Here is a 276,864-nt window from a genome sequence, read left to right as displayed (position 1 = left end):
TCGCTGCCCTGCTGTATTTTTGTCACTTGTGGGGTAGGGGCTCTGGCACCAGCTTCCTGCCTCGCCTTCAGGATGTGCATCTTGCCAGGTGGCACACGTGATTTCAATTTGTTCCATTACCAATGGGGTCCACTTGGTCACTTGCTGAAGGTTGTGGCCGGAGGACTTCTTCATTACAAAGTTGCCCTGTTACTTATAATTAGTAAGTATTGCAAAAAAGTTCTTTGAAACAATGTAAATCACCAGTTCCGCATCAAATTTCAATTTAGTCCTTTATATGCTTATACCAATATACGCTAAAATGGCTTTTATTTTGCTCCGAGGGTTTACACTCCGTTACCACCATTATGTGTTTTGATGTTCAAATAGTCCCAGATTTGGCCAGTGGGAGCCCCTTCGAGCAGCTTCCTGTCCTTTTGATGTGTCTCTCTGGCCCTTGACCTCTTCCTCTTTTGCGACACAAGATGTCCAAGGTTCAACTTGTCAGTTCTGTGTCCCAGCCCTGGAATCAGCCACTTCTCAAAGAACTCTACTTCCTTTTAGTGGAGAATGATTTTCGAGAAGCCAAAGGCCCAGGAGCTGGGTGCTCTCTAGTTATTAGGATGTCCCTTTTCCTAGGTCCTCTGCAGATACACCTACATATACAGGTAACTGATGGAAACATACTCCCTATTGTGTTCACATCTATGGGCTTTCAGGGACAGACTGAAACTATCAGTTCCCTGCAATGCTCCCACTTCCCAGTCAGAAGCACAGGGCTCATTCTAGTTTTCTGGTTTTCTCTATTTGTGACTCTCCTCTCGCACTGTGAGAAACTTGACTTCTGGAAGTTTTCCTATATTTACTTATGGGTCAATAATGCCACTTGTAACCAATCTCACCTGGAAGAGACAGGCTTTGCCTCAACACCCATGCGCAGCCCTACACCACCCTACCTCCAGCCCCACCCTACGAGGGCTTTGATATCCTACACACAAATTCCTTCCATGTGGATGCCCTTCTCACACTCTTGGGTTCTGTCACCCCAGAATGAGCTGACCCTCAGTGGGGAGGGCTTCCTCACCCTGCTGAGGCCCTGACACTCATGCCAAGCTGCCCCTCACTTGGACACCCTCTGCACTTTGCTTGAACTCTAAGCCTCCACATTACCATCTTATATCCTTTATAAGTTTCTCTATTTTTGTGACAGAGTGATCAGGGGAGGGGAAGAGAGAGAGGGAGAGAGAGAATCCCAAGTAGGGTCTGAGCTGATAGTGGGACTTGAGCTCACGAACCATGAGATCATGACATGAGCCAAAATCGAGTCAGACGCTTAATGAGCTGAGCCAGCCAGTCACCCCTACCATTTTATTTTTAATGACACACTTAAACTATCTATGGATTTTATGCCTTAAAAGATGAAGACATTTGCATCTCACCCCTTGCCACCCTCCTCTACCCAGTGCTGATACTGTCAGCATAGTATTCTTGGAATCTATGATATTTACCACTCTGTCCTGTAATAGTCCCCACCATTGCTTACGGTTTTTTGTATATTTTAAAATATATTCATTGCTAACCATAGCTTCTCTTTTTTCACTATTTAACTTATCTCTTTGTTGGCGATTCTTCATCATGATGTAGATTTTCTGCTTTTAAAGGACTCAGGGTGCTATATTTCATGCATGAGATTGTTGCCAGAATATTCCCAGACTATTCTGCCATTTGCTCAGAACATATAGATTCTCCTCCCTGTCTTCTGGGATGCAGTGTTGTTATGAGGCTAGCCTATTTCTGTCACAGACAACATGATCCTTCTGGCATGACCTTCTGATTTGATCATCGTTTCTGATACCAGCCCATATGATTCTGTTTTATCCACATGGTTTGGTAATTTCATACTGTTCTAGGTGTGGATCATCTGTATCAGTTCCTTTCCTGGGTCACCAGGTGGGCTTTCAGTAACAGTCTGAAAGATCCTTTTGTTCCTGGATAGTTTTTAATTCGATTCAATTATGTTTCCTTTGCCTTCTCTTTTCTCCCCCAAAGGAATAGCCGACGTACATTTGTGGCATCACCTCTCTGTCTTCTATACCAATGTCTGCCTCTCCACACGTTTTGTACTGGTTCACTTAAACTTCACTCCATGAAATTTCCACAGGGCACCACGTCTGTGCGTTTTTAGGCACACTTATCATTGGGTTTTGTGGTTCTTTCCCTATTCTTTCTTCTGGGCAACGTTGGCTCTTTCTCTTCTGCTCCTTCTCTTTTCTGAGGTCAGCCTGCTTGTTTTCCATCACCCTATCTTGTGCCTCATTCTCTTTACACTTCTAGAATCCTCCTGTTGTCTATCATTTCCTGGAGAATGAGTAGGACTATTTATATGAGCTGCCTTGCTTATGTTTCCTTGGGCATTGCCTTTTGTGAAGTATGCTCTTTTTTTTTTCCTTTGATTTGTTGAGTTCTTTTCTTTTCACCCATAAGCTTTTGAAGGTGCTACTCCCTCTACAAATAAAAGTTGATATTTGCCAAAGTCTAGTGTAAGGAGGGACGCTGTTGGGAAGGTCTGCAAGCTGGAGCAGGTGGCAGCCTGGAACCTCTCTCTCTCGATGGGGGCAGGTGTCCTGTTGGTTCTCAGCTCACCCACCATCACCAACCTGGTAGCTCTCTGCCTGGCAGCCTTTTGCCACTCCTTCTCCCCTCTCATCCACTCCCATCCGCTACAGCATTCTCCACTGCCTGGGGGCCCAGGTCATGTGCCATGTGCATCAATATGCCAAGTCTGCCACTCAGAGTATAAAGATAAAGAATTGACCACATCCAAGGTGGGGTGGGTATTTATTAACACATTCAGCAAGGATAGAAATGTTATAACCTTTTTTGGTAATATGCACCAAATTGAAAACTGCACAGACCAGTAACAGAGCTATTTTTTTTTTACAGGAATGTGCCTACATGTATATCCATAAATGTGTATCAAGCCCCATATGCAAGGAGAATTGTTACACAATTGCAGGTAGTTGCAAAAAAATCAAAACAACTGAAATGTCCATCATGAACAAAAAAACTAAACAAATCATGATATACAGATACCATGAAATACTATGAAACCATGAAAAACAAAAGTCTGTAGATATTGCTATGGAATGATTTTTAAAATACATTAACTGAAAATAGGCAGGCTGTAGAATAATATAGCTATTTTTCTTTGAGGGAGGAAAAGAATATACACACACATATGCTTCAACACATAGAATTTCTCCTAAGCAAACATACACACATGCACACACATGCAGTCACACACATGCGCGCACACACACACACACACACACACACATACACACACTGGTTATAGTCCTACCTTTGGGTAGGGGAGTAGGGTAGAAGACAGAACATACTTTTCTACTTTACACTTTGTGTATTTTTAAAATTTCTCTTTCTAAAAATCCACAAATAATTATAAAAGTTGGCCTATCTGCCCACTTTTCCACTAGCTCCCTCTTGTTGAGGAGATGCCAGTGGTCCATGAGGGAAGAGTACTTCCCTGGGTCAATGGTCACTTGGACCCACGGTCATCTCCAACTCTCCTAATCCCACACCAGGCTGTGTCTGCATTGACTTGCCTGAGTTCCTCCGTGTGTATTTAGAAGCCAGAGCTGGTTCATTGAATTAAGAAGATGCAGATCACGACCTGCTGCATGAGGAGGCACAACCACCCACGTGGGTGGGCAGGTAGGTAGCTCCCTCCATAGCCACACTCCCACTTTAGGGACATGAACCACCCAGGGACAGGAACATTTTAATGAAAGGCGCAGTTTCAATACACCCACATGATGGAAGCAGAGTCACAACATTTATTGTTTACAGATCCAGGGGAGAGCCTGAGGAAGGGCAGTCCCCCATCCTGGACCACGAACAAGCAAGAGACTGAGAGCCCCTGTGACTTACAAGGGGGTCGGGGAAGAGGTCACTGATTTTTCACAGAATCAAATCCAAGAGGTTAATTTAAAAGGTGCCCCAGAAAAAGCAAAGAAGGAACTTATGGAAGAATTCTAAGCTTGGGTCCTTCTCTGAATTTCCAGATTTCGCGTGTGAACAGGGATGCCATTCTGTAAAACGCCTGGGAGCAACTTAGAAACACAACAGGTCATTTTTCTCAAAAATTGTTTTACTCTCCCCATATGGTCATGGAGAATGTGTGCATTTTCTGATTGATGGACACACGGTTCTTCTTCAGCTCTGATCCAGCGGTTTGAACAACGATGGTGCAGCTACTCAGATCAGCATCTGGACACCAGGACCTCACGTAGGTCTCCCACTCTGGGCTGTAGTGACACTGCATGGTCACTTGCAGAGGAAAGGAGAAGGAAGAAAAGATATGAAGAAAAAAAATTAATGAAGTAGAAAGAAAATATAAAATAGAGAAGACAAAAAAGGCAACAGTTATTTAAAAAAAAAAACCACCCTAGCAAGATATTAGTGATGATAGGAGAGGTCTGAATAACTGATACCAGAAATGAAAAAAGGCATATCACATAATATTCTGTGCATATTATAATAAGGTAAGATACTAAGGGAACAGGATAATAAAGGGACATCTAACCAAGTTTATGCCAATAAATTTGAAACCTCTGGTGGAATGGAACTGGACGGTATTATGCTAAGTGAAATTAGTCAGTCAGAGAAAGACAAAAATAATATGACTTCACTCATATGAGGACTTTAAGAGACAAAACAGATGAACATAAGGGAAGGGAAACAAAAATAATATAAAAACAGGGAGGGGGACAAAACAGAAGAGACTCATAAATAGGGAGAACAAACAGGGTTATGGGAGGGGTTGTGGGATGGGGATGGGCTAAATGGATAAGGGGCACTAAGGAATCTACTCCTGAAATCGTTGTTGCACTATATACTAACTAATTTGGATGTAAATTTAAAAAAAATAAAAAATAAAACAAGTTAATTAAAAAATACTCTACAGAAAATGTATTATACTAAAACAGGCACAAAGAGAAATAGAAAACCTGAATCATCTTACAATTATTTGAATGAGTCATATCCATCATTAAAAACCTCCCCATGGGTTCCTGGCTGGCTCAGTGTGTAGAATGTGCTACCCTTGATCTCAGCATCGGGAATTCAAGTCCCACATTTGGTGTAGAGCTTACTTAAAAAAAGTAATAAAACACCTCTCCAAAAGGAAACTCCAGACACTTAGAGCTTCAATGGACGTATCTGCTAAACATTTAAAGAAATAATGTCTATCTTACACAGAAAATTCCAGAACATAGGAAAGAGGATGCAATCCCATATCCATTTAATTAGATTAACATAATCTTGATGCCAGAACCTGACAAATGCAGTGCAATAAGAAATATTATAGGCAAAACCAGTCATGAAAAAATGCAAAAGTCTGCAAGCAAAAATCAGAAAACCTAATTCAGGGATATAAAAGCAAAATAAGCATCACCAAGTGGGGTTTATCCCAAGAATGCAAAATTGTGTGAACATGAGAATATTAATAAGTATAATATGCCACATTAACAGACTAAAGGAGACAAATCATATGATCATCTCATAGATATGGACAAAACGTATTTGATAGATTTAAACAGCGCTTTGACTATGGAGGCCATTCTGGACCTCAGAAATCAACTACACCACCACAACTATGCTGGGAGCCCTTTCCCTCTGACATTGGCTACAGAACAGAGCGGGGGAATAGCCGCTATGAAGTCCCAGCCCCAAATTCTAGAAAGAGCAGGAACACAGGGCACCAGAAGCCCAGGAAAGCATTGGCAGGAATTGGGGTCTCTGGGTCCCATGGAAGGAGGTCCCTTTGGCCTATGGGCTGAAACTGGGACCATCACCTTGATCTCTGTGGGCAATAGACTCAGACACTGCATTGTGCAGAGAAACACATGCCCAAAAAGGCTTGATCCAGTCCTGGAGGAGGGTGTTGGGATCCGTGAGAGCATCTAAGGGGTCATTCGGGTTCTAGGAGAACTCAGGACTCAACCACGTTGTGTGACAGTTCACTCTGAGTGACACTGAAGTCACTGGAGAGGAGCCTCAGGGCCCAGGACAGAGCAGGCTCTAAAGACACACAGCCACACTTACACATACTCTTACCTGGGTCAATGGTCACTTTGACTTTGACCCCAAGGTCAGTTCCATATCTCTCAATCCCACACCAATAGGTGTCTGCATCGTTCCACCTGAGCTCCTCCATGGTCACGGTGAACGTGTGCATTTTCTGATTGTCCTGGATGGACACTTGGTTACCCTTTGCTTTCTCCCCTGATCCATTGGTTTTCACAAGGATACGGCAGTTCTCCCAATTAGCTCCTCGACACCACCACTTCTTGTAGGTCTCCCACCCAGGTTCATAGCGACACTGCACGGTCAGCGAGCCCCGCACGGGGCCACTCACTGCATTTGACACTGCCATGAGGGGATATGAGCCTGAAAAACACAAGTCCACGTGCCTGTCACCACCACACCCCATTGCCTGAGGAAGAGCCACAGCCTCCTGTATCACAAATGATTCCAATAAACCCAAGTACCTGATGAGTTGAATAACAGTCAAAGAAGGAATAGACCTTCCACAAGACAGACCTTTGTCCTTCAAAACTCCAGTGGGTCAAATCCACCCCAGAAATCACCTAAGAGCACAACTACAGATCTCAAAGAAGCAAAAACACCAATACTGAGCAATGGCAACATCCTATAACCCACTCCTCCCCCTCCCCGTGGCCAATGTCATCTGGAGAGCAAATGACCCAAGGAAAGGCAAGACCCCAGTACACTTTGGCCCACTGCTCTCATGCAAGATGTTGGCTCTGTGGTTTCAGATCTTTTCATTTTTCGAGAGTAACCAGGAATCTGGATTTTGTGGGGACATCCCTATGTTAAAACACTGGCCATCAGCACATAAATAGAACAAAGGAATTTCTGTGTCTTTAAGTGTTAAGAAATTATCTACAAAACTACGTGACAAATTCATTATTGGGACAAATTCTTCGAACTTGGAAATTGTTTTCCCATGAATGTTGAAGATTCAAATTCTTCCATGGTTCTTGAATCTGTTCTATTGTTTTGGTTAGTTTTTTTCCAGGAAGTTACCTATTTCACAGAATATGTATTAGCATAAAGTCCTGCAATTAGAATGTACCTTTTTTTTTAATTTTTTTTAAATGTTTATTTATTTTTGAGACAGAGAGAGACAGAGCATGAACAGAGGAGGGGCAGAGAGAGAGGGAGACACAGAATCTGAAACAGGCTCCAGGCTCTGAGTGGTCAGCACAGAGCCCGACGCAGGGCTCAAACTCACAGACCGTGAGATCATGACCTGAGCCAAAGTCGGACGCTTAACCGACCAAGCCACCCAGGCGCCCCTAGAATGCACCTTTAATAATTAAAGCGTTCATATCAGTTATAATTACATGTTCTGACTACACACGTTCTTTGATTTTGTTGATTACACATGCCACAAGATGTCCTTCCTGTTTTTCTTCCCCTCCTTATTTTTTGCATCACTAAAGCAGTTTTGAGATTAGTTTGTAGATGTTACTGTTTTTATCTCCTATTATTAAGTTTTCATATGTATAATTTTATTCCTCTTATTTCCTCAAAATTGCCACTGTGCTCTTTTTCCAATTAGCTAAGTTAAGACAGTGATCATTTTCTTCCTTTCTAAAATGAAGAAATACTGTTTAAGACTAAGGATTTATTTTTGTCCAATTTAAAAATTGAGGTATAATTCACATGTCATAAATTTTAAAGTCTGTACTTCAGTGGTTTTTAGGGTATTCACAAAGCTGTGCAACCATCACCTCTAATTCCAGAATATTTTCGTCACCTTAGAAAGAAACCCTACATCCAATCTCTCCTCATTTCCCTTTTGCCTGAAGCCTTTGGTAACCGCTAATGACTTCTCCCTTCTGGATATTTCATATGAACTGAATCATACAATCAATGGCCATTTTTTCTGGCTTCAGTCACTTAACATAATAATTGTTCAGGTTCATCCACGTGGTAGTGTATATGGGCACTCAGTCTTTGTTAGGGATAAGTCACATACAGTTTCTCATTCATCAGTTGATGACATACAGGATTTTTCTACATTTTGGCCAAGTGAATAATGTTGCTGTGAGCAGTTATGTCCTAGTCTTTCCACTGATTCAAGTGAAAGGAAGCTAACCCTGTGTTCACAGCCAAAAGCTCCAGAATGAGTTTGCTCAAGAGTCCACAAGAAGCTGCTGAGATCCTAAAAATTCTCTGAGAAACTCCCACCAATCATCTCAGTCTTCACCAACAGAGTAAGGGTTCCCAAGAACCTGACAAGAAGTCACTCCAAATCTCTAACCCACCCATGGGCCCTTCAGCTGCCTCCAGAGTGTAAGGCTGCTCTCCCACCTTCCAAATCTCTGACAAGTACTTCCATTGACAAACTCCAACCCATAGAAGGAAGGTGATTAAGGGAAATGTGATTCCCAGATTTTGCTCTGTGAAGCAGAAGACGAGTTAGAGGGATGGTGGTAGGGCACCTCCGTGGCTCAATTGGTTACGTGTCTGACTTCGGCTCAGGTCACGATCTCAGGGTTTGTGAGTTCGAGCCCCACATCAGGCTCTGAGCTGATAGCTCAGAGTCTGGAGACTGCTTCAGAGTCTGTGCCTCCCTCTTTCTCTGTCTCTCCCCCACTCACACTCTGTCTCTCTCTCTCACACACAAATGAATAAACATCAAATTTTTTTAAATTTTAAAATGGGTGGTGGTGATGTCAAAATGACAACAGATGAGCTATCCCTGTTTGCCGCTTGATCAATTCTGTCTCTATGTTGTGGAGGACTGAATGTTTGCATTGCCCCAGAATTCATATGTTGGAGTCTTAACCTTCCATGTGATGGTGTTTGAAGATGGGGCCTTTGGCAAGACATTAGGGTTAGAGGAGATCGTGATGGAGACCTCAGGATGGGATTAGTGCTCTTACAAGTAAAGACATCAGAGAGTTTCTCTCTCTTCCTTATTCTCTGTCTCTGTCTCTGTCTCTCCCTCTCTCCCTCCCCCCTTGCTTGTGAACAAAGAGGAGATGACCATGAGAAGGTGACTGCTGAAAACCAGAAAGAGAGCTTTCATCACAAACTGAATCAGCCTGCACCTTGATCTTTGACCCCCCAGCCTTCAGAATGGGAGAAAATAAATTTCTATAGCTTAAGTCACTCAGTCTGTGGTATGTTGCAATTATGACTAATACACATTTGTAACCCTTTTATCCCCGCATGAACTTCCACATTAAGAACATAATAATATGCAAGTTTTCCCAAAATTGTCTGCCTGGAAATCTCCCTATCAGAGTTTTTCTCTTCCACACATGTGATGACGAAGTCAATGGATGAATAAATTAAGTCATTTTATTTCCTCTGATAACCTCCTTCCTGGAAGAAACACTATCTGCATCCAGTCCCAAACCCTGTGGTTCTGTTCAATGACAGGGAGCAGAGCTGGGTCAGCCAAATGGTCCTGTAGTAGCTCCTATCCTCTGGGAGCATCAAGCACTAGCTGTCTTCAAGATATGAAATCCATCCCCAAAATACACACCTTATAATCTCTGGCCTTCCCTCTCTGATGTCTCAGTTGTTACCCTAACCACTCTGGACAACTGTCTGGTCTTTGGTTCATGCAGAGCAGAGACTCAGGCTATTCTGTGGGGGTGAACAACTCTCCAGAGAGCCTGTCACACCCAGGTTTCACTGCCTGTCTTTCTACCTGTACTCTGAGCAATTCGGAAGAGACGTTCCCTGCTCGAGGGACAAGTCAACACAAGTTGTGCAGGTTTTTAAGTGATTCAGATGTCTGAACCCCACCTTGACTGAGTGGGTCTCAGCTGGAGGTTGAGCTCCTTAAAAATTCTTCAGGAATTCATGCATTTAACTATCATCTATCTAGCCATCCATCCATCCATCCATCTGTCATCTGTCTATCAACCTATCTGCCAGGGAGGACAAATAGTGCCCTAGAAAACAGACACCATTTATGTTATTTATTTTTATTTTCTTTCTGCAACACCTAACTTAGTACCTGTCAGGTAACAAAAAAATATTTTTAAGTTTTTTTCTTGTAATTTTTAAAAGTTTATTGATTTATTTTGAGAGAGAGAGTGTGACAGCTAGTGTGCAAGCAGGGGTGGGGCAGAGAGAGCAGGAGAAGGAGAATCCCAAGCAGGCTGAGCACGTTAAGTGCAGAGTCTGATGCAGGGCTCAAACTCACAAACCAAGAGATCATGACATGAGCTGAAATCAAGAGTCTGGTGCTTAACCAGCTGAGCCACCCATGTGCCCTAAAAAAGCTCTTTTTGTTTGTTTGTTTTTTCCGAAAAGGTTTTTAGAGAGTTAAGTGTCTGGATGAATTAAAGGTCCTATAATTTCCCTGTGGGACAGATCCTGTCTGTGTTCTGCCCCAATCCTGCAGGTGCTCAGTCCTGAAGGGCCCATGCCACTCACCTTGGACGATGGGAAGGAACAGAACCAGGAGCAGCCACATGTCCTCCTGCCTTGGATGTCTCCCTGGTGCTCAGCTAATGCTAGCTGCCCGCCGGGGACTGAACTGAGCTCAGAAGCAAAGTGCCTGCTCTTTCTCTAAATCTTTTTTTTTTTTTTTTTTAGTTTCTCTCATCTACTTCCCTTATTTTTTTCTTCAGTTACTTCCTAATTCCATTAATTAGAAGAAAATCAGTGCCTTCTTTGGGAGCATATGGCTGACGTCATCATGTCTTCCGTGATTTGCAGAAGCAAAGCATCCCACTGTCCAGGGTGCTATTGCAATTGTGTGTGAGGACCTGGGGAGCCAGCTGCCAGCAAACCAGGTGACCCAGTGCAGCAGGGAAGGGACACCAGAACCTCAGGGTCGGGTCCAAGGGAGGGATGGGCACACGTTGGGTTTGCACGTGGGGAAGAATCAATCCTCAGGGCTCACACCCAGCCTCGCTGGACATACAGCTCCATCCTGAACCTCCTTCTGGGCAGCCCACCTCGGTGCATCCCAGACCACCTCTCCTGCCCTGGGTCCTGTCCAGCCCAGACCCTGACCTGCTGCCCCTTCCTCTTGGGGTACCCCTGAAGTCCTGAGTTCCTCTGAGGCAGAAGTGCCATGGGGAGATTATAAGGTAGGAGAAATCACCTGTTCCCACCACCCTTATCGTGCCCTAGATGCTTCTTCTGTCACCCTTGGCAGATTTCCCCTGACTGTGGGCTGTTGGCCTCTTCCCAGCCCCAAAACTGCTTATGCTAATGATTCCTAAGTGACTTTCACAAAGGCATCCCCTCTTCCTTCAGGTGTCCCCTTCTCTGACTGTTCCCTGCTCCCTTTCCCTCTCCTCTCTGAATCAATTCTTTTGTCTCCTTTTTTCTTTTATGTTTCCCACATTTTTGTCCTACTTCTTGGAAAGGTTTTGTTTTCTTTAGTGCTTTATCTTCTCTTCCAACCATTGGATGAAATATTTACTTTGGGAATTATATTTTTATGTCAAAAGCTACTTTTTTGTTTCTGCTTGCTAAGGTTTTCGAAACTCTCCTCACTGTGGTCATGTTTGGTTTGGTCTGGTCTGCTTTGATCCTTCTCTTTCATGTAACATGCCTGCCTCAAATGTCTGATCGTTGTTGGTTATCTGATTGTAATTGAGATTGACCCAAAACATAGCTGACTGGGGCTCTGAGTATGAGTGTGCAAAACACCATGTGAATTAGGTGTGTTGTATTGTGCCTAATTCATTACCCTTCCATCCCTTCCTTGACCTACAGGCTATGCTTTCCCACATGCAGGCAGAAGCATCTTCCAAATTCCAGAGTAAAGATGTTTGAAGGTGGCCTCCAGCATTGTCTCTAGCTGCCTTAGTTTCCCCAAATGTTTTGTGAAGTGGAAGAGCCCTTTGGAGAATGGAAATCTTTATTTCTTGATTTAGGTGCTGGTTGCACGAGTGTGTTTTATTTGTGCAAATACATTGAGCTGTGCACTTCGGATGTGTGCACCCTCTGTGTGTATATTATACTGTAATAAAAAGGTTTTAAATTTTACCGTGAACCTTTTTGAAATCGTTATACATGTGTTTACTTAATCCTTTCAATAGCTGCCTTAATGTTCCATTGTGTGCCTGTAGCATAATTAACTCTTCCTGTATTGTTAGCTGTTGATTGCTTTCCAAGTTCTTGCCCTTGCAAATCTATGCTGCAGGGTCCATTTTGGGTAAGATGAAGTCAACACACTCCACAGACTTCTCCTCATGACTACAACTAGGAACCCAAACAGAATACGTGGAGTGACTATCTGAGCTTCCTGTAAAATGAACTTTAGCAAATAATTGGAGAAGGAAACCAGACCAAGTTTGGACCAATCCAGCTGTAAGTTTCCTGATTATGTTTCCTTCTACATCCTTCTATATTCTCCTGTCTGAGGATGAACCCTATATCCCACATCCTGAAAGTTCAGGCTCAGCAGGGATCTTAAGAGCTCCGGAGGAGGAGTAAAACGAAGCATTAATGGAAGATGGGGCTTATATTCCCAGAGTTTCCTCAGTGTTTGTGTTTTTCCCTCCACCAGGTCCCCAGCAAGCCTCAGGACAGAAGCTGCAATTCCACCTGCAGCCAGTGGGGGGTCGACTGCTAGAACTCTGAAGGAGGAAGTTCCTTGCTGCCCAAAAGACCTTGGACTCCAAGAGCGGGGAGAGGGGGATACCAGTGCATCTTCTCTCTGTTGGTTCTTCTGCTGCTTGGCCTGGATGCAAACCCAATCATAGGAAGTACACAGCAGACTGGGGAGAGAGAAGCCTCAGCTCTCCAAACTTCCTAGCCAAAGGACCAGGAAAGAAGAAGGTGGAGGTTCTGAAAGCTGGGAGGGAATGGTGGGGGCCGGGGGTGGGGGGATGGAGAAGAGAAAGCAGATGAAGAAAGAGACCCTTGGTCTCTCAGGATCGCGCCCCAGTGTGCGCTCCTGTTCAGACCCTGGAGAGAATACCCCAACTCTGAGAACTTGGTGACAACCTTCACCAGTCATGGACTGGCCATTGGATGGCGCCCATGGGGGCACATCAGAGGAGCACCTGCAAGGCTCCAGAAAGCTGGACCAGTGCATGTGGGAACCACAGTCCACAAAAACCACATCAGCACTTGAAGTTCTAACCTCACCAGCTGGACTGCCTGCAAAGAAAGAAACAGGAGTCAGAGTGAAAGACCTTTCCCGCGAGGTGATAGCGTTGCTTTGCATGTTTGTGGTGGTGGTTCCGTGAAATTATCCGTGTGTTAAACACATAGAACTGAACACCACCACAAAGTTGTACCATATGTAAGATTTAAGAAGTAGTAAAACCAACAAGAAAAATGTGTGAAACTGTGCACTTTAAGCGTATTGGTTTATTTTATCCCAATTACACCTCAATCAAACCTGAGAAAGAAAGGGAGGGGGGAAAAGTTTGAGAGGCCAATATTCCTTCTATCATCCCTTCATAGTTTCTGGGCTGTGGGCAGAAGCCCAAGGGTTCATTGGAGCCCCAATCCAGGAGAAGTCTCAGCTTTCACACGCCAACACAGAGGTATAGGGGCTGTGGGCAGGACGCTCCAAGATGGGCCATTTGACAGGAAGATTATTCTGAAATAAAGGCAGTTGAGACCCTGTGGGCTCCAGAGAAACTTTTACCCCTTCCTTATTACGTACAAGAATCTCAACTGGAGGGTCTTTGCAGATAAGGGTTATTACGAGGGATAAATGTTATCTGAGTAACCCAATTGCATGGCAGGGCAAGCATTTGTTTACACACATTTACTGGTTTTCATCTTCCTGTGAGTTGCTTTTTTTCCCCTTTGAGTTCCCAGACCACTACCCCCTTTTCCTTAATTCAAATTGACATTTATACCCTTTATGCCTGACTGCCATTTCAGTGTGAGTTCTCCACATACATACTATTAAATTTTAATTTCTCCTGTTAATCTATCTCATATGAAGTTGATTCTTAGCCCAGCTAGAAGGACCTTGAAGGACCCAGGAACTCTTTCTCCCTGAGAAGGGGATGGGACATTCTTGCTCCCCAACAGTTGGTGTAGTCAGCAGGACTAGCTGGATACCGCTCACTGAGACTCTGCCACAGCTGAGATGCCCCCAGGACATATGACATATAGCCAGCAGAAGGTAAGATTTCTTACCATGCCAGGCTCTTGGAATGGCTATTTGCTGAGGCCAAGGAAATAGCATGATGAGAGTCCCTATCTCTCTCAATTTTGATGAGCAGGAGACAATATTCGTGGACCTAGTTCCTTGGGCTTAGTGGCTTTGTGGTTCAACCAGTTCAATTTGGCTGAGTGTCCTTTCATTACTGATCCATTTCATCCCAGAAATGCTCTTTGTTTTCCTCTGTCTATATGATTTCTGATGTTTGTCATCTGTTGCTAAGGGACATCTTGGAAGCCAGAGCTGCAAAATTGGTGGACACAAGTCGAGCACTTAAAAGCTGTTTGAGCTCTTGTCACCTGAAGAGGATTCCCATGATAGGATGAGCTGGTCATGGAATGGTGTAGACTGACACTAGGTCACCCACCAGCCTCAAGAAACCTCCATGCGAGCAGGTATACTGTAAACAACACACAGTCCCCAACCCCATGACACATCCCTCCTAGGTGTTATTGTGGCTCCCACAGAACCAAGGCTTCAATAAAGCTGTTCGATTTTTCCTTTTATGTTGTTTTATGTCTAAAGTGTTTGGCTGTATGACCAGTGAGAATTTCCTCTGTGGTCTCCACCTTCCAGAGCGTGCACTTACTGGGGTCAAATGGTAGCCATCAAATAAACTGGGAATCCAAATTTCTTTCTCTCTGATTGTGCCAGCTCTCAGAGGTGTTTGTTTTGAGAGGTTCCAGACCTCTCAAAGACGGACACCTCTGTATCTCAACCCTCATTGTTTGTCAGTGCTGGAAAGTCCCATTCCAGAAGAACCCTATGTGATGTTACTCATTAGTGGGGCTGACCCTGGACATGTATCATATTTTCGTGGGAGATTGGAGACATCAGTTACACTAAACCATCTTTATCGCCTGTGCACTGAAGGCCTTTGCTTTCTTAGTCCAATGTTAGGAGTAAATTTTGGGGTCATGGGAGGCTGCATCACCTCTGCCCTCTCTGGTCACCTCTTCTGACTTGAGTCAAGCCACAAAAAGGCTGTTGCTTTGAGTTGCTATTAGGAGGTGATAACCACCAATGGCCAGAGGATGTATCCTTTAAACTGGGTACATTTTTAAATATATATTTCATATAGAGCTCTCAATTATCTTATTAGTATCATGGTTAGCCTTCACGACTCCCTTGGCAAGAATGAAGAAGTTCAACTTTAGACAAAAATAAGTGTCCATGTCCAGTGTAAATTCCCCTTTGTTTGAATTTCATTGATTTTTTTTCACTGCCATTATAGTTGGGGTTTTTTTTAGTTCTATACATTACTGACTGCTCATCACAATAAGTGGACTCTAAATAGTCTTTTTCACTATTTCACCAAACCCACTCCCTCCCCTCTGGGAAACATCCATTTGTTCTCTGTAGTTAAGAGTCTGTTTTCTGGTTTGTTTCTTTTTTTCTTTGTTCCTTGGTTTTGTTTTGTCTTCTTAAATTCTGATTTCATGGGCCTGTCTTTTTTTTTTAAGCTTATTTATTTATTTTGAGAGAGAAAGAGCATGTGAGCAAGGGACGGGCAGAGAGAGAGGAAGAGAAAGAATCCCAAACAGGATCTGCATTGTCAGCGCAGAGCCCGATGTGGAGCTCGAACCCACGAACCGTGAGATTAGGACCTGAACCAAAATCAAGAGTCAGACTCCTAACGGACTAAGTTACCCAGGTGCCCCCATGTGCCTATCTTAACTTCTCTTTTGCTACAGGATTGACAGAGATCATTCTGGCCTGATTTCTAGGCTCAAAGTATCCAGGTTGCTCCTACAAATGCTAAAACCCATAAAGTGAATTTAACAAAAGCACTTGACACTGGCAATAAGGCTCAATTTGCTCCCGACTTCCAGGGCTCTGTAACCAGGCTCTGCCAGACTGAGGGATTCTTATAGAATGTGTTTGCAGGTGTATCCTAGACCCCTCACCACCACAAAAAAGTCATGTCCCCTGGACAGCAGCAGAGCTTTTAAATTAAAAAGGCTCTTACCTCTACTTTCAGAAGCTCCTACCAAATTTAGAGAGGATTTACAAAGATTATTTGACTACACATGCAACCTTCTCTTTACAGAGGAAACAAAAGACCAAAATTTCTCCTAAGCTCTCCTACAAATGGTCAGTTGAAGGCCAATGTTTAGGGGCTTATAGAAAGCCCAACTTATATTTTGTATTTAGAAAAAAGGTTTTTGTTAAGATGCTTTAGACAAACATTACAAAGGCATATAACTATTGGTTTCCATTTTAGTTAAAATTCTCCTTGTTATAAAGAAACAAAATTAGTTGAAAAGAAGGGGCAGTCACTTGATATTCAGGCCATAATCCAGGTCTTGAGGAATTAGGAATAACGGTCCTTATTTTACAGAACTCTACAAAACCAGGGGCGTCTGGGTGGTTCAGTCGGTTAAGCCTCCAACTTCGGCTCAGGTCATGATCTTGCAGTTCATGGGTCCGAGCCTTGCATCGGGCTCTGTGATGACAGCTCGGAGCCTGGAGCCTGCTTCAGATTTTGTGTCTCCCTCTCTGTCTACCCCTCCCCTGCTCATGCTCTCTGTCTCTCTCTCTCTCTCTCTCTCTGTCTCTCTGTGTCTTTCCTAAAAAATAAATAAATAATAAATAAACATTAAAAAAAACCCCAAATCTCTACAAAACCAGAACTACAACTCCAAAAATGAGTGAAAGTCCACCTAATTCTACGGATCTCCAAACCTTGCTTATTCCTCTCATAATGTTGGTGAATATTAGGAAAGATTACAATATTGGAAGAAAAATGTTCTGTTCTTTAAAAAGAAAAAAGAGGTAAAATTTAAATAGCAATTACCCCGAAATCCTAGGAAAAAACTATTTTTATATTCTTTCTATCCCTTGAAATTATAAATCTTACCATGTCTTTGAAATGTAAACACAACCCACAATCTCCTGAGAATGAAGAACAAGAAAAAATAAAGAGAGAAAGTGGCCCTTTTAAAATACAAACTGCTGGCAGGACTCATGTGCCCAGACTCCAGCCCCTCTGATGACAGGCAGAGAGGCTCCAAGGATCCTCCCTGGAGAAAAGTGAGACCCTTCCTCTGTGCTTTTGTGATATAAATTCTCTACCCCCATCTTCACTAAGACCTAAGGGCCTTTTTACAACATGTAAAGTCTAGGGGAAAGCTTTCTGTTAAAACAAATAAATAAACAAAACAATAGAGGGAAGTATTTAAAAATTGGGCCTGTCATGTCCTCTCCACAAATGGTAGTACAAACAAAATTAAGATTTTGTTTGTGTCTTGTCTGTGTAGTGTGTGTGTGTGTGTGTGTGTGTGTGTGTGTGTCCATGTTGTACATGTGAGATATTTTCCCTATCTCTGGGCAGTACTGCTAAAACTAATTTGCAAAAGAGCTCTATTGAGTTAGTTTGAAGGCAAGTACTCGTAAGGACTGGGCATTCTAAAACTCGGAAAGGTAAAAACTCACCCAAACGTGTTTCAGGTTCACACGATCTGGGAACATATTCGGTAGTAAAGCGAATTTCAGGTTGCTGGTTTACTTATAAGGGGTATGGCTGAAGAGTTACCAGCTTTAAATAGAAAACTTTTATCCTGCTTGCATTTACTAAAAACCAAATAAGGTCACGGTATCACTGTTGCACTTGACCAGGAGAAAAAGAAACCTTAGAATAATTATTAATTTTTACCTAATGCCTCATGAAGTTTTAAGGTCAGTCTGAGTATAATTGTTTAAAACAAGTAAATTAAACTGACCTAACTACGATAAACTAATGAGCAGAGATTTATCTGCTTTTGTCTAAAGATCTATTTCGGTCTTTAATAAACAGATTTCATGCTTTACAGAAAGATTGTATTATGAAAAAGCACATGTTTTTAAAAGTTCCAAAATATATTCATTAATGTGCAAATCTAAAGAGTTTTGGTGTAACAGAGTTCAGAACTGCTTACTAGTTAGTTTTTACTGGAAATTAAGGTTTCTAAGCATTACATATTCTAATAAATGCAATTAAGACTATTAATAAGGGAAACAACTCTGTATATGAAGACAATAAAACATATGTTTTTGTGAAGAGAAGGTATGAAGAATAAAAAGACATATTTGTTGAGGGAACAGAAATTTTCTTGTCCTAAAGTGAAACCATTTATTTCAAGACGAAACATTTAAAACAAAATCTGAGTATTAAAAAGAAAGTTCTGGGAAGTTTATAAAGAAAGAATCTTTGGGGGAAAAATTCTGTGTGGCCAATACTGGCTAAGATTATGATAAATTTAAAGAAGTAAATGAGTTTTAACATCAAAAGTGCACTTTTGTAAAGGTTTTGTTTTCTCTATAAAAAGTACAGAGTTGGCTTGAACTAATGGTCTGCTCTCCATAAAAAATTGTAAGCAAAACTTGATCTTATCTGTCTAAAAACCCATGATTCTGGATGCCAAAATAATTTCCTGTGTTTGTCAATCTTGGATACCTACGAAAACTCAGTGGGTCTGAATATCCAAGGAGTTACATTTTGGTCTCATAGCTATGTAGCCTTCTATATTTGCCTTGAATATCTTTTATTGTCATGTTGATGAAAAGGATATTTAAACATTGTTTCTTAATGATTTACGATCCTATTCAAATATTCAAACCTTTTCAAATTTTTGACACTTGAACATCTCAGAGATTTTGTGAGCAATTGAACTAATGAGGCTACTTGGTACATTTACTTACATGGGAAGCATTCATTGCCAAATAAGTGATATGAAAACCTCTTAGATTATGTTTAGGTGGATATGTTATTAAAATTGTGTCATAAAATTATATGAAACTCCTACAAATCTTATATCTTCATATGATATTATCTGGAAGTGCTGTGTGTCACAGAAAGATCCAGATTTCCATGCCGGCTGCATTGGCAGGAACTCCGCAGATCTCTAAGCATGGCCATTTTTACGTCTTTTTTAGACAGTGATACTTGCACTCAGATGCCTCATTACATGAGGCATGTGCTTCACTTTCAAGGAGATTCAGGGAAAAACTGCGAGTACAGGTTTCTAATAACTTCTAGACCTGAAATCTGAATGAAGTAAAGGTTTCCAGAACTAGTGGAAAAACCAGATTCAAACAGAACCAAAATTAATAACGACTTGCAAAAGATCATTATACTCTTTATGGCTTTTTGTATGAAACATTAGTGCTTTTTTTTAAATGTTGTGTTTTTGAAGATTTAAGGAAACTTTGTCTCTTAAGCTAACTGACTTACAGCGATTTGATAAAATACACCTTTGTGAACAAATTCAAGTATTTATCTTTTCTCCTTACCTGAACCCTCCAGAGTTCAGAAACTCTCAATCAGTATTCATATATTTTCTAGCAATCTATTTGAATCTATTGAATTTATTTTTCAATAAGAATCTGTTCTCTTTATGACAGGACACAATGGGAAACACTGCGTATATTACCACGCTGGGACTGGAAGGTCATATTTGGGAATGAAGTGCTCAGATGTGACCCGACAGCCTTAAAGAACTCAGGGTGATTTCATGGACACAATAAAGCCCCTTGGAAATACCAGACTGATAGCTTGCTTCCAGAGTTCCCAGCAGCCTTACCAGGTGAGTAAAGAAGTTCACTTCCTCACAGGTGCAGGAACCTTGGGATGTTTGGGGGGCCTGGAGAAGAGAGGAATTCACCCAAATCTATACGTATTACAGGCAAAGTCTGATGGCAAGTAATTGGCTTGGCTCCTGGCCTCAAGAGGCTGTTAAACTTCATCTGGAGACTTTTTATGAAAACTTCTAGCAAAGCAGGTTGAAAGAGCCAAATGCAATTCTTGTTGTACTTAAGGAAATAGGCCAAGTTTTATGGGAAATGACTTATTTTGCAAACAAATTAGTGTTAATTTCATTATCTTTGGTCAAAGAAGTGATTATAGTGAGAAAATATGTTTCAATAACACATCTTCGTACATTTTAGATTTTATTACTATTCATTATACAATGGATTAAGTCCTGATTTCTTCTAGTGTCTTCCACCACCAGCTACAACGTTCCAAATCAACATTCTGAGGTTTCTCCCACCTTTCTGACTTGGAATCCTTTGAGAACTAAAATTGCCCTTCTCCTGAGGTTCTGCTAAATGTAAACCACTTACCTAACCCTAGAGAAATCCACAAGAACTCATAACCTACACAATCTTTGTGCCTATCGCTCAGCAGGCCAAGCAGAGATCACCAGAGACATTTGAACTACAAACCCAGGGGACCTGTCTGACTGCACAGTCTGCCCTCACTCTATCTGAGATGCTTCGAGTCCAACATCTAGAAGTCTGCTCCACTGGCTGCCCTCACAACTCAGAAACTAGCTTAACATTTGATCCAGTCATGAACCATTGGGTTCCTCTTGTTTCCATAGAAAAGCCTCTTGTTTCTTACCTGATTACTTGGACCACAGGCCTAACGTTGTGAATCCACCCGCATCACTGCCTTCTGGAATGAGTTTGCCTAAACTGACCTATCATCTGGATGAATAGACCAGTTCAGTTGGAAGAAACACGTAGCAGCTGAACTGTTAATGTGTGCAACTGCAGAGAAGCTTACATTTAAATTTGATCTGAGTAACCCATCTCTCTGGCAGGACTGACATTTGTGCACCAAACATTTACTGGTTCCTTCCCTCTGAAATCTCAGACCCCTACCCCCTTCTGCTTAATTCGGGATGACATTTGTATCTCTTTTGCCTGACTAACACGTCTGTGTGGACTCCCTGCACATATGCTATTAGATTTGATTTTCTCTTGTTAATGTGTCTCATGTCAGTTTGAGTCTTAGTCCAGCCAGAAGGACCTTGAGGGGGACAGGGATTCTTGCTCCCCTTCCCTCCTGGGGCTGGCCCGCCACGCCCTCTCCTACTCCTCTGGCAAAGCCCTGGACTGCTCCACCTCCAAGCCCCCCACCCCTGCCAGGCCTTCTGAGGGTGGCAGGTGGCAGGTGGCAGGGAGAAGACCCCATGGCCTTTGTCTACAGAAGACTAGAGTGGTGGAGGCAGGTGGAGAGGGAGCCTTGGGCCCAGGGACCAGGTGTTGGGACAGATTGACTTTAGGGATGAAGATGACAAGAAATGGCATTTGGAGCACATCTGAGCTGCTAACAAGGTGGACAGCTGTACAAGGCTCCAACAGCCATTAAAGTGGAGAACTGGGCTGGAGGATGGGGGGGGCAGGAAGTAGGTACGCACAGACTGGAGGTGGTGCTAGAGTGGGGGGCGGGGGGGGACAGGCAGGGACCCTTCCCAGAGAGCAGATCATCAGAGTCAGACTCTAGGGGATGCTGAGTTGAGGGGCCAGAGCAAGGAGTGGGGCCACCTCATCACGTCAGCCATAAGCTCCGAACAGTCGCCGCTGCTTTGCACCGAATTAATGAAATAAGGAAGTAACTGAAGAAAAAATTGAGGGGAAGTAGATGAGAGAAAACAAAAAAGAATAACTTAGAAGAAGAGAAGGTAGGTTGCATCTGTGCTCAGTTCAAGTCTCTGGAAGGCAGCTGGCATTTGCTGAGCACCAGGGAGACAAGCCAGGCAAGCAGGACATGTGGCTGCTCCCGGTTGTGTTCCTTCTCGTCGTCCAAGGTGAGTAAGGCAGGGGCTTACTAAGTACCTGCAGGATCAGGATGGGACACAGATAGGGTCTGTCCTGAGAGAGATGGCAGGGCCTTTCATATCCAGACACTTACGTATTTATAAAACTTTTTAAGTTTTGTTACTTGAAAGGTACAAAGTTAAATGTTAGGGAAAGGAAATAAAATAAATAACGTGTACAGTGTTTGTTTTCTAGGCACAGTTTCCCAACCCTGGCAGAGAGAAGGATAGACAGATGACAGATGGATGGATGGATGGATGGATGGATAGACACATGATAGACACACACACACACACACACACACACGCACACATACCTAAATGCATGAGTTCCTGAGGAACTTTGAAGAAGCACAGATCCTCAAGCCCCAGTTGAGACCCACTCAGTCAAGGTGAAGTTCAGGCAACTGGATCATTTAAAAACTTACACATCTGGTCTTGACTTGAAGCTTGAGCCGGAATCCTCTCTTCTGAAGACCTCAGACAACAGGGAGGAAGGCAGGCAGCAAAACCAGGGTGACAGGCTCTCTGGAGAGTTGCTTATCCCCACACACCAGCCTGCCTGGGTCTCTTCTCTGGATGATCTAAAGACAGATCATCATCTAGTGTCATTAGCACAATACCTGTGACAGGGACAAAGGGCTCTGGTTGTACCAGGAGCGACCAGATTGTCTGCAGAACCAGACAAACCATAGAAAAGACACTCTTGGAGATGAGCCTTAAGGGATGAATATAAGGGTTTGCTTCCTTCAAACAGAGAAGAAAGCACATTCTAGGCAGAGGGACAGCTTGCATTACATTATAGAGACACAGAAGAACAAGGTGTATAGGTAAAAAAAAAACAACAACAAGCAATCACCTGTGCGAGTGAATGTGTTTGGTATGTGCGTGTGTGTGCGTGTGTGTTTACTTCTGTGCCATGTGTCGATTCAGAGGCTGAGGGTTTGTAGGTGTGCAGAGTTTACAGTATCGGGGCATAGATGGGGAGGGGGCCACACTGTCTCACCAGCTCTGGGATTCAGAAATACACCTGTGGCTGCAGTGTGCGCTCTGTGCTGCTGGGAGAGGTGCTGCTTAAGGTCGGGCAGGGGACGGTGGTCAGTAGGATGGTGAGCGTGCAGAGAGTCCTGAATTGGTTAGGAGAGTTAGGAGCCTCAAGGGGGATTCACAAGAGGGGTGACAGAAAAGAAATCCTGCAGGGGATGAAGGGACAGGAGGGATGTGGCAATTAGACAGAGGGCAGAGGCTCCTGGCTGGTGTTCAGGGCAGGGCCAGAAGCCCCAGTGGCGCCCGGGTCAGCTCTGGGCTCAAGGAAGGATAAGATGCATGTTGGGTTTCTGTTTTCTAGGCCACTTCTCCACCTGCGTGCATAGAACGGTGAGAGGCACGGCAATGGGCACACTGACCGTGCACTGTACATATGGGCAGGGGTGGGAATCCTACAAGAAATGGTGGTGTCGTGGGTACGAGTGGGATTCCTGCAAAATCCTTGTTAAAAGCACCGGGTCAGAGCAACTGGTGAAGAAGGGCCGAGCATCCATCCAGGACAATCACAGCTGGCGCATATTCACCGTGACATTGGAGGATCTCTGGTATGACGATGCAGACACCTACTGGTGTGGGATTGAGAAAGCTGGCAATGACCTGGGGTACAAAGTATACGTGGATGTTGACCCAGGTAGGTACTACCCTTCCTGTGCTCTGGGACCCTGAGTCCCAACCCAAAGGAGTCAGGACTATTTCTCTGTCTTCCCCAATGGATGAAGGGGAGTCTCGAAACTCGCCTAGGACTATGCCTGCCGCTGAAAATCCCTCACGCGGTGGCAAACTGGTGTTCCTCTGGAAATAGGTATTCATATTTGGGATAAGAAACCAAAAAGATGCAAGAGAAAGCAAACTTGGCTGAGCAGTGGCACTAACACAGAAAGGTTCTGCATCCCTGGGGGTGGGGTGTGGAGACCATGGGAGCCACCTGTGACACTCACAACCATGCTTTGCTCTGTGTGTTTAGCCCCTGATCCAACAGACTCTCCCAAGCCTGTAGCAAGAATACCAGCCGGTAGAGCTTCCTCTCCTCCTTTTACCCAGGGCATCAACAGCAGCCAGCCTATTGTTCTGATCAACCCCCACAGCAGGTGAGCACAGCTGAACCCACAGACTTTCCCACTGCTGCCCTGGGACAGCTCTCCCTTGGGGCACTCTGACAGGGGCCCCCATTGGCCCTTCTGATGTCTCCTCTGCTGGGGAGAAACAGCAAGGTCTGCACTGGGCCCCCTCTTTGTACCTCTGAGTCCTTAAAGTGCTCCCCCTCCCCACAAGAAACCTAAGCTAAGTTGTTCAGCTGGGCTGTAGGAGAGAAGCTTCTGGTCTCCTTCTGACCTGCCTCCCAACCCCCAAGCAGCCAAAACAGGCTCAGGCGCTTTCAGCCTCAAGTTGCCAGAAGGGAAGGGCTCTGGATTAGCTCCCTGTGGCTGCTGGAGCAAATCACCACCACCCTGGTGGCTGAAGGCAAAACGATATTATGATCTTAAAGTTCTGGAGACAAGGTCTGGGATGAGGCTCACTGGGCTAAAACTCAAGGTGCTGGCAGGGCTGGCTCCTCCTGGAGGCTCTGAGGGAGAAGGGCTTCCTTGTCTTTTCCAGCTTCTGGAGGCCGCTGCACCCCTGGCTCGTGGTCTCTTCCATCAACCAGCAGGGGTGGTTGAGTCTTTCTCACCCTCATTACTCTGACACTGGCTCTCCTGTGTGCTTTCATTTATAAAGACACTGGCGATTCCATAGGGTCCACCCAGATATCCCAGGATCACCTCCCCATCTCAGGGTCAGCTGGTTGGCAATCTTAAATCCATCTGCATCATTAATTCTCTTGCGCCAAGGAATCTAGCACATTCAGAGGTCTGGGGATTAAGACATCTTTGAGGGGGAGTCATTCTGCCCACTGTCAAGGGCTGGTACTTGTTCCATGGATCCAGCCCTCCCCTCCCAAGTGCTTGGGAAATGCTGAGAAAGAATGGGAAGCTGGCATTCCTGCTTTCTCACATTCCCAACACGGTAGAGAGGTTGGGCCATCAACCTGAAGCCTACCCCCTCAAAAGCATCCAAAGAACAATGAATTAACTCTTTCCTCAAAGGGCACACCCCTGACCCAGTTTCACCCCATCGGAGTTCAGGGTGAAGGTGCATTTTCTCCCAGATGCCCCTTCCATGGCCTACCTTCCAGTCCACTCCTTCTTCCTTCCCTTCTCAAGGACCAATTCCTTGTAGCTTTGTCCTGCTGGACAATGTGTACGAATGAGGCCAGGCACTTGACTCATGCTTCACAACTGGCTTTTGTCCTGCTCATGACTATTTGGAGACCAGTTGTTCTGTGGAGTCAGGAGGGGAGGATGAGGGACTTTTAGGAGACTGAAGGGCACGGGTGGAAGCCTGTAGGTGGAGAGATGGGACCGCAGCCCCACAGGGATTGGAACTTGGGAACAGAACACAGTGAGTTCAAGGATAATTTCAGGAAGTGCAAGGGAGCATGTCTTCTCTCTCAAGAAAACCCCCTGTGAAATGCACATGACAAAACTTGCTCAAGGCAGGCAGAAGGAGAGAACAAAGCCAGCCTGCATGGGGTCCCTGACACTGCTTGTGGGGGAGGGGATGAGGCAGAGGGTGAGGGCATCAGACTCTTGGATACTGATGTGGACTCCCAGGGAGACGTATGTGAGCAAGGGCCCAATGGTCCACTAGACCATGTGTCCACTGTTCAGGGTGTATGAGATAGTGCATCTCCTATGTGCTACCAGATGGGGTTGAGAGTTGGGAGAGACCCCTCCCAAGAGAAGCCAGAAGGTATTCAGCCAGGCTGAATGGTAATATGAAATGTTATATGAGATGAGCTTGAGAGAGGGCAGAATTTACACAAGGTGGGACAGAAGTAGAATCAAATAGGCAAAGGGAAACCTTTGGTCCTGGCTGGCCTGCTGCTGAGGTGGAGGGGATTTGGGGGAGGCAGCCAACAAGCAGGATGAAATCAGGGTGCAGAGGTGCTGGAGCCCAGGCTAAGGCTGCTGGGAAGCCCCTGAATGCTTCGCCTTGGGCAGCATGGCCGTGCCCTCAGAGGGGCTTTTGGGCAGGGACCGGGGCTGGCCTGTCCTCCAGGTCTGGGGGTGGGAGTGAGGGTGGACAGGAAGGGCCTGGAGCGGCCCCTGAAGAGGGACCCCACTCCTGTCAGCACGATCCCTGCTCAGGGCCCTGCTACACAACCTTCACTTTGTGCTTTTGACCTTTGTGAAGTTGCCCCTGCTTGGGTCCTGCTGTGACTGTGATGTGGGGAGTCCGGGGGACTCCAGGGGAAGATACGTCAGTCTGAGCAGGAGAAACACAGCCCCCCCCCCCACCATGGACACCCCCGCACCCTCTGAGCTCTGGTCAGGGAAAGGGCAATGATTACATTTCCGAGACAGATGGGGGTCCCTGTTAGGTAAGGACTCCCCGCGTCCTGCTGTCAGGAATTAAAGTCTGACTCCTTCCCTGCTCTGCACAGGTCGGGGATCTTGGCCTTCAATGTAGCAGCAGAGAATCCTCCTGTGTGGATCCTCCTGGTACCTTCTTTCCTTGCCACACTCAAGTGGCTCTGCCAAGGATAAATAACTATTACATCGTTCAGGACTCTGGCCAGTGATGGGTTTTCCAATTCCAGACCAACCAGTAAGCATAAAACCTGGATTAAATCAACAAGTTCCAGAGTGTGTCCACAAGGACAAAGACCCCCAATGGGCCAGCTGCACAGAGGTCCGCCGATTCTACCTTCTGCTGCATCAGTGCCTCCAAGAAAGAATTTCTTGAATGTAAAAGATGGAAAACAGGGTTGGACCATCGCCCAACCCGCATCTGATCTGTTTGCCCTGTATATTCCCTATTAAAATCTTTGGCTTTCTTGTGCTCCCTGGAAATTATTTTGTTTGGACACTCTTTCAATATTTTATATGTGAGAGGACAACCCTTCCCTTCTAGAGGGCGGGAAGCAACTCTAAATCCAATGCTAGAATCCGAATGTGTCTTAGAACTGGGTCGTTGTGAGTATAAATTTGTTGAAACTCATTGAAGTCACTCTTTTTCCCTCTGTAAGTAATCAATGTTTTGCGGGGAGGGGCTTTGAAACAATGCAAATATTCCTGTCCCCTTATCTACATCGGTGGCCTCCAAGCACAGGGGATTCACCCAGTCGTCACCAGAACAGTTCATTTCTGTTCTCCCATTTGTCCCTTGGCCTCACTGGTCCTTATGTGCAGGGGCTCCACGGACTGTTTGGACTTTTCCATTGAGATGGACAGATCTGTTCCCTTCTTGTCTGTGACCCTGCCCATCCCCCAGGCAGCTCACACCCACCATCACCCACTCCTGGGTTTGGCCTGATCTTTGGCCTTTCCATGCTCCCACACCCCTAACCTCCACCCCCCATCTCACCCCAGCTGAACAATGCAAACCCAGGATGCTGGGCTCTTTGTGTTTAACTTCCTCCCACTTACTCATCAAAAACTAACAACACAAAAACAGCCCTTTTCTTTTTAAATTTCAAAGTTATACATTTTCCTCTCAACCGTTTTGTTTTTCAGGGGTGTTTTTTTTTTTCTCTTTTACTTACATTTTTCCTGGGTTCTGTTCTTTTTTGTCTCTATATTTTATTTTGAACCATTTTCGGGACTTATATCTCTTTTCTGAGCTCCTTCCTTAGAGAGGTCATGTTGTCTGTAATTTCTCTTAGACTGAGCCAAACTGGCCATCTGGACTCCTCCTCTGTGTCCTGGGGCCCTGGCGCTCATGAAGCAAGTTCTCCAGCTGCATTTTTTTTTAAAATAATGTATTGTCAAGTTAGCTAACATACAGTGTACACAGTGTAGTCTTGGCTTCAGGAGTAGATTCCCATGATTCATCACTTACATACAACACTCAGTGTTCATCCCAACAAGTGCCCTCCTCAATGCCCATCTCCCATTTGCCCCAACCTCTAACCCTCACCCCCGTCAATCCTCAGTTTGTTCTCTGTATTTAAGAGTCTCCTAGGGTTTGCCTCCCTCTCTGTTTGTAATTGATTTTTCCTTCAATCCCCTATGGTCTTCTGTTAAGTTTCTCAAATTCCACATATGAGTGAAAACATGATATCTGTCTTTTTCTGACTGACTTATTTCACTCAGCATAATACCCTCCAGTTCCATCCACATTGTTGCAAATGGAAATATTTCATTCTTTTTCATTGCCGAGTCATATTCCATTGTATATACATACTACATCTTCTTTATCTATCCATCAGTTAAAGGATATTTTGGCTCTTTCCATAATTTGACTATTGTTGATAGTGCTGCTATAATAATTGTGGTACATATGCCCCTATGAATCAGTACTCCTGTATCCTTTGGATAAATTCCTAGTAGTGCTATTGCTGGGTCATAAAGTAATTCTATTTGTAATTTTTTGAGGAACGTCCACACTGCTTTCCAGAGTGGCTGCACCAGTTTGCATTCCCACCAACAGTGCAAAAAGTTTCCATTTCTCCACATCCTCGCCAACATCTGCTGTTTCCTGAATTGTTAATTTTAGCCACTCTGACCAGTGCGAGGTTGTATCTCATTGTGGTTTTGATTTGTATCAGAACATCATCACTGACGATGAGTGATGTTGAGCATCTTTTCATGTGTCTGTTGGCCAGCTGGATATCTTCTTTTTTTTTTTCCAATATATGAAATTTATTGTCAAATTGGTTTCCATATAACACCCAGTGCTTATCCCAAAAGGTGCCCTCCTCAATACCCATCACCCCCCCTCCCCTCCCTCCCACCCCCCATCAACCCTCAGTTTGTTCTCAGTTTTTAACAGTCTCTTATGCTTTGGCTCTCTCCCACTCTAACCTCCTTTTTTTTTTTTTCCTTCCCCTCCCCCATGGGTTTCTGTTCAGTTTCTCAGGATCCACATAAGAGTGAAAACATATGGTATCTGTCTTTCTCAGTATGGCTTATTTCACTTAGCATAACACTCTCCAGTTCCATCCACTTTGTGGATATCTTCTTTAGAAAAGTGTTTGTTCATGTCTTCTGCCCATTTCCTCACTGGATTATTTGTTTTTCATGTGTTGAGTTTGATAAGTTCCTTATAGATTTTTGATACTGACCCTTTATCTGATATGTTATTTGCAAATATCTTCTCCCATTCCACTGTTTGACTTTTAGTTTTGTTGATTGTTTCCTTTGCTGTGCAGAAGTTTTTATCCTGATGAGGTTCCAAAAGTTCATTTTTGCTTTTATTTCCCTTGCTGCTGGAGACATGTCTTGACATGTTTCCAGCTGCATTTTGCTGGTGCTGTGTTCCTCTCCTTGAGTCTGTCAGTGAGGAAAGGTGCTGGTCCATTTTCAACTAGAAGCTTCCTTAGAATGTGGTCAGGGCACTGCAGAGAGGGTTGGGTAGGCAGGGGGGTGTTCTACAGCAGCAGGTGACTTCTTGTGGGGAACACCTCCCACCAGTGCTGACAGCTCCAGCCCACATGATTCTGATTCACACCTCTGAAAAGGGCAATACCTCCAGGCCCAGGAGCCCATGCATGTTACCACGTGGGGAGTCGGCCCCAGGTTCCCACCACAGGGCTGTGTCTCCTAGGGCTATGTCTCCCAGGGGCCTCCCCCCAGCCCACTGTGCATCCGGCAGAGGCAGCATGTTCCTCTGAACTGTCCTGCCTGGGACTGGAACGTCCAGTTCTCTCTGCTTAGATCTTCTGTAGGGCACAAAACAGCAATCTGCCTGTCATGTCACAGATTCTGTGGTCAGGAATTCGGACAGAGTGCAGCAGGGATGGCCTGTCTCTGCTCCAAAAACTCTGGGGCTTCAGCTGGAAAGACATAATGGCAGTGGAGGGGGGGGAACCTAAATGGCTGGGTGCTACTGTCATCTGGAAGCTTCTTTTCTGCGTGTCTAGAGCATGTGCCAGGTTGATCTCAATCTTGATAGTTGACCTGAGATCCTACAGGGGGCCTCTCCATGTGGACCTGGGTTCTGAGAAGGAGAGTGTCCAAAACAAACATTTCAAGAAATGGAGGATGGGGCTACAGGGTTCCTTTGGGCCTGGCCTCAGAAGTCACACAGGGTCACTGTCACCATACTCTATCCATGCATTCTGATGTCCGATGGCGATGAACACTGTTTTTTGGGGGGTGAAAAAAATGTTGTTTTTATACCGAAAATTATTTTTATGTACAAAACATAGATGATCAGTTGATAGATGGATCGACTGATCGAGATATAGAACATAGGCGTATAGTATATCTTTGGTATTAAAATTTCATACCTATGGCGGGGGGGCGGGTTCTAATAAAAGAAAATTACTAAACAACATCATTAGGAGGATATCCTTAGGAGGATAATTACGGGGAAAAGTTGGGAATCTGCTCTAAGCTACTGACCTCACAGCCCTGGCCCACCCAGACTCAAGGGGAGGGGACACACCCCCAACTCTCAATAACAGGAGTGTCAAGAAATTTACAGTCCCGGTTTAGAGCTGCCACCTGGAAGAATCTTAATATAGTGCCTTCACATCAGATTAAAGAATGAGGGGCCCAGAAGGGCTGAGGCCCCGGCCCCCCAGTCATAAGGCCAGGGAGCAGACTTGGACCTGCCCCAAGGAGGTCCACACCACGATACTGCGAGTCCATCTGTGCACTGGACAGGTCAGGTCCCAAGTCTGCTGGGGGCACCATGTGGCCCCAGTGTAAGTACTAGGCAGACACAACGATGCTCTGAACTTTCTCTGCTTTACTCACTGGTCACAGACTGCATCCGAGAATTGCATGAACTTATGAATAGGTTTTGCTTGGATCACAATATTTATTTAAGTGGCGGTTGTTGCCTATATGTACACATGAGCCACTTCACTCCTGGCTTCTCTTTTAAAAGCAGAAATGCCCGGAAAACAGTGGGTCCACGATGCTACATGCTCCACAGGGTCATCAGAGTGTTTAAGACTTTCCAGGGGCTCCTAGGGTTCCGGGACACCACTAAAGCACACAGATTAGGAAGGAAAAAATAAAACTGTGCCTTTGTGCAGGCAACATAATTGTGTAGAAAATCCCAAAGAATCTATCAAAAAATTTTTACCAAACTGCTAGAACTGGTAAATTAATTTAACAAGTCACATGAATAAAGATCGATACACACACACACATACATACATATATACACATACATACATACACACACATACACACACATGCATGCACACACACACTCACACATACACACATATATACCAACACATATACATACATACATAAACACATATGCATACACACATATACACACCTACACACACAATCTTACTTGTAAACTAGCAATGAGCATGTAGAAAATGAAAGGAAAAGTACAGTGTTGTTCACGAGTGCTCAAAAAGAAGACAAAATACCCAGGTATAAATCTAACAGAACACATGCAGCATCCAGATACTTAAATTTACAAAACACTGGTGATAGAAGCCAAGGAATATTTAACTAAATTGCAAGAGATACCATGTTTATGGACTGGAAGACTCAACATAGTAAAGATGTCAATGTTCCCAGTATCGATCTATAAGTTTAATACGATTCCGATCATACACAAGTTTACTTGAAAATTTATCTGGAAAGTGAAGAAACAAGAATGCTTGAAATAATTTTGGAACAGAATAAAGTACATCATAAGCTTCTTTCTTGCCCATCATTGTGCTTCCTACACCGCCCTGTGTTTTATTAATAAGGTCTGGATGTGCCTCCCTGGCTGAATTTCTCCTTCAGCGGAGTCCTGGGCCAGTCCCAGCTCTCCTCCAATGGCCCTGCCCTTGTGGGAGCCACGCCAGGGTTCAGGTTCTGAGTGTGGCGGCCCTGCCTGCAAACTCAGTGCTCTGGAGCTTGAAGTGTTTTCTGGAAACTGGCATCACTAGCCCAGGGAAGGCTTGGGCTTGCTGGAGACGAGAGGGCTGCTCCACACACAACGAGTTGAGTGAAGATGGTAACACGTGCTTATAATAGACTGTGCGCCTCGCTGCAAACTTCAGGGAGGGAGCCGTTGACAAGCATTCAAACCCAACAGAGCCCTTTCCAGGGCTGGTGTGCCCCGTGGTGGCTGTGGCATCATGTCAACCTGATGTGGGGAGGTACTCCTCACCTCTGTGTCCTTGTCTTTAGAAAACTGTCTACTTCTCTTATGGAAAGCACCAACTGTTGACAGGTGGCTTCAGCCACACTTCTGCTACAGTGGACTGTCCACCAGCCCTGTGTGCAGGAGGCCCACAAGGGTGGAGAATTCTGGGAGTGATATTGGGGGCACCCACTGCAGCTCCAACCAGCTCCAGGGCTTTAACCGAAAGCTCTTCAGTCATGGCCAGCCCAGGCAGAGATGTTTGAGCACAGCGTACATTCCCTGATCACAGGGACACAAGTGAGGTTGAAGCCCTGTTGAGCCCAAAGACTGAGACTATGTGGGGTAAGTCCTCAGGGAGCCTCCTGGCTACAGGGAGGAGATGGTTATTACCCTGGGAGACACTGAGCTGAGGAGCTTTTGTGGCAATGAAAAGAGTAAAGGGCTGGACTTTCCAGTAACCTCTAGAGAATTCTTGCCCTTGAGAGGTAGGCATAAGAGCAAGGGGCCAAGGAATCTGGGATAGAGAGAGGAGGACCCCAAACACTGGCCCAGGAGACTCATCCTTCCTGCACCTGAGCACTTGCAGCAAGTGTCATCCAAGACCCAGGATTCTCCCTTGAGACACAGGAACAATATCTCCAGAAGACTTAGGTGCCTCCAGAATCCAGGCACTGCTGCCCCCCTGCCCTGGAGTCCAGAGTCTGAAGGTCTCTTCTATCTGGTCTGAAGTGCTGTATTCCTGGACAGGGCTTTCCTGGGGACGGTGCACTACGTGATGGCTTCTCTTTGTCAGGCTGACTTCCTCCAGGGCCCTTCAGAGGCCTGTTCACCCAGAGGACAGCACCCACCAATGTCAAGAACAGGGGCAGCTTCAGGAAGACCAGGAGCAGCAAGTGGACACTGCTGGACGAGGACCTGTCCGGGGAAATAGGGACAGAAAGTGAGCTGCCTCCTCAAGGGAGTGGGGCCAGGACCCTTCTCTCCCCACCTGTCCCTGAAACCTGAGCCCAAATCACTTAGGATCAAACCTGGAAAGGACATGTGTCAGGGCAGCACTTCTCTGGGCGCCCTCCCCTTCCTTGATCATGAAAGCCATCCCCACCCTCACTTTAAAGTCCTGATCCTTGTCCTCTGTCCTGCAGGACCTGACAGAAACATCATGGCCTTTTCTGGGTATCTTTGGGAGGAGAAAAACAGCCTGGAGCCAGTCCATCTCCCTGCCCTGGACCCCACAAGTGGCTCCTGGTATAGGATCTATGATACAGCCAAGACCTCTGGAGGCAAGCCCGGGTTGGGAGGACAGAACCAGAACCTGGAGTCCAGAACCAGGTGGAGAAGTAGAGGGGGTGGGGTGGGGTGGGAGAGGCTGCACATCCACCTGAACCAGCCTCCTTGTTCCCTGTAGCTGCCCCATGTGGGGGAGGGTTCACAGAACAAGTGGTATTTTCCGTGAGGAATCCCCATGCAGCCATGGAGAATGTAAAAATCAGGACCAGAACTGGAAGAAAACCCAGCAGACAGTGAGGTAAAAAGAGCATGGTGTGTTGTCAGCCCCCACCCAAAGGTCCCATAAGGCTTCTGAACCCCTTCTTCTGTGATCTGTAGGTTGTGATCCCTTACCCCGAGCAGTGGATCAACACTTCCTCAGCACTGAAGTTCTGCTTGGTACTCAGCCCCGGAAAGATGTCAGATGCAGCTTGACATGTGGTCTCCCCTGCGGTTTTACTTGGTGCTAGAGACAAGTCACACATCAGGTGCTGCCCTCTCCCTAGCCATGCATGAAGTGCCCATTTGGACCCAATGTTGCACACCATCACCCACTCACAAAAGGGACTCTGAAGCTAGACCCAGACCACCTCCTGGATGGAGTGAGCCCCTAAGGGACCAAGTGAGACTTTTTCAGAACTGGTCGTAAAAGCCACCTCTAGTAAGTGCCAGGTCTTTCTTTCCATCCCAAGTCTGACTCTGCCTGGGGTGACAGCAGGGGTCTCTCAGGGGCTTCCGCAGCTGACGAGGAGCCCCATAGGGAGGAGGGACAGGGATGAGTCTAAATAGATGGAGTCAGGTCAATAGAAAGTGAGTACAGGGGCAGACTCCATCAGGTGCAGCAGGAGCACAAAGGAGGACATGGACCTCAGCTACTTTCCAGGCAGACAAAGGAAAGACATGAGGGATGGTGACGCCTAGCGGAGGCCGCAGGGATTACAAGATAGTTTTAGGACTCGAGCCTGTTTCCAGGTTGAGGTAAAGAGTGTGGATAATCGATGGAAGAAGGATACAGATGCGCAAAGAGAGAATTTGGCTCAAGGGAATGGAGAGGCAAGGAGCTACAGGGTGAGAAGCCAGCTTCAGGATGACCGTTATTGAACAGAAGGAAACTTCCTTCCACCTAGAAGGGAAAGAGGGAAGAATGAGTTAAGCAGCACAGAAGTGTGTAAGCGCAGAAGAAAAGAAATTGAGAGAGTTCACGTCTGGTATCCCGTACTCCCCTAGTAAGGTAGAAGAACAGGAGGGTCATATTAGAAACCATGAATTTGTATTGACACCCATAGGTGCCTTCTGTGACTATTCTTCAGCAGTACTGGAGCAAATAGATTTTAGGTAGGGGATCAATTTGCCCTAGCTTGCCTGGGACTTTTCCAGTTGTAGCACTGAAAGTTCTGCCTCCCAAGGAACTTGCCAGTCCTGGGCAACCCCCAATGGTTGCTCACCCTAATTTTAAGATGGATCCAGGGATGAAGTTTTCGAGAAGTAGGTAGGGAAGTGGTGTACAAGAGTGGAGGGTACTGGTGAGAGAAGAAAATGTAGTCTTCCATGAGGGTTGAGGAAGGAAGTGAGATCAGGGCAGGAGCAGGATGGGTAATAAATGGGGAGAGAATGGAGAGAGGCATCAAAGGATTGGAGGCATATGTGAGGTTGAGAATAGATAGGGCCAGTGGGGGTGAGGGTGTGGGAAAGCTGATACACAGAAAGCTGTCCAAAAGTACAATGTCTGAGTGTAGGGTCCTGAACATGGACCAGTTTGGGGTGACAGCAAGCTGTGCAACGTTGCCATGGAGTGGAATTCTGGAAAGTGGAAATGTGGGCCACTGCAGTCAAGAAGGTCACGGAACCCAAGAAAAGGATGTTGGACTAGTTATTCATTAAAAACTCCCAAGACAATGGCAGGGATTAGGGAGTAAGCTAGAAGCTAATGGAAGGCCATGCAAAGGAGAGGTAGAGGGGTGTGGCCATGTGACAAAAATGTTAAAGGAGGCAGATAGGACAGTAATAGGTTGGAAGCTGTAATGAAGGGGTGGGAGAATTTGGACACAGCTTCACAGCCCTATAGCACATCAAGGTAGGAGAAGGAGCAGCTTCCACTCAAGAAGCTTATTTTTTGAAATGAGAGGAGTGAGGTTAATTTCAGGACAGTATAGTAGAGGGAATGTTCTGTGAGCAAGCTGAAGATGTATATGCAACGAGTTTATTTCCTTTAGTGCAGGTTTCCAAACAGCATGGTGGAAATAGCCTTGGTCCAGCAGGGAGGGGCCTCCCAGGCAATGGAGTGAGAGAGTGAGGGCACCTTGGGCTACGCACCCCCACCCATGCCAAGGCTAAAGGGTCAGTCACCTCTCTCTCTGCCCTCATCACAGGCTCTTCCCAACACCACTGGGACTAAGGACTAGACAAGGCCTAAAGACACTCTTCAGTATGGCACCCATCCTCATCCCCATGTTCAGTCATGTCCCATAAGCTCCGCTGATGGAGTGAGAAGATCTCTTACCTGGGGAAACAGACACCTTAACCTGGACTGAAGTGCCAGATGACCAGAAGCCCAGGTACCACGTTTTCCGAACTCTACACCAGTAGGATCCAGCATCATCTGCAGTGAGGTTCTCCATGGTCACGATGAAGGTAAGGCGATCAGCATGGTCTCTGATAGACACGCGACCATTCTTTTCTTTCGCTTCTCCCTGGGTCTCCACAATATTGTCACATGTGCCCTCATTCTGCCCTCGGCACCAGTATTTTTTATAACTCTGGTACTCTTCCTCATACTGACACTGCACACTCAGAGAGCCACCCAAGGTGCCTGTCACAGAGCTGGGGCCCGTCAGGGACAAAGAGCCTGGAAAACACAAGCCATGTCCCAGGACTCTATCTCAATGGGTCCCCTCAGTAGCTGTATGCCTGAAGCCCAAGGGGAAACTTGCCAAGGAGGAATAGGTGGTTCCAGGCTCAGGTATGGGGACCTGGAGGGACATCTGAACTTAGGACCTAAGCCAGAGGGTTTGGAGACTACAGCCAGAAAGATAAGTAGAGACCTGTGCTCTATAAGCCCAGAAACACTGAGTAACCACATAGGGATGCCAGCCCTTGGGGACAGGGAGAATTGGAACAAAGCTCGTTCTCAGCAGAGTGAGCTGACTGTCTTGCCCTATCCTTAGACTGGCAGCCTTTGCCAGACGTGAAATTCAGTCACACACAAAAATATCTCCCTTTGGAGAGAGGCTCTGCATTCTAGGTTTTCTGCAATTCAAACTTGTTCTGCAAGAGTACAACTTCTTGTTTACTCTGCTCTCCACATGTTCTCAAGAGAGGAAAAGTAAACCCCTGGCTCTCATCCAGACTACACTTGAGGGAGGAGTGACGCATTGCTGAGAAGGGCTCAGTCCCAAGGAGACCCTATTAGGCTTCTCGACAGAGGTTTGGGGCATGAGCTGACTCCTTCCCATTGACCCCCCATCACAGTACCCGGAGCCTCACCATCTTTCTTTACAACTTTCTCCCCTTCCTCTCTCAGGCTAGCCATACAACTCTTTGGGGTGCCCTCTATAAAAATGTAAAGTGGTCACACATTTCCAAACGGTGTTTATAACCCCAGTGTGTGGTGGGTGGGAGAAAGTAGGGACAAGCAGGAAGGAGCTGAGCCAGGAGCTGGGATGGAAAAAAAAGAACCAAAATTCATAAGTGACTCCAAAGTTTCAACCTGGACCCAGGAGGAATCCTAGGGTCAACCCACGTGCATCTGGAGAGGTCAGCCAGTCCACATGAAGGAGTGGGAAGAGGTTTCCAGTCCAGTTTAATTGCACCCAGGCTAGGGCACTTAGACAATTATATCAGATTTAAGCAAGCAGACCGTGATAGGCCGGTAAACTGACTCTGGGTAAGGAGCAAGGCGGGGTGAGGGGAGTCGAGGAGTAGCCATGGTTTATACTGTTTGCCAATTTCTGTGGTGTAAATGCTCTCACCACGACTGATTTCAGGCCAACAACATGCTGTCACTGGACACGGGGTTGGGAAGATAAGCCCATAATCAGTTCTTATGAGCCGATGCAAGCTGGCTTCAGCCACTACTGCTTTGGATGCCCATTTCATTAATTACGGTAACTCAGAAAACATCTATTATCATCGTCACCCTCATTCAAGGCATTTTGAGCACCTCCCACGTGTAATGAGATGCATCTCTTTTAAAAGTCTTTCTGAGTCTAAGATCTCGGTTATGAGGGCTCTGGGGGGCCTTGAAGATCATCCTGTCTACTCTACCGTGTTACTGAAAAGAAAATTATGTTTTGGCCAGTTGCACCCAGCTGGTATTCTTCCTTTAAACCTCTGCCTTTTCCACTCACTATTCTGGAACAGTCCATGATTATGTTGGGCAGGTTCCATGTCATAAAATTTATTCTACAAACATGAAGAATACCGTCCGATTTTTACCCTAAACTTACTTCCTGTAGAGAATGGGCTCTCGTCCATGTTGAATGCCTATTTTTAACAGTTTCTATTCTGAAACTCCAACCTTCAATGGACAATTTTATTTACCTGCCTGAACTACATCTTGTTCCAGAAAGGGTCTGAGATGGGTGCGGAGGATGCCATTTTAGATCCTTCATTAATTCCTACTAAAAACCTTTCCAACCCCTTTAAACTAAGCTCTGACAAAATACAACTGTTGCTAATTTTTGAAACCTCCATGATCTTTAATATCTCTACACTTTTTCATAAGCTATTCCCACTTTCCACTCAGCCAATTTATTCATCTTTCAAGACCAATGTCCAGTGGAGCATCAGTGAAGAATTGCACCTGGTCAAGAGCAGTGTTTGGGGCCCTTGTTGTGCACCTCCACACCATATAAATAAATCTCTTTCTACAACAAGTTCAACACTGTATCATAGTGGTTTGTCTCCCTCATTCAACTATGAGTTCCTGACTGCAGAAGTTGCTCTTAAACACAGCAACCAGAATGCTCCTGGCACACATCTGGTGCTCAATAAGTGTATGTAGGATCTGTAGGTGAATGTCTGAGTAGATAGAAGGATACACAGATGGATGAATGGATGTGTCCTTCTTGTGTCTGCTGAGACTTCACCTCTGGCTTGAACCCAGGATAGACCTTCTGCCCACTGTTCCACCCCCTGAAATACCAGGTACCCAAAGCCCCAGCCTCACTCACCTGAGAGGCAGAGAAGGAGCAGAGCTGGGGACAGCCACATGGTCCCGTCTCTCTGGCTAGTGTCCCCAGCAAATCCAAGTCCCAGCTGGAATCCAGGTGTTTGTGACAGAGCCTAGGGCATCCACCTTCTACTTGTTCAAGTTTCCTTTGTGTTTCTCTCTCATTTACTTCCTTGTTCTTCTCCTAGACACTTCCTAATTTGAAGCCCTACTTAGAAACAGAAGAATGACAAGAGATACTTCAGAGAATGGACTAAGAACAACATGGGAAATCTGCTGATTTGTGCTTCATCTAATGGCAATATAATGTTTGGATCATACCCCAAGCCTCCATGAAAGCCAATCCCAATATATGAAACCTCCAACAGAGGTGAGCCTTTGAACCTGCCTCCCATTCTTCTTCCCGTCTGGGTTTGCTTGCTTGACATAACCAGCTGCTCCTGCTCTCTGGCTGCCTACTCTGGGGTCATAAAACATGCCCACTTAAAGATCAGGGGTGAGGACTCCCCATAACTCTCTCAACCATAACCTCCAGGCAGTTGACCTCATACCCTTTCCTCTAACCTAGTCTCTGTCTTGGCTCCAGACCCAACTTTCTGATTTCCTGTGGGGATGCTCAACCTTCTTGTACATTATCAACCTAATTTAGTATAAGGGTTTTGGTTAAGGGTCTAGATTCTGGAGTTATGCAGATTCAAATCCCACCTCCATTATGTACTACCCATGTGCCCTTGGGCATGTTGCTAAATCACTCTCTTCCCTAGTTTCTTCATGTATAAGGTACAGTAGTTGGTAACCATTCTTGCATCATAGGAAATAAATGAGTGAACAAACATAAAGCATTTGGCACAGTGCCTGGAACATAGTAGTAACCACTCAGTAAAAATGTTAAATATCTTTAGAATAGTCCTGGAACAGGACTAGCTTCTCATCTGGTCTATCAACCAGCTGTACATTCCCTCCAATTCAACTTACACACCAGAGGCATATTCTTCTCTAAGACACAGGTATCTAAACATGTAATTCCAGTGATAAATAACCCCCATCATTTTCTCTTTCCCAGTGGTTGATACCCATAGCCTATAACTTTCACTATCTTTTGAAACTCTCTATCAGATTATCTGTCACTTCAAACTTGCTGTAAGGGCACAATTTCTTATTTTCCTTCTTTCACCATATCTAATGAAATATGGTATATATGTTGAGCCCCAGAGGGAAAAAGCCACATGGCTCCTGCTTGCATGTATGTGACTAGTCACTCAACTGGGGGACCCAGAATGAGTGGAACTAATGGTAGGCACAACTCTGTGTACCCTGTTCTTCAGCACAGACAACAGTTGGAGGTTTCCATTCTCCCATCAAGAGCATCAAACAGATCTTCAGTCACCTAGGTCCTGCTTTTACATTGTTTTCTTCTGCTTTCTTTTTCCCCCCAATCTGATCCTTGAAATTTTTTTTTATAAAATAAAGGAAATTGGAATGAGCAAAGGCAAGCAATAATGGTTTAAAATTTATAAAATATGTCTAATGTGGTCACATTTCATTATCCAATAAGAAAGGACAAATTCCAGGCAATATGGTAGACTGAGCCAATACACAGACTGTCTTCTAGTTCCAAACATGGAAATCCTATCTAAAACGCAACCCAAGGGGCACCTGGATAGCTCAGTCAGTTGAGCATCCAACTCTTCATTTTGGCTGAGGTCATGATCCCAGGGTAGTAGGATGGAGCTCTACATCAGTCTCTGTGCTAGGCATGGAGCCTACTTTATTTTTTTTTAATTTTTTTTAACATTTATTTATTTTTGAGACAGAGAGAGACAGAGCATGAACGGGGGAGGGTCAGAGAGAGGGAGACACAGAATCTGAAACAGGCTCCAGGCTCCGAGCTGTCAGCACAGAGCCCGATGCGGGGCTCGCACTCACAGACGGCGAGATCATGACCTGAGCCGAAGTCGGCCGCCCAACCGACTGAGCCACCCAGGCGCCCCTAACCTACTTTAGATTTTCTTCTCTCTCTCTCTCTCTCTCTCTCTCCCTCCCTCCCTCTCTTTCTCTTTCCCTCCCTCCGTCTCCCCTCTCTAAAATTTTTTAAAAAGAAAAATTAATAAAAGTAAAATAAATAAAATGCAACTCCAAAGGTTCTGATACTTAAGTGAATTCAAAATCAAGCAAAGGAGGAGATCCTGGGTGGCTCAGTCAGTTAAGCGTCAGACTTCAGCTTAGGTCGTGATCTCATGGTTCGTGAGTTCAAACCCCGCATCAGGCTCTGTGCTGACAGCTCGGAGCCCGGAGCCTGCTTGGGATTCTGTGTCTCCCTCTCCCTCTGCCCCTCCCCCACTCGTGCGTGCGCGCACGTGCTCTCTCTCTCTCTCTCTCTCAAATAAATAAATAAACAAACAAATAAACCAAAGCAAAGGAAATCCCCAAGTGCCAGAAATGTAAAGGGAACTGAAAGCCAAGACTATGAACAGGATCTGATACCAGATGGCTGATGGGAACTATCAGAATGGATACGGGCTTTAGGAGGAAAGGGGCTGGCATTTCAACAACCACAAGGGGACAGGAGCTTATGCCTTAGGTCCATACCAGATGGGTAACTGGAGCAGAGCTCCCTGCCCAAAACTGGGATCCATGAAGGGTCACCACAGCCCCAGAATGGAGTGAGGGCATACTTCATTGATAGCCTCAGGAGAGCACCAAGGTATCTTGGCCCCCTGGAGCCACAGGAGTTACAGAGTCTTCCATAAGAATTGGCACCCAAACAGTACTACACTGAGGTGTGACAGCCAAAGTCACTGTTTCCCATAGCATGGGAGGCTTGGGTAAAGTCATTAATATAAAATCAGGTTGACAAATGATGAGGCTTGCAGGGCTTTGGGAGACATGGATGCAAAACCACAACCATGCCTCCTGGCCACCCTCTGGTTTTCTATAGTCCATGAGCTAAGGACACTTTTACATTTAAAAAAAATTTTTTTAGTGTTTATTTATTATTGGGAGAGAGAGAGAGAGCATGAGCATGGGAGGGGCAGAGAGAGGGGAAGACACAGAATCTGAAGCAGGTTCCAGGCTCCAAGCTGTCAGCACAGAGCCCGACGTGGGGCTCGAACCCATGAACCGCGAGATCATGACCTGAGCAGAAGTCAGATGCTTCACCAACTGAGCTACCCAAGCACTCCTCAAACGCTTTTACATTTTTAAACAGTTGGAAAAATCAGAAGAAAAATATTTCATGACACATGAAAATTGCACAACACTACCATTTCAGAGTGTATAAACAAGTCTTATGGGAACACAACCACACTTGCTCCTTTCTATATTGTCTGAGGCAGCTTTTCTGCTACAAGGGCAGAATTGAGTAGCTGGCCCACAAAACCCATGATGCCCCCTATCTGGCCCTGATGAGAAGAGTTTGCCACCCTCTTGTCTGGAGGACAGGCCCCTCACCAGAGATCATTCCTGCTAGTAATTGGAAGCAGAATCCTGAGGCAATGGCAGCTACTTTAGATGTATGATAATTTTTTCAGGGTCCAAACAACATACAGAGTGACTATAGGCCAGTCTTGGTTCAGGCTGAGTCCAACCTGGCCCAGTTAGAGACCCGGATGCTTCTGCTTGGTCCTCATCGGCCTCATTTGGTGTGGCCTGAGAAGCTGGCTCTCTCTTCTAGGCCCTCCCTGCTTCTCCGCTTTGTACAGCCCCATGTCACCTCAAGGGGAAGCAGCAGCTCCCACTCGCTCCTCCACCAGCACCTCAGATTCCTTGCCCAGTGTCTCCAGCCCCAATTCCCCATGACCCTGCTGTGCCCTTGGGACTGGCTGCTCTGGCACCTCACACTCAACATGACCAAAGTCTACCCCTCCTCTCTCGCTGGTCCTCTATCCCACCACTGCTTTATACAACCCCCTCCCACCTACCTATCAGCCTACAGACTCACTGGTTCCCTTCCTTTTCTTTGAATACATCAAATGCTTTCTCATTTCAGGGCCTTTGCATGTGCTGTTCCCTTTACCTGAAATGCTTTTCCTTTCACTAAGGGTTTCTCAATGCCTGTTAGACGTCCAAGTGGAGATGCTTAGTGAGGAGTTGAGTGTACAACCTGTGGTCCAGGTGAGAGACACACATTTAGAAGTTCACAGGGTTACCTGAGAGCACCAGGACCTAGGTTCCCAAGTTCAGCAACATGTGTGGACTGAGGAAGAAAGGTGGCAAAAAAAGTAAGGAGGAGGAAAGTAAAGCAAGAGGAAAACCAGGAGAGTCTGAAAGCAGGGAAAGGAACACATTTCCAGAAGGAAGGAGCCATTGGCTGAACCAAACACTACAGAGAAGTAAAATAAGATGCAGAAAGACAAGATGCCTCTGGACAGGATTAGAAGGAGGGATGTGGTCCTTGTCAAGACAGATTGGGAGAGACTGGGGGGAAAAGGAGGGAAGAGGAAACGGAGCCAGCCAGTGTAGACAGTGTTTCACAAGAAGCTCTGGGAAGAAAAGCAGAGAGAAAAGAGGCAGTGGCTGGAAAGGGCTAGGAGCAAAGGGGAGGAGCTGGCCAATGTGGCATCCAGGAGTGTGAACGGGCAGACTGCAGGGTCATGTCCTGTGATAGGCAGTCTCCAGGGTGTCATCATGCTGCTCACAGAACTTGAAATACAAGCACAAAGCTAGATTTAATTACATAAAATTTAAAGCATTTCTGTGGTTAAATAATAAAATAGGGGGAAAAATGCCAAAAACATTAAGAGCTTGTACAAATCAAAATGAGAAATACTAAAGCCTAAAAAGAAAAATTGGCAAAGACCATGGACCCGCAAGTCTCAAAAGAAGAAAGAAAGGCAAAGGACTAATATTCAGAAAAAATAAGTGTTTATCCTCACTGGCAAGCAAATTCATGGATATATGAAAACAACTAAATTATAAATTTTCCCAAATTAGTCAAGATGGCTTTTTTTCATGTTTATTTATTTATTTTTGTGAGAGGGAGCAAGCACATGCACAGAAGCAGCAGAGAGAAAGGGAGGGAGAGAGAGAATTCCCAAGCATGCTCTGCACTGTCAGCGCAGAGCCCAACTTGGGGCTTGATCCCACAAACTGTGAGATCATGACCTGAGCCAAAATCAAGAGTCAAATGCTTACCTGCCTGAGCCACCCAGGGACCTGTTAGTCAAGATGTTTTTAAGGTAGTAGTAAAGGCAGACAAAGGTGTGGTGTTATAGGAACTCATATATTCCTTGTGGGTGACACACTGCTCTGGTTCTACAATGTAATTTAGCAATAGGTGTAAAGAATTATAAAAGTGGCCTTTCTCTGTGCCCCATATTTCTGCTTTGCATAATCTAGGCTAAGAAAAAAATTGGAAATGAGAACACATATTAGTGAAAAATTGAAAAGACCCTACTTACCTAACAATAAGAGACTATATACTATTGTGAATAGGTATGTAGATAGATAATAGCTAGATAGATTGAGAGATAGATAGATAGATAAGATAGAGCTAGAGAGATAGATGATGGATGGATAGAGATAGATAGATAGATAGATAGATAGATAGATAGATAGATAGAAGATAGATGATAGATAGATAGATATAGATGATACATAGAAAATAGATAGATATATAATAGATAGATAGATAGATAGATAGATAGATAGGTGATACATAGATAGATAGATGACAATGATTGGATCTAAGAGCGAACAGACAAGTGACTAATACACTGTCCTTATTTTCTTATGTATGAATTGAATGTAGAATGTAGTCCTGATCATAACTGCAAAATCTGACAACAACCAAATGTTCATCGACAATAGAATGGATAAATACATGTGGTATAATCACACAGTGGAATCTTATTCAGCAACGAAAATGGGCACACTACAGCTGCAACATGATGAATCTCAAGCATAATATTAAGTGAAAGAAGCAAGTCATGAACATATTTACAATATTATCCCATCTATATGAAGTCCCAAAGTAGGTAAGACTAAACTATATAAAATTCATATAGAGGTGATAGAAATCAGATCAATAGTTGCCTGTAGCAGGGGTAGGGATGGTCTATAAAGGGGCACAAGGGAACTTTCTGCGGTAATTGATAATGTCCTATATCTTGATTGTGGTGTTGGTCACAGGGAAGGAGATGGTCAAAACTCATTGAACTGTACATATAAAATGGGTGCATTTTCTTATATGTAAAATGTACTACAATATGGTTGATGTTTAAAATCAAGGAAATGAATGTCACAACTATCAGAGTAATGCAGATATCTAGTGGAGGAGGGAGAGGGTATGAACAGAAAGCAGATATCTGGGGTACTGGCAATGTTCTATTTCTTGACCTCATTGGTAGCTATATAAAAATTGCTTTATGATTATTATGTAAATGGTACATATATGTTTTATGTAGTCTTTTCCATGTGTATCTTACAATTAAATGCATGTGTGTGTGTGTGTGTGTGTACAATTAAATATATATGCAGTGGAGTAATGTCTATGGAATTTCAAGACAGAAAATCAATGTCCAAGAATGCTCTACCTTGTAGACAAAAACAGAAAGATATTTCAAAAATGCAAGGACTCCAAATGTGCATTATCCATTTATACTATGTTAAAAAAAAAAAAAAAGTCTCAAAGTACTCCACCCAACCGAGAAGTCAATCCAAAGAATTGAAATTTGAAAAAGATGTGGGTATAAAGGAAATAACAGTAGAAAATCAGTTAAACTTTAGAATCTATGTCTAAATCATCATTATTAATATGGTTATTACATTTATTGAAAATGCTAGAGTTTAATATTTGGAAGAAGACACACGTAATTTTTTTTAAATTAATAAACGTAAGCTTCTGGGTCTCAAAGCCCAAAGCATCACAGATATTTCTCACTTCCTGTGGAGAAAGGGAAGGGAATGGTGGCCAGATCTGTGAGTTCTGTTCAACCATCAAAAGGTTTGGGCCTTTCTTCCTGGCAGGATTCTGCCTGTAAGTGGAAAATCAAATATTCCAGTCAGGAGCTGAGTGAGAAATTGGCAGTGCAGGGATAAGATCTGAAGTTTCTGAGAAAAGTGTGGGCTGGGCAGACCTAGAGCATCTCAGGGAGACAGGAAACTGCAGAACTGCAACACCCAGGAGGGGCTAGGCAGGGGTCCCGATTATAACAATAACTGCTTCTCTTCCCCAAGCACAGTGCTAGCGGGTTCCCCAAAATTATTTCTGAAGTTCACAGCAAAGCTGTAAGGCAGTTACCATTATTCCTACTTTGTAGATAAGAAGACAGAGGCAGAGGGAGGTCCTGATACCAGACTTCATCAAATCAAGTTCACAAACTCCAATCTGGTTTGTTATCCTTTGGGATTTGGGGAGAAAGCCAGTAGAGGAAGCAGCAAACTGACCAAGAGCTTAGTGACCAAGAAGTAGGGAGATCACTTTCCCAAAAGGAAGCACAGCCTCTTCCCCACCTCCATCACCCCAATGTCTTACCAATGCTTTGCAGTTGGGGGCCACAGGCTGCACAATCCACAGCATGGCTTCTATGACATGGGAGCTACCATCCAGTGTCTACCCACTGCCCAGAGCCACTCTGCCAGGGGACGGCAGGAGGCCCTTAGGGCTGGGGCCTGCCCATCTCCACCAAAAACTGAAACACATGCATTTGGGGAATGTCCCCGGCTGCCATAGGGGAAGAGGCTTAGTTTCCAGAAGACAAGACTCCCCTTATTACTATCTGCTCCACCACTAAGGAGGAGGTAGAAAGCTGGGGCAGTCCAAAGAGGAGCACAGACAACATCATTAGGGAAATGCTAGCCATCAAGGAATGCAAATCAAAACCACGGTGAGACACTGCTTTATACCCACTAGAGTGGCTAGCATCAAAAAGTCTGAGAGTGAGTCTTGACAAGGATGTCGAGAAGTCAGAACACCCATATACCTGTTCATGGGAATGGAAAGTGGTGGAAAACAGTCTACAAATTCCTCAAAGGATTCGAAGGAAGTGAAAGGACCGGGGCAGGGAGCTGGAGCCACACAAGAGAGCTGCCTCCCAAAGACAGGTGTCTGGACCTCTCCTCCACTTTCAGCAATTGTACAGTAATAAGTTATTACCATAGAAATAGTGTCTCCAAAGTGGAGAGGCATGGTGTCCTCAAACCAGTCTCGAATCCAGACACCAGAGTGTAGACAATGCAGACGTTGCTGGTGGTTTTGAAAGAAAATGAGGAAACTTTTGAAGTCTGATTCATTGGCTTCCTTGCTGTCAAATTTTCACCAAATTTTCCAGGTTCTGGGGTAAACATACACTTAACCTGACAGGTTGCTGTGCAAAATGACTGCACTGGGCTATTGAGTCTCATCCTTGCAGCCAGGGTCTACCACCAGAAACTGTTTCACTAAGCAGAGCAAAGTTTTCACAAACTGGGTGATGGGACTTCCCCCTTTGATTCTGGCCAGCAAATCCCAGACTTTAGCCTCTACTACAAAGCTGTAATCATCAAGACAGCATGGTATTGGCGCAAAAACAGACACATAGACCAATGGAATAGAATAGAGACTCCAGAATTGGCCCCACAAATGTATGGCCAACTAGTCTTTGACCAAGCAGGAAAGAATATCCCATGGAAAAAAGACAGTCTTTTTAACAAATGGTGCAGGGAGAACTAGACAGCAACATGCAGAAGATTCTGGCCAGCAGTTTGGCATGGATTTGTTCAGTCCGGTAAAAAAAAAAAAAAAAAAAATAGTAATTCCTCAAATCTTACTGAAATCCCTCTGTCTAGACTCTCCAGTGCAGCTCAAGACCAATTCAGGATCCTTTGTTTGGATCCTCAAGGGCAACACCTGGGGCTGCCTACGGGACCTTCTGGTGCGTGATCAACAGTCACTTGCTGCCTGCACACGTCCCAGTGGATCCTGGATGCCTGGTGGCTGCACACCCAAGTCGTTGCTAATTCTGCCTTACAGTGGCTCATTCACCTGACCACTCACATTACTGCTGCCCCAGTCACCCTCCCCGGCCCCAAGACAGGTTGTGCCACTCCATTGGGCCTCTTGAGAATTGGGGTCTACTCCTGTGAGGCCCTGCACACCCAAACACCAGGCCTCTGGCTTGTCCTTACTTTGTTTATCATGGGAAGCTTGGCTGTTGTCCCCCTTAACCACTGGCCTCCCACTGCTGAGGAGAGTACACCTCTCCCTCCCTGGCACCTCTGTAGCCCCCAGTTTCTTCATAAGGATGGTGGTATCCACCTCCTAAGGACTGTTGTTAGGAATAAATGAGATCAATGATGTCAAGTGCTAGGCACAGACCCTGGTGTCATGTTAGCAACTGCTATCACAAGTGCACACACACACACCTGTGGGCTGACAAAATGCCCCACCCCAGCCTGTGCCGTGCAGTGGTAGCCATGGTCTCGATATCCTCCCGCCCATCTGCTTAGGTGGTGTGATCTCATGGGACCTGTGTGTGCCTGAACTTCCTTCATCGTTTTCTCCACCTCCTCCTCCCAGGGAAGATTCAGTAAGTGACAAGTCCCAGCCCCAGTCACCTGAAGGCAGAGAGGGGGCCGAGCTACAAATAGACCGGTGGTCCTGTCTCCCTAGCCCCAGAACATCCAGATCCTTCTCGTCTGACTTCTGGCCTAAGAGTTCCAGCCCTGGATACTGTCACTTCCTGTCCATATTTTGTTATCTGCTTCCTTCCTCTGCTACTTCTTCATTTTAAGCTGTAAAGTTATCAGGAAAGGGGAAGGACTTGCTGAAATAGAGAGTGACCCAAAACCACAGCCACAAGGGGAGTTTGATGGCACCATGTTCCCTCACCTGCTGAGGCCCCACCCAGACACGGCAGAGCGCACCCATCCCTGGGAGGCCAGTTACCCCTCCATCTCAGGCTGTCCTCTGCTTTCAACCCTATAGCTTTTCCACAACTCTAGCCCTGCCCTGTGGGAAATGCCTGTCCACTGTGGTCACACACAGGTCCTCTTGGGGGATGGTTTCTGGTCCAGCTATAACCAAGGTTTACATTCCTCCACAGTTCAAATCTTAACCTAGATGCCCTTTTTGGTGTCACAAAGAGGAGGGGGGATGTATACCAGTCTTAAAGTTCTAGAGGTTGGAAGTCTGAAATTAGTTTTGCAGGATCAAAGTCACAATGTCAGCAGAGCTTCATTCCTTCTGGAAGCTCCAGGGCAGAATCCACTTCCTTGACTTCTTCCACCTGCATGTGGCTCATGGCCCCACATCACTCCACCCTTGGCTCCCATTATCATATCTCTTTCTGTGACTCTGACCCTCCAGCTTCTGTTTCATAGGAACCCTTACAATAATATTGGGCCCACTGGATAATCCAGGATAATCTCTCCATCTCAGGATCTTTAACTTAATCACATCTGTAAAGTATTTTTTTGCCATAAAAAGTAAAATACTCACAAGTTCTTTTGGGGGTTACAATGGGGACATCTTTGGGGGTGCCACTGTTCTGCCAAATAATGGAGTTAAGGGAGGGATGAAGAGAGCCCGTTCCCTTCCTTTCATAATAACAAGCTCCTCTTTTACCCCCTAAACACCTTTTCATTCTGCACAAGGGGTCCCATGATCTCCCACTAGTTTGGTGATTCACTGGAAGGACTCAAACAACTTAACAAGTTATGGTCATGGCAAAGGCTTCTTAAAGCAAAAGATACAGTAAAGGAGTATCAGGAATCTTATCCATGAGCAAACACTAGAGGTGGGGTTGGAGGCTTCTCTGCAAGGGCCATGGGAATGGGCACTTCTCTCTGGCTGCCAACTAAAGGTATGTGGGAGATGTATCCACCCAGGGAAGCCCACTTCAGTTTGGAGGCAAGAGTTCTTAAAGAGAGTTGATAAAGTACCTACAATCCAGGCACCAGCATCTTCATGATGACATGGAACAATGTTGACCACCTGCTCCATCCTGACCCACTGTCTCGGGTTTACAGAATAATTTCACTCATTGGTGACAATGTGAGCATTCCAGGAGTTAAGTCATTAAACCTAAACTTAACCCTAACCCTAACTCTAACCTGGCCAAGTGTCACTGACATGGCCCTGGGCATTCCTAGAGATAAGTAAGAGCTGAATGAAAGAGACACACTGCATTAAACCTTTCTTTGCACACTCCTCAAATGGAGCATGTGCATTGACCTGTCTCTGCCTCCTGCCCTGATGGGGTAATCCTGGATTCACCAGTGACTTCCCATCACTGCAACCAACATTTCTGTGCATGTTCTGTGTGTCAACACTGTGCTAGAGCCTGAGAAGGCAGAAAGATAAACCTTCATTCCTGGTCCTACTCTTAGGCAACTCATGGGATCAAAGTTACATACTGCTGCATAACAAATTACCCCAAAACTTAGCTTAAAACAATAATATATACTATTACACAGAAATTGTGCATGACTTTGTTTACAGGGTTTGCAGAAGGCTGCAGTGTTGAATGGGACCGCATTCTCATCTGAAGGCTCAACTGAGGATGGGTCAGTTGCTAAGTTCATTCATGTAGTTGCTGGCAGGATTCAGTTGCTCACAGACCATGGAACTCAAGGCTTTTATGGATATTGGTGAGAAGCCCCCTCAGTTCCTTGCCATATGGTCCTCCCAACATGCTCGCAACATGGCATCTGGCTTCCATCATAGCAAGTAAGTGAAAGCCAGTGAGACAGAAACCAGAGACTTTTTTTTTAAGAGAGAGAGAGTGTGTGCGTGAGAGTGAGTAGGGGAGGTGCAGAGGGAGAGGGAGAGAGAGAATCACAAGCAGGCTCCACACCCAGCACAGAGCCTGATGCAGGGTTCAACCTCACAATAGCGAGATCATGACCTGAGCAGAAATCACGAGTCAGATGCCTAGCTGACTGAGCCATCCAGGCACCCCCGTGTCTTTTGGTAACCAAATAGCAGAGTGCCATCCTGTTAATTTGCCATATCCTATTCATTAGAAGCAAGTGGGTTCATCCCACACTCATTTCCCCTTAGCTCTCACTAGGCCTCTTTGTAAGACCCTCGGTACAGAGAAAGCCGCTTACTTAGGGTGCTAGGAGTTAAAGGGCCTATTGTCTTGCTAATTAACTCATGAAAAAGTGTGAGGATATATTTATTCAACTAGAAGTGAGGCAGTAACCAACTGATAGCCTGTTGTCACACCTGTCTAGAAGGACAGTGTCAGGGTGCCTGCCACATTCCTCATCCTGCAGGAAAGAAGTCAAGACACCTGCAGTCAGATGACCAAAGGTTTCACCTGGGAGGTCACCTGTTCAGTACTTTTTTTTTTATTTTTTTTAACGTTTATTTTATTTTTGAAACAGAGAGAGACAGAGCATGAATGGGGGAGGGTCAGAGAGAGAGGGAGACACAGAATCTGAAACAGGCTCCAGGCTCTGAGCTGTCAGCACAGAGCCCGACACGGGGCTTGAACTCACGGACCGCGAGATCATGACCTGAGCCGAAGTCGGACGCTCAACCGACTGAGCCAACCAGGCGCCCCACCTGTTCAGTATTTTTAGCAACACCTTGGATGAAGGCATAGAAGGCATGTGGGATTCTTCTGTAGATCACACAAATCCAGGGGAGAGGAGTATCAAAAAGAATAGCAGATAAGATGTGATTTCTGTACCCTGGGCATAAGGGCTGAACCTTAAGGAAAGAGAAAGGAACTCCTCCTCAGGACAGAGGCCACTGAGGATGGAGGACAGAGGGACAAAGAGAGAGAAGGAGTGGGGAAGGGTTCAGGCTAGAGCCAGGTCAGGCCCCCTCGTGCCTGGACACTCACTGCCCCAAAGCAGCTCTGTTTGCAGCTTGTCACAAGAAAATCCTCTTCCTAGAACCTGCTGCACATAGGGATGGTGCTTTCAGCTGCCATTTAAAGCAAGACCCACATTCTTCATCCCCTTCTCCCCTTTGCTGAATGCATATTTGGCACAGACAGATGTGGGTGAGACCTCTGGGGGCTAACCACCTGCCCACATTGTGCCCAGAGTCAAGCAGAAGTCGCAGGAGGCCTGGCTTGCTCCTCCCAGGTCCCTTAACTGCTTACCCTCCTCCCTGTGCCCTGGACCCAAACCAGCAATTGCCATGGCAGCTCCATGTGGAAGCTCCTACATGGCCAATGTCCTCCATGTATTATCTCAATTATATACAAATCCAAGAAACAGAGGATGAGAGCCATCGAAAACCTCTACTGGGTCATGTTGTAAGCACTGAAGTTTGAACACACATCCATCTCAGTCCACAGCCCATGTCCTCACATGGAGTCCTGGTGTCTGCTGTCAGACCAGCCCAGGAAAGGATCCGGCAAAGATGACTCAATGCCCAGGCACAAAAGTCTCTGCTGGGGCTGATTCATTTCTGGCTTCACATCCCAGGGATGGGTCCAGGCTGAGTTTGGAGCAGAGAGGCCAGGAACTGTGTCACCAGACAGGGAGTCACTGGGGAGTGAGCTGCAGTTACACTGGGCTGGGCAGACCATCGTCCTCAGAGGTGACGCTGAAGCCAGGCCAACCAAATGGCAGCATAACTGAAGCTCAGGAAGAGGCTGACTTTCAGCAAGACCAGGAATAGGAAGCTGGCAAAGAACAGGAAGGGCCTGGTGGAGGAAATAGGGTCAGAAGAAAGTGACTACAGTGCATTAGTGAGAGGCCACTTTGCACCCCACCTTTGGACTCTGAACCCAGCACACAAGTCATGGACCATCATCAGTGTCCCCCCTGCCACGCTGGTTCTGATAAGATGTTCCCCAGGACAGAGAGAAAAGGGAGAGAAAAGAAGAGAGAAAAGAGAGAAAAGAAGAGAGAAAAGGGAGAATGGCTTACTATGTGGGGAGCCCTGGCTCCATGCTTCACCCTATTCCCTTAATGTATTCTTCACAGGGACCCTGTAAGGCTGTTCTGTTATCATGTCTGTGGCAGGTTGTATTTTCCAAAAATGGTCACAGCAATATTTCTAGTCCCACATGCTCTTCCAGAAGCCTGACTCTTCTCTATCAAGAGGTGGAATCTATTTCTCATCCCTTTGAAGCTGGATGGACTGGTGATTGCTTTGACTACAGAACATAGAAGCAATGTATGATTTCTGAGAATAGGTCAGGAGAAGGAGACAGGGCCCACCTGGCTGTCTTGGAACACTTGCTCATGGACCCAGCCACCATATTGTAAGGAAGCCCAGACCACATGCAGAGGCCACATATGGGATTCCAGCTGAGGTTCCAGACATCCTGGGGCAGAGACAAATTTCCGTGTTGTATCCTGTCCAAATGTTTGACTCACAGAATCCATGAACATCATAAATGATTATATTTTTTTACTAGTTTTTGGCATAAAACAACCACAAATAACAAGAACAACCATAGTCACTAGAATTGCCCTCATTTTGTTTTTTTTCATGTTTATTTTGTTATTTTAAGAGAGAGAGAGAGAGAGAGCAGGGAAGGGGCGGAGAGAGAAGGAGAGAGAGAATCCCAAGCAAGTTCCACACTGTCTGCGCAGAGCCTGACAAGGGGCTCGATCTCATGAATTGTGAGATCATGACCTGAGCCGAAGTCAAAAGTCAGACACTTAACCGACTAAGCCACCCAGGTGCCCCAAATCATCCTCATTTTACAGATGGGGCAACTGAGACATGCAGAGGTTAAGTGACTTGCCCAGTGTCATCACCCTGTTAATAAAAAGTAGAGCTTCAATGGGAACACAAACACTGGCTACTAACACCCTCACACTTAGAGACGGGGAAGGAGACAGAGCAGAGAACCAAAGCAGAGGCCAGGTACAGGGGCCCTGGCCCTCCTTGGGACCTGCAGCAAGTACTAAGGTGTCACACCAAAGCCAGGGGAACCCCAAGCTTGCATCCCCACCAGGAAACTATAAAGCCAGGATAGTGGGACCCTCCTGCAGGGACATGGCTTTTCTTACCAGGCAGGAAGGCCAGGGCTGGCCATGTGACTGGTCAGAGCTGGGGTTCCCATGCTGGCCAATGTCTCAGTGGTCATCATTGATACTGTCGCTGAGCCTACAGAGCAAGTCACAAGTCACTCTCTGCCCCAACCTCCCAATGGCTCAAAGTCTTCAGTCATCATAACACTGCACGTCTCCCCATCTTCAAGGGACGCTGTGGTTACACAGAGAGGAGAAGTGTCCTGGGGGAGGTGCCAAGACCAGGCAGGAGAACCCCATATTACTTCTCGGCGGGGGGGGGGGGGGGGGTACCCAGCCCCATCTGACACCAAGACATCCCAGGCACAGGCAGGGGATGCTGGAAGGAGGGGTCTTTCAGGGGCCTCAGCCAGCCCTCCAAGAAACCCCACAAGAGGCCTTCCGGTGAAGCTCCAGCACATTCTCATCACTGTGGGGACTCTGAAAACTCCAGAGGGCAGGACCCAGACCCTCCCTCTTTCCCTCACCCCCACACACAGAGCAGGTATATGGCATAAAATAAAAGCATGGAAAAAATGCTGGTGTAGATTTTCATGTGCCCCCTTCTGAGTGGGGACCCGAGTGAGGGAGCTGTAACTACATAGTTGTGTTCATGCTGGGCTAAGAAGAAGCAGGACACCAGGGCTGGGGTCCCCAGCAGAGCCATAGGGCAGGGGGGCCATGACCCAGCTCACGTGCTACCTCCTTGGGAGGGAGCCCTCCTGGGGGCCTTGTACCCAAGGTAGCCCCTCCCCACTCAAACACCATTTAATCCCTATCTCACTAGCCCCCCACACACACTTACATTGTACCTGTCACCATCTGTATAGTGAGTGGCTGCATGTCCGTAAAGGATGGGCTTCCCCTGCCCCACCACTGTTCCCAAGCTCCCCTGTTCTCTGTTCCTGTCCTTCCTCATCTCCACTCCAAGGTCAACATCTACAACTCCCTGCAAGCCCACTGGGCTGTGAAGACTGAATCTGTCTGCTTTCCCCGTCTTCCGCCGACATCACCAGACTAGGTCCATAATAGGAAGACAATAATGTTTCAATAACTGAGGGAGAGAAACAAGGGGACCCCCTAAAGCCCATAAATAAAGCCACTTTTCCCTGCCAGAACCTGGAGATGTGAGTGTTGCAACTTTGGTTTGGCCTGGATGATAGTACCAATGGCTACCATCTTGTAAGTCCTAACTAACTACCAGCCACTGTGATCAGCGCTTCACCCCTACCAACTCATTCAATGCTCTCAATCACTGTACAGCAACACTATTGTTCTCCAGTTTTACTAATGGGGAAACTGAGGCACAAACCAGTTAAGTAACTTGCCCATGTCACACAGCCCACAAGTGGCACAGCTGAGACTTGAACACAGCTTTCTGACTCCAGGGCTCAAGATGCAACCCGACTTATTTCACCAGTCACACTTACATGTAGGCACGGACACAGGCTTTTACAGATGCCTGTGCCTACACGCAGGTGCATTCCTGTCCCCCTGGGTAGCCAGTCATGGGCCTTGGCTGGAGCCTCCTTTCGCTCCTCAGCAAGAGAGACTGGGCACCCATGACCTCAACCTATGCAGGCAAAGGGTGTGGGAAGGGATTACCTGGAAAAATAGTCACGGCCACCGGGGCCTGGGGGACACTTGTGGCCCTGTCCACCCTGCACCAGTAAGTGTCTGCATCTCCTTCCTCCAGGTCCTCCGTGATCACATGGAAAAGGTGCTCTCTGGGGTTGTCTCGAAGGGTTACTCGGCCACGCCTCACCTCTTGCCCTGCCATCTGTTCTGTTTCAATGACTCGGACACAGTCTGTCCAGTTGGGCCCTCGGCACCAGAACTTCCTGTGACCCTCCTCTCCCACATTGTACCGGCACTCCATCACCAATGTTCCTCCCATTGTGCCTTTTAAGATCCTGGGAATGCTCAGAGTGAAATAGCCTGAAAAACACAAACCCCCACACCTTATCCAGTGCATCCTGTAGCTCCTGGCCCCTGTTCACCAACTTGCAGTGACCTTCAATGAACAGAGACACCATTCCCCATCCCTGGGTGCCCCCCACATCCTCCCATGCTCACCCCTCTACAGGAAACATGCCTAGTTGCACAAACACATGCCTACATGGGCAGCTGTGTTCCCCTCAGATCTGTGAGCAAGATGAATTTTCTCCTGCTTTTCTAGCAGACCAGAAAAAATCTTTCCTCTATGGCAAATCAACTTCCCTCCACATAACACACATACTCATCTCTCAAATCCTCCTTCCACACTCACCTCTCCCCTCCCCCAGCCCCCACCAAGCCATTTTGACCTTCTTGAGTCTCTGGAGGTGATATTAGTCTGAATCATTTCTCTTGGGTGATTTTTCACTCTGTTATAGGCCCAACCTGGCTCTCCTCCGTTAAGAGGGGGAGTGAGAGAAAATTGAGCAAGGATCCAGCACTGTCCTCATTATAATAGCAAGTATTGATTCAGAGTTTAGGAAGGAGCAGGCACTGTTCCATGCTCTTTACATGTGTTAATGGGTTAATGGGTTTAATCCTTGAAGCCACCTCTGGCAGGACTCATCTCTGACTATCCCATGTCATGTCCAGGCTTCAATAATCCTCATGTTAACACAGCATTACAAAGAGTGGGATTTGGAATCTGAACACAGAGGACAGAAGGGAGAGAGAGGGAGTTTCTCTCAAGTTACAGGACTAAAGCTGGAACACTCTGCTTCTGAGTGAGGACCCCACAGTGGGTAATCTGGTGTTCCCCAGGTTGTGGGGGGACGAGGGGTACAGGATGCTTCCCCTCCACCCCAGGAGTTAAGTGGGAGCAGAGACACAGAGGAAAGTCAATAAGAGCTGGGAGAGTCTGAAGCCATGTGCTGACTAGCCTTAAGTCAACCCCTTTCTCTCCCTGACAAGGGCAACACATGATTCTACACAAAGAAGAACCACTGGCAAATAGGGGTCATGCCCCAAGTCAGGAAAAGTCAAGTGGGTGATTACCCAGAGGATAATATTTCCCTTCTCCATTCTCAAGGGAGGATAGGTGGGAGAATCAAATAAGTAGAACAAAACTTTGAATCTTCCAGGAAGATTTTCCCAGCCTTCCACACCTCCTATATGGATCTGTCTCTGTAGATTCTCTTCCTCCCCGTCATCTCCAGCTCCACGGGACATGCCCCTGCCTCAAGGCGCACTCACCCGGAAGGCAGAGGAGCAGGAAGGCACTGGAAAGACACATCTTCTGGCCTCAGTGGATCGCTACTCCACCGTATCTACAGGAGGAAAGGTGCACTGGACCCCACAGTCCTCCAGAAACTCAGTGCCAAGTACTTGCTTCTCTTTGTTTGTTCTGCCTTCCACTCCTACCCTTGCGATCACATCTCTTTTTAATTTCTCAAAATGAAAAATAAGGAAGATCCCTGGAAAAATCTGTGTGTGTGTGTGTGTGTGTGTGTGTGCACAGATGAGGAGAAAAGTTGTTTAAAAATATTATGTACTTGGGGTATTTGATAACTAACCTAGAAATACAAAAATGTGGTTGCTGGAAAGGAACTTCATCTACCTCTCTGGTGCTCTTAAAAGTTTTCGCCTGAGGGCACCTGGGTGGCTCAGTCAGTTGAGCATCAGACTCAATACTGGCTCAGATTGTGATCTCATGATTCATGAGATTGAGTCTCGTCTGTACTGCAGTCCCCTCTGCACTGACAGTGTTGAGCCTGCTTTGGATTCTTTCTCTCCCTCTCTCTGGCCCTCCCCCATTTGCACGTGCGCACTCTCTCTTTCTCTCAAAATAAATAAATATTTTAAAAAAGTTTTCACCTAAAACCCACAATAAGAAATAAGTGTTACATTTCAGCCCAGAATTACCACCCATATTTATGTCTGAAACAAAAGTCTCAAAAAATAATACTGTGCACTAAGATGTTTTCTATTCTATTCCAATTTTTAAAGGTTTATTTATTTTGAGAAAGAGAGTGTGGAGGAGGTGTTCAATTCTATGCACTGTGAAATCATGACCTGAGCCGAAATCAAGAGTTGGATGCTTAACCTGCTGGGCCACCCAGGCGCCCCTGATGTTTTAACCTAGTAATTCACCATAGCCTACTGACTGATGTAGGCCAATCCTTTCAAGTTAGGGTTGAAGAAACCAAAGCCCAAAAGTTAAGGGATTTGAACAAGGCCAGCCTGTGTGATCAGATGTAAAGCCAACCCAGAACCCAGAACCCTACAACTCTGATCAGGTGCTCTTTCTCTCACCTTGTGTTACCTCAGTGATGCAAAGCACATACTGAGTTTGTTGAAGGAACGACCACTTCATTCAGCTGGACTCTTGACTTACCCCTTACCCCTGGCTGAACTGAATCTCTCATTCCTACAAGCTCCTCCCTCCCCTGCCAGTCAACTCAAGGTAGATCTTAGTGTTGTCCAAAGTAAGTGCTGCTACCTCACCGACTCCCTGGAGTTCAGGAAAACTCTCAGCTCAGTTAGAGCAAGTGAGAGTGAGAACCTCCCTTAGAATGCAAAATTATCATTACTCACAAAGACGGAAGAGGCAGCAAGCAGGCTGCCTTACCTCCTTTCTTCCTCACTTCTTCTCCCTTCCCTCCCTCCACTCTGCTCTTCCTCTCTCTCAGGCTTCAGCAGGTGGTTCTGTCTTCATCCTTCTCAAGTCTACATTCTGTCTTCTAAACAAGGCCCCAGGGCTGTTGGCCCCATTGCTGTACCTCACCCTTGAGTCACCAACTTCCACTGTCAGCTCTGTCCACTCCAGGGACACCCTGAGCATCAACGGAGGGTGGGGTGCTGTGGCAGTGGCATTTTCATCATAGCCCCCACCCACACCTACACTCAGCTAGGATTACCCAACTAGCACACTTAGGAAGGGCCCCGTGTTCCAGCAAAGCTGCAGCAAAAAAAAAAAAAAAAGAGAGAGAGAGAGAGACACACACACACACACACAAAAACCAAAATATTTGCAAATCATATGTCTCAAAGGGATTAATATCTAGAATATAGAGAAAACGCCTACAACTCAACAACAAAAAGCAAACAACCTAATTCAAAACAAAAACAAAAGCAGAAAAACAGAGGACTTGAATAGACATTTCTCCAAAGATATTTAATTGACCAGTAGCACATAAAAAGGTGCTCAACATCACAATCATTAGGGAAATGCAAATCGAAGCCACAAGACACCACCTCACACCCATTAGGATGGCTACTATCTAAAAAAACAGAAAACAAGCATTGATGAGGATGTGGAAAAAGTGGAACCCTGGTGCACTGTTGGTGGAGATGTCAAATGATACAATCACTGTGGAAAACAGTTTGGTGATTCCTCAAAAAATCAAAAATTGAATTACCATATGATTCAGTGATTCCAGTTCTGGGCATATACCCAAAAGAACTGAAAGCAGAGTTTCAAAGAGTAGCATGTCCACAGTAGCATTAGTCACAACAGACAAAATGTGGAAGGAACCCAAGTGTCCATTGACAGATGAATGGATAAACAAAACGTGGCATATATATACAATGGAATTATCCAGCCTTGGAAAGGAAAGAAATGCTATACTATGTTACACATGGATGAACCCCAAAGACATTACACTGCATGAAATAAGCCAGTCACGAAAAGGCAAATACTGTATGATTCCACTTACATGTGGTACTTAGAATAGTCACAATCATAGAGACAGAAAGCAGAATGGTGGGTGCCAGGGGCTGGGACAGGGGGAGGAGAACGGGGAGATAAGTTTAATAGAGACAGAGTTCCAGTTTCACAAGATGAAAGAATTCTGGAGGTGGACTGTGGTGAGGGCTGCACAACCATGTGAATATTTTTTTTTAATGTTTATTTTTGAGAGAGAGAGAGCAGGGGAGGGGCAGAGAGAGAGGGAGACACAGAATCTGAAGCAGGCTCCAGGCTCTGAGCTGTCAGCACAGCACCCGACGTGGGGCTCAAAGCCACGAACCGTGAGATCATGACTTGAGCTGAAGTCGGACACTCAACCGACTGAGCCACCCAGGCACCCCATGTGAATATATTTAATGCCACTGAACAGTACACTTAAAATGGTAAAGACGATAGATATTATGTGTATATTTTATCACAACAAACACACACACAAAAGAACTGTACATCAAAAAAAGCAAGAGCTGCGTCTGGAAAGGAGGGCATGGAGGAAGGAGTAGAAAACCATAAGAGTGGAAGGAGGAAAACTGTTGGGATTCCTTGCAACTTCCTAAGCAGATCATGACTATCCCTGGTGTAGCATAGAGAGCACAGCTGGAAGAGATGTGGCAGAATACCCAGTATTTGATGGCTGGGCACTTCACAAATGCAATTGATAATATTTTTCTGTCTTTGGCAGAGGCTGGTACAATTCATTAGGCTACAGACACAGATGGAGAAGCAAGTGTTGGAGAAAAGAGCTGAGGGGAAATCTGAACCCCAAGATGAATCCAGGGAGAACACCACATGAAAACAAAGCAGAGATCAGGAATGCCAAAGATTGCCAACAAACCACCAGAAACCCTCAGAAAGAGCCAACTCTGATGACACCTGGATCTTGGACTTTTGTCCTCCAGTACTGTGAGCCAATAGATTTCTACTGTTTAAGCCACTCAGTTGAAGATACTTCATTACAACAGCCCTAGGAAACTTACATACTTCGAGAGATAGAAGGTAATGTCTCTCTGGACTAGAGGAAAGAAGGGGAAATTGGGTTATAGAAAATAAAGGAAGCAATCCCTATCAAAATAATACCAGCATTCTTCACAGAACTAGAATAAACAATCCTAAAATTTATATAGAACCAGAAAAGACCCCAAATAGCCAAAGCAATCTTGAAAAAGAAAACCAAAGCTGGAGGCATCACAATCCTGGACTTCAAGATGTATTACAAAGCTGTAATCATCAAGACAGTATGGTACTGGCACAAAAGCAGACAGACCAATGGAACAGAATAGAGAACCCAGAAATGGACCCACAAATGTATGGCCAACTGATCTTTGACAAAGCAGGAAAGAATATCCAATGGAATAAAGACAGTCTCTTCAGCAAATGGTGCTGGGAAAACTGGACGGCAACATGCAGAAAAATGAACCTGGACCACTTTCTTACACCATCCACAAAAATAAACTCAAAATGGATGAAAGACATAACATAAGACAGGAAGCCATCAAAATCCTAGAGGGGAAATCAGGAAAAAACCTCTTTGACCCCAGCCACAGCAACTTCTTACTCAACATGTCTCCAGAGGCAAGGGAAACAAAAGCAAAAATGAACCATTGGGACCTCATCAAAATAAAAATTTTCTGCACAGCGAAGGAAACAATCAGCAAAACTAAAAGGCAACCAACAGAATGGGAGAAAATATTTGCAAATGACATATCTGATAAATGGTTAGTTTCCAAAATCTATATAGAACTTATCAAACTCAACGCCAAAAAAAAAAAAAATCAAATAAAAAACCCAAATAATCCAGTGAAGAAACAGGCAAAAGACCTGAATAGATACTTCTCCAAAGAAGACATCCAGATGGCGAACCGACACATGAAAAAATGCTCAATGTCATTCATCATCAGGGAAATACAAACCAAAACCACAATGAGATACCACCTTACACCTGCCAGAATGGCTAACAATAACCACTCAGGCAACGATAGCGTTGGCAAGGATGCAGGGAAAGAGGATCTCTTTTGCACTGCTGGTGGGAATGTAAACTGGGTGTAGCCACTCTGGGAAACAGTATGGAAGTTTCTCAAAAAATTAAAAATAGAACTATCCTATGACCCAGCAATTGCACTATTAGGTATTTATCCAAGGGATACAGGTGTGCTACTTCAAAGAGGCACATGCACCCCAATGTTTATAGCAGCACTATCAACAATAGCCAAAGTATGGAAAGAGCCCAAATGTCCATCGACAGATGAATGGATAAAGAAGATATGGTATATATACTATGGAGTATTACTAGGCAATCAAAAAGAATGAAATCTTACCATTTGCAATTATGTGGATTGAACCAGAGAGTATTATGCTAAGCGAAATAAGTCAGTCAGAGAAAGACAAATATCATATGACTTCACTCATATGAGGACTTTAAGATACAAAACAGATGAACATAAGGGAAGGGAAGCAAAAATAATATAAAAACAGGGAGGGGGACAAAACATAAGAGACTCTTAAATATAGAGAACAAACAGAGGGTTACTGGAAGGGTTACAGAAGGGGGGATGGGCTAAATGGAGAAGGGGCACTAAGGAATCTACTCCTAAAATCATTGTTGCACTATATGCTAACTAACTTGGATGTAAATTTATAAATAAACAAATTTTTAAAAAAGAAAGAAAAGAGAGGAAGCATTAGAGAAGCTTATTAAATGAGAGGACAGAAGGCTGAGGAAGCTTATACCTCTCTGAAGGTTTTTTTCCACTCTAAGGAGAAGCAAGGAGCTGAAATGGGAAGTAGAGAATGAGAGGAAAGTGTTGGGATAGTGGCTAGAGAAAACGGAGAGGGAGCCGACCAGGAGCATATCTAAGGATTGCTAAGGGCTGCTGAGAGCCCAGTTAATTGAGACTGAGAGGGTGGTGCTAACTGGCACCATCACTGAATTGCCACCGGTAGCACTCAGTCACCCCAGAATAAGACAGGGAAATGTACAGGTGCAGTGATAGAGAGTGAACAGTTTGGGATTTGTGAGGCAGAAAGACAAGGTGGGGAAGTAACATGATAAACATTGCATAGATGAACCTTGAGGTCCAGTCTCATTAGGGGAGAAAGTGAAGAAAAGAGAAGGGACATGGTGCACTGGTCTACATAAATATTAGCTGCTGTAACAGTCCTAAAATCTCAGTAGCTCAATGCATTACAGGCTTATTTCTTGCCTACTTTGCACAGTAAAGAAAGTCAGGGAACTCTCCAAGTGGAAGGATCTAGACTCTTTCCAGCATACAATGCCAACACCTTCAATACTGGTCCTGTTTTTATCATGCATTGTGGGGGTGGGTATTGTGTAGATGTCTTATGGGCAGGCCTGGAAGTGGTGAAACTCACTTTCACCCACATCCAGAAGGACCATGAGACAGAGGCTCTGCAGGGGAATGTCATCAGAAACAAAGTAAGCCATGTCTATGCCTAGTCCTTAGAAACATGCATTTCTGCTTCCAGGAAGATAGTCCATTTTTTCCCTATCCCTCCCCCAAAGGACATCTAACCCCTGGATCTGACACATAAAACAAAAATAGGAAGGTTCTGAAAGGTGAAGAAAAAGTAGACTGGCAAGGGACCTTGAGAGTCAAGGAACAACAAATGAATTGGTAAGTTCTCTGGGTTTTCTTTTGGCTTCATATACCCCAAACTTGGAAATACCCCAGACTGGAGAAGACAGCAATCAGGATATATTAACAGGCACAGGGAAAAAAGGGTGAAAGAGCCTCAACAAAAACCATCTCTCTTGCCAAAGAACCAGGAAATGGACAATCTAGCAAAACAGAAGCTTAGAGGGCAACTTTCCTACGTCTAGCCAAACCACAGAGAAAATGGCAGCCCCGCCCACCCAGCGCAGCACAGGGCAGGGTGTCCAGGAGCAGCGAGGCACAGAGCCCCTCCCAGACAGGGATCTAAGCAGTGCAGGCCCAGTGGAGAGCCAGAACTTGCAGCTTTACCCAACAGGGCTCAGATAGCCTCCTGGGAGTGCCTTTCAAAGCTGGGTCAGATCAACGTCTATGTATTGCCACAGTGCCCCCGCACACATTCGGCCATGAACTTGTGAGTGCAGGTGGCATCATCTGCAGCCTGCACTGCATGCAGCACTCTGCGGGATTCTGCCTCGTTCACTCCCGTGTCTCTGGTACCTGGCCCCACATCTGCCGCTTAGTGGTGTTTAATGAGCACGAACTGATCAGGAGGAAAGAGAGCAGCCTGGAAAAGGTTTGGGGGACACAAAAGAATGTTCTGCCAATGGGATAAGATTATTTTGCATTAACCAAGTGTTAAAAAAACAAAAGTTCAACTGACTAAATTTGAAGATTTAATAGGCTTTATTATTTATTATTATTATTGGTGGGAGAAAAAGGACCAAAGACTGGACAGGGCTGTGGATTGTCGCCTCCAGGCAGATTCCCTGAGGCATACAGACTCTAACGCTTCTGAAGCTCCCTCAAGGACTTCCTTTAATGTTTTACCACTACAGCTTTGCTCTCGTTGGTGTTACTTCCCTCTGAGAGCCGAAAACACCCCCCCAAGACATATGTTAGCAATCATCTGTCAAACATACGGCCCACTGATGTACATACATCTGAAGGGTCTCGTGACTGATGTTTTACTAGACGGTAGTAAATAATCTTGTCTTAGCAGCTAGCCCTTCAAGGTCCTGGAGACCTTGCTTCTCACATGCACAAATTCCTTAGAGACCTCTGCTATCCCTAACCCCCACTAACTGAAATGCAGTTCTTTCTGCCCACAGGTCCTGAGCCCACGCTATAATAAAAGGGGCACCCGGGTGGCTCAGTCATAGATCATCCAACTTCCACTCAGGTCATGATCTCATGGTTCATGAATTTGAGCCCTGCGTTGGGCTCTGTGCTGACAGCTCAGAGCCTGGAGCCTACTTTGGATTCTGTGTCTCCCTCTCTCTCTGCCCCTCCCCTGCTCACACGCTGTCTCTCTCTCTCTCTCTCTCTCTCTCTCTCTCAAAAAATAAATTAAAAGATTTTTTAAATAAATAAAATAAATAAAGGCACCTTTTGGCACCAAAAAAAAAATCTCAGGAATTCTTTCTTGGCCATTAGCTCCAGGCCCCACATCATTACTATCATAAATCATGTGGAGCACCCTGATCAGGTCAGGGCTGGCGGTACAGGTGGGGAAAGAATCCCCCCAAGGCAGAACAAAAGAGAAGTTTATTGAATACATTTGCAAGGGGGCAGCGGGTAGGATAGTAAAAGAGAGACCATCTGCCAGGAAGCAGTGGTAAGGGCCAGAGTTATGGGGTGGAGTGCTCAGTCATGGAATGTAAGGACTTTTCTGCTTTTTAGTAATCTTATAAACTGTGTGTGGTTGTAACTGGTCTGTAAGGGACTATGGCTATTTCCAGGTGGGTCGCTTAATGAGCCTGTTTGCCTCAGGCTCCCTCACTGTGGGCCTTTTGCCTTGGCTCAGGTTTCCAGTGCCAAAGCCTTGTTGCCTCAAGGTGGCCTCTAGAAATCAGGTAGCAAGCACCCCATCTAGCAAGTAAAGAGATGCTCCTGGAAGCTGTACAAAATAGAAGGTTTTTATAAGAAGGATGGTGGGGCAAGGAAGTTATCAGCAAAAGAAAATAAGGATTATTTCAGGCAAGGTCACCTTTCCTTAGTTGGGAGAGGGGGAGGAAGCAGGAGGTCTTATCATGCAAATTCCTTCACTAATGCTCATTAGGAAATTCCAGATTGATTGGCTTAAAATTCCACTCCTGGGAGAGGCTGAAACTGCAGTTAGGTTAGGTATTAAGTTGGGAGTGGTGGGGAGAGCTTCCCACAAGCAACTCTTTTTGGGGACTGTTTGTTTACAACACAAGCAATACTTTGAAATTAGAGATTGAAAATGGGGATCAATGCCCAATTTCAACAATGAATTCATGGTGTTGGGAAAATAAATAAAGTTATGCACCATAAGATGGCCTACAAGACTAACACAAACTCTAGTTTCTAGCTTAGAGACCCCTCTTCCGGATTCTTCTTCCTGCCCTGCTTGCCTTGTGCCAAATTACTACTAATGCTGAATGCGGAAGTAATAGACTATTTTTTGTCTCCCATGCTTGTGCTCAGGGCTCAGATCTTTGGAGAAACGGTCTCCTCTGAGCCCACCGGTGTTACATAAATCTCCGATCTACCAAGATCTCTGAGTGCCAGTTGGCTCTTCCGCCAGCGTTCCAGCCTGGTTCCATAACAATGGAAAAAGTCCTCTCTGCCCTCTTTTGCCTTGCAAGCTTAGCTCTCACAAGGAAAAATGTCATCTGGGCTGACTTCAGGTGTGTGAACTTACTCAGCACCCACTTTCCCAGGCTTTCTTGGGAAGGTCTTCATTCTTAGAGGATCAAAAAAAATAGCTTTTATACATAAATTTTTCTAATAATTTGACATCTAAACTGATGCCCCATTTTTTTACATAAAACTTCATCTTTATTCAAAGAAATCCATTCAATAAATATCAAAGATATTTCTTTCTTGCTATAACACAATGTGAATCAGTTAGAGGTGAAAGGTATCTACATGATCATCTAAGCTGACTTACGGGTTTATAGAAAGGCCACACTAGAGAAGCAAGTACTTTTGTTGCCCCAGGTCCCATGGCTGCATGACTGTGGAGTCAGGAGAGGGGCCAGGTCTCTGAATTTGTTTGTTGTCCAAAAGTCATGTCACTGAAGATGAAAGGGGAAACTAGTTGCTATCACAGCACATCAGACATAAAAAGGGGATGTCTGATCACCCTCACCACACCCGAGGGTCTCTCTAGACAAGATAGGAAATGGGGAAGGAATTCTAGAAAGGGAAGCTGTTACTAGGAACAAACACAACGGGCACACACATGGATGCGTTGTTACTGGCTGGGTTGTGTCCCCACCCAGATTCATATGTGGAAGTCCTAACCCCACATATGTGTTTGGAGATAGTCTTTAAAGAGTGATTGGGGTAAAATGAGGTCATTTACCATTAGGGTAGGCCCTAATCCAATGTGATTGGTGTCTGTGTAAGAAGAGATTAGGACACCCATACACAGAAGGAAGACTGTGTGAAGACATAGGGTAGGGGTGCCTCAGTGGCTCATTTGGTTAAGCATCGGACTCTTGATCTCAGCTCAGGTCTTGATCTCAGGGCTGTGAGTTCAAGCCCTGTGTTGGGCTCCATGCTGGGTATGGAACTTTCTTTAAAAAAATAGTAAGACACAGGGTAAAGGTGTGTCTACAAGCCAAGAACTGAAACCTCAGAAGAAACCAACCCTGTGGACATCTTGATCTCAGACTTCCAGCTTCCAGAATGTGAGAAAGAAAAATTCTATTATTTAAGCGGCCCCGTCGGTGGTGCTTAGTTATGGCAGCCTACAGTAAGACTGATACCAGTGTCGCCCTCCTCAAATTTATATGTTGAAACCCTATCCCGGTGTGATGCAAAGGCCTTTGGGAGGTGATTAGGGTGGAAGGTAGAGCTCTCATGGATGGGATAGTGCCCTCAGAAGAGGCCGGAGAGCTCACTAGCTCCTTTCCTGCCATCTAAGGATACAAAGAGAGGTTGGTCAACCAGACCAGACAGAGGGCCCTCACCAGAACCCAGCCATGCTGGCTCCCTGATCTTGGACTTCCAGCTTTCAGAACCGTGAGGAAGACCTGTTCGTTCCTAAGCCATCCAGTCTGTGGTTCTGTTATGCTGCCTGAACTCACTGAGACACACGGTCACACACAAGACAGAGGGAGCAGAAGGTACTCTAGATCAAACCGTCAGCCCACGTGGCCTGGCACACGAGACCCCTGCTGCCTGGTCCTCAGGAAACAAGCACAGGGAAACAAAATCATCACATGCCACCGAAGGAGAAGTGAGCTATGCCACAGCAAATGTGGCACTTCTGTCAAGTCAGGAGGTTGAGTGACGGGACACTTGGAAAATCAGCTGTCAGCAGTGCCAAGTGGAGTTGTTTCCTTCTGATGAGTTGAAGAGACTCGAAATGTAGCCACTGCTCACAAGCAGGGAAGGCCGAGGTCACCTGTTTCCGGTAAGAGAAACACAAGTCTTCTCAAGGGAGAAGGAGCCAGCCTTGGAGACCCTTTGTCACCAGCTAGACCCCAAGACCTGACCTTTACTTCCCACCTGCTTGTACTCACTAACCTTTGTCTTATCTTTTTCCTTAAGCTCTTCTTTCTGGCTTTCCTCTTAACTCAGGCAAAGGAAACCCAAAACCACCCCTCAGGTGATGGCGACAATGACTGCCCTCACAAGACCTGCCTCCCACAGGCCCAGAACACCCAGATCTTTTGAGCTAATACCACCCCCCCACTCATGATGGACCGTGCTCAGAGTGACCTCCTGAATGACCTCCCATTACCTTTATCTCATTATAATACTAAAATCTCCACCCAGGGAGGAACCTCAGCCTCATTTACATAAATATACGTATGTAAAGGCGTGTTTCCTTAAGGTGCATGCTCTCTACTAGATGACAAATCTTTCCTATCTAGTAATCCTAACCCTGAACATAAGGAACCTATTCACCCTCTCTTATTCGCAGTGATCTCCTTATTTGCTGCAAATAAACATTTTCTTTGGGCAACAACTCAACCTGGTGCAGCTTCTGACTCCCCACGGAGCGACTCATGTTGGCTGGGTTACACCTTGGGCGTGGGAAGTTCTTGCCTGCTCTCTCTCGGATATGCCTTTCTCCACAACTCAATAAGAGAGAAGCCCTGTAGCACAAGACCGAAGTCAAAACTGGACCTCATCATGGGTGGGAGTTGTACTTGAGTTTCATGTATCTCTGCACCAGAAAAAAATAATTAAAAAAGAAGAAAGAAAGAAAGAAAGAAAGAAAGAAAGAAAGAAAGAAAGAAAAAGGGGGGAAGTCAGAACCCTCTCTCCCTTGCTGGAATCAGGATACAGTACTTCCTCCAGAGGCTCCACAACCACATGAAGGCAAAAGCCCTCTGTCACTTCTGCCTTCCCCTCAACCACTGGGCATGAGCAAGGCCAGCCCCAGGGCCCTGGACACTTACCAGCATTGAATGTTTGCACCCTGGGGCACCCACTTTACAGGTGAGAAAATGGAGAGTACCTCCAAGAGATTAGGAATTCTTTTTCCCCAGGGGTCTCTGGGTGGCTCAATGGGTTAAGCATCTAATTTGGCTCAGGTTGTGATCTCATGGTCATGAGATCAAGCCCTGCATCAGGCTCTGCACTATCAGTGCATCTTGGGATTCTCTCTGTCTCCATCTCTCTCTGCCCCTCCCCTGCTCATGCTTTCTCTCTCCCTCAAAATAAATAAACTTAATAAAAAAGAATTTTTCCCCCCAAAGGGCAAAGCTATTTATTCAAGAATGTTTCCAGTGGGTTAGCTGACTACTGAACACTAATGCCTATTACAACAGCAGCTAACATTTTGGAATGCTTACTGTGTTTCTGACACTGCTATAACTCTTCCACAGCCCTGTAGAGTATGGAAGACTATCATCCCTGCAGATTATGGGAGGTTAAGTGTTTTACCCTGGATCATGGGGTCCAAAAGTGTCAGAGTCAGGCTTCAGCCCCAAGCTAGTAGACTCTAAAAGGCACCCACTTTCAGAGGCTTCACAGCATGAGGTGTAACTACACACAGAGAATAACAAGAGAGCAGTTCTCACCAAAATCAAGAGGAAGAAGCTGGTCTTTATTCAAGGTGGTTTGATTGACCAATAGACTGCAGCAAAAGTGATGTTCTGGAAATCTCAAGGAGGAATCGTAAGAATCCTTGCAGTGTCCACCTGGTCTCCTGGAATGCTCTCACTGGGGAGGTCATCTACCATGAGAGAAATCCAAGTTGCCCAAGACCACCATGCTGAAAAGACCAAATGTGGGTATTCTGGTCAACAGTCTCAGCTTAAGCCAAACTTCTAGCTACTTCCACCAAGCACAGACATATGAATTAAGTCATCTTGCTCCTTCCATTTCAGTTCATCCACTTGCTGAGTACCATCAAGTGGCCTCCATTAATGCCAGGTGCAAAAGAAGAATCACCTAGCCAAGTCCTGCCCAAAGTCCTGACCCATGAAACTGTGAGGTTTAATAAAATGGTTATTGATTTAAGCCATTAAGCATTAAGATTGCTTGTTATATAGGAATAGATAACCACAACTTTTTCTGTAGCAGAGAACTTTCTTTCCCCCTCTCTGGAAGCCCAGGGTTGGGAAGCATCGGGACCCTGCCCCCTTCAAAGACTCCATCAGGCAGCTCTGCTGGTGAGCTCCTGTGGTCCTTACTGCCACCAGCATTCTGCCATCTACTCTGGCTGCCTCTGTCCTTCTCATGTTAACCTGCAGACACTGCCTTCCTTTGCTTCTGGGCTTATGCATGTTCAGAACAACTGGGATCCATTTGTGCAGTCAACTGCCACATGTGAAGTCTCCACTGTGCACCAGCCCTACTTTGTGTTTGGAGCACCCTACTGAATGAGATTCCATCTTGCCTCCAAGACTACTCACACACACCCTGGGTTGTCTCTGTGCCCTCTGGAGGACAAAGCCTGATTGGTGGCTTTGCTTGGGTCTCCAGATTGCCATCAGCAGGACCACCAACTATCTGGAGTTGGACTCTGAATACTGGGCATCCCTCTGATTTCATTGTTCTTTCCCTAGTGAGTCCCCACTCCCTCCAACTCCCCTTCTCCCGCCCACCAGGCCTGATCCTCATACTGGAACCATCATCCCACCTGGGACCTGGGACACCGAGGAGCAGAGCTGTGAGTGGGAGCATTGCAGAGTCTCGCTGTTCTCCCTGCCTCAGCAGCCAAAATTTAGGGGGCATCTACAGCAGCTGGACTGAAATAGCCTTCATTTTTCTTACGGCTTCCTTATGTCTCTTTTTTTTCCCCCTACACTTCAGTTTGTTTTCCCGTCACATCAAAATTTGGGAAAATACAATTGTTCAGAAGGAGAAGAAGCTGGAGGAAGACAAGCTGCTAATAGTGACAGAAATGCTGTGGTTTTGATTCTTTTAACAATTAGCATCACAGGGCACCCACTTCTACAAAAACTCCCACAACTTCCCAAAACAGACAAGTCACATTTTTTTAATTTATCATTGTGTCTTCAAATATGCTAACCAAGCAGATTTTTCTGGAGTCAGGACTGGAAGCTGGATGTTCACAGAGCAAGTCTTATAAAAACTACTGACATGGCCCTTATCACATCATATTATTATCAATTTGACAATCATTTAATGAGCATCTGCTAGGTACCAGCCCCTACAGATACAAAGATGAATTAGAAATCCGCATCGGCCAGGATCCTGGTACACCTACAAGATGGTATAATTGAAGATAATTTGATTTGGTAGGGAATGAGTTAAAGGAAATCAACAAAAGTTAGAGAAAATAAAACCCAGGGCTAGCAGCAGCAGGGAGCCCTTACCACCCCTAAGTCTAAAGGAGGGAGTAGATGGGCACCTGGGTGGCTCAGTTGGTTAAGCCTCTGACTTCAGCTCAGGTCATGATTTCCTGGTTCGTGGGTTCGAGCCCCACATCGGGCTCTGTGCTGACAGCTCAGAGCCTGGAGCCTGCTTCAGCTTCTGTGTCTCCCTCTCTCTCTGCCCCTTCCCTGCTCACACTCTGTCTCACTCTCTCTCAAAAATAAATAAACATTAAAAAAAATTTTTTTAATAAATAAATAAACAAACAAATGACGGAGGAGAGGGGATAAAAACCATAACCCAACAGAGCCACTGGAGAGACCTCCCAGAAAGTTGAGGGAGAAAAGCACTTGGCAGGGGCTGAGGGCCTTTGGTGGAAGGACACAGACATTCCCAACCCAGCAGGGAAACACCTTTCTTTCTGCCCTTCTACCTCCCACTGGCAATTAGCTGAACTCCACCAGAAACTGGAGAGTGAGGTTATGTCCCCTCTCCAATAAGACCAAGAACCCCTCCAGAATAGGCACCATGTGTGATTTATCTTACTAGTCTCTGCATTTAGTATAGTGGCTGGCTCACAACAGGCATTCAGTAAATGGGTGCCGCTTGAATAGATGAGTGAATGAGTTAATATACATCTACCTGGCAACCAGAGTCAGGGCTAAGCATCCAGCTGATAATTGCCTTCCAAAAAAAAAGTGAAGTGGTATAATGACCCCCAAGCATGCCCATGGAATTAGTTTGAGACACTAGTTGACCTACGGAAACAGGTTATCCTGACATTAGTCACCAGACCACTTCACACAAATGTAACAGGTGCCCAGCCATGTCTGATGAACCAAGAAGCAGGCAGACTCCAGGGGTCCATCTACATTGGAGAAAGAAGCCTGAGAGCAGAAGAGGCAGGGGAAGGGGTCGACAGACAAGGGTCTCTCAAAGCCCTTCTCCCTGCACCTGAGCTTAGGTCTAGCCTGTGAGGAGAGTGGCCATAGGCAGCAGATGTTAGAGCTGTCCTCACCAGTCCTCTGTGACATATGGAAAGACAAGCATCATTGCCTCAGAGCCTAGACAGTGTGAGCCAAAAATGGGAAGAAGGATACAGCATGGCTACTCTGGGGCCCCAAGGGCCAGCAGATCTGGGTTCACCTGGAGACACTGATATTGGTGTCCAGGAACATGCCAGCTGCCATGGCAGCAGTGTTTCACTCAAGCAGTTTCAGTGATCAGGAGCAGAGCAAGGCCCAGATTCTGTGTTAACCGTCCCTGAGACAACCCCAGAGCACTGCTAGAAAGGCTGAAACTTTGATAGGCATGGGAGTCTAATGCCAGGAATGAAATGTAAGTGGGGTCTCACTGCCATCACCCGATAGGCTGGCAAAGGGCAGGGGAGAGGTGTTTTTCATAGATCTTGGTAAAGTCTTTAGTCTTCATTGCGAAAGCATGGCAGCTAATTTTTCTGTTAAGATTGATCCTGTGGATCACAACCAGTACTCATGTTATATACATCCTCAACTCCTATAGGAAGTGTGAGATTCAGTGCCAATCATGGATGTCTGATCACCTCCCTCCTATATCTACAGGCTTCAGGAAAGAGCAACAGCATGATTCATTTATCCTGTCATTGAACAAGTATTCATTCTTATAGCACCTGCCATGCTCCAGGTACTAGGTAGTTCTAGGGACTCAGAAGTAAGATAGTGTTCTTGTGAGTTTATTCTACCAACATTTATAAACACCCAAGAGGTGAAGGCAGATACAAAGAAGAAAGACCAATGGATAAATACATAAACAATAGTAAAGGCAGATGGGGTGAGCAGGACTGCTACCCTAGACAGCTTCCTGGATTAAGAAATGGTCCCAGATCTTGAACCCTGGGGAGATAAATGGAAGTTTCCAGTTTAGGGTCCATGTTGGTTTCATTAAGCAGAGTCTTAAAGTCTTACACCAGAGTCATCCATATCTCCATTTGGGAAGTGGCCATGGCACCACTAAGTCAAGCACAATCTGGTGTTGGTTTGATCTTGATGATTCACCATGGGCCACAGGTATAAATGAGCCATCAGCTCTGATATCCTCTTGAGCCCATCAGAAAGGGTTGAGTGCTGAGGGTAAAAATATGGCTCTTCCAAATAACTAGCATTAGAGGCGGTTGTAGACAGAAAATGGAGGTCTTTGCTTCAACTCCCCGTGGTGCCTATTTTTTTTTATTTTTAAATTTATTTTTTTTGAGAGAGAGAGAGAGTGTGTGTGTGTGTGTGTAAGAGAGAGAGAGAAGGAGGGAGTGGGGGAGAGGCAGAGGAAGAGGGAGAGAGAGAATCTTAAGCAGGCTCCACGCTCAGCACAGAGCCCTACTCAGGGCTCAATCCCATGACCCCGGATCATAAACTGAGCTGAAATCAAGAGTCGGATGCTCAACTGACTGAGCCACCCAGGCTCCCCATATCCTCAGTGCTTTTCTGAGGCCATTTCACACAGATTACAACACAGAGCAGGTTCAGGATTAGAGGCACCTTCAGTGGGGGCAGAAGCAGGGAGGAAAATATGATGAGCAGGGACCTGTGGCAGGAACAAGGGGACAGGTGAGGAGTGGCTCATCTGTTCTTCCCTGTCTTTCTCAGGATCCACTGTGGTCCCTAAGCCACACCCACTTTAATAACTGGCCCATGTAGGGCCACAGAGGAGGTTACCAGGTGTGAAAGATGTTAAAAGTACAACAGGGAAATATCCATTTCAAAGACACTTTTCTACCCTCTGTCTCTGCCAATTGAAGTCCACAAAGTAGCTAAGGCTATACCAGGATCCAGAAGAAACAGCTTACAAGCCACTCTTTGGGTAATGACTTCCATTAGAATGGCACCTTTGACTTTTCAATGCACTTCTGCATCTGTTACATGATTTTCTCCTCCCAATAATCCCATGAATCATTTGGTTAGCATAGACAGGCTCTAAGATAGAAGCTTCTCAAAAACCATCACTTTTAAGCTTTTGGTCTTCCCTTGAAATTTGTTTTGAAGCTGGTTTTCCCTCTAAAATCTGGTTTTGTGTCATTTACAGTAAATTTCCCAATGAAGATCTCCTTTCAATTTATCATTTGGTCGAGAATGTTTTTTCTTTCTTTCTTTCTTTCTTTCTTTCTTTCTTTCTTTCCTTCTTCTTTCTTTCTTTCTTTCTTTTGGTGCAAAAAGGTGATTTTATTAAAGCATGGGGACAGGACCTGTGGGCAGGAACAGCTGCACTGGCTTTGTGAAGAATGGCTCGCTATATACCATGAAGTTGGGGGAGGTAATGGGATATGTGTGATGTTCCTCAAGCACTCCTGGCTGCCCAAGGACAAAGCAAAGGAAAGAAAACAAATGGCTAACTGATAGAGATCACAGTCATACAGGACATGGTTCTCCATCAGTTTACAAATATGTTAGTAAATTACAAGAAAAAAGGCAATCTTATCAATAGTCTAATCTCCAGAAACCTGTAGACTCAGTTTCCTGGAGAATGTTTTCTTTAGGTGCCATAATTCATTGAACAACTCACTTTCAGGTCAAAGGAGTGAAGTTTGTCAAAGCAGACCAATATTAATGTGTGTTGTTATATCCCACTTGCTTGTCAACAGATTACCAAGAGGCTGGGCTTTGATTTGTGTAGTGAAGATGTAACAAAGAAATGCCTGTAGAAGTACTTATTTTTATAGTGGACCTCACTCAGTAACAAACGACCAACTTTCACAAAGTATCTACCCTGGGGCAGGCCCAGTACCAAGGGTGGGGGGATACAAAGATGAAAAGGGCAGTCCCCAGCCCCAGTAGGACTTAGAGTCCAGGAGGCAATCAGCCATAACACAATGTGCTAAAAGTGATAAAAACTCAGACATGGGCATAGCTGGGCATGACCAGCCATAGCTGGACAGGTTAGGGGAGACTTCCCAGAAGAGGTGATGCTGAACTAGGTCTTAGAAGAAGAAAAGAGCCAGAGCAGCCACTTAGAAGAAACCAAAAGGTGGGTCGGTCCATTGTGGCTGCAGCATGAGGCGTCATGGGAGTGGGGAGTGATAAAGCTGTAGAGGTTAGCAGAGAAATGGGTCTTGGGAGGCCTCAAACTGCACCCTGAAGGTGATAAGTAACCCCTGTAAGTTTTTGAGCAAAGGAGTGATTGACCAGAGTGAGGTTTAGAAAGAGACCTCTCCTGCAGAGATATGTGGGGTGGACTGGAAAGAGGAGAGGCTGGTAATAAGAATCCCAATCATGAGAGTTACTATGAGAATTAGCAAAGAGAAAAAATTGAATTATTAAATAAAGATCTAATTGACAAGACTTTTGACCAGGTATAGGATAAGGAGCCAAAAAAGAATCTAGAGTGTCTAGCCTTGGTAAAGATTGGGCTGAGGACACCATGAACTGAGTCAGGAAGCTAGAGGGAGGAGGCTGTGAGGGAAGTAAGAAGTGTGATCTGGGGCATGGGTAGTTGGAGGGGCTTCAGGAACAGTGGTAGGAGATATCCTGGTGGATGTTCAAGACAGAGGTGGTAGGTAGATATACTGACTGGAGCGTGTGACAGAGGGGCTTAGTAAGACCAACTGAATGGATGTTCTTCCATTTTCCAGGGTTGGAAAAGCGTGTGTAGGAACCACCAGGATGTCCATGAGAATCCTGTTGCAGACCAAGAAGAAGACAGGGATGTTGGAGGACCTTGGTTATTTAAAGAGTTGACCAAGGAAGAAGAGTCCACGAAGAAAACCAAGAAATTATGTCCAGAGAAATGGGAGGCCCAGGGGACTTGATAAGGCAAAGTTTCCCAAAGGGAGCAGTCAATAATATCAAATGGGACAGATGGGAAAGATGGCCTTCACATCTAGCAGAAGGATGTCACTGGAGATCTTTACTGCCAAAGGTCAAGGTAGGAGAGGAAAAATGGAGATGAATATCAGAATGAGATTTCTCTGATATTTTCTTCCTCCTCACCATGAGCTTCAGCTCCTTAGGTCCCATAGCCAGCCTTGTCTTACACTTAGGACTTCCTCCCAGGTCAGGGACACAGAAGCTGGTCAGTGACCCTGCACCCTCAAGGCTGCAGTAGGATGCTCTAAGCCAGCTAACTCCTTGACCTGCATGCCAGTGTCAACATTGCCAACAATCCTGCATTTTCTCCATGGTAATAGGGAAGGTGTGTTGACTGCGATCATCTGTAATGGAGACCTGCTCTCTCTTCTCTTTGTCTTTAGTTCCTTTGGTATTAATGAGGTAGGAACAGGAATCCCAGGTGGCTCCCCAGCCCCAGTGTTTCCCACATGGCTCCCAGCCAGAAGCTGGCATTACATTTATCCTCTCTTCTGGCCACTTTCTGGCCATGGCCCCTCACTGAGGAGTCATCTGAAAAACAAATGCTCACATATCTTCTCAGCCCTCACTGTGGCCCAGAAATGCCACTCTCTGACACCAACACACACACATATTAAAATGGAAGGGAAGATGCCTAAGGAAAAAGAACCAACATTTGTCCAGAGTTTGCTGTATGAGACACCTCTCAGAAGCCCTACATGGGAGATGGTGTAACCCCATTGTACTGACAGAGAAAGTGAGACTCAGGGAAGTTGTATGGCATGTCCAAGTTCACAGTGACCCACAGTGAAAGAGGAGGCATTTGAGTCAGCTTCTCCCTAACTTTGTGTTTTGATCACTAGAGTGTATCACAGGGCATAGGGATAGGAGGCATCTGTGTGCTTTATGATCAACGTGCTTAGTAAATGTTTATTAATAGCTATAATAATAACCCATAAATATTGAAAGATTGTATCTGTTATCTTATTTCATACCGACAATTACCCTCTGAAAAAAGAACGATGATGATCCCCCATTTTGCAGATGAGGAAACTGAATCTTAGCAAGATTAAGTGATTTATCTAAGATGAAAAAGCCAAGAAGTAGCAGAGTCAAAGTTCAAACTCACATCCCTCTGTCCCCAAACCCCATGCTTTTAGCCAGTTTATTTGCAACCTCTATTGGTCAAATGAGGCCCATGAAGATAAAAGAACAGCCGTTCCCCTCCTGACCTTTCTCTGAGTAACTGCTCTGAATTCAGGATGTTGTCAACAAGGCCTCGGTGCATTCGCTTCAGTTTTAGAAACCCCAGAAACATCGTGGATGGGACACTGAGGGTCACAAAGATTCTGGATATCTCCAGGCACGTATGCATGCTCTACCCACAGATCCCAGTTTCTTAGTTGATGAACCCCATAGAGGAAGGAACACATGCAAATACTTACAGTCAAATACAAAGAACTTCTGCACATGCCCACCTACATTCACATGCACGGTCCACACTAGTCAGCAAGAGAAAGACAAAAAACAAGCTTCTTATCCACAAATCATGAAGAACCACACAAGCAGTAACTTAGGAACTGCCCAACATTGCACAATTGCTTCTAAATCTGGCCTGCAGTTTCGATTCCTAGATTCTATAGTAGTTTTTGAGTGAGCTCATATCGGGGGAGCGAGAGGGCATAGAGGGAGTGCCCCGGGGGAAATTGGGGGATATAAACAATGATGAGATGCAGCCACGAAAGCAGCTCAGGGCTTTCTCTGTTTATTGGTTAGGAGGTTGCAGATTTAATTGTCTGTTGTCATCCTAAATTTCTGGGCAAGGTCATACTAATAGATGCATGGAACTGTATAGAGACTCCGAAAACAAACTTCACATGTACACGGTCAATTGATTTTCTTTTTACTTAAAAAAAATTTTTTTTAACATTTATTTACTTTTAAGAGAGAGAGAGAGAGAGCACAAGCAGGGGAGGGATAGAGAGAGAGGGAGACACAGAATCTGAAGCAGGCTCCAGGCTCAGAACTATCAGCACAAAGCCCGACACAGGGCTCCAACTCATGAACCGTGAGATCATGACCTGAGCCGAAGTCAGACGCTTAACTGACTGAGCCACCCAGGCGCCCCCAGTCAATTGATTTTCCATCAAGACACCAGGGCAATTCCATGCAAAAGGAAAAAGTGCTGGAACAAGTAAATATCCACGTGGGAAAAAAAAGAACCTTGACCTCTACTCACTCCATACACATGATTAATTGGAATTCATTAATTAATTTTAAAAGGACCACAGACCCAAACATAGAAGCCAGATCCATAAGGCTTTCAGAAAAAAGCATAAAAGAGAATATCTTTGCAGCCTTGAAGTAGGCAATTACTTTCTTAGGACACAAAAAGCACCCCCATAAATTACAGATTGGATTTCATCCAAATGGAAGTTTCCTGTTCATTAAGTGACATCACTTAAAAAATGAAGAGGCAGGGGGAAAATATATGCAAAACATGTGTCTTGCCATGGACTATAGACATTGAACATCTAGAATATATAAAGAACTCGTATAAATCACTGATAACAAAGGTGAGCAACTCAGTTTTTTAAAATAGGCCACAGATTGGAACTGACACTTCACCAAGGAAGATCTATGAGTAGCTAATGAGCATATGCAAAGCATGTGCAGCTTCATTAGTCATCAGAGAAATTCGATTTAAAGCCACAACAGGAATGTTGTTGATTGCTATACAAAAATGTGAATATACTTAATGCCACGGAAATGGACACTTTGGTGCTTAAGAGATTACCTCTGTTTGAAACATTATAATCTTCAGAAAAATGATTTGGTCATACATACGTACAGACCCACTCCTCCTGTCTCTCCACCCAGCTACTAGAGACTTAGTGCTATCACTAACTTCAATGATTTTATGAATTTATTTCACAGACAAGGTAGGAACATAAATAGGGTATTGGCAGATCAGATATTAATATTAAGTTAAGTGGGGCGCTTCGATGGCTCAGTCAGTTGGGCATCCGACTTCTGCTCAGGTCATGATCTCACAGTCCGTGAATTTGAGCCCCACGTCAGGCTCTATGCTGACAGTTCAGAACCTGGAGCCTGTTTCAGATTCTGTGTCTCCCTCTCTCTTTGCCCCTCCCCCGCTCATGCTCTGTCTCTCTCAAAAATAAATAAACACTAAAAAAATATATATTAAGTTAAATAAAAATTTTAAATGTCCCCCCCAAAAAAACCCCCACAAGGCATGCTACTTCACAGCCACTAGAATGACAAAATAAAAAATTCAGGCTCTGTGTCCTCATCTATAAAGTCTTATATCACTGCTGTAAAGTTCTGTCCTATGAACTCCTACTTTGTAAAACTAACAGCCATAGAAATCTATACCAAAGCAGTGAGGCCCACAGCTCATTGCCCCAACACCATGATCTGTGAAGTTCAGTTACCACCTGATATGCCACCAGGAAGTAGTTAAGTGAAAGCGAGCATAATTATCAGAAAGATAAAGAAGCAAGAGCCGGAATGGGCATTTATTTGCAGCATTTATTTGCAGGAGGCCTGTCCTGAGGTTTCCACACTATCTCACATCTGCTTTATGTCCTTACCTCTGCCCTATGGCACTGCCCCACTTCCAGTTACTTTCTGCACTGGATCTCGGCACATAGAACTGAAATCAATCACAAATATCAGTTTGTGGCTCTGGCTTTGGCTTTTATTTTATTTTTACTTTGCTTTTTGTCTTCTCCTGTGACCCTACATCCCCTCCCTTTCACTCATACAAACACGCTTTCTTGAATATTTATTTTACATGAATTTTGAATTTGTCAGCCTCATATTCAGTGGCTTTTTCAGCTAAACATCAAAATTCTGAGCTTCCTCCCTCAAGTTGAAGATCATTCCTCTTGACGGTTGCGGACTTTTCCCTCATTCCAGATCCCATATTTTATCTGTTGTCTATCTATTAACATGCATTTCTGACTAGTTACCATCATAGTCCAGGCTGGGGTGATCTTCATTCTCATCTCGGCATGTGGCTGTGGCCAAGAGCCGCAGGGAATTTCTCCAGAAATAATCTCAGCCTCAGTTACAGAAGAAGCAGGTTAAGTGTCTGCATGAGTCACAGTGAGTGACGGGGTTGGGATTCAAATGTTGGTCACCAGATTCCAGAATCCACATCCGTGTCAGCCCCAGGCACTGTCTCTAGGTCACAAGATTGGATGTTACAGGACAATCATATCTAATAACCATAAACGAATCCAGAAAAAAATGGTTGGGAGTAACAACATGTTAGTGACAAGCCTATTACTGAGACAAACATAGCACACCATTAAAGAAACAAAAGCAAACGGAATCAGCTTGACACAGGTGACTTTTGACTACCATTCCTGGTTACTAATTCTATCTTCAAGCAATGTTCAGAATGATCATTTGGTCTCCTGAACAGACCTTCCACTTGGTAAGTAAAGATCACCAGTTATCATGTCACAAATATTTCCCATCGCAAATAAATAAATTGGAAACCTGGCTTATAAATCAGTCTCTTGGAGGTTGTGGATGAGGTGAAATACTCTCATTACTGCCATTAATCAACTCTTCTCCTTGTGACAGTAAGTCTTATCCCCTTTTCTCTAGTACATGACCGAGGACTTAGGTGAGCAAATGTTTGCTGAAATGAAAAAACAAAATTGAGGGGCACATTGGGCTGTCTCAGTCCGTAGAGCACGTGACTCTTGATCTCATGGTCATGAGTCCAATCCCCATGCTAGGCTGTGGAACCTACTTTAAAAAATCAGATAAGGGGTGCCTGGGTGGCCCAGATCTCAGCTCAGGTGTTGATCTCAGGGTTTTGAGTTCAAGCCGTGCGCTGGGCTCTATGCTGGTTGTGAAACCTACTTAAAAAATTAAATAAATAAATAAACAAACAAAATCTTTTTTAAAATGAAATAAAGTTATTAAAAAGAAAGAAAGAAAAACAAAACAAAATCGAATTCTCTTCCATCAAAGCTAAGTTCTGCCATGAAGCATGGTGATATCCACTGAACTGAGACAACCCACCAAGCTCAGCCTAAAAACAAGAGACTCTTGCCTATCCCTGTCTACCACCTGCCACCACCACCTGAGCACCTTTCTCTGTGCATGCCCCCCTAATGCTGTCCTCACCACCCCATTCGCATCCACTGGTCTTTCCACTTTCCTCAATTGTCCCTGAACTCAAGCAGTTGGGAAGAGCAATGGATTGGGAGTCAAAACCCTTGTGTTCTACTCTCAGCCCTGCCATTCACTTGCTAAATGACCTTGGGCAGGTAAATAAACTCTGAGCCTCAGCTTTCTCATGTATTGTTGTCATGAGAAATAAATGAGTTGATGAGTAGACAGTTCTTTGCAAACTATGAAGTGCTGTGTTATCTAAAATTTCAAAATAAAACTTTATAAAATGTTATATGCAAGTGAGGGTGGTTGGAATTAACAATCTCTGGAATAACACAGGTGATTTTATCAGTTCTACTAAGCACATATAAATGGCTGCAGAAGTAACCTGAAAGTCTTTGTCATTTCAATTGTTATCCCTGATACCATTTTTACTCAATTCTCCATCAACACTTCTGCCCCAGGCACTGGGAAGAGAGAAAAGGAAAGTGACCACAACACAAACAGGTTCATGTTTCTGGCCACAAGACTCACTTCTTCCCTCTACACAGGCCAGTCATGTTAGACTCCATCTGGGCCTACCCTGCAGAGACAAAGGACTACATTCTCTTATTTCATGTATATCTCTCATCATTGTGGCTTCCACTCACAACCCCAATCATTTTTTATTCAGCTGACTTTTTTTTTTTTTCTGGAAGAAACTGAGAAGCAAGTGTTTGGCAAGCAAGTGCTAAAAAACAATAGTATGGCAATTTTCTGTTCTTGTAGCCTGAAAAACCACCAAGAGCACTGTGGTCATGGAGAAGAAATCAGTGTGTCACAAACCACAAGTGCTAGTTGTAGGGTCTCCTTGAAGGGTTAAAAGAGCACTTTGGTTTGTTTTTTTTTTTTAATTTTTTTTTATTTTGATGTTTTATTTTATTTTTGACAGAGACAGAGGGTGTGCAGGGGAGGGGCAGAGAGAGAGAGAGAGAGAGGAAGACACAGAATCGGAAGCAGGATCCAGGCTCCGAGCTGTCAGCACAGAGCCCAACGCGGGGCTCAAACTCATGGACCGTGAGATCATGACCTGAGCCGAAGTTGGATGTTTAACCAACTGAGCCATCCAGGCGCCCCTAAAAGAGCACTTTGAACACAAATGTCTATAGCAGTTTTACTCATAATTGCCATAAATTGGAAGCAATCCAAATGTCCTTCAATAAGTGAATCGATAAACAACCTGTGGTGCATCATACAAAGGAATATCATTCAGTGATAAAAAGAAATTAGACAGAGAAGGGCGCCTGGGTGGCTCAGTCTATTGGGTATCCGACTCTTGATTTTGGCTCAGGTCATAATCTCACGGTTGGTTCATGAATTTGAGCCCTGCATCAGGCTCTGCAATGACAATGCAGAACCTCCTTGGGATTCCCTCTCTCCCTCTCTCTCTCTCTCTGCCCCTTCCCTGTGTACATGCTCTCTCCCACTCTCAAAAATGAATAAATAAACTTAAAAAAAATGAGAGCATCATGGTGGCATATGGCATTCCTCCTTTTTATCTCTCTCCCTTTTAACAACTAAAAATTGGCATCTGTCCACAAACAATAGTGTCTCTGTGGAAGTTATGGAATCTAGTACCATACACCAAGAGACCCAGGAAGAGTGTTGCCCATTTGTGCAATGAGTAGTAGGCAGACAGACCTCGGTAAGGACTGCAGAACCAGCAGTAGCCAATGAGCTAGCCCCACCCTCCCCACTTGCATTTGGGGAACATCTGAGGGGTGTTAGTGGGCAGATACCCATGAATGAGAGAGACTTTGTAGAACTCCAGACTTCCCAAGGAGAGATTCCAGCACTCCAGGGGAGAAAAAAAAAATACAAATTTGGACACATGAAAGAAGATAAGAGGAACTTTGCCAGCACAACCCCTCCCCCAAGGCAGCAGAGTGTGGGGCTGAACTAGCCTGCAGCGACCTCTCCGGAGGGGAAAGGAGTGGGGGTGAGTGAGTGCCTGGCTTCTCCAGCTGTGTGGGTCACTGCTTGGAAAACCCATTTCCCTCCTGCAACAACCAGACTATTTAAGCATGTTCTCCATGACAGGGGCCAGGAAAGAAACCAAGAAAGAGGCAGATAAGAATATCAAAGGGCATTAAAGGGATGTGGTTCTTGCTGACTGCAAACAGGAAACTCCCCTATGAGCTGATGAGAAAACCTGACTCAAGGACCCCCCAGCCTGGACTGTGGGAACCCTAAAGACCCCAGGTGTTAAACCTATACCTCCCCACCCACCCTGCAGCCAGTTCTTTGGGCAAACTCCCAAGTGGGTGGCAAGAGCAGCCTCTGGTAGACCAGGAAGGAATGCACTCAGAAAACAGGCCTGGCCCTATGGGAAATGGAACTACAAACTTGAGCTATAATGCCACCTTCTGGAAAAGAAGAGAGGTTTCCAACAGCCAGTGCATTGTAAGATAGACATACAAACCTAAGAATTCTGCCACAAAAGGGAGCAAGAAGCAGGAAGTGGGCGTATCCATACAAGGTTGGAGAAAGTCCCAGACATAAGAGAACCAATGAAAATATCTCCTAGCTGAGGCCAACTAGTAAAGATTGGAAGAGGCGATTGCTACTAAAATGAGAAAACAGCTACACAAATCTCCAAGGAACATGAAGAATAAAGGACACACGACCTCATCAAAAGAAAACAGTAATCTTTTAGTAACCAAACTCAAAGACACAAAATTCTGCAATCTACTTGATAAAGAGTTTGAAATAGCTGCTTTAAGGTCTCAAATAAGAAAGCACAGAAAAACAATTGAACAAAATTGGGAAAACAGTACATGGACAAAATAAGAAATTTAAAGAGGGGATAGAAATCAGGGGTGCCTGGGTGGTTCAGTCAGTTAAGGGTTCAACTCTTGATTTTGGCTCAGGCCATGATCTCACAGTCATAGGATCAAGCCTCACATCAGCTCCGCACTGAGCATGGAGCCTGCTTGGGATTCACTCTCTCTCTTTCTCTCTGTCCTTCCCCTGCTTGCGTGCACATGTGCACTCTCTGTCTCTCTCTCAAAATAAATAAATAAAACGTAAAAAAAATAAAATAAAGAAGGGACAGAAATCATTTTTTAAAAAAAGAGCCAAATAGAAATTCTGGAGCTGAAGAATTCAGTGAATAAAATTTTTAAATGCAATAGGAGAGCATCACAGCAGAATAGACCAAACAGAAGATAGAATCACTGATGTACAAGATAGAGATTTTGAAATAATCTGAGAAAAGAGCAAAGAGATAAGAATGAAAAAGAGCAAAGAAATACCACATGATCTATGAGACCTCATCAGAAGTACAAACATCAGAATAATTGGAGTTGCATAAGGAGAAAAGAGATAGAAGGAGGCCAAAAGCTTATTTAAAGAAACAATCACTGAGAACTCCCCAAACCTGAGGAGAGACTTAGACACCCAACTTTATGAAGCTAATAGATCATTAGCTCAATGCAAAATAACCTTCCCCAAGATACATTATAATAAAACTGTCAAAAGTCAAGGACAGAGAGAATTCCTAAAGGCAGTGCGAGAAAAAAAGATTGCAACCTACAATGGCACCCGCATTAAGCTATTGGTAAATTTATCAGCCCAAACTCTACAGATCAGGAGAGAGTGGAATGATATATTCAAAATGTTGGAAGAAATACTTTATCTGGCAAAGCTGTCTTTCAGAAATAAGGGAGAAACAAAGACATTTCCAGACAAAGAAAAGCTGAGGCAGTTCATTACCACTATATCTGACTTACAAGAAAAGATGAAAGGAGTTCTTCAAGTTGAAATGAAAAGACACTAGTAACATGAAAACATATGAAAATATACAACATACTGGTGAAGATAAACATACAGTTAGATTTAAAAAACTGTAATTTTATAAAATGATGGTGTGCTAACTACTCTGGTATAAATGTTAAAGAGAAAAGGTATTAAAAATTATAACTACAATAATTTGTTAACAAATACATTCAAAAACACAGGCAAAGATGACATCAAACACATAGAAGGTGGGAGTAAAAGGGTAAAGCTTTTGTATGTAGTCAAAGTTAAGTTGCTATCAGCTTCAAATAGACTTTTCAATCTATAATATGCTTTATGAATGTGTCATGGTAACAACAAAACCAACCAACCAAACAAACAAACAAACAAACAAAAAACTCTGGTAAGTTCACAAAATATAAATAGAAGGGAATTAGAGCATACCACCATGGAAAATCACCAATTCATAAAGATAGGCCAAAAAAGAGGAAAAAGAGTACAATGATTCTACAAAACAGCCACAAAGCAATAAACAAGATGGCATTATTAAGTCCTTACATATCAATAATTATTCTAAATTAAATGGATTGAATTCTCCAATCAAAAGGCACAGACTGGCTGGATAGCTAAAAATAAGACCCAACCAAATTCTGCCTACAAGAGATTCACTTCAGTTTTTAAGGACACACCTAGGCTCAAAAATGAAGGAATGGAAAAAGATACTCCATTCAAGTGGAAACCAAAAGAAAGCAGGGGTGGCTATACTTACATCAGAAAAAAAAAAGACTTTATGCTAAAAATGGTAATAAGAGACAAAGAAGGTCATTCTATAATGATAAAGTGTTCATTCATCAAGGAGATACAACAATCATAAATATATATGCACCCAACATCAGAGAACCTAAATATATTAAGCAAATACTAAGAGATATAAAGGGAGAACTAGACAACAATGCAATAATAGGAGAGGGTTTCAGTACTCCACATCCAACAGTGGATAGATCATCCTGACAGAAAATCAACAAGGAAACATTGGACTTGAACCAAATGGACCTAACTGGCATACAGAACATTCCATACAACAGCAGCAGAATACACATTCTTCTCTAGTACATATGGAACATTTTCTAGGATAGATCACATGTTAGGCTAACCTCCAGGGAACGCCTTGCTTTAATTAAGAGAGCATTTTCAGATTCTGTGTCTCCCTCTCTCTGTGACCCTCCCCCGTTCATGCTCTGTCTCTCTCTGTCTCAAAAATAAATAAACGTTAAAAAAAAATAATTAAGAGAGCATCCAGATTATATTTTATTTAAACAAAAGGTTCTGCAATTGAAAAAAATTGGACTGTTAAATATTTTATACAAAGTGTATGTATAACCTGTAAGTAAATGATAAAGAATAATAAAATGCACATCTGTGTGCCCCCTACCCAGCTTAAGAAAGAGAATTTCTTTAGTTATTTTTTTAAGTCTTGTTTCCTGATTTAAATGTAACATATATTCACTATAGAAAATTTTCAAGATCCAGAAGGCAGAAAACAAAAATCACCACAATCCAATTACCTTACTGTTAATATTCTGGTAATAGTACTTCCCTACTTATTCTAGATGTATATTATTTTTCTGAAATTGAGATCCTATTATACAAATTGTCTCTTTTTTTCCATCATGACCATTTTCCTTAGAACACCTAATTTCTTAATATCCTTTCATCCCCAAGATTCCAAGAAAATAATCCTTAAATATGCTTATTTTTGAGTTGAGAGTTGTTTTTCCAAATGGAAATCAGAAGTAGAAGCAGGAATTGATAGATGGGGGAAATCTTTCTCATCTTGCTTCTACCTGAAACATAAACTAAATGAAGAGGTTGATTAAGTGCATCCTGTGTGTCTGGCAAAGGACAGTATCTGGAGAGTAAATGTTGATTGATGATTTAGTCTCATGAGGCTGACAGCGTCTCTGGAGATAAGAGGGAAAACAAAAGCCAACACTTCCATGATAAACAAAAATACCCAAGAAGCCTTCTTTACAGCCCAAACCAAGTTCTGTGTCCAGGATGGATTCTCAACACATACCAAAAGTACTTGTTGCCTGTGCCTTGTCATTGCATCTTATTTAATCATTATTTATCCAAAGGATAAATAAGGCACATCTGAGTGCTTTGATGGAGGCAATGAAGAAGCCAGCATGGGTATTGCTCTCAAGGAGTCAACAATCTACTGAGGCAGGTAGGGCTTGTAGACAAATGACTCCATACCATATAGCTCCTTGAGCACAGCAGGTGCTCAAGAACACAGTGATAAGAGAAACACAGAGCTTTACTACTGGAAGAATCTCAGTGTGGAAAGAGATATCAGAGTAAGGCCCCTTTCTTAGGGCCTTTCCCTAAGGAAAAAATGGTCTCTTCTCCTATGTCTACTACCATCTACCTTCATTCCTACCAAGACTCTCTCGCATCTCTCTGAAGGAAACAAAGCCTTCTTTAAATTATGTTTTTGGGCACAACCATTAACTGTGGACCAAACAGCAATTCCAGAGAACTGCAATATCCAGTGGGCTGCCCTCTAACCCCATGACCCATCCCTGAAGCCTGGATCTCCCCTTCTCCATGCCTTGAGCTATAGGAAAACTTCAAGGCAGGCAATGAGGTCATGTGATGACTGGATATATATCAAACATAGGCAGTGTTAGAATCTGGGGATTTTTCCAGGCTGACCTTATTTAATGTGTCTCACAGCCATTGATCACCTGGCACACTGTGGTGCAATAGAGGACAGGACAAAACACAAAAGCACTGACACATGCATTTGCCTCCTGTAAATGGGAAGAATGTGTGACCTAAGTTCCCTCCTCAGATATCTCATAAAAATAGGTTCGCCTCTCACTCAGCCACAACCAATGCCCTGTAACCTCACTTCAAATTTGGCTGTGAGGTGTCAGCTTGCTGACATTCACCTGACTGTCACACATCCCCGTCCTTTGTCACATCCTCCTTGTTTAGTTTTTTCAACAGTGTTTTCCTCCCTGTCCATCCCTAATTTTTAGAGCTGGTAGATGAAATAAGACCTTCTATCTGTTCCCACTTTTAAAATATCAAGTGTAAAGGTATACTCTCTCTGAATTAAAAACTTCCATGTTGAACCAGTTGAAGATTGGTTCAACTTCAACCAAGTTGAAGAGCACCCTTACTCCTTCCTTTTGCCCTTTCCTCTCTACCTTCTTTCTCCTGTAATTCCTCTCCACCCAGCTCACCCCACTCTCTCCTCTCTTTCCATGTTACGATCATCCCTCTTCTCAGTTCTGATCCCTCTATTCCCTATCTCTTTTCCTTCCATGGTTAAGACTATAAGAGAGGCACCCAGGGCACAAAATTTAAGAAATCTTGAATGACCCTGAGAGTGACTGTCCCTAGCCACCTCTCTTGCCTCACCCTAGACCTGTTCCCATTTTTTCATCCCCATATTTCTATCTTTACATCACTCAAATAAGTATTTTTCCTCCTCTCCTTACCTACTCCTTTGCTCTTTTGACCACCTGGTAGAATGTTTACTTTTTATATACATAACAACTACATTATGTAGAATACCAATTCAGGTATTGTATTAAAAGCCAATGTAACAATAACATACACAAGACAGAAATGTGCATTCATCTTTCTTATAATACCCAAAGGTAAACAGTCCAAAACTGACATGGCAGCTCCATGGATCTTAGGGCCCTTCTCACCCATGACTCCATGATCTTCAGGACCTGGCTTCCATCTCAAGGTCTAAGGTGGATGCTTCACCTTCCTCCACCACCTCCACTTCCCAGGAAAAGGAAGAGAAGGAGGGAAGGAGAGGGCTTGCTCCTTTCTTCTTAAGGGCATGACTCAGAAGTTAGAAATGTGGCTTCCACTCATCCTCTTGGCCAGGACTTAGTTATGTCACCTCACCGACTTGCAAGGAGGCTAGGAAATGTTTTGTGTTTTTTTTACTCCTTAACCATGTGCCTAGCTAAAACTTCCATTACTGTAAAACCAGGAAAGAACAAATATTTGGAGATTAACTAGCAATCCTTTTCACATTTATATTTTACTCAGGAATACTATCTTTCCTTGCTCAAAATAGTAGGGAAAGGAAAATAATAGCAATCCTTCTTTTATTATTTTCTAAACAGGACTGGTTGCATTTAAATGTTTTCTTAATGTTTATTTTATTTTTGAGAGAAGAGAGAGAGAGAGAGAGAGCGTGAGCAGGGGAGGGGCAAAGAGAGAGAGGGAGACACAGAAGCCAAAACAGGCTCCAGGCTCCTAGCTGTCAGCACAGAGCCTGACCTAGGGCTTGAACCCACAAACCACGAGATCATGACCTGAGCCAAAGTCAGCACTCAACTGACTGAGCCATCCCGACACCCCAGAATTGGTTGCATTTTTAGATGCATTTTAGATTCATTTTAGATTCATAGAATCCTATAAGTGAAATGTATGGCAGAATAGTGATGATGATGATGATGATGATGATGATGATGATGGAAGTAACACCAACCTTTCACTTTCTAAGTGCAATACACTACAGAAGCTTTTTTATTAAGTCTTATATATTAACCCACTTTATCCTTACAACAGCCCTGTGTGGTATATATATTATCATCCATATCTTACAGATGGGGTAACTGAGTCACAGAGAAGTTGTAGTGACATGCCCAAAGTCACACAACAGTAAGGGATGGATCAAGATTCAAAGCCAGTTAGTCTAGCTCTAGAGAAAAAGAATATAAGTACACATTCTTCCTAAGTAGAAACATAGGACTATGTTGCACTGTTTCAGGAGGACTCATCTTATAGAGCACTATGCTGAGCTCCGAGGGACTGGGGGTCATTCTCACTGTATTCTATACAAAAGGTGCTCCCTAGAGTGACCTCATGTGGCCCTCTGGGTCATGCCTTCCCTCCTTTCCTAAGAAATCTAGATGCTCTTCTTAATTCCATTCAGTATCCTCCTACTGCTCCACAGTTCTCCTAACCTCTCTTGGGGAAGTGAAGCCCTTTCTGAACAGTTACTCAAAGCACAAAAGTTAAAAGGGATGTTAGAAGCCACTAATCCAGTAGTTCCTAAACTTGTCTTCATGTCAGAGTCACCCACAGAACATTATAGTCATGCAAATTCCCAAGTGTCACCCCAAGAGATTCTCATTCAGAAAGTCAGGGGAAATCTATATTTTTGATAAGGACACCCAACCTCCCCATTTTTGAAGGAACCCATCTGAAGTCTCTATTGGGAAATATTCCTAGACCACTTCCCTCCGAATCTAGTATTTGAGTCTCCTCTACAGTATCCCTGCCGAATGGACACTCAGCCTGTGCAAGGAGCTCACATTACACCTCAGGTTAATAGCAGCTCCCATGGATTGAGCACCAACTATATGCCAAACATCCTTTTGCCCATTTATTCCTCACAACCCTGTCAGGAGGTATAATTCCTTCCCATTTTAAAAATGACAAAACTGAGGAGTTCCTGGTGGCTCAGTCGGTTAAGCGTCCAACTTCAGCTCAGCTCAGGTCATGATCTCGTGGTTTGTGAGTTCAGGCCCCACACTGGGCTCTCTGCTATCAGCACAGAGCCCGCTTTGGACCCTCTATCCCCCTTTCTCTCTGCCCCTCCTCATTTGCTCTCTCTGTCTCTCTCTCTCAAAAATAAATAAAAACATTAAAAAATAGTTTTAAAAAATGACAAAACTGAGGGACGCCTGGGTGGCTCAGCCAGTTGTGTGCCTATCTCTTGCTTTTGGTTCACAGTTCATGAGATCAAGCCCCACATCAGACCCCATGCTGACAGCAAGGAACTTGCTTGAGATTCTCTCTCCCTCTCTCTCTGCCCCATCCTCATTTGTGCATGCATGTGCATGCACACTCTTTCTCTCTCAAAACAAAGAAACGTTTTTTAAAAATGACAACACTGAGACTCAAAGATGTCAAGAAATTGCCCAATTCATAGACCTGGTAAGTGGCCCAGGTGGACCTTAAATCAGGTCGATTTGAACCAAAATCCCTGGTTTGTTTCAACATGTCACGTCTCTTTCCATCAGAATGCCTTGCAGCCTTATCCCCTAACATGTTTTTTTTTAAGAACCAATTTGTTGTTTTAACTAGTTTATAATTTTAAGTAATCTGTATTCCCAATGTGGAGCTCAAACCCACCACCCCAAGGTGAAGATTCATATGCCCTACCGACTGAGCCAGCCAGGCACCCCATTCCCCAGTATGGTTTGACATGAGGTATGCCACACTCTCCACCAAGACCAGGACAGCACATGCAGGGAGTCTGAATAAATGCTTTGAAGACAGAGAAATAAAGACAAACATTCATGCATGCACCAAAGACATGTAAGAGAAAGCTCACAACAGTGCTGTTCACAGCAGATAAAAACCAGGTGCCCCCTGCAGTGAGAGAACAAATGAAAAATTTGTGATCCATTTACTCAACCAAACATACACAGCACTCAAAACAACAACCTACAGCAACATGCAAAAACAATTATAGCAATATAATTTTAAGTCAAAAAAACCCTAAAATACAAGATGTATTTTTAGAAATGCAATGTATTTTTAGATCCAACAAAACTACATAAAAAGATAGGAGTGATGGACATAGGAATCAGGATGATCACAACCTCAGAAGGAGGGATGGGTGGGGTGAGGGGTGGAAATATGGTTAAATGTAGGTTATTGTGATGGCCCTAGCTTTTGCTTTAGGTTCTTATTACATTAGAAGGAAGGGAAGGAGGGAGGGAGGGAAGGGAAGGAAGGACCATTTAAGGATGAGTGTGATGAGTGTGTCAGAGTTCAATTATTTTGATTATTCCAGTTCTGTGCACCCTAAGGTCCAATTTAAAGAAAACATTGGCAGGGTACCTGGGTAGTTCAGTCAGTTGAGCATCCATGACCCAGGTCATGATCCCAGGGTTGTGGGATAGAGCCCTGTGTCAGCTCTGTGCTGAGCATGGAGCCTACTTAAGAATCTCTCTCTCTCTCCCTCTCCCTCTCAAATAAGAAAGAAAGAAAGAAAGAAAGAAAGAAAGAAAGAAAGAAAGAAAGAAAGAAAAAGAAAATAAAGAAAAAATTGGCTAACAGATGCATAAATGGCTTAGTATCCTTGCATTATCAGATCTTGGAAGGAAGGATTCAATTCTCTTTTCCAAGTTTTGATGCTCAGGTCTGTGCCCAGAGTACCTTCTGCCTCTTCTGGAAAATACCTGAAACTGAATACACTGATCCCTGCAAGCAGGTGGCAGGCTGTGTAAGAGGGCCTGCCAGAATAGGATCATGGCCAAGTGGGGTGTGATTCCAGCAGACAGATCCTCAAAAATATGATACCTCCTACACAGAGATGCACATGCACACCCACGCACACACACAGGTGCACACACACAGGTGCACACACACACACACACACACACACACACACACACCTGCTGCTGCTGACTATGGAAAAAATCATTTCTTTCTTATGTGGAAAAGGGTTTAAGCTCCACAGAGAGGAGATAAAGCATAAGGGGTGGCTAAGAAGAATACAAGTAGTTTGCTGACTTTCTCATTTTGCCTGAGCTTCCCTGCATATTGGGCAAAAGAAGCTCACCTCCCTGGACTATGAGCTTAGTAGTTCTCCAACACACAGTTACCAACTTCTGAGACTCTGCCAGGGATAAATGTCCACAAGATGGAGAACATGAGCTGCAAAGAGCTTTGAACTCAGTAGAGGGGCTGTGCCTGCCTGGATGTTCAGTTTGTCCCATGGTTGATAGTTGCTGGCCTGTGGGTGAAACAAGAGAGAGCTCAATACTAATGACCATTTACAAGGACCCCGGTGCATGGAGCCCTAGCCCATGGGAGTTCCCCAGGTTCCTGGTAAGAGAGGCACCAGAACACTGCTCTCGCTTTGTGGCATTCCCATTATGTACCAGTAATGGAGGTGTTGGCACAGATGTGGTACTTGGGTATCTCTGGAACGGAAAACACCCTCTGCTTCTCTCCTCTCCCCAACCCTGACCAAGTGGCAGAAAAGGTTGAAATTTAGAGTTAAAAAAAGTCCTCTATGCCAGGGCATTTTTCCATCTATGGAGCTAAAAGCCCTGAATGAATCTCCACAGTCCCCTTCTGAACCACAACTCCTGGTTGAGGATCCATGTGAAAAAGACAGCTGCAGGATGTGGAAAACCTATCAACTTGGGGCTACACTTATGGGGACTGAATCTCAGCTCCATCTGCCACCTGCTCAATCTTGATTAGCTTATTGTCCCTGATCTTCACCCCCACCACTCATAGAATATGAAGAAAAGTAGCCTTCTCCAGAGGATTATTAAGCAAGGTTAAATTAGATAACATGCAAAAGAGCCTGGCACATGGTGGTCATAATAAAAGTTCATTCATTCATTATCTATCTGTGTCTCTCCCAGAAAATATCTAATAAAGAAGCTAGAGAAGACAAGGCAGCAAGAATCTAGTATCATGGAGAGTTGCCCACCTGACCTTATAGAGATTCTCCCTTATTGGAAGCTCCCTTATTGGAACTTCACCAATTTGACCCCGTGGGGTGCTAGGACAATGGAAGACACCATTTGGGGGTTTTCTCAGGAAACAAGAGGGGCATTCTCTCTCAAATGTTCCCCTCTCTGTAAAGAGAACTTTCCTACTATTCTTCCTTTCTAATCTTATACTCTAATAAACTTTTGCCTGCTGCTCAAAAAAAAAAAAAAAAAAAAAAAAAAAAGAGGGAAAGAAGAGTTGGTGTTTGGAGGCACCTTCTTGAGTAAAGCCTTCCCTGCCCCCCATCTTCCTCCTCACCTCTGGGCAGACAGAGTTGGTCACCCTCTTCTCCAGACCTACAGCACATTCAGTCCATATTATCCACTACAATGACCCCCCATATTGAGCACTCAATATATACCAGGCACTGCACTGGGATGAGCACTTCCCATGCCTTATTTCATTTACTCCTCACAATAACCCAATGAAGGAGGAAAGTGAAGGTTAGCAAAGTGATTTAATATATCAAGTTGCAAAAACAAAAAATGGCAGAGCTAGAATTCAGACCTGTGTCTGTATTTTTTTTAACCACTGCGCCATACTGTCTCCCTTACATCCCATCACGGCTCTTATCACATTATATATATATATATATATATATATATATATATATATATATATATATATATATATGTCTTAGCCATGCCTAGTAGGCTGTCAGCTCTTCAGAGGCAGGAACTGTGGCTCTTTTATCTGTTTATCCCCAGCACCTACCACAGCGCCTGGCTAAGAACGAATGCATGAAGGAAGGAACCATCTTCTCCAAAATCCCAAGGGAAGAGGACAGCACCATTGTTCCTCCTAGGCCACTATGACTCATAATCTCTATCCCCATCCAAGCTTTGCAGCATGAGGAGAGGGCAGGTGGCTGCATATACAGGCTGCACCTTCCCTGTAGTGCTTTTCTCACATTAAGAGCCCAGAGCTTAGCCATGGGAGCAGTGCCAAGCCTTTCAGTGGAAGAGAGATGTTGCTGGATCTTTAATGTTAGGAAACCCATCCCATCTTTGCATTTCACAACTTCCTGCAGCATTAAATCCTTATAGGATTTATTCTGGGTATTTTCTTCAAATCCATTGAACTCAGCTGTTCTCTTGTTTCACATTCGTTACTACAGTTTATAGATTATTTCCTTGTGACCCAAAATGAAACTGCCACTTAATCCCCACATGAGGTTCAGCTCAAACTTTCAGACTCAAAGTAGTATATTGGTTTAGAGTATGGAATCTGAAGTCACATATTCCTAGGTTCAAATTCCAACCTCCTATGTGAGCTTTTTTTTAAAGTTTTTATTTATTTTTGAGACAGAGAGAGACAGAGCATGAGCAGGGAAGGGGCAGAGAGAGAGGGAGACACAGAATCTGAAGCAAGCTCCAGGCTCTGAGCTGTCAGCACAGAGCCCGACACGGGGCTTGAACTCAGACTGTAAGATCATGACCTGAGCCGAAGTCGGACGCTCAACCCACTGAGACACCCAGGCGCCCCCCTATGTGAGCTTTTTAAATTTTTTAACGTTTATTTATTATTGAGAGACAGAGAGAGACAGGGCATGAGCATGGGAGGGGCAGAGAGAGAGAGAGAGACAAAATCTGAAGCAGGCTCCAGGCTTTGAGCCGTCAGCACAGAGCCTGACACGGGACTCTCGAACTCAGGAACCCCAATTTCATGACCTGAGCCAAAGCTGGACGTTTAAGAGACTGAGCCACCCAGACGCCCCCTATGTGAGCTTTTTAAAACTCTGATCCTGTTTCCACTTCTGTAAAATGAATACAACAAAAACTATCTTATAGAATTACTAGTTAGATTAAATGAGAATGTATGGGGCACCTGGGTGGCTCAGTTGGTTAAGCCTCAGACTTTGGCTCAAGTCATGATTTCCCAGTTGGTGAGTTGAAGCCCCACGTTGGGCTCTGTGCTGACAGCTCAGAGCCTGGAACTTGCTTCAGATTCTGTGTCTCCCTCTCTCTCTGCATAAACTCCCTGACCACTCCTCTAAAACTTTAACCTGCTACAAATCCCGCCCACATACAGAGATATCAGAGCCATTCCCATGCCTCATTAAGCATGAAGGTAACCAAAAATCCTTAGATTTTTTTAAAAATCTGAAACATAAAAGAAAATAAATAAATAGCAAAACTGACCCTAACAAAGCAGAGATCATTCAGGAACAGGAAAGAAATTTTAAAACAGAGAGATTTGAGAAGATACCACTTCCATAATACAAAGGTATAAAAAGGCATTGACCATGGTGGTTCTTCAAAAGATTAAAAATAGAATTACCATATGATTCAGCAATTTCACTTCTGGATATTTACCCTAAAGAATTCAAAGCATTGTGTCGAAGATATATTTGTCCACCCATGTTCACAGCAGCATTCTTCACAAAAGCCAAAAGGTGGAAGCAACCCAGTGTCCATCAATGGTTTCTGGAAATGTGGTATGCACCCTATGTTTATTGCAACATTATTTACAATAGCCAAAGTATGGAAACAGCAGTGTCCATTGATAAATGAATGAATAAAGAAGTTGTGGTATACCACAACTTCTTTATACACACACACACACACACACACACACACACACACTGGAATATTAGTTAGCCATTAAAAAAGAATGAAATCTTGCCATTTGCAACAACATGGATGGGGCTACAGAGTAGAATGCTAAGTGAAATAAGCCAGTCAGAGAAAGACAAGACATGATTTCTCTCATATGTGGAATTTAAGAAACAAAACAAACAAGCAAAGGATAAAGAGAGAGAGAGAGAAACCAGGAAACAGATGCTTAACTATAGAAAACAACTGGTGGTTATCAGAGGGGAGATGGTTCGGGGATGGGTGAAATTGGTGATGGGGAATAAAAGCACACTGAGTAATGTATATAATTGTTGAATGGCTATATTGTACATCTTAAACTAATATAACACTGTATGCTAACTATACTGGAATTAAAATTGAAAACTTAATTTTTAAAAAAAGATTAACAAAAAAAATCGGAAAAAAAGAAAAGAAAATGTGGCACATACATACAATGGAATATTATTTGGCCTTTAAAAGAAAGGAGAGTCTGGGATGCCTGGGTGGCTCAGTCGGTTGAGTGTCCGACTTCAGCTTAGGTCATGATCTCATGGTTTGTGAGTTCGAGCCCCGCATCAGGCTCTGTGCTGAAAGCTCAGAGCCTGGAGCCTACTTTGGATTCTGTGTCTCCCTTTCTCTCTGCCCCTCCCCCACTCATGGTCTGTCTCTTTTTCTTTCTCAAAAATAAAGAAAAACATTTAAAAAATAAAAGGGAGAGTCTGAACCTGCTACAACATGGATGAGCCTTGAAGATATTATGGTAAGTGAAATAAGCCAGTAACAAAAAAATACTCTATGATTCCACTCCAATGAGCTACCTAGAATAGTCAGATTCAGAGACTGAAAGTAGAGTAGTGGTAGCCAGAGGCTGGGGTGGCAGGAAATAAGGGGTTACTATTTGATGGGTACAGTTTCTCTTTTGAAGATAAAAAGAGTTCTGGAGATTGGTTTCGTAACAATGTGAGTGCAGTTAACATTACCAAACTACACACTTAAGAATCGTTAAGGTGGGGGGCGCCTGGGTGGCTCAGTTGGTTGAGAGTCCAACTCTTGATTTTGGCTCATGTCGTGATCTCATGGTTCATGAGTTTGAGTCCTGTGTCTGGCTCCGTGCTGACAGTGCAGAGCCTGCTTGGGATTCTCTCTCTCTCCCTCTCTCTCTGCCCCTCCCCAACTTGTGTGCACACTCTCTAACTCTAAATAAATAAACTTAAAAAAAAAATTAAGGGGCGCCTGGGTGGCTCAGTCGGTTAAGCCTCAAACTTTTGATTTCAACTCAGGTCATGATCTCATGGTTTTGTGAGTTTGAGCACCACATGGGCTCTGCACTGACAGCAGAGCCTGCTTGAGATTCTCCTTCTTTCTCTGCCCTTCCCCCTCTCACACTCTCTCTGTCTCTCTCAAAATAAATAAATAAGCTTTAAACAAAGTCATTAAGGTTTGGGGAGCCTGGCTGGCTCAGTCAGTAGAACATCCAGCTCTTTATCCCAGGGTAATAATGAATTCAAGGTGTAGAGATCAATGAAATAAATAAAACTTAAAAAGCTGTTAAGGTGGTGACTTTCATATTGTGTATATTTTATCACAATTTAAACATTTTGATTAAGAACAAAAAATAATTCTTAGAAATTGAAAGGAATTTTGCTAAAACTTTTTTAAAATGTTTTTATTTATTTTTGAGAAAGAGCATGAGCAGAGACAGAGGGAGACAGAGAATCCAAAGCAGGCTCTGCGCTGACAGCAGTGAACCTGATGTGGGGCTCGAACTCACAAAGTGTGAGATCATGACCTGAGCTGAGATTCAACACTCAACCAACTAAGCCACCCAGGCACCCTTTGCTAAAACTTTTAAACGTAATGTGAGGGCTTAAAGATGAGGTTGAGGAACTGTCCTAGTTCACAGAACAAGTAGACAATGAGATGTAAAATGTGAGTTTTTTTTTAAAGAGCAAAAAGGGGGCACCAGGGTGGCTCAGTTGGTTGATCCTCCAACTCTTGATTTCAGCTCAGGTCATGATCTCACATGTGTAGGATAGAGCCCCATGTTGAGCTCTACACTGAGCGTGGAGCCTGCTTAGGATTCTCTCTCTCCCTCTCTCTCTGCTCCTGCCCTGCTCGCATGATCTCTCTCTCTCTTAAAAATAAATAAATAAACATTAAAAAATAAAAACAACAAAAGTAACACGGATGCCTGACTAGCCCTGATGGTAGAGCATGTGACTCTTGATCTCAGGGTCATGCGTTCAAGCCTCATGTTGGGCTTGGAGCCTATTTAATAAATAGATAAACTCACCTTTATTTAATAATTTAAAAAAAGGAACAATCCAGAAAGCGCAACATCTCATTCCTTGGGAACTTCAGAAAATAATAGTGATAATTAAGGGGAGAAAAAAAAGTAAAATGAAGAGAATTTCCCAGAGAGGAAAAGTGACACACATCTTCAAACTAAAAGGGTCTGCTGAGTACCCAGCACAATAGATGTAAAAAAGTGTACAATTATATAAAGTAACATAAAACTTCAGAAAACTATGGATCAAGAAAAGATCCTAAAAGTTGCCAAAGAAAAATAAATAATGAAACAGCCCATTTCCAAAGCTGAGGAATTAGTCTGGCAACAGACCTTCGGTTAGCAACACCTCGAATTAGCAATACTACCTCCTGTTAGTGTACCAGAAGACAATTCAGTAATGTCTTTAAGCTTATAGGAAATCATCTTCATTGTGAATCCCAAACCAAGCTGAAATCAAGTAAGAACAGAATAAGGACATTTTCAGATATGCAAAGGCTCAGAAAGTCCACCTCCCATGCCCCCTTTTTAAGAAGTTTGTTGTGGGGTGACTGGCTGGCTCAATCAGTAGGGCATGTGACTCTTGGTCTAGGGGTTATGGGTTTAAGACCCACATTGGGTGTAGAGATTACTTAAAAATAAAAAATAATTTTTAAGAGGTTATTTGAGTGCATTTTCAAGTGACTTCCTCAAATACTTTCCATGAAGAGTAAACCAAGAAAAGTATGCCAAATTCATGAGGGAGTAAACTGAGAAAGAGGAAGGTATAAACCACAGGGAATACTGAACCCACATAGGAATAAGGCTAAAGGGAAATGTCAGGGTTATGGCCATGCAGCAGGCCCGGAAAGCAACATGGTCAGATTAAAGCAGGAAAATAAAGCCCTATAGCAGAGAGGTTTGTGAGATCATAGAGAAGAAAACTTGGAAAGTAAGTCTTGAGCAAATGATGAAGCCCTGGAATTAAATCTTTAATTTAATCTTTAAGCAATTAGAGTAGTGCCTGGGTGGCTCATTTGGTTAAACATCCAACTCTTGGTTTCACCTTAGGTCTTGACCTCACAGTTCATGGGTTCGAGCCCCATGTACAGCTCTGCACAACCTACTTGGATTCTCTCCCTCTCTCTCTGCCTCTCCCCACCCCCACCCCCGCTTCTCTCAAAAATAAATAAATAAATAAATAAATAAATAAATAAATAAATAAACATTTAAGACAAAAACACATTCGCATCAGACGAGGAAATGATTGAAAGGAATTAGAAAGGAATTAGAGAGCCTGGGTGGCTCAGTCTGTTAAGCGAATGACTTCAGCTCAGGTCATGATCTCACAGTTTGTGAGTTCAAGCCCTGCATTGGGCTCTGTGCTGACAGCTCAGAGCCTGGAGTCTACTTCAGATTCTGTGTCTCATTCTCTCTCTGCCCCTCCCCCACTTGTGCTCTGTCTCTCTCTGTCTCTCAAAAATAAATAAAAATGTAAAAAAAAAATTTAAAGAAAGGAATTAAATGGTTTCCAAGAGAAAAGAAAAGTGAAGATATTGACAATATAAAAGATACAAAGAAGAAGGTATGTATCTCTTCTTCCAATAAACAAATTGAAAGGCAATCAGAAACTTCAGAGAAAACAACAAATGCATACAATGGCAAAGTACAGATTAAAACAATGCCTGATTTTAGCAATGGAGTTTTTATTTTTAAAAAGAATAAAATTTTTTAACTTGGTGATACAAGTCTTTGAAAATGAAATGTAAAGAACCATAACTTACTATTTAGCCCTGCACATAAACTGTGTTTGCTTAATGATAGCAGTTTAAATCCTGGAGGCTTGGGAAGGTGTTCACATTTTAGAATAAACCTGTAAAAATTACAGAAGATGATAATTACACATTATATAACTATGATAACATTTAAAATGTGATTTCTATTCATTGGAAAACTTTGAAAATAAAAGTATACCTGACAATACCCCAGTAGCAACAAACATGTCAAGTACCCCAATCTTGGTTCCTGATACCACTTGCCAATAAAAGGAACCAGGGCTTCTTGAAGAAATTACTAATTCCAAGAGGACAGAATCAACAAGATAACCCCAGAGCTAGAATCCTAAAATCCTAGTTCCAGAAAGAAAGAAGTGTTCAAAACAAAACAAAGGATGTCAAAGAGGGATAAATGTTCAGTGGATAAACCCAACAAACACTACCTTAGTGAGGTGATCCAGGTTAACTAACATCATCAGTGATAAGTCTTACTTATAACACAACCTGTTGATATGATGTGTTGATAATGAAACTTTACCTCCATGGTCTTACTTTCAAAAAACACAGAACCTTGGTCTAACCAAGGGAAAAACATCAGCCAAATCCAAATCGAAGGACATTTTACAAAATACCTGACCAGTACTCCTTAAGCCTATCAAGGTAATCAAAAACAAAGAAAGTCTGAAAATTGTTCATAGTCTTAAGAAGCCTAAGGAAGCATAACACTTAAATGTAATGTGATATTTTGGATTGGGTCCTGGGAAAATACAAATAAAGTATGGATTTTAGTTGATAATAATATACCAACATTGGTTTATAGTTGTGACAAATGTAAAAATGTTAATAGTAGGGTAACCTGGGTGTGGATGTACAATAATTCTCTACACTATTTATGCAACTCCTCTGTAAATATAAAATAATTCTAAAACAAAGTGTTTATTTTTAAAAAGTATATCTGATAGAGGTTGGGAGATAAAGAGGGAAAAGAAGTGAAAGGAAGGGTGGGGTGCTAATAAATGATGGTAAGATAAAAGCTTATCTTTCTTATTCTTAATCTTTCTGAAGGATAACTTGAAAGTAACAATAGCAACAATGTATTTAATGATTATGGCATATGGATAAGTGAAATGAATGACAGCAATGTCACAAAGGGTGAGAGGGAGAAATTGGGAATACTGTTTTTAAGGTACCTACACTGCACGTGAACCAGGAATGTCATCATTTGAAGGTGGATTTAGTTTAGTTAAAAATATATACTGTTAACTCTAAGACAACCACTTAAAAGATTTTAAAGAAGAATTTTTTTATTGTTGTGCCAAGAAAGGAGATAAATGGAATTACACAAATTGCTCATTTAAAACCAGAGAATGCCGAAGGAAGAGGCACTTGGCAATGAATAAAATACAATTGCAAACATGACTGACACTAATCCAAATATATCAATAATCACTCTAAATATGAATGGCTTAATAAGCCAATTAAAAGAGATTGTCAGAGTGGATTTTTTAAAAAAAAAAAGACAACTACATGTTGTCTACAAAAACCCATTTTATTTTTTTTTATTTTTTTTTCAATATATGAAATTTATTGTCAAATTGGTTTCCATACAACACCCAGTGCTCATCCCAAAAGGTGCCCTCCTCAATACCCATCACCCACCCTCCCCTCCCTCCCACCCCCCATCAACCCTCAGTTTGTTCTCAGTTTTTAAGAGTCTCTTATGCTTTGGCTCTCTCCCACTCTAACCTCTTTTTTTTTTTTTTCTTCTTCCTTCCCCTCCCCCATGGGTTTCTATTAAGTACAAAAACCCATTTTAAATATAAAGACACCAACAGCTTAAAAGTAAAGGAATGGAGGAAGTTATTCCATGCTAACACTGATCAAAAGAAAGCTGGAGTAGCTATTTTAATTTCAGACAAAGAGGACTTCAGAAAAGAAAATTATCACTAATAAAGGGGGCACTACACAATGAAAAGGAGTCAATTCTCAAAAAAAATGTGTTTGCATCTAAAAAACAGTGTCAAAATACACAAAGCAAAACCAGAACAAAACAGAGAAAAAGATGAATCCACAATTATGGTTGGAGACTTCAAAACCCTCTGTCACTAACTGATACATCTAGCATGCCAAAAATCAATAAAGATATAGTTGACTTGAAGAGCACTATCAATCCACTTGATCTGATTGTTATACTCCATCCAACAACAAAATACACATTCTTCTCAAGTTCACCTGAAACATTCCCCAAGATAGATCACAAAACACACCTTAGCAAATTTAAAAGAATAGAAATCACACAAGGTATGTCATTTTAAATGAGTAGTAGTAGTAGTTATTTCAGGGGCGCCTGGGTGGCTCAGTCAGTTAAGCCTCCGACTTTGGCTCAGGTCATGATCTCATGGTTTGTGAGTTCGAGCCCCACGTCGGGCTCTGTGCTGACAGCTCAGAGCCTGGAGCCTGCTTCGGATTCTGTGTCTCCCTCTCTCTCTGCTCCTCCCCCACTCTTGCTGTCTCTGTCTCTCAGAAATAAATAAACGTTAAAAAAAATTTAAACAGTATTAGTTATTTGAACATAAATAGCCCTAGAATGAAGAAAATTGATCTTTTTCCTATTACATTTTAATGGACACATTCCTTAAAGAATATCTATTTTTCTTCACTTTTTTTTAGTTTTTTATTTTATTCTAGTACAGTTAACATACAGTGTTATATTAGTTTCAAGTGTAAAATATAGTGATTATTTTCCTTTACTGTTATTATTTGCTCAACAATATGCTTTCTGTTATCCTCTGCCTGGCTAATGCCTAAGCATTGTTCACTCAAAACTTAGAAATTAAAAACTTTAATATAGTATGACAAAAGCATAAAGTTAATAATTGAAAAAATCTGTAGAAAATAATAAAATATTTAGGACAGAAGAGATTAATGTCCTTAATATATAAAGAGATTTTATAAATCAATAAGAAAAAATGAGCAAATTTATTCTTGGCTCTTAGCCCACACAGCAACCAGAATAGTATCTTTAAATTCCAAGTCTGACCATGTCACTCCCCTACTTAAAGTTCTTCAATGGCTTCATATTGCTCTTAAAATAGAGTCCAAAACCCTTAACATAGCCCACATGATCTTGTCCTTACCTACCTCTCTAGACATTTCTCCCATCATCCTTCTCCTCAACCTCTGTAGCTCCAGTCAGGCTAGTCTTTTTTCAGCTCCTTTTGGTTTTGTACATGCTGATCTCTCTTCCTAGAGTCACACTATCACTCCCTTCATTTGACTGATGCTCACTCTTTCTTCAGATATCAGCTTAAATATCATTTCTCAGGGAAGTCTTCTGTCATCAACTCCAGATCATTTTGGATCCTCTATAATATGTGCTATTAATAACCTTTGAGAAAACAGATGAAATCGTGTTTCTGAATCCTCAGAGCTCAGAAGCAGGCCCTGAGAAGGGTAAAATTTCCCAGGAATGTGAGGCTCAAGGGAAAGCTACCATTGGCTTCTGGAACCTTCTTATCTATGACAGTCATGGATGGTGAGGAAGCCCAAGAGAAAGTTGTGATGAGATCTTCTCCAAGCTATTAGTCCTTAAGTTTTTTGAATAGACAACTTAGGGAACATAATGAAATCTATGGGACTTCTCCCCAGGAAAAAATGCATATAAGTAAAACTTCTGACAATGTTTTCAAACGTTCACAATTCCCTAAAGTCTATCTATTCACCTCAGTCTAAGAACCCCAATAGTAGGCCTAATGAGAATCTCATACACACAAACACACCAGTTCCCTGCCTTTATTCATTTAATCATTACTCACTGAGTATCTACAGACTTCAGTAATAATAACACTTTATAAATGAAATTTGATTTATGGTTTAAAAAAAAGAAAAATTTTCGTGTACATTTTCATGTACATTTTGGCCATTAGCCAAAAAGAAGCTGAAATCCAGGAGTAAAACACACCCTTTTAACGTTAGACCTGGCCCTTTCCCTCCATATTGACCAATGGCCAATGGTAATAGGACTTGTGCCTAGTGATAGCCACCTGATGAACACCAGGGTCATCATAGGAGGACAACACCCAGAGCCAAAATCTCAGCCCCCAATTCCCAGGGTGCCCAGTCCTATGCTCTCCTCTTCCAGATAGTGATGTAACTGCAAATGGAAGGTCCCAACAGAAGGCCTCCCCTGGTGTTTACATGAGGTAACCAGAGCTTCTCATCTCCCTGCTCACAGAGCATAATAGTTAACATTCTTTATGTTTTTAATATATGTCAGGCACCATTTAAGGCTATTTACATGAATTAACTTACTAAATCCTCAGAATACCACCAGAGAGTAGGTACTATTATTATCTCTATTTTGTGAACACTTGGGGAAGGTTAAGTAACTTGCTCAAGGTTATACAACTAACAATTTTCAGAGCCCAGATTTGAACTCTGGAGCCTGTACTCTTAATTAAGCCACCAGTCTGCCTTTCCTGAGCCAACTGTTCCTACCTTTTGTGGGTCAAGTGCACGCTAGAGAGTGTAATTAAAGCTCTGGACCCTCTCCCTGGGAAAATGCGGGTAAGCAGAATTTTGCAAAATAATTCAGGACTTCAAGGACACTCATGGCCCATCGTCTATGAACCTCAATACATACTGGAGGGAGCTGTCCGGGACCAAAACAGAAGCTGCGCCAGCACCGCAGGACTTCGCCCCTGCAAACACGGGAGGAGAGCTGAGCTGCGTGGTATGACGGGGATGCTCGCTCACTGAGAATCAGGAAGAGTGAGCTCCTGGGACCGCAATGCCCTGGGAACGCAGCAGACGCTGAGCCTCCGAAGTCCGGTAGCTGAACCAGATACACACGGACCACCAGCTAGACTGAAATCTTGTATCTCTGCCAGCACCCTGGAGTCACAAGACGGGGGATTCTGGGCGGACGGGATCTCAGAACTCCGGTCCCGGGCGCGGGGAGACGGTATCGCTGTTCCTGGTGCTGAAACGCCGCGGTTGTGAAGGGGAACCGCCGCCTGCCTGCCCACCCCCCACCGCGTCCCCGGTACAGCGCCGCAACCTCTGTGAGAGCTGTCCAGTGCTGAACCCGGATGCGGCTGGGCCCGCGGGGCTAGACCCGAGCCTGCCGCACCCAGCGGAGCCCGGACCGAGCTTTTGGGAGCGCTGACGCAGAGCGCTGGAAGGCGAGAAGCAGTGGGCTCCACGCCGGGCATGGACCAGCAGAGACTGGACTCCTACCAGTGGGGAGCTAGCTTCAATGAGCACGTCCTTCATAAGGTAAGATCTCCGGCAGTCCCCTGCCCCCATCCCAACGCTGGGAGAGGGCGCCATCAGCAAGAGTTCTCTCCACTCCCCTGACTTGGCTTTGGGACTTAAAGAGAAACCAGTCCATATCTGTGAGCCTGGGAGCCCCTTCTGTTGGATCCTGTTTGCTGCTCAAAACAGGCTTGCGTAAACACTGGGGGAGGGGCCGACGCCTCAGATTGTCAGGATCTCTGTTCATTTATTTAAGTCACCTGTGTCCCTTTCTCACTCACTTCCTCCTGCCTCAGATCCATTTGAACTCCTGTGTACCCTGAGCACCCTTGCCCGTCCGTGACCCTTCTGGTTGGCTGTTTGTCCTCTCACCCTTCCTTCACAAGCTCCGGCCCTGTTATGTCTGGGAGTTGTGGTCACAGACCTGAATTCCCGGCCAACTTGGGTGCAATCACACATAGAAATGATCTACAGCAGGAATTAGACTCCCTCCTGGCTCCAGAAAGCTGCCCTCCGGCCACAACTTGCTCTTAGCCCACCGGAAAGCATTTGCTTGTTTCAAAGCTGTAACTCATCCCTTGCTTCCCTCATTCAAATTTCTTATGCAACTCAATCCCCAATAATGTAGGTTTCCTCTCAGAGTGATCGCTGGGGAAACATAGCAGCCTCTCTCTAGGCAAGTCTTTTAATCCAAAATCCATCACCTTGAAAGAATCAGAGCCTATATTTGCCACAAGAAGTCATTATTGCCTCATCCTTTTCTCTGCCTTCCTCATTGAGCTTCCTACTTTGCTAATACCAATTTATCTCTTAGTCCCCTGACTAAGGTCCTATACTCGGAGGTTATAGGTCCTACACTCGGAGATTATTTAAATCAAAATATCACTTTAAAAATTTCATGAATGTGGGGCACTGGCTGGCTCAGTCAGGAGAGCATGTGACTCTTGATCTCAAGGTCATGAGTTTGAGCCCTACATTGTGTGTAGAGATTATTTAAGTAAATAAATAAATGTTAAATAAACAAATAATAAAAATTCCATGAATGCAAGCTCTGAAATAATCCAATCCACTCTATTCCCCTGTTACACAGTTTATATTTGAGGAAACTAAAGTCCGGAGAGATAAAGTGACTTGTGCAAGAAAATAAGGTGGTAAATGGCAGAGCTTGTACTAAAAGCCAGGAACCATGACTCCAAGTCTAATACCTTTTTCTCTGTACAAGTGTGGTCCACAGGCCAGCAGCACTGGCCTTACTTGGGAGCTTGTTAAAAATGGGAAATCTCAGGCCCCACCCAAGACCTACTATTTGAATTTGTATTTTAAAACAATCCTTAGGAAATAAATATGCACACTAAAGTTTCAGACGAATGGGCCTGCATCACACTGGCTATTTACTTTTTTTCATGTTTATTTATTCTTGAGAGAAAGAGAGTGTGAGCAAGGGAGGGGCAGAAAGAGAGAGAGAGAGAGAGAGACAGAATCTGAAGCAGGCTCCAGGCTCTGAGCTATCAGCGCAGAGCTTGATACAGTGCTCGAACTCACAAACCACAAAATCATGACCTGAGCGAAAGTCAGACGCTTAACCAACTGAGCCACCCAGGTGCCCCCACACTGGCTATTTCTGACACAAGTGAAGGAAAATCAACTAACAGAAGTGCATCTGTAAATTTAAATAGTCCACGTGACTTCTCCCTCCAGATCCCTGAACCCCTAAACGTATAGAGAAAGAGAGAAATGTATAACAACTACCCCAGCCAGGAAGTTTTAAAACAGTTACAGTCTGAAGTAAACTAGAGTAAAATGTAATTCTTTGAGGTTGTGAATCTAGCCTCAGTAGAATGTGCATTCAAGCAAAGGCACATAATTACAAATCAATTACAATAGCATCCTGGTAATTAGATATATGAGTCTCTCCAAGTTTAAAACATCTTATAAAGATGTAAATACTCATGTTGGTACTTTAAGATTTGGAAGTCAAAGTTGTCAAATTATTGATTAGTGTGACTTTTTCCACCTCAATTACCCACATATGAAATATAGGATGTAACCCACAAGAACTTCACTTCCTTTGGGTTTATTTACCACCGAATTGGGAGAGAGCCTGTTCTGACAACTTCCAATATATTTGAAGACAAATGTCTACTTAGTACTTGTGAATGCTTGGTTTCTTCAGCTTGATTGTGAGCATCTTGACAGCAGAAGCTGCACTCAAACCTTCCGGTAACCGACAGAGTAATGTATGTATAGAAAGTTTCCTTTTCATATAATGCTGATCACCTCCTCCTAATGTGATTTTATTATTGTGAATGATTTTTTAATGTGATCCACCTAAGAACCTTTACGTAGAAGGGCAGGGAATAAACATACTTGTATTATGCTTAAGTTTGCTATATGATAGAGTCCAAGAAATTCTTGTTGATTCATTAGAACATATTGGCCATGGGAAGCAGAGTTCCCCTCCAACATTAGTTGCCAGAAAGAATGATTTTTAAGATCAAGTTTTTATTGAAGTATAACAAACACAAGAAAACCTCAAATCATATGTGTACATCCTGATGCATTATCACAAAGTGAGCACCTCTGTGCAACCACTACCAAGATTAAAAGACAGAACCTTGCCAGCTTCCCAGGAATCCCCCCCACACACCTTTCCACATACTGTCCCTTCGCCTCCCCAGAAGTTACCTTTACAGAAGGGAAAGTATCATTTAATGTTTTGACAGGACTTCCAGATTTTATGTAGGATAGTTTTTAAAACTTGCTAGAGAAGACACATTGCTGTATGGTGGATAGAAACCCCAGGCTTGAAATCAAACAGACCTTGATATGACTTTGAATGACATCTGTGAGCCTCACTTTTCTTATCTATAAAATGGGAATAATAATACCTGGCTTATTGTCTTTTGAAGGAAGATGTTAGATAATATAATGTAAATATGTAGATGAAAATATGTATTTCTCTGGCATGGTGGTTGTTTTTATGGCACATATCTCGGGCTCCAGAGCAACTTCATAGTAAAATAATGAATCTTTGTAAGAAGAACGGCAGTTCTATAAACAGAAACACGCGCACACACACACACACACACACACACACACACACACACATTCTTCATGGGCACAGTCCCATGGGATTAAGCTCACACACCCACCTCACTCACTCATCAAGGCTTCCATGTGAACATCCCAACCCTGATTTTCTAGGTTGAATATTTCCTTTCTCTGGGAGGTGAAGCATGGGGCACAATAAAACCTCTCATTAAAATTCACTTATATGGAAAACATATGCCAAATATCATCAGCCTTGGATGGTACCTACACTTTAGCTAGTCCCAAGAGTTAGAGGGTGACCCAGATGAGCCTGAGTAACTCTTAGAATATTCCTGGAGTGTGGGCTGGAAGCTGGGAACTGCTTGGAAACATTGAGTTCATCCATCACATGCTTGGAGTTTTTAAATAGAGTTGCTATTATTCTCACAAATCTGAATATTTGATGCAACTAAATAATTTAAAACATGTGAACAACCTTGCCTCTCTTTCACTGAGAGACCTCCTAGCCCTCTCGTGCTACCAGTATAGTCTTGAGAGCGGTCAAGAGCAATGGTGAGGCTTGGAAACTCAGGAACAGCCCACGGATTGGATTCTTGCTGTGCCAGGGCCTTAACATGAACTCTAGGAAAATGAAGCACGGAGCTTTGCCCCAGATGCTAGTGAATCAGGACAAAGAGACTCACTTCCTAATTCACCACCACCAGCACTCTGATGCACACCCACATGCTAACCTTGTTCCAGGAGGGGCAACTAATTGCTAAGCCAAAGTCACTCTCCTCTGTAGCATCTCAGAAAGACCATTGACCAAGGGGGAAGAAAGATGTGGAATGTCCATCCATTCATCCAGGGCTTAGTCCTTGTTGGAAAAAAATGGAACTATCAGGGAAATAAGGACAAAACGTCTGTGTCTTACAAGGGATTTCCATTCCCTCTGACTCTGCTCTAACACTTCTAGCTGAGTGAGAAAGCCAAGAGGTCATCTCCAGTACCCCCCTCCTCACTTGTACTTTTCCTTTACATTTCTTGTCTACTGTTCATCCTGTGATTTCCACACCCTTTATCCTTATCCTTCTCTTTTTTTTTCACTTAAACAATGTTTATGGTAAAAGAATCTGATTCCACAGGAAAACCTGTACCCATAGGTGAGGAGATTTTACTTTCAAAATGAGTCCATTGTACCTCAATGAGGTAGTGTCGATGGTGGGAGGGGGAGGGGTTCTTTAAAAAAAAAAAAAAAGTAAAACCAAAGCCAGAGCACTAGCTCCAGCCCTGCCCGATTTCCATCCTCAGCTCAGGAACAAACAAACAAGCCAGTAAAAGTTAACTGTTCCCTGTTAGAATGTTTCCATTTGCCTGTTTTCCTCTCTTGCTGGCTCTGGCCGCTTTCAGATAAATAAATGAAGTGTGTGTTACATCACTGAGGATCTCTGGCGGGTCTGAGACTCCCTTGACCAATTTGTCTGTCCTGCCCAGATCCCAGAGCAGGCAGCTGGCTTGGGGAGTGGTGCTGGCTGGTTCTCTTGGACAACCTCAGCAGGAAATGATGGTGACTCAGTCCAATATCTCAAAGCCATTTTCCAAACTCTTCAGGCCTCCCTCCCCAACTACTCCTCCCTCTAATTTGGGCTTCCTGGTGTCTTTTGTGAGAAAATATCTAGGACTCACCAGTGTTGGTCCACTAACATTTTTTCCTAGAAGCTGTTCTGGGGAGTGGCTTTGACTTCCTTCATTTTGTGGGCAGGAAACCCAGATTTGCTGGAAGTAAACAGCCAGAGGTGAGCACCAGGCTGGGGAACTGTTAAACAGGAAATCTGAAGTGGCTCTAAACGAATCCCAGTGTGCTCCTTGCTTCTGGCCTCCTGTTCTCAGGCAAGAGAAGCAGTCCCTAGAGACGGCAAGTGAGAATGGAGCCCACAGCTCCTTTGCCAACTTGCACAGCATTCAAGTAATGTGCTTCTCCAGTCCGCAGTGGCCCTGGACCTGCCTCCCACCGGCCAACCAGAGGAGGTTTTCTGGGGCCAAGTGAGAGCTCCAAGCCAACAGCCAACAACAGATCTGGAAATCTTAACCCTTAACTAACTGTACCAGTCAAAACCTCCCCAGACCTCACCCTGCTCCTCGAGGTAACAAGGTCCTATGAAAATAATCGTTTAAACAGGCAGAACTCAAGAATCCCCTAACGGATGATTCCTATCTCACTGACCCTGATGCCAAAGTCTGCTCCCTCCCTCCTTATTTGTATTTCTGCTTAGTGGCAGACAGTTTTGATCCATCCACATGAGGGTGCTATTGAATGCTTTGTGTTTCTGAAAATGGGATACTTTTTTAATGTTTATTTATTTTTGAGAGAGAGGAAGGTGGGCAGAGAGAGAGGGAGACAAAATCCAAAGAAGGCTCCAGGCTCTGAGCTGTCACCACAGAGCCTGACTCAGGGCTCGAACCCACAAGCTGCGAGATCATGACCTGAGCGGAAGTCGGACGCTCAACCGACAGCCACCCAGGAGCCCCTGCAAATGGCATACTTTTAAGGGTCTTGAACAACTAGTCCTCCGCCCCTAGCTGCCACCAACACACACACACACACACACACACACACACACACACACACCTCCTTTCACAAGGTATAGGCAGGGCCAGTGATAATGTGTTCTTGGTCTCTATCCCTCCTCTTTTGTTAAGGACCTTTTAAAGGCAAAGCAAACCTTTCCCCTCCCCTTCCTCCTCCTGTCCCCCTCCTCCTCCCTTGCTATTTGAATTTTGCATCCACACCACTCCCAGAAAGTCTGCTTACTATAAAGCAGATCTGCCATGTATCAGAGCAAACCTCCAGGGGACTGTCAGGAACGTAGCACCCTGCTTCTTCCAGCCCCTCCCAGCTTCACACTGAGAAGTCCTCAACCCTCGGAAAAAATGGCATTGCTGGTAAAGACTCAGCCCAGATGAGGCAGAGCCCCCCTCCAGCCCATCAGGAGCCTCGTCCTCTGTAGGGGAGAGTCTTCCCTGAGATTCTTCTCCCTTCTCCTCCCCTTGTCAGGTGTCATTAGGTTGGGAACAGAGAAGTATAAAATCATCTTCTGCACTATCATCTGGAGGGACCCAGTGAGACTAATAATTGTTAATCATAGATGATAAAAATTAACGCATGATTCATCTGTGGAGCATTTTATAGTTTACAAAATACTTTAACATATGCTGTGAGACTTAATACTTACCACATGCTTTTTCCAGGAAGGGTTATTATTAATTCCATATTATAAGTAGGGAAATGGAGGTGAAACGGAAAAAAATAAAGTCACTGCTCAAGGTCACAGTTGGTAGGAATTGTAGAAATTTAAATAACAGCAGACCCTTTATAAAGCAATGTGCCAGGCACTGTTCTAAGGACCTTACATCATTCAATCCTACAGCAACCCCATTTTAATCTCATCTTAAATTTATTTTTAAATTTATTTATTTTTGAGAGATAGAGTGAGACAGAGCACAGGCAACGGAGGGGCAGAGAAAGAAGGAGACACAGAATCCAAAGCAGACTCCAGGCTCTGAGCTGTCAGCACAGAGACCGATGCAGGGCTCAAACCCAGGAACCTGATTGTGACCTGAGCCGAAGTTGGATGCTCAACCGACTGAGCCACCCAGGCACCCCTCATTTTAATCCCATTTTATAGATGAAGAAACAATGGGGAGCCTGGGTGGCTCAGTCGCTTAAGTGTCCGACGTCGGCTCAGGTCACGATCTCACGGTTTGTGGGTTCGAGCCCCGCGTCGGGCTCTGTGCTGAGAGCTCAGAGCCTGGAGCCTGCTTTGGAATCAGTGCCTCCCTCTCTCTCTGCCCCTCCCCCACTTACACGTGTGCATACGCACTCTCTCAAAAAATAAACATTAAATAAATAAATAAATAAATAAATAAGAGTAAACAAGGCAGAAAGACAACAAGAAACTTACCTGAGGTCACCCAGCTAATAAGTGGCAGAGCCCAGATTCAAACCTTAGACAGCTGGACATGCAGTGGGATAGGGTCAGGAGAGGGCAAAGAGCTGTGCTGAGGGGGTCACAGAGTGTCCTCATGTAGGGTGTTGGCAGCGGTCCAGTGTGTAGCCCCCAGCTCTGTAGGGTCAGAGCCCACTTTTGCTCACTCACTCAAGAGTGGATCCATCTCTCCAGGCAGGCTCGTCAAGACTCATGTATTGTTCTAGATGCCAAGCCACATTATCTCAGGGGATTGTTTGCTAAGCATGAAATCCAGAAAAAAAGGAGACTTGGAGGGTTCAGATGTTTAACGAAATCAGGCTGATATGGTTTGATGGCTGGTGACGCTATGAACACAGCTTGAACGTGCAACTCCTGTGGCCCCTTCTTCCTCAGGTCCTCTCTACTCTGACACCTGCCTCCCTGGCTGTATTTATTCCTGGTATGGGGGGAAGGGGCATGCTGTTCTCTCCAGACCTCGTTCCCTGCACTCCTTTAGGAACTACTTGCCTTTGAGTTTGAGAATGCCCAGGACTCGACCTGACTGGGGGCAAAGGGGTAGGGATGCTCCCTCTTCCAGAGGCCCCATCAGACACACCAACAGTTGTCATCTTATATCTTTGCCTCCATCTTTCTCAGTGCCCTTGTCAGGACCTTAGGGATTTGGGCTTCAAGGGAGAGGACATGAAAGAAGAAAAAGGTGATTGGGGCCATTTCTCCATAGCCTACCACTGCCCCATCCCACATGCCCCCCATTGAAACCGGACGTCACTGTTGAGAATCTTGAGAATGAATTCAACAAACTTCTGCTGGGTATCATGTGTTCCTGAGCACCCAGGAACAAGGCCCATTCCCAACCCCCAAGGAACTGAGTGTGGCAGATGGGGCGGGTCAATGGGCTGGCACAGAGATGATTCAGGCCCCATCTGACCTTTGCCCAATATGACACATGGACTTCAGTGTCTATGAAGACTTTTTAAAGGTCATGGACTCTTTGTTCTCGCGTGGTGGGAAGTCGGCCCGTGGGTCAAATGCTTGCAGCTCTCTCAGACTACCAAGTACTGAGTCCCGGCTCAGGGGCTGATCTGAAGGGCTATAAATTTCAAAGCTCCAGGAGGGGGCCCCAAAGATAGGAATCCCTTCCAGTCCATGTCCAAGACAGGGAGGGGTTCCCCAGTGTACCTCTGAGAAGTGCCTGGAGTAAAGATCTATGGCCCAAGCTTGGCAGAGTCAGAGGAGTAGCAGCAGAGTTGGCACCCCCTCCCTAAACATTGCCAAACATCTGAGCCAATAAACATCCAGTCAAACTCAAAAATGCCAGAGCTCTGACCGACCCCTGGGGATGACAGGTTGGTCCATGAAGGGAGTCTTGGGACAGACAGAGGCAAGGGGTCAGGTAAGCTCTGCAGTCATGCCCTCAGAGACCCTCACTCCCGCATACCTGAGGAGCAGGGTCTCTTCCAGACATCACAGTGCAGCACCACAAACACAAAGAAGGCCACACAGAGTAACCCCTGACCACCACCTGCTTGTCTGGCCCACTCGCTGCCCTGTCCACCCCCTGCCCTGTTCACCACCTGCCTGCTCACGGATTTGCTTAGAGCAGGAGGCAGCTCATTAGCTAAAGAAGAGAATGGGGCTTGGGGTATCAAAAAAAAAAACTAGGTTTTGTCCTGGCTATGCCACTCACCAATTGTACTTCCTTGGTCATTCCATTCAAATAGCCTTTTACAGTTTGCAAAACACCTGCAGATAAGTTATCTCATCTGATTTCCACAGCCCTGAGCATAAGCCACCCAGGTTTCATTGTTGTCTGTAAACAGAGAACTCTTGTGGTCAGGATCATTTTGATGGACAGTGACAAAACCCAAGTCAAACCACCTTAAACAAGAAAAGAAAATTCATTGGTTTGTGTAAGTGCGAAGCCTGGCGATGCTGTTTAGTTGGATCCAGGGACTCAGACAACAGCATCTGTCTCTATCAACATTCTACCCTCTAACTTAGCTTTATTCACAGGTAGGTTTCTTGTGGGGTCACATGACTGTCAGCAGGTGCAGGTCACATCCTCACAGCTACTAGTTTCCAATGAAGTCCTATATCTAATGCTCATTGGACTGAAATGGGTCACATGGAGGAGTCGGTCCCATCCAAGGCCTATTGACCACGAGTGGAAGAGAGTGGTTTCCAAGGAAAATGGGGGTGTGTTAGCTATAGACTAGTCATGAAAAAGCAACTTAGGACTCCATGGTAATCCTGGGGAAGGCTGGGTCCCAATATTTTCAAATCTTTAATGAAAAGTGACTGAAAAAGAACTGAGCTGAACTTGTCACTCTCCCCATGAAACTGGACTGTGTCCCATACATGGTGTCATTTAAGACTGGATACCCAGACTTAGGTTATTAACAATCAAACTTAGGTAATGAACTGATGTCACCCTATAAACCAATTGGCTTACTGGGTCTGTGGAGCCAGACCTCACCCTATGAGTGGGCGTAGGCTGCCCTGTAGAGGAAACAGATGACCCAACTTTCAACCACCCCAGGAGGAGGTCGATACAGGGACAGCAGATGAGGAGACAGGAGGCAAGCCTCAGGTTAGAATGAGGGGAAGTTCTTCCTCCTGGTTTTGGGACCAGGGTCAGTTGGTGTGAAGACGCCTGAATTTTTCCAGTGGGAGTAAGGCAAGAGTAGTCTATGGTCACGTGGAAGCAGTTGAGAAGTGATATGGAAGCCTCCCAAACAAGGCCAGCTTTGTGGGTGTGCCACCTGGACAGTCACTTGGGGCTCCACATTTGGAAGGGCCCTGTGATTAGTTTAATACCCTGCTGTCACTATCTTGAGATCATCTCAATATGTTTGTACAAGGAGTCCCGTATTTTCATTTTGTGCTGGACCCCAGATTATGTAAATTACCGCTGTCAAGTAAGAACCCCTGGAGGGTCTGAACCCTGGTCTGTGCAGTAGTTCTGAGCTATTGACTTGGGTGCATCCTCTTCTCTTGGTCTCACTGCATGACTGGTTTCTGATGAGCCATGAAGAGCCAGAGAAGGGTTATCTCATGCTCTGGGCAGAATAGCAAAGGGGTGATCAGTACTCCCCCAAAGGCTGTCACTGTGTCACCAGTGACATTCACTGGCGAGGAATGGTGGTACCCAGGTCCAGAGCAATCTGCAAGAGTAACGGGCAGCAGGAAGCATGGTGTGGAAGGCAGATCAGAACACCCAAAAGTGGACAGGCAAGGTTCCAGCCTTGGGAACACTGGGGTAGGTGGCTTCCCCACATAGGTCTGGGGAAGAAGTAAATGAGACTTGTGTTTGTGACTTGAGCACTGGGTTGGATAGTCAACTTCTATTGGTGGCTATTGGTTAACTGCATGAGCCATTATTATTAACACATGTCTAATTACAAAATTTGAGAAATGCAAAACAAAGAAAAAATTATCTGTGATGCCACTGTTTCAAAACATGTACCTTATATTAAAATGGAATTGCTCTCTAAAGTATATATATACGATTGACCTTTGAACAATGCAGGTTTGAACTGCACAGGTGCATTAACATGCAGATTTTTTTTCAATAAATACCATATAGTCCACTATGGCATTTCTCTTCCTTATGATTTTCCTTTTTTAAAAAAATGTTTTAACATTTATTAATTTTTAAGAGACAGAGAGAGCAGAGCATGAGTGGGGGAGGGGCAGAAAGAGAGGGAGACACAGAGTCTGAAGTGGGCTTCGGCTCTGAGCTGTCAGCACAGAGCCCAACACAAGACTCGAACTCACGAACCGTGAGATCATGACCAGAGCCAAAGTCGGACACTTAACCAACTGAGCCACCAAGACACCCCTCTTCCTTATGATTTTCTTAATAACATTTTCTTTTCTCTGACTTATTTATTGAAAGAATACAGTATGTAATACATATAACATAAAAAATAAGTGTTAATCAGCTGTGCTATCAGTAAGGCTTCCAGTCAACAGTAGACTAAGTAGTTAAGCTTTGGGGGAGTCAAAGTTATATGCAGATTTTCAATTGCACAGGAGTCAGCACTCCTAACACCCCCCCTCCCACTGTTGTTCAGGGCGTTGTTCATTTCACCCTCATTAGTTTTAATGCTTACATAGTATTCCATTGTATGAACACATGAAAATCTTTTGTTAATTCTGAAATGTTGAAGCTTATCAAAAGGTACAGAGAATATCATAACAAAAAGGAAATGCCCATGTATCACCATTCATATTTACTAGATGCTAATATTTGGGGGGCGTCTGGGTGGCTCAATTGGTTAAGCATCTGGCTCTTGATTTCTGCTCAGGTCATGATCTTGTGTTTCATGAGATTGAGCCCCATGCTGGGCTCTGCACTGGTAGCATGGAGCCTGCTTGGGATTCTCTCTCTCTCTCTCTCTCTCTCTCTCTCTCTCTCCCCTCCTTCCCCACTCGTGCTCTCTCTCTATCTCAAAATAAATACATAAACATTTAAATAAATAAATGCTAACATTTTGCTGTAATAAAGCATTGAAGGAGACTTCTGTGGGTCATGTGGGTGCTAGCCCCGTGAGACTTCTCAGAGATAGCTGGGATCTGCTGGAGGGATATTGGTGGGGACCCAAGGTCCCACAGTGGGAACCAGAAGGTTACTTTGGTTACTTTGGTTACTTTGAAATCACAGGACATAGGCTGTGGCACTTTGGTTAAACTCCGTTAGGCAGAGGAGTCATTGGACCCTGAGAGACATTTCATGATTGTCCAAGGCCACTCAGCAAGTAAAAGACAGAACCCCATCCCCAGGGTGTCTAACCCCAGACCTTGAATTCTTCCCCATTAGCATGCTGGCATGGCCCTCCCTGGACCCCTGGGATTCTCAGGGAAAGGAAGGCTTGAACTGGTAGCTTCCCCTTCTGATGCTGACTTCCTGCCATCCTAGTGCAGCCCTGGTAACAATTTCAGCCTGGCCCAGGACAAACACTAAAGCAGAGTCAATGCCAGTGGGGGACATTCATTCGCAATGCAGATTCAAGACTCTGCCTCCAGACCTGCCCAGATGCTATTGGAAAGTAGGCCTACTGCAGTGAATAACCATTAACTGGGTCTCAAGGGCAAAGGAGCCAAGCAACTTTACCCCCTAGGGATTTGCCTCCACCAAATCCAACTGCAGGATAGCAACCCCAGGAAAGCAAGCCTAGACTTACACCAACACCACTCCGGGGAAGCCTCTCCTTCACTTTACCTCCTGTTTCTCCTTCTTCTGTTCTCAGGTCTCACTGTGTTTTAAGATAAAACACTTTACCTCTCCACCCATTCTACTTTGACTTGCCAGGAGTTGGTGGGAGATCACGAGGTCTTTGGGGTTTAGTCCTTCTGCTTTTCTGGCTCATTATTAATCTTGCAAAGGCTGTGTGAAATTTTGAAATGAAGTCATCATCTGAACTTTTGCAACTCTTTCCAATGACCAGTGGGCTGGCACTGGGCACCATGGCTGAGACCAGCGGTTGAGACATTTGCCTCTTTGTCACAGAAACCCTCACTACCCTTGACAGAGGGCAGCATCCTACGTGGGAATGCCAGAAGGAAATTCTATGTGGCTGCTGTCAGAATGGCAAACCAATTGCCAGATTCTTAAATAACATAAAGGCACAAGTGGGCATTGGTTTTATTGGGGGAGAAAAATAATGTTAAAATAAGAAGAGTGGCATCAATTTGTCAGTTTAGTACAGAATACTACATAATGCAGACCAACTCACCTGACCACCTTGCTAATTAACATAAAGCAATGAGAGCGGGTCAAGGGCTGTGTGGGACCCCTAAGCTACCTAATGCTTAGGACTAAGGTAAGGTATGTTTGCTTCCCTCCTTGGAAGGAAAAAAAGAAGCCAAATAATGAGCGACCATTTCTTCAGTAGGGGGGGAGGGCGGGTACATGGGTGTTTGTTTCATTATCCTTTATAACACATACACACATTATATAGACTCATCAAATACTTTATAACTTAAAATGAAGCAATAAGCTAGTAAAAAACAGAATTGAGGACATCTGGCTTTGTATCACAGAAGACAGGAAGGTGATGGAGAGGGATGTGGGAGAAACCCCCCAGGATGGAATTTTTATTCTGGAACCTGTAGTAAACACCTCCTCTCTACTGAAGTAGATATTCTATGACACAAAGGTTTAGAATGTCTCTTCTCTATTCGTGACCCTTAGGAGCAAAGTCTTAACCTCCTCCTTAATTCTGAACTTGTCCCTTAGTGATTCCTTCAGCAGGTGAGCATCAATCACCCTTTCTTGTTGCAAGAACCACACGCCCTCAAGACAGGGCCATGTGAGTTTGTGGTCACAGTGGGCTGCTTTGGGAAAGGGGTTGTGCTGAGCAGGCAGAATTGGACTGAGTCAAGGGGCCCTCTTCCCAACGGATGGAGGGCCATGGGGCCCTCATAAACAACAACCTTAGCATCCAGATGAGTAGGATTACTAGGGGGTTGGGGGGAACCCTAGGCCACAACCCCTGGAATGCAGCAGAGAGAGTTCATGTCCAGAGAACATGTCCAGTGTGAATAAGATCAGTGTCTGCCAGCCCTTAGCCCACATGTGAGCACCATCCTGGACAAAGTATCAGTCAATTTGTAGGCAATTACACACATCATATTGGCAGAAAGCTATCAATTGTCCTTTCTTGGGAAACCTTCCTACTATTCTGGCTTGGGGGTGCTCAAATGTCCATTCTTTTATGAAATTAGGATCATAACCATTTAGTAGAAACTTTCTTCACCAAACCCTCTCTTAACCAAAGATTAGGTTAACCGTAGATTAGATTAGCCAAAACCCTTCAATCTCATGGTCAATCATACACATTGGTTATAATTATGTCAGCTAATTAATCCATGTATAAACTAATCAACTAAAAGTGTAAACAGAAAAGATATTGACCAGTGAAATGAGTGTGAGCAAAAAAACAAAACAAAAAACCCCAGCTATTTCTAAAAAAATAACAGATTGAATGCTTTGGAAAGACTCAATAGAAGCATGTCATTAAAAAAAAATGCCACCAAATTCAGAATGAGTGAGAAAATTATAAAATATTGGGAGGAAAACCATAAAAACAAAGAAAGGTTTCGCAATCCGATTGCTTCATAAGTGTCTACAATGTCTTGCTCCATGTCCGAGAAACTGGAACAAGGGCTCCAGGACAGTACAACGTGGGCAGAAACACATTGTGCAGAAACAGCAATGAACCCTTCTTTCAAGAGACCCGCAAGTAAACAAAGAAAAAGCTTAGGTCTACATCAGAACACTAGTAAATTACTACACATTTCGATATCTTGAGTAGAAAAGAAGTCCCTTAAAGGAAGCATATATTTCTTTACAATTCCCTCACTTAACCAACAGTTTCAACAATCCGATCAATTACCAATTCCATTTACATTGGAAAAGACTGTACCTACTTGGTAAAATAAAAGGCTGACCACAATAATAGTCCCTCCTAATCTAAAAAAAAAAATTATTGGTGCATGATATCAACTTATTCCAGCAGTCTGGCCTTTCCAAGGCTAAGTGGCTATGAACTCTACTTTCAAGGTGTCATGCAAAGGTAAGCTTCAGCGTCACTTCAATCCAACACTTACCCTAATCATGTATTTTGGGGTTTGGGGTTTTTTTTAAATGTTTATTTATTTTTGAGAGAGAGAGACAGAGCACAAGCAGGGGAGGGGCAGAGAGAGAGGGAGACACAGAATCCAAAGCAGGCTCCAGGCTCTGAGCTGTCAGCACAAAGCCTGATGCGGTACTCGGACCCACGAACCGTGAGATTATGACCCGAGCCGAAGTCGAACGCTTAATCAACAGGGAACGCTTAATCAACAGAGCCCCCCAGGCACCCTCCCCCAATCATGTATTTTGAAAGTTACCAGCCCCGTATATTTTTCTCTCTCAATCGACTCTCAAAAAGGCTGCGTCTCCTGAAAGCCAGTAATATGCATACAGTTCTCAAAAGGAGGTTGTCCAAACCCTATAATTTGTGGCATCTTTAAACATTAATAATTCAAAAACCAAAAGAGGGAAACCCCAGCAACTTTAGAACATGCTATAAATAATTAGGCACTCAGTCAAAGCCGAGTGGTTAAATATCTTGGAATCTGTCTTAACAGAATGTGCTTTTCTGGAAACCATACAGCAAAAATGGCAAATGTCACTCTCACTCAAACCAGAGGAACTATATCTGAACTTCTTCGCTCTTGCAGTAAAGGCGCTAGTCCGACACCCAAAATCTGCCTTAACAAATTCTTTAAGGAGCAGCCGGATATGGCTGAGACAATACCAGGATACCAATCTATAAACATTATGAAACGGTTTCCTTTCAAACCTCTTACATGTGTTTGCTTCCCCTCTCCCCCCACCACCCCAAGTACTTCCCCCAAGCACTCTCTAAACGTCAGCTCAAGCTTGAACAAATTGGGCTGCAGGCAGGGCAGATCCCTGCAGTCATGACCCAAACCCCAAGACCCCGAATGTTTCCCATGAGGACCACCAGTCAGCTGCAGAATGTAGATTGGACAGGACAGCTTTCCCAGATGTCATGAGCTAGCCAACCCCATCTCTCAGGACACGAGAAGGTCCCTTTTCAGACAGCCACCAACCCAGATGGCTGGAATTTCAGATTAAAACATTATCTCCAGCAATATATCTGACAGACACCTTTTCAGAAGCTTGAATAAGGCAATTAAAAGTGATCAGAGTGGATCTGTCTTTCTAAGTGGATTTACCTTTCCTCAGTTCAGCTAGGCTGCCAGAACTTTCCATCTCCAGCCCATATCTACCGTCAAGATGAAGGCAGAAGCAACCAGATTCCTCCAACCAAATCAAACTGAGCTGAATTCTAAACTTCCCTGGGTTTCTAGATTTGTGTCAGAAGTGCCAGCACACTAATTGGTGTCTGTGATAGATTACCAGAAAAGATGAGTGCCTCACTATCCAGAATAACCATGTACTTATAAGTTCTGTGAGGTGCTGACCGCCTAAAAACTCAGCAATAAAGCCACGTTATGCACAATCGCTAAAATGCACTGGCCCAAGGCTCTCTGTTATTCTTATACTTCGACTCACTCTGGTTTTGCTCTGCTTTGAGCTCTTCCACTTAAAAATCCCTCTGTAGGCACTTCCTGCTCTGTAAATCTCAATATTGGCTGGGTCAGAGGCACCTGGGTGGCTTAGTGGGTTAAGTGTCCAACTTTGCCTCAGGTCATGATCTCGCAGTTCATGAGTTCGAGACCCACGTCGGGCTCTGTGCTGACAACTCAGAGCCTAGAGCCTGCTTCGGATTCTGTGTCTCCCTCTCTCTCTCTGCCCCTCCCCTACTTGCACTGTCTCTGAATTAATTAATTAATTAAAGTAGGCTGGGTCAAAAACAGTCTCACTAACCCAACAAGCTTCAATGACCAGTCCAGTAATATTTAAGTTTGCCCAAGCTCTGCAAATCTCCAGGATGGAACAGTTCTTGAGGTTCTAAGGAATCAATCATCTTTCAGGAAGTGGGAACAGGAGCAGAAAGCCACACATGCTGGGATGGGCATCCACCAAGTCTACCTCCCCCCACACCGCCTGGGGTGTCTGTGGTTGTGGGAAGTCAGGCAACCCCAGGTCATTAATAGCAGCCCCTAAACACTTCTATGGCCCCTGTACCTGTGGGGGCAACTGCCTGTAACCCCAGGCATAGCTCATCATTTCTTCCCAAGCTGTGACTCCTCTCCCTGATGCTTCATCCCAGCCTCCACCAAAAGAGACCTAAGTGAAGTAATAGACCTTTGTCCTGGAGTCAGGAGGAATCATAGGGAATCCTCTTTCCCCTGGCTTCAGGAGGATGAAAGAAATCTCTCCACTTCATGATTCTGGGAGTTTGATCCTGAAATTCCTTGGGCTGCCCAGGTGGCCCTTCCTAGAATGACAGATACTTGCGTCCCTGCTCCTGAAAGCTTGCCCTGTGTTCCCACATCTGGACCATCACATTATTTATTCGTTCAAGGCAACATAAAAACATTCAAGAACCCGCCATGTAGGAGACCTGCTATGCACAGGGGATACAGCAGTAAATGAGACAAAACCCTCACCTCAGGCAGCCTAGAGCCTAGCTGAGAGGGAGAAACAATAAACCCACGTGCCAATAATGAATTTCATAAAGCAGTACCCACTATGAAGGAGGTAAAACAGGGCAATGGGGAGATATTAAGGGTGGTGGCAGGGACTACTGCCATTAGGGTGGTCAGAGAAGGCTGCTCTGGGAGGGGACAATGTGAGCTAAGATGTGATGGTACAAAGAAGCTAACTAGTCTGGGGTGCCTTGGTGGCTCACTCGGTTAAGCGTCCAACTCTTGATTTTGGTTCAGGTCATGATCTCGTGGCTCGTGGGATCAAGACCCAGCACAGAGCCTGGTTGGGATTCTCTCTCTCTCCATCTCTCTCTCTTTACCCCTCTCCCCCCCCCCAGCCCCACACGAGTGTGCTCTTTCTCTCTCTCTGTCTCAACATAAATAAACATTTAAAAAAAGAAGAAGCTAACTAGTCACACATCTGTGGGAAGAACATTCCAGAAAGAAGATACACAGCAATTGTCAATGCCCTGAGAAAACAGCAAGCTTCATCTTGTCAGAAGGACAGTGGCTGGAGCTGGGGTCATAGAGGCAGACAGGGACCCATGTATCCCCTGGACCTCCTGGGCTGCAGAAGAAGCCACCAGAAGGTAATAAGCAGTGAGTGACCACATCTGTGCTTTAAAAAGATCCCTCTGGGGCACCTGGGTGGCTCAGTCAGTTAAGCATTCAACTTTGGTTCAGGTCATGATCTCATGGTTCATGAGTTTGAGCCCCGCATCAGGCTCTGTCCTGACAGTGCAGAGTCTGATTCAGATCCTCTGTTTCCCTCTCTCTCTCCCCCTCCCCAGCTCACACTCTCTCTCAAAAATAAATAAGCATTGGAGTGCCTGGGTGGCTCAGTCAGTGAGACATCGACTTTGGCTCAGGTCATAATCTCTTGACTCATGGGTTCAAGCCCGCATTGGGTTCTGTGCTGACTGCCCAGAGCCTGGAGCCTGCTTTGGATTTCGTGTCTTCCTCCCTCTCTGCCCCTCCCCTGCTTGTGCTCTTTCTCTGTCTCTCAAAAATAAATAAACATCAAAAAAAGTTTAATAAATAAGCATTAAAATTTTTTTAAAAAATAAATGAGCTCAACCACTATTTTAAAATAAATAAATAAAATTAAAAGATCACTCTGACTGCTGGGAGGAGAATGGACTCTGGGGCTGAGAAGGAAAGAAGGACGACAGGCAGGGGACTGGATGGTTGCTTGGACTCGGCTGGTAACCACGGAGACAACGAGCCATGCTGGGACTCAGGACATAGTCTGGAGGGAGGGGTGCCAGGACTCTAATTAGAGACTGGAAGTCCGACACCTGTAAATACTCGCTAACTGTCCCTGTGTGAGTGGCTCACGCACACACCCTCCTCCTTAGACACAGGGCAGGATAGTGGCCCCGACTCCAGACTCTGGAGCTGAAGTGCCCAAGTTCAAATTTCGACTTATCCACTTGCTAACGATAAAACTTGGTAAGTCACTGAACCTCCCTGAACCTTGATTCCTCATCAGTAAAATGGGGGCAATAACAAAGGAGCCCTCATAGGGTTGTTGTGGGGACTCAAAACTAGTTACTGCAGGTAAAGCATTTAGGGAAGGTGCCACATAGCATGTGGATTTCCTGTTGCTGCCGTGACAAATTACCACACATTTACTGGCTCCGGTAACACAATGCCAATTTATCCTCCTACAATTCTGAAGGCCAGGATTACAAAGTCTGTTTCACTGGACTATGAAGTCAGGGTGTTGGCAGGCTGGTTCCTTCTAGAGGCTCCAAGGGAGAATCCACTGCTTGCCCTTTCTGGCTCCTGGAGGCTGCTGGCCACATCTCTCCAACCTCTGCTTCTGTCATCTGCCACCTTCTCTTCTTGTGACCTTCTTGCCTCCCTCTTACAAGGAGCCTTGTGATTATATTTAGGGCCTACCTGGATAATCCAGAATACTCTCCCTATCTCAAAATCCTCAACTTCACACAGCCACGTAGCTCCTTTGCCATGTTCCCAGGTTCTGGGGATGGGGACATAGATAACTTTGGGGGCCATTATTCAGCCCACCATATGTGGTAGGCAATAAATAAAGGTTAATTATTACTATTATCATTATCTTTATTACTCCCTTGGCAGCTCCAGAGCCTATCCCTAGGCCCCTCCCAAGTCGTGTGAGAGGAAAAAGGATGTAGAGAGACTCCCGTCTACCTCTCTAGAGTCCCTTGAGACCAGGCCCCGAACCCAGATGGAACTGGAAGTGACGCTAGCTGGACCAGACCAAGGCTTCAGTCACCATTTGGTTCCCATGAAGTGACTGGGGACAGAAAGCAGACAAAACAGGAACATGTTCACAGGCCTTGTGTGGGGTTGGAGAGGGGGGCCTGGAGCTTAGGCTAAGGCTTCCTTATGGTGCTATATTCCATGGACTCCTCAGGGTTCCTTCTGGGAACGTGGGTGACGAGGACGTCTGTGCTGCTGTAGGTTGGCTCCTGATCCAAAAGCTCCCAAGACAGAGCCGCATAGGAAATGTTCTCCTTCGGAAAGGAGGCCTGCAATAAAGATGCCCAAGGGGTCAGAGAAGCAGGCAGGAGGTTATGCCCATGCATGGAGGAGGCCTTGGATGAGGTGGGGAAACAGAGCCTTCAGGGCTTCTGAAGGCTCCTCCCAGACACTCCAGCTCCTGTCGCCTTCCCTCTGCCAGCTCCCTGAGCTCCAATCACAGCAGAAGACCTTCCCTCGACTCTGAACAAGGGCAGCACCCTTCACAGGGAATTCTAGGTCACAACCTGTCTGGGTTGTGACCCAACCAGCATGAGGGCCATGTCTGATGGGACTCTGCATCCTCCAGTGCCAAGGACTGCTGTAGAGACATGTCCAAAGGCCAAAAGTCTGGGGAGGAGGGAGGTGTGGAGGGGAGCTCCAGAGGCAAGTCTTTCAATGGCTGTGGCTTTGCCCAGCACCCACCCCTCTTCCTCTGTGCCCACATGGGCAGGAGAAAGCCTATCTGGCTCCAAGGCCCACAGCAGCCCCAGGTACACACCATGGTGATATAATCCACTTCCTGCTGGTTTTCCAGGGCAGAGGAGGAGGGCTTTGTGCAGGCCTTCTGGGAGGAGCCGTGGGAGGTTCCGGTTGGCTGTAGGGTCAGGTTTGCATAGCAGAGGTCCCCCTCCAGCGGCTGCATCACCTGGGAGAGGAAGTTGGTCGTCTTCCACAGAGGGTTACGGGGCCAAGCTTCCCTGGGCCCGCCTCTCCCAGCTTCCTCTGCAGCCCCCATGCCTACCCCCTTCCCGCCCTCCCCCCTTCTGTCTGTTTCCAGCATCCCATCCTCCCAGGCTCTGCAGCTGGGCCGTGAGCACAAGGACACGGTTTGTCTGATAGGTTTGGACAACAGCGCTCCGGGGACAATGAGGAAAGAGAGGAAGGCGCGATCTGGTGTCTCTGATCTGACCTCAGAAGCTCTCTTACCTGCCCTGGGGATGGCTCAGCAGCTAAAAGACAAAAACAATCAAAATCAGAAAGCCCGTCTCCAGACTCACAGGGCCCCCGGGTCTGGGGAAGAGAAATCTGGAAGATAAGAGGTGGATTCAGCTCCAGACTCAGAGACGTGAGACCTGGTTCCAATTCTGACTCCTCAGATGACACACTCTGTGACATTGGTCACTACCTCTCCAAGCTGCCCCTTCTCCACCTGAGAAATAAGGAGACCTCGCCAATCTTCCCCACATCGAGGAACTGTCATCAGCTGATCTGGTGGCCCTGCCAGCCCTTGGTGCCCGTGTGGTTAAGTTTCCTGCTGGGCAGTTGCAGGCACATATAACTTCTGCCGGAAGTCCTGCCCGAGATGCCCCCGGGTCTCCACCATCATCCATCATTCGGAAGTCAACTCAAAGTCATGCCTGCCTTCCCAGCTACCCCGGGTGCCGAACCCCTCCCTCCCCAGCTCCATGGCCCTTGATTTAGGTCTGTCTCGTCTCCTGTGATCCACCCAATTCCGGTTAGTCTTTGAGTGGGCCAGGGGCTGCTGGGCAGCTGAGCCCATCCCTTCCTTGCATTTCCAGTTGCTTGGCTGTGCCTGGTACACGGGTGCCCCATGCAGGCTGCCCTCTGAGTGGGGTGCAGGAGCTAGGTCAGAACCTTATGGACCAGCTTTCAGTGCTGGTGGTTCCTATTTCTCTCTGCCCCTTGGCCTCTACCCCTGATTCTCCCCCCACCCCCACCCCACCCCCATTAGAGGCAACAAAGAAACAGGTTCTTTTCTCCTGGTTCTTAGTTTCAAAAGCCTAGATACTCAGGAGCACAGAAACTTAAAACTTAGGCCCCAGACATACATCTAGGAGAAAAGCAGTGCTCCCCGCCCCTCGCCTTGACTACAAGAGTCCCCAGGCTATGGCAGGAGTGGGGGGACTGGAGAGCACCCCAGGAGACCTCGGGTCCTTGTGGGTTCTGAGAGGGGAGGGGTGCATTTACCCTGAGAATGTGGAGGCAGAACCAGCCATCGGCTCCCCCCACCCCGCCCCCCGCCCAGCCCCAGCTCAGCACCAGCGGCTGAGTCTCATCACCTTTCTTCTGCTGCTTCATCATTCTCAAAGCCAAGAGTGAGGCCGCCACCAGGAGAAGCAGCAACACAGCAAAGATGAGGGGAAGCAGGATGCTGAGGTTAATGGAGTCAGCACTGGAAACAACAGAAAGACACCATGCGCCCCGGCCTGCCTCCTGCTTCTGGGCCTTGCCCCAGCTGCCTGGAAGCCAGGAAGGCCAACACCTTTTGACCTGGAGGACTGTGATTTCCAGCCTGGGAATCCCACTCCTGAGTGCCCTCAGAGATGGTAAAAAAATTTTTAAAAAAATTTAAGGAGAGGAGGGTTCCACAGGGTTTCAGTGGGTCCAGACACCTAATGGAAACTATATGGCAATGAGCTCTGGAAAGGTCTCCCTGCTTCTACGCTTGTCCTGCTATACTGGATCAAATAGTGTCCCCCACCCCCACAATTCATGTTCATTCCCAACCTGTGAAGGTGACCTATTTGGAAATAAGATTTTTGCAGATGTAATCAAGTCTAAATGAGGTCATACTGGATTAGGATGGGCCTTCATCCAATGGCTGGTGTCCTTACAAAAGGGAAATCTAGCCACACACAGGTATGCACAGGAAGACCCTGTGACAACAGAGGCAGAAATTGGGTTAATGCTCCCACAAGCCAAGGAGCCCCCCAGATGGCTGGCAAACACCAGAAGCTGGGAGATTGGCATGGGACTGTTTCTCCCTTTGAGCCCCAAGAAGAGGCCAACCCTGAGATCAACCTTGATCTCATCCTTCTGGCCTCCAGAACAGTGGGAAAATAAATGTCTGTTGTTTCAGTGGCCCAGGATATGGTGCTTTGTCATGGCATCCTGAGCAAACTCATACAAAGACTATCTCTTATTTGTCACTAGTCACAGAATTTGTAGAATGAATTCATTCTACATGAGCGGGGCGGGGAGAGAGAGAGGGAGGGAGGGAGAGAGAATCCCAAGCCGACACCATGCTGTCAGCTCAGAGCCCGATGCAGGGCTTGATCTCACGAACTACGGGATCATGACCTAAACAGAAACCAAGAATCAGACGCTTAACCACTCAGGCGCCCTGTTAGCTATTACTTATTAAAAGAAGGTTAGTAGAAAGAAACTTTTGAAACAGAAGGCAAATGGGAGAGAGAAAAAGAAGGGATTCCAGGCGAGAGTAGACAGATTGGAGACCTCCCATTCGGATTCTACAGGAAGGCCGGGCAAAAGGAGATCAGCCTATCTAGAAACAAGGTCAAGAGGGCATAGGAGGAATTGGAAAGAGGCCTCTCAACTTCTAGAAAGCCACTTTGGCTGCACTGGCCAGGCAGGCTACTAAGAAGCATGAGAGAGACTGTTTCTTCCTCTATAAAATGGGAACATGTGTACCTGCCTACTCCTCCTCGTGAGTAGGGTCAAAGAATTAAGAGACAATGGACAAGAAAGCCCTCTGTGAGCTGTCAGGTGCTCCTGAGATGGGACAAATCATCAATACCACTGTTCTTGCCATAACGGTAATTAGGGGAACCCTAGGACTGCAAAGTGTACCCCCCCCCCCCCATTGGAAGAGTTCAAACCAAGCAGACCACAGGAAACAGCACACCGGAACTGGCTTACCTGCCATCGTAGTGGTGGCTGGTCATAGTCGAGGGGCCTTTGGTCTCTGCTGGCGTTGTGGACATGTGGGCATTTGAGCTGGTGGTTGACACTGTAGTTGGTGCTAGGCATAGACCAGATTATACACTATTCAGCCTGCTAACCTGCCCACAGCCCTGCACATGGCTCTGAGCCCAGGGGGAGCCTGGAGCTGGGCCGTGGGAAGGGAAGGGCCTATAGCCTAGACCGCTCTTTTCTCCCTGACCCCTAGGATACTCAGCCTCAGAGGCAGGCAGGACTGGGTACAGGTCCAGGGAGGATGTTGAGCAGGCCCTGGAAGGATTAGAGGGGGCCTAGTGTTACCTCAGGACAAAGGCAGCTGGAATTCAGCTGGACTTTAAACATTCACACTGCCTATGACAAGGCCTTTGCCAATGCCTTCCCCAATCTTATTTATTCAAAAAGGACAGGAGCAGAATTAAACAGCTTTTTCACTGTGGAGGCCATTCTGAACCTCAGGAATCAACTACACCACCACGACTATGCTGGGGCCCTTCCCCCTGAGAGTGGCACGGAACAGAGCAAGGGAATAGCCGCTATGAAGTCCCGGCCCTAAACTCCAGAAAGAGCAGGGACTCAGGGTACCAGAAGTCCAGGGAAGCATTGGCAGGAATTGGGGTCTCTGGGTCCCCTGGAAGGAGGTCCCTTTGTCCTATGGGCTGAAACTGGGACCATCAGCTTGATCTCTGTTAGCAATAGACTCAGGCACGGAGCCGTGCAGAGAAAACACATGCCCAGACAAGCTCAATCCCATCCTGGAGGAGAAGCTGGGAGCCAAGAGAGCATCTAAGAGAAGCCCTGTCCCTCTCAACCCCAAGGGGTCAGTCGGGTTCTCAGAGAGCTCAGGACTCAACCACCCTGTGTGACAGTTCACTCTGAGTGATACTGAAGTCACTGGAGAGGAACCTTAGAGCCCAGGACAGACTGGGCCCTGAAGGCACACAGCCACACTTACACATACTCTTACCTGGGTGGACGGTCACTTTGACTTTGACCCCAAGGTCAATTCCATATCTCTCAATCCCACACCAGTAAATATTTGCATCAGTTTGCTTGAGCTTCTCCATGGTCACAGTGAAAATGAGGTTTTTCTGATTGTCCTTGATGGACACATTTTTTCTCTGTACCTCCTGCTCTGACCCATTGGTTTTAACAAGGATATGGCAGTTTCCCCAGTTGGCTCCTCGACACCACCACTTCTTGCTGTTTTTCCACTTTTGTACATAGTGACACTGCACCGTCAGTGAGCCCCCCACCAGGCCTCTGACTGCTTCTGGACCCGAGATGTCAGATGAGCCTGGAAAACACAAATCCATGTGCCTGTCACCGCCCCATCTCACCTCCTGAGGAAGAGCCACAGCCTCCTGCATCACAAATGATTCCAATAAACCCAAGGACCTCATGAGTTGAATAACAGTCAAAGAAGGAATAGACCTTCCACAACACAGATCTTTGTCCTTCAAAACTCCACTGGGTCAAATCCATCATAGAAATCACCTAAGAGCACAACTACAGATCTCAAAGAATCAAAAATGTCAACACTGAGCAATGACAGCTTCCTATAGTCCACCCCACCCCCTTCCCGTGGCCAAAGTCATCTGGAGAGCAAATGACTGAACGAAAGCAAGACCCCAGTATATTTTGGCCCACTCTCCTCATGCAAGATGTGGGCTCTGTGGTTTCAGACCTTTTAATTTTTCTAGAGTAACCAGGAATCTGGATTTTATATGGAACCTCTCCATTTTAAAACACTGGCTTGGGGCGCCTGAGTGGCTCAGTCAGTTAAGCATCCGACTCTTAATTTTGGCTCAGGTCACGATTTCACAGTTCACGAGTCCAAGCCCTATGTCAGGCTCTGTGCTGACAGTTCAGAGCCTGGAGCCTGCTTCAGATTCTGTGTCTCCCTCTCTTTCTGCCCCTCTCCACTCGCACTCTGTCTCTGTCTCTCTCTCAAAAATAAATACACATTACAATTTTTTTAAAAATAAAAATTGAGATATAATTCACATATCATGAATTTTACTCTTAATTTTTTTTGAGTGAAGGGGGAGAGAGAGAGAGGGAGAGAGAGAAGCAGGGCTTACCCAAAGCTGGGCTCGTGCTCACCCGACGTGGGGCTCAATCTCACAAACTGTGAAATCGTGACCTGAGCCAAAGTCAGAGACTTAACCAACTGAGCCACCCAGGCACCCTTTACTCTTAATTTTAAATCATCTACTCTGGTGTTTTGGGGATATTCACAGAGCTTTGCAACCATCACCTCTAATTCCAGAACATTTTCATCACCTCAGAAGAAACACTGTACCTGGTATTTGCTCCTTCGGTAGAACTAGTCTACGTTCTGTCTATAGACTTCTCTACTCTGAAGTCCACATTTCGTATAAATGTAGTCATACAATGTATGGCCTTTTGTGTCTGGCTTCTTTCACTTAGTGTAATGTTTTTAAGGCTCGTCCATGGTATAGCCTATGCAGGCACTTCATTCCATGGTAGGGATAGGCACACAGTGTTTATCTGTTCATCAATTGATGACACTTGGGTTGTTTTCCCTTTTGGGCTATTATGAATAATGCTGCTGTGAACATTGATGTACTATTGGTATTTGCCTAGAGATAGGTTTTCAACTCTCTGGAGTATAATATACCATAGGAGATTTAAAAAAAAAAAAAGTGGGGAAGGGGACAGTTTTGCACAAGTGTTGCTGGACCCTTTCACCTCTCCACATGCTCCAAGTAGGTAAAGATAGGGAGACTAAGAAGGTCAACACAAAATAGCAAATCACTTCTTAAACTAGAGGAAATTAGAAGTCTTTATAAAATCTCTGAATGAAAAGGGGAGCCTGGGTGGCTCAGTCAGTGAAACATCCAACTTCAGTTCAGGCCTTGATCTCCCGGTTCGGGGGTTTGAACCAAGCGTCAGGCTCTGTGCTGATGGCTCAGAGCCTGGATCCTGCTTCAGATCCTGTGTCTCCTCTCTCTGCCCCTACCCCGCTGGTGCTCTGACTCTCAAAAATAAATAAATGTTTAAAAAAATGTAAAAATGTCTGAATGAAAGGGGGCACTTTCTAAATTAAAAAATTAAATTTTCATCACAGAGGAGTCAGTAAATCTGACCACATATTAAAAAATGTAACACTTGGACATACCAGAAAACAGACTGAATGGAGGCAAAGAACACACTGCAAGAAATATTTGAAACAAATAATGTAGAAAAGGATTAAGTCATTTTTTTAAAAGAATATATAGGGGTGCTTGGGTGGCTCAGTCAGTTGAGCATCCAACTCTTGATTTTGACTCAGGTCATGATCCCAGGATTGTGAGTTCGAGCCCCACATCGGGCTATCTGCTGTAAGCACAGAGCCCACTCTGGATCCTCTGTCCCCCTCTGTCTCAAAAAAAAGTAAACATTATAAAAAAAATTGATAAGGGGCAAGAAAAGGCAAGTCACAAAGAGGAAATTCAAATGGATAGTAAAATTGGAAATGTTCAATTAAAATATCTAGCAAATGAAAACTTTTTTTTTTGCAAATGAAAACATCTTAAAGTGATGTCATTTTCATATAAAATCAACCAAGTTTTTGTGACTACTATGTTGCTGACATGGGTGATGTGGAATGGATATTCAGACACTCAGAGAAGCTGCTGGGAGGTATGTCACCAGTTCAACCATTACAGAAAGTAATATGGCAATTATGTAGCAAAATAATCATGCCCTTTGCTCCACTGATTATATGTCTAGGATTTGACAGAGAAGCTAACAAAAATACATGCGCCAAGGGATGCCTGGGTGGCTCAGTCAGCGGAGCATCCAACTCTTGATTTCTCCAACTCTTGATTTCAGCTCAGGTCACGATCCCAGGGTCATGGGCTTGAGCCTCACATTGGGCTTGGAGTGTACTTAAGATTCTCTCTCTCTCTCCCTCTTCCCATCTTTTCTGCTCGCTTGCTCTCTCTGTAAAATTAAATTTAAAAATTTGGGGGGCACATGGGTGGTTCAGTCGGTTAGGTGTCCGACTCTTGGTTTCAGCCTAGATCGTGAACTCGAGGTTTGTGAGTTGGAGCCCCATGTCAGACTCTGTGCTGACAGTGCAGAAGCTGCTTGGAATGTTCTCTCTCCCTGTCTCTCTGCCCCTCCCCCACTCGCTCTCTCTGTCTCTCTCTCAAAATAAATAAACTTAAAAATATTTTATTAAAAAAATTTTTTAAATTTATGCACCAAGATTCATTACGTAATTATTTAAATAGCAAAAATAAAGGAAACAAGGTTAACATCCACCAACTGGGAAAATAAATATTCAATAAAATGTAATGCAGACACTGATAATTTGCTTAGAAATACTGTTAACTGTGTGGAAAATCCTCCTACAAAATTAAAATGGATTTTTAAATCTCATATACACTATAGATGCTGGAGAGGATGTGGAGAAACGGGAACCCTCTTGCACTGTTGGTGGGAATGCAAATTGGTGCAGCCGCTCTGGAAAGCAGTGTGGAGGTTCCTCAGAAAATTAAAAATAGACCTACCCTATGACCCAGCAATAGCACTGCTAGGAATTTATCCAAGGGATACAGGAGTACTGATGCATAGGGGCACTTGTACCCCAATGTTTATAGCAGCACTCTCAACAATAGCCAAATTATGGAAAGAGCCTAAATGTCCATCAACTGATGAATGGATAAAGAAATTGTGGTTTATATACACAATGGAATACTACGTGGCAAGGAGAAAGAATGAAATATGGCCTTTTGTAGCAACGTGGATGGAACTGGAGAGTGTGATGCTAAGTGAAATAAGCCATACAGAGAAAGACAGATACCATATGGTTTCACTCTTATGTGGATCCTGAGAAACTTAACAGAAATCCATGGGGGAGGGGAAGGAAAAAAAAAAAAAAAAAAGAGGTTAGAGTGGGAGAGAGCCAAAGCATAAGAGACTGTTAAAAACTGAGAACAAACTGAGGGTTGATGGGGGGGGAGGGAGGAGAGGGTGGGTGATGGGTATTGAGGAGGGCACCTTTTGGGATGAGCACTGGGTGTTGTATGGAAACCAATTTGACAATAAATTTCATATATTAAAATAAATAAATAAATAAATAAATAAATCTCATATACAGTATAATCTCAACTAACTTTTTAAATATGCACAGAAAAAAAAAGATTGAAGGGAAATAAGTTAAAATGTTAAATTAACATTGGATTGGAGAGCCTGGGTGGCTCAGTAGGTTAAGCATCCGGCTTCAACACAGATCTCGTGGTTCATGGGTTCAAGCCCCACATCGAGCTCTGTGCTGACAGCTTAGAGCCTGGAACCTGCTTTGCATTCTGTGTCTCCCTCTCTCTCTCTGCCCCTCCCCTGCTTGCCCTCTGTCTCTCTCTCAAAAAATAAATAAATATTTTTTAAAAATTAGCATTGGGTTGCCTTGGGCATTAAGATCAGGGACATAGGGTTTTTTATTTTTCCTAATTCTTCTTTTTTTTCTGTACTTCCCTAAGTATCCACAATGAGCATTTATTACTTTCAAAATGATTGGGAAAAAAATAATGCCTGGACAGGGCTGTTTCATGGCATGGTAAGCAGAATAATGGCTCCCAAAGGATGTCTACATCCTAATCTCCAGAGCCTGTAAAATATGTTCAATCTCACGTGGCAAAAGGGGACTTTGTAGATGTGGTTAAATAAAGGATCTTGTGATGGAGAGATTATACTGGAGTATCTGGGTGGGCCCAAATCATCACAAAGATCTGTATCAGAGGGGGCACCTGGGTGGCTCAGTCAGTTAAGCGTCCAACTCCAGCTCAGGTCATGATCTCGCAGTTTGTGGGCTCGAGCCTGCGTCAGGCTCTATGCTGACAGCTCGGAGCCTGGAGCCCGCTGCGGATTCCCTGTCTGTCTCTGTCTCTCTCTCTCTCTCTTCCCCTGCCCCACTCATGCACGCTCTCTCTCTCTCTCGCTCTCTCTCTGTCAAAAGTAACTAAACATTAAAAATTTTTTTTTTAAAAAAAAGCTCCCTATCAGAGGGAAGCAGGAGGGCCAGGGCCAGAGGAGAAGGGACATTGAAGACTGATGTGGGGCCACACACCAAAGACACAGCAGCCTCTGGAAAAGTCAAGGAATCTGATTCCCTCCCAAAGCCACCCGAAAGAATGCAGCCCCGTTGACCTTTTTAGACTCTGACTTCCAGACTCTAACACTATAAATCTGTGTTGTTTTAAGTCACTAAGTTTGTGGTAATTTATCTGGCAGCCTTAGGAAACTGATAAGGTGGCATTAGCCTATCTCACCTGAGCACTGGTGTTGGACCTGACTCTTGAACTGTCTGTTCCACTCGCTTCTTAGAACCGTCTGTCCCGGCGCCCCCTCCCCACCAACCTCGGCAGAGCTCCCGCCTGCTGTCTGAAGCCTCCCGGCGCAGAAGGCACCCCTGAGGCCCACGGAGCAGCATCCTCAGCAGACATGGTTACTCGCAGACTAGCTGACGGGGAGTAGTCCCAGAGGAGGAAGAAGCTGGGCCCCAGAGGGAAGTGACAGCTTCACCACTAGTGAGTGGCGGAACTGGACCCCTGCGCCCACACAGCACAGGACATCAGCCAGTCTCCACTCTGGGCCCCGCGCACCTGAGTCTTGTCCACTGTCTGCCACCACTCATGGCGAGGCTGAAGTTGGACAAAAGGGCTAACTTTTCTCTGAAGATATAGGGTAATTAAAAATCCCTTCCTTTCTCATACAAAGTAGTCTGCAAAGTCCAATGGGATACCCTGCTTCGTAGTTGTTTCTTGTATGCCTTTAAAACAATAAACTCTTTATTTTTTTTAATGATTTTTTTTTTGAGAAAGAGAGAGAGAGAGAAAGAGAGAGAGAGCAGGGGAGGGGCAGAGAGAAGGAAACAGAGAATCTCAGGGCAGAGCCAGACGCAGGTTCATGAACCGCAAGATCATGACCCGAGGGGAAGTCGGATGCCTAACCCACTGAGCCACCCCGGGCGCCCCAACAATAAACTCTTCAGAAATGGGAAGTGGTGAGGGGTAAAACGGTAGCTTGTTATGGCGAGTTCCGTGGGAGAGGCTGGTGAAGGGGGACAAAGCTTCACAGCGCCCACCAGGTGGCTGCTTGGCACCCAGCTGTGCCTGCAGGTTTCCAACCGCTGTTCCCACTCTGCCTTGGTCACGCGCTCCCAAGCGCGTGCACGTGCGTGCACACGCGCACCAGCCCTACTCTCACATCTGCTCACCAACCTCCCCTGTTTCCAGAGGTCGGGGAGAGGAAGAAGCAGTCTTTTCTGCGCATTCGCTGCCCTGCTGATTTGCCTCCTAAGGGCGCATCCAACGTGGGCCTTCTCCATTCCTACGACCCACCCCCAGCTCTGCCTTTACCAGCCTTGTGGTCCTGGACGCGTCACGTTCCTCCCCCACGACTCTTCTGCCAGACAGAATGATAGCCTCCCAATCTGCCCCACGGCGCTGTTGTGAAGCACATGACCAAGCCACATGACCCGTCTGTTCCTCAGACCTGCCCAGGCCAGACTCAAGTCCCTGTCACAGACTTCAAGCTTGCTGTTCCCTGTGCCTGAAAAGCTGCCCCCGGATCCTTCTCGTCCCCCAGGCGTCTGCTCAGCCCTCTTTTCGCAGAGGCTCCTTGCAGCCCATCTACAGCACCACCTCCCCCCTCTCCGAGTCTCTCTGCGTCGGGTCACCTAGCTCGGCTCTCCGCTGAGCACACACCGCTTCTTGGAGGCATCATTTTCATTTCTCCAACTGATGGAACGGATGATCAAATTCGGCCATGAAAAAGAATCACAAATCACAAAGGGGCCTCCAATTGCCGTGAACACCCGTTAGAGCCTCAGATGCACACAATGCCTCAGGCTACCTGGAGATTTTCCTCGGGAGATCTACTGCTCCCGATTCTTCCCTCTGCTCCTCGACAGGTGGTTCACCTCCCATACAATTCACTCTTTTCAAGGGTACCACTCAGCGGTTCTTGGGGCATTCACAGAGCTGTGCTACCATTGCCACATCTAATTCCAGGGCATTTTTATCACCCCAAAAAGAAACCCCTTACTCTTACCACACACACGCCCTTCCTCCTCCCCCCGCCCAGCCCCTGGCAGCCACTAATCTCCTTTCTGTCTCTATGAATTTAGGTATTTTGGAAATTCCATAGGAATGGAATCATATAATATATGGCCCTTTGCATCTGGATTCTTTCACTTGGCCTGATGTTTTCAAGGTTCATCTGTGTTATAGCGTGTATCAGTATTCATTTGTTTTTATGGCCGAATAATGTTCCATTGTACGGGTATGACACGTTTTATTTATTCATCCATCAGTTGGTATACATTTAGGTCGTTTCCAGCTTTTAACGATTATGAATAATGTTGTCATGAACGTTCGCATTTGTATACACCCGGGACGGAATTGCTGGGTCATGTGGCAACCACATGTTTAACATTTTGAGGACTGTCACATTGTTTTCCAAAGTAGCTGCACCATTTTACATTCTCATGAGCAATGTATGTGCTCTCCAATTAATGTGAAGCGTCTCGAATGTTCAGTTCTATGAAAAAGAAATATGGAGGGTGGGGTACAGCAATCATATTTGCCGCCTCCATGGGATACATTCAGTCACTCAACTAATAGTTACTATTTTTCTGATCTGTAGATGGTATGGTTTCAGGCCCAAAAATCTCTGCCTTCCTGAAGTTTGTTTTCTCAAGGTGGGGGAAGGAAGAGTCAAACAGTGGAGAAAGATAATGCAAGGGAATTGCAATTTTAATGAGGTTTGTTATTAACGAAGGCTTCAGTGAGAATCAGAGACATGCAGGGTGCGAGGGACTGGAGCCTGAGGCTATCTGAGGAAGAGCATTCTGGGCAGGGAGAACCGCAAGTGCAAAGGCCCTGAGGCAGCAGTGTACCTAGCACATTCAAAGAACATCTAAGAGGCCGGTGCAGCTGCAGTGGGTTGAGCCGAGGCAGCAGAGTAGAAGCAGAGATTGGAGAGGTGGGGAGGTGAGAGAACCAGGGGCTGCACCGTGTAGCTTCTAGAAGGACTCTGTATTTTTACTCTGAGTAGGATGGAAGGTCATTGGAGGGTCTCGACCAGAGGAAAGACAGGATCTGGCTTGCATTTGCCAAGGATCATTATAGGATAGGACAGAAGAGATGTGTGACCCCGGGTTTCGCCCCAGCACCTAGAAAAGATGGAATTGCCAAACATAAAGATGGGAGAGAAAGGAATTCGAGGGGGGAAAATATGCTCAGGTCACATTTGAAATGTCAACATCTTAGTGAAGATGTGGAATGGGCAGTTGATTAAAAGATTCTGGGGCCCAGGGTGATGTATGCTAGCAATAAAAAATTGGGCATCATCGGGGTAGAGGTGGTATTTAAGCCAAGAGAGGAGAGGGAGGGGCTCCCGAGAGAGAGGCCCAACACCGAGCCCTCTGGCCTCCAGCATTTCCGTGTCAAGAAAACCCCCACCATTTTCTTTTCTTTTCTTTTTTTTTTTTTTAGTGTTTACTTATTTTTGAGAAGGAGAGACAGCGCTTGAGCGGGGGAGGGGCAGAGAGAGAGGGAAACACAGAATCCGAAGCCGGCTCCAGGCTCTGAGCCGTCAGCACAGAGCCCCCGATGTGGGGCTGGAACTCACAAACCATGAGGTCATGACCCGAGCCGAAGTTGGACACTTAACCGACTGAGCCACCCAGGTGCCCCCACCCTTAAATTTTAATCAAAATGTTACCCATCAATTTACAGTTTCCTTCCGCCCTCCGACTCAGCCCCTCAGTAACTTCTGCTGTTTCCTTCTACCCGAAATGCCTAGAACCACCCTCTCCCTCCCTGTCTGCCCAACGCCCCGCTTTCCTTCCTCCAAAGCCCCCTCCACTCTCCCTTCTTTCCTCCCCCGTAACACATTCTCAAAAGGGAGAGTCCAGGAGCAAGCGTTCGCCGGCTCTCCCGAGCCACCAGGGCCCCTCTGCTTCTCTGGGACCAGAGGGGCCCATCAGTCTGTGCATCTGGAATTATCAGCCCCCGGGTGGTCAGGAATTATGCCTTTTCTGCCTTGTGCCGGGTTCCTTTATGAAGGCACCCTTGACATTTCCACACTGGCAACGGTGGGCACCAAAACCCCGGGAGAGGAATAGAGCAGATGACACACACAGACTCACTGCTTGGAGAATCTCCTTAGAATGGAGCCTGCTTCTCAGCGGGACCGCTTGCTGGGCCCCCTCCTTCCTGCCCCAGAAGCTCTTCTCTAGCACAGACCCGGGCCCCGCTCACCTGCAAGCTGGAAAAGGAAGAGCAAGAACAGGAACCCGTGCATCTTGTCTTTGCCCGGGCCCCCCTTGGTGGAGCCAGTCAGCTCCGACTCAGCTCCCGCATCTTCCAACCCTTCTGCTTTCTCTCGTTCTTGCACTTCCTCCTTTGGCCACTTCCCACCAGTGAATAAGCAAAAAGCAGAAGGAGGTAGAACAGGTGAGATCTCAAGGCAACGAGCAATGAAACAAGTCACAGTGATCATAAGCAAGCTTTTGAGAAATACCTTCCTGTCTGCAACCATGACGGGGTCTCTAAAAAAGAGGACTCAGCCACTCCTTCTAGGCCTTGCGGAAATTTGCAGACCTAGACCCCACAGGTCGGGCTGGTTCTTACCCAATGCTTCTCCTCTGGCGAGAAGACTGGGCGGAGGGAACGCAGCTCCATCCCGGAGGCCTTGGAGAGCCAAGGCTGAGGGATACAATGCCAGAAACATGGAATTTCAGATGCAGTCTTGGGAGCCCAGGAGCTCAGCTGTGGGGGAGGTTGGGCCAAAGCCCAAAAGCCAGAGGAGAAATTCTAGACCAGAGATTGGAATGAGGGGGTGGAGGGTATCAAACCCCAGACTTCAAAGAAAAGGGTTCAAAGAGTCGGGGGATGTGAGCAGGGAACTCACGGTCCGATGGGCAAGAGGGGCCTCTGTCCTCAGAACATACTGGAAACTCTCTGCTGTGCCCCAGACCACCAAGTGAGAGCTTGTGGATATTGATACCAGCCTGACCCCTCCAGACACTTGTCAGTTCTACCAGGGGCTCCTTCCTGAAGAAAGTGGCTCATTGCTCATGGCTATTACCCCCTCGCTCCGCACCCCCCACCTTACAATAACGACCTGTGGAAGTAGGAAGAAGGGCAACACCAACTTTGCCTGCCTTACTCCTTCTTCCTGACAATTTTATGTCCGTCCCCCATCCTCCCCATCAGGATCCCAGCAGGCCCTGGGGTGGAGCCCAGATGCTAGGAACCCATAGGGCCCTTTCTCGTACCCCTGCTCCCGGAGCCACTTTTGCTCTGTGTCACGCATACCCTGTGACATCTTGAGAAGCGAGGGAGTCCCAAGGAGGGACGTAAGCCCCTCTCACCCTGATCAGGAAGGAGCAGGTACACAGGAGGCTTGTTTGCGTAGAAAAATACTCCAGCTGATAAGCCGAGCTTTTCCAGGATGTGGCCAGAGACAGCCTTTCACTTTACATATCTCCAAACTAAGATCAACAATCCTGAGTGAGGGCTCGGGTCAGTCCTCTGTCCCCACTGCTCGACAAGCCCGTTCTCTGCCCAGGGCACTGTACGGTTATGCTGAGAGACATTGGCCTCTGCAAACACGGACACTATTCGTCTTCCAGGGGAAATGACTGAGGAATTAAGCAAGTTGGGCCAGTCCTGGAAAAGAGGGGGGCAAATGTTTGGAGAGTTGTGGGTAACCTTTCCCTTCTTGGGCATATTCGGTAAGGAGCGACCAGCATCTGAGGTGCTCCAAATTCTGCCTGCGGCCTGGCCCTGGCTCCTGGGCCCAGCTTACCCAAGAAGGATTTCCTTTTGCATCAAGAACAAAGGAGTGCCTGGGTGGCTCAGTCGGTTGAGCAGCCGACTTTGGCTCAGGTCATGATCTCGCGGTTTGTGGGTTAGAGTCCCGCATCAGGCTCTGTGCTGACACCTTGGAGCCCGGAGCCTGCTTCGGGTTCTGGGTCTCCCTCTCTCTCTGCCCCTCCCCCCACTCACACTCCGTCTCTCTCCCCTTCAAAAATAAATAAACATTAAAAAAAAATTTAAGAACAGAGAATTATCTGAGTGTCTCTGAGTGGTGGCAAGACTGCTCCTCTAAACAAATGTCTCTGGGGACTCCAGGACAGTCAGGCTGTTCTGGGGACCCAGCATCCTCAAAGAGATACTGGAGGCCCTAGTCCCAGCTTGGCCATTGACTTCTGCATGAGTCAGTTCCCTCCGCGGGCTTCCACGTTCCCATCTATGAAAGAAAGGATTGAGTAGATCATCTGAGGCTCCCTTGCCCTAAAAGTACCTGTGTGTGTGTGTGAGTCTGTGTGTGCGTGTGAATGCACACATGCACATGCATGAATACGAGTGCTTGTGGATGCGTGGGTGTGTGTGCATGCATGGATGAACACATGTGTGGTGCATCCGTGTTTATATGTAGGCACGTGTGGGAGCTATATATACATACATGTATTGTGCTGTTAGTGCTGCGTGTGCACACGTGTGTGTTATAGATGTGTACACACTGTGTGTGCCATGGTAACTGGTGTGAACACATGAATGCATGTGGACGCGTGTGGATGTGACGCGCGTGTATGTTGATGCCTTTTTTGGGTTCTCCGGGTTATAAGGAACAGAGATTTGCTCAAGCTATTTGTCTCAGTCACTGTGGACTCGCAAACTGCGATATTTTCAGAACCCAAACTATTCACTGGTGGAGGAGGTCCTGGACTGAAAGAACTGGTCTTGTTGGGTCTCTCCCACTCTGGATTAGAAGATCCCTGAGAGCAGTATCCCCAGTGGCTAAAAGCACATTTGGCACATAATAGATGCTCAATAAATAATTGTTGGAAAACGAAGAAACAAATGAACCGTTTTCAGCACGTCGTCATTCTTACCCTGGCCCTGTAAGGTCTGCTAAGGAACTGTGGACTGTCATCAACCATAATTGTTCTCAACCACTGTTCTGAACGCTTTCAGTTCACCTGGGACCCAACCACACCTCATCTTTTGTACCCACTACATGCTATGCTCCATATTTTATACAGTTATCACATCAGGTCCTCACTACAAATACAGAGGAAAGGCGACGTTACTCTCATTTTTCAGATAAAGAGATCTAAGCTCAGAGAGCAAGTAACTTGTCCAAGGTCACACGCTAGTAATTGGCAAAGCCAGGATTCAACCCTGGGTCTGGCTCGTAAAGCGTGCCATCCTGCCTCCTGCTGGATGGGTTGAGAGAAGCCAGCTGCCCCTCGATCCTGTTCAGTGCTCACAATGAAGAGAGAACCTGACAACCAAGAGTTAATAAGACAGCACTTCCTTGAGCTGGTTGTCAGCAGGGTATCCGCTCCATGGTTTTTTCTAAAATAGGTTCCCCCAAAATGAAGGGATGTATTATCAGGAACTGGAACTTAATCTAACAAAGCAAGTCACTGGTAACACTGACCTTCCCAGTTTCCAGATCTAATGCCCTTTTTCTGCAGTCTATGGAATGGGAAGCAAAGTCTCCACCAAGTTCTTTTTTTTTTTTTTCCCAACTTTTTTTTTTTTTTAATTTATTTTTGGGACGAGAGAGACAGAGCATGAACGGGGGAGGGGCAGAGAGAGAGGGAGACACAGAATCGGAAACAGGCTCCAGGCTCCGAGCCATCAGCCCAGAGCCTGACGCGGGGCTCGAACTCACAGACCGCGAGATCGTGACCTGGCTGAAGTCGGACGCTCAACCGACTGTGCCACCCAGGCGCCCCTCCACCAAGTTCTTATCCAGGCACTCGGGCAGAGGCAAAGATTCTTTTTGAGAAAAACATAGGGCTCCAGAGAGGCGGTTAACCCTCTGCAAGTACGAGGTGAAGGAGCCCCATGAATTTTCAGGACAGAGCATGGGCTGCCTTACCACGTGCCCCTCCGGTATCCAAGGTAATACTCGCTGAAATCCACAAACTGAAATTGCTGCCATTCAGAAACTTGATGTTTCTTTAAGGTAGCAGGCTAGATTCGTTTGGAAAAAATGAAATCAAGCATCTGTTCAGCAACAGTTAGGCTAGACATCAATGTTCCTATTTGCTTTTACTTGAGTTACCCAGCACAGTATGCCTCCCAACACACACAGACATATTTCCGAATTACAAAGGAGTGTGTGTTCATTACAGAAGGAGAATGGAATATAAATGAACACGAAGAATGCATTTTAAATCACTCCTGATCCCCCCATGCAAAGACAACTGTTGGTAAATACATGTACGTGGGGGTGCCCTGGTGGCTCAGTTAGTTAAGCGTCAGACTCTTGATCTCAGCTCAGGTCTTGATCTCAGGGTTGTGAGTTCAAGCCCCACATTGGGTTCTGCACTGGACATGAAAATATATATATATATATATATATATATATATATATATATATATATCCAGAACCAATGTTTTACTCTTTTCTGTGGAAAAGCAATTTATTCCAGGTTAAGTAAAGGATCACTCATGTATGAATTTACTTCGTCAACCACTTTATTACACTTACTAGGGATTTTTAATACAGAAAAGTACAAAAAGAAAACATGACTGATAATGCCCACTCTGAAATACTCCCTGTTAACACTTTTCTTTAAAAGGTAATTAGGGGTGCCTGGGTGGCTCAGTCGGTTGAGCGTCCGACTTCGGCTCAGGTCATGATCTCGCGGTCTGTGAGTTCGAGCCCCGCGTCGGGCTTGTGCTGATGGCTCGGAGCCTGGAGACTGCTTCAGATTCTCTGTCTCCCTCTCTCTCTCTGCTCCTCCCCAGCTTGCGCATGCTCTCTCTCTCTCTCTCTCTCAAAAATAAAGAAATAAACATTAAATAAAATAATTAAATAAATAAGGTAGAGATAAAGCGAAAAGTAAGTCTTTTCCCCACCCCCATTCCCCACCCCACCACCCCAGAAGCTCAAAGGTAGCCACTGTCGGTCTCTGCTGCCTCCCTATAGAGAAGCATACACACCCATATAATCCCATTGTGTATCTAGCTGAAGTCAACATAAGTCAGCACACAAGCATATCTTTCTGCCCCTTTTTTTACTCCGTAATATCATTTTTCCCAAACAGCACATATAGATCTACCTCATTCTTTTTTTCTTTTTTTTTTAAGTAATCTCTACACTCAATGTGGGGCTTGAACTCAACAACCCTGAGATCAAGAGTCCCATGCTTTACCAACAGAGCCAGCCAGACAGGCACCCCTACCTCATTCTTTTATCAGCTTCGCAGTATTGCACTACATGGATATTCTACAGTTCAGTTTTTTTTAATCTTTATTTATTTTTGAGAGAGAGACAGAGTGTGAGCAGGGGAGGAGCAGAGAGAGAGGGAGACACAGAATCGGAAGCAGGCTCCAGGCTCCAAGCCGTCAGCACAGAGCCCAACGCGGGGCTCGAACTCACAGACCTCGAGATCGTGACCTGAGCTGAAGTCGGACGCTCAACTGACTGAGCCACCCAGGCGCCCCTACAGTTTATTTAAGCAGTCCCAATTGCTGGATTATTTGCGCTTACAAATGCTGCGATGAACATCCTTGTACACATATCTTGGTGAACTTGTGCACTAAAGCCATAGAACTGTTGAGACAAAGGAATTTGCATTTGTAGCTTCAGTAGATATTGTCAGCTGCTCTTCCAAATGCCCCAACGTAGGTTCCCACCAATGGTGTAAGTACGAGTGTCTGTTTCCCCAACTCTCAGCCAATGTTGACCCTTATCATACTTTTACCAAAGCATTATATGTTATATTGATTCAGAGAAACATACCAGGATGAAGTATACTGAGAGATGTTTAGTTCAAGGAATTGGCTTTCGTGACTCTGGGGGGCTGGCCTGTCCAAAATCTGTAGGGTAGACTGGCAGGCTGAAAATTCTCAGGGAGAAGCTGATGCTACAATTTTGAACAGAATTTCTTCTTCCTCAGTTTTGCTCTAAGTTCTTTCAATTAACTGGATAAGGCCCATCCAGATTATTGAAGATTTACAAGTCAACCGATTGTATATCTGTAATATATAATCTGTACTTCTATAACATACCTTCACAGCAACATAGAGATTCGTATTTAATTGAATAACTACATGCTATAGCCTGGCCAGGTTGACACATTTACACACATTTACACATACACACACACACACACACACACACAAAATCTATGTACTCGTATTCTTCACTTTCCTACTGAGATTTTCTTTTGAGAGCTCTTTACACCACTACGTGTATTAACCCTTTGTCTGTCATACATCTTGCAAATATTTCCTCTCCATCATTTCTCATTTCATTTTGGTATCTTCTGTCAACCAGGACATTTTTATGTCTGTACAGTCAGATCTATCTTTTTTTTTATGGCATCTGAATTCCCTGTCTGATTAAGAAGGTGGCTCAGAGTCAATTAGGAGCCATGGTAACCACCCATTCACCTAGGTTTTCTAAGTGTTCCCCTTGAGTCAGGAAGTCACAGGAAAGCAGAGCGCTTAGGCAACATTTGCCCAGCTCCCACTGAGAAGTGTCTGCTGAAGTGCGATTTAATGTCAGGCCCTGGTTTTTAGCAGGAGTCAATAGAGGGGCACTTGGGTGGCTCAGTCGGTTGAGCGCCCAACTTCGGCTCAGGTCATGATCTCACAATTCGTGAGTTCAAGCCCCGTGTCGGGCTCTGTGCTGACAGCTCAGAGCCTGGAGCCTGCTTCGGATTCTGCGTCTCCCTCTCTCTCTCTGCCCCTTCCCTGCTCATGCTCTGTCTCTCTCTGTCTCTCAAAAATGAATAAACATTTTTAAAAATTTTATATAAAAAAAAGAGTCAATAGAAAAGCTATAGGAAAAGCTTCACCTTCTCTGCAAAATCCCAACTCTTCCATTTTGTCACTAGAGGCCCCTCGTGTAAGAATCCACATAAGAGATTCCTCTCCACATCCCATGCCGGCAGAAAATACTCACTCATTGAGAAGACTCAGGCAACAAGTACTACATACCCCATCTGGCTTCCCATTTTGTCGTGGATGCCAGGAAATCTAAAAGCAAATGTAACGCTCAGATATAGGAACAAGCCAGGTCACTCTGGAGTGGAAGATTGCTTCAGGCGGTATCATTACCTGGCCTCTGGTGTAGGCGAGTTTTGAATTCCTCAAATTCCTTTTGGAATGGATGGAGCCAAATACAAACATAAACCAACTGACTTAAGACAGAACGGAAACACTTGTCTGAATGGTGGCAGAGTTGGCACAGAGGTCTCTGTTTGAACCACGATTAATTAACATTTTCACAAATGCTTCAGAGGAGGGAAGGTGCAATGGAAATTCTGGATCCAAAGTTGACATTCAGCTTCTCCAAGCAGTGAGATTTGGGGCCAACCTGGAGAATCTTCAGGAAAATCCTGGCAGCTGTTGAGTGAAGAGAATAACTCCATAGTGTATCTAAGGTAATGGACTTAGGCAGCCTCATTCATAACGTTTAGAATACAAATGGACACCCATAGACCACATGTCTCAATATTTTATTATTCTAAATGCCAGCTTAAAATGATTAAATCAAGAGGCACCTTGGTGGCTCATTCAGTTAAGCGTCTGACTTCAGCTCAAGTCATGATCTCGCGATTTGTGGGTTCAAGTCCCGCCTCGGGCTTTGTGCTGACATCTCAGAGCCTGGAGCCTGCTTCAGATTCTGTGTCTCCCTCTCTCTCTGCTCCTCCCCAGCTCATGCTCTCTCTCTCTCTCTCTCTCAAAAATAAATAAACATTAAATTTTTTTTTAATTTGATCAAATCAAGTGTATCCTATCTTCTTACTTCCTACCTTGACACATATATCTTCCTCCCAACCAAGAAGCCAGGTTTGAACATAGGATTCTCAGAAGTTCTGCACCAAAACATGGCGGCAGCATCCTGCCCCTGCCCCCAGACAGGATTCAGCAGGACCTGAAATGCTGAACCTTGTCACCATGAACCATGTTCCCACTAAACCAGAGAAATTCCCATTAAGATGGAAATGTTTTCATATGAGGAGAGAAGAAAGGGAATCCTTCCCCGTGAAAAGGAAAAGAATAAAGGGGAAAAGAATGTCAATACATTATATCCTTTAATAAATGAAGAAGGTGGACATGAGCGGACTGAACCTTTACATTCTGGAATAGTCTCTCTAGGAAGCCCCTCTTCAAGCCTGAGGAAATTGGATTTGAGATGTAAATTATTATATTGTTTTCATTTACTTGTTTTTGAGAGAGAGAGAAAGTGCAAGTGAGGGAGGGGCAGGAAGAGAGGGAAAGAGAGAGAATCCCAAGTAGGCTCCACACTGTCAGCATAGAGCCGGAGGTGGGGCTCAAAGCCATGAGCCTCAAGATCATGCCCTAAGCTGAAGCTTAACTGACTGAGCCACCCAGGGCCCCTGAGATGTAAATTATTAAAGCCACTGCACACAACAAGCAAATGGAGCCCTTTAACCCAGGAGGAAATAAAAGCTGAATCGAATTTGGTTTGGAAATGGGTGTGGGGGACCACAGTCAGGGGACATTCAAAGTCAACATCACAAACAATCCCATGTTTGCCCTGCTGCTAGCTCAGTGCCACTGTCAAAGCCAAACAGTGTTGGGACCATGGGTCCAACCCCAGGAGAACCTGTCCATCATTACGCTTTTACATTTTGGGGTTTTTATATCTTTATGGTTTTACAAGTCCAGCTAAAGTTGGCATCTCTTAAGCCTTTCCAGTGATCTTGAAGGGTTGTCTTTGGAAAGTAGCTACTATCCATTTTGAAACTAAGGCATTTACCCACTCATTCATTCATTCATTCATTCATCCATTCTTTGAGAGCTTGTTGAGTCCCAGGCCTCCAGGTGCATGTATATTTCCTGTCTGTTGCTTATGATTTTCTTCCAAATATAGCACCTGACCTCCCAGGCTAATTCTCCCCACTGCTTCCTTCATGTACAAAAGTAGCCAGGCTCTTCTTTCTGAAACTCTGTTTCCCTTGAAATGCTCTGTCTCCAATGCCATGCTCCATGGCCAAGTATAAACTCTTCCCAAGGCATGTCTCCAGACATTCTCTTCCGAGAAGCTGGTGCCAAAGGGAATTACAAGTGCAAGGATTTTATTAGGTGAAATACTTATGAAAGAAATCGGGTAGGAAGCTGGGAGAGGTGGGGAGAGCCCGCAGATCATGAGGCAGGTATGACCCCAAGCGAAGGAGAAAGGGCAGGAAGGTTGTGTGAAAGTCTCTGGAAGGATCCGTGAAATGGTGAGGAAATCCTCAAGCCAAATTTGGCCGTTAGGGGAATCTTGTGTCTCCCAGTGACAGACCTGCCTCAGTGCCCCTACCATACTGTGCCTTTGGCTGGGAACTGCCAGTAAGAAGCACGGCCTCAGTGCAAGCACACTGTGGGGGACCACGGAGAGCACAGTGGGTGTCAGTCAGTATGCCCTCTTGGTCGGAAGTCTGAGAGGCAAGTTCTCATGGTCCCTTCAGATGTTCATCAACATGGGGTGACAAGGTTTCTCCTATGCTTTCATGCCTCTTCAGTGACTTTGATAGGAAATCAAGAGTTCTGTGTGTGTGTGTGTGTGCGCGCATTAGAAGGAGCCTGCTCCCACAGCCACAATGGCATCTCAGAAGCCCCATGCACACTGCAGACGCTCACCCCTCTCTTGCTCCCTTTCAGACCATCCTGGTGGGTGACAGCGGTGTGGGGAAGACATCTCTGCTGGTTCAGTTCGACCAGGGCAAGTTCATCCCTGGCTCCTTCTCGGCCACCGTGGGCATCGGATTCACAGTAAGCCCTCCCAGACTCTGGGGCCCCGGTGTGTATCTGTGAGGGTCCCAGAAGGAAGCAGGTGGACACTCACATTGGATCATTCAGGGAGGTTTAACAAGAAGACTACTTACCAAGGTGGAAGCAGGGTGTCGGGGAACCAGGAGGCATGGTGCAGTGGCCGTGCATACACAGGGCCTCCACTCCAACCCTAGCCTAAAAAAATGAGGGGAGGGAACCGAAGCCAGAGCTCAGGGACACAAGGCTTCATGGAGAGAGCTGGCCGGCAGGACCTGTGACCCTCAGTGGAGGAACACGGCAACTCATGGTAACCCTCCCGGAGCTAGCCCAGGATACAAGTCAGCTCCCCCCCTACCCTGCTCTCCTCCTGTTCCCACATCTCCTGGGGCTCCCCTTTGGCTGAACACAACTGGAAACTAGAAAGAATGCCTCCTTTTTTAAGTTTATTTATTTATTTTGAGAGGGGTGGGGAGAGAGAATCCCACGCAGGGTCCATGCAGTCAGCATGGAGGCCAACGCGGGGCTCAGACTCACGAACTGTGAGATCATGACCTGAGCTAAAATCAAGAGTCAGATGCTTAACCGACTCAGCCACCCAGGCACCCCTAGAAAGGATATCTTGATATAGATTGCTCAGGTCTACTTTCTAGGGCAAGAAGAATATGGAGAGGCAAAGGGACGGCTTAAAATTTTAAGCACAGTCCAAATTTAACACTGTCACATGGGTCCTAGGGAGCTGGCAGGCCAAGGGTCAAAGTTCTGTTTTTAGCACTCTGTCTCTTCCTGGATCTCCTCGGGATCAGGACAGAGCAGGGCACAGAGCCTGTAGGACCACACTCGGGACTGGGATGGTCACACTGGCGGGAAGAGAGAAGGGGAACCCCAGAAACTAGGCTTTCTGGTTGGGTCACAGCAAGGAAGGCGAGGACTCATGGTGGCCGGGATTCAGAGTAAAACAGAAATGACAGCCTGGCCAGAGAGTGCAGGGTTCTCCCATGAGCAGGCTCCAGAATGCTGGGAAGGGCAGGGCTGAGTCGCAGGAGAGCAAGGCTTCCCAGACAATTCCTGAAGCCTTGGACCAGGCTGCCACACCAGGCATCCCCCACCTCAGGCCCATGCCCAGTCTGCCCCTCCGCACACAAGGTCGGGGGAGCCCTCACAGCCACCAGCCTTCTCCCCCACTCCGTGCCCATCCTTCTGCCTGTCAGACTCAGAGGGTGCACAGTGGGATGAATGTTGGTGTGGATGCGGACCTAAAGACTGTGACTCACACCCCACAGATGCGGAGGGGTGGGACCTCCAAATTTTGCCACTAGCCTGGTAAGAAAGGCTAGACGACTGGCCCATCAGAAGGAAGAAAGTGTGTAATCACACTGAGAGCCCAAAGCAGGCGGAGACAGGACAGATCTGGCTCTCCCAAACCTACCACAGGACAAAGGAGGATCTTGGTTGAGCCAACAACACAAACCACAGCTGGAAGTTAGAAGCCCTCTGAAGGCTCTGGGGGGCGGGAGGCGGGGGTCTCCTTTGCCTCCTCCAGCTTCTGGTGGCTTCTGGCGATGCTCGCCATTTGTTGGCTTGTAAATACACCACTCGGATCTCTGCATCTGTGTTCACATGGCCGGCTTCTCCCTGCGTGTCCGCTCCTCTTCCTATAAGGACATCAGTCATGTTGGATTAGGGGCTTACCCTATTCCTGTATGACTTCACCTTAACTAATCATACCTGCACCAACCCCCTTTCCAAATAAGGTCACATTCTGAGGGACTAGGGGCTGGGACCTCAATAGAGGCTTTGAAGGACACCCGTAACAGTGTGGTTTACAGTGGAAGGTGAGCGAGGGCCATGTCACTTCCTTTCTCTCATTTCTCGTCGGCCATTACCCTCTGGCTCTGAAAACGTTTGCCCCTGCGGGGTTCCCGTGTGAGCCCTCAGGAGCTTAGAGCCCGAGACACTGAATGGACTGAGGTTGTATTTGCAGTAAGAGACTCTTCCCTCTGAATAGCAGGCAATAAATGCACATCTGCAGAGTTCTGATCCTGTAGGTGGCTCTCTGAGCCCCACCCTATGTACACAAGAGGTTATGGCAAGCCCAGCTCCAGAAAATAGCTCTGGCCAATGCCAAGACTCACAGGGCTAGAGGAATGTGTACACACAGTCCCCACCAGGCCTCTAGTCACCCATAAGCCACATCTGCCCCTTGTGCTTTACCCCCAGCACCTAAGTCAAGAGGTACTGATGCCCTTCTCCCCCGACACAGCCTTCGGTCAGTCCCGCTGTAATGCAGCCACCCAGTTCCATGGTAAGCTGTGGGTGCTTGTGCAGAATGTTGGCACAGGAGTAATGAAATGGTTAGCCCCTGAAGCGCAGGGCGGGGCCGCCCAGGCCACACTCCCACTGTCTGCCACCAGGAACTGCAGGATTCCTGGGTTGTCCTTGAGACTGCTCAAAATGATCCACGACTCCATGAATTCATTTACTACTAAATATTTAAGGCCTGCTCAGGGACAGGGGCTGAGGAGCACAGGTGAATAGGGCCAGCCCTGCCTTCAGGGGTGCCGAGATTGGGAGGTTTGGAGTCGGGGGAGGCTTTCCCATGCTGGACCATTCCGGGCACAGCCCAACAGGTCAGGGAGAAATGAGAGGTGATCTGTGCTAAAGGGTCAAAACCCTAGCACCCACCAGGGGCCGCGAAAAGCCACAGTTGTAAATGTGCTGCAAGGTGAATTCTGGTGGGTAAATAAAATTACATCCAGAGGAGCTCGGGCTGGGGTCCATTAGCAAAAGCAAAACTGCCTGAGCGCTGTGCTCAGAATGCACGCCTCCTCTCAAAAATCGTGCCTCGCTGCCCCGGGGCCTTCCCAGCCCACAACCTCACCCCCACCCCAACCGCGACCGGGGGACGCCCGTCGGCCGCCAGCTGGCCGGGGCTCGGGCGCCCCCTGCAGGCCGCGCTGTGCAGCGGCAGCGGGAACCGGGGCGCGGAACCCTGGGTCGCAGCGCTGCCAGACCTAGCGCTACAGGCTAGGTTTCCGGAGACGGCTCCCTGTGGGAACCTAGCCCGGGCAGCCTGCGACCTTTGGGGACCGGTCCTCGGGCTGGATTCGTTCCACGTCTTCGGAGCACGAAGCCGGCCCAATTTGCTCGGGGCACGCCTGACCCTCTGGCGCTGACCTGTGGTTGTGCGCGCCCTCGCGAGACAGCCTGCACCAGGCAAGTATCTTCGGGGTGGCGAGACATAGGGAGGAGCCTGTGGGGGTCCGGGCTGGGGCGGTGGAGGGGGGAAGGATTGGGTGGAGCCTAAGGCGGGGAGGTCCCAGCGCTGTCCCCCGCCCGCCACCAGTCCTAGCTCACCTCTCGTCCAGGGGACGTGACGGGCATGTCTGGCGCCGCTGCCACCCGGGATGGAGAGGCGCCCGAGCACTCCCCGCCCTCCAGTCCGAGCTACGATGTCACGGGCAAGGTGGGTGGGCACTGTGCCCAGTACTGGGGACTTCCCAACCGGCTCTGAGGGCCAGCCCTTCCCACGCCCTTTGCCCTGAGACCCTGGCCCAAGCCTCTTGGCTGGCTGCGTCTGCGTTGCCTTCAGCCCTTCCCCCAGGGAGCCGGGTCTCCCGGAGCAGGGAGGAAGGGTGGAGACTGCCGACGTCTGGGCTGGCTCAGCGAGGGTGGGAAGAGGAAGGTCGGAAGGAGCGATTGACTGACTGCCCCACACAGCGGACCCCAACCCAATTTCCTTCTGCACACCCCCGGCGATATGATCTCCCGGGAACCCCATGCCTCTGCGTAAAGGTTAAGCGCTCAACCCTCCTGGGCACAGGCATCCCGAATGCTGGGAAATAGGGATGCCTGGAGACGCAGAGAGGACGCCCCCTGGCGGCGGAGCAGTTGTCGTTAACGCCCTTTTCCCAGCTAAGCTCTCCCCTGAGACTTAACATCCAGTTTCAAGGCCTTAGGCCTGAAGTTCTTTAGGTCCCCAGCTGCCCCCAAGCCGTACCCCTTCCCTTTCCACTGCTGCAGCCATTTCCTCCCGCCTTCCTCCAGGAGGATGTTGCTAACCAAAATGCAGGCCCACCTGGGAATTTTTAGAACCTGAGAAAGATTTTGTTGCTTCATCACAAGTGCCCCATGGGGGAGCTGAAGTCAGCTCTCTGAGGCCGGTTTCCTCTAGAGGGCTGCCCTGTTACAGAAGCAGGTGAAGGTGGAGGACAGACACCTCCCCACCCCACCCACCCCCACCCTGGGGCACATGGCGGAGGCGGGTACCCAGAACTCTGAAAGAGGTGCTGAGGGAGCGCAGGGCTTCCAATCTTCCTCTGCAAGTTTGGGGATGAGTGAGGGCTGCCCTGCCTCATGCTGCGTGGCCTTGAAAGAGACCTGCCTCTTTCTGTGCCTCGGTTCCCTCCCCCACCCCCACCCCAGGCTCACTCTCACCAGGAACTGAGGCCTCCACCCCCCCTTGTTTCAGGGGAAGCCAGTCTGTAAGTCACTTACTCACCCAGAGCCGTTAAGATAGGCGTCCTGTGTGGGCTGGTGGCAGGAAATGGGCCCCTGTGCCTTCAGGGAAGGGGGAGCTGCTAAGGGCCAGCCCCTAGGCTGGTGGGGACCACCTGACCTCCTGGCCTGACAGTCCAGCTGGGCCATTTGCCAAGGAGGTGGCAAGGCTGGGCAGCTGTTTGTGTTTGGTAGAATTGCCTGGCTGGGTGGGTGGTGGTGGGCATCTTTTGTTTAAGGCGGTCGTGATCTGTAAAGTATACTGGAGTCACCCTCCCTCCTCCCCGCTCAAGGGCTAGGATGCAGGAGCCAGGGAGCAGCGCAGGCTCCAAGGGCTCCCCAGCCCCCAGCTCTCCACCAACCCCCCTCCGCCCCCCCGCCCCACCTCCCTGGGCCAAGCAGCATCTGTGGAGAGTTGACCCGTGGCCTCCAGCAGCCTGCTTCCCCCAGGCTTGCCCCAGGAGACTGAGTGCAGGCCAGCCTGGGAAGAGCCTGGCTGGAGCTCCTTGGACCCAATTAGAGGGAATGGGGGCCACAGGCAGGCCCTACCCAGCCCTGGGCCGCTCTTTCCCGAGTCTTAGGCAGTTTATTGGTCCTAGGCGTTAACCAACTCTAAAGAGGCCTCAATGAAATCACCCTTTCTCCCTTCTGGTCACCGTGGAAACCATGCCACATAAGGGTTAAGAAATCTTCCTAACGTCCCTCAGTAGGCCATTTAGAAGCCAGGACCCCAGCCTCTGTATCCCTTTTGCTCAGACCCTTTACCTTTCCACCAAAGCTAGCTAATCCCAGTACATCGTGCCCACAGCAGAAAAGCCTCTGGCCTCCGTTGTCAAGGTCAGAGCCTCAAAAGTAACTCAAGCCTAGTCTATGCTCAATCCTTTAAGTATGTAAGCAGCCAACTGGGAAAGTTCCAGCATTAGTCCAGACCTCTGGTCTCCAAGATTGAGGAATGACTGGACAGAGGGCTCCCTTCCCCTGCCCCCACTTGTCCTCAAAAGAAGATAGATGAGCAGTGACTGGCCAAGAATAAAGGGGAGAGACACACACACACCCACACTCCCTCCCCTACAGGGACCCGGGGATGCCAGTTTGCTGCCATTTGTCCCACTGGAGAGGTTTCTGCAGAAGGAACTTCAGATTCATTGTCTCCCCATTTCAGTATCAATTTCAACCCTCCCTAGTTCATGCAACCCTTTTGTAAACATTAAATGTCATTAGAAAATTCCAGGTAAATGTTGTGACAAAAAAAAAAAAAAAAAAACAGCAGTCGTAATTTTAGAATATGCCCTTGCAAATGACAGTGCCCTCCCCCATCAGATCTGATACCCTCCTGTGGGTGGGAATCCCTGTCCATGGTATTAACACTTCCCTTCTGGGCAGTATAGCCCCATCCACCCAGGCGCACACATGCAGAATCCACACTGACAGAGAGGGAATCCCAGCTTGGTGTGGCAAGGGGAGAATGGGGCCAGAGTCTAGACCATGTAAGTGTGGTGGTTCTTTGGGGCCACCAAGCACAGTTGCTCACCTGTTAGTGCTGAGGTCTCAACACAGGCTTCCAGGAAATTGGGTGAGGACAAGAGAGTCAGAGGGAGGGCCTGAGAAATGAGCTGAGCCAAGGAGAGGCAGGGTGAAGGCAGCAGCGGGCTTTCCAGAAGCAGGTGCCCCTCAGTGCTGACAGCATCCGTCCCTGGCCCTCTGCCCCTCTTTCTAGGGCCTCTCTCCCTGGATGCCCAGAAATTTGACCCAACTCCCCATTAACTGCCTCTGCCCCCATCTCCTAGGTGATGCTTCTGGGAGACTCAGGCGTTGGCAAAACCTGTTTCCTGATCCAATTCAAAGACGGGGCCTTCCTGTCCGGGACCTTCCTAGCCACCGTCGGCATAGACTTCAGGGTGAGGTGGCTGTAGGCTCCTCCTGCCAGCAGCAAGCCAGGGGGACCACAGCTCAGGCCCAGGGTTCTGTCCTCTCCTTGCCTGCCCTGGCTCCTCAAAGCTTCTGTGGCTCACTGTCCAGAGGGCACCAGGGACCACAGAGGTGGCCAGGTTCAAGGAGTCTGGGCATGGTGGGCTCCTTGCCCACCTATAGGATAAGTCTTACAATTCTGCCCCAGAACAGGGCAGACACATCCCAGGGTGTGAGCTGAGTTTCCTGGCCTTCGGTCCCCTTGCTCTTTGCCCCTTGAGCTGGGCCCTTCTGGCAAGGCCTCAGAGGTCTCCCTGTCTTTCTGGAGTTCCCAGAAGCACAGCACTACATTAGGTTGAAGAGCCAGGCTGGCCCTGTGGGGAGAGAGCAGCTCACCAGGCTCCCTCCCTCTCGTCTTGAGGAACCCATGTTTACAGATCTGCAGCAGGGACATAGCACAAAGTTTCCGGGAGAGTAAGGTCTAACCCAGGCTGGAGGGTGGGGGGAAGGAGGCTGTGCAGAGGCTGGGTGCCTCCCTCCCAATGGGAGGAGAACTGAAGCTTCCCTCTGGAGAACTAGTGAGCAGCTAGGGGAAAGCAGATTCTGCTGATCCAGCCTCTGTAGTGCCCAGGATGCTGGGGGGGGGGGGGGGGGGGCGCTTCTTATCTCTAAGGGCTCCCTTGGCAGGATGGGGCGGAGCTCCAGGAGAGCCGAGTGGAAGTGGGAAAGAGGCGGGGGCTCCCCCAGTCCTGTGCTGCCTGCTGAGGTCTAGGGAGAGTCAGGCAGGTTCTTGGGCTCCGGCCCTGGCATGTGAGCAGACAAGTCCCCAGAAGGGAGAACTGTGTCATGGGGATATTTGGAGACAGGGTTCTGCTGCCCTGAAGGGGTGATCTGGCTGGAGATGCCTCCCGGGCTCACCGCACCCCCTTTAGCCCTGGGGAGCCACCAGCAGGATGTCTGCTGCTCTGTTGGATGCCTAGGACCCCAGCCTCCCCTGCTTTCCAAATCCACCCTCCCTCTGCCCTTTTCTCTTTCAGAACAAAGTGGTGACTGTGGATGGTGTCAGGGTGAAGCTGCAGGTGAGAAGGAGGCTGCCGGGGAAGGAGGGTGATGGTGGAGCCCCGCCCCTGCTCCTCACCCAAACCACAGAAGGCCCCCAGCCCTGCCCTCCGCCTGGGGCAATTTCCTGTGGGGCCCAGAGGAAACGGCTTTTGTTTGTTTGATATTTGTTGAAAAAGCAGTTCCCAGCACCCTCGATCAAAGGCAGCTCCACATGCCTTCAGACTAGCCTCGGCTTGCTCCAGCTCCCCCCGCCCCCACCGCCAGTTTCCCAGGCCTCATATGCTGTAGGAGACAGGACACCCCCAACCCCTGGGCTAGGGAAGGGGCTATAGCCTGACCCAGCTTGAGAACTTAATGCCCCCCTCCGGAGCACCGTCAGATGTTCAGAAGGCCCTGAGCACCTACAGCAGGAAACAGCCCACCTCCCCACACATCTCTTACACTCCAGAGTGGGTTCGCTCGACCCAGCAGAGTCCCCGCAGGCTGCCTCCTTCTGACCATTTGTCTGTCCCTTCCTAGATCTGGGATACCGCCGGGCAAGAGCGGTTCCGCAGCGTCACCCATGCTTACTACCGAGATGCCCAGGGTGAGTCCTTCCCAAGCCCACTTGTAATGCCCAGCCTTCCGCCCCACGTCCCCTGTGTGAGCTCTCTTTCCTCCCGCAGCCTTGCTCCTGCTGTACGACATCACCAACAAATCTTCCTTCGACAACATCCGGGTAGGTCCCCTCCACAGGCCACCCAGAAGCAGCCGGGGCGGGGCCTCTGCAGGCTAGGACTGCTTCCTGCTTTATGGGGAAGGGGTGGAACCCAGAACACCGCTGCCTTTTGAAAAACACCTGAGCTGTGACTCAGAAGTAATAAACTGCTCCTGGGCAGCATGTGGGCATAAAGGCCAGGCAGGCTGTTGGGTGCCTGTGCCACCTGCTTGGCCCTGCCCGTGATTCATGAGCGCGTTTCATGACAGAGTGTTCAGAAAGTACCCAGCTCCACCCTGGACAATTACCCACAGAGGCCAAGGGGAGAACCCAGGCAGGAAAGTCTACCCATACATCCAGCCCAGCTTGCAAGACAGTGATTCAGGCAGTGAGCAGTTCTGTCCCCGCCAAACCATTAAAAGAGAGTAGGGATAAAAATTCAACAAGTACAAACACCCACTGTGTGCACAGCACCATAAAGCTTTCACAGCTGCCTGATCTCAGGGGTTGCCAAGCAAATAGGGGTGGGGTTTGGGGGGGGGGGGAGGAGAAACCAAAACATGCAGATATAAAACAGCTTATAAAGAGGATGGAGATCTGTGGCACTCATTGCCACCTCTGACTTCATGCTCCTGGTAGACATCACTAATCAATCACAGTATTTTTGATCTCTGAGCCCTGATGTGGCCTTAGAATCCTCAGCAGGGCAGCCAGGAAATCGCTGATGACTCCCAGCTGATTTAGGAGAGAAAGCTCTGCCATCTCCGGCTTCTCTAGAACAGGGAGTTGCGGCATTTGGGGTTGGCTAGGAAAAACTGATCAAGACTGGAGAGGCCAGAACAAAGATGCAAATGAGAGAATTCAGGGAGGGCAGTGAGTAGCCCAGGAAAACCAACAGGACGGAAGAAGGGCAGGGGAGAGGGAGGGGGGAAGGGCTGGGTCTCAGGCCTGGCCTGGCTCAGCTCGTCGTCTCCCACAGGCCTGGCTCACTGAGATTCACGAGTATGCCCAGAGGGATGTGGTGATCATGCTGCTTGGCAACAAGGTGAGCGAGCCCATCCCTGCACCTCCTGCCCCACTGCCACACCACTCGCTCCACCCAGCCCCACAGTTGCCCCAGAGGGTTAGCTGGACATCCTTCCAGCACAGGTTTCTTTCCAGACTCCAGGGCAAGGGTCAGACTTATGTGGCAGCTTCAGCCCATCTCATCTGCCCTCTTAAAGCTTCTCCCCTCCAGGGAAAGCCCAAGCTGCGGTCTGAGAGATCCAGGGATACCCAGCTGTTCAGCCTCGATTAGATCACAGTAGTAGGGTCACAGACGAGGCGCTAAAAGTAGCAAAGGTTAGCCCCAACTACTGTCATCTCTCTGAGGCTGGTCACCACACCCCTGCGAAGGACAGTTTCCCATTTCACCAAGTGGCAGTGAGTGAGATCCCCTGGCTGGGAGCTGGGTAACTCTGCCTGAACAAGGCAGAAACCCTGGTGGGCGGGGGGCGGGCTAAGCCTACCACCCGCAGTCCCACAGGCTACCAGCAGAGGGCAGGCAGTGGCTGCTCCTCAGGCAAAAGAAGGGCCAGCCAGGGCCTGAGAAGGGGCAGCTGGGGGTGGAGGTTTTCTTCCCCAGAGTGACCCACCTGGGCTTGACAGGCAGATGTGAGCAGTGAAAGGGTGATCCGTTCGGAGGACGGAGAGACACTGGCCAGGGTAAGTGACTCCCCGTGGGCAGGGTGAGAGGTGGGGACGGCCAGAGGCTGGCCCTGAGGACATTCTCTTCCTGGCAGGAGTACGGCGTTCCCTTCATGGAGACCAGCGCCAAGACGGGCATGAATGTGGAGTTAGCCTTTCTGGCCATTGCCAAGTAAGAGCTGAGCAAGGAAGAGAACCGTGCAGGGCAGGGTGGCACCATCTGGGAATCCAGTAGGGCCTGGCCCCTGGCCCAGCCCCTGGCCCAACCACATTGTGCATGCTGTGTCCAGTAGCCCCGAGCTGTGGGAGTGGGGAGGGTGCAGCTGTTCACTCCCTGCCCAGCCCACTGCTTCTTCCTCTTCAAGGGAGCTGAAATACAGAGCCCTGTGGCAGCCCGATGGGCCCAGCTTCCAGATCCGAGACTTTGTGGAGTCCCAGAAGAAACGGCCCAGCTGCTGCTCCGTCTTGTGAATACCAAGGGCCTGCAAGGGGGCTCCAGAGGCCCCCGCGGATGCAGCCTTCTCCCCCCAGATCTGGTTTATTCTGCGAGGCTGGGAGTTGGGGGACCCAGTGGACAGCCCCTTCCCAAGCGGGAGCTGTACTCCCACCCCTACCCTAGTTGCGTAGTTTCCCTGCATCCTGGGGGAGGGTAACATATTTATTTCATCCTAATGACACATAATGTAATACAAAAAGGGAGGGAGGGGGGAGGCGGGGCACCAGAAAAACAAGGCAGGGAGCTGGTGGCCCTTTTGCCTTCTGCTACTTGGACTTGGGGGGCTGAGGCTCCCTCCTAACCTTGACAAGGGTGGTGTTGCTTCAGTTCAGCACCAGAGGGCAGTGACGCACTTCTGCAGTGTGAGGGCCAGATGTGACCCCGTGGCCACCTTCACCTCAACTGGAGAGGCTAAGCAGACCCCCAACTTTCATTTCCTCCGGCTCCCAGGGAACAGTCTTCCCCAGTAAGATGGTCCCTGGTGCCGGGAGCTAGACCAAGGCTAGGGAAGATAAGAGATGTGGAGATCGGGCAGTGACGGAGCTCTGTGGGTGCAGGGGGGAGGAGTGACCCAGACTAAGTCTATCTGTTTGGCTGCCTCTGGCTTTCCTACTCCCCCTCTGGGACATGTGCCCCTTTTCCTCCAGCTCACAAGCCGAAAACATCTGGTTCCTGTTCTCTGGACCTTGGGTCCCAGGGGAACCCCACCTCCCGGAACCCCTGGTCTTCTCTACCTTTTTGCTTGTGCCCCTAGACACCTGAGGTCACAGCCAGGAAAAGGTTTTTCTCCTATCTCAAACCTTTGGCAGGTATGCACCCCCACAGCCCACATCTAGCAGCCACAGGGCTTCTACTGGGTTAAGAGTCAGTTAAGGAGAAACCTCTGACTTCTGGAGCAGATGGGAGGCAGAACTGAGCAAACCTCACCCCACCACACATATCCCCCCAAACCCAAGCGCTGTCTCCTCCTTGACCACTCATGCCTTTTCGCTTCCAGACAGACACCAAGGCCAAAACTCTCCATCTCTCCTCCCACTGAGCCAAGTTAGGGAGTGAGAAGTCACCCATTACTGGGTAAACCAACACAGTGTGCAAAACAAGGTCATTTGAGTAAGACTGGGGTGAGGAGAGTCAGCAGAGTTTATGTAGGGCCAAGGTCACCGGTCTCCCAGGTCCCTGACTGCAGCAAATGGAGGTGGACAGGAGATATGCGGGTCATGACCTGGAGGCACCTTTACTCTAGCTCTCCAGGCCAAGGGCAAGGGAGAGGATAAAGGAAGAAGTACACACTTCACATTTCTGAGGCTATTGCATTTGCTTTCAAGGCAGAAATCTTGCTCTCTGAGCAGAGTCAGCAGCTCCAACTTGGGCCTGATAAGGAAACTCTCCTAGGCTTCTCCCAGGCGAAGCAGGGAGGAGCCTGACCTTGCTGGGCTCTTCTGGGGCCCAAGGCAGGTCACAGGAGACCGAATCACATGGTCCGCATTTGTGTTTTCAGAATTAAATTGCAGAATTTGGAAAGTACACCCTGTCCGCTGCTTCTTTGAGGTGCGCAGGGAGAGGGGACAGGGGAGATCATGTTGAAATGATGCATGTTGGGGGAACTGTCACTGCCCAAATCATTTGATCCTCATCCTTCAATGCCCCCAACTGCTCACCTCACCCCTAACCAACCGGCACCCCAGCCTCTCCCCGGGCCAGGAGGTGAAAGGTTTATCTCATGGTCCCATTTGGGGTTTTTTTGTTTGTTTTTTTTTTTGTTTTTGTTTTTTGTTTTCTATTGGAAAAAGCCAGGGCTGTTTATCCTCTGCTCGCTGTACTCAGAGATTGGTTACCAGACTCTGTTCTGCCTCTCTTCCCCCACTTCCCTAGCCAAACGCTGACGCCAGTGTTCACACCCTTGTCCTAGGTGGCCTGTCCTCAGTAGGCAGCCCCGGGGAAGCCTGGGCTCCCTGCTGAGCCCTCACACAGTTCCAGCGAGGATGAGAGCCCGCACCCCTGTAAGCGTGTCCTTGGACAACGCAAAGTGACTCCACGAACGGGAAAATGTCGTTATTCAAACAACTTTGTTGGGTCAGAGGTGCACCTCGTCTTGTTCATAAGACTTCTGCGACCCTGCAGCCCCGGAGCTGGAGCGGTTTCCCCGGCAACAGTCGCTCCCACCCCTCATTGGAGTGCACACAAGGTTTTAGCTAAAGGCTGTTAAAACGTTAGAGTCCTTTACCCAAAGGTTGGCTCTCCACAATCCCCACCAAATGTAAGAAAACCAAAACTGAGCCTGAGGGTCCCTCCGCCCAGTACCAGGAACTCGCCCCGCCCCCCGCCTCAACTCCGGCCACTTGGTAACAAACACTTCCACTTCCTGAGCCTTCTTTCTTCTTGCGCCGCGGGGCGCCGCGCAGAGCACTGGGCCCCGCCCCTGAGCGTTCCCATTGGTCAGAGTTGTTCACCCGGCCCGAGCGCCCCTGTTCGTGGCTTCTGATTGGGCCTTGGTGTCCACACCCTCGGCGCGACCCCGCCCCCGGAATAAGGGGCTGGAGCAGATTCGGCATCGCACAGACGCCGCGCGGGGTGGGGATTGGTCCACGCGCTCCTGCTCCAACTTCTAGCAGTTCGGGGCCACAGCTCGCCGCACACCTGCTTGTTCAGCCAGTCTGACGGCGCGGGGATTCCCTCCTGCGCTCCCTCCTGCCTGCCGGTCCACAGGGAGGAGAGAAGGGCTGGACCGTCCCGCCCCCAGCCCCCAACAGGACCCCACGTCGCACCACTGAGCCGGGCGAGATGAGCGCGGACGCGGCGGCCGGGGCGCCCCTACCCCGGCTCTGCTGCCTGGAGAAGGGTCCGAACGGCTACGGCTTCCACCTGCACGGGGAGAAGGGCAAGGTGGGCCAGTTCATCCGGCTGGTGGAGCCCGGTTCGCCAGCCGAGAAGTCGGGGCTGCTGGCCGGAGACCGGCTGGTGGAAGTGAACGGCGAGAACGTAGAGAAAGAGACCCACCAGCAGGTGGTGAGCCGCATCCGCGCCGCGCTCAACGCAGTGCGCCTGCTGGTGGTCGACCCCGAGACGGACGAGCGACTGCAGAAGCTGGGTGTCCAGGTCCGGGAGGAGCTGCTGCGAGCCCAAGACGGGCCCGGGCAGGCCGAGCCGCCGGTCGCCACCGAAGCGCAGGGAGCTGGTAACGAAAATGAGCCGCAGGCCGCCGCGCCAGAACCGCGCGAGGTGGAGAAGAGCTGTCCCGAGCGGGTAAGTGTGGGCCGGGACCCAGCGGCGACTGGAAAGGGGTGGGAGTGGGGATCGGGAGAGACCCAGGCGCCCCTCGGACGCCCATCCCTGCGCCTGCCTTGTCTTTCTGAAACTAGATCCTCGAACGGGAGGCTGCTTCCGCCCTCCCGCCGACAGGTCAAACTGGCAGTTGCTGAATTGGGGCTGCGTCCCGCCACCCCCACGCCCCTCCCTCCCCAGACTGGGCTGGGACCCTGAGCGCCTTGCCACCTGCACTTCTTGTCCCTTGGCCTTTGGGAGTGGGGGTGAAGGAGGGCGGCTCAGGGGAGCCCAGTCCCCCTTCCTCGGTTCTGTTGGCGGTATCTGTTCGCGTTCTTCGGAACCCCCCAATCCCGCCCCACGTCGGCCACCCGACTCCCAGCCGCACCAGAGGTGCCAGCTTCCTCCACGGCCCCTGTGGGTGGTAGCTGAAGCTGGGGTGAAGCGACCGCCTACCCGATTTCAAAAAGCAAGAGGAATAACCGCCCCTTTACTGTGCCGAGCCCCAGCACCAGGAGGGGAGGGGTTGCCCACAGGCTTCTCCCCGCACCTCCCCACCCCCCGACCACCCCCCCTCCACCCCGCCGGCTGGTGTGTGTATCATTAACCTCAGCCTGGCTGGACTTCATCCTCCTGAAGTACAGTGTGACTTTTAAGAGGAGACGAAGCCCCGCCGTCTCAGGGCGAAGTGTGGGGGTGGGGTGCGGGGAGGAGGTGCAGAGGCGTCTCGGAGGTGGTGGTGGCTCTGCCACCCAGGAGGATTTATGAGTCTCAGGAATGTGAGGAGTAAGCGCCAGCTTGTATCTGGGAATGGGAGGGGAGGACTTTGGAGGAAGGGAACGGGCTGGGGGGAGGGCGGGGAGAGTGGTCCGGTGTCCCGAGGCCAGCAGCACTCACCAGGGGCAGGTGGTCTTGCCCTGTCATCATCTTGTCTCACTCCAGTCCTGGGACACGAAGCAGGCTGGTTACTTTTTGCCCAAGTTTGGTGTTTCCCCAAACGATCCCAGTGTGGACCAGCTGCAGGAGGGTCAGTAGCAAAACAGGAGTGGTGATGAGAGCCTCCTGTCCCCAGGGAGTGAAGGGGGACGCCTTGGGGTGCAGATTGTGGGGAGCTAGGCCTCTCAGGGCCCATTTGGCTTGCACCAGCTCTCCACCTGGTGGCAGCCTGTGGCAGGAGTATCCATGGTGCCAGCAGAAGCTTCCCTGGGCAGAGAAAGGGCACTGTTCAGCCTTAAGGTAGAAGGTGGAGCCGGAGAGGACCAGCTGGTTTCGTGGAAGTGAGGTCACCAGGAGCCCCGTCCAGCCAGAGCTGGGTGCTGGGAATACCAAGGCCGCCAGGCTCCCACTTCCTGCCACTGCCAAGCTGGCGTTGGCAAGGGTGGGGGAGGGGTGGGAGCATCCCTGGCAGGGGCTTGACACCGCGGAGTTGGAACCCCTGACCTCTGGTCCCAGGCAGAAATCCAGTTTGAACTTTGTGCTGAGTGCATCGATTTGCCGTTCTCCCACCCCCCCCCCTTTTTTTCTGGACTTTGGCACTGGCACAAGTAACCACCTCCCCGCCCCCATCCTCCACCAAGATACTGTTATGTTCAGCTCCTCCCATTGCCCTTTCAGTTTTTCTTTTTCTTTTTTTTTTTCTTTTTTTTTTTCTTTTTTTTTTTTTTGCTGCTGGGTGCAGGAGGGCCTGGGTGGGGAGGTGTATGATGCCAGGAACATGGAGGCTTGACCTAGCACTTTCACTCCCACCATGCCTGCTGAAAAAGCAGGGGAGCTTAACTTCCTGCTTTCTAGGTGACCACAGAATCCGATCCCCCCCCCCCATGGTCATGTGACAACTGCGTTTGTTCCTGCTTTGTTAGGCCAGGAGAAGGGAGTAGAATCCCCTCCAGCCAGTCCTGGGGACACCATCACCAGGCCTCTTGGGGTTTCAGGTCAACAGTCAAGTCACATAACTTATCTGAGCCTTGGTTGTCCCATCTGTAAAGTGGGGTGCATTGTAACACAGTGACACCCGCCTTCTCTAGAATTTTACAAATAATGGGAAGCACTCAAGCCCCAAGTGGATGCTGAATTGAGCACCTTTCTTTCTGCCCAGGCATTTGTGCGAGGACCCTTTCATCTTCCTGCATAGCCAGTGCCTCTGGTAGGAAATTCCCATGAACTCTGGTATGGTGGCCATGCAGGTGACCCACCCTTGTCATTGCAAAAAAGAAAAAAAAAAGTTAATAGACATAATAAGAGTTATTTTTTTCCCTAAAAGGCATCTCCTATAAAGAATTTGAGTTTTACTAAGTTAGTTTTAGCCTGAATATGTTTGCAAAGTGGGGGCTATTAGGGTATCTTCATTGGCTCTCACAAGTGAAAAAGGTATTATGTGGGACAGTGTTGCACGAAGAGTGGGTGGCAGGTGACATCTCACTGGAAAGACCAGACTGGATCAAGAATCATACAGGGCAGAGGGCATGGGGGTGCCTGTAGTGCTGTTGGAGGAGCAGGTGGAAGGGACTTGGAGCTCTGCCCACATGCTTTGTCGGTGACTCTCCCCACCCCCTCGGAGAGAGGCGCAGCAATGCCCCTGCCCACAGCTTCCACAGTCACAGTGGTGCCTGGCCCGGCCTGAGCCAGCTCAGCTGTAGTAGCTGGGCCGCCCTGAGCCACGTATCTTAACCTTTCTAGGCCTCTGTTTCCTCTTGTGTAAGGTGGGAGCCTAACAGCTTGCACCTGGGGTTGGGATCACATGGGGCGGTCTGAAAAGCAGTCGTTCTGTGCCTGGCACTAAGTAAGTGCTCAGCGAACGTCGCTGTTGGTATTTGAGTTGACAAGTATTTCACAGTGATTGTTGCATGCCCACCCATGGGGCAGCCAGCCCTGGATCGGCCTCTGCCTGGGCAAGTGCATCTGTGTCCCAGCCTGGTGCTCAGTGAGTGCTCAGTGAGAGGCCACTGTTCTCAAATAATCAAAGGGGGTTCCACAGCCCATCCCAATACAGCAACCCAGTACATCCCGATGCTACCCTTCAGCCTGGGGACTTGTCAGTCCCCTTCTCCACAAGGCACACTCTCCGAAAACCACTCACAGCCTTGTGGAGCCTTTCCTTGACGCTGCAGACAGAATGAGCTTTCCCCACCCCCCCAAAGTTTATTTATTTTAAGAGCATGAGATTGAACCCAGGAAGGGTAGAGAGAGGGGAAGAGAAAGAATCCCAAGCAGGTTCCGCATTGCAGAGCCTGATGTGGGACTCGAACCCATGAACCGTGAGATCATGATCTGAGCCGAAATCCAGAGTGGGAGGCTTAACCGACTGAGCCCCCGGGGCACCCCCAGAATGAGCCTTTTCTTTGCTCACCTCCTCCTCCCTGTCCCGCATCTTTTATTGCTCTGAACACGCAATATTTGAATCATCTGTTCGTGACCTTGACCTCTGCTGCAGTGGTGAAGAGGGCAACAACTGTGTCTTCTTTGTGTTTATATCCCCAGCGCTGTACCTGGCACAGAGGAGGGAGGGGCTCAAATAATTTTTGAACGAATGAATGCATGATAACCACCAGGGACCTTTATCCTAATTCATGTCAGTCCAGCATACCTGGGCCCATTTGCACCTCGGGCACACCCAGAGATCAGAATTCCAGGCAGTACCTACCCACTCTTTTCTCTTGCCTGCTGGAAGCTTCCATTTTAAGACTAGAAGGCTAAAATTCTGGGCTTCTGTGTTAGCTGGCTCTGGTACCCTAATTTTCCACTGTGGCCTGCAACCTTCAGCTTCTACTTCTGTGAAATGGGAACACCAACACCCCACCTTGCAGGGTTTGGGGGAGACTTGATGACATAAGAGGGGTGTATGTGTGTGTCTCAGTGTGTCAGTGCCCAGCTTGGGGTGGTTTCCTGCCAGACCTGACCCTGATCCCAGAGGCAGAAACGGTGCAGGCCAGGGCAGTTGGAGCATGCGACTCTTGGTCCCGGGATCGTGAGTTTGATCCCCATGTTGGGCATGGAGCCTACTTAAAAAATAAATAAAACTTAAATTAAAAAAAGAAAGAGAAAGAGGGAAAGAAAGAAAAGCAAAGAAAATGAAAAAAAAGAAAAGAAAGGAAAGGAAAAGAAAACAGAAAAGAGAAGAGTGCAGGCACCCCCCAGGCAGCAAGGTGGGTGCGTGGGCACAATTACCTGGAAGCCTACCAACTTCTTTCCCAGGACAGGCAGGCCATTTCACACCGACCAAGTTAGAGTTTGGGAGGGCAGAACAGGGTTAGAACTGCAGGGTGTCTGGATTTTAAATAGATGGGTATGTGTGATAGTTTGTGTGTTGGTTCCTGCTCTTAAGCCACATATTTGGGGTCTCTTTCTTTCCTGGTTCTTACCAGGTTCCTGTAAAGTTAAATTCTGGAGAGAGAGAATGGGGCGCCCTTCTCTGTATGTCTAGATAGGGGCCCTTCTCTTCCTCTCCACACTTCCCACCCCATGGGGCCCTGGGGAAGTGGGGGAGCACTTAGGAGTTAGGGGAGGAAGGGGCGTAGCCAGGGTTTCATTGGTGCTGCAAGCCTTTTACAGAGAGAAGCCAGGGTTCTCCATCCCGATATTAGATATTAGGTGTTCATCTTGCTGCTCTGAGTAGCCCTGCCGGGGAAGGAGACTCAAAATTTCTAGTGTCCGGCCTCGTGCCATAAAGATATGGATGCTAATTTCATGGATTCCCCTGACAACCCTGCAAATTGGGTATTATTTTCTGCATTTTGTGAGTTGATAGTAAGTGTTCAATAAGCGGTAGGTATTGTGTCTAGCAATGCGCTGTGCATTAAACATGCCTCATGTCCTTTAATCTACACGACCGCCCCGCGAGGCCGGAATTAGCCCCCAACGGTCTACATGTGGAAACTGAAGCTTGGCCAGTTCAGCTGGCTGGCCCCAGGGCTCTCAGCTAATGAGCCTTTACCACATAGCTGGGGTGTATCTCGGAACCCACCTCTCTCTGACTCCATTGCCTACACATCCATTTGGCCATACAGTTGGGTTGACCTTGAGGGCCTGAGTGTCCTGCTGGGTGTCTCTGCCCGTCACATTCTGGGCCGCATAAGAGCCATTACCATGGCATAAATTCAGGCTTGCTTGCATCAGCTACTTGCAAGGAAGGGTCCAGGTAGCTTCTGTCCCTAAGGGATGGCCTTCAGCACCATTAGGAAAATGTGTCAGCCCTGATGGAAGGCCTCCGCCCAGAAGTGGCCTCACCCTTCTTCTGCAATGGGCTGGGGCTAGGAGTCTGGCCACCAAGTCTCTACCCTACTCCCAACCCCCTGGGTCCTAAGAATCCACCTTTGCTGGCTTTGGGGCTTCCCTGTAGCACAAAGGGCCCCTTCTGAAGGCCATCCTTGACTGTTGGCCTTGGTCTTCCTTCTCCCCTGGAACAGAACAACTCACCACATAGCCCTCTGGGCAATGTTTAGTTTCCTGTGCCCTAGGAAAGGGCAGGTGGCACGGGTTTCCTAAAAATGGGATTCAAGTGCCACCGGCTCATTGTTGTCGTCTGGTATAAGGGTGCTTTATAAGGTCATGGTGCCCGATTCAAACATGGGGGCTGATTTAGAAAAGCGTTTGGAGCTGACAGCGTAATGGTTGAGAGTGAGGCCTTTAGAAATATCAGCGGGCCGTTGTGGCCGCCACCTGCCGCATGTGGCTCTTAGCACTTGAGATGTGCTAGAAGTGTGAAATGCACACCAGATTTGGAAGACGTAGTACAAACAAAAGGATATAACAATAATGCTGTTAAATATTTTTAAGTGGATTATGTTGAAATGATAACAGTTTGGGGTATATCGTGTTAAATAAGATACTTAAAGTTAATTTCTCTTGTTTGTTTTTACTTTAGTGTAATTTTAAATTACCTGCCAGCCTGACATCCTGTTTCTGTCGGGCAGTGCTGCCCCACATCTGAGTTCCGAGCCTGCCTTTTCCCCTCAGCTGGGTACTCGAGCCATTTACGTGATTTCTTTGGACCTGAGTTTCCTTCTCTGGGAAACGAGGGCAATGATACCTTCCTCGCGGGACTATAATTGGGTTTGAATGAGAAAGTGCACATAAAATCCTAGTGCAGTCCTTAGCACATAGTAAGTGCTCATGAAACGGTAGCTGCTATTTATTTCAATAGGGCCCCAAGTATACAGGCTCCCTGAGGGTCTTCGTCGGTCTTGGGACAGCCTGCAGGAGTTAAATCCAGTGGCTTCTGGGAGGAGGGTGAGGGATGAGAAGAGACGAGAATGCAGTGCCCGCGGGGCAGGCAGGCATGGGGCGGCCAGCCTGGATGGTGTCCAGCCAGGCAGCAAGCAGCCCACGTACCAGCCTGCTCCGTCCCAGGCTTGCCCAGCCCTGGGGAGACCTGAGCCAAACTCCTTTGGGTGGGTCTCTGGCCGGCACCAGGAGAAAAGAACCAGAGGGAGAAGCTGGCTCAGGGCCCCTGCGTGTTGCGTTGGCGAAGCAGCCCCCGCTTGAGCATATGTTTCTCTCCAGGATCCCACCCCAGTTGGGCTCCCAAGAGGGGCCTTCCCACTGGGAAACAGGAAGGACAGGACCAGGGGCTAGAGTAGCTCCTTTTTTGCCAATGGAGGTGTCCAACATCCCTCAGTCCGTACAGACCTGGGCGGGAAAGGTCCTCTAGGGTGAACTGAAGCCATATCAGGACCGTGGGGCAGCGGGCAGTGGCAGCCAAGCCCTCTGTACCTTGGGTGAGGAGAGGATACCTTTAAGCCTAGAGCTCTGGTCTGAGCTCCTGGTCACTTCCCAACCTGCCCTAAGGACAGTGCCCCCTTGCTGCCCAGTCACATGTCACCCTCAGGCCAGGCCAGCTCTCGCCATCTATCATGGCTTCCTTGAAGACCTGGTACCAGGCCCAAGCTTGTGTGTCCAGAGTCCCATGGAACAACTGAGTTGCCTCCCAGAGCAGTCACGGTGCCTTAATGCCCAGCATACCCTGTATCCCACCCCCACCAGAACAGCCAGGACTCCTTCCCCACCTTCCCCCCACCCCCTCACCCACCCCATTGTTGGGGCTGATCTCCCTGTGTGGGGCAGCAAGCATCAATCTTATCTGTATAAACAAGAGCCCTTGGCTGGGTTGGGTTGGGGGAAGGGCAGGCTTGGGAGGTGAGGGTCACCTCTGTTGTTCCCTTAGCCACCCCGGTGGTCTTCCTGCTCTTTCAACCCATTCCTTCTGGGACCCACAGCTGGCTGGCCTTCTGGAAGCAACCTGGCTGTTTTCTATAGGGCCATCACCATGACACCGATCAGGGAGGGGCTGGGCTCACTGGGGCGTCGGCCCCCAGCAGCCCTCCCCTTAGGAGCAACAGGGAGCGGCCCTGGGCCTGCTCCCCAGAGACGGGCACTGGGATTAGGGTATCGACTTTCCTCAGCTTTCCAGGTGGCTGCTGGTGGCACCTATTGAATAACGTGCCCGCAGTCCGCTCCCTGGGCTGCGTGGGTGGAGGTGACTGGGCGGCCACTCGGGGCTGGGCTGGGCTCCCTGGGGGAGAAGAGAGAATGGAGAGGATGGCCACAGGGGCCTGTGACAGGATTTGGGACAGCCTCACAACCTGAGGGTGGGAGAAGACTCCAGGAGAAGAGTCTGGAGGCACTTCTCCTGACGGGGTCTTTTCTGGCAAGCTTGTCTGGCGTTGCTCAGAAGTGAGATTCAGACCCATCCAGCCCCCCAGCACCCACCCCCCCCCCCCCAGCCCATTTGCACTGCTCTTTGGCCACCGTTGCCTCTTGTTCCTTCCTCTTGCTTCCTGGTCTCCGCCAGGCTCCTCGCTGAGCAGATTCTGATTTCTGCTTCTGAGCTGTCATCGTTACTGGGAGCCCCACCTGGTACTCTGAACCCTCTTGAGGCCATGTTCCCCACGGGAAGTTGCCCGCCACGCACCAGGACCAGGATGGCCTGGACCTTCCATCTACCCTTTTCCCCAGAAGCAGAACCCAGGTCCTACCTCAGGTCTGGGGGTGCTGGGCCAGCCCTCCCCGCCAGATTCCCAGGGAGGCTGCCCCCAGGGACTCCTCATGCCAGCACCAGCCTCCACCCTGGCTGGGATGGGCTCCTTTGATGGGCTGACTCAGCAGCTGGCAGTGACACCTCCTGGAGACAGCTGGGGGAGGGGTGGACAGAATCAGGCTGGTCTCTCTGGAGGAATTGGAAGCCTCCACCCCTCCTGTGGGAAGGGGACTTGGGAAGGAGGGAGCTAGTTGGGGCCCTTAAAGGTGTCTGAGCGCTTCAGAAAACCACCTGGCGCTTCTCCCTGCTCAGCTACCCCCTGAGGGCAGTGGAGCAGGTCCCAGTGCAGGGGAAAGGGAGCAATGGGGTAACTGAGCCCCATTTCCTCTAATCCTAATAGCTTGGTACTTGGCAGAGGGGAGTGAGGTTCAAAGCAGGCCCTCCGGCTTTAATGACAGATCACCAGACACAGCGTCCAGGGAGATACGCAGAGGGATCAGGAAGGGAAGCCTCTAGCACAGAGACCCAGGCCGATTAATCGCCCTGCTGGCCAGGAGCACTCCCGGAGCCACCAGGCTCCCCCAGCTCAGGCTGGAGCTCTGGCCGCAAGAAGCCTTAAGACCTTGAGCACCCGGAAGGAAGGCTGTGGTTTCATCAGCGACCAGCTGCCTCCCTGCAGAGACTGCAGCCACGGTGGGAGGGCGCACCACGGGAGGGCAACCCGTGTTTACGCCTGACTCCTGCAGAGGCCCGGGCTCCGACTGGGCCTCCTCCCAGTCTGCACTTGGGTCCTTCAGGACCAGCCCACAAATGGTTTAAGGAACTCTGGGTCCAAGTCAGAGACCTGATTGGAGCCCTGGCTCTTGCACCGTAAAGCCCTATGACATCAGGCAGTGGGCTTAACATGTGGAGTCTCGGTTTCTCCTTCTTAAAAATGGGGGTGACCAGCCCCAGCCAGGTTGCTAGGGAAGGCTCTTTGGAGTGAGGTGGGGAGGAGCAAGGATGTCAGAGCTGCCCCTTCCCATCCCCCCCCCCCCCCCCCCCCCCCGCCCCGTCTTGATTCTCCTCCCCACTTTCTCAGGGTGATCGTGAGCTCAGCCTGGCTGTGGAAAGCCGAGCCGAGCCTGCCTGGTGGCACTGGTCAGACCTGTTCCTGCTCACCTCGGCCTGGGGGAGGGCTGGGCTGTCAGCTTTGTGGAGGGATTAGCTGGAGGGGAGAAGAGCCTCACTAACCCCTGAACAAGATCCCCTGGGGACTGGGAGGGCTGTGGGGGTTGGGCGGAGGGGAGAGATGAATGAGGCAGGTGGTGGCAGGGGGCCTCCTGGGACTGTGCCCTGCAGTGAGGAGCCCAGGGGACCTGGAGAGCTTGGGAGAAGGGGATGCTTCACGGCCCCCGGGGAGAGGGTGCCTCCGTGCCCCCGGCCACACACACACTTTTTACGCTCACATCTTTGTCTTTGCTATTGTTCTGGGTTGAGCAGAGCCTGCTGGAGGAGAAGGGCCCAGGGCCTCTGGCCCAGATTAGGGTCCAACCATCACCTCTCCCTCCTAACTTTCTCTCCACAGCCCCCACCAACATCCTGAAACACAGGGAAAGACCTGCCTGGGCAGTTGAAGGAAGGCAAAGTCACCCTTCAGCCACCCCCTGAGAGTGGAGGGGTGGGGAGCCCCAGATGGTAGCTGCCTCCTGGGGCTGGCAAGTTCGGGCAGGAGGCCTGTAAGCCCTCCTCTCCTTCCCTGCCCTCCCTTGCCAGCTCTACTCCCAGCCTGGGACTGGCGTTTCAGAGCAAACTGGCCCCCACCCTCACCCCCAGAATCTCTCTTCTCTGCTTCAGGGGATTATTCATTAGTGTCCCCAACGCTGAGAAAGTCTACGAGTCGAGTGCACAGGGATTTGGGAGTTGTAAAGTGTTTCTGCCTATGCTAATTATCTCACTTGGCCTCAGAGCAACCCTGGGACCCTGGGAGGCAGGTGACAAGAAGAATGGCCTATAAATGAGGAACCTAAGGCACTAAGAAGGAAATAACTTGCCCCAGGTCACATAACTACTAAGTGGGGAAGCTGGCCCCTGGGCCAGCCAGGGTCTTGACTCCCGCCATTGCTCATTGCCTGGTGGCCTGTGGGGGGGATCACCAAGAGCTAGTAGGCTGGCTGATGCAGCCCTGCCCAGCCAGGCCTGGGAGGCCGGGGAGAGGGTCCCCCAAGCCAGGCCTCAGGCTCAGGCTTCTGGTCAAGGTTTCAGTTGCTTGGGCCTTGCACACCCAGATTCCCTCCATCATGTAAATGTGTCCCTAGGCCTGCAGCTTCTGAGCTAAGCTGCTTAAGTTGGACCAAGGATGGTGAAAAACATTTTCAGCAGAGTGTCTGAGTGCTTGAGAGAAACCTGCCTGAGCTCTTTCAGTAGGTCCCCACTCTGGGCTGCAGCCACACAGGGCTCCCTTCAGCCCAGCCCTGATTTCATGGCCCCTTCCCCGTTCAGGCTCCTTGGGGACCAACAGGTTCTTTGGGGTTCTATGGCTGCCTTTGCCCTCAGCCTTGGTTCTACTGGTGGGGGGTCCCTGTCCTGTCCAGGACCTCTGGCTGTGCTTCTCCCCGGTCTGTGGTCATCTGGCTGCCTGCTTCCTTTTGGCTGGGCCATTTGGCCTGGATGGGGAAAGGCTTTACTATAAACATGCTGACCAGCTTTCAGTAAACACCTGCCCTGCCTCCCCCGCTGCAGAGATCTGGGTACAAAAGGGCCAGGGATCCCCAGTCACCTAGCCAGGCTGAACTTTTAGAGGGGAGGGAGAAAGTAGCAATCAGAATAACACTATTTACCTTAGAATGTCACAAGGGGAGGGACTTGAGCTAATGTGGTCCTGCCTCCCATTTAACAGAAAAGGCGGCTGGCTTGGACAGGCACCTGAGCCGTTTGCTACAATGCCAAATCTCTGCACAGGTCTTCTGGGGCCCAGCCCAGCATTCTCAAATTGTCGAATTGTTCTGTGGGAGCTCAGCAAACTTGCCTTATTCCCCAGTGTTTCTTTGATGGCGGCGGGGGGGGGGGGGGGGGGGGGGTGGCTATCAGGCACAGGGCAGGGAGAGCGGGACCTCCAGAGATGGAGAATGGTCATAGACCCTCCTTTATCCCCACAGCGTGAGCTTCGGCCTCGGCTCTGCACCATGAAGAAGGGTGCCAATGGCTACGGCTTCAACTTGCACAGCGATAAGTCCAAGCCAGGCCAGTTCATCCGGGCAGTGGACCCAGACTCACCTGCCGAGGCCTCGGGGCTCCGGGCTCAGGACCGCATCGTGGAGGTAGTGATTCTCACCCTCTTCCCAGGCCCTTCCTGACTGCATCCCCACAGATAAGCAATTCCTGGGGGAGCCATCACCCTGTCTGCTCCTTGGTTAGTCCATGGGGCCCAGGTAGCCCACAGATGCCAGGTAGATGGAGGGAGGGAGGGAGGGAGGGAGGGAGGCAGCCAGAGAGAGGAGAAGAGTGGTAAGTGGGTAGGCAGGAGGGGAGGGAGAGAGGATGGACGGATGGATGGATGGAAGGATGGATGGGTGGGTGGTGGTGGTGGACGATGGACGGACTTCTTTCCTGCCCCCACCTCCTCTGGGCTCTTTACCAAGAGACAGGCTCAAGATTCACCCACCCATCCATCCCAGTGGATGTAGGTGGCCACCTGCAGAGTTTCCCACTGCTGGAGGCCTCCGTGTCAGCAGGTGCAAACACTCTTGTGCAGTGCTCAGGAGGAAAGGAAATGTGAACCTTGTGCCTCGGGCAGGCCCCAGAATCTCAGTCTTAGAACCTTAGAGCTGGAAGATCAGCTCTCCCAAGACTTCTCATTTTACACGTGAGCAAACCACGGCCCAGAGAGGGAAGTCGGACACAAGTACATAGAAACGCTAGGGCCCAACCCAGGCCTCCCCTATCTTTCCTGTCCCAGCTGTGTTTGTTTAGTCTTTTCTCCATATTTTCTTTGGCTTTTCTCATGTGTCCTGCCTCCTCGTTTGACTGTCAGGTGGGAGGACCATTTGGCTTACTTTAAGACTCCACAGGCAACTGGGCAGGGGGGGCCTCAGTGTCCCCAGACTGCCACCTGGCCGAGGACAAAGAGGACCATTTGTACCTCCCTCCACCTATCCCTCCAAAACTGTGCCGCTAACCCCTGTCCCCACCCACAGGTGAACGGGGTCTGTATGGAGGGCAAGCAGCACGCAGATGTGGTATCTGCCATCAAGGCTGGTGGGGACGAGACCAAGCTGCTGGTGGTAGACAAGGAAACCGATGAGTTCTTCAAGAAATGCAAAGTGACCCCGTCTCAGGAGCATCTGAACGGTGAGCTGGGTGGGGCAGCCGGAGGCCCCCAAATCAAGGATGTTGGCCAGTGCTCTAGATTTTACTGTGTACCAGGGGAGGGGTGGGCAGCTTCTTGCCTCAGCTCCCTCCCTCTCCTTCGGGGGGTGGCCAAAGGTGGAGATTGGGAAAGGAGCCTGGTGTCAGGAGAGGAAGCGGGGATGGCAGTGGCTTTCTGAGGGTGGCATATGACAGGGTGAGGCCGGCATGAGGGATGGCGAGACGGGGCAGAGGCACTCATTCCCAGGCCAAAGCAGCAGCACCAGAGGGAAGCCTCAGCCCCCCATCCCCGCACCCCTCGCAGGTTCTCCAGGCAGTGCTGCCGCAAGGGAAGGGTTAACTCCAGCTCCGCTTGGTCAGATCAGAGTCCAGTGACAGGGGCCCAGTGCCTCCCCTCCCTTCTCTCAGGTTGTCTTGGAAACCCAGGCTCACTGGCTCTAGAGAGCAGTGGGTCCCTCCTTGGTCCCTGGGCCCCTGCCCTCCCCATCCCCCATATTACACTGCCAAGCCTGGCACCTCCCCCTGCCTAAGTCCAAGCCAAACCGGGCAACCCTGCCGCCCGAGGGCAGTGAGGAGTTAAGCAACCCTCACTCCCTGGTCTGGACTTTCTCCCTGGGAAAATGGCTCCTGGGGGAGTTGGGGAGGGGGGTGTAGGGTAGGTGGGACCTCTTTGAACTCTGCAGTGGGTGGGGCCTCCCTGAGGGTGTCAGGATTTTATTTGTAGGAGGGTGATCTACTCAGAGGTCCTGCCACAGACCCCTATCCCTAGGTGGAGGGGCCAGGTGGGTCCTGGGGTGGGGGTGGGGGGGCGGTCCTGGAAGCAGGGATGGGTCAGGTGGAAGTCCCCCGCAGACTCTAGGCATGGGCGGTCAGGCACTGCCTCACCCTTGTTTCCCATGTTCATAGAAACCAGATAGCCCAGGTAGTTCCTTTCTTCAGTGAGGGCAAACTGAGGCCCCAAGAAGCCCCAGCCTTCCTCTTGGCAACAGGGTTTGGGGAAGACAGCTGGAATCTGGATTCCACGAGACTCCTCCAATACCTTCCCCTGCCGCCTCTGGCATCCTTCCCCCACCTACTCCTAAGAAATCAGCCCTCAAACATTCCTTCTTCTTATCTCTCTGGCTGGGTGGGATGGGCCCTGAGAACTACTGTGAGCGCAGCCTCGAGCCAGAGAAGCTGCACTGGGAGAGGCCTGGGGGCAGGTCTCCTCCCCAGGTGTCTCTCCTGCGGTCTCCAGGCCGCCCTCCTCCTCCCAGCTGGGTGTAACTGTCCGCAAGAAGAATGCCCCCCTCCCAGCAGCTGCCTCCTGACCACATGAGACAGCCTGGCCCTCGTGGGGAAGGGGCCAGCATGGGGGGAGTGGGAGAGTGAGTGTCTCCGGGTCCCAGCAATCCCCTGCTTGGCCATCGTGGGAAGGCTGTGGGTAGCAACAGGGAGGAAATGGTGAGAATCGGGTGTGCCTGCTGTCCAGGCCAGCACGAAAGATGCACAATGACATTAAATGAAGAGTTCAGAAGAAATCCACCCAGGCTGACCAGTCCCCAGAGGTGGAACGGGGACCCCAGGCTGGTGTCTCTCCTTCTGACCCCTCCTGCCACCACCAGTTTCCCCATGGCAGGGGGAGGGCGCACTCAGGACACTGCCCTGAGCCCCCTCATCCCTTCGCCCTCACATTGGCAAGCACGAGGTGGGATTAGTTTCTCTTTCAGGCAAGGCAGGTACTAACCATAACCTGGGGTGTAGTTCCAATTCTGGTGACAGCATCACTACCTGGGAGCCATTTGAAAAATGTCGATTCCTAGGCCCATTCCAGACCCACTGAATCAGGCCCTAGTGCCAAGGCCCGGGGATCTGCTTCCCAGGTCTTAGGCAGCCAGCCTGGAATTTCATCCCCATCTAGAACATTGGTTTTCCAAATAGCTCATTACCCATCAGTGGTTCATGAGATCAACTTAGCAGAGACCAGCATACTTCTTTGAATGAAACTGAATCGAAAACATTGGAGAGCACTGACGAAGCAGAAGGGGAAATGTTGTTTCGTGAAACTTCTGTTACACGTGTGTAGTCTCTGCGTGTGTGCTGGGTCACCAGAAAGTCAGACATACTTCTAGAAGGTTGCAGTCAAGATACTTAAACACTGACGTAGGGAACAAGGTCTAATTATGGCCTAAACCCCAAAGCTCTCCCTCCTCTCCAGGCACCACTCTGTCCGCATTCCCCAGAGCTTCTGGACTCACCTCTGCTGTTTTTTCCTTCCCGTAGGTCCCCTGCCCGAGCCCTTTACCAATGGGGAGATCCGGAAGGTAAAGGCAGGCCCTCTAACACTTCTCTGGCTCTCATGCGGGGCTGCAGAAGGGTGGAAGGTGGCATGGTTGGGACAGGGACAGCTGTGTGGCTCAGGTTGAAACCCCCGTTTCCAAGCTGCTCCCTTCTGAGCTCCAAGCTATAGAACTGCCGGTGCACCCCTCAACCCCTGCCTAGCGCCAGGGCAGTCAGGAGAGAGAGAGGCCTGGCCGGGCCCCTCTGCAGCCCGCCATCCTGGTGACAAACCCCGCCTCCAACTCCCCACCGTACAGAAGAGGCCTTTCTTCCCCCCAAGAACAGAGCTTCAGTGTCTGGACGCACGCTGCCTGGGCCCTGCTGCTTCCAGTCTGGGTTGGAAGAACAAAGCCCCTCCTCCCCTCCTCCCTGGGCGGAAGGGAAGAGAAGGCAGTGGAGGCTGGGGAAGAGATGGTGGGGCCTGGTGCCAGCTGAGGCCGCAGAGGAACCCAGGCAGAGGCTGAGCACCAAGTCAGAGCCTTGGCCAAGACCTTCACTCCGAGACAGGCTGACTCAGAGTCAGACCACAGAGCTGGAGCTCTCTGCGGGGTCTACTGAAAGGTCTCCCCTCCCCAAGGGCTCCCCCCCAGGGCCCACCTGAACTTTGTGTCACCCCATCGGTGGGCCTAGAACTCTCATCAGCCTTATTCCTTCAAGCCCTTCTTGGTTACTTTGGGGTGAAGGTTTCAAGATTCCTAGGGTCAAGTCCAAGTAAACAGGCCAGAAGGAATTCAGGGAGTATCACACGTGTTCCCGGTGCCAAGCGGAGGCTCTCTGTGCCTCACCCTCCATGAAGCCCCTCCATGGTCATTGGCCCCAAAGGCTAGTCAACCCTGAAGGCTCCTTCGGGAGGGCTGGGGAGGGGGTTCTGTGTGAGCAGTTCCGCTAATCCCACAACGGTCACTCCCACCTGGGTGGTGGAACCAGGCTGCCCTCTGATCCTTAGAGGAATGTAAAACTGTCAATCCCCGAGGGGCCCCTCCAGGCTCAGGCAGTGGGGCTTTGGGGTGGGTGTTAAAGGTTTGAGGGGAGCTTCTCTGACTGGGCACCGGTCTCCCCCGGGGGCTCCTCTCTTATTCAGGACTCCCCCACCCCATCCCTTGCCAACCCACACCCCTCCTCTCTGTTTCAGGAGAACAGCCGTGAAGTCCTGGCTGAGGTAGCCTCTGAGAGCCCCAGATCAGCCCTGGCAAGATCCACCTCCAGTGATACCAGCGAGGAGGTAGGCTGGCCGGGCGGGCGGGCAGAGGGTGGCACTGAGTTACAGGAAGCCCATTCCCAAGCCACGCTCGTTCCTGGCACGCCAGCCTGCCTTGGAGGTCACATGCTATGCCACGTTCTGTTCTTGTGACCTGGCTTCCCTGGGCACTGCCCCAAGGGAGCCGGCCACCTTGCCGAGGCTGAGGACCGGGACGCCTCGCCAGGCACTGACTCCCGGCCCTCTGCCGCCGCCCCCTCCTCTTTGCAGCTGAATTCCCAAGACAGCCCCAGGAAACAGGACTCCACAGCACCCTCGTCTACCTCTTCCTCCTCTGACCCCATCCTGGACTTCAACATCTCCCTGGCCGTGGCCAAAGAGAGGGCTCACCAGAAACGCAGCAACAAGCGGGCTCCGCAGATGGACTGGAGCAAGAAAAACGAACTCTTCAGCAACTTCTGAGTGTCCTCCTGCGGGCACCAGGGAAAGCTGGTGCGACTGGGCCAGCCCCCCTGCCCCACCCGAGCCAGCTCCCTCTCCCTCCTCCCCACTCACTCCCCTCCCTAATCTACACACAAATCAGCACCAGCGTCCCTCCTCTATCGGTGAATCTGATTTTTCTAGAGAACCGTGCTCTTCCCTTACCTTGGGGAAGGTGAGTATGTTTCCATCCTGCCCCAGTCAGCAAGCAGACTCTGGCTTGCGTCTCCTGAGTGCTTCAGCCTACCAGGGGCGCCCTCACCACACCCCTGGGACCTCAGTGAAACCCATACCAAGCAAGGACCTGGGGACAGGCAAGAGGTCCTGTTCTTTCACGACCCCAAGTGATGAGTCAAAGGTTAATCAAGGACTGCTGATTACAGCAATGCTGTGGAATGGACAGGGGCCCGTCGTTCTCAGAGCTGCGGCTGGGGCATTTACTTTTGTTCATTTGATTTTTTTTTTTTTTTTTTTTTTTTTTTTTTTTTTTTTTGAGTGCAGTACCACAGACAGAGTTTAGAGGGATTTTTGTTTCCTTGATTAACATGATTTTCCAGGTTGTTGCATCCAGGACATAGCAGCAACCTTAGCCTTAAACTTTGTTTTTGCTCCTACTACACGCCCCCCCCACCCCCCTCACCACCGGGAGCCCCGGGCAACATGGGGAGGGTCTGGCCACCTCCTGTCCAGCCACCCCACTGTAAGGAAACTCCCATCAGAAATTCAACTGGCTTCCAAACCGCCTTGGCCTCTGTGTCTTCCTTTAGAGCCCTGCGTAGCCTCTGGCTGACGGGGTAGGGTACAGCTGGACGGGAAGACAGTCCAGGGCTCTCTGACTCCAGGCCAGGGAACAGAATGTGGGCAGCTATAAATCAGAGGGCCTTGGGCCCTGCAGCTGCCTGAGCTTTGCCCAAGTCCTGCCCCGGAGAAACAGTTGTAGGAAGTGGGAGGTAAGATCCACACAGCCAGAAGGCTTTATGCAGTTTTAATTCAAGAGCGCTGAAACTGTGAATCCCAAATGGAGCTGCATTTGGAATACGAAGACTTGGCTTTGATCTTCCCACTCAGCCAGTGGGGTGCAGGATGCCCTGGAGTGGGCTGAGCTGGCACCAGATTTTCTATCTTATCTGGCCGTGGACAGGATTGGAGGGCAGCTCTCCAGAACTAGGGGAAAACAAACCCAGCCCACTGAGTCCCAGGACATGCTCTGTGTCAGGTGGGGTGGAAGGGACTTTCCAAGGGCAAAATGCCCTGCTCCTCCTCAAAAAGATCCAGGGCTCTTACACCCGTGGCACCTGAGGCCACATCCCAGAAGCCTGCCAAAGTGGCCCGCAAGGGCTGACACTGCCAGGCCCAGAGGCTCCTGGGTTGGTGCTTGCAGAGAAGGAAGAGAAGTTGATGCTGCAAGAGACAGCTAATCAAAGGGAGTTAAGAATGAGTCACTATCTGGACATCTTGGTCTCTAGTTAGGGCTTAGAGTCCCACCAGTGGCAAGAGAAACCATTCCAAACCTTTTCAGGGCACCAACGGCCTGGGGTCTGGCCCGCCCCCTCCTAACCTTGCCATTATCCTTTGGCCCATGTCGAGGTCCCTTCCGGTAAGCAAGGCCTGAAGACTGCCCCACAGGGCAGTGGAGGGACCCCTCCCTACCTCACCTGTTGAGTAGGGAAGCCCTGGGGGCCTCTGACTAAGCTGAAGGCCAGAACTCCTACCCCTTCCCTACCACTGAGGGGCCGGACACAGTACAAAGGGGGCTTCCAAATGCGGTCGGATTCTAGTGGGATTCACCAGGATCAAGGGGACTGGGAACTGAGAGCCTCAGCAGTAGTTCTGGCTCTGCCATCAAATGCTCGACACCTTGAGCAAATCACTGCGATTCACCTGCAGGTTTCCTCCCCTTGGGAATACCCTAGGTACTCTTGAGGGTCTCTTCCGTGACTGTTTTGAAACGTGTCTGGCCTTGATAACCACCGCAGATCATGACTGGACAGTTAGGAATCCAGGGGCGTTCCCCCAGCCCCCACCCCCTCGCTCTGAATTGGGAGACCTGGCCCAGCTCTCTGCCTGTTAAAGCACCAGGCAGCCTGGCCGTCCCGAACCTGTGTCTCTAGCGCCTCCTTGTGGCTCTGTCAGGTGCAGCTGCTCCCGGAGGCAGAGAAGTGAGGGGTAGAGAGTAAGAGATCACAGGTACCTTCAGGAAGGTACCACTGAGTGGCTTCTGCTTCCTCCTGCAGCCCTTGCAACTGAGCAGAGGCTCCAGGCTTCAACAGAACGGTGCTTCAGCCACAAGCAGCTGCAGCCAAAACTCACTCCTGGGTCCAAAGAGAAGCAGCAAGGACAAAGGACACATGCTCACTTTCCAAGCCTCCTGTTTTTCAGGGCCTAGCTCATTCACTTCCAAACTTCTTGGGGTCACACTTAGCCTACTTCTGCAGGACAAAAGCAGACTGAGCTCCTCCTGCCCTGATCCTACCACGCTGGACTAGATGCTGCAGGCTGGACCTTCTGGTGGCTCACCACTGAGGCCCAAGGAGAAAGCAGGGGAAAGTGCTGTGCAGTACACTTTACTCCAGGTCAGGGCCTCCACTCCAGGGCACCGCCTCTGCCCTTCCAAGGGAAAGGGGGCGTCCTGGCCATTCACCAGGCCCCCATTCACCTCTGTTCCCACCTCCACCCTGCCTCCTGTGGATTCGTGCTGTCCATTCCAGGTCTGAGAGCCCACTCCAGGTTTCTCCTGGCCAGCCCTGGAGCAGTTCATCCACACTGCCAGCCTGAGGGAGGCCAAGGCAAGTCCAGCCCAGAATCTGAAGGGCCCCAAAAGGAGGCTCCCAGGCTAGATGGAGGTAGGTGCACTCTGCCCCAAAGGCCTCAAAGGTTCACCTCCTTTGGACTGCGTGGTCCCACCACCCCCATTCACACAGGGTGGCTGCCCGCAAAGTCAGTGGTCAACGGGACTCTGACAGCCCATCTCTATAGCGCTTCTCTTCCACATGGCTGGTCTGCTCCAGAAGCCACTGCCGCTCACGTTCGGTCACTGTCAGTCTGAGCGTCACCTCTTGAAAGACGCTACTCACAGCCACCTATGTGAACCAGAGAGAGCAGAGCCAGCTAAGTTACAGCTATGAGCTCTAGCACCACTGGGGCTCACCGCCCAGGCCTCACCCTCCCACCAGTGACATCCTTACCTGCTCAAAGTGAAGCTTCCGGAACATCCGGATACTTGGTTCATTTCCTTGCCCAATTTTAGCCTCAAACTTGGTCAGACCTAGCTTGGTCACTCCTCCCAGAGAAGATCAAAAGAGAGGGACAAGCCACAGGGTGAAGCCCCCCTCCCACACACACCTCCTGCCCTTCCTGTCCCATTTTGCCTTGGAGGCACCTGTCACCTGCCCCCCCACCCTCAGGCCTGGAGAAGGCCCACTCCCAACATGCCCTCATGTGCCCTCACCCTCACCTGGGCCTGGCCACTTCTCCCACTGTCTGCTCAGACTTCCTTACCATAAGACATCATCATGAGAACAGCCTCGGTGCCAAAGCCTTTGCCCCTGCAGCTGGGCTCTAAGAAAAACAATGATAGTCACTGATGCTGTGTGCCAGGCTCCACCGCAGGTCCTGGACAGCTAAAACCTCATTTCATCCCTCGCAGCCCTACACAGTACTATTATTACCATTGTGCAGATAAGGCAACAGACACAGAAATTAAAATGACCTGCACAAGCGCTCACAGCTTAGAGACCCCCAGCAACCTGACCCCGAAGCTGACCCTTTAACCTCAGTGTGCTGCCTCAAGAGGACAGTTTTGGGGAAAGGCTGTGGACCAAGAAGGACACAAACTAGCGAGGCTCCTCCCACAGCATGGGAAGATGCTCCAGATACGCTCATTTATTTTGGGAGGGTCCCCAGTGCCCAGTACCCCCCTAGCAAGGATGGGGCATGATGAAGTTGGAAGACCCCCAAACCAAAGGTTAAATTCGCATCTAAGCATAACATGGGAATAAAGGAAACCTCCACGGGTGAGCCACTAGGTGCTGGGCTTACTAACGTGGAACCCTCCATTGAGCTGAGGACCTTCTGCAGCCCCAGCTGGCTTAGGGTTCAGCAGATCGAGGGCCAGAAGGGAGGGAAGGCAGGGCCAGGTGGAACAAACCTGCAATCATGACCTCAATCTCACCCAAGGAGGGCTCCCCTGGATCTGTGAGGAAGAGGTTCACATCTCCTGCCATACAGCTCTCTTCAGTGGTGCGTGGCTGGGCCTGCCACTTCTCTGCATCCATCACAATGAATGTGCACTCTGAGGAGGGAGGCGACAGGGTTATCGCCTCCACTCCCCAAAGCAGGGGAGTAACGACAGTCTTCCCACCCAAACCAGAGAGCTGCAGAACATCGCCTCTGTCCGCCGGGGGAAAAAGGGGCCCAGAGCTCCCTTTAGCGGATTACAAAGCCCTAAATTTGCCTCACGCGGGAAAAGACAGTCTCCCCTGAACAGTAGCTGTATTCTCAGGGAGCAGTAACCACAACTGGGTTTGTGCAAGAGATGTGAGGGGCAGGGCCTCAATTTACAGCCAGAGCCCCCAAATGCTTTACTCTCTCTCCCAGGCCTGATGCAGTGAGTGGGGAAGAAGACAGAAGCGTCAGCCACGGGGACTGGCTTCAGTGGGCATAAGAGTATGACGGTTTCAGGCACTTTCCGGATTTTTCATGAAGGGCTTTTCACAAAGTTTCTGTGGCCCTGGAAGGGCTACAGCTGGGAAAGAGAAAGGGAGAGAGGGAACCAGGAGACTGCCTCTGGAGCCAGCACAGGGCTTCTGCTTCTCACTGTCTGCATCTTCCCGCCAGCTCTGCTGCATCGAATACTCTTCCTCCAGGGTCAGGGGCTCAGAGGCTGTCAAACGCTGCAGCTCCTCTGATTTCATCCACTCGTGGTACCTGTAGGGACAGGGGGATGACCTTTGGCATGCAGGACTGATTCAGAAGCGCGGGCCTGACATTTTATGAGATGAGGAAATTGGTAGAAAAGAGAGGCCCACAAGGCTAACACAGGGCTCATAAAAGACCCAAGGAAAGGGTCACAGTAGTTCCTAAGACAGAGAGCCACCAGCACAAGACCCAGACTGGTCCTACAAGAGAGCAGCAGGAGGGATCAGTTCTGTCTGTCCAGCTTCCCATCCGGTCTCAGGGGTCAGTGCGGGGGAGCAGTCTGAACTCAAACATTCCTCAAATTCCTGAGTGGAAGTGTCTAGCAGGCTGACCTCAGTAAGGAAGGCCGGACAGATCTCCACAAAGGCCGAGCACAGGAACCCCCCAAAAAGAAACCGCAAGTAGAGAATACACCCCCACATCCGCACCATCCCAGTCTAGGAGACATCTGTCAATTGCCAATTACCGCCCCCCCCCCCCCACACACACACACAAGAGTCTGACCCTGCGACTCAGTTCTGGCCTCTTAAAACAGTAGACATCAGAACAACCCATCGGCTCAGTTTCATGACAAGCTGACATTAAGTCTTCAAGAACGGAGCATATTCACTGACGCCAGAAGAACGTCACTAATTTACAATTGGGCAGTTCCTTCTTTTCTTACACACATTCGCTTTAAGTAATTCCTTGCTGAAAGTCCAAAAAGGAAGCTGGGAGGATGAAAGGGAAAAGCGGGGGATGAGTAACTTGAAGGGAAGTCGTCCTCCTCTGCTTCAGCATCCACTTTTTTCTGTCATTACTGCTCCAAGCGATGATGCTTCTCCTTCTTAGAGGAAATAGCCTCTGAGGTTGGGGCTAAGGAAGGGAGGCCCTCCTGGCTGCACCTTGGAGAACTGGCTTGCACCCCATGTTAGGTGGACCCTTACCTAGGCACGTGCTCTGAGGTGTAGGGTACCAGCACCACCTTCTTTCCCAGCAGCAAGATGTTCTCATTTAATCTCATGGTAGCAGCCTGCAGGTGGGGAGGGCAAACACTTCAGGACCTTGTTTCCTCCCACTTAGGGTGGGAGCCCTGAGCCTTCAGTTCACTGAATGTCTCCCGGGGGGCTAAGCTGTCAGAAGAACCTTGGTCCTTTCCTTCCAAACACTTCAGAGAACACGACTCTAGACCCCTCGAGAGAAGGGGAAGCGGGCTGGTTAAAGATAATTAAACAGTTCTTGAATCGCATCTCAGGGGGTTAAGCCTGAGCTGCCATGTCTGCGTGTCCCACCTCGCCGAACGTGGAAGCCTGGAGCTCAAGTACCGACACTTAACCCCAAAGCTCCCATCACGCGCCCCAGTCCTGACACTCGGTCCCACGATCAATTTTCAGCCCCGCTTTAAGCCTATTTCCAACCCCTTCTCCCAGCGACCCCCCCCCCCCCACCTGACTCGGGCCCTCTCTCCTCCCTACCCACCAAGCCAGGCCTAATTAGGCTCCTTCACAGGCCTAATTAGGCTCCTTCAGGGTGAGGCAGACTTAAATTCTCACTCCCCTCCCCTTAGTGTGGACCTGTGGGCTGCTCTCCTCGATCCCTTCCTTCCCCACCCCACCCCCAACACCGGGGTCCCAGAACGGCTCAACACACACCCACTCCCCGCCGAAGAAAGCGTCCCCACCCGAGGGGGCGATCCGCCTCCTGAGACAAGCCCAGCTTCCCCACCGGCCCGCGGCCTCCCAGCCCGCACGCGCGTGGGAGCGCCCCTCCCCGGTTTCCGCCACGCAGACGGCAGCCGCCCCGGCCCAATCCCGGTCCCGCCTCCGCAAGGCGCCCAATCAGCGCGCTGCGCCCCGCCCAGGGCGCGCACGGGCTAGGTGGGCTCCGAACGCGGGCGCATGCGCGCTGCGCGCGCTGGTGCGGGACAGCTGGCGCCGGCGGCAGCGGAGGGGTTGGAGGCGGCGGCCGGGAGTCAGCCGCCGTGCAGGTGTCCGGTCCGGCGGGAGGGTGGGATGGGCTGGGGCGGCGCCAGACTCGGGGCCCCTCCGGGAGGGAGGAATAAGTCGGGGAAAGGCTCGGAGCGGGGCTCTTGAGAAGAGGGGGAGGCTTGAGGCTGGGGAGCCCAGAGGCAGGGCAAAATACAGGTGGCGGGGGGCGGGGAATGGAGGACTCGTTCCAAAGGAGAGGTTTGGGGACCAGGAGTTGGGTTGGGAGGCGACCTGGAAAAGCCCCCAGTTTGTTGCCCTAGGCGGAGGTGACAGTTATTGGGGCTGCCGTGTGTGGTAGCGAGCTCGCTGTTCCTGACCTCAGACGTGGATAGCCACCTCAGAGTGTGCAAAGGGGCCGCTTGTGGTGGGGGAGACTTCGTGGCTTGTGGGTCTCCTCGTTTCACTTGGAGTCTGAGCGGCCCTGGATGCATTCATGCCCCGCACAGCAAGGAAAAAGTTCGAGGAAACCACCCTGGTGTCAGTCATCTAGGGCTGTCTCTCATGGCAGATGTTGAGGCCACGTCTGTAATAAAAGTACAGGGGGTGGGGGGAGGGGCGCCATCCAGAAGTGCCCCCACCCCCATCGAGGTCTATCAGAAAGTTGAAGTCTGCTCTTTTGCCTTAGGGAGCCACAGGAGCCGGCGGAAAGAGAAGAAACCTAAAGAAACTCGGCTGCCCACCGACCCTTCCTCACTTTTGGAAATGGCGGGAGAAATCACAGAGACCGGGGAGCTCTACTCTCCCTACGTGAGTTTTACCCACATGGTTGCCACCGGCTCCTAGAGAAGCAGGGTGCTTCCTCGACTGTACTAGCGATTGCCGGCTGCTTTTGGACCCTGGCGAAAGCCAGGGTGGGGAACTCCATTCAGCAGGAGCCGCGTTGCGGCGGTCCTGGCTCAGAGCATGTGATGGGAGTTGGCTCACGTGGTAGATGCTGGTCAGAGTGGTCAAGGAAACAAAACTGACTTGCTCACGCCTTGCGATATTTATGCCGGGGCCACTAACACTTGAGGGCTGTGCTGCTGTGGGTAGATGGTGACTGACAGCTACTGACTCTGGGTTTGCTCATCTCAGCAGTTTGAAAGTACTTTGGTTGCCAGCTGAGTGTAAATTGTGCAGCTTTTATGGTCTCGGATGGCGTAAGAGGCAGAGAAAGCAGAGACTTCCAAGTGCAGTTTGCTGGAGTCTATAATTAGAACAATTAGAAGGACTGATTTCTTACTGTGTTGGGTCTGCGTTACCCCCCCCCCCCCGCCCCCACCTCCCACCAGTACACCCAGTTTATCTTCCTTGTGTAATAAAAAGATTGGTCGTGGTTACATCAGAGTCCTCTTGCCTGGATACCTAGCTGGAGGATTGGAATAATCACATGATTGACTCATGTTGCTACTAAGTATCCCAGGGAAAAGCAGCACTGCCTTAAGTAGCAAAAGTCCTCTTTCTAGATCCACCTAGCCTGTGGAATCCCTGCTTTGTTTCTGCTAGCTTCCCAGACCCTCGAGCTGTGGTGTGATGGATAAGGAAGCATCTCTGAGGGGCACCTGGGTGGCTCAGTCAATGAAGCATCTCTTAATTTCGGCTCTGGTGGTGATCTCACAGTTTGTGAGTTCAAGTCCCGCATCAGGGCTCTGTGCTGACAGTGTGGAGCCTGCTTGGAATGCTCTCTTCCTCTCTCTCTGCCCCTCCACCACTCATGCTGTCTCTCTCAAATAAGTAAATAAATTAAATAAGCATCTCTGAACATAGCTGGCAAAAAGCCATTTTCACACCAGAGTGTTCCTACTGGATCTGTGCCTTTTGTGTGTAGCACTTAAAGAGCCTCCTTCCCCTCCATATTTATCGAGGAAGTCTTTCTTGAACTTTGGACTGAACCTCATTGTGGTCCTTTCATCTGAGGAATTGGGTAACAGCTCACAGCCTCCTCCTGGTATCAGCAGTGAAGTGTCCACATTGTCTATAAAAGTTCCTGCTGCTTCTCAGAGCATCTGTATGCTTAGAGATGAGAAAACGAGTTACACTGAGTTTTGAAAAGGAAAATATTTTGATATGCTCAGTTGTGTGTCTCCAGTTCACATAATCATTTCACACGTCGGCGTATACCCACAGGAAATTGGGCAGTAGGCCTGAAGGCCTCAGTGCGTTCTGCTTCCCACCCCCGGTTTTCCTGTGTGATTGGTTTTGTTCGAGGGCCTACTCTGGGCATTTGCCATAAACAACTGCTTGCATTCTCTTATCCTACCGGTGGAGAGAGATGGGAAGAGATGGGCGGTGGTGAGGTGGTATTAGGCAGGAGTTAGCGGTCAGGGTTTGAGGAGAGATCATGCCTTTTCCCTGAGTTTTCCCCTGATTCTGCCATCCTGGGAGAGAGGTTCTTGATCCCTTGTGAGACCAGGAGAAGGGCATAAGGTTCGCCATCGGCAGAGCCCAGAAAAGCAGTGGAACTCACTCCACTGCGGACATGGCTTGGAATCCCCTGCTCAGCACAGGGCGGGCATGACCCGCTCTCGAGGTCTTGGGAAACTGAGACACTGAGCACTTACTTGGTTCACGAAGGTGCATCAGCTCATAACTTGGGTTATTCGCAACACAGAGCCTCTCCCTACCTCTGTGTTGCCTTGTTGTCAGATCTTTTCTGCTTTTCGGGTGTTAGGGATGTTGCCTTAGCTTGCATTGTTCTGCATAAAAATACCTGTACTCAGCAGACTGGCCTCAGAGGACTTACCTGTCAGGCCCTCTCAAGGAGAGTGCCGGATTCAGAACACGGTTCAGGCCCATATGCCACCCCCACATCCTCAAAGTGATCTCAGAACAGGCATGTCTGTTTCCCTATTTACGGGGACCAGGAGTGGCTCAGGACTGCGGGGATTGTGTGATCCAAATAGAGGATGAAGTGGACCACCACCTGCACAAGGATCAGTGGCCAAGGGCCCCTCCTGCCAGCCAGTCTTGCCAAAGATCGTTGCTGTTGCTTTCGAAGGACAGGCCGCTTGCTTCCGCATCTCTTTTGCCTTCTGTTTCCTTTGACAAGTGTCATTGGGGGAAGCGGGCAAAAACCACCGTTAACTCCTGCCTTGTGCACCGCCGGGCATTAGGTAAGGCAGCAGGAACGCTGCACTGACATCCCTAGAGCACAGGGGAGCAGGTCCCCCATCCCGAGGAAGAGTGGAGAAGGGGAAGAGACGGTTTAGCCTGCAGCGGGGCTTTATTCTGCTTTTGGCCACACTTTCCACGAGGCTGTCCCCACAGAACCGTCAGGTAACCAGCAGAAGAGAACATCTCCTTCCTCTTCCTCCTGCCCCACAACTACCTTTGACCTGGCTTGTGGCTTAGCTCAGATCTGCTTCCTGCTCCATAAGTCTACTCCTAGTTGGTCCTCGCTGACACCTTTGCTGAAGGTCAGAAGGGTTTAAACTCTTGCCAGGAAGGTGAAGACATCTCATGTTATCCTACAGGCTCCCTGAGCCCCCCTAGGCCCAGAGTACTCCTTTGAAACTGAAGAATGTCAATAGTGCAAGAGAAGTGTGACTGCCCATTTCTGCTCCTAACTGCTAACAGCACGTATCCCAGTTAACTCCTTTTGTAAAGTTCTTAAAGGTGTTTTTTTTTTTAATCAAAAATTTTTAATTTTTATTAGAGCTCCGTGCCCAGCACGGAGCCTGATGTGAAGGCTTAGTCCCACAACCCTGAGATCATGACCTGAGCCAAAACCGAGTCAGACGCTTAACTGACTGAGGTCGTGACCTGAGCCAAAATCAAGAGTCACACGCTCAACTGACTGCACCCAGGCGCCCTTTAAAGGTCTTTTTCGCTGAGACTTATTTGAAGTTTCTGTTGGGATTATGTCTTTATCAGCAGTGGTTCTCAGCTGGTGGCAGTCTTGCCCCTCCCCCCCATATCCCAGGACATTTGGCAACGTCTGGAGACATTTGTGATCATCCCAGCACAGGCACGAGGCTGGGGAGTACTAGAACCTAGTGGGTAGAGACCAGGAATGCTACTAAACATCCTACAATCCACAGGACAGCCCACAACAGAAGAATCTGGCCCAAATTCCAACAGTGCTCAGCCAGAGATAGACCCTTGACCCTTCATCTCAAGACCTTCAGGTATCACTGAATTCAAAAATGCCTCTTGTACTGTTACAAAACATTTTGGCAAAGAACCGTCACTTTCCCTCTCACGAGAACCATCACCAAGGGCCATTTTCCAAAAAGAAAAAGGGTCTACCCTTCATATGTGTTCTTGCTTAGAAGGGCAACATACGGAGAACAAAGCTGCAGGGAGAGATGTAGGAACACGGTTCAACCTTGGTTTAATCCTTCTGGGATCTGTCTGTGTGATCACACTGAGACCATGGTGTTTACAATGGGACAGAGACTGTGAGGCTTACGTTAGAGAGGACCTCGCCAGGTCCAGTCAGCTCAGCCAAGGATTCCTAGCTGGAGGCTCTGTGCCAGGCACCTGAGAAGTGACACCGGGACCTCAGTTGTAGCAATGGGGAATGGATGAGTACACCAACATCGAGAACCAGGACATAGGAAGTAGTCTTGCTCTAGGGTTCAAAAGTGGGGGAGCGAGACTTGAAGGGCTTTGTGGGGGAAGCAGCATTTGCGTGTGTCCAAGTGCTGGGTGGGATTTGAGGGGCCGGTGGCCTGTGCCAAGTGTAAACAGACTGTGAGCAGAGCTCTTTCCCGTCTGCAGGATGCCTTCCTATCCAGCACTCAGATGTGCATTTAGCACCTGCCTAGAAGCCTGTCCCTCCCTAACCACTGCCCGGCCCCTTATCCCCCAGCTGTATTAAAACAGCAACAACAACAACAACGCTGGGAGAATGGGCCCCAATTTGTGTGATAAAAAATTCAGTACGTGGTTGTTTTAGAAAAATTTTCTAAATACAGAGAAGCACAGGGTGCCTGGGTGGCTCAGTCAGTAAGTGTCTAACTCTTGATTTCATCTCAGGTTGTGATCCCAGGGTCATGGGATCAACCCCCACATCAGGCTCTGCGCTGAGCATAGAGCCTGCTTGGGATTCTCTCTCTCCCTCTCCCTCCACCCCCTCCTTCTCTTTCCCTCTCCCCCCTCCCTCCCCACCCCCTTCCCCTCTCTCTTGCTTGTGCAGTCTCTCTCAAAATAAACTTGAAAATTTATACATATACGTGTGTATATATACACACATACATATATAAAAAGTACATATTTCAAAGAACAAGGAAGTAAAAATGAGAGATGGGTAGGTGTTCATAAGTGTTTCTGTTGCTGTTTTTAAACAGGGATAAGCAGTAAAGCAAACTGTAAATGAGCCAGTGTCGTAGAACACAGGAAGACCCGTTAGGAAGCGGCGGTCACAGCCCAGGCTGGAAGCGATTTAGTTTGTAAACGGGAGTGTGACCAGAGCTAGCGACAAAAGACTCTTCAAAAGTAGAATCGCTAGGACTGGGATACGCGGGAGAGGGGGAGGCGGGGGTGACTAGAGACCGTGGATTTGAGGTCTGCAGAAAGACTGATGCGGAGGTGAAGCCACAGGACTGAGTGAAGTTGCTGAGGGAAAGGAGACAGTTTACATCAGAGCGTAAGAAGGAGTAAAGACTAAGAAAGTCATTGGATTAGGCAAATAGGAGGTCATTGGTGATTTTGAAGAACATCGTTTCAAAAGAGCTCTGGGAGTGGAAACGCAAAGTACAGAAACTTGGAAATGAAGGTAGAGGAAATAGGTAGCTTCTTTGGTGAGTGGGGTTAAGGGTAGTGAGAGGATTGTGGGTTTTTTTTTTTTTTTTTTTAATGTTTGTTTATTTTTGAAAGAGTGTGAGTGGGAGAGGGGCAGAGAGAGGGAGACCAAGAATCCCTAGCAGGCTCTATGCGCTGTCAGCACAGAGCCCAATGCAGGGCTCGAACCTACAAACCATGAGATCATGACCTGAGCTGAAGTCTGACGCTTAACCGACTAAGCCACCCAGGCGCCCCGAGAGGGTGGTGGTTTTTTTTTTTTTTTAACATTTATTTTTGAGACAGAGAGAGACAGAGCATGAATGGGGGAGGGTCAGAGAGAGGGAGACACAGAATCTGAAACAGGCTCCAGGCTCTGAGCTTTCAGCACAGAGCCTGACGCGGGGCTCGAACCCACGGACCATGAGATCATGACCTGAGCCGAAGTCGGCCGCTTAACCGACTGAGCCACCCAGGCGCCCCGAGAGGGTGGTGTTTTAAAGGTGTCAAGGACACTTGTAGGCAGAGGGGAGGAGCTGGTAGGAAGAAGATTCCAGAAAGAAGGACTGAGCCCAAAAATTTGGGTGCAGGAGGAAGGTCACATGTCCCCCATGGGTAGAGAGGGAGTGGGAAAGATGCAGACACTGATTGTTGAATGAAGAGGGAGTGAAGCTGGCGGAGGGCACATCAGATGGCCTCAGTTACCTCTGTGACACAGGAAGCAGCCTTCAATTGAGAGAGGTGGAGGTCAGGGGCTAGGGCTTGAAGAGGTTTCCTTTGGGAAATGCCAAGAAGTCCATGGTGGAATAAAGAAAATCAATGCTGTTGGAGCACAGGTGAAGGAACCATTCATCTGTGGTAAAACCAGTCATTATAATTAAAAAGAAAAAAAAAATTTCCAGGAACTTTTAGCAGCTTCATATAGGAAATAGAGGAAGCAGGCGCTGGGTCTGTCCAAGGCTGGGGTCGGGAGGGTCAGAACAGGGGAGGGTGTGTGAATCATGGGTAGAGGGTAGAGAGCACTTTGTGGAACTAGCTCATTGTACACGAGGCCAAAGAATGCAAATGCGGCCAGAGTGGAGGGGGTGGCCTGCGTGGGGAGGGTGAGGGGACTGCAGGTGTTGGTGGGAATGGATAAGGCTGCAGGAGTCTTCAGCTCAGAGAAAGGAATTTCCTGATCGAGATCTAGAAACAGGAACATTACAATTAACAACTAGAGTCAAGGAGCGCCTGGGTGGCTCATTTGGTTGAGCGTCCGACTTTGGCTCAGATCATGATCTCACGGTTCGTGAGTTCGAGCCCCGCGTCGAGCTCTGTGCTGACAGCTTGGAGCCTGGAGCCTGCTTTGGACTCTGTGTCTGTCTGTCTGTCTGTCTGTCTCTCTCTCTCTCTCTCTCTCTCTCCCTCCCCCTCCCCCTCCCCCTCCCCCTCTCCCTCTCCCCCCCTCCCTGACACACACACTGTTGCATGCATGCTCTCTCTCTCTCAAAAATACATTAAAAAAAAAAGCAGCTAGAGTCAAGTCAGTGTGAATGAGAATTTAAAATCTGAAGTCAGTGACTCAGGAATTGCACGCAGAGCCTGGTTGTCAGGGGCGAGGGAGAGGGTCTGCTGGTGGGTACCTGCCTTCTTTTTGGAGTGATGAAGCAGATTAGATGATGGTGCTAAGAACCAGTAAATTGTGTCCTTTAAGAGGGTGGTTTTTTAAATTAAGTTTTTTATTTTAATTCCAGTATAGTTAACATACAGTGTTAGAGTGATTCAGTCCCATACAACCCCGGATGCTCATCACAACAAGTGCACCCCGTAACCCCCATCACCTATTTCCCCCATCCCCCCACCACCTCCCCTCTGGTACCCATCAGTTTGTTCTCTGTGGTTAATACTCTATTTCTTAGTCTCTTTTTTTCCCTTTGCTCCTTCATTTTGTTTCTTAAATTCTACATATGAGAGAAATCACACGGTATTTATCTTTCTGTATTGACTTATTTAGCGTTACACTTTCTAAATCCACCCATGTTGTTGCAAATGGCAAGATTTCATTCTTTTTATAGCTGAATAACATTTCAGTGTGTGTGTGTGTGTGTATGTATATATGCCACTTCTTTATCCATTCATCTGTTGATGGACACTTGGGCTGTTTCCATAATTTGGCTGTCATAAATAATGCTGCAGTTAACATAGGGGTGCATGTATCCCTTTGAATTAGTGTTTTTGGTATTTTTTGGGTAAATGCCCAGTAATGCAATTGCTGGATCATAGGTAGTTCTGTTTTTAACTTTTTGTGGTGCCACCATACTGTTTTCCACAGTGGTTTCACCAGTTTACATTCCCAGCAGCAGTGCACGAGGGTTCCTGTCTCTCCACATCCTTGCCAACACTTGTTGTTTCTTGTGTTGTTGATTTCAGCCATTCTGACAGGTGTGAGGTGATGTCTTGCTTTGATTTTCATTTGCATTTCCCTGATGACTGATGTTGAGCATCTTTGCATCTGTCCGTAGGCCATCTGGATGTCTTCTTTGGGGAAATGTCTGTTCATGTCTTCTGCCCATTTTTTAATTGGATTATTTGGGCTTTGGCTGCTGTATAAGTTTTTTATATATATTTTGGATGCTAATCCTTTATCAGATATGTCATTGGCAAATACCTTAAAAGGGTGAATTTCATGACATGTGAATTCTATCTCAATTTTCATAAAAATCCCTGAAGTCAGTGTGGGCAGGACGGTAGGGAAAAGGAAGCAGCATGAATGTTGACATCCCAAAGGACAATGGCAAGAATGGATAGAGCAGGGTTGGGTCATGTGCTGAGAGGTCTTGGGAAGAGTGGAGGTTTTTTTGAGGTCAGCGCTGCGGTTCATCCTTGCGCCGGGTACCCCAGATGTGGCAGTGTGTCCTCAGGAAGCCTGCAGCCTGGTTGGGCAGAGAGCTAACCTCTGAGATGCAGCTTTGAATGCTAGGAAATGGCAAGGTGATGGGGCGGTGCCCAAAAGCAGAGAAGGAACCAAACACCGGAGCCCTCTTGGAAGGTCCGACAGAAGGCGGGACTTCAGCCTTCCAAGTGTTGATGTTCCCTTCCCTAGCATTTGGTTGCACAGCACGCCTTCTTAGAACCTCGGCCGAATTCTCCCTTCTGACCTGCTTCTCTGGCCTCCCTGCCTCCAGTTTGGCTGTCACCCAGGGTCATCTTTGGGAGCCACTGCCGGGAGAGGTTAATTAATTTCAGAGCTTGAAGGTCACTTCTGTTGCTTCCAGGTGGGACTGGTGTACATGTTTAACCTCATCGTGGGCACTGGTGCACTCACCATGCCCAAGGCCTTTGCCACCGCCGGGTGGCTCGTCAGCCTGGTCCTGCTGGTGTTCCTGGGCTTCATGAGGTAAGAGGCTGGCACGCAGGGGCCGGGAGGAGGCTGCCCAGAGAGTCCTCACTTCTCTTCATTAACATGAGGAAGTGTGCCTGGGGGGCAGAGAGATGTCCACTGTGAATCCTAACCACAGTGGCCCAGAGACAGGAAAGGAGACGCAAAGGCCTCCAGGTCTCATGCTAACGGAGCAGTTACACAATCTGATCAGTTAAGAGTCAAGACATCCAACTGGGCTTTGGAATGTTTCATGTGGCGCTCACGTTGCCTCTCCGGCTGGTTGACCTCCCCGGTTGTATGCTTTAGTGATGGTACCATCATCAATTTTTGTTCTTCGAGAAAATACCACCTGGCCACAGAAAAAGAATCTGACAAACCTCTACAGTGATAAGGGAAGTCAGTTTAGAATTTAGAATTTGCTTAAGATAGCCCACAAAGTAAGTGATTATTAACACACGGGGAGGCACATAATCACATGTTAATCTCAGCCCACTTTGTGCCTGGCAGCAGAGGTGCCCGGTGCCTTCCCAAGCTTTCAGGGGCACCCGCTCCTAGAGCCAGGTGTGTGGGGTTCACCAGCTGGTGCCTCACAGAGGGTAGATCCTACTTGAGGCTCCTCTCGGATTCTGCACGCAGGCGGGGAGTCATTCAGCAAGTATTCAGCAAGCCCCAGGCTCGTAAGGGATTAGGACTATGCATTTCCAGGTGGGAATCTACAGGCTGCCAAAAAGAGGCAAGGGAACACCTGGAAACATCCCTCAGAAGGACCTTCCCTGGGAGAAGTGACACCAGGCACTGTTCTTGGGTGGGGTTACAGGTGAAGCAAATTGGGACGTAGAAGAGGCTGGATGGGCAAATGCTCACATTTCTGTTTCTTCACTCATTTTCTCTTGGGGGGTTTCGTGGCCATCCTTGGCTCATTACATACTGCAAGTCCTTGTCCTTCTGTGGCTCTGCTGTCCCCTTTAAAGGACCTTCAGCACAGGCAGCTGTCTGAATGGGAGGTGATGATTGGGGGTCCCCAGGTAGGGGCGGCCATGTCCCCTCCCTGCTCAGCCCATTTATATTTGAACATGATCGATGAGTTGGCTTTGTGCAACCATGAGAATCCTTTTTATGCCTTAACTAAGATTGATTCTAGTTTTATTTGCAAAAAGAAGGGAAAATCTGAAGTCCTTAAAATGGTCACTTAGGCAAGATAATGAGAAACCTTTCCAGAAGGTGCTGAGGCCCTGGAATGGGAGTTTTAGGACTGGCTGCCCTCCACCCCCTGAGATGGAGTGGATGTGGCTGAGCAGTCAGCCTGTGGCAAGTGAAGGCACTTGAGGAGGGCTGGGCTACAGCCTCAAGAAGGAGGGAGATGACTGTGCTGTCTGGGGTCCTTCAGCAGGGAGAGACTCCACCCTTGGGTTTACCAGCAGGAGGGCGGCTCCCCCCTCCCCCCCACCCTGCCCCGCAGCTCTGCTGACTGGAGGACCCATGCACTCCAGCTCCGGCTGAAGTCTGGGCCTCTCCAGCTTCCCTAAGCGGAAGAAGAGAGAAGATGGTTTTGCACTCTAGTTTGACTCTGCAGCAAATGTCTGGTGCCACCTCTCAGTGTCCTTTTTGACTCGAGCCATAAAAACGCAAGCTTATTTTTACATTTGCTAGGTTATTAGGAAAGTAAAGGTACTGCCGAAAAAGGAAGGAAAGACAGAAACATGGAAACACATTCTGGAACCTAATGTCCTTTCCAGTTATCCGTGCTGTGCCCCGTCCATCAGTGAATGGACCTGGGAGCTGACTGCTTGTCTGTGTCCCAGCACGGAGAGTGGAGAGCTGCCCGCTGCCCTTCCCAGAAGCTTTCAGAAGGCCCATTGTGACTTGGCCTCCTCCCTGCTCTGCCCCCAGCAGGCCCCCTCTTGGTGTGCGGTACCACATCGCCCCATGTCCCCTCTTCCCCCAGGCTCACGCTCTACCCCTGGCCCCCATCAGCTTATTTCACACCCCTCTCTCCCGTGCATCAAAACATATTCTAAACATAGACAAGGACATGAAGGCAAGCACGCAAGACGTCCCTTACGCACACACATTTTACCAGGTCAAATGCATCTCAAAAGTCCCCTAGGGAACAGCTCTCAGAAGAGAGAATGCTTTGGGCTTCTTGGTCTTGAAACGATTTTTCCTTTTTCATTGTGCCACCTCCAACCTCCCACCTGCCTTTGGCAATTAAACTGTGGCCTTACTCCGCAGCTTTGTGACGACTACCTTCGTGATAGAGGCCATGGCCGCGGCCAACGCTCAGCTCCACTGGAAGAGGATGGAAAACCACCAGGTGTGTGTATTGCCCTTGTCTCCAGGCTGCGCCTCTGGCCAATTGTGTGCTAGAAGAGGCAGCCCTCAGGGGCCAGTTCTTTCCCTCCCGATGTGTAGGGGGCTCACGTCCACTGCACGTCTCCAAGACCCTTGTTCCAGAGCCAAAGCTTTACAGCCGCGTAAGCTCACTGAACACATGCAGCCTCTGCTCCCTTAGCATCATGTCAGGGGTCCCCTTGAGCCCCCTACCGTGAGCTCACTCATCATTCTGAACCTCTAGTCCCAGGAACAGCATTGCAGCTTCAGATCTGACATCTGCATGTCTGTGCCTTCTCATGTGACAGCATGGAGGTGTTGAGAGGTGCCCCTAATTAGATGCCTTCTGGAAAGAAAGATCAAAGGAAATGGGTTTTCCAGTTTCCCGTGGGTTTTCTGTAGAGTTATGTGCCCCTCTTTTTTCCTTGTTTGTCCCCTCCCTCCCCCCGCCCCACCCCCTCCTAGGAGGAGGAAGAGGAGGACTCCTCCACAGCCTCCGACAGTGACGTCCTTGTTCAGGACAACTACGAGCGGGCAGAGAAACGACCCATCCTGTCAGTGCGTAAGTCTTGGGGTTACAGGCCGGCAGGCACCTCCCTCTGGCCCACAAGGTTCTTCCCTTGTAGAGAGAGCAACGGAGTCTCTCTGCAGAGACCGTCAGGCCAGAGCACTAGCCGGGGACCCGGGATTCACCACTTGCTCATGTTAGCGGCTTGGTCAGGCTACTCACCTCATCACCCTGGGCACACTGGAAGCTTGAACCGATGTGAGGTGTTCGACTCATCCTCCTGTCCCACCAATCACGCATGTCTGACAGGTCCCTCCCCACTCCAGCCGAGCCAGGGCCATGTGACCCAGCTTTTCTTCTCCGCTCCATTACCAGCACCCCTGGGATCCCTTTCTATATATTGTTTTAAACATTTCAAGTGGAGAAACATTAGAAGTTTTTGCAAGAATTTGAAATGCTGGGGCACCTGGGTGACTCAGTTAGTTGAGCATCCAACTCTTCGTTTCATCTCAGATCATGATCTCGTGGTTTGTGAGTTGGAACCCCGCGTCAGGCTCTGTGCTGACAACGTGGAGCCTGCTTGGGATTCTCTCTCTCCCCGCTCTCTCTCTCTCTCTCTCTGCTCCTACCCCACTTGTGCTCACTCTCTCTCAAAATAAATAAACTTAAAAAAAATAAAGAGAATTTGAAATGCTTGAGGATTTCCTCAGTCTGGAGAATTTAGTGAACTTAGTGCCCCCTCTAGGAGCTTCTCTGAATGAAAACCACTTTCTCTTCCTTGTTCTTTTGGCTCCACAGAGAGACGTGGATCTCTGAACCTTTTTGAAATCACAGACCGGGTGGAGATGGGACAGATGGCCTCCATGTTCTTCAATAAAGGTATGAGTTCTTTCTCAAGGTGGGGTGAGGGCAATCCAACAGACCTTGACAACTAGGGAGGGGGCTGACGGTGTCGGCCAGATCCCAGTGCGTTTGCAAGGCCACCTTGCCAAGAGGCCTGAGCCGCTCTCATTGTTTTCCTGAATCTCTCCCCACTCATCAGCATTAGGAATAGAGAGGCAGCTCCTTGGCTCTTCCTGCTCATAGAGGTCAGGAATCCTAAGCAGCTTTCCAAGGAAGGAAGCCAGTGGAGCCGGCTGGTAGTTTTATGCCTCTTGCTCGATTGCTTCTGACTTCTCTTTCCTTCTGGACTGTTCAGTCTAGAACAACACAGGGCAGCTACCTGTGACAGTGGTAGGATACACCATGCACATGCCTTTGTGTGTGTGTGCCTGTCTGTGTGTGTGTGTCTCTCTCTCTCTGTCTCTCTCTCTCTCTGTCTCTCTCTCTCTCTCTCTCTCTCTCTCTCTCTCTCTCTCTCTCTCTCTCTCTCTGTCTCTCTCTCTCTCTCTCTCTCTCTCTCTCTGTCTCTGTCTCTCTCTCTCTCTCTCTCTCCCCCCCCCCCCCCTCCACCAGTGGCCAGCAGAGGGCGCCAGGAGTCCACACACAAGGTTACTGTCTTGGAATCTGTGTCTGATTGTGACCCCTCCTCACTCTACCTGCTCCTTAGCAGGACTGGTTACAGCTGAAAGGATCCCCCCACCCCACCCCCAGCTCAGACGCTGGGTCGCTGGGTGTTCTGTGACAACACTCTATACCTCCCTGGCAAATGTTGTTCTTTGGAAGATGTGCTGTTTAAGGGTATGGTTTTTCAGTACCCAAACCTGTCCGTTTCCCCTTCAGAGACAGTCAGACACATCTCAATAAATCCTGTCTTTGTAAGGATTTTATCTTTGGAAGATCCTCTGCCCTTTGGTCACAGAGGGGTGGCATCTCCACCGATTCTTTCCCATCTCCAGTGTGGCTGCAGTAACTTGGAGCCTGGGGAATTATAGAAACCAGAGTCTTCTCGACTGCTTTTCAGGACATTAAGCATTTGGTTTATCACTGGTGGTGTGATTTGACCGTCCAGTCTGGAATGTCATGATCATCAGCCAAGGATTGCCTGAGGGTCTGGTTCCTGCTTCCCTACCAGCCTCACAGAGGCTTCCAGAATTCGTGAAAATCAGACTGGTTGTGTCCAGCCCACTCTGTGATTTTCCTTTGCTCCATTTCTACCTCTCCCCATCTCATTAGACGAAGATAAGAGCATAAACCTTTCCCCCGGCAGCCGCACCCAATCCCCCTGCAAATGCAAACTTTGGAGAGAAAACGCACATTGGAGGGAGGACATCCGCCTTTGAAACTTCCTTTCCGACGAGCATGTTTTACAGTCTGCCCTGACTTCTGTAACAATTCTGGGAACCCGTGGTTTTGGTGTTTTTTTCTCCCCCTCCAAACGAGACTTCTAGTTTACCCAAATCTAACAGAAAAAAAAGGAGCACTTTCATACAAGAGCAGCCTCACACTTAGGGGACACTGTCTCCTCTGCTTAGCGTTTCCCACACTTGGCACTATTGACACTTAGACTGGGTCCTTCTTTGTTGTGGGGCCTGTCCTGTGCATTGTGGGATGTTAAGCAGCATCCTTGGCCTCCACCCACTAGGTGCCAATAGCACCTGTCAGTTGTGACAACCAAAACATCTTCAAATGTTGGCAGATGTCCCCGGTGAGGATTGTGAGGCAATCACACTCCGGGGGGAAAACCACTGCTCTGTTCTATTCCTAATTCATGGGCAGTTCTCTTCCCCTTTGGAAGGACCCCCCCACCCCCCACAACAAGCCCCCTTGGGGTCCAGGCTCACTTGTGACCAGCAGTGCCAGGCCTCGTCATTGCTGTCCTCTCAGGAAGTTCATTGATCCCCCTATTTTGTGTCTAGTAATGAAATTTATTGATCAGGGAGGGTCAATGGCAGTTTATAACCAGAGCTGGCACCGTAGTCCACAGGCGAGTGGAGGGAGGGTGAGTGGGGGGGCGGGGCACCACCTCTCTGCAGAGAACATTGGTGTCAAAGCAGAAAGACAGGCTGGGGCACAGGCTGTACCTGGAGCGTGGGGTTTGAGTGACAGCCAGACCCCAGGGGCCACTAAGCTTGGACATTGACTTTGTCTGAGGCCCTCCAGAGTTCTTGCAAGAACCGTATTTTCCTAGTCTTTTTCCCCCAGACTCCTAGGAGCAGAGCTGACCTCAAATAGCCCAGGAGGAACATGTCCCTGGCTTTCCCCTTGGGGACCCCAGAGGCTCTTCAGAGCCACCAGGATTAGAAGGGAACTGTCACTTCATTTTTTTTTTTCTGTTCTCAGAGAAGCCAGCAGCTTAAGACCAGTGACATCAAAAATGAGCAGTCAGTCTGAACAGGAGTTTGAGACTGGCTGTCTGGGGGCATGACTCTGAGGTTGTAGAGCCCAGATGCTTTTTTTCAGAGCTTTTACACCTGGTCTTTAAAGCTCGAATCACACATGGAATTTAGCACAGGTACAGTTCTCGCTGTACAGGATCGAATATAGTCAGGGACTTGCCAGGGTCAGGAAGCAAGGTCAGTAGCACTGGGGCTAGAGCCTCCGTTCCCAGTTCCTGGTTCAGCCCTCCCCCACCCAGAGGAAGAGGGGAGCAAGGTTTGCCTCTGTGGAGGGAGCTTCCAAAGGCAGCGTCCTCCCTTGCAAACATTTTGACCATGAGCTTGTCTTAAGTGCCCCCTCCTACTGCCCCCTCTGTCACCAGCACCCCCAGCCACCTCTTCCCATCCAGGGCTTGGTGAACAGTCAGACTCAGAATGAGGCACTTGGTCTTTAGAAATCAAGGGCTTTTTACCCTCTTGATTTCAGCTTCAGAAGCTGGACCATTTTTTGTTTGTTTGTTTTCCACCAGCCTCTATCGAAGAGTCCTGTGTTTGGCTGCAAAGGGGCCCTGATCCAGGCACACTTGGGTTCAGCCTCCTGACTCAGGGTCCCTCCCCTTCTCCTGCCCAGGCAGCTTGTCCCAAGCGTGAAGGCCCCTCTGAGCCTCCCCAGCCAGCCCCCACCTCACACTGCCCTGCATTTGCCTGCTTTCGGAGTGTCTGATGCTGCAAGCCTCATTTAGCCTCACAGGTGAAAGTCCGGGTTGGCTGTGTCTCCTGCCGCATCGCAGTGTAACCAATCAGGCAGCACAAGCCACAGGACGCTGTTGTTTTCTTTTTGTAGAAAGTAAACAGCCTGAGAAAGGAAAGCTATGGAAGAGGTAGAGACTTCACCATCAGAAAAGAACATGGGCGTCTCTGTGGCTCCCTGACCAATGACTCTGTTCCTTTCAGTGGGGGTCAACTTGTTCTATTTCTGCATCATCATTTACCTGTACGGGGATTTGGCCATCTATGCTGCCGCCGTGCCCTTCTCCCTCATGCAGGTGACTTGGTGAGTGTCCCCCTCGCCCGGCTCGGCCAGTTGGGCAGAGCTTTTGGTAGAAGCACAACACCAAGCAAACTGTCAGCATCTAAAGGACGGAGATGCCCGAGGCCCTTTTCTGCATGTACTGCAGCCGGCTGTGCACTTTGTCCTTTGGAAACGTGCCCCTCATCATTGTCCCCCTCCCTGCCCCATTGGGAAAATGACTAGGATTCCCACCAGGGGCTCCTGAGCTGCCAGGACATGGCTCTCTGGGAACAGTGGCACCTGCCCTAGGAGGAGGGCGTGATTCGTGGAGAGTCAGGCTGTCTGGCCCTGAAGCAGTGGCGGTGGGAGCAGAGGCTCAGCGGTGGCTCATAATTAGTAACGTTGCGTCCTGTCTGCTTCCAGCTGAGCGGGGGCCACACTGAGCCACTCTTCTCTTTATCAGCAGTGCCACTGGCAACGAGTCCTGTGGTGTGGAGGCCGACACCAAGCACAACGACACGGACCCGTGCTGGGGGCCCCTGCGCCGCGTGGACGCCTACCGCATCTACCTGGTGAGTGGCCTCGCCTCTGCCCAGCCTGGGTGGCTGGGGGCATTTGAACCAGAGAGGAGGGTCGGCACAGCTCCACGCTCTGGCTGGTTACTGGGGCCACGGCCCTGGGCACAAAACTGACCACGTTACTGAGGACGTAGCCTGTGTGTCCCGGTGACCAGGCCTCAGTCGCGCGTGCCTTGCAGCTGGCATTCGGGTCGTTGCCAGCTCCTGGCCCTGAACTCTTGTAAATTTCGCTCGGGGTTTGAGGGGCATCCTGAGCACAGCTCTTCAAGAGTGTCAGAACTAATTTTCCAGAGACTTGCCGCGTTTTGACCTTACTCCTGGCCAGCCCCGGAGCATATGGTAGGTGCCGGGCTTCCTGACTGGGCACGCAGGACTGAGCCATCTCACGGCTGGCCCTGACCGCACACAGGCTCTCCAGAGAGGGAAGGATCAGCCCAGCTCTCTCCCTGTCTTCCCTCCTCCCTGCAGACAAGGGAAGAAGATGAATCTCCAGGCTGTTCTCGGTTGCTCTGTGCCATTGGGGCGGGGAGAGTTGGAGCCGAAAACCACGCCACACGGGTCTTGGGGAATAAGATACGAAACCAGAGGCAGTTATTTATCTCTGCCTGCTTTGTGGGCGGGACTCAGAAATGCTTCCCTTTCCCTTTTGCGGCATCCATTAATATTCTCTGCCTCCTCTTGGTCCTCCTCAACCCTGACACATATTTAGGTGTGTGAGGTGACACACAGTTTGACACGTGGCCACTTGGCTGCTATGGGGCCGGGAGGCAGGGTTCAGGAGAGAGCTGAGCCTTTCGGGGAGTTGGCCTCCTTGTTATCTGTCCTGGCAAAGGCTTGTGTAGGACCTGCCAGCTGTGTCACCTGGTTTGGAGTTTGTTAACCCAGGGACACCGAAGGGTGGTTTTGCCTTCCCAGTCCTGCCCCGTGGACCTGCCGAAGGAGTCCTGTGGCCCAGGCCACGGGAGAGATTTGTTTTCCACTTCTGTGTTGCTGGAGCAGTCGAATGGTCTGGTGTTTCTCTCCCTCATTCACCTGTGGCTAGAATCATATCTCAGATCCACCCCCCCACTCCTGCCACCCCACCACAGGTCTGGTGGGGATTTGGTAGCAGGTTCATTCCCTGGCACTATTCCCTGCTTCCCCAGTCTGGGGGAGGGGGGCCGCTGGGAGGGCAGCCCAGCTGAGGCCTGTTAGCCTCTTAGCATTTAAACAGACCATCATTGATTAAATTAGCCAAAGTGTTAGTTAAATGTAAGGCTCTAGATCTCTAGATCCTAACTGGCTGAAGGAGGAGGTGGGGGAAAGGGTCCAAGAGGCTCAACACAGACACAGGAGCATATCCAGGGCAGAGGCACCAGACCTCAGGTGGGTCTTTCCACGAGAGACTGTTAGACTTTGTGCTGAATCTACCTGGCACGTCCCCTCCCCAGCAACACAGATACAGAGTACTGGGAATATTGGCTGCTGCCATTTGTCTGGTAAATTATTTAGAAGCGTTATTATTGCCTTATTAAATTGTTCCTTCACTTATTCCTGTAAACCTTCCACATGACGGGAGCCTCCCTCCTTGAATCTCAATAGCTCCCTGACCGAACAGAAGGAGCCGTTCAGGAAAGCAGACAGGCATTAATTACCGCCTTCAAATTTCAGATATTGCACTTACAACTCATAGGGCTGATTGCCACCGGGCCTGCCAAAGCTACAGAGATCGGAAGGGGAGGGTGAGCAGAAGCAGAGCCCGTTCTCTCTCGGTTGTTGCCCCCACCCCCACCCCCCACCTCCCAGTCCACCGCCAGGGGCCTGGGTTTTCTCAGAAGGTATTCAGTTCACATGTACTCTTCCGCCTGGTGTCGAGAAATTCAGGGCAGACAGGACTCCGCATTGTCTCAGATGTCATTTTACAACTTTGCGGGTAGCTCTGAAGAACGCACATCCCAACCTTCAACGCTGGCTGCTGTGCATCCACCTGCGGGCCTCCCACCCTCAGTATGCTGGAAGGGGTTTCCTTCCTTGGTCCTGAGCTCTGCTGCAGGTGACAGGGGCATTTCCCCCACCCCCCACGCCCCACCCCCACTCCCAGTCTGACCCACAGGGCTCATCCCTGTGTCTTCATTCCATCGTCATGTGGCCTCTTTAGATCATTAGGGAGGAGGGTTGTACTCCCCCCTCCCTGCCCCTCAGTCATTCACGTTCAGGAGATTGTTCATCCCTTCTAGAGACTCCCGTTAGGCCTCTTTCTACCAGCGGTTTCTGATTTTGGCAGCAGCCAGACAGATTTCACCAAAAGATGGGGCAAAGCATCAGGCAGCTTTAAAGCACCCCCACCCCATGCACAGTCACCTTGTCTCAGGGAGACGAGGCACCTACCCGGCCGGCATGTTTCGAAGGGCCTCATAAGAACCATCTCTTCGTTGCTATTCTGGGATGGTACATCCTGGGAAATAAGGATACAGGCTTTTATTTTGTGACTTAATTTTCAGAAAGTCCTTTGGAAATGATCTCGTCTGTGTCTTCCTAGGAATGCTACTGAAATGCACACACAGAATGAGAATATTTGGGATATTAACTATGCCCAGAGGCCAGCCTGTGTATGGCATCACGATAAGAAGGGAGCTTTCTCCACCGGCGGCCACCAGTCGCCTCCCAAAGCCCTTGACTTTAACAAATGGAAAATTCCTCCTCCCCTCCTGCACCCTGCGACCTCCGTCCACATCCTGTGATTGCCAGTGCAGCTGATATGAGTCAGTCTCTCTCTCTCTCCTTCTCTGAAGTAGTCACAGAACGGGGTGCTGGGAGTCAGGGGTCCCGTGAGTCATATGTGCTTTCCAGGGGCGTCCCCACAAGCCACTGCAGCTGGAGCCAGCAGTGAGTGACCTGGGCCATTGCAAGGGCCTGTGAGAATTAACATCAGGACCTGCTGTCAGCTGCTTGGATTCTTAGAACCCCACCCCCCGCCCGCCTCCCCTGCCCCTTTGAAGGATCAGTAGGAAAGTGTTGGGTGCCCCAACTCTTTCAAACCAGTAACCTGGCCTCCAGGCTGAGGAGTATCTTGGGATCCTTTCTGCAGAGTTTCTCCGGTTTCACTAGGAAACAAAGTCAGAATTGAGCATTTCATTCTCTCCTGTGCAGTGGGGAGGCAGGGACCAGTGGTGAAGTGGTAGGATTGTGTGTAAATCAGTTCCGTCCAGGAATCCAACCGTCCTGAGTGTCAGGGAGGCAGGACGTATGCTGCTGTCCCCTGGAGTCCAGGCCACTGCCAAGTGCTCGTTTCACTTCCTCGTCCCTGCGGTGCTTCCAGCCTGTCACTCCCACCCCTCGCCCAGGGCCTGGCCCTGTCATTGCCACCGCCTCTAGAGCGTCAGGGAAGCCCTAGGGCCACGGTGGGACTCCCCGAGTGCTGAAAGCTCCTCACGTTTCGCAGGAGCAGCCGCTGCCTCTTACAGGTAGACAGATGCTGCTGGGTGACCGGCAGCCCAGCAGGCACCGGCCAGGCAGAGCTGGGAGGGCAGATGGCAGAGCAGAGCTCATCCTGGCTGGAAACTCGGCTACAAACTGAGGGTACCAAGTGGGGGCCCCTTGTGGGCTGCCTTGGGACAGGACAAGGTCACCCTGGCTCGCCATCTTGCCTTGATACAAGAGCTGTGACAACCACCTCCAGGGCATGGGTGGCCCGGGAGAGAGATGGCAGCCTGCAAGTGCCTGGCAGATGACCTGCCGCCCTCTGCCGGACACCCCCTTGAAGAAGTGGGGTGTCTGTTGGGGGCTGAGGAGTTTAGGGAATTCTATCTACCGGACTCTTCCTAGAGGAGTAGGTTACCTAGAGGAGTAGGAGAGAGGGAGAGAGAATCCCAAGCAGGCTCTGCACTGTCAGCACAGAGCCCGATACAGAGCTCTGACTCACAACTAACTCACGAGCTGTGAGATCATGAGCTGAGCTGAAATCAAGAGTCAAACGCTCAATGGACTGAGCCACCCAGGTGCCTCAGTAGTCCCCCCTTTTCTTTTTAAATATTTTTGTTAATAGCATTTTTTAAGTTATTTTTTTTTTAATTTAAATCCAAGTTAGTTAACATACAGTGTAATAATGATCCCAGGAATAGAATTTAGTGATTCATCACTTACATATCATACCCAGTGCTCATCCAAACAAGTGTCCTCCTTAATGCCCATCACCCGTTTAGCCCATCCCCCCCACCCAACACCCGGCCAGCAACCCTCAGTTTGTCCTCTGTATTTAAGAGTCTCTTTTGGTTTGTCCCCCTCCCTGTTTTTATCTTATTTTTCCTTCTCTTCCCCTATGCTCATCCGTTCTGTTTCTTAAATTCCACACATGAGTGAGATCCTGTGATACTTGTCTTTCTCTGCCTGACTGATTTTGCTTAGTGTGATACATTCTAGTTCCATCCGCATTGTTGCAAACGGCAAGATCTCATTCTTTGTGATCACCAAGTAATATTCCATTATATATACACATATCACATCTTCTTTATCCATTCATCAGTAGGTGGACATTTGTGCTCTTTCCGTATGTTGGCTGTTGTCCATAGCGCTGCTATAAACATGGGGGTGCATGTGTCCCTTCAAGTCAGCACACCTGTATCCTCTGGATAAATACCTAACAGTGCAACCGCTGGGTCATAGGGTAGTTCTATTTTTAATTTTTTGAGGGACCTCCATACTCCCAACAGTCCCTTTTTTAAAACCCAGTGGTCTCTTCCTAAAACAGTACCACTCAAGGGGTAAATGTCCTCTTTGTGAGGAGGTGGCGAGGGGAGTGAGGTGCCTGCTGGCAGTGCCAGGCCACAGCCGGCCCTTCCTCCCACGGCGTTGGTGTGTGTGTGTACTGTGTCACCACTTACTTTCTGATGTGGCCCTCCCAGCCGCACAGTGAGGCATCATCCCACTTTACAGCAGAGAAAACTGACATGTGGGGACAGTGACTTCCCCTGGGCCGCAGGCGCGAGGCAGGGACAGGAGCCTGGCTCCTGGGGTTCCCGTCCCCATCCTCCAACCCTGGAAACAGGCTTGCTGGGCTTGCACGCAGCCCCACCATGAGGCCCGGGAGGAGGGGCAGGTCGCACCCATCTGTCAGCCCTTGGAGCTTGACGTTTACAGAGGGTTGCGGGCGACGCTGTCCAGGCGGGTGTGTGTTCAGTGATCCGTGTGTGTGCGCCCTGCCTGTCTGCCTGATGGATTTGCTGCCTGTCTTACCGCCCCTCGCTCCTAGATAGTAGAGCGGACTTCTCACACTCAAGGAGCTCTGGAATTGGACGCGTCTTCCCAAGGACGACTCCTGTCCCTGCCACAGCCTCTTTCTGTGTTCTTTCAGCATCAGCCACTGTGCCCTGGGGCTGTGGCATCTGCTAATAAGTGGGTCACCTCTGCCATCACTTGAATATGTATTCTTACCAATTCTGGGGCAGGAGGTGGCCTAGAGGCCTTCAGGACCAGCGAGGAAGAAAGTGAGTGTGGGCTAGCAAGGTTTCACAGCAGCAGTGACTCAACAGGACGTGGGGACTCTCGGGAACACTGCCGCACCCCTCCAGAGGCACCTCCATGCGCCCCAGAGCACAGTCCCAGTCGGATGAGGTATGGGTGCTGCCCCTGGATTTGCCACCATCAGGAATGTGGGATGGAATTCAGCAGTCAGCTAGGAAGGGTGGTGCCCGAGGGCTGGCGGGAACTGACAGGGCAGATGAGCTGTCTTTAGGGCAGGGCTCACAGGCTGGCTGTGTCTGGAAGCGGAGAGCAGGGTGCTAAGCCCACAAATGGCCTGATGACAGTTTCCCTTCTCTGGGCCACACTGCCCTCCTGTCTGACACACATGAGTTGGGGACTCGGTAACAGGCTGAGAGGAGATTCCTGGCTGCGTGGGGTTCTTACGGGGTCTGGAACATCAGAGTGCCTCCTTGGTGGGATGGTGACCGTTTGGCGACCACCAGGGAGACCCATCCTTTTTTCCCTTTTCTTCCTCCCTTCAGTGTGCTCCTTTCCTCTTCACTCAGTCCGGAGGCTCAGAAAGGTCCATTTGCTTGGCCTCTCACACTTTCTCCCCACTCACTCGTGGGAAGCTGCCAGTCTTACTGGGCACCCCCTGCAGGTGCAGTGAGTGGGGTAGCCCTGGTGACCCGGGCCTGACCGCGCTCTGGGAGCTCGGCTTGGTGCTGGTCTGCAGCGTCTTCTGCCAGCTGTGGAGTGTCCACTTGAGCCTCTGGGCGGACTCCTGCCTGAGGGCACGGTCTCCCCCACATGCTGGGCCTCTGCTTTCAACCCGTGATGCTGGGGCTCAAGGAAGAATGAGTGGATTTCTGCCCTACGCCCCAAGAATGTGTGTGCCCACAGTCCAGATGGGAGCCGGGGCTCTAATGTTGAGGGAATTCTGACTTCACACGAGCACTGGTGCTCACGTTGAAGTGACTGACTTTAAAGGATTAGCTTGTCTCTCTTTTTCAAGGAAATCAATAACACAGGAACAGGCCTGTCTTTTTCTTTCTCTCTCTCTCTTTTTTTTCTAGGGAGCTGTCTCTATATCTCATCCCGGGAATGGCCTCTTGTTTTTTGGTGTTTTCCATCCCCCTAGTCTAGCCCTTTCTAAATGAGATTCAGATTGTGCTGTCACTCATCCCAGCACTGGGTCTCTCAAACTCCTGCCAAGGGACCCCGTGAGCCCCCCAGCACCCCACCTGTCACCCACGGCCACTGCTGCCTGGGTGCAGCCTCCGGCCCATCCCCAGTGCCTGCCCAGCCGCTGCCCAACATGGCTCCAGACCATGGTGATCGCTGTCCCCTACCCCACCCCCAGCACGTTTGGGTGTTTGGCCCAAGCTTCCTCCCCCAGCTCAGTGAGAGGATTGTTGTTTTTGTCTTTAATGTGCTCTCAGGGACGTGGGTTTTGTCGGCTGGCTTTAAGCCAACCATCCATCACCCCCACGTCCCGCCTCTGCCACAGCCAGCACCTGACATCCGGGTCAGGGGATGACACCTAATGCCCAGCACTGCTTCCTCTGCACTCCCAGTAAAAATGCCAGGTGATGGGGGTTTGGATCACAAGATGGTGGGACTAGCTACTCCTGGACGGTCCCCACCATCCCTTCCCCAAGCCTCAGAGGCTGCTCGTTGCCATCGGTAGGGGTCCTGTGTTCTCTGTCCTCTTGGGTGAAGGGAACTTGCATCCTAGCTCCTGAGCCAGGTGAACTGCCCAGACCCCCCTGGTCACAGTGGCAGTTTGCGTGTCTTTCTGCCCCTGTTAGGGCGTCCCAGGTCTCTACCCCTGTATCTGTTGTCTGGGAAGTCACAAGTACGTGCTTACAAACACTGCTTGCCCAGAGCAAGCTGCTTTGACTCCTGGGCACATGGGCAGATGTCAGACTGACTTGCCTGGATTCTTGTCCTTCTACCCTGCCCCATCCTCAGTTCAACCAGGGAGGTGCTTTGGGATGGGGTGGGGGGGGGGAGTCATCCTGTGTGCCATAACCTGGCCACCCCACCCTCGCATAGTCAGCTCCTAAGAAACCCCACTATCCAAAAGTCCAAAATAAACTGGGGGGGGGGTATTATTTATTACAAAGTGCTCCCTTATTGTACAGAAGGACTCGCTGCAGGTTTCTCTTGAGTACTTGGTTTTCCTAGTGTGTGTAAAATGTCATTCTGTGAAAACTAAGTATTTATAAATAGAACTTTTAGAAGCCTGTCTCTTGTAAAGGGAGTATCCATGTGGTAACGTGCAAAGGTGCAGCAATCCAAAGCCCGGTGCTTGTGGAAGCAGGCAGACGTGGGGTTGGGGTGGACGTGAGCAGTCCACCTACGAGAGAGCTGAGGCTGTGCGCACGCGTGCGCACACACACACACACACACACACACACACACACACACACACAGGCTGGGAAGCTTCGCAGGGCTTATAAGTGTATACCCACAGCCTGCACTCCTGCACAGGCCAATTTGGTTGGGAAACTTCCAAATAGGTCTCCATGGGGAGTGTTCATCCCCGCTGGGGACCTTCTGCACTGTGCTTTTTCAGGACCATTTTATCCACACTCCACGCTGATCCCAGGCAGCCTGAGCTTGGGCTTGAGCGCACCTTCTCTGTGAGTAGTATGAGCAAGAATGGACACCTGGTTCCTCGCTCCGCAGGCGTCCTGGGCTGACCCTGTCACTGACCCCTGCATGTGTTTTAATCCGTTCCCCTCAAGCTGCTCCGGACTGACCCCAAACACTGCAGCCCAGGCCGCCTCCGTGCTCCACATCCCCTCTGCTTCCCTTTCTGGACAAAGAACTAAAAGTGACTTTGCATTCTCTGAGGAAACGTCCTGGTTGATTTCATACCTCCCACTCCCCTCCTGCCCCCTTTCCATCCCATTTCCCCCAGAAGTACAGGGAAAAAACTGCCATCTAGAACCCAGCAGCCCGCCAGTGGTTTCAGAGGAAGATGGAATGTTCTTGAATATTTTGTGCTAACTAAACTGGAAACTATACGTGCCAAACTATCTCCACCTCCCGTCCTGTGTCTGTGTCTCTCCGATGCCTTTGTTGCACAGAGAACCCTGGTACTCGGGACAGCCCTGCTGAGGTTCGTGGGGCTGTGCCTGCTCCCTGAGTGACGCTCACTCTCTGTTACAGGGTGTCTGTTGTGAGCAGAATCTGGTGTCTTTCTAAATAGCGCCCCAGGGCCCCACCAGTAATTGTTTAATTAAATAAAGCACTCATTCTAAAGTAATAACCGCGCTCCTCTGTGTTGCCGGCATCCCAGCCAGCGGCGCTAGCCGCGCAAGCTGCCGAGAATAAAAGTATCTGTGGACACGTTCTCCAGACCGTAGGGCAGCCCAGCAGAGAAAAGCAGGAGCCAAGGAAGCCCAGAGGGTTTGCAGCCAGCAGAGAGATGCCTATGGCCCGGGCATGATGGGCATCAGGGGAGCTGAACAATTAGGGTGCATATTAATGATGACATCTGATTAATTAGCATGAGCCCTGGCTGTCTCATGGGTTGGCTGAGAGCAGACCAGGTACATTTTAATAAGCCTTCAAGTGCAAAGGGAGGTGCCGACGAGTGTGTTGCTGAGCAGATGCTTCGTGGTGAGTGTGAATCTGGAAGGAAGGGTCACAGAGCGCAGCAGGGCACAGTAAGTTTGGCTACAGGAAGAACCTCATCTAGCTACCGATTGAGACGTTCTCTGAAAACCTTGACAAGAGGAGGCAAGACGCTGCCTGGCCAAGTGCTGGATGCCGACGGGGACTGAAAGGCCCCTGCCAGTCTGTGATGTGCACCTCTCACCACTGTAGGGAGGCTTTGCTCCACCCGTGAGCCCCTAGGAACACCGTCCAGCTCTGTGCCTTCCCCCAGGTCAGGAGCATGAGCCTGAACTCTGTCTCAAAGTTTGGTTCCAGGAACCAGCTTCAGGTACTTATTAAAAATACACATTCCTGGGTCCTGCCCCAGGCCGAATGTAGCAGATCTAAGGCTACAGGGCCCAGGAATCTGCATTTTCAACCAGTTCTGCAGACAAGTCTGTGCATTCTCCCCTTTGAGAAATTCTACTGGCAGAGGACCTGTCACAATGGTAAATGGTCTTGCCAGCCCCCAGTGTCCCGGGGAGAGGCCTGCTCTGGTCGCCCAGGCTACAGCAGTGGAGGCAGTGGTCAGGGACTTCATGTGCCTTGCCTCTTCCAGGGAAAGACGATGGCCACACGTCCACAGGTCTCCAGCCTGATGTCACAAGTGACATACTGGAGTTGATGACTCACACACTTCCATGCAGACAGGGAACAGCATCACCCCTCTGATCAGACTGTTTTTAGACTCCGGGTGTCCCCAGGAGAAAAGGGCTCCAGCAACATCCCTTTGCTAGTGGCTTCTTTGTTGATCCCGGGGCCAGCAGATTCCCCTGGGTCCCTATGGGTGGTGCTCTCAGCTTCCTCTTAGAGCCCATAGCATGCCAACCCCATGGAGAGGCCTTTACTCTGACCATCGACTAGGGGGGAAGCTGGAGATGTTAGTGTGATTTCTTATACCCAATTGGACAGAGCTTGTTAGCCAGCTTGATGCCCTGTCTCCCCTCCTTCCCCACCTCCAAGGTTACTCAGTATCGGCAAAGAATCCTGCTCCCTAATCTGTCTATTTCGAGGTCTGACGTCAGCAGAGAAGGGGTGGAGCCAGCTTGGCCTGTGCTCCTCTCTGCAGGGCTCCCATGTTCAGGGCACCTGACTTCCTTCCCTCCCTCCCCTCCAGCTCCAGCACGGAGCATTCCCACCGCCATCCGCTCTTCCCACACAGAGACAAGTGGGAAGAGTGGAACGGGGAAGGGAAGGCGCCAGGAGCACCCGCAGCCGTCACCTGGCGCCTCTCGTGGAGTGCCACACGAACGCCAGGCAGTTGAGGTGGCAGAGGGCAATGGCTCAGCCTCCTCGTGTCCTCAGGACAGGGACACCCAAAGCAGTCGGGTTCCAGCTCGTTACTAGAGGCGCTAACAGCTCTGCGTTAACTCAGCTCTAACGTCCACGAGGTGCGTGTACCAGCCAGTGAAAGTCAGCTTAACTCCCAACAGAATCAGGTGGTTGGGGGTGTGGGTGCTTTCCTCCAAAAAGAGAGAGACTCCCATCTCTGTCACTTGCCACAGAGTCCACCTGTTCCCCTCGAGTCCTCTTGCTCTTAGGACCAGTTGGCCCCCAGCCTGGCCCTGACAGCTCTTTCCAGGCCCTGGGTCACGTGGCCAAGCCAGACACGTTCCTCCAGCTTTCTCACGCGTGAGGCAGAGCACAGCCCTGGGGGAAGTAGTGCCGTGAACCCGTCATCTCCCCTTCCCTGACATCCAGCATAAACATACCGAGACCCAGAGCAGGTCTTGAATCTCCGTGGAGAGATTTCAAGTGGCTAAAAAGTGAGAACCGGTAAACCAAGCCTGCAGTGAAGGAGAAGTTAACATCTTGGCATCTGCTCACTCACGCTGGCTCCCGAGAGGCTCACCAGAAGGGCCCAGGTGGCACTGTTACCCATTTAGTGCCGTGGCCCACTGGCCAGGATATCCCTGCTGTGCCTTCTGTCTTCTGCCCCCAGAACTTACAGTTCAAATGAGTACAGTCCCTTTTAAGCCTTGTCCCATTAGGAAAGAGAAGAGTCTTCCCTGGGGCGCTCAGGGGAGCCTGGAGCCGGGGCGCAGGAGGCAGTGCTCAGCCCCAGCCCCGCAGTGCTGGCCCAGCCACCTCTAGGCATGAGGATTGCCTCAAGGCCATGGAGCTTTTCTGTGGTTTTATTCTCCTAATGTTAGTTGTAGGTCGACGTGGCTGTCCCTTCCCAGCTTAAAGCCTGTTCAAAGTTCCTCTCCACAAAGCAACATTTACACTCCTTTACGTGATGTGGTCTGCTCCGTTCTCCTTCTGGAACCTTCTCTCTCACCTCTGCCCCACACTCACCGACCATTGTCCTCCAGAGACGCTGGGTGCTCACATGACTCCATGCCCATCACGTGCCTTTCCCTTGCTTCAGAGTCTGACAAGCACTTATTCATTGGAAGCTGCACTCCAGTGTCTCCTTTGAAGTCATGTGGCCATTACTCTCCCCACCCCCCAAACCGCTGCCATGGCAATAATTGGACTTTTGTGTGTATTCAGGTACTGGGTCTCACTGTAAGCATCTCGAGGTCAGAGCTGTGCTCGATCCACACGTCTGGAGCCAGCATGGGCCTCACAGAGGGCAGTTGCTCTGTGAACATTTGAATGAGCGAGAGCACTCAGGTGCGTGGCCACTGCTGGGTCCGTGGACAGCACTGGCCCAGTCCCTCCATAAGCCCTTGGGGCTACTGATGCCCGTGGCTCATCACGGCTGGCAGCCACCACTCCCGCCAGAAATTCCACATCCAGCGGGCTTCTCCTTTCCCAAAGGCGCGGGTCAGCTTCTGTGCCTCGCTGCCAGGACAAAGCGACCCCTCAGCGTGGCCTTAGGGGCACCCTGTCTTTGGGGGCTGAAGGCAGAGGGGGACAATCGGGAGCTGTCCACATGCCAGGAGGTCTAGGGTGGCTCACCCATCACTGCCACCTCCTCTTTGGCGCCTGAAATGCAAGCAGTGAAGTGTTGGGACGGTGCCAGCTCCAGAGGCAGGTCTGTTTCTCTAGGCAGAGCCCCCAGCCTTCCTCCTGCACCCCCTCTGTCCCACCTGCCTCCTTGTCATCACTATCCTTAAAGCCCTCCCAGTCCAAGGTCAGACCTCTCTATCTTCTCACCTGGGCAGGTGGGTGCGGACCCACTTCTCACGTGCTCATGAGAAGCCACGCTGCCCTTAATAAGCCCGGATGGCGTATAATCATTAAGTGAGTGACTGTGTGGGTTTTCCACAATATTTATCTTTCCTCCCCCCAAACCACAAGGGTTGCAGTTCTGGCACCAAATCCTTGGAACTCTGCCCACCCCCAGGCACCATCTGGCTTCTGAGCTGAGGAAGAGACAGCACAGGCATGCAGGCCTGTCCTCCAGCGGGGCTGAGGGGAGCAGTGGCCATGCCAGGCTGACCCCACTGGACCGGACCAGCCCTCTCTCCACCCCCCACCCAGGAGGCAGCTTTGCAGGGGTGGGGGGGGGGTGTGGAGAGACTTTCTCTAGGGCATAATCAGGGGAGGCAGTAAGTGTCCTAAAAAAGGGGACCGGCCTTGAGTACACACAGCCTGAGTTCTGATCTGATCATTGCTGTGAGGTCTAGACAAGCTGTTTTGCCCCCCTTTTCCTCAGTCTTCTGGAGGGGAGCCAGTAACCAATTCACAGGGTGTCGGGGTCAGGAAGAGGTCTTCAATGGAAGCTGCTATTGTGTGAGCACCCAGGATGTGTTCAGTGGTGGCAGTTCTCTCGCCTTCAAGGAAAAGCCTTCTCTGGGTGACGGGTCAGCCTCCCAGGACATATCCAAAGGCTCCGGTGTGAGAGCGGCCTTTCCGTGGTCACAGCCATTCCCCCTGACAACAGCGTCCCCTCCAAACCCGGTTCCCGACCATCTCCCAACGAGGGGCTTGGGCCGAGGCAGGGGACACCTGACCAGGTATGTGGGGCTTGTCCCAATTCCAGAGGCCGGGGCAGGGGATCACGACGCAGTGGTGGAGACAGATGCCTGAGAGCCATGGCATGCCTTCTAGAAAGATGACCGTCCAGTGGCGGTCACAGCACGTGAGTCGTTTCCCGAGGGGTGCACAGCCAGGCCTCCTGGTACTGAGGGAGCCCTGCCATGGGTCGTGACCTTTCTCTCCCTGGTAGCTCTTTGAGCCACACGTCTTTAGCACAGAGTTCAGCAGCCAGGCTCCTCAATGAGACATCGTGGTGCTTGATGATTGAAACTTGGAATGAGTTTCCTGATCTTTGTTTTTTGCCATCTATGGGTTCAGGAGGAGATGCGTTTTTTTTTTTCCCTCTCTTTCTTTCTTTTGCCTCACAGAAGGAAAAGCATAAACGCAGGTTACAAACCTCAGGTCCCTAACTAAGAATTTCTATTTCATCGAAGCAGGGCAGAGGCTGTTTAGAGCAGAGGGTTCAGAGAAGGACGTTATCTGGGTCCTTTTCTCCATCTGCTTTATTTCCAGTTGCTTTGAGAAAAAAGCCGAAGATTTGGAGCAGGGGACATGGAAATGCTTTCAACTGTCAGTCACAGGCGGCTTTTCACTTGGTGTGTTTGGGGACTAACCCGGAGCAGGAAGTGCCTTGTGAGCACCCTGGCTGTCTCCAGGCTGACGGTGCTGGGAACCCAGGGAACAGCGTCACCCAGGCTCCTCAGGTATTGGCCAGGGGTGGTCCAGGGGTGCTGGGGACAGCCCTGTGTGCCCGCCCTCGGAGCTGGCGTGGAAGGTCCTGTCCCGGAGCGCTCGTCCTTTGCAGCCTGTGTTGTGGCTGTCACTCTCCTGCTGGCCTCCAGCAAGCCATTCCCTGAGCTCTCAGTCCGGAGCTTCTCCTCTGTTCTCTTCCGTGCCAGCCCCAGCATGCCTCTGGGAGGGGGCATGCTGGGCTTGTGACAGCTGGAGTTGTCTGCGTGTGCAGCGTTGGGAGCAGCGCCCCCATCCATGGTTTCTCCTGGAAGTCACTCTCCCAACCCCCCACCCCCATATCGAGACAAATCCTGTTTCCCCAGTATTTCAGCAAAGGTTGTTCAGGTGTGACCTCACTGGCCAGCCTCCTGCTCTGCGGGGAAGGTGCCCCAGAGTCTCCCCTCTTCTCAGTTGACCAGCAGAGGGACAAGGCTTTCCTCCTGATCCTGGTCTGATCGGCTGCGGTGTCGGTTTGGTTACTTGCCTCTGTCCTGTAGCTCAGGGGCCGCGTGAGGACGCCCTGCAGAGTCTCTACCTTTGGGCCCGTTATTGCCTTTGCTTGGGGCCCGGCATCTTCCAGCAAGTACACACTTGACTTTTGCAGGTATTGCGTGTCTCCACACTCACTCATTCTGAGTGGGGCTGACTTGTTTGATGGGAGTGGACTTGGTTTTCTGCTGCAGGGTGTCGTGAGGTGACAGCCGGAGAAGAGTGTGTGCTCTAGGAACGCACACTGTTTTAGAGTCCTTGGGCGTCAGCTCTCCATTTTTATTTTCAGGCATTACCTGAGTCTGCAATCTCTCGATCCCTTCTAGGTGAGGGCTTGGGAGGGTGGGGTGGCGCAGGGACAGTAAGATGCAGCACATTCTGGGGGGGGGGCGTTGGGCCGACGCGCATCTGTGCTGTGGGTGGCCAGGTGTCCTGAAAGAGGCATCCGGCCTCCAGCTGGCTCCATGACTCGTTCTCCACCGAGTAATGGTTGGGCGAAGGTTGGCCGCATCCCCATTGTGGTTGGGCTGGTGTCTGAAATGCAGCAGCCTGTCCTGGCAGAGCCCTCTCCCACAGCGAGGCTCCACAGGTGCTGCTCTGGGCCAGCCCCTCACGGAGCTGGGCCTTCGGAAAGTGGCCGCTCGGGAGTTTCACGTGAAAACACCGATCCTCCTGTAGAACCCAGACGCCCTCCTCTAGATGGTGCATCTCATCGCAGGGTTTTGGCAAGTGAGCTGTGATAATGGTTCCCTGGGCTTGACCACCGGGGCCTCTGCCTGTTGTCAGGCGCTCTCCATCCTCTGTGTGATGGCTGATCCTTTCTGTCTGGTTCGGAAGAACTTGAACTCCCCCACAGAGGATTTGGACCATTACTAAACTCGGGCACAGGTGATGGAAGTCCATTAGGAATAGTAGTGACCTGATGTTCTTTGGCTGGAGGTCCTCACTTGGGCTCTGTTTGCAGTCCCCCACCTGGGGTGTCTGGTGGACTGATAAGCGTGGGTGCAATAACACGGTCGGGTGCCGATACTCTTGGGGTCAGATGGCCAGTGCTGATGTTTGTTGAACACCTGTGCACACGTGATGTGCTTTGAGAAATTCATTAACGCTCCAGGGTCTCAAGGTTAGCCAGGGAGTGTCAGGATGCAAACACCTGCCCTGCGCACGTGGCCCTGAAACCTGTGGTCCCCCCCGGCGGTCCCTCGCTGACTCCAGGCTCCCCTCCTTTTTGCGGATAAATCTCCAGACATTGTCATTCAAGTTGAGAAAATAAAAACTCCCAAACCAAAATGTTCACAGCCACTTGAGAAATAAAAATAGAATCCTTGAACATTTCTTCACGCACTTCAAGGACGCCTGGAAAGTTCACTTCCCGTTTAGGGATGGGTTCATGCTGTGTTCTCATTAACCCCAATTAACTCTTAACCCCTAGCGCCCTGGAACGAAGACGGCCCTGTAAGCTGGGCGTTCATTTCTTTTATCATTAGAGATAGCCTCCGGGATCAGTCCAGAGCTCCGCTGTGCCCCCAGCGTGGCCCTGCCTTTGCCTGAGCCAGCAGTCCTGAGCCCTGCTCATGCCAATACCACGCCCCTGGTCAGCCCTGCGTGTTGAGGGCAGACCAGGCAGTATGTCACCATTCCCCTTCAAGACTTGTTACTTGTCACTCCTGCTACACTAACAGAGAAATCAAGCCCCCACCCACCTACCCCAAATGCCAGACCCAAAAGGCTCCAGATGGATCAGCTAGTCTTTTATGTTGAAACTCTGGGAGCTTGGGGTCCCTGGGTGGCTCAGTCGGTTGAGCCTCTTGACTCTTGGGTTTGGCTCAGGTCATGATCTCACAGTTCATGGGTTTGAGCCCCGCATCAGGCTCCACACTGACAGTGCAGAGCCTGCTTGGGATTCTCTCTCCCCCCACCTCGCTCTCTGCCCCTCCCCCACTCATCCTCCCTCCGTCCCTCTCTATCCCTCCTCCTCTCTAAATAAATGAATGAAACAAACTCCGGGAGCTGATGGGTGAAGGACAGAGGAAGCTGCTGATGCCTGAATCCTCGTGGAAACTCTATCTCACTGCCCTGTGGGAGCCACAAGCAGATGAGCCCCAAAGACCTCATTTTTTTATACTAAATATAATTTATTGTCAGATTGGTTTCCATAGAACACCCAGTGCTCATCCCAACAGGTGCCCTCCTCAATACCCATCACCCACTTTCCCCTCTCCCCCACCCCCCATTAACCCTCAGTTTGTTCTCAGTATTTAAGTCTCTTATGGTTTGCCTCCCTCCCTCTCTAACTTTTTCCCCCTTCCCCTCCCCCATGGTTCTCTATTAAGTTTCTTTCTCAGGATCCACATATGATTGAAAACATATGGTAACTGTCTTTCTCTGCCTGACTTATGTCACTCAGCGTAATACCCTCCAGTTCCATCCACGTTGCTGCAAGTGGCCAGATTTCATTCTTTCTCACTGCCAAGTAGCATTCCATTGTATATATAAACCACGTCTTCTTTATCCGTTCATCAGTTGATGGACATTTAGGCTCTTTCCATAATTTGGCTATTGTTGGCCCTCACTTTTAAAGGAACTAAATAACCCTGCAGGCACTCGGGGAGCTGGCCCATCTAGCAGGTCTCCCGGCCGCCACCTCGTCCGTGTTTGTAGGAGCACCAGCCAGGTTGCCCCACCTCCCTCAGCTCCACGCTACCCCTTGGCCCCAGGAGCCAGAGAACACTGCAGAAGCATCACCTTCATGCTTCGCTGGAACTGCTGGCTTCCTTGACCATTTGGCCTTCGTCCCCTCGGGATGCTGCCCCTTTGCTTATGTCTAGGTCGGGGGACAGAGCCTCCGGCCGGATCGACAGTCAGCTGTCTGCTTCTCTGCCAGGTTTCCTCCCCACCCCTTGTCACAGGAGGTAATTGGTGCATCCATCTTTGTCCCGTGGACTTGCTCAGGGGTTCTTAGGACATTTGTTCTGTGTGGTGGCTGTCGCTTAAGCACCTTGTTCTCTCCTGTCTTCTCTTTCACCCCTGAACAGCATGCCCTCTCCCCCCACCCCCCGCCCCTGCTCTGTTTTGAGGGGAGTGAAGTGGACTAGGAGTGCTGTTGAAGTTCACCCAAGTTTAAGTTCCGATCAGAAGCTGCGGTCCGCCGTGCCTCTTCCCAGCAGGAGAAGAAGTGACAGCAAACAGGATGTGGGGCTTTAATTTTGTTTTGTAAGAGAAGGACTGGTGAGTAGCCATCTGTGACAGGCAACTCTGAGTCTGCAGTCTCCCAGAGGTGGGCAGGGAATGAGTTGTTTCCTCGACGACCTTTAGGTTTCTGGCATAGGTTTCTTCTCGGATGTCACCCCTTCTGAGGGGCCAGGCAGATTCACAGAGTGGTCACAGCCCCCTCGGATCCGAGCCCCTTCATTGCTGGGGTCCAGGGAGGTGTGGCTGATGGAGGGCAGCCGAGAGCCCGAGGCTCTTCTCAGAGGGGCCTTTTCTCCTTGTTAGGGCTGAATATCCTTCTCTTTTGAAACCAGTGGGTACTCTCAGCAAACACTGTTTTAATTTGCTCCTCCTAAATCAGAGTATGTTGATTTCACAGCTATTTGGGGAAGAGAATTTTTTTTTCCCTGACACCGTAAACCGCTCTCAGGCAGAGGGGGTTAGTTGCCTGCCCGTGTGCCACGCACTCTGCTCAGATGCTGCCAGTGGCAGGAGGGACCGGTGGAAGGTACGAGGCAAGTCAGCAAGGCCGGGGTTTCCTCTTCTTCCACTGCAAGGTAACACCTGTCCACCAGCCGCCGCCTCCTCCAAATTCACCATATTCTGCAGATGCTCACTGGGCATCTCACGTGTGCCAAGCCTTCCTAGGTATTGGGGCGAACAGGGACACAGTCCTTGCCATCATGGTGCTGGTACTCTGCTGGGGGTGGGGGCGGTGTGTGCACAAAATCAACCCATGAGAAAGGAGCAACTCAGAACCTACCAGAATTCGGTAATGTGGTACTGACTGTGCATTTGGTAATCCAGGCAAGGGCCCTAGGGAGGAGGAACTTGTGGAGGAGACTGGCCCCCCAGCAGAGCTTCGAAGGTGATGGGAGTGAGGAAGGTAGAAAGGGGAGTTCTGTGCCAGCAGGTGGAATCACGAGGGTAAAGGCATGAGGCTTAGTAGTGTGATGTGGGGATAGGAGGTGCTGGAAAGACAGCCCAACAGGATGCAGCGTGCAGGGATCGCAGCGGTTGGGGGGACAGGGTCAGGAGACTTCCGCTCCTCACCCCCCCCACCCCCGCCGCTTTCGTACTGTCTGCACACCTCCCTGGTCCCTCAGCCCCCTCATCGCTAAAATGAGGCATCGTCACCTGCCTGGTGACCTCACAGATGGCCGGGAACAGGACACGAGACCGCATGTGTGAGCACTTTGTTTTTTGCTGTTGTTTTTTTAATGTTTATTTTTGAGAGAGAGAGAGAGAGAGAGAGAGAGAACGCAAGCAGGGGAGGGGGTGGAGAGAGAGAGAGAGGAACAGAGGATCAGAAGCAGGCTCTGCACTGACAGAAGAGAGCCCAACATGGAGCTCGAACTCACGAACCGCGAGATCATGACCTGAGCCGAAGTCTGAAGCTTAACCGACTGAGCCACCCAGGCGCCCCCACGTGCGAGCACACTTTGCAAAGTGACACAAACCTGCGGCATCAGGGAGTGACGTCTCACAGGGCAGCGCGGACATGAGGCAGCGGTTGATGGGACAGAACACGGCAACCAGATGCAGGAACGGGCTTTTGAGTGGAACCAGCAGCAGCTTCCAACATCCACGTGGTTTCCCTGACCAGCTAACCCTGCAGAGGATTTGGGCCCGGGGAGATGGCAATCAGGCTGCCGTGCTTTTGTTCTCCTGCACCGACGCACCCACTCCTGCCTCCCCGTCCCATACACTTGGCAAAGGACATGACCTGCAGCCAGCCCTGGGCTCGTTCTGTGGGCAAAACAAGGTGGAGTTGTGTCAGGGGAGCCTTTCCTCTGTGAGTGGGTTGTGGAGTTAGAACTCAAGACGGCGGAGGCAGGTGGTGACTGTGGCTCAGCCTCAGCCGCTCCGACTCGAGGGTTTCTGAGGCAAAGACCCGCTGTCTTGAGTGGCGGGTGTTTTCTCCCATTCCGTGGCTGAGGCCTGGCTGCTCAGATAGCTCCGAACCACTCCCAGCAGGAAGGTGGCGGCCTGAGGTAGCGGGTAGCCTTCAGTTCCCGGATGCCAGCCAGCTCGTGCGGGCATGAGCATCTGGGCTTCGGGGTCTCAGCAGAGCCACCGTCCTGTGCTGGGAATCCCCAAGTGCAGCCCACACCAGCCTTTCCCACGTCCCTCAGACTGGTTTTAAGGAGCAGATTCCCTTCCCGCCTCTGGCAGGCCGAGGGCTGGGTCTCTATTCCCTGGTCCTTGGGTGTCATTTCTGGAGGAAATGTGCCACCTCCTGCCAGCCCGGTCCTCTGGGGTGTGCACAGTCGGGTCAGCCCTCCCGTGGGGGGCACCGTGCCCAGCACTGTGGGAACGTGGATGTGCAGGAGCGGCAGCTGCTACCCTGGCGGAGCCAGAGAGGACCCCTGGGGGAGGAGGCATGGCTGATTCCAGGGAGGGGAAGCAGAAGACAACAGCTGGGAGCAGGAGTGGACTTTGGACTGGGACCAGGAGTAGAACTTTGGCCAGCAGAAGTGGAGCTTGCCGAGCAAAGGCCCGACGGCTGGAGGCTCTGGGCACATCAGAGACTCGCAGTGCAGCCCGGGACTGCTGGCTAATAGGTTCTGGGGGCAGTGTCTTCAGAGACAAGGTTGAAAAAGATGGCTGGAGCCAGATCATGGGCCACTGGATTTTGTCATCTCCAAAATGACAAGCCCTTGAGAATTGCACAAGAAAGATACAGGTGTGGCTGGGGCTGAGTGTGGGAGATGTCACTGGCACCAGCTGGCTCTGGGCCCAGGAGGGAGAGGACAGGGTCAGAAGGATGGGGCAGATTCCCCGAGGGATAGTCCTAAACTCTCCCCAGCCCTTTGCCTACCTGATTCCTCTTACTTTAGGTATCATTTTGTCTGTGACGTTCACCTGGGTGCCCCCACCACAGCCCCACCCACACAAGATCAGGAGCCCATGCTGTATGCTCCGCTTCCCCTCCAGGATGGTGACAAATACATTTTTGTGGTTTTAAGCCACCAAATTACAGTAGTCACGAGGCACTAGCACAGAGTAAGGAAGGAGTAAGGGGTTGTCGGAAGTTTGGAGCTGGCACAACTGGAGGTGAGTGATGTGCTTAACCTATATGGGGGACACAGAAGGGAGGCAGCCGTGTTACCTTTGGAGTGCCACCAGGACACTGGAAAAGCCACGCCCAAACATTGCTGGGGCTTCATTAGCAGCGTGAACTGCCTTGCGTCCATCAAGACTGGCAAGGTTGCCGTGGGGCCTTAGGTGCACATTTAAACTCACCGACCCAAGAAGAGACCCGAGCGGCCCCCATTGCACCCTCTCAGGTCTGTCTCAGACCTTTTTTCCCAGTGGCCAGTTTGAAGATTTAGTTAGAAACCAGAGAATGGTTCTTTATTTTTTCTTTTTACAAAACGCATCTGTCTGCAGCAGTTGGTGTCTCTGCCTCCTGTGATGAGTCGGGCTCGGAGAGTCCTTGAACAGAGTCTGAGTTTGAACTGATCAATGGCATTTGGGGGTTGGACACTTGCTCAGGAGCCAGCTAATTCATAATGTCATATGGGCTAGACGAGAAGACCCAAGAGGATAGGCTGTCTTTTGGCTTTTTATCTCTTCTTTTTGAAAAAGGAAAGGGAAAACAGAAGGTGCCACGCTTGGCTGTTCAGCATTCAGAGATGAACTCTGTCCCCGCTAGACCATGGGAACACGGGGGCGTCTCTCCTCCCACGCCCCCTTTCTTCCCAGAGACCGGGCAGCCTCACGGCGGTGTCCTTTCCGGCTCTGGATGCCGGCCCCCGCGGGCACCGAATCTGGCTCTAACTAATTTACAGAGGACACCTGTTCCTTAATTAGCCCAGCCTGTGCTGTGTGTCTTGTCTGGGCCACCCCCCCCACAAAGCGTGAGCTCGCCGCCACTCGAGGGCTGCTGTTTGGCGGTCCGTGCGCTTTTGCCCTGTGCTTCCCGAGCGACGCCGTCAGTCTGTGCTCCTGAGCGCTGGAGGAAACCACATCCCAGCCGCCGTCCGCGCCGTGGGTGTCGCAGCTGTTGACCGGGTCTTCCAGAAGAAACCCTCGCTGCCAGTCCCCACTGCCGTCCCTAGGACCGGATGTGGGAGTGCCAGGCAGGTGTGGACCCTCATTCCGCGCCCGTCTAGACTCCCGTTCCCCATCACGCAGATGGCACCTCGCGCACACTTCCTACTCGACCTTTTTGGGATGTGACTGTCTGCTTAATGTGTTTAACTAGAGGGAAGCTCTCAGGTGGGCTGGGATCCCACCCTGCAGGGTTTTGTTAAACCTTGTCCTCATGCAGAAAGTGGATGGTGGTAGACAGCTGCCGGGGAGGGGCTCTAGCATCTGGGGAGCATCTAGCAACCTGTGCAGGCTGCAGTAGCAAGATTCCCTGCCGGTCATCGTGGGGGGCTGGTTCTCCTGCACTGCCCCGCCCCCCGGCTTTACATAGCAGAACCCTCTAAAAGCCATTCCTTAGGCTTCAAAGATGAGATCTGACCTCCCACGTAGCCCCCCCCCCCCCCACCGCCGGCACCCTGAGAAAACATCCAGCGTGTCCAGTGGGCATCACGGGTCAGAGGTGGAGCGCCCACGCCTGCCTGGATGTGCCAGGAGTCCAGTTTGGGGCAGGTCACGGTTATTTGGAGACATTTGTGGCAAGTGGCTTTGTCGATAATTCCTCAAGACTCTCCCTCTCCCAGCCTTCAAAAAAGAAATACTGTTGAAGTTTCCCTAAAGTGGTTATTTTCCAAAACGCCGGGCTGATGCTGCTGCAAAAGCCGGCTTGCTCTGCGGGGCTGGTGATTCTGCCTCACTGAGTCCTGGCCTGCAGGGGACACCGCCCCCCACCCCGCCATGTTCCCCCCTCTCTGCTCCTCCCCCCCCCCCAGCACCCCTAGCCTAATGGCAATGCTTCGCCTCCTCCTGACAGAAGCAGAGCTGGCTGCAGGCCCCCAGCAGAAAGCCCTTTCCAGAAGTCTCCCAGCCCTGGAGCCCTCCTGGAGGCCTTGTTCCCCAGCTAATTAGAGCCTTCTCCTTAAGCAGTACTTTAGTCTTTGGTGTCATTCATTCTCACAGTGATAATGGACTTGGATAAGAGGTCACAGCTTCTCCCACATCCTGCTCTCCTTGGGGTTGGGGGTGGGGGAGGGACGGGCACAGCCCCCCTTCCACCAGCTCCCGCCTGCCTGTCACCCTGTCACGGGGGAGCCAGGGAGCCGGGGACTGGCCGCCAGGCTGAGCAGCTGTGATATCTTCACCCAGATCACAGGGCCAGAGCCCGACTCCCCAAAGCGGACCCTGCTCCCCACATTCGGGCCTCTGCCGCCTGCCGCACCTCTGGCGAGTGTCATTAGCATTAACGTGATAAAATGGCGCAGTGTAAATGTTAATAAGGTCTGATGCCTCTGCTGCTTCCGAAGTGGCAGATTGGAAATGGTCCCATCATCATAACTCCAACCAGCAGCTTTTAATTCTCTGCTCCCCGAGCATCCAATTTGGCAGGAAATCCTAACCTTCCCTCAGCCCCCAGCCCAGCTCTGCTGTGCCAGCTTTTACCCCCATTTTCTTTTGCACAGAGGGTTCAGATTTCCCCCAGACTGGTTTTCTAAGACAGAGCTTGATTTCTTTTTTTTTCTTAATTTCTTTTCCCTGTTCTCCAAAGGGAAAGAGAACTGAGCCCCACACTCATCTCCCAGTTTTCCTGGCTGTGGCCCGTTCTTTTCTTGGTCCAGGACGTTCCTCTGAGAGATTTGCCCTGGAAGCCACTGGCTCTGGCTCTCCAGGTTTTCCCTTCTCTTTAAGTTATAAACATTGCTGATTAACGACATCCTGATGACTTCTTTCCTCTGAAGCCTTCAGAACAGTGTTGTCTCCACAGCGCTGTGTTGTCAGGGCCCTTGTGTCCCGTCCTCCCCAGTCCTTTCTTTCCAGTAAACTCTGGGGGCCTGAGGCACACCTGGGCTTCCTTTCAGATCTTCATCTCCCTATCGTCTCACACCGAATTGGTTTTCGTGCCAGGCTGTGTGCCTGGTCCAGGAACCCTCAGCGTTTGTTGAAGAGAAGTAGCCGACAATGTCCCTGGGTTGTCGCCTGGGGCTTGCCCAGAAGGTAGTCTCTGGACGGGAGGCATGAGGAACGGCTGACGGCAGGGCTCTGGATTTCTGTTGCACCCAGGGGAATGCACCACGTGATGCTGTTTGCCACCAGGGAGCCTCGTGGGTCCAGGTGCCCACCACGGGCAGAGGCTGCGTGGGTGGCGTGTCCTTCCCACACGTGCACCCAGCCCCTGCACCCCCTCATGCTAGTTTTTGTCATTACAGGCTGTCTTCACTCTCCTCCTTGGACCCTTCACCTTCTTTGACGTCCAGAAGACCAAGTACCTGCAGATCCTGACCTCCCTGATGAGATGGGTTGGTGAGTGAGAAACGTCTCGAGTCTGTCCTTTCTCCCCTTGCCCTTCCCTTACCCGTTCCGAGCGTGTGTGAGCCCTCGCGGCATAGCTGGAACGTGGCAGGGGTTCCTTGGGCCCTGCCCACCTTTTCAGTAGTGTGGAAATACAGTACCGACTTCAGGATCACATAGTGGGGACAGAGCCAGAGCTAAGCCCAGCCTTTTTCACACACCCACGTGCGCCGCTGTCCCCCAACCCCCCGCCCCCCGCCACCAAAACCCACAGGCTGGGCCAAGGCTCCTACACTCCCGGGTCTGTCTCTGCTCCCTCAGGCCACAAGAGCGGCACTGCTCTGCCTTCTCATGGGTGTACCGTGTGGCAGTCAAAAACCCAGTGGGCTGGGGCAGCCACCTCCGCATTCCTGGCCAGCAGGGCCTGAAAAGACACCTTATCCGTGATGCCTTTTGACTGATGCCCTACTGAACAAGAGCACCACTGTCCCCAGGGGTAGTTTGGGGGTCTCCACCCACTCAAGCAGGTTTGTGGTTGGGAGCTCATTCATTCCGCCACACCATTCTGGAAGGTCCACGCTGCTGAGCCCCTTAGACCCAGGACCAGAGGGTGTGGGGTCCCTGCAGCCCCTGTTGGCGGGCACATGCTCCAGGATCATTTGTATTCCTGTTTTGGGCTAAAAGCATAGAACACTGTTGCTGTTGTGATGGAGAGGCCTGGCAGAGTGAGTCTGCCCACCTCCAGCACCTCACCTGCCCAGGCACAGAGGTCCCCGAGGACCCCGGGGTCGGGTCCCCTCCCTCCCGACTCTCTTCTCTACTTCCTCTGCCACTGCCTCTGCTCCCTCACCCAGCATCAGGACTCAGGGTGCACCTTGTTTCTCATGCCATGCCAGCACTCGATTAGATCGTGACGAGCACAGAGCAGCTTCTGATAACAGTGATTTTTGGCAATTCTGGCGCATCCGATCTTCTGGTTCTGCCTACTCTACTCGGGATTACAGGATCCCAGCGTGAGGAGCCACCGCGTCATAGGGGTCTTGGTATCTCCGTGGGAAGGGACCACGGCAGGCATCCAGCACAGGCCCCTGCTCCCCCAAGGGCAGGCTCCACGAGCGTGCACATGGAGTGACCTCTTGCCCAGGAGCTCGTGGTGAGGAAGGCCCCTGCTCCACTCTGAAGGGATGGTGGTCAGCACTGGGAAGTCCTGCCTTGAGCCCAGTGCAGCAGCCTGTAACTTCTTTCCACCTCGGTCTTTCCTTGCAAGGAATTGAGAGCAGGACTGATCACTGCTGTGTGAACTTTGAGGCCTCTATAACATGATAAACCTGTCTTTCATCACCCAGCCAAGTACAGGGAGCAGGAGGGCACTTGTCCAATCCCTGGATGGGGCGGGCTTCCTTACCTACCCCGCTCAGCCGGTCCAGTCCTATACGCACCTGTGCAGTGCTGTTTGCAAATGTTATTCACACATCTCAAAGCCCTGGGTTAAAGTAACAAGACCACCTGGGGGAAAAAGAACTCATTACTTAGAACATGAGGATCGCACTGGCCCCAAGGGTATGGTGCTAGAATTGAGCCCTTTTGGGTGCCAGGAGGGCTTCCCAAAGTTGGGATCAGCCGGGATCACAGCCACTGCTTTCCACCCTTCTTCTTACAAGTCTGCCTCTAGGAAGTAGGTGAAAGCCCCAGTGACCTGCAGAAGGAAAAGTTCTCTCAGTAAAGCAGTACTCAGAGGAAAGTATTCCTCCTCTCTTCCTGGCCCTCCTCTGCTCCCTACAGGCAGGTCCCAAGGTCCTGAAAGTCTTGCCCCTCCCCCACTTAGGATTGGCTGTCCTTGACCTGCTGCATCAACAACCATGGGGGAGGGTAGAGGCAGGGCAGAGAGAGGTGGAAGGACTCCTCGCTTTAGCCACCATGATGGATCCCCGTGTCAGCCCACAAGAGAGCTACCCAGATAGTGACAGTTCATAGCTTCCGAAGCACCCCTGAGCCTGTTGAGCGTGACCAAGTCCTTCCTGCGTCTGGTGAGCAATGCATTCATTAAAAGGAAGGAGATGGTCAAGAGCGGGAGGAGGAGGCTGACAGGAAATAAAGAGTGATTGTCCGTGTGCAGGATATGAGACATCCCCCAGACCTGAGACCTGGCCCGCGCTCGGCTCCCACCTGCAGAGAAAGCACTGAGTTTCCGTTGCCAGCAGGGCCCCCGGGACCTCAAAAGCCTCTCAGAGCAGCCCTTCCCCCTTCCATGCTGCTGTTGGAGCCCTCTCCTCCCCAGAACCAGGTTCACAGAGTGCAATCAGTGGCTCAGATTGCTTTAGAACACTGCTCTGTTCACCTCCCCACCCACCCCACCCACCATGGCAGGCTGTCCTGCCCCCTCGTGACACCGTTTTGCAGAGCAAGGTGGTGGTCGCCCTGGGTGGGGGGGGGGGGCAGGGGGGGATGGGGCGGCGGTGGGGGGAGGAGTGCTTGTCAGCAGAGAAGGCCTGCGGGAGAGACCGGCACGTGAAGGTCCTCCACACTCGCGTGTCTGCATGGTGACATTGTTGTCAATGCAAGTCATTTGTCTCTTCTCTCCCTTCGATCCAAGAGATAATCAGATGGCACTAACCTCTCCACAGACCTGTGCTCGAGCGCTCCGGGAGACTGCGCAGACAGTCGTTTTACTTCCTGAGAGCGTCAGACCCCTGCACTTAGAAAGCAAACCTCTGTGTGACACAGAACCCTCTGAAGTGAAAGAATTGCCCAGTTAGGTCAACTCTAAATTGTAGCCAAGCCTAGGTTTTGATTCCCAGCTGGGGGCGTGGGAGCCACCGGGGCCCTTTCCTCCGTGGATCTGGTGGGAGGCGTTTCCTTCGTCATGGCCCCGGGCACCCACACAGCATCAGGAGCCAAGGCAGGGGACAGAATCCCAGGGAGCTGCCCAGGACCAGCGGACAGGCAGCCTCTACTGCGGGGAGGGGCGGGTTCTGCCCACTGAGCATTTGCAAGGGGGTCTCTCCTCTGGGCCAGGCTCACCCCAGGTGATTTTTCTAGCATTCTAACAGCACCAAACCCCCGTTTGTCCCCTCAAGTCTGCATCAAGTTTCAGTTTGCAATGAACTCCTTTACATCTTGCTTCTGAGAAGCAGCTGTGCGGCCGTGTCCCCCCATGACCCTCCCTCCTTTCCCACACTCCCGCACACCCTGCCCCTTCCCTCTCCCCAGATTAGGGCCCAGACGGTCCAAGAGAGCCGAGCGGGAGCGCAGGGTGGCAATAAGCCGACTTGGGTTCTAGGAAGACAAAAGGGAAGAATGAGCACCAAAGGGACCGGAAAATCATAAATAAATGTGCTGAGCCGGAAACTTTCTTGAGCTTAATTAGGAATTTGTTCTGCCATCTGTTGAAATGAGGCTGGGGAAGACTGCAGGAGCCCCGCCCCGAGCAGGGCCCCCAGAGCTCAGGACCGGCTGAGAAGCCTATAGGCTGGTTCCTCGAGGCCTTCCTCCACACTGTCCTCCAGTTCATCAGCCCCGGACGCCTCTCGTGCTGCCAGAAAAGGGCTTAAAGGGTTGGATGGCCTTTGCAAGTAGCCACTTGTCCAGGAAAATGTCACAGCATATATGACAAGTGCCAGCGTTGATTCATCTCTTTTGCTCCCCAAATAAATTCTGGGGAGACCAGGCTGGTCAGTTTGGGAGACCTGGGTCACAGGTGCCTCTGAAGGTCTCCAGTTGCCATCTGGCAGGTGAAACTGTTCAGGCCTCCACAGACTTCCTGACCCCCCTTTGCTGTCCAGTCACCTGCCCCAGGGCTGCGGCTTCAGATCAGTGGCAGGCTCGGGAGCCCAGGGCTTCAGCTCTGGCCCCTCCTCCCATTGTTCCCTTCCACTTGGTCCCGCAGCGCACCAACAGCCCAGGCCTGCCTCAGCCAGCCTCCTGGTCTGGCCATGGCCAAGGCAGGGCTCGGCCGTGAAGATAACATGGGACCTGGGATCGTGTGGAAAGGGCTGTTAGCACAGTGCCTGGCCCTGGGTCAGCATTCATGTATTAGCCACAGTGTGCAGGCCTGCTGTCATCATCTGCGGTGGCCCTTAGATCAGGGACATGGCCCCAGCCACCTCCAGAATGAGCTGTGGCTCTGGCGGTGAGATCTTGAAGCATTGCCATTTGGCTCTGTCAGCCCTCCCCCCACCCACCCCAGCGCTGGTCCCCCGTGCACCCCAGCAGCCCCACCAGCCTTCACCCTCACCGCCTTCAAGGAAGCTTGAGCCCGAGAAAAAGGAGCAGCAGGCACATCTCACAGAATGGCCCGGGGCTTCCTCTTTAGGTCCTGGCTCTCATTCTGCCAGGGGTCAGTAGCCCGGGGACACTTGGCAGAGATACAGCTGGAAGTGCTGTCCCACAGACCCAGGAGCTGGGGCCACAGAGTCTGAGCCCTAAGCCACTAAGCAAATGATTAGACTGTCCCCACCTGGGACGCCTGGCAGGGAGCTCTTCAGCTGGAGGGGCCGAGGCAGCATCATTACTTTAACCCCCATTACCAGCTTCCGCCGCGGGTGCCTCCCAGTTGGGGACACACACAGCTGGCTCAGCCTGGGGTGCCCCATTTGGTGTTATTAAAAACCCGATTCTTTCTAATAAAGCACAACAGCCCTCCTCGGTCTGGGCTGGCGAGGACCCACAGGGCTCCTTCCTCTGATTGTGTATTCAGAACAGCGCCGTGTGTATTGCGCCCGTCTCTGTGCTCCCCTCAAAGTGGGTCAGGCGCCAGCCTCTCCGAGCGTCTGTGGGCAAACTCAAACCTCACGAAGCTCCTCAGCCCAGCGTTCCCTGCCTCCCCCCAGCAGGTGCCCCAGATTTGTCTTCAGACCGAGCCAGCAGGGAGAGGTGGGACTCAGCGGTGGTGGCCCGAGAAGCAGAAGGTCCTCAGGAGGAGACCGTCACCGGGGAACATAAGGGCTCTGCTTTCAACCTGTCCCCCAGATTATCTGTGGCCGCTCAGCTGACCCCCCTGCAGATCCATGACTGATTCAGCTGAGTGTCTGTTGGTGGGACCGCCCTGATCTGTCACCGCCGGCAGCCAGGGGTCTTCTCTGCCTGGGCCGTCTGTTCCCCACATCCTGTTTGCTCAACATGCCAGCTTGGTGTGTGAATTCCTCCACAGCCGCTCACTGGTGTCCCCCAACTAGTGCTTCTCAAAGGTGCAGGAGGGACCCCCTCCCAAAATGAAGGCAGCATATCGGCCCCCTTTGAGCAGCCGGCCAGCTTCGGCCTTCGGCAGCGTCTCGTGCTGCTGTTGGCCTTTGCTCCCTGCCTACCCTCTCTGGGCCACTGTCCAGGGCTTTCCTGGGCCATCAAGTATGTGGCTTCCCCTTGTGCCTCAGCCAGTGGAGGGAGTCCAGGAAAACTTTCTGTATGTGTTTCATTTTGGTCTTCATCCTCAGTTTTCTAAAAGTTCTCTCTGCAAACGCCGAGGTCAGTTTCAAGGAAAGGAAGCTGGAGTTTCTGTCTTACTGCTCTCGGGGCAGGGTGGGCACCCAGTGAAAGTTTGCTGGAAAGCCAGCCCCACACCACCAAATCACCCCTTTCATTAACAGGACTGACCCAAGAGCCCTGCTGGGCCCTGAGCAAAGGCCACCACATGCGTCCCCCCCTCCCCCACTCCTGTGGGCAGCCTTTCCTGCCAACAGCTCTGCTCTGCTTGTGGCTGAGATGCGCACTGACCGGGCCATCGGCCGAACCCAGGAGGTCGCAGGCCAGCTGCCTGGACACTGGCAAGGGGAGGGAGGTAAGGCCCAGCTTGTGATGAGCAGGGTGAGGTCTCTGACCAATGACAGCGGCTGCAGGTGTGTGACTGCTCAGAACTGGGCTTCACACAGGCCAGAGTGAACCTCAGGCATGCGTCACAGGCAGCCCTAGGTGTCTCAGAGCTAGTGGGGCCCCTGGATTTACATCCAGACCCAGGGAACCACACGCCCTGTGGGCGCACGGCCTCTCCTAGTTTTCTCCGTGCTCTTTTTCTCCATTCTGGTTTGTCTGTGCATCTAGCTGCTGGTGAGGAGACGCCTTGGTCGGCTCAGGCTGCCATAGCCCAATACCACAGGCTGGGAGGCCTGAACAGTAGAGATTTATTTTCTTGGTTCTGGGGGCTAGAAACCCAAGATCAAGGGGCTGGCAGAGTTGGTTTATGGTGAGACCTCTCTTCTGGCGTGTAGACGGCCACCTTCTTACTGTTCCTCGTGGAGGCTTCTCTCTGTGGGTAGGGAGAGAGCTCTGGCATCTCTTGCGCCTCTCAGAAGAATGCTGGTCCCGTCAGATGAGAGCCCACCCTTGTGACCCCATTTAACCTTTGTTACCTCCTTAGAGGCCCCATCTCCAAGCTATCTCCTTGGGGGTCAGGGCTTCCACATAGCGGTTGGAGGGGGAGATAATTTCAGGCCACAATAAGAGGAGAGGACTGAACGGCCTTCAGGAAAGGTGACAGTGCCGAAGTTTTATGTTTGCAATCTCAGAAGGAGATTAGTCGGCTAGTAGCCAGAGGCCCCATGGTCTCGCTGTCCCAGCCATTACGAACTGAGCTTGCTCTGACAACGTAAGGATGAAAAATTGAGACGCTTGTCTCCCGGCCGCCACTTGCTGTGCTGGGAGGGTGTGGAAAGGGGAAGGATGGAAAGGCCAGAACTCTTGATTTCGTACTTGAGACCTGATAGCTTTAGAGACTCAAATGCCTGCCCTTTGCCCAGGGCCCCCTCCTTATGGCACACTTGGAAAGAGGGACTGACCCTGCTCTGAGTTCTTTGTGGTAAATAATTCCGCCACAGAGTAGAGCCTCAGTCCTGTAAGTTAGTCACCCAGGCGTCCTCTTCTGCTTCCATGATGATGATGATGACAATGACCATGAGGACAACAGAGCTGGAGTCCCCCAGAGGGCACAGGGGCTGGCTCAGCATGGGAACATAGATCAGCTCTGAATTCCCTCTCTTCGGTGGAAACACAGATGACTCTGTGTGAGTTACTGCAGGCAAGGCCAGTAATCACAGAATGTCTTGTGACCTAAGATAAAATCTGACCCAGGCCCTAGACATTTGTGGACAAGCACATCCGTGCAAGCAGCTTCTCATTTTTCCCCAAGGGAACCCCTCCCAGCCAGAGACCAGTATGTCCTGTTTCCTCAGGCGTGAAAGGAGCCCCACCCAGACCCACAGCCTGTGCTCAGGTGGGAGGGTGACGACCAAGGAAGGATGGACTGGTGCAAGCTGCCCAAATCCAAACATCATTCCTTGCAGTCTTGGCCCCTGGTGGAGAGAGCACGCACCCAGAGTCCCCACAGGTGACAGAGTGGTGGGGACAGCTTGGCCTTGTTTGGCCTCCTGTGGAGCAAGAGGGAGCCGCTTGGTTCACAGAGCAGGTGTGAGCAGCCCAGGTCTGATGCCCCTGCCAGAGACGCCCAGAATAGGGGATGTTCCTGGAAGAGTTATGACTGGCCCAGCAAGGGGGAGCGTCACTAGTATGATCCAAGCCCCTGCTTGTAGCAAAAGGAGAATCATGTGAGAACTGGGGATCGACAGGTTCCTGCCTGCCCAGGACCAGGGTTATCAGGATGGGAGATACGGTTTCTACAATGATAAAAGTGACTTCTGTGTTCCTGAGAGATGTCTTGGGCCAGGCTTTGTTGCACCATCCTACCCTGTCCCCCATGATTCTGCCATGATCACCTCCATTTTTTTTTAATGTTTATTTCTGAGAGAGAGAGAGAGAGAGAGAGAGAGAGAACGAACATGAGCAGGGAAGGGGCAGAGAGAGAGGGAGACACAGAATTGGAAGCAGGCTCCAGGCCCTGAGCTGTCAGCACAGAGCCTGACGTGGGGCTCCAACCCATAAACCATGAGATCATGACCTGAGCTGAAGTCCAGTGCTTAACTGAGCCACCCAGTTGCCCCTAAAATTTTTATTTGTTTTTGAGAGAGAGAGAGAAAAAAAAAAAAAAGCATGAGTAGGGGAGGGGCAGAGAGAGAGAGGGAGACACAGGATTCAGAGCAGGCTCCAGGGTCCAAGCTGTCAGCACAGAGCCTGATGCAGGGCTCCAACCCACGAACCGTGAGATCATGACCTGAACCAAAGTAGGAGGCTCAACCGACTGAGCCACCCAGGTGCCCGTGGTCACCTCTGTTTTCAAAGGTGGTAAAATGGAAGCAGTGGGAGGTGACAAGATCACCCAAGATGACACAGTTCAGCGCAGAACCCAGTGTAACTTGAGAAGCTGAGCTTGTTTCGAGGACGAGCAGCAGCTTCCCTCCCCCACTGGTGGTCTCCAGGGCATTTGAGCTTCTAGAGGTGAGCTCCACTCACACCCCCAGCCCTGTGGGTCTCAGGAACCTGCAGAACAGAACAGCTCTCCATTCCCAGTTGGTCCTGTTACTTAAGGAACAAATGCCCAGTCACCTGCTCCTGCTTTTAGGGCCCAGAAACTGCTCGGTCTTTCGCTGTTCTCAGCGCAGGCTGGTGTTACCCCATCAACTCCTCCCTGCCCTCCTGAGTCTCCGGAGGCCCAGGCCAACCTCTGACCAGCCTAACGAGAGACACATCTGTGCCCCAGCATCCTCCGAGGGCAGCACCATGGTGAAGGAGGAAGCTGGTGCCAGATCCTCCCCGGATCCAGCTCTGATGATGGGCACAGCACGGCCATTCATTATCATTAGCCCTGGCATGTTGATTCTCTGCTTGGAGAAGAGAGTGCCGTCCTCCTGACAGCTGCCTTGATGGATAGCCTCCGCCTCGCCTGTGTCAGAGCTAGAGCCACTCAGGGAGCTCAGAGCAGCAAGGTATTTGGGACAGCACAGCCTCGGGACTTCTGGGGCCAGGTCCAGAGGTCAGAGACTCAAAGAGCAGCTCTCCAGGAAGCACCCTGCCAAAGCAAGGCAGGATACAGCAGCTGACTGCGGAAGGGCCTGGGTGCCTGTAGCACCACTGTGGGGAGAGTCCTGGGGGAGGGATAGGGGGCTCCTGGGAGAATTCTGCCCTGCCCTCCCCCAGGCAAGGAGAGCCCTGCCCCATGTTCCCCAATTCCAGTGGTGCCAGGGCAGGTGGTCCAGCTCATGCCAGTGCTACACAGACTCCGGCATTCTGTAAGGAAAGTGGAGCCCTTCCCAGGCCTTACCCACGCTCCAAGAGCAGTGAGGGGGAGCCTCACCATGGCCCAGAGGCTGGGTCTTACCCAGGGATGGGTTTTGATGCATGGAGGACAAAGCTGGCTAATGACCATTCTGATTTCTGCCCCTACCCAGAGCCCCAAGAGAAGTAAACTACAGTTGCTGGTTGGATTCTCAGGAAGTATGCATCAGAGCCCTGGGTCCCAACCTCAGACCCCTGCTTGTCCCCACCTCTGTCCCAAGAGCAAGTCAGCTCTGGCTCCCGGGAGACCTGGACCCATCTATGGCTTCATACAACCAATGAGGCCCAGGGCGAGGGGCCCAAGAGAGGTTGCAGACTCAGGAGCTGGAGAGCCAGGGGAGGCTGAGCACTGGCACTCATCTCTCACTCCTCCCCTTGTAAATTGGGACCATCTTTGCCCCTTGGCAGGAGCTCAGAAAGGTGTTGGCCCACCTGTCCTACTCTCTGAAAGGAGACTGGCTGTGAGGCTAGACAGACAGCCGTGAGGCCCCGCAGCTCCTGGCCCGAGCTTATCAGGCTCTTGCTGGCAAAAGAGAGGAGGGGCAGGAGGCTGCCTCTGGAAAGCAGTGTTTCTCTTCGGACCCCTTTGAGAGCTGAGTCAGTGCCTGGGTAAATGTTGTGAGAGGGCACCTGCTTAAGTCACCAATGTCCCTGTGATGGGATGCTGACATTGTCATGCGGGGCATTCATGGTATAAATTCATGAACCTGGCCTCCTCAGAAAGGGAAGGGAGGTGTCTTCTCTAAGCCATCTGCGCAGGGCTCCCAAGGACCGGACGTGTGGGAAGGGGACCAGGCTGTGGCTCAGGGCGAATGGATGTGGTGAGGCCGGCACGGGAACCCCGAGCAGCTGCCAGAATGTGAGTAGCCCACCTCTCCTGGCTACGTCAGCGGGAGCCTAGAAACAAACGCTCCCTGGGGCCCTGCCTCTGGCCCCTCTCCACCTCCTGCTGCAAGGGACTGTGACAGCCAGAATTGGGGCCTGGGGCCTGGTCTCCCCCTGTTACCCCGGATGGTCTTGTGCCCAGGTGCGCTCGGACAGGGATCTCATCACCTCCCCTGCAGCTGATGTGGCCGTTAGCCAATTCTTTCTTCTGTTGTAATTTGTCTCTGCAACTCGTAGCTGTTGGTTCCTCTGGGCCGTAGGCTCCAGGACAGGGGTGGCATTTACTCCGTGTGCTGTCCCCAGGTACCCAGAAGAGCGCCGACACACGTGAGCACTCAGAACAGCTTTGTCGAATGGGTGGATGGGTGGGTGGTCCCAGCTGAGCCAGGAGTTACTCAGAACAAGCGCAAGTTTCTCACGTTGGCTGTTACTTCCACTGTTTAAAGAGAAGGCTCATGTCCTGTCTCACCACCACGCAGCTGCACCTTCCAAGGCCGACAGCCACTCCTCATGTGACCTGTGTCAGGCCCTCACCTCCTTCCCTGCCACAGAATCCTCCCCGGCAGCTCACTGCCTCTCCTCTCCCCTCGGAGTGTGAGTTCCAGTGCCAGTGCAGGCGGATGTGGATTATGACCCACGTCCGGTCACGTGGGCTCTCCGAGCGTGGCCTGTGAGGGTCAGAGAGAAGCCAAGCCATCCCTGCCCTCTGGGACTGCAGGCCCTGGTCAGCAAGATGTCGGAGAGCTCTCAGCGTTCTGTCCTCTGCCCATCCACACCTCCCACACGGCCTCGGCCAGGTGGGCGCAAGTGTCTGTGGCAGTGGCCGGCCGAGTCTCGGGCGTCGACGTGTACGCTCAGAACTCTGCTCTCTGTCATGCTTCCTGACAGAGTCTGTCGCTCATAGACTGTCACCCTCATTTCATCTTGATTTATTAACAGGCCTAATGGGTTTGGGGAGCAGCTGTCTCCTAGGGATGGGACCATCAATCTAGGAGATGGCTGTGGAGCTCTGCTCCTCCAGCAGCCTTGGGAGGGAGGAGCCAGGGATGGGGGGGTGTGGTCACAAGGGCAGAGGCCAGATAGCCAGACGGGTGCCTCCAGTCCTGGGCCCCTTGAGCTCAGAGCCACCCACACCAGGCTCTCCTGCTTCCTTCCTGCCCCTTCCCTCTCTGTCCCTCCATCACAACATGAAGTCTGGGGCATCACTCGTTTCTCTTGAACTTGCCAACTTGGAGACCAGGCCAGAACATTTGCCCTTCCCTCTCCACTCCTGAGGACATAGCCCAGCACCTACCCTGTGTCCTCACAGGGATTGGGGTGGGGGGCGCCGAAAGTCCCTGGTGGCTCCCACTTCCACCGCCTCTTCCTAAGCTTTGCCGGGGCTCGTCCGCCCAGAGCCGGCCCCCACTGTGTTCCAAGCCCAGGCTCTGTTCCTGGGGCGTCTGCTCCGGGGCATCGTGTGCCCTTCCTCCAGAGAGCTTCTCAGCTCTGAGCGGTGTGCTCATCACATGCTGCTCCGATGAATGGCCCTCTTCCCCCTGACTGGAGCCTGCGTGTCCCGAGAGCAGGGTGGGGCCTGGCACCCAGCAGACGCTTGGTCAGGATCCAGGGGGCGAATGAAGCCCCCCCCCCCCCGGCTTTCCCGTGCTGGCAAGTCACATAGCTGTGTGAGCATCCGACAGAGCAGTGCCGGTGTGGCCAATGGGTGTGGGGCTCACCCAGGGTGGCCCCCAGGTGAGACTGTCCCCTCCAGGGCCTTATCCAGGAGCTAAAGCCCCACGATGTGGCCACTTTTTAATTTTCCCGGAATTGCCTCCCAAGAGCCTCTTGTGTCTTCGTTCCTGGATAGGACCCAGCATCTAGCCCCTGGAGGTAGATCTGATTTTTGGAAATAGACTTGAGTAAGGCAGCAAGGTGGGGTGACCGCATGGTGATGCAAACCTAATTATAGCTAGAAGATTGGAAGATAAATTTTCTTATCTCCCACAGCCATGCCTTTGTAACCATCCTGAAAGTTCTAGAAAATGCCCTATGCCGTCATTGACGTAAAGACCCAGCCCCGAGACAGTGACTCCAGACTGTCAGTAGCTGTACTGTCGGGGCGGAGGCTGCCCACGAATTCATGTGCTTTAAAAACTCCCGTCTCTTGCCTTTGGGGAACCTCCAGAAATATGTGTATTCGCAGGAAGGACAACACCTTCCCGCCGTCAGGGCTGTCCCGACCGCTCACCCTGGAACCAGCAAGCCTGCCTGTCCTACACCTGGCCGGAGATGTAGCGTTGAGGACGAAGGGGGGCAGAGAGGCACTACCAGCATCCAGGGCTGGAGGCAGCAGTGACTGGGAGTTGCCAGCCCTCTTCCTCCTCCCCCACCGCGCCCAGGGCTCCGAGCCCGAGCCACAGGGCCAGCTTCTCCACTAGCCTGTTTCCAAGCTAGTCACACCAGGTGACGAGGTGACACCTGAAATGGTGGTGGCAGAGCAGGTTTTGAATCTTGCCTTACAGCGGCTGACCCCGGGGCGCAACCTATGGCCGAACCGCCTGCTGCAGCCTCTTTTTTTTTTTTTTTTTTAATTTTATTTAAATCCAAGTTAGTTAACATAGAGCGGAATAATGATTTCAGGAGTAGAATGTAGTGATTCATCACTTACATGTAACACCCAGTGCTCATCCCAACGAGTGACCTTAATGCCCGTCTTCCATTTAGCCCATCCCCCACCCAACACCCCTCCAGCAACCCTGTTTGTTCTCTGTATTTAAGAGTCTCCTCCGTTTTGTCCCCCTCCCTGTTTTTCCCTTATTTTTCCTTCCCTTCCCCTGTGTTCATCTTTTTTGTTTCTTAAATTCCACATATGAGTGAAATCATATTTATCTTTCTCTGACCGATTTCGCTTAGCATAATACACTCTAGTTCCATCCATGTTGTTTCAAACGGCAAGATTTCATTCTTTTTGATCACCGACTAATATTCCACAATGTATACACCACATCTTCTTTATCCATTCACCAGTCGATGAGCATTTGGGTTGCTTCCATAGTTTGGAATAGCTAATCACCAGGCGGCCCCAGGCCCCCACCCCCACCCCAGCCCCAGACTGCCAAGCTCTGTGTTGTAACCCTTTCTGGCACGAGATAGACTCCCTGGCACACAGGGGCCTCCGCCTCCACCCTGCCCCAGCGCACTTCTGTGCTGTGGTTCTTCCACACGGATCTCTGCCCTACACACCCCTCCTGCACTCACCTCCAGAGATCGGATGAGCCAGGCTGGCAGGGTTCTGGGCTGCCCTGTAGCCCCTCCCCACCCTCCAGAGGGCTAATCCAGAGGCAGTTCTCCAGGCTAAACCCCACAGGAGGGGCTGGGTCGCCATTTTCGCCTTGACCGACCAGAGCACGGAAGGAAGAGGGGCCATGTCTCTGAGCAGCGAGAGTTGTGGGGCACTCAGAGTCAGGAGCGGCCAGAGCGGGCTGAAGAGGAAACAAATCATCTTCTTTATTGGCAATTTGCACAGGCCTCTTCCTTCCCCTCCCCCCCCCCCCCCCCCCGCCGCCACCCACCCTGGCTGCTGTCCCTGGTGTCAGACATTTCTGATTAAAAGTGATAGATGACGTTTCTGTCCATTGCTCTCCCAAGTGTCATTGTGGGAAGACACTGGTCCGGCTTTCTGTGAGTCCCAGGAGAAAGGCCACTTCCTTCCAGGGAGCCAGGGAGTGGGATGTGGCCTGAAGGGATGGCAGGGAGGGACCCTGTGCCTGTGACGGGCTGGGGAGGAGAGTTGCATGTCTGGGAACCGGCCTCTTTCAGCCCGCTGTCCCTTTCCCTGCTCTCCTGTGTGGCCCAATGAGAGACATAACTATCCTGGGGGACAGGCTAGAGAGGCCATCAGGTCTGGTCTGAATAGACACACGGGTTAGGGGACACCAGTGGTGCCTGTGTGTGTCGATGGCTAACAGTGAGGGTTCTGGGCAATCTGGATAGCAGATGCAAGAAGCCAGAGACACAGAGGGGCACCAGCCGGATGTAGAAGTGTGTCTGCCTTCAGGAGCTTGCGTACTGGAGCCCCAGCCGATGAGCCCGGCTCCGGGTATAAGACCTTAGGAGGGCTGTTGTAAAAGGCTGCCGGGTGAGGCCAGTCGGGGCCCTGTTTGCTCTGAACAGATGGTCCTAGGCCCCCTTCTGTCCTATAGGTAACCTGGGTCGGAGGTACTCCCTTGTCCCCTACCTCTGCCACCAGGCCCAGGACCGCAGAGCCGTGTGCCATTTGCCTCCTGCCTTGACGCCAGCAGCTCAGAGGGCTCAGCTCTTCCCAGCCTTGGTCTTGGTGCCATCTCCCCCCCACCTCCTGCCTGGTGTAGGCCCCTGGGTGCCCACCTCTGTGCAGAACTACCAGCGCACTTTCCCACTCCCCACCCCCTCAGATGCAGGTGCCCGTGGCCCAGGAGGACTCCCCCTCCCAGATTTTCTGTGCCCCTTCCCCCCCACCAGCCCCTACTCCCCATGCATACATTCTCTAAGCCAAGGGAGGGAGTGTGAGCACAAGTTCCAACCTAGGCCTGCTCCAAGAGAAGCCCCCTAAGGGAGCTGGGCAGTGCCTGGGCGGGCACATGCTGACCGCCCCACGCAGCCCCCTCTCATGCCCAGGCCCCCCAAGAGATCCATTCCCTTATTCGCTGGGGAGGGGTAGCGTGGTCTGCAGCCACGGCTGACCTGCCCCACAACATGGTCATCAGGGTCACGTGAACTCCGGGATTCCCCTGGCGCTCTGGTCCCTGGGCAGGTGCCACCAAACCGACTACTCCCCAGGGAAGGGCCGGTTCCCGCTCAGCTGGCCGACTGCCCTCTTGTTTTTCAGCTTTTGCCATCATGATCGTGCTGGCCCTGGTCCGCATCGGGAACGGGCACAGAGAGGGGCACCCGCCCCTGGCTGACTTCTCCGGGATCCGGAACCTGTTTGGGGTGTGCGTCTACTCCTTCATGTGCCAGCACTCGCTGCCATCCCTTGTCACACCGGTGTCTTCCAAGCGCCACCTCACACGCCTGGTCTTCCTGGACTACGTGCTGATCCTCGCCTTCTACGGCCTTCTCTGCTTCACCGCCATCTTCTGCTTCCGCGGCGACAGCCTCATGGACATGTACACCCTCAACTTCGCGCGCTGCGATGTCGTGAGCCTGGCTGCCGTGCGCTTCTTCCTGGGCCTTTTCCCTGTCTTCACCATCAGCACCAACTTCCCCATCATCGCCGTGACCCTCCGCAACAACTGGAAAACACTTTTCCACCGTGACGGGGGCACGTACCCCTGGGTGGTGGACCGCGTGGTGTTCCCCACCATCACCCTGCTGCCCCCGGTGCTGGTGGCCTTCTGCACCCACGACCTGGAGTCCCTGGTGGGCATCACGGGGGCCTACGCAGGCACAGGCATCCAGTACGTCATTCCCGCCTTCCTGGTGTACCACAGCCGCAAGGACACCCAGCTGGCCCTGGGCTACGGGACCATCAACAAGCACAGGTCCCCTTTCCGCCACGCCTTCTGGGTGGGCTTTGTGCTGCTCTGGGCTTTCTCCTGCTTCTTCTTTGTCACTGCCAACATCGTCCTCAGTGAGACCAAGGTCTGATGGCAAAATGTGCCCAGTGACGAGAGAGGCGGGGGCTCCACTCTGGCCCCATCACTCACCTTCCCGCCTGCAGAGCCAAGAGCTAGTTCCTTCCCAGGGTTGCATGGGGCAGGCAAGGCCAGACTTGCGGAGGGCACCCTCCACGTCTCCTGCTAGGGGTCTTATCTCCACCCAGGATCCCACGCAGTCCGCGCCTCGCTTCACTCGCCAGGGCGGCCTGTCTCCCAGGCCCCCTGCCTGGGGCTGCCCCTGGCCAGCCTAGCTGCACAACCTGGGCACACAGCCGTCCCAGTTCCAGGACTGGTTACTGCTTTACTTGCCAGGAGCGGGCTCCTCCCACCGCACAGTAGGGACGCAGTGCTGGCCCTCCCGTTATTTATACCAGAGGCCAAATCCCGTCCTCCTCTGTCCTGCCCCTCCTGCATCCTCGTCTGGGAAAACTCCACTCGTAGCTGCTGCCTTTTTGGGGCAAATCCCAGGCCCTAACTCTCCTCCCCACCAGGACTGCCAGTGACAGGCAGGTCCCACCTTCCCCTCAGGCCTGGAGTGGCCAGGTGCCACTCCACTCCCCAGAGAAGGCCTGGCCAGCCTCGATGACAACAGGAAGTGCTGATAGGCACCAGGGTCCCTTGACTGTGGCTCTGAGGGCCCTTGCTGTGGGTGCCAGCACCTGGCTGAGCTCCTGAACCAGGGGTGACTCAGGAGCATCAGGCAGGAGCAGTCCTTCCTCGGGGCACAGCCACCTGGCAGCCAGTTTAAAGCCCAGAGCCTGTGACCCCTCAAAGGGATTCTCTGCTCTCCTGACTGCCCCACTGGGGCCCTCAGGGTCTCCTGCAGTACAGGGGGGCGGTACATAAGGACCACTAAAGGGAGCTACCCCCACCCACCATCACGGTGGCTTGGGGGCACCCTGGGCATGTAGCGGTGAGCAGGCTGTGCCTCCCACCCTGTCAGAGGTCAGGTCTGTGAAGCAAGAGCAGGCTTGGCTGTCCCTGCTCCCACTCCAGCACTAAATGTGGCTCACGTGGCTCCCTTTTGAGCCAGGCTCTGGGTGCTCTGTTCATACTCTCTGTGACCTTTGGGTGCTGTGGAGTGAGATGGGGCATCAGCCACCGTTCTCATGGAAGGAGGGGTGGCTTCCTGGCCACCTCACCAGCTCTTCCGTGGTCCCCTCCTTATCACAGGCATGCGTGTACCTGCTGGGCCAGCCCTTCTCGGAAACACAGGTGACTAGTGAACTCTGCATTTTCAATGTGCCTTCCGCTTCAGGACCTGGGGGTCCTTCCTGACCCTCCCTGGCGTGCCCCCAACCCTGGGCCTGGCCCCACCTATCCTGGAGCCCAAAGCAGCTTGACCTGGAGCTGCCTCTCTGGGGTGGGGTCTCAAGCCCCCACCCCATCCCCCTTTTGATTTTAGTGCCTTGCTCAGCTCTCGTTAGGGGATCTCTGCAGCCTTCCCTGCATGGCGCAGTGTTCGTACCTTGGTCGGAGCGACACCACTGGGTGTCCTGGGGCCCTTGGTGGTCTCCGAAGGAGAGGGAGGAGGACCTGGGGAGTCCACAGGCAGTGCTATCCCCGCCCCAGCCCCTGGCTGCCCCAGCCTGTGAGAACCCCTGGTCGTGATTGGCCATGGTCTGCTTTCTCACTGCTGCCACACATCTCGCAGCCGGTCCCCAAACGTTGTGATTTTCCATCCATGTGGAAAATAGACGACCCTTCCCCATGTACCATTGTGGCTTCTTCCCAGGAGGCCCCACCCCCGGTGGGCAGAGCAGGGAGGGCCCCTGGGTGATGGACACCCATGGCTTGGGCTGATCTGCAGCTGCCCAGCTGTTTGCTGAAAACTCAAAACATCGGTCCTTACCCTTCTCCATTTACACTCCCTCTTGCTTAAGGACAAAGCAAATTAAATCATCCTGCTGCCCCAGGCTCCAAACCAAATTCTGGACGCAAATTTATTAGCATCATAAAGCCCAGGTTGATTAATGTGGCAATCTGGAGCCACACAGCAGTGCAGTCTGGTGGCTGCGTTCCCCTACTCCAAGCTGGGCAGCCCCAGGCCCGGAGGGGCGGAATCAGCCCTAGCTGGCCGCATCCCTGACGGTAACCCAGGGCGCTCACCACTGCCACTGTCTGGGATCCTTTACAGCTCCGTGTTCACCTGCTGGAGGTCAGATGGGGTCGTCTTCCTCTCTACTGCTGATAGCCAGGGGGCTTCGGGCAAGGGGGAGAAGGCCCAACAGCCAGACAGAACCCCGATGATGCTTGTTCACCACGTGCGTCAGGCACACTTGGCTGCAAGTGCTTACGTCAGTGTGGTGAGGGGGGCGAGCTGGCTCCTGATTTCCATTTTACAGATGGGCCCCCGAGGTCACTGGTGGGGAGGGCAGAAAAGGATGCCGGCCCAGCCTGACCTGAGTACAGATGTCTCCGTGGAGGAGGACATAAACCCGCTAGTCTCCACCTAATGCCTTTCACCCGGACTGACCCCGAGGCCAGGCCAAGGTGGGAGACCGTGTTCCCTCATGCCATTTTGCCAGGGGCTCCTGCCTGTTCCCTCACCTGAGGCCAGCGAGGCGGCTGCGGGCTTATAGATGGGGCAGATGGCAGGTGACAGGCTGGGAGGCACTGCTGAGTGGTGGAAGGTGGGCAGCGGGCACCTTGCCAGGCCCTTAGCTACACAGCTGTTCTCACCACACGGGGCCGGGAGCAGCCTCGGCAATAGAAACTAGAGTCAGAGTGGTGGGGGGGGATGGGGGCCGCTCCCCACCTCATGAGAAACCAGTCCTGGGGGAGGGGCCTGGCACAGGGCCATGTGACTGAGGGCAGGTGTAAGGCCGAGACCACGCCTGTCTCAGCGTCGGATTCCTGGGCAGGGCTGACACCCGGTTGGCTCTGCTAAGGGCCACTGAAAAGCTGGGTCTCCTGAAACAGATCCACTGTGGGAGAGGTTCTCAGTCCCTCCTCCCCAGGGCTGGGGCTCACGGTGGTGTCAGTTGGAGAAAAGGAGAAGTGATAGCTTCTCAGTGCCTGGCATGTGCCAGGCACAGTGCTGGGTGCTTTCTGTGTGGACCTTGGCATAATCTGGGGATTAAGACCATGGACCAAGAAGGCAGAACTGCCCCATGCAGGCAGCGAGCCTCCTACTCTTCCTCGTCATTTGTAGCACGGGGACAATAGTACCTGCGCCACTGACCGGTTGTGGGAACTTAAGTAGTGAGCTCAGTGCCTCGCACAGAAGTGCTCAATAAAGCTACTCTGTACTGGTGCCTGGCTCCCTTGTCACTGCCAGCCATAACCACACTCGTAGCCACAGGCCCCAGACTCACTGAAGACCCCGGTTTGGGTCCCCAGGCACCTGGTTGGTTTCATAGCCACCTGATGAATTGTAGCAACTGCCTGCTACAATTCAGAAACAAGAAACTGGTCTGAATGCTTCAGGGTCCGGAGGGCTTTGGGAGAGAAAGTGGTCTCTGGCTCCAGGGAGCCTAAGGACACTTTCAAAGAGCCAAACCCAGGCCCTGCTGGAGACTTCTGGAGCTGGGACTAAAGCCCAGGTATCCTGACCAAGGCCATCATACCCACCTCCTGCTAAGCTCTTTGCTCCCTGCCCGCTCACGGGCCCCAGGAGAGAGGTGGTGTGGACAACGAGCCTCTCAGTAAAGCCCGGCGAGGAGACAGCCATGCAGCAGCAGAGAGATAGGAGTTCCTCCTACTGAGACAGGTGACCGAGGGCCCCCCTCTTGTTTCCCACCAAAGAAGCCAGCATCCGGGTGCCTGGCGTCTGGGTGGACTCAGCTCGCTCTCTGCTACACAGTCGGGACTTTGTTTATGATGATTAATCATCTATGGCCTTGCGACACAGCTCCCTCCCCCCCCCCCCCCAGGCTTTCTGCCCTCTTCTCGATAGTGCAGGGCCCTTGGTCCTCTGTGGAGGCACAGGGGGCATCATGGCTCTGAGCCAGAGGCTGGGGAGCCAGGCCAAGCAAGGTCTGAACCCACAGTAGGCATCTTCCCTGCCTCCACTTCTTGTGGGGCCCACTTCTCCCCAGAAGACATTCCTAGAGAAAGAATGAGGCAGCCTAGAGCCTGGCTCCAGGAGCAGGATGGGCCCCTCCTTGGAGCCAGTCAGCAACAGGCTCAGCTCCATGTTTGGCTTTTAATTATCTTTCCAGTTCTTGGTTATTAATGATCTTGGGCAGTGAGCGGAGAGCAGCCTGGATCTCAAGACTCCTCCTGGCTTACCTGCTGCAGCCCTTCACCCAGAGCTGCACTCAGATTCAGGGAGCGGGAGGGGTCAGGTCCAGGGGGAGCTGGTAGGTCCAGGGGCTTAACTCTCTCACCACCGATGGCTGCATTCAAGGTCAAACTCCCCTCCAAGGCCTCGAGCACTCACCTAGACCCACATTTACCACCTGTGTCTGAGGTCCACCCTCCCCACTGCAATTCTGGACCTGGATCCATGAAGTCCATAGGGCAGAGGACATGAACTTGACTAATGGACGAGGGCCTCCCATTCTTGGCATAGTCCAGCTCTCCAGACACAAATGGAGGGTTTTTAGAAATTTCCCCCCACTCTAGCATCTCAGCTGCTCTCGTGCCTAAAACCAAACAAAAAACTTCCAGTTTTCATGACTCCACCCCCAGTAGTGGAGTGTTTGGAGACTGGAAAGGAGACCCAGCTTCCTGGGATCCAGCAAGGATGTATGGGAAAGGACATGGGGCAGCGGCTGCACGTGCTGTTGGCATTCAGCATTGCCCTCCCCGACCTCCTCCCTGTTACATGGAGGTAATTTCTGCCCTGCCTCACCCAACTTGTCGAGGACAGCAAGGCCTCAGGCTTTACATGTTCACAGTTGGAAAAGGTCTGACGGCACCAATCACACTTACTGTGTTTGTGGAATGAATGGAAGAATGAGTGCTTACTGTACAGAGTCATTGTGGGGCTACATGTTCACCACTGATGTGAAAGCATTTGGAAATTGTAAAAAAGAGCCATCTTTCTAGATGGTCCAGGACTGATGACATGTGACAGAGAAAGGAGGTGGGGCTGGGAGCCCAGAGGGAGGGTGAAGGACTGACACATCCAGAAGATTCTCTGACCATCTCTCCCCCCCCCCCCCAGGGGTCTCAGCACCAGCAAGGCTGAGCTGTGTCTGACCTCGGAAGCCACCTGTGCAAAAGCTTCCAGAGCCAGCAGGCAGTTCGGAGCCCTGCACATCCCCCACGGAGAGAATACAGCCAGCCAGGGCCCAGGAGAGCCCAACAGGCTGCCCACAGCAGACTTCCCTCTGCCATTCCCACTATGACACCGTCAGGCTTCCAGGTGGGCCCCTGGCAAAGCAGGACACCCACAGCCCCTGGCATGAGCCTCTCTTTTCAAGGAGATTGAAGGATGAACTCCATCCGTCACCACCAGAGCCCCCATGCTGAGCACATTTGTCACACCCAGCACCAGGGTGGGTTGGAGCCACTGAATACCAAGCGGCTTCTGCTGCCCAGACACTCCCCCACAGGGAGCTGCCCACCTTCTCTAGGCGGACACCCCGCTGGGATACCCCCAAGGTGCTTTATTGCCTATAGGCTATGGTGCCCCCCTCCCTCCCAGGGATGCAGAATGAGGCAGCCAGGACCAGTGGGTTGTAAAAGATTTGTTTAATGCCCCAGCGCTCTGAGAAGAAACTCCAGTCAGGGAGGGCAGGGGGTGGGGGTGGGGGGACAGCCCCCCGCCCCCACCCCGAGTTCCAGCCACCATACTCCTACACCAGGCCCCCCGCAGTCTTGACTAGAAACTAGCTAATATCAGGGCAGGGAGACATCACTGCTCCCGGTGACTCCAGGACAGGCGGGAAGGGCTTTGCATAAGAGGACAGCAACAGCCCACCCGGACCACACCAGGACCGGAGACCCCCGAGGTCACTCAACTGACCATGGAAGACATCTGTCACTGGGGACCCAAGGCCAGGATTTCAAGGCGGAATCCAGAAACGCCTGCCCGCACTAACCCTGGAAGTGCCAGGAAGAGAATCCAGTTGACCAGGAACCACAGTAGCTGACCCCTCACACTTCTGACTCCAAGCTGGAGATCCGCCTCCAGGTACAAGGTCCAGGAAAGCCATGTGTTCCACAGGCCACCCTGCTGACCTCTTCCAGCCCTCCATTGTCCCTGTAGCCTGTGCTCAGCCCCAGGGTCCTGCCTCTGTGCCCCGGAGGCCCCCAGGCCCCAGTGAGCCAGGGGCCATGGCTGGCACAGCGGGGGAGGTGGGGACAGATGGCCCCCCAGCAAAGCGGCACGTGGGCGTGCAGGCAGGCGTGCTGTCTGTGCGGCCAGACGGGGACCCTGGCCCACACGCTTTCCTGGCAGGCCTCCCGGTAGGACGGCAGCCGCATCGACGGCGCCTGCGCCAAGCGCCGGCAGGCCGGGCGGCCACACCGAGTGGGCAGCGACCGGGGCTGGACGAAGTCCTCGGCCACCGAGCTGGGCAGGGAAGCGTGGCGCGGGCGTGGACCCTGGGCCCAGGCCTCGCGCAACAGGGCCTCCCGCCGAGCCAGCTGCTCCGGCCCGAGTAGCGGCAGGTCCTCTGGCTCCGGGGGCTCCGGGAAGAGCGGGAGGAAGGGGCGCCCCGACCGGTCGGCTCGAGGGAAGGAGCTGTAGTGGCAGCGCTCGGGCGACAGGGGGCGCGCTGGGAGCGCGCGCCGCTCGGAGGCCGAGAGGTGCCGCCCGCCGCGCCCGGCCTGCACCGGCCGTCGCACCTCCCGGGGCGGCCTGCCCGACACCCGGGACACGTCTGGCGGCGACGGCCCAGGCGTCGGAGGGCGGCCCGGGAGCTGCGGAGCCCTGCGCCCCAGCGCGGCACGACCCCCGCCCGGCGGCCCCCGGCCCGGGGGGCTGGGCGCCGGGGACGGGCCGGGCGTGGGTGGCCGCGGGCCGGGGCAGGCGGGTGGCGGGGGAGCGCGGCGGCTGCTGCCCCAGCTCTCGATGGTGCGCGTGGCGCGGTCCAGGGAGCTGCTCACGCCAGCGGTGGTCACCATGTCACGCGCCGCCTGCAGCATCTTGAGCACGCTGGCCTGGGCCGAGCCGGCGGTCAGGTCCGGGCTGGGCGGCCGCGCGGGGCTGGCCAGGCTCTGCACCCCGCTGAAGCAGCTGTAGATGCCCTGGGCAGCCGGGAGGAGACAGCCATGAGTGGCCAGCTCCTCTCAGGGACCTCCCGCCTCCCGGTCCAAGCACCAGCCCAGGCGTCCGAAGTCGTAGGAAGCTACTAACATTCGTTAAGCGCCTCCTATGCGCCCGGCACTGCGCCACTGTGAGAGCAATTGCCAGGGAGCAATCTGAAGCTCCGAGAGGTTATCTCTTCCTAAAGGCACACAGCTTGTAAATAGCAGTGAGGGTTCGAACCCGGTCAGCCTGGCTCCGAAACACTGCCCAGCCTGCGGCAGAAGGGCTCTGCTTCTCTTCTGCTGTGTGATGCTGGAAGGCCCTCAGTTTTTACCTCTGTAAATGGGGCCATAGCCAGCTCTGACTTATCTGGGTTGGCGCCCCTAAAGCTGGGACCTGCCTGGGGTGGGGTGGCACCCACCCTACTGAAAGCCAGCAGGAAGTCCAGCCGAGACGTGTTGGGCACTGAGTGGCGCAGTTTCCAGTAGACCAGGTGCTCCCAGGCAAAGACCAGCAGGGCCAGTCCCATGGCCACCAGCAGCATGTAGAAGACGCCCGCCATGTTGTCGATGTCCAGCTTGCTGCTCATGACCTCGTTCTTCTCGTTCTGGCAGATCCCCGAGAGCCACACCGTCTCCAGCTTCTGTGTCTCCCCTGGCGAGAGGCGGGAGCGGGGGTGGGGGCACACCTGGCTCAGGAAAGACCCTCCCAATGCTCGCCCAAGCCTGGAGCAAGGAGGGGTCTGGAGCCAGCCCCTTACAGGACCACAGAGGGATCTAGCCAGCAAGGGCAGGATGGGGGTGGGGGAAGGGAGGTGGCAATGAGCAGGAAGAAAGGAAAGCAGAGTGGGGGCTGGGGTAGACAATGCCAGTCTTGGACATGCCCCCCCCGCCCCCCCCCCCCCACACACCCAGTAAAAGCTTGCAGATGTGGTATGTTACCTATCATTCACACCTGGGTCAAACCTATTGGTCATCTACAAGCCAGGCACAGAGCTTGGCACACAGAGACTAAAAGCCCAGGTCCCCTAGGACATCCCAGCACCTTAACTGCTATCACTCTCAATCTGTGGCACTGATGGAAAATCAGTTTGATCTCATAGCGCTGAAAGCTCTGGGTTTGGGGGCAGGTTCCGCTGTACTGCTTACATATGTGAGCCCCCTGTCCCAAGGCAAGCCTGAGCCCCAGCTCTGGGATGAGGCAGGCCCTTGGCACTATCCTAGGTGATCTCAAGATGGAAATGGCCGGGACAGGGGTCTAGAGAAAAAAGACAGGATGTCAGCCTCCCCCAAGCCCCACTGTGTGGCCTGAGCTCCTTCCTGTCTTCCTGCCCTCCAGGGAGCCTCCCGAAATCCTATTTCCCACTCCCTCCTGGCAAGCCCACCCCTTCCCCAGGTTTCCATGTGGTCCTTCCAAATGCCACCCTCCCGTCCTCCCTGCCCCAGCCTCACTCCCAGAGACCTCTTCCTGCCCACAGGCCCTGGGACTCAGAGAATGGTAGTGGAGATGCTGACCGGCCATCAGGCAGCTGTCCCCACCTCAGGTTCCACGGCCCACCCTGGACCCCAGGCCCCCAGCAGCAGCACCCACCATCCCCCAAGAACTGCAGGAGCGCCAGGTCTATGGCCCGCTTCCAGTGGGAGTCCTTCTGCATGGCGATGCCGTAGCCAGTGGTGGCAAAAACCTTGCCAGAGCCAATGGTGACCAGCTTACAGCCCTCGTCCTTGCCTGCCATGTAGTTGAGGACAGCAGCATCATAGATGAAGGCATCCAGCTTCCTGGGGACAGGCCAGGGGTCATGTGAGGTGAGGATACCCAACCTGGGGCCTGACAGGGGTCTGGGCTGCAGAGCCCAGCAGAGCCCGCTGAGCACTGACCAGGCGGGATGGGTGGGCAGAGACTTCTCTGGTTCCCCTGGATCCTGAATGCAGAGAAGAGTCTTTTCCATAGCTCAGGGACCCCACCTCCCCTCCTCTCAGAGAGGCCAGGGGACCCTCCGCCTCCAGAGAACACTCCCTCCGTGCCCAGCCCCTCCGTCTCCCTAGGACCCTAAGAAGGTCACAGCCACCACTCAGATGAAGGCTGAACCCTGCTCAGTATCTCAGCTGCATCTGTGGGCCAAATGGTGGGCCTCCAGTTTTGCTTGAAACTTCACTCTGCCCCCAGACCTCCCTCCCCCTTCCCTACGAGTCCTACAGGACACCCCGGCCTCCATGTCTCCACCTGGGGTCTCCCAGACAGGGCCAGAACTGAGGCTGGTCAACGGGGAGACATGTGGGTAGAGACGGTCAGAGGGTGGGTGCAGGGCTGAGGACCCACCCCATCTTGAGGCTGGTGAGCGCATCCTCCACCGAACGCTGGTTGAACTTGACCATGTGGGTGTGCATCTCTCGGTAGTTGCTGCGAATGTTCCGCTCTGTGCTGCCGTTGGGCACCGTGCCGAAGCGGAAGGGTGGGTACTGATCTTGAGGCCGCTGAAACTGCGGGCAGAGAGCAGGCGCCATTCGTCACCTCCGTCCAAGCCTGCGGACACACCAGCGCTCCCCGACCCCATCCCCGGCGCCCAGCCCTGGAGTCTGCACTTGCAGAGTGAGGGCACAGGAGTCTGAGAGAGACCGTCCGGGCCACTCCTGCGTTTTACAAACGGTGAAACCTGAGGCCAGGTCAGGAAGAGACTCACCCAAGGCCACTCTGTCGGTGCACCTGAGCCATCCGCCCCCTCACCCCAGGCCCCAGCCCTCCCCTCAACCAGGTCTCCAGCTCCTTCCTACTCCCTGCTCCATTTCAGATTCCCCTTTTGTGTCCCACAGGCCTACCCCTGCTCTCAGCACCCCTTGCCCTCTGCTAGCTGTAGCCCCAGAACCTTCTTATCACTGAGGCCAGACACAGTGTCGATGTACTGCTCCTGGATCATAAAGGCGGCCAAGTTGGCGGTGTAGCTGGCGAGGAAGATGACGGCGAAGAAGGCCCAGACTAGGACCATGATCTTGCTGGTGGTGCCTCGGGGGTTCTCGATGGGCACCGAGTTGTTGAAGACCAGCGCCCACAGCAGCCACACAGACTTGCCGATGGTGAAGGATGGGCCCCCAGACTCTGGGGGTGAGAGGGTGGGCACAGAGGGACCCCAGTCTTCACTCTGTCCTGGGTGGGGCCCTGTCCCCAGCCATCGCCCCTCCAGGGCAAGCCAACCCACCTTGTCTCCCTTTTCTCTCTCTCATTCTCTCCCTCTCTCTGTCTTTCTCTCTCTCTCTCTCATATATCTGATTGGCCCCTGCTTGCTGTCCAAAAGCCAGATACCTCCCCCAGGATCCAGCCTTCTCTGTAGGGCCCCTGTAGCCCTGAGCCCACCCGTCCAGAATGCTCCCTCCCTCCCAGGCCTAGGTGAGAGCTTACTCTTGCCACTGGTGAGGTTCTGGTTGTAGCTGACAGGGCTGAAGTACTCAAACATGAAGACCGTGATGGCCACCACAGTGAGACACATGACAAACATCATCACCCACACTGAAGGGCTGTAGGGCTCTGGGAACAGAGGGAGGCAGCTCAGAGGCCTCACTACTGTCCTTCCCACCCACAGCCCAGAGCACTGGGTGCAGACAGGTGCGTCCACATGGTCAAAGTGGGGCCCGTCAGCCCCGAGGACTGAGCCAAGGGGTCTCTGACTCTCAGAGCAGCAGGGCCCCGGGAGAGACCACCCCCAAGAGAGATCAGGCTCTCCAGCATTTTCTGTCTCCCCTTCCCCTCTGCCCTGGGACCAGGTCCCATCACCCCACCCCAGGAAACTTCCCTTTGACTACACATCTCCCCTGGATCCCACACCGACCCCCAACTTCCTTTCACAAAAAGGGAGTTTATGCCCCATGCTCTCTCCCCTTCCTCTCCCACCCCCTTGCCTGCAACCCACTCCATCTCCCATCTCCCTCCTCCTCCCCACCCAGCCTGATCCCAAGTATCACCAGCATGCCCAAGGAATTCTCTTTCCCTCTCCTCCCTTGCCGGCCAGCACTGCTAACCACACTCCTGTTCTGGAAGTGCCCTGCCTGCCCCAGCGTTGATGGCTGGCTGTTTGTTCTGCCTGGAATCAGGGTCTCTGAGATCAAGTCTCACTCTTGATCCTCCTGACAGGGCCCCGAAGCCCCAGGAGCTGGGGAGACCAACTGAGCTTCTCGGACCAATCTGTTCAGTGGCTTCAGTCTCCCAGAGCAAGCAGGCATTACTGCCATAAGCACTGTGTCCTTTGCCGCAATGCCCATCCCGTGGGGGTGGGGCTTGTTGTCTCTTACGCAGCTGAGGAATCCTGATCAGAGAGGTTCAGTGACTTGCTCAAGGCCACACAGCAGGAAGGGGATTCTCTCCTCTGCTCCTGGCTGAGGCTTGCCTGTCCTTGGGGCTCTCTGAAAATCCCCCACTCCAGGGCCCACTGACTTCCTGACAGGACGCTGGGCAGCGGCCAGGACTGTGGCTGTCTCCCCAGCAGCTAGTGTGAAGCCTGGCACGAAGGGACTTGCCCCACGAGGCTGAATTCCTACTGTTACTTCCCACTCTCTGGGTCGGTTCCTCCAGCTCCCTGTGAAGCTTCTCCCCTGGTGTATCCCAGCCTACGAGGCGCCTCCTGAAGTCGGCCTGCCTTCCCCGTTTCCCTGCCCCTCACAGTGACCCCTCCACCCTCCTTACCCAACACTCAGACTCAGATGGAACACGGACTTCGCCTCCTATCCCTCTGCATCCTACTGTCCTGCAGCTCAGGCCTCTGGCCAACCTCCAAGGCACCCGCGGCTGCTGCGCTGGCCCTCTGAGGCCCACCCCAAACTCCCCATCTCTGCGCCTGCGCCTCAGACCCCAGAGCCATCCCCGCCCACCCAGAGCCGCACCCAGGAAGGCCGAGGGGGACACGGTGCCATTGCTGCGTGCCACCATCACACTGATGCCCGTCTCCACAAAAGGCACAGAGAAGTCCACAATCTCGGAACGCTCCTCGTTGATGGTGAGGGAGCCGATGGCCATGTCTGCCCGCTGGTAGTACACCTGGGGTCATGGGGCCGGGCCGGGTTGGAGGAGGGGTCCCACAGGCTGGAGCACTCTCCACAGCCCCCCCCCCCCCCGTCTACCACCCCTCTGACTGAGTGGGCTGTTCCCATCTGGGGTCCTCAGAGCCCCACTTGCACTACTGACCACCCCAGGGAGCATCACTGGTGACAACCCGTCTCCCCTGCCAACTGGGAGAGCCGTGGGAGCTGGCCCCAGGCTCCGCCCTGACTGACCCCCGGCACAGGAACATCTAGGGGTGGCTGAGCGATGCATGGGGCCTGGGGAGCCCACCAGGGGGGTGGGTTCAGGTGGACCGCAAGGGCGGGCCTACCTCCCCGATCATGCCGTTCCACACGCCTCGAACCCTCTTGCCATGCTTGCCGTTGGTCACCAGGTACAGGTCATAGGAGAACTTGACCACCTTGGCCAGCTTCTTGAGGATGTCAATGCAGAAGCCCTTACAGCAGAGCTTGGTGTAGGGGGCCGTGTCACCACTGCTGCCACCAAGAGACCACCAGCCGTCAGAGCCAGCAGCAACTCCCAGTTTGGCAGGTGGCCCCCGCCCCCACACCCAGGCATGAGACACACGCGCCTGCCATCACACGGCAGCACACAGCTCACACCGGGCCTTCCTGTGCCCTCGCACGGACCTGAAGGTGTGGTTGCTCTGCCTGCGGCAGGGCACAGTGTTGGGCACACAGCCGCCCGTGCTGGGGTCGGGGCTCTCCACAATGACAAAGGGCCGCTCTTCCAGCGTGGCCACCGTCAGGTGCCGGCTGTCCACTACAGGCTGCAGGGAGGCACTATAGCGAGGCCACACCGGGTACTTCATGTGGAGGACACCATGGTCCCAGCGACCCACCTGCAAAAGGTGACCAGCTTCAGCCTGGGACCTCCAGCCCCATTACCCCCACCCCCCACCCACTACCTCCTGGTGGGACCTGCCAGGGGCCAAGAGTCCTCCCTCCTTACACTGGAGCTTTGGGCAGGAGCATTTGGAGAGCAGAGCAAGGGGCTGTGCATGGACCAGAAAGGGGGGGGGGGGTGCCTCCCTACAGTCTCCTCCCAGCCTCTGGCCCCCACGCCTTCCCATCTAGCCACCCACTGCTGCTGGCCTGCAGCATCTTTCTCGAGTCCAGACCTGAGACATCTCCCCACCCTCCCCACCCCCCCCCTTGGTACAAAGTCCTTTGCCCAGTACTCAAAGTTTTCCACACTCGGGCCCACCTTACCCCTCCCCACACTTCCTCCTCAGTCTCTACACCCCCCCCCCAAACAAATCACTTTAAAATGTCCAGACCCTTCTGCCCCTCTGTCTATACCAGGCTAGTATCCCTTCCTGATGCCCTCCGACTCAACCCTCCACAGCCCAACCCAAACGTCCCAACTTCTGTGAATCTTTCCCCCGTTTCTTCCTTTGAAGGCAGAACTGGTTTCTGGCCCTCCTCTTCCCCACCCCACCCCCCGTAATGCTTTGCACACATCTCTCCTCAAGCACTGAGCATCCCCAAATCTATTTGTTTACATGTCCGTCTGGCCAGCATAGCTGTGGGTTACTCCCCCAGGGGCCGGACTAGGTGATAAGAGTGTTTGATCAGTTCTGTAGTGAGGGAGGCTAGGGTGCTAGACGAGCCCTGAGCCGAGATGCAGCACCCACCCTAGCGCAGGTGCAAATGTTTCAGCTGAGACCTGAAGGATGAGGGGCTGGATGAAGGCAGAAGGGACCCTCTGCTCAGCTGTGGGACAAGAGGGACTGGGGACAAAATGAGAGGATACCGAGGACCCTGGGCTCACCCCCCTTCTCACCATCTCCCAGAGGCGGTGACGGTTGAGGGCGATCACAACCATGGGTGGGCTGGACCAGGTACCCACCAGGGCTGAAGGAGAAGTCTCGGCCCTCCCAGGTGACATTCAGTAGGTGCCTGCGTTGGGGGAGAGAAACCAGGGTGTCCCTGGTTAGCTCTGCCAGCAGCCCTGCCCAGGACCCCACCTTCCTGGGTCCCCAGGATGCCCCCTCCCCCACTTTCTACGTCACCACTATCACCACCCCCAAGTAGCACTGACTGTGCAATTATTGTTCTTTGTATTAACACCCCTCCCCCTGCAATCCTCACCACACCTCATACCTGGCTTCTTTTTCAGTTGAAGAAACTAAGCCCAGAGAGGTGATGGTTAACTTGGCCCCAGGCACACAGCTAGTGGGAGGTGTAGCCACCCCAGGTCCGCTGAAGCGGCCCCCTCCCCCCTCCGTGCCCTGGGCAGGTGCCCACCTGTAGAAGGCCTTCCGGGCAGGGCTGATGGGCCCGGGGTGGGCCACGACAGTCCCCAGCCGGGGAGGGCAGGGCGCCGTGCTGCTGCCGGTAGCCGTGGGCGCCCAGGGCCAGGATGGCCACGCCGTCGCGGACCTTCTGGCGCAGGCTGAGGCGCCAGCTCTCGGTGACGACGCTGATGAGGCCCACGGGGAAGGCGGCGGGGAGGCGCGTCGGTGCTGCCCAGCGCCAGGCTGGGCACCAGCCACACGTGTCCGGGCCCCACCAGGCCGGCTGCGCCGCCTCGGCGAAGAGCACCTCGGCCTCCCTCGCGCGAGCAGTAGGCCACCAGCACCGGGGCGTCGAGCTGGCGCAGCAGGCGCTGGGTGTGTGCGCGCTGCCCGCCCGGGCCCAGCTCCAGCGTGAGCACGTCCAGCAGCCGCCAGCTCAGGTAGCTGGCGTCGGCGACGGCGCGCACCCCCTCCAGGAAAAGCGCGTGCCCCGGGTGCAGGCTGGTGATGACGGCGAACGCGCTCCAGTCGTACTCCTCCAGCACCTTGAACAGCACCTGCAGCTGCTGCTCCAGGGAAACGCCCAGCTGCAGGAAGGCCGAGCCCGGCTCCTGGGGGCGGGGCGGGGCCTGAGTCGGGGCGGGGCTCGGCGCGCCCCGCCCCAACTTCTGCCTCCTCCTGCAGTCCCCTAATGCGCCCCCGCGTCCCCTAGACGCGGGGCGTCCCGGGAGACCCTGTGCTGCAACACCCGCCTCCCGCCTCGCGCCCCCGATGTGGTCCCTAGCCCCTGCTGCCCATTAGAATCATCTGGAGGGCTTTTTGCGGGCTCGCGCCCGGCCAATGCTGATCAAAGCCCAGCAGCATCAGCTGTCCCCTGGGAGCGTGTCGGAAATGCACATTCTCGGGCGCATCGCACACCTACTGGATCAGAACTCTGGGGATGGCGCCCTGAATCTGTACCTTGACACGCTCTTCAGGTGATTCTTGAGCCCGCTAGTTTGGGAAGCAATGCCTCAGACCAACTGAACCAGACTCTCAGAGATGGGACTCTGGGCGTCTGTATTTTTCTAAAGCACTGTTAAGACAGCCACCCACGCTGAGAGCTACTGCCAGGACCAAAGCTTCCTAGGAAAACACCCCACGGAGCCCTGTGGGTGAGAAGGTTCCAACTCCCCACTGCCTCCACCATCACAAATGCCAAGGGCACGCCAGCTCGAGCCTGGACTAGCGCAATCCCCTGCTAACTGAGGGGTCCCTCCTGCCACCGCAGGCCCTCCAAGATTTCGCCACACTGCGACTGCTGTCCCCGTCTTTAAAAAAGCAAACCGGGGACAACCCTACAGGACAAGTAACCCAGTTCTTCCCACAGGCAAATTGCAAGAAAAAGAGATGTTGTAGGATCCTAGAGATTGTGGCTCCGAAGCCACGTCAGCCAATCGCCACGTGGACACCTAACTGGTTTCTTGATTCAAGCAACCAAATTTAAAAATAAGCACTTAAGATGTTTGTGAAACAAGGGGGGAATTTGAACGCCGGCTGGATATTTGATGATGTTAAGGAGTTTTTATTATTTTCTAGATGTGATCATGTGGTGGTTCGGTTTTTAAGCCCTTATCTATTAGAGATATATACTGACATACGTCTGGATGGGACAGTAGGATGCTTGGGCTTTGCCTCAGAATGACACAGAAGAGAGGGGAGTAGCGGGGAGAAGGATGGGGCAGGGTTGGTCAGGGGTGGACGGTACATGGGGTGATTATACGCTTCTACTTTTATGTATGCTCAAGTTTCTCCCTAATAAAAAATAATCATAAAAGAAAGGCAAATCAGATAGGTCTCTCCCCTCAACACCTTCTTTGGCTCTCCAGTTACTTAGGATAAAACCCAAATATCTTCCTGCGTGCTCAGAATCCCACCCCCGTCTCCAACCTTCTCTCAAATCCTCCCAGCTCCTTCCACCTAGCTGCCTTCACACCATCTGATGCCTCCGGTGGGAACACTGCCCCCCATTTGAGCCCCCCCACACACACACACACCTTGCCAACTCTCCCTCATCCTCCAGGCCTCAGCTTCTATATGATTTCTTAGGAGACCTTCTGACCAACGCTCTACCCAAACGGGGCCCTCTTAGACCCTCCTGTGTTTTTCCTTCAGAATGCTTGTCCCAGCTGTGACTGTAGATTAGCGTGTCTTTAGAACTTTGTCTCCACGGGCTGCAGATCTGTGAGGGCATGCCTCCCCCATGCTTGGGACAGCGGCCTGACACTGGGTGTTCCCCTGCAGGTTACCTGCAGCGGATCCCCTGCCCAGCCTGGCCTCTGCCCCTGAGTCTGGAGCTTGACCGAGGAAGGCCCGAGAAGCAGAGAGAAGGTGGGCCGGGGCTTCCCACCTAAGCCAGAGGTGAGCTTGCCACCCACCCCGCCTCATCCAGACACAATGTGAAAGCAGCCCAGAAAGTTTATCTTCTAGAACATGAGAACATAATTGCCACAGCCTCTTCCCCCGTCACACCTTCAGCCCCCACCACCTGCTGGTACCACCCAATCCCAGCTTCCCAGAGCTGAAGTCTCTCCCTGGCCCAGCCTCAGCCCCACTCTTGCAGCCCCAGCCCGGCTCCCGGCCCAAGGGATGAGGGGACATGAGTTTGGACAGGCACCTTGGGGGTGAGGACCACAGCAGAGCCCCCACTGATGCTGAGGATGGGCACATGGGTCTGGGAGGAGATGAAGTCCAGGATCTGGGCCACGGCCTCGGTGCCCACGTTGTCCTCAAAGACGATGCCATGGACGCGGGCAGCGCCTAGGAGCCCGCAGATCTGGGTGAGGAGGCTGCTGGGATTGGTGTTGTTGACCCCCACGGTGAGCGGCTGGATCTCCAGAGGCAGGTCCACGAAGCTCTGGGAGGTGAGGCGGGTACGAGCTTGGGCCTGCGGTGGCCCCGAGCTGCCAAACACTACGGCCACTGTCATAGCTTGCTCACCCTGCCCCGGGCCCAGCCCTGCCCAGGCACCGAGGAGTGAGGCGAGCAGCAGGGCGGGCCCCAGGGCACCACCCATGTCCACCAGAGGGTCCTGCAGAGAGATCAGGGTGGGTACAGGGAGGGAGACAGAAGCACGAAGAGAAAAGATGAGCACACGGTGGGGGCGGGGGGGGAGGGGGAAGGGGGGAGGAGTCAGAGACACACACATCCCAAGGATGAAAGAAAAAAGGAGAAAACCTCCCTCCACAAAGAGAGGCAGAGAGGGAGGGAGAGCCAGACACAGATAAAGAAAAAGAGACAGGTTAGCTGAGCGTCCCCAGGGCTCTCTGGAGGGGTGGGGGCAGGAAGAACGTTAGTCCCCATCAGTGCTCATGACTTCCATTCTGCTGTTGAACACTTTGCTCGGCCGCAAAGGCCAGAGCCTTGGAAACTCATCTGTCTGGGCCCTACCCTGGGAGGACACACTGAAAATGCTAGTCTGGTGTCCAGGTGCATGGATTTGAGTCAGACAGACCTGAGTTCAAGTCCCAGCTCTGCCACTGACTAGCCGTGTGGTCCTGGGGAAGCCACTCAGGTAGGTTTTCTTGAGATAACATGGGACCTACCTCACAGCAGCATGGGGGCTCCCCACTGCTATCAGCATCCTTATCCTACAGCGACAGCCCACATCCAGGTGAAAGAAGGCAGCTTCTGTGACACTCTCTGCCCTGCCTCCATGTTCCCCATCCTAAACTGAAACTAACATCCCTAAGGGCCCTGCTCTGCGTGGCCCTGCTTGGCATAGAGCCCCGTCCTCCTGGGCCTCAGACACCCCCACTCAACTTAGTAGTTGAGTGGCCTCAACTTAGTAGTACCTACTCCACAGCAGGGCTGTGACACCACTGACTTGGTCAGGACTCAGGGTCACCTGGGACCCTGAGGTCTCACACACGAGCTGTTTCCCCAGGCCGTCGCTAGTGTGCAGGATTTTTTTGACCTCACCCAAGGGCGTGATGCGTATCCCTGCTAAGTAAACATCATTGCTTTGGATTGGAACCAACAGCCAAGTCAGTGAGTGGTGCCCACTGATGCAGCTCTCTCTCCCAGCTGGACATCGGCCATGGCAGTGCCACCCCTTTCCATCTTCATCACATCCCCAGCAAAACTTCTGAACGGGGGATGCCAAAGGGACCAGGAGCCAAAGGGTGACCAGGGTGAACCTGGTTTAATTTAGGCTGAGAAGACAGGATTTTTGGCAGGGGAGGGAATGGATACTCATTGTGGTGCCCTTGAAGTCCCCCCACACACACCCCCGTGTATGGTTTCCTGGTACATCGACTCAGAATGTCAGCCCGGACACATGTATGAGTCTGAGATTGCAGCCCAAGCCACACCACACCACACCTCAGCTACCACCAATCAGGGATCTCAAGTCATACCCGCAAAAGGGACTGCCATGTCCCCCCTCCCTTGCCAGGCCTTTCTGTGCCCATCTCTGCCCACAGCCGGGTCCCAATAGGTTCCCTACCCCCTGGGCAGCCCCAAGCCTCCCCCGGCTCTGCCTCCCAGCTCTGAGCTCCAGGTCTGTGCTGTGCAGCCACCAGTCACATGTGACTATGCGCACTTGAAATGTGGCTCCTCTGAACTGAGGTCTGCTCTAAGGGCAAAAGACATTTTGGATATTGAAGACTTAGCATGAAAACAAGAACGTGAAGTATCTCAATATTTTTTATATTGATTACGTGTTGAAATAATGTCACATGCACTGAGTTAAACATATACCGCTAGAACTAACTTCACCCGTTTCTTTTCACTTTTTCTAACGTTGCCACTAGAAAATGTAAAATGATGCATGCAGCTCTCATTTTGCTTCTTTGGAAAAACGTGACTCTAGATGCAGGATCCAGGCCCTCCCCCAACTCCTAGGGGGCCCTGCCCCCAGAGACTCCCCCTGTGGGAAGGTGTCCCCTGGGACTGGAGTTGAGAAGAGGAAGTTGAGGCAGGTGGTGCCTCCCGTCAGGAGTGAGCACAGAATGCGACTGGACGGGAGGGGCTCCTTCAGGCAAATTTCTGGGCTTCAAAGAGCAACGGGCAGATTCAAAGAGGTTCAGACCCCAGGGTCTTATCACCACATGACATCCAGTCTCCCCACAAGGCAGGAGGGTCATAGCCCCAGCCCCGGCCCCCCACCCCTCCACCTCCCATCCACCACCCCACCCTCCCACCCCACTGATCTGAAGCGTTGCTCAGAGGGCCACCGCACCCTCTCCTCAGACAGCACAGCTGCTCTCTGGTGCCCACAGATGAAGTCCAGACACCTTGGTCCCATGATTAGGGCCCCACACACCCAGACACCAACGCATTCTCTCCCCTCCATCGACTCCATGCTCCTGCCAGTCTGTTAGCCAGACAGCCCCCACTGTCATCATCCCCAGGTCCCTGCTCTGTTGCTCCCTCTAGCTAGAATGTCCTCTTCCCATGGCCTCTCTCTTGCCTACGCAACAAAATTCCAGAATTTTGAGGGCCCAACCTAAATCCCTCTCCCACAGGGCACCTGCCCTAGTCCCTCTGGGCTCTGGACACAGCAGGTGACAAGACATAGGGCCTGGGTGGGGCTGTAGGCCACCTGCCCTTCCTACCCCTACCCCTCAGAGGCTGGGAAGCTCCCTACTATGCCACTGGCAGGTATTTGCCCACCAGATGATGCCCCTGCCACACACCTGACTTTGTCTTAGGAACCTCTGCCCCCTCCCTCAGCGTCTCGCATCTTTCGCTAACAGGCTAGTAAATTACTGAACGCCGAGACCACAAAAGGACCCAGGGGAGGGGGGCAGTGGTCAGTCCTCTGAAACACTCAGCATCACCTTGAGCTGCCTGAGAACCTCCGCGTGCTGAGGGCTCTTCTCGCCCTCCAACCCCCTCCCCCATTCCCAGGCAGGCTCCCGCACACGGATGTGCGCACAGGCACACTCACACACCAGACACTGGTGGTTCCCCCGCCGCCCCCCGCCGCCCAGGCCAGGAGCTTTGGCCCCGGGAAGAGGCCCCACCCACCAGCTGCGCTGCTTCGGGGCAGCAGGGGGATCCCGGCTGCTCGGCCCCGTTATATCCACAGCCCTTTGGTAAGCGGCCTCTCCTTTGCCGTCGGGTTTCCTTCCCTCCTGCACTTCCGCTGAGCTAAAAATCCGAACCCAGGCGTCAGGGGAAAAGACCGCCGCTGCATCTCGCTCCCACTGGCGCGGGCACCAAAGTCTCCCTCCAAGATTAACTACCCCGCCCCCTCCACCTCCCCGCCGATTCCGCCCTGGCCCCCCGGGGGGCGCCCCGCCCCCTCCCCTTGGCAGGAATCTCTTACACTCGGGCTGTGAAGTTCGGGGTATTTTTAGGCCGGCGATAAATAATTCATAGGGAACGTGGCATCAGGCTCCCCCCGCGGGAGGACGGGGCGCGAGCGGCGAGAGCCACCGTCACCCGCGGCTCAAGGACACTCGCGATGCGGCGGCGGCGGCAGCGGCGGCGACTCCGGGCTCCGGGACCCGTGCCACGCCTCCTGGCGGCCAAACTGGGCACCACGTCCGCGCCCCCCGCCGCGCTGCTACACCCCACCCCCACCCCGCAGGCGTTCCCGGCTCTCGGCCCCCACCCCCACTCACCGCAAGCCCCGCAGGCTGGCGGGGGGCGAGCTCGCCTGGCTGACGGGGCTGTGGGCCGGGGTGCCAGGGCTTGGGGTGAACCCAGAAGTCTGGTCTCCAGCCTGCCGGACTCCCCTTCACGCTCCTATTCAAATTCTTAGTACGGAGTTTAGGAGCAGACTTGAAACCGACTGGCGCAGCCAGAAACTAGACGGGCTCCGAGATAGAGAGCGCGAGCCTTCCTCGGTTTCCCTGTGGAGCCAGCGGAGGAGACCGAGCCAGGGTGTTACCACCATGGGAGGGCTGGGGCACCCAGCCAGAAGTCCTGCCGGGACAGCAGGGCTAGGAAGCAGGGTGGATCAATGGTGTGAGCGTCAAGAACCCGGCTGGGAGCCCCGCGTCTTCGCTCACCGAGCAGGACCTCTGGAAGGGTCCTGGGACGCACACCCTTGGGGATTTCCTGGCTGCTTGATGCCTTGCCTTCACAAGGCCTCCCAGGCCTGGGCACGAAACGCCTTCTGCAGCAGGAGGCTCCGGGTTTCCCTTCCCCGCCGTCGGGGATCCTTGTCGAAGCCCCGGGAGACCTGAGCATACCCGCTGGTGCGACAGCCAGGGCCCAGCGCTGCGGGGCTCACGGTTCTCCCATGGTCCTCTTCGCCCAGCCTTCCTTTTGCGCCCTCGGAGCCCGGGTCCACCGGGCGTTGGGTCAGCATTTGGGAAGATCCCACCACCCCGTGAACCCCACGCTGATTCCCTGAGGTCAGAGGAGGGAGCGCTATGCCGGGCGGGGGAGAGGAGGAGGAGAGCTGGGGGGATAAGGACCCGGGGGACTCGCAGCGTGCGAAGGGGCGGGGGAGTGTCAAGGGAGATGCGCGCAGAAGGCGCTCAGCAGACCTCCGGGAGGCAGGGGCCCAGCTCCCGGAACCACCCACAGCCCCCTTTCGTCCTCTCTGCCCAGGCCCTCTCCAGCCCCCTCCGCCCGGTCGCGGCCCCAGCCCCCGGCCGGGCTCCCCGGCCCAGCGGGCTTCCAGCAGCAACAGTTGCGGGGGCCGGCAGCCCGGACTCCCGCGTCCCCGCACCGCCCCCTCCCCCGCGGCGCCGCGACGCCCGGCGAAGGAGGAGCTGGAGGGCTCCGCGACCGGGGAGACGAACGTCTTGGGCGCCTCACCCGCGTCCTTCCCTCGCGTCCGCCTCGCGCCTGTCACCTCGGCCTCCCTCTCTCGCCTCCTCTCCATCCGCCCCGGGGCCGAACCCCAGGCCCGGTCCCCGAGGGTCCCGGTGCCCCGGGCCGCCCCCTCCTCGGGCTCCCCGCGCCGGCCAGACTGTCCCCGGGACTCCCGCGTCTGTCTCCGCCGTCCTTGCCCGCGCGGCGCCCGAGCCCAGCCCCAAGTTGGCGGCGAAGTTGGCGTCCCCGGTTCGCCACCCGCCACTCACCGGGGGGAAGGGGCGCTGCGCCCGCGCCGAGAGCCCGCGCCGGCCGCCTCCCGCGCGCTGCATGTCCCGGCGCCTCGGCCCCGCGCCCTGGCGCGCTCCGTCCTAGCTCGGCGGGCACCTGAGCCCGGGCAACGCGGGGCCCGTGTCCGCGGCGCGGCCTGGCGGGCTGGGCAGGGCCGGCCCCCGCCCCGCGCCCGGCGCCCCGCGCCCTCCCGGGGTCCGCTCGGCGCCTGGCTCCGTCCCGGGCTGGGCGGCACGCCGCGCCTCTGGCTCCCAGGGCTCGCCAGCCGGCTGTGGCTGAGCGCTCGCCGCCGCCCGCGCGGGCCCGCCCCGCCGGGGCCCGCCGCCTCCGCCCCGCCCCGCCCCGCCGCCCGCTCCCCGCTGCTCCAGGCCCCTCCTTGCCCGCCCGCGCGCGGGACGCCTGGGTCCCTTCTCCCCTCTCCGGGGCTGCGTCCCCAGACCCGACACTTGGGGCCAAGTGCGGCCTCGGAGAAACCAACAGCCAGCCTGGAGCCCTGGGTTCGAGCCCGCAGCTCACTAGCTGTGTGACCTTGGGCCAGTTCGTTCGAGGATCCCTCGCTCTCTAAAGTGAGACCAGCCTCTTGGGGACTGGCACAAAAGACGGTGAACACGCCTCATAAACTGCAAAGTACTACAGAGACTGAGGTGTTTTTAAAAGGCTTGTCCCTGTGGCTGGACACCAAGACAGGTTGGACCCTCTGGGCCACAAGGCGGGCCTGAGGCAGGCTGCTGCCTGACTCCTCGCTCCCACTTTTTCTCTTCTTGTTTTGGTTCTACAGGGGGCTAACCAGAAAGGGAACTGGCCCGAGGGACCCGCGGAGCAGGCACGATGGGGTCCCAGGGTGCCTGAGGTGTGAGCAGAAGGCAGGCAGGCCGCAGCAGCGGAGCCAAGCCGCCAGAGGGACAGTGGGTTCCAGGCCTGACTGCCAAACACCCTCCGGCCCCCAAGAGTCCCCAGAGCAGGGAGCTGGCTCTGCAGCGCCACCTGGTGACAGGCGGGGAGCCGTGGCTGGAAGGTGACCCCCGGCCCCAAAAGAAGTTGCACACCAACCACCGGCCCTCCGCCACAGCTGTTTTATTTCCAGTATATTCCTGACCTGGTGACCCTCCACAGTCCGGCGGAAAAGAGGTGGGAGGGAGGAAAGTCAGCCTGCACTTCCACCCACCCCTAAAGTTATCTCTGGCGAGGGTGACCTTTCGCCAGGGGAAAGCACGCAGAGGGCCCTGGAAAAGAGGCGGCCAAGGCCCCGTGCCAGGGCGGGCAGGCGACACAGCTGTGGCTCAGAGTCCTGCTGGCTGACCCAGGCCCCTCTCCCCTGCACAGCATGCCTTCCGTCCCTGCCAGGCTGGGATCTAGGCTCAGCGCCCCAGCAGTCCCAGCATCTCCTGAGGATCCAGCAGCTTCTCCCGGGGCTTCCCAGCACCCTTGCCCCGGGACACTTCCTCGGCATCCAGCTTCTCCCAGTCCGAGAAAGAGACAGGCTGGACCCCTGAGGCACAGGGAAGAGAAGTCACTGCCTCCACCTCCTCCTCCAGCCCCGAGCACCCTTCCCAAGCAGCGGAAAGGCCCAGGGCTGCCCACCACACCTCCCAAGAGCTCACATGGGGCCCAGACCTCGGCTGCTGAGCAGGGCCTCGATGGCTGCATAGCCAGGCCTGGGACCCGGTGGCAGCAGCCCAGCCTTCAGGTCCTGCAACAGCATCTGGCCGGTGAGGAAGCTGTCAGTCATGGTGGTGGCGATGACGCCTGTGGGCCCGCGCTTCACCCAGCCGCTGCAGTAGAGGCCTGGCAGGGGATAACAAAGGGTCAGGAAAGGACAGGTAGCTGGATACTTCTGGCAAGTCTAAGCCCCCAGGGCACACACCTATGCATGCACACGCGTGCACACCCCAAGCACACCCACGCTGGCCCGCGGTCCTGGACTCTTCTCAACCTGTTCCTATCACAGTCTCCATCTCAGTTTCCATCTCAGTCTCCCTGTCGACCAGGAGCTCCCTGAGGGTAGGAGATGGGTCTTGGCCCGCCTCCAGTCTTAGCAGGCCCTTCTAAATACTAACAGAATGGGCGCCTGGGTGGCTCAGTCGGTTGAGCGTCTGACTTCAGCTCAGGTCATCATCTCGCAGTTCGTGGGTTCAAGCCCCACGTTGGTCTCTGTGCTGACAGCTCGGAGCCTGGACCCTGCTTCAGATTCTGTGTCTCCCTCTCTCTCTGCCCCTCCCCCGCTTATGCTCTCTCTCCATCAAAAATAAATAAATGTAAAAAAAATTTAAAAAAAATACTAGCAGAATGAATGAATGGGTATTTAATCAGACTGGAGGCTCCTTTAGGACAGGGGCTGTGGTTTCCTCTCTAGTCCCAGCACCGAGCACAGGGGCCTAGCCCAAAGCACGCCTCAGTCAAGTGACCGACTAGATCACCAGGCATATGTGGGCATGTCGGCTAGACTGAGAACCTCCCTCCTAGCTAGAGCCAGGAGGAGGGTGGCTGGGTCCCAGGACAGCGTCCCGGAACAGCATCCTGGCTCAGAGCGGTTTCTTAGTGCATGTCACTGGCCGAATGAATGAATGAACGGCCCCAGGTGATGCCAGCCTCTCCATCCCCCACCATGGTTTCGTGCCCAGATTTCAGCATCCTCTCACCTGGCACATCTACAACCCGGCCTTCCATATTGGGGATGACCCCAAGCTTGGGGTCAAAGGGCACACTGGGATCGATGGGACGGCTCTTATACCCAACGCTGCTCAGTACCAGCCCACAAGGGAGGTCTTCCGTGTCTCCAGTGGGCACTGCCCGGGCAGCCTCACCGACACCCTGTTGAGGAGAATGTGGGCAACACCGGGCTGGGGTGGGGAGACTTGAGAAGGCGGGTATCTTTGAGTAACATGAGACTTGCCTCCAGTCTGGTGACTGCCAGGCGAATGCCTGCTGCCCGTCGCCCGTCTGGTGATGGCAGCACCTGCTGGGGGCTTCGGAAAAAGCGGAGGCCCCAGGCGCGGGAGGCCGGTGCCTGGCGGGCAGCGTCCTCTGTCCCTGGCTTCTCCGTGGCTGTTCGAAGCAGCAGTTCTGTGAGCCTCTTCCTCGGGCGGGGGACGTCTGTCAGCAATGAGAACATCTCAGGCCTGGCCCTGGGTTACAGCCCTCGCCCCCAGTGCTCTCCCCCGAGCCCTGTCTGACCTAGACCATCCCCTTCCTAGAGAGCTGGGGGGCCAGGTCAGGGCCCCTCACCCTTGATTCTGTCCTGAAGGCCCAAGAAATCCGCAGGATCCAAAATGGGCCGGGTTCCTGGTAACTGAATCATCTCCCGAAGCTCCTTGGGGATGGGAGGTAGGGGAGGAGTTCAGGCCCAGAGCACTGTCCACTCTGGAGCCCACCCCACAGACCAGACCACAGGGGAGACACCCCACCCGCCACCACAGAAGGCACTAGGCCCCAGGGCCCTGCCGGGCTCCCCCTCTTCCACCGTAGGCAGGAGCCATTCTCGGGGGCTCAGTCCTGCCACACCTCCCAAGGGCAGACCATCTATTTGGGACCCTGACCCCTCTCCCTCTGGCCCCGGCACCTTAATGGTGAAGGCCACTTGCAGGGGTCCGCGTCGGCCCACTATCCACACCGTCTTCACCCGACTCTGCCTCAGTACCCCCAGGGCAGCCTCTGTGATGTCCGTTTTCTGGCACAAAAGGAGGGCTTAAAGTCATCGGGCACTGACCAGGCAAGGGGCCTTTTCATTTGGCTGTTTCCCTACCCTCCGTGGGGAGAAGCTCTGCAGCCTGAAACGGCACCACTGCCCCACCTGGTGGCCAGATGGAGCACTGCCTCCAATTCTGCAAACGGCTCCAACTAGTAGCCAGCCAGGCTCCTTCCTGCTCTTTCCTTCAACAAGTGTCCACTCAGTGTTTTGCTTGGGCCAGGCACTAGGCAAGGGGCATGGGGGTGGGGTGTCAGTGGTAAGCAAAAGAGACACGGTGCTGGCCCTCACAGAGCTTCTGATCTGGTAAGAGAGAGTGACACTTATCAAATATTCATTAATAAGTATAAAATTGTCATGGTGACAATGTGCCTTGAAACAGAAGTAGACAAGTCTATGAGAGGGTATTATAGGGAAATAGACCTATTAAGGCAGTACTGGAGGGCTTCCTGGAGGAAGGGACAGCTGAGCCAAGAACTAAAAGATGAACACAGGTTAACTGGCAGGGGGAGTGATGTACACACTGAATAGGTGTTTGTTTGTTTGTTTGTTTGTTTAAGGCCCACGTAGCTAGAGTGCAGAAAGCGAAGTGGAAACGGTATGAGGCAAAGCTCACGGGCTGCCTTTCGGAAGGCTTCTGCCTGGCACCATAGGGAAACAGAGGCACTGAGCTCAGTTTGGAGGATGAGGCCTGAACCCTGCAGGCAGTGGCACCCTCTCCTCAGTGTGCCCCCAGCCTCCCCCCCCCCCCACCCCGCCTCCAGCCCTGACCTACCCACTCACCTCCAGGTGCTCAGGTGGGGTCAGCAGGATCCGGGCCACATCCAGAGCCACATTCCCTTGCCCCAGAATCACGGCTGTGTCACAGCTCAGGTCTGGTGCCAGCTAGTAGGGAGAGGTCCAGGTAGGGCTCCCCTAGCCTTGGCCCCAGTCAGTCTCATCTCAGCTCATGCCCAATCCCCAGTTGAGCCCCCAGGCTTCCCCACACTCAGAAAGCCCACCCCACCTGAGCCTCAGCGGAAGCCCCTCCTCTCCTACCCAGCCCCGCCTTCTCCCAGAGGCCTTCCCTGGCTGACCTCCCCCCTCAGGCAGCCTGATGCTTCACATCTCATCTCACTGGGGACCTCCCAGTTTTGGACAGCGGCTCCCTCGCCCCCCAGCTACGGCATCCAAGAGCCGCCCCTGGCCCTGGCTGAGGGGTGGGGAGGAAGAAGTAGCAGGAGTGCTCCCCAAACTCACCTCCCGGTTCTCAGGAAGCCCATTGTACCAGCCCACAAAGGCCCGGGCCGAGAAGACCCCAGGCAGCTCCTCACCAGGAATTTCCAGGGCCCGATGGTCCTCTGCCCCATAGCTCTGAGGAAAGACCCAGAGTGCTTGGCACCAGCTAAGGGGCCAGGCAGACCCTGGTAGGCCTCCTTCCAGCTCCCCTGCCCAGTGGCTTGGGCCTCACCCCTACCACCTTCCATCCCTCGGCCAGTGGCCGCCCTGCCCCAATCCCCTGCCCACCCTGCCCCCCACCCGTGGGCACTCACCAGCACCACAGCGTGGTAGGCTGCCCGGAGCTCCGGCACAGCCACGTCCCTGCCCACCACCACATTGCCACGGAAGGCACATCGGGCCGAGCGAGCCGTCTGGGTAAAGGTGTTGATGACATTCTGCAACAGGCCCCAGAGGGGAACGGGTTAGGGGCCGGGCACTTCAGGAACCATGCCTGAGCCACCCTCGCCTCACAATGTCCCCAGGCGGGAACCCGGGTGACATCCAGACAGAGCGCCCGGGGTCATTCCATGCAGCCAGGGAGCCCCCTTTCCCTCCTCAGCGTAACCCGTCTCCAAACTCCCTCCTCGGGCCCAGAGAGACCCACCTTCACCTCGGGGTGGTCGGGCGCCACGCCAAAGCGCACCAGGCCGAAGGGCACAAGCTGCTTCTCGTAGATGTCCACGTGGGCCTGGGGGTGGTGCTGGGGAGAGGGCGACAGTCGGTGGGGCTGAGGGAGAGGCTGGGCCCTAGGGCTCCTCCCATCCCCGTTGGGGCAGGAGAGCCCAGCTCAGCGGGGGGCGGACACAAGGAGGAAGAGGGGCCCCCAACTCCCCAGCAGCCTGGAGACCCAGACAAGAGGACTGGGGCAGCATGGTGGCATGGGCAGCCGAGGTCAGCCCTCGGGACTGCCAGCCCATCGCGAGGGGAGGAAGGAGGCAGCTCTCCCGCCACTGGAGTTGCGGCCGGGGAGCTTTTTCACCCACTTGGCTCAGGCATGACACGCAGCCCTGCCTTTGAACCCTCCCATACTTCTAAAAATGCTCAGCCAGTCTGATGAGCTGAGAACTACGCTTTGAACTTGAGAGCCGCCTTAGCTCCAGCCTCCACAATCATCCTGTTGGAAAAGGGGTCCACGAGACATGGGAGGGAGGGACGTGGAAGGGAGAAGGAGATCGAAGCGGCTCACTCTCGGTCTTAGAAAAAACGAGCTCACTTATACAGTGGTCCCACGTGGCCTGCCCTCTGGAGCACCTACAGGGGCCACGGGGAAAGCAAAGGGTTGCGGTTGGGCAGACAAGTTGGGTCTGGCTCTGCCACCGACCAGTCACACGGCCCTGGCCAGTCCCGAGATCTGCCTGGGTGTCAGATTCTTCCTCTGCAAACCGGGACAGATAACAGCCCCCTCTCGGGGGTGTTGGGAAGCATCCAGAAGGTCAGGACCGTGAGAGATGCTGGGCCACAGCGGGTTTGGAGTCAAGAGGTTGGGGCTCCCATGGATGACACTGCCCTGCCTTGGGGCACCCCTATCGGAGGCTCTTGCTGTGATGCTCCCGATTCAATGGGACTCAAGCCAAATAAGCTCCTGCCCACCAGTCGCCCTCACCCCTACAAAGGCTCACACTCACCTCCTCACCTTTGTCCAAATCCCCTCTTGCCCTCCACTCCGCTGCCTGCGCCCAAGTCCAGGCTCCCCACCACCCACCTGTCCGAACGTGCCTGGGGAGTTATTTCTGGAGAACTGTAAGGCCCCGGGAAAGTGAATGGTGTAACTGCTGAAACGTCAGCGATGTTCGGGTCTCGAGGCTGTCGAGTGCGATAGCACTATGAGAACACAGCCCCGTGATCGCCCAGGAGCCAGTTAGGGAACAGACCCACTGTAATTGCTTAACAGTCCTTGAAACCGCACGGCTTCCCTGCATGCTTTCACGTAAACACCAGATGTGTGTTTGGTCGATGTCTGGAGGCTCCTCGTGTCTTCCTCCCACGCTTTAACATTCTTGCGTGTTTCTACCCGGCGAACATGACATAGAGACCACGTGCCGTTTGCTGCTGCTGTTTCGCTGGCAGAGGTCAGCCCTGCACGTCCGCTCGGTCTAAGTGTCTGAGGACTTTGTCTTCAGTGCGTGGCTACACGTGCCTCCTACTGTCCCCATCCAGGCCAGCCACCGGCTGTGCCCGAACCACCTCCCTCACGCCCCACTGATGCCGTCTCCACTCCGCAGGGACCAACCCCAGCCCCTCCGCTGTCCGGCTCTGTCCCACAGCGAAGTTTCTTAACTTCTCCTACAACGGAACAGCTCTTCTGGGTGATGCCTGTGATCAAATGAGCGAGGCCTGAAGCCCTTAGCCCCGCAGTTGACCCACTGTGAGCGTTCAATCAAAAAGGCACCCTTTGAGGAGCACCTGGGTGGCTCAGCCGGTTAAATGTCCGACTTCGGCTCAGGTCAGGATCTCACAGTTCTGTGGGTTCAAGCCCCGCGTCGGGCTCTGTGCTGACAGTTCAAGAGCCTGGAGGCTGCTTTGATTCTGTGTCTCCTTCTCTCTCTCTGCCCCTCCTCCACTTGTGCTCTCCCTCTCTCTCTCAAAAATAAATGAATAAACATTAAGAAAAAAAAGCTGCCTTTTACCATTACTGCTGCACGCAATCACCTTGCCCACAAACCTGCCCTGCCTGCCCACCGCCAAGGGACAGAGTGCAAACTGCTCAGCCTGGCAGTCCGTATCATACACAACCTGGCTTTTCATCTTTCATCCTTCTTTCCTGCTATGGAGCCTTCCCTCCTGGTCACACCACCCCCTGCAAGTCCAAGGCCAGCTCCCCAGTGCTAGACCTGCTGGTGTGTTTACTGAGATCTCTCATGGCCGACCTTGTCTTCAGAGAACTCTCTCTTCTCTGACTCAGCTCCCCCCTCCCCCTCTGGCTGTTCTTTCTCAGGCTTCTTCTCTTCTGCCCCTGCCCCCACCCAACTCCCAATGAAAACATTCTCTGAGGTTCTTCCAATGTGGGACCCCTCCCCTCTCCCAGACACACATTCCCTGGGGAAGCTGCAGCCACTCCCTCCTGTGACCTCAGATTCCCATGGACCTGCTGCTGTTCCACTCTCTCCCCTGCCCGGACTGTCCCCTCCAAACCTGAACCCCTGGATGACACTACAGACCCCTCAAACCCATCCAGATGGAAGTCAACTCCCCATTCCGCCCAAACTCTCCCCTTCTGCTCCTCTGTTCCCCCCCATCCCATCCACCCAGAGCCCAAGCTAGAACCTGGGGCTCCTCCCCGGCTCCCCTCAACCCTGCCCAGTCGGTCAGTCATCCTCCCCTCCTGTGCCCCGCTGCCACGTCCGCAGCTCTCCATTGCTCTCCTGGCCACCTAGTCCTGCCTCCCCGCTCCGCTGTCTACCCTACAGGCAGAGAGACTTTCCTGTCCAAAATGGGCTGCTTGCCTAAAACTTTTCAGTGAAGTCAACCTACTTAGAGCAGTGGGCTTCTGAATCCCCTGGTCGGGGCAGGGGGGGGGGGTTCTGTTTAAAATTGTTGATTCCTGGGGCGCCTGGGTGGCTCAGTTGGTTAAGCAACTGACTTCTGCTCAGGATGTGGTCTCACAGCTCATGGGTTCAAGCCCCACGTCAGGCTCTGTGCTGACAGCTCAGAGCCTGGAGCCTGCTTCGAATTCTGTGTCTCCCTCTCTTTCTCTGCAACTTCCCCCACTTTTGCTGTCTCTCTCTCTCTCTCTCTCTCTCTCAAAAATAGATAAACGTAAAAAAGTTTTTTTTAATTACATTGTTGATTCCTAGGCCCCAGCCCCAGTTTGATCAGGTGTGAGGTAGGCCCAGAAACGTGCATGGAAATACCTATCCCGTGGGACTGATGGAAGGAGGGGGAGGTGAGTGGACTGAAAAACTGCCTGCCTGCAGGCCCGGCCGGAGCCTTCCGAGGCGCCCTGGCTCTGGGCTCATCAGCTCTCCACGCTTAACACACAAGCCTGTCTTCCCAAACTCACCTGTCCCCAAAGGGACACTCTCTCCTCCCTCCGGGCCTTGCCCATGGGGCTCTCAGTGCCTGGGCCTCTCTTGCCTGCCACCTACCCCTCGCCCACCCGGCAGCTCCTTCTGTCCTTCAGACAGCACTTTGGACACCTCCTCCTCCAGGCTGAGTTGGGTGCAGCTCTCTGTACACCACGCCCTCCACCCCCAGTTTCTTACACTATCAGAGGCTTAGAAACTGTAAACTCTCTTCCTCTCCACTCCACAACCCCCCTACATTAGACTGGTATGTCCTTGAGCGTAGGGCTCATGTCTGTCCTGCTCACACCTATGTTCCTACCGTTGAGTCTGTGCCTGGAACGTGTCAGTGTCCAATAAAGGACTATTGAGTGAACAGCCTAGCGTGGTACCTAAGGGCAGCTCTGACCCATAAATACGCAGAATAAGCTCATGGTTGCCAGAGAGGAGAGGGTGGAGGGATGGGTAAAATGGGTGAAGGGGAGTGGGAGGCATAGGTTTCCAGTTATCTAATGAATAAGTCACAGGGATGAAACGTACAGCATGGGCAACACAGGCAACGGTGCTGTGAAAGCCCGCCCGGTGACAGATGGTAGCTACCCTAGGGGGAAACATAACAGTGTAACATACACACTGGGGGAGAATCACTATGTTGAACGCCTGAAACTAATGCAACATTGTGTATCAACTATACTTCGATTAAAATACATTTGGGGGGTGGGGGGTGGGGGGCGCAGGTGGTTCACCTACCAGTCAGGAAATCTGACTCTTGAATTCCACTCAGGTCATGATCTCACAGTTTGTCAGTTCAAGCCCCGCATCGGGCTCCATGCTGACAGTGCAGAGCCTGCTTGGGATTCTGTCTCCCTCTCTCTCTGCCCCTCCCTCGCTTGTTCTCTGTCTCTCTCTCAAAAATAAATAAAAATGAACTTAAAAAAAATAAAAAATTGGGGCACCTGGGTGGCTCAGTCGGTTAAGCGTCAGACTTTGGCTCAGGTCATGATCTTGCGGTTTGTGAGTTCAAGCCCCGCGTCGGGCTCTGTGCTGATGGCTCAGAGCCTGGAGCCTGCTTCAGATTCTGTGCCTCTCCATCTCTCGGCCCCTCCCATGCTCATGCTCTGTGTCTCTCTGTCTCTCAATAATAAATAGATGTTAAAAAAAATTTTTTTAAATAAAAAATAAAAATAAATACATGTTTTTAATTAAAAAAAAAAAAGAAAAGAGCAGCCCTGCCATCTGCCTGCCTGCATTGAGAGCCTAGCACCTTCCCCGTCCGGGGGGACTCTGGGCAGTGTCACTCAGCCTCAGTGTCCTGACCTGTGAAGTGAGAGTCAGGACACCTGCTTCAGAGGTTGTCATGGGGAGATGAGATGCTGTACGGTACCTGGCTTGGCTAAGTGCCACTGCCCCTGACATGTTGCACTGTGTTCCTGTCTGGGGAGCACACCCAGTAGCTTGGAACACCCAGTGGGCAAGGACTGGCTTGTAACTGGCTCTGTGTCCATCCCCCGGCACCTCTTACAAGGAAAGCGTGTGCAAGTGTGCAGGTCAGAGCCCCTGCTCACACTGGGGGCACTGAGAAGCCCGCCTGGAAGGCCCAATTTTGCTCCCCAGATTTCAGGCTCAGCTAGCAAGTGCCCCTTACGCAAAACCCTCCCGGATCTCCCCTGACCCTGTGGGATCCCCAGTCTCCATCCCAGGGTTGAGCGCTGTTCTACCACATGGCAGTTTGCCCATGCATGACCCCTCCGCACGCAGCAGGTCCTCCCCAAAGCCCGTGGCCTCCTTCAGTGAAGCTGAAATGCACCTTCTCCAGGAAACACTTTCTGACTGACTGCACCTCACTTAGCTCATGCTGTTCACATCACAGTAACTAGTTCTTTCCCCTGTGTTGCTTGGTCACTTTTCAGCAGGGTGTCCAACTCACGCCAGTCCCCCCCAAGACTGCCCCCCATTTAAAAAATTTTTTAATGTTTATTTTTGAGAGAGAGATAGCGTGTGAGTGGGGGAGGGGCAGAAAGAGAGAGGGAGACACAGAATCCGAAGCAGGCTCCAGGCTCTGAGCTGTCAGCACAGAGCCCGATGCGGGGCTCGAACCCACAAACCATGAGATCATGACCTGAGCCGAAGTTGGACGCTTAACCAACTGAGCTGCTCAGGTGCCCCAATCCCCCAGGTTTTAATATTGAAAACTCCATGTCCTAGGCAAACTAGGAAGATTGGTTACCCTACTTTTTAAGTTTCTGCATGTATGTGTGTATAATTAATATATTCATGCTTCCTCCTGTCTCTCCATAGACACCCCAAGTCCCTCCAAAGTGAGGCCACTGTCTCATGTCTTAGCCTAGGTCTCCATCCCTCCCCCCTCCCACTAATATCTGCCCAAGCCTCAAGGGTAACCAGCAGCCTTGGGGCCCTGCCCACCAAGGCCAACACTGTAAGCCTTGAGACTCTGGCCTTGGGGTGGGTGGAATGGGGGGGGTGGTGGAGGGCAGCCTGAAAGAACAACATAGCGCTGGAGCATGACGAAGCACCTATAAGGCCAGAAAACTCTGAGAAGAGGGGGTAGCCTCAAGACATAGGATGTTGAGGACAGAGGAGAGAAAGAAAGAAGGGAAGATGAGGGGCAGGATACAGTTATCCTGTAGGTCTACACAATCTTCCTGACGGGTTTGGCCAAAGAGGCATCTCAGACCATCTGCCACTGACCGCTGCCTATGAGGCAAACACACTTCTCCCATAGTTGAGGACCTAGACTGGGGAGCCCCAGATGGAGGTGACAAAGCATATAGGAAGTGTCCAGTCTAGATGGACTGGGAGACCCTTTCCCATCAGGGATCCAGGAGTGCTTTTAAAACCCACAGGGGTGGTACTTGCCCTCAGGATTGGAGCAGCAGGTGAATCATGGGAGAGGGAACCAGGAAGACATGGCTTACCTTTAGCAGGTGTTGGGCGGTATAGAAACCAGCTGGGCCACTGCCCACCACACAGATCTGGGGGGGCTGCTCCTGGGTGGAGAACCGCTGCCGGAAGCCTTTGTGGGAGGGAATGGGAAATGGGTGGGATGTCAGATCAACACCCCCTCCCCACTTCCCAAACCAACAACAGTGTCAGAAGATGCAGCTTCCCAAGCTTCACCCCCAATTGCCCTCTCCTCCTCTTTTTCCTCAAAACCTTGGCGTTTGCAGGATCTCTTACTTCATCTGAACCCTCAAAGTCCGTGTCTTCATCCAGAGCCCTACGTTTCACCCATGAATGTATTATGCCTACTCAACACCCCCCATCACCCCTGAAGCTGCCTGCACAGCACTTCATTTTTCTTGCAAGGTTCCCCACCCAGCCATCTAGAATACCACATCCTTCCAACCGGCTCCATATCCCAGTCTTGCTGGCGTGGACCCCCCCCCCCCCCCCCCCCGCCCCGCGCCATGCCCAACTGTGCCTCTTCTACCCACTCTCTCTCCACAGAATACTATATTGTCCATATAGATCCTGTCATTCCTATAGACCCCTGTTTTACTTCGGACTTCCCTCTCGGCCCACAGACCTTCATATAACCCTCATTCACCTCTTCTCACACCTGTGCACCTCATAGTCTCCCCTTCTCACTTCTGTGGACTAACATCTCACCGCACAGGCCCCCGCCTGCTCCCGTACACCACGCCAATCTCATCCGCATGAGATGACCTCTCCGGTCTCGCCCCTGGTCCCCTCTCACCCCTCTCCAGCCCTGCCCCAGCTCCGCCGACCCCCACACTTGGCGCTCGCAGGCCTCCCCGCACAGCCATCCGGCCCTACAGGTGCCCTGCTCCTACTCGGGGTGCTCCCGGGGAGAGGCGGCCGTGTCCGACGCCACGTCGACCAGTGCCACCAGCGCCAGCAACGCGGAGCCATGGCTGGAAAGACCAACCAGCCAGCGGACCCGACCCCGGAGATGGCCCCGCGCTCCGCGATGGGGGATCCTCGCTGCTCGCGGGCTTCGGCCCCGCCCCTCCCTAGCCCCGCCCCCAAGTCCCGCCTCCCACCCTTTGGGAGAGCGCAGCGTGGAGGCCACACTCCCCCCGCCCGAAAGAATCCCGCCCCAAAGGAGAAGTCCGCCCTCGGATCCACCCTCTATCGCTGAGGGCCCGCCCCCAGGACGTCCGAACTGTCGTGACTTAATAAATTTCTCCCCAACCTTCACCCTCCCTCCAATCGTCTAGAGGCTAGGGTTGGAGGAGAGCGAATCTTCATCGCTGTTCCAATCCCGCCTGAAGGAGAGAGCCAATTAGGAAGGGGCTTACTTTACTTAGACCCTCCCACTCAGAAACTCTCGTCGCTCTCTGATGACGCACGGGCCCTTCCCTTTTCAAAGCGAACCCTCCCTCCCTACGTCTGGTTTCTTCCTAACCAATCACGAGTCGAGTTCCAAGGGCGCCTCCCTGTCCATTGCGTAATAACCACGGAGTCCGGAAGTCTGGAAAAAAAGGGCTTCTGCCGGAGCCTTCGGGGCTTTCTGGGCGTTCTACAGGCGTGACCCTGGCCAGATGCTGTCCAGGTCGGGCTAGGGAGCATTTTAAACTTTGGAGATCCAATCCCGTTTCACCCCCCCCCCCCTTTACGTAAGTAAAGAAACGGGAGAAGCGGCTTGCCCCTGGTACTAAGGACAGGGCAGATCTCCCACCCTTGCCCAACAACACTGGAAGTAAGGGTGAGGCTGCTAAGGCACTGGCCTTGG

General features: G+C 50.6%; 12 protein-coding genes and 2 long non-coding RNA genes across 39 annotated transcripts; 4 read left to right on the top strand and 10 right to left on the bottom strand.

The window, feature by feature from the left end:
• Nucleotides 1-3,818: 3,818 nt before the first annotated feature.
• Nucleotides 3,819-10,617, bottom strand: LOC109276985 (CMRF35-like molecule 5). The gene is made up of 3 exons (XM_019466339.2): nt 10,486-10,617; nt 6,115-6,447; nt 3,819-4,326 (listed from the first exon to the last, which is right to left on the bottom strand). Exons 1-3 carry the CDS (start codon nt 10,523-10,525, stop codon nt 4,148-4,150), a joined length of 552 nt encoding a protein of 183 aa, XP_019321884.2. The 5' UTR covers nt 10,526-10,617; the 3' UTR covers nt 3,819-4,147.
• A 10,823-nt stretch (nt 10,618-21,440) lies between these two features.
• Nucleotides 21,441-26,707, top strand: LOC109276987 (CMRF35-like molecule 7). Of its 3 annotated transcripts, none has more exons than XM_053892720.1 (4): nt 21,441-21,771; nt 23,129-23,458; nt 23,792-23,915; nt 26,468-26,707. In XM_053892720.1, the coding sequence occupies exons 1-4, from the start codon at nt 21,732-21,734 to the stop codon at nt 26,688-26,690; spliced, it is 717 nt and encodes a 238-aa protein (XP_053748695.1). In that variant the 5' UTR covers nt 21,441-21,731; the 3' UTR covers nt 26,691-26,707. The 3 variants fall into 3 exon arrangements, with proteins under 3 accessions (XP_053748695.1, XP_053748697.1, XP_053748696.1); XM_053892722.1 differs by having other exon boundaries at nt 21,445-21,771; nt 26,312-26,707; XM_053892721.1 differs by lacking the exon at nt 21,441-21,771 and adding an exon at nt 22,742-22,889.
• A 4,510-nt stretch (nt 26,708-31,217) lies between these two features.
• On the bottom strand, nt 31,218-40,118 carry CD300E (CD300e molecule). The gene is made up of 4 exons (XM_019466332.2): nt 38,361-40,118; nt 35,690-36,034; nt 33,544-33,655; nt 31,218-32,838 (listed from the first exon to the last, which is right to left on the bottom strand). The coding sequence occupies exons 1-4, from the start codon at nt 38,398-38,400 to the stop codon at nt 32,571-32,573; spliced, it is 765 nt and encodes a 254-aa protein (XP_019321877.1). The 5' UTR covers nt 38,401-40,118; the 3' UTR covers nt 31,218-32,570.
• An 11,412-nt stretch (nt 40,119-51,530) lies between these two features.
• Nucleotides 51,531-58,034, bottom strand: LOC109276980 (CMRF35-like molecule 6). Of its 3 annotated transcripts, none has more exons than XM_053892859.1 (5): nt 57,831-58,034; nt 56,456-56,529; nt 54,872-55,204; nt 53,267-53,363; nt 51,531-51,945 (listed from the first exon to the last, which is right to left on the bottom strand). In XM_053892859.1, the coding sequence occupies exons 2-5, from the start codon at nt 56,493-56,495 to the stop codon at nt 51,834-51,836; spliced, it is 582 nt and encodes a 193-aa protein (XP_053748834.1). In that variant the 5' UTR covers nt 56,496-56,529; nt 57,831-58,034; the 3' UTR covers nt 51,531-51,833. The 3 variants fall into 3 exon arrangements, with proteins under 3 accessions (XP_053748834.1, XP_019321873.2, XP_019321876.2); XM_019466331.2 differs by lacking the exon at nt 57,831-58,034 and adding an exon at nt 52,466-52,572 and having other exon boundaries at nt 51,839-51,945; nt 56,456-57,216; XM_019466328.2 differs by lacking the exon at nt 57,831-58,034 and having other exon boundaries at nt 56,456-57,206.
• A 33,569-nt stretch (nt 58,035-91,603) lies between these two features.
• On the bottom strand, nt 91,604-104,061 carry LOC109276979 (uncharacterized). The gene is made up of 3 exons (XR_002084927.2): nt 103,954-104,061; nt 99,321-99,409; nt 91,604-91,921 (listed from the first exon to the last, which is right to left on the bottom strand). It is a non-coding gene; the product is annotated as an uncharacterized LOC109276979 (long non-coding RNA).
• Nucleotides 104,062-104,393: 332 nt separating this feature from the next.
• On the top strand, nt 104,394-159,530 carry RAB37 (RAB37, member RAS oncogene family). 5 transcript variants are annotated; one of them, XM_019466321.2, is made up of 10 exons: nt 104,394-104,588; nt 147,553-147,663; nt 153,945-154,055; nt 155,103-155,144; nt 155,647-155,713; nt 155,793-155,845; nt 156,804-156,869; nt 157,472-157,528; nt 157,606-157,682; nt 157,876-159,530. In XM_019466321.2, exons 1-10 carry the CDS (start codon nt 104,523-104,525, stop codon nt 157,979-157,981), a joined length of 756 nt encoding a protein of 251 aa, XP_019321866.1. In that variant the 5' UTR covers nt 104,394-104,522; the 3' UTR covers nt 157,982-159,530. The 5 variants fall into 5 exon arrangements, with proteins under 5 accessions (XP_019321866.1, XP_053749031.1, XP_053749032.1 ...); XM_053893056.1 differs by lacking the exon at nt 153,945-154,055; XM_053893057.1 differs by lacking the exons at nt 104,394-104,588; nt 147,553-147,663 and adding an exon at nt 150,624-150,880.
• CD300LF (CD300 molecule like family member f) lies at nt 123,357-138,457 on the bottom strand. 3 transcript variants are annotated; one of them, XM_053893054.1, is made up of 8 exons: nt 138,425-138,457; nt 138,163-138,313; nt 128,853-129,182; nt 127,847-127,949; nt 126,247-126,359; nt 125,153-125,175; nt 124,725-124,871; nt 123,357-124,233 (listed from the first exon to the last, which is right to left on the bottom strand). In XM_053893054.1, exons 1-8 carry the CDS (start codon nt 138,440-138,442, stop codon nt 124,078-124,080), a joined length of 1,041 nt encoding a protein of 346 aa, XP_053749029.1. In that variant the 5' UTR covers nt 138,443-138,457; the 3' UTR covers nt 123,357-124,077. The 3 variants fall into 3 exon arrangements, with proteins under 3 accessions (XP_053749029.1, XP_053749026.1, XP_053749027.1); XM_053893051.1 differs by lacking the exon at nt 138,425-138,457 and having other exon boundaries at nt 138,163-138,421; XM_053893052.1 differs by lacking the exons at nt 125,153-125,175; nt 138,425-138,457 and having other exon boundaries at nt 138,163-138,420.
• On the bottom strand, nt 142,813-162,718 carry LOC109276978 (uncharacterized). Of its 6 annotated transcripts, none has more exons than XR_008418820.1 (4): nt 151,018-151,131; nt 149,090-149,315; nt 143,675-145,284; nt 142,813-143,485 (listed from the first exon to the last, which is right to left on the bottom strand). It is a non-coding gene; the product is annotated as an uncharacterized LOC109276978 (long non-coding RNA). The 6 variants fall into 6 exon arrangements; XR_008418821.1 differs by having other exon boundaries at nt 142,813-144,915; nt 144,997-145,284; XR_008418819.1 differs by lacking the exon at nt 151,018-151,131 and adding an exon at nt 162,165-162,718 and having other exon boundaries at nt 142,813-145,284.
• NHERF1 (NHERF family PDZ scaffold protein 1) lies at nt 160,550-178,326 on the top strand. Its single transcript, XM_019466318.2, has 6 exons — nt 160,550-161,249; nt 172,377-172,538; nt 173,415-173,568; nt 175,849-175,889; nt 177,038-177,127; nt 177,374-178,326. Exons 1-6 carry the CDS (start codon nt 160,788-160,790, stop codon nt 177,563-177,565), a joined length of 1,101 nt encoding a protein of 366 aa, XP_019321863.1. The 5' UTR covers nt 160,550-160,787; the 3' UTR covers nt 177,566-178,326.
• A 226-nt stretch (nt 178,327-178,552) lies between these two features.
• On the bottom strand, nt 178,553-184,275 carry NAT9 (N-acetyltransferase 9 (putative)). Of its 4 annotated transcripts, none has more exons than XM_053893060.1 (7): nt 184,161-184,275; nt 183,427-183,512; nt 182,400-182,509; nt 181,731-181,874; nt 181,082-181,141; nt 180,769-180,863; nt 178,553-180,663 (listed from the first exon to the last, which is right to left on the bottom strand). In XM_053893060.1, exons 2-7 carry the CDS (start codon nt 183,501-183,503, stop codon nt 180,529-180,531), a joined length of 621 nt encoding a protein of 206 aa, XP_053749035.1. In that variant the 5' UTR covers nt 183,504-183,512; nt 184,161-184,275; the 3' UTR covers nt 178,553-180,528. The 4 variants fall into 4 exon arrangements, with proteins under 4 accessions (XP_053749035.1, XP_019321857.2, XP_019321858.2 ...); XM_019466312.2 differs by having other exon boundaries at nt 184,132-184,264; XM_019466313.2 differs by having other exon boundaries at nt 180,769-180,860; nt 184,132-184,239.
• Nucleotides 184,276-184,362: 87 nt separating this feature from the next.
• TMEM104 (transmembrane protein 104) lies at nt 184,363-243,980 on the top strand. 3 transcript variants are annotated; one of them, XM_019466311.2, is made up of 10 exons: nt 184,363-184,466; nt 185,093-185,214; nt 193,425-193,546; nt 195,764-195,845; nt 196,328-196,424; nt 197,169-197,249; nt 200,582-200,681; nt 201,103-201,211; nt 224,983-225,076; nt 239,955-243,980. In XM_019466311.2, exons 2-10 carry the CDS (start codon nt 185,170-185,172, stop codon nt 240,713-240,715), a joined length of 1,491 nt encoding a protein of 496 aa, XP_019321856.1. In that variant the 5' UTR covers nt 184,363-184,466; nt 185,093-185,169; the 3' UTR covers nt 240,716-243,980. The 3 variants fall into 3 exon arrangements, with proteins under 3 accessions (XP_019321856.1, XP_019321855.1, XP_019321854.1); XM_019466310.2 differs by having other exon boundaries at nt 184,375-184,486; nt 201,106-201,211; XM_019466309.2 differs by having other exon boundaries at nt 184,375-184,486.
• A 2,374-nt stretch (nt 243,981-246,354) lies between these two features.
• GRIN2C (glutamate ionotropic receptor NMDA type subunit 2C) lies at nt 246,355-263,444 on the bottom strand. Its single transcript, XM_019466299.2, is given in 16 exon segments — nt 246,355-247,869; nt 248,292-248,524; nt 249,461-249,648; nt 250,190-250,350; nt 250,734-250,963; nt 251,264-251,389; nt 252,739-252,892; nt 253,227-253,392; nt 253,546-253,757; nt 254,702-254,743; nt 254,745-254,817; nt 255,166-255,209; nt 255,211-255,369; nt 255,371-255,766; nt 257,812-258,225; nt 263,180-263,444. Coding segments are annotated over 16 exon segments (3,756 nt in total). The 5' UTR covers nt 263,243-263,444; the 3' UTR covers nt 246,355-246,774.
• On the bottom strand, nt 261,772-263,173 carry LOC128774225 (collagen alpha-1(VII) chain-like). Its single transcript, XM_053892772.1, has 2 exons — nt 262,157-263,173; nt 261,772-261,997 (listed from the first exon to the last, which is right to left on the bottom strand). Exon 1 carries the CDS (start codon nt 262,978-262,980, stop codon nt 262,228-262,230), a length of 753 nt encoding a protein of 250 aa, XP_053748747.1. The 5' UTR covers nt 262,981-263,173; the 3' UTR covers nt 261,772-261,997; nt 262,157-262,227.
• An 814-nt stretch (nt 263,445-264,258) lies between the features above and the next one.
• On the bottom strand, nt 264,259-276,157 carry FDXR (ferredoxin reductase). Of its 6 annotated transcripts, XM_019466306.2 has the most exons (14): nt 275,963-276,156; nt 275,435-275,442; nt 275,247-275,357; nt 275,084-275,155; nt 268,751-268,846; nt 268,419-268,541; nt 268,126-268,239; nt 267,670-267,771; nt 266,761-266,868; nt 266,427-266,511; nt 266,095-266,294; nt 265,841-266,012; nt 264,816-264,986; nt 264,451-264,690 (listed from the first exon to the last, which is right to left on the bottom strand). In XM_019466306.2, the coding sequence occupies exons 1-14, from the start codon at nt 276,039-276,041 to the stop codon at nt 264,560-264,562; spliced, it is 1,572 nt and encodes a 523-aa protein (XP_019321851.1). In that variant the 5' UTR covers nt 276,042-276,156; the 3' UTR covers nt 264,451-264,559. The 6 variants fall into 6 exon arrangements, with proteins under 6 accessions (XP_019321846.1, XP_019321847.1, XP_019321848.1 ...); XM_019466301.2 differs by lacking the exons at nt 275,247-275,357; nt 275,435-275,442 and having other exon boundaries at nt 264,259-264,690; nt 264,803-264,986; nt 275,084-275,181; nt 275,897-276,156; XM_019466302.2 differs by lacking the exons at nt 275,247-275,357; nt 275,435-275,442 and having other exon boundaries at nt 264,259-264,690; nt 264,803-264,986; nt 275,084-275,181; nt 275,963-276,154.
• Nucleotides 276,158-276,864: the final 707 nt, after the last annotated feature.

This window comes from Panthera pardus, unplaced genomic scaffold (genome assembly GCF_024362965.1).
Source record: "Panthera pardus isolate Hobbes unplaced genomic scaffold, ASM2436296v1 HiC_scaffold_3, whole genome shotgun sequence".
In the NCBI taxonomy this organism is placed as follows: domain Eukaryota; kingdom Metazoa; phylum Chordata; class Mammalia; order Carnivora; family Felidae; genus Panthera; species Panthera pardus.
The sequence above is the reverse complement of the archived record's forward strand: the minus strand, read 5'-3'. Positions and strand labels throughout refer to the sequence as shown.

What these genes read in the sequence shown, in the direction of transcription:
- LOC109276985 (XM_019466339.2), bottom strand. Translation starts at nt 10,525, where the DNA reads ATGTGGCTGCTCCTGGTTCTGTTCCTTCCCATCGTCCAAG. An exon ending in GTTCCTTCCCATCGTCCAAG is followed by an intron (nt 6,448 to 10,485) that starts GTGAGTGGCATG and finishes TGTGTTTTTCAG; the next exon opens with GCTCATATCCCCTCATGGCA. An exon ending in CAAAGTGACCATTGACCCAG is followed by an intron (nt 4,327 to 6,114) that starts GTAAGAGTATGT and finishes TTCCTCTGCAAG; the next exon opens with TGACCATGCAGTGTCACTAC.
- LOC109276987 (XM_053892720.1), top strand. Translation starts at nt 21,732, where the DNA reads ATGTGGCTGCTCCCGGTTGTGTTCCTTCTCGTCGTCCAAG. An exon ending in GTTCCTTCTCGTCGTCCAAG is followed by an intron (nt 21,772 to 23,128) that starts GTGAGTAAGGCA and finishes TCTGTTTTCTAG; the next exon opens with GCCACTTCTCCACCTGCGTG. An exon ending in CTGATCAACCCCCACAGCAG is followed by an intron (nt 23,916 to 26,467) that starts GTGAGCACAGCT and finishes TTCCAATTCCAG; the next exon opens with ACCAACCAGTAAGCATAAAA.
- CD300E (XM_019466332.2), bottom strand. Translation starts at nt 38,400, where the DNA reads ATGTGGCTGTCCCCAGCTCTGCTCCTTCTCTGCCTCTCAG. An exon ending in GCTCCTTCTCTGCCTCTCAG is followed by an intron (nt 36,035 to 38,360) that starts GTGAGTGAGGCT and finishes TGTGTTTTCCAG; the next exon opens with GCTCTTTGTCCCTGACGGGC. An exon ending in GTGTTGATCCACTGCTCGGG is followed by an intron (nt 32,839 to 33,543) that starts GTAAGGGATCAC and finishes TTCCCCGGACAG; the next exon opens with GTCCTCGTCCAGCAGTGTCC.
- LOC109276980 (XM_053892859.1), bottom strand. Translation starts at nt 56,495, where the DNA reads ATGTGTCTTTCCAGTGCCTTCCTGCTCCTCTGCCTTCCGG. An exon ending in GGCCGTGACTATTTTTCCAG is followed by an intron (nt 53,364 to 54,871) that starts GTAATCCCTTCC and finishes CTTGCTCTGTAG; the next exon opens with GCTCAGCGACAGTATCAATG. An exon ending in AGCCCTGGCCTTCCTGCCTG is followed by an intron (nt 51,946 to 53,266) that starts GTAAGAAAAGCC and finishes TTCCTCCACCAG; the next exon opens with GCCCTTCCTGTTCTTTGCCA.
- RAB37 (XM_019466321.2), top strand. Translation starts at nt 104,523, where the DNA reads ATGGACCAGCAGAGACTGGACTCCTACCAGTGGGGAGCTAGCTTCAAT. An exon ending in GTGTCAGGGTGAAGCTGCAG is followed by an intron (nt 155,145 to 155,646) that starts GTGAGAAGGAGG and finishes GTCCCTTCCTAG; the next exon opens with ATCTGGGATACCGCCGGGCA. An exon ending in GCCTTTCTGGCCATTGCCAA is followed by an intron (nt 157,683 to 157,875) that starts GTAAGAGCTGAG and finishes TTCCTCTTCAAG; the next exon opens with GGAGCTGAAATACAGAGCCC.
- CD300LF (XM_053893051.1), bottom strand. Translation starts at nt 138,403, where the DNA reads ATGATCACTGTGACTTGTTTCATTGCTCGTTGCCTTGAGATCTCACCT. An exon ending in CTTCCTTTTCCAGCTTGCAG is followed by an intron (nt 129,183 to 138,162) that starts GTGAGCGGGGCC and finishes TGTGTTTTCCAG; the next exon opens with GCTCATCTGACATCTCGGGT. An exon ending in AGCCACCACTACGATGGCAG is followed by an intron (nt 126,360 to 127,846) that starts GTAAGCCAGTTC and finishes TGTTGTTTCCAG; the next exon opens with TGCTGACTCCATTAACCTCA.
- NHERF1 (XM_019466318.2), top strand. Translation starts at nt 160,788, where the DNA reads ATGAGCGCGGACGCGGCGGCCGGGGCGCCCCTACCCCGGCTCTGCTGC. An exon ending in AGAAGAGCTGTCCCGAGCGG is followed by an intron (nt 161,250 to 172,376) that starts GTAAGTGTGGGC and finishes TTATCCCCACAG; the next exon opens with CGTGAGCTTCGGCCTCGGCT. An exon ending in CTCAGGACCGCATCGTGGAG is followed by an intron (nt 172,539 to 173,414) that starts GTAGTGATTCTC and finishes CCCCACCCACAG; the next exon opens with GTGAACGGGGTCTGTATGGA.
- NAT9 (XM_053893060.1), bottom strand. Translation starts at nt 183,503, where the DNA reads ATGAGATTAAATGAGAACATCTTGCTGCTGGGAAAGAAGGTGGTGCTG. An exon ending in GATTGAGGTCATGATTGCAG is followed by an intron (nt 181,142 to 181,730) that starts GTTTGTTCCACC and finishes TGTTTTTCTTAG; the next exon opens with AGCCCAGCTGCAGGGGCAAA. An exon ending in GGAAGCTTCACTTTGAGCAG is followed by an intron (nt 180,664 to 180,768) that starts GTAAGGATGTCA and finishes TGGTTCACATAG; the next exon opens with GTGGCTGTGAGTAGCGTCTT.
- TMEM104 (XM_019466309.2), top strand. Translation starts at nt 184,378, where the DNA reads ATGCGCGCTGCGCGCGCTGGTGCGGGACAGCTGGCGCCGGCGGCAGCG. An exon ending in GGGAGCTCTACTCTCCCTAC is followed by an intron (nt 185,215 to 193,424) that starts GTGAGTTTTACC and finishes TGTTGCTTCCAG; the next exon opens with GTGGGACTGGTGTACATGTT. An exon ending in TCCCTCATGCAGGTGACTTG is followed by an intron (nt 200,682 to 201,102) that starts GTGAGTGTCCCC and finishes TCTCTTTATCAG; the next exon opens with CAGTGCCACTGGCAACGAGT.
- LOC128774225 (XM_053892772.1), bottom strand. Translation starts at nt 262,980, where the DNA reads ATGGAGAGGAGGCGAGAGAGGGAGGCCGAGGTGACAGGCGCGAGGCGG.
- FDXR (XM_019466301.2), bottom strand. Translation starts at nt 276,041, where the DNA reads ATGGCTCCGCGTTGCTGGCGCTGGTGGCACTGGTCGACGTGGCGTCGG. An exon ending in CCGCCCAACACCTGCTAAAG is followed by an intron (nt 268,847 to 275,083) that starts GTAAGCCATGTC and finishes CCCTCTCCCCAG; the next exon opens with CACCACCCCCAGGCCCACGT. An exon ending in CCCCACCTGAGCACCTGGAG is followed by an intron (nt 266,869 to 267,669) that starts GTGAGTGGGTAG and finishes CTTTTGTGCCAG; the next exon opens with AAAACGGACATCACAGAGGC.